The sequence below is a fragment of the Phascolarctos cinereus genome, unplaced genomic scaffold, assembly GCF_003287225.1.
Source record: "Phascolarctos cinereus isolate Bilbo 61053 unplaced genomic scaffold, phaCin_HiC Scaffold_3;HRSCAF=262, whole genome shotgun sequence".
Taxonomy (NCBI): Eukaryota; Metazoa; Chordata; class Mammalia; order Diprotodontia; family Phascolarctidae; genus Phascolarctos; species Phascolarctos cinereus.
This window is the reverse complement of record NW_027555736.1, coordinates 51,353,818-51,642,175: the sequence shown is the minus strand read 5'-3', so window position 1 is coordinate 51,642,175 and position 288,358 is coordinate 51,353,818. Positions and strand designations below refer to the sequence as shown.

The following is a 288,358-nucleotide window of genomic DNA, read 5'->3' as shown; positions in this document are numbered from 1 at the left end:
GCAGTGGAGGAGACTAGATATCGGCATGGGCTAACAGGGAGGCACTGTGCTCCAGCGTTAGTCTGTTTGAGAACACGGGTGTAGCATTAGTTACTAATACTCACCTCCCACAGATGGTTGGAGGATTGATAAGATGACAATCGTAAGGCTTTGGACCCCTTCAGAAATAAAGATTCTATCCAAATAACAGCAATAATCACATGTTACCTGGGTTGAATGTGGATGCTAATATTTGGCCCATGTCTCCTTTTGGTGTATTCTCTAAACAGATCAGGCAGGAACCATAAATAAGATGGCAAATTATTTGCACTTATAGCAAAATAAATACAAGGGGGAACTAAACAATTAAATCATTCTTAACTCTTCATACCCAATAATAACAATAACACACTTTTATAGCCTGTCAAGGTTTGAAAAACACCTTCCTCATAACAACCTTACAAAGTATATAACACTAGTATTATTTGCCCCATTTTGTTGGTGAGAAAACTGAATCTCTGAGAGGTTATTTTTCTTGCCCAATCACAAATACTGAGTGTCTGAAGTAGAACTTGAACCCAGGTCCTCTGATTCTATATCTAAAACAATATCAACTATGCTATTTCTCAAATGGGAACAATCAGGAGTATGCAGTAAAGGTTTAACAACCAGCTCTCCAGAAAAATGTACATGACACACTTTAAAGTTTAAACTACATTATTAACATTCTCTTCATCACTATCTTAAGTCTAGGCAATCAACAGAACAATAATTGAGCCCTGATTTCTAGCATCTGCTGATTTCCAAGGTACAGAGACTCACACTGAAAATTTAACAATTGGCTCACCAGTTCAAACTAGCTCCAGCACACTCTGGGTACAAACTTAGATACCGGTTGAGGTGGGGAACAACTCCTCAGGAAAACTCACATTCTGAGGTGGTAAGGTTTCCATCATTTGTTTGTGTCACGGCTGGAACCCTTCTCTTCCTATACAAGTCAGCATTTCTCCATTTTCCGTAGATCCTTGGCATAACTGAAGCACTCTGATGCTTGCTGGCCCCGCTCACTGCCAGCCTCATCAAGGCTGGGAAGTTTGCCACCATGATGCCACAGTTGTCACCTGCCAAAGCTCTGTCCTCTGTTGCCACTCTGTGTCCTCCTCCACTGCTTGGCCACGGCTCTTGATGTTGGTGATCTGCCATTTGCTGACATTCCACTCTACTCCTGGCTCCCAGCATCACTGCTGCTGGGAAGTATTATCTCTTTTTAGAGCAAGACCACTTGGCCATGGACTTTGGCCCAGTCAAAATGTCTTCAACTCTGTTATTAAATAGCCCTATGACAAAAGGTCCACCTAAGGTAGTTTCGCATCCCCCCAAAATGTGACCTCAACTCCTCTTTGAGTTAGGAAAAATGAATTTCAGTTACAACTTTTCCATCATGGAAGGAGGCAGCTTGTCATTTCACACACCACAAGCACCTCCCTTTCCAAGGCTGGAGAAAAACACTCATGCGCCTTTTTCCATTTGTCCTTTCAACATGCCATGGCACAGCCATATAAAGCAGCTCCCAAAGCTTGGATAGAAAACACCTGAATTACCATACAGGAAGCTGCAAAAGCCTTTGTTGGCATTCCAGCAATCATGCAAAAGTCTCCTTTACAACAATGATAGGTGTTCTTACCCAAAAGGAAAAAAAATCTTATTTTGATTATCTTTTTTTTCCTCTTTTCAAGGTGAGGATGACAAAATGACAGAAGCTTTTCTGATACTATTTATTTCATTAAAAGCCAGAATCTTAGACCTAAAAGAGGTCTGGAAGGCTATATTGTCCCACTTCTTATAAAATCAAAACCGGGATCTTGGTGACAATAGAACTGCTCAGACCTGGAAAGGTTAGGGACAAAAAGACTGGTAGCCCTTATGGTTGGTAAAGCTGAGAATCAGAAGCACAGCCAGGAGCTCAGTCCAACAATTCAGTATATTTATTAAATGCTTCCTATGTGCAAGTCACTGTACTAAGTGCTGGGGATATAAGGACACAAATAAAACTCTGAGAGTAATGCAAAAGTAGATGGTGCCATGCTGAGGATTTTGTATTTTGTCCTGTGGCAAGAGTGAGCTACTCAACATTTGTGTCTCTAAGCTGACATGGTCCCCTTTGTGTTTATGAATGTCAATTTGGCAGCTTTGTGGATTGGAGAAGGAAGAAATTGGAAGCAGGGAGACCCCTTTGGAGGGTACTACAAATCTACATGCCAGCTTGAGCAGAGGCAGTACAAATGGAGAAAAAGAAGAGAAATTTTGTGGTGGTGGAATAAATTTTTCTGTCATTAACCTGGTAGCTTAAAATCAATTTGCAAATGAACTTGTTTGCCTTATATAAATGACCTTCTGGGGAAGTGTGTGTACTTTGCTTTCCCATGATAGACAAATAACAATGGCACACACGATTTGAACAGAAGCAGTTTATAGATTTCTTTCTGCTTTGATTATGGTCTAGTCCAGGTGTGGGGAACTTGCAGCCTCGAGGCTACACGTAGCCATTCTAGTCTATATCCATTGTCACTTTAAAAAAAATTAAATCTTATTTACTTTTTCTTATGTAAAAACAAAGCTTCAGCTAAGGCCACACTTATGGTAGACAGGGACCTTCTCTTGGTCTATATACAGAATAATTTAGGCTACTGCTTTGTGCCCCTGGAATCAGATCCTAGTTAGAAGCCATCTGATTGACCTAAAACCAATTTCACTAAAGCCAGTTTGCTTAATGATCAATTCACTTAATTTTATGCTGTCTTAACAGATATTTGTAACTCTATTTGTACATATATGTATATATGTGTGTATATATCTATATCTATATCTATATCTATATATATCTATCACATGGATAGCCTGTAGTGCAAGGTATAAGATTACATATGTTAGGTGAGTTGGCTAAACCTTCTTTATTTTTATACTTATGTGGACCTTCTTAGGAAGGATGAAAATATGTGGGCATTCCCTCCATGGGTGCAAACTGTAATCACTCTGCTTTGTTATCCCCTATGATGCTGTCCATATCCTTCTTCTGGATCTTTGGGGAAAACTTTATAGAACCCAGTCATGAGCGTAAAATTATTAATAATTGATTAAATTATTTTAAGTGAAATAAATTTCTTTAAAGTATTCAAAAGCTGACAAGAGAAAAAGGATATATAAAATATATAATATTTTGTTAATTATTTGTATAATATTTATAAAATGAAGCAAAAATATTCAATAGGACTTAAAGCCAGTGGAAAGAGATCTTAATTTGGAGGCCGAGGACCTGGGTTCAAATTCTGGCTTTGCTACTTACTACCTGTTTAATCTGGAATAAGTCACTACCCCTCTCTGGGCCTCAACTTACTTATCTGTAAAATGAGATGGTCAGACTAGATGATTCCTAAGATTGCTGCCAGCTCCAAATCAATGATCCTCTGACTACCAAAACATATTTGAAAGGCTACCCATGTGATATATATATATATTAAGACAGCATAAAATTAAGTGAATTGATCATTAGGCAAACTGGCTTTAGTGAAATTGGTTTTAGGTCAATCAGATGACTCCTAACTAGGATCTGATTCCAGGGGCACAAAGCAGTAGCCTAAATTATTCTAAGGAAACATACTAAGGAATGTATACTAAGGAAATGGGATGTTAAGGTCAGAATGTACAAGCAACAAGTTTGACTCTTTGCTGAATGCTGAGCTCACTAGGTAACCCTGACCTTAACCTTCCCCTGCCTATGGCCAGGACCAGTCAGCTCTAACAGAACTGAATCTCTCTACAAGAAGCCAAGCTACAAAAGTTAGGGGAATAATAAGGAGTGAGCCAGGCAGACCATTAAATAGAAAATCAAACACAGTCTATCCATAACTAAGTAGGTGAGTCTTACAGAGTTTCCTGAGGCTCAGAGCAAAAGTCAGACTCAGGTTAGCCTCCTGGGCTCTTCAAGGATATGTCATTACCTAGGTTTCCAGAATTTTCTTTGGCGTGGGCACATAAGTGTGTCTAAGCTTTTTCCCTGGGTTTTTGACTGGTAGGAAGGAAGGCAGGGGTAGTGAAATGAGCAATAGGTTTTTCCGCTTGGTATCTTGTATGCTTCGGTCACAGCTGGTACCTTAATGAGTCAGTTTAACAGTAAGGGTGAAGTATGTAATAATAAAGTCATTCAAAAAGAGCTCAAGAAGAATTTCTGATACAGCAGTTGTCTTAAAACTGTTCCCTCACCTTCAGTCTGTTCATGAGTCCCTGAGACAAAATGCGCATGGAAAAAGGTATCTTTGCAGTTCTGCTTAAAAAAAAATATTCACCTGGCACCTGGCTGTATTGCACTGAGTGGGAGCAAGGGCCAGGATGGGTACAATTGAACCCAGAGCTCTGGATGTGAATGAAACCAAGGGATACAGGGTGACTGTCAGTGAGGATGTATAAACAGATCAGTGACCTGTTCAACTTCCTTCAGGGTTCAAGTACCCCAGTTGGACTGGCCAAACTACGGTATGCTGGTAAATGTTTAAAAACTGGTTCTCCAAAAAGTTATGGCATGCTTCTAAGTTCAATATGCATTATTAACATTTTTTCAGTTACTTTCTTAAGTCAAGACAACCAACAAAACAATAAATCAGGCCCTGATTTGTCACTTAGCTGATTTCTGAGGTGTAAATGTTCACACTGAAAATATAACAATTGGAGGTTCAACCTGGCTCCAGCATACCCCTAAGCCAGACTGTTATGAGAGTTACAGTATAATATGTAAGAATGGGAAAAGCGATACATAAGGCTCCTAGAAGCTTACTGTGGCTTGGCTATGGTGGCTTGGATTTCCAAATCCCATATTTCTTATTGATGTTACGCAGTCCTGGTTAGGGAAAGTAACCAATTACTTGTGTTTCCCTTAGAGTTCTTGTGTGGTCCAAAATTGAGTCCTGAACTGCTTGGGAGCTAGGATATTAAAGCAAGAGGATCTGAAGAGATGATGTATCCTGGGCATGCATTCTTAGAGTTATAATATATCTAGTTCTTCCCAACTTGGTTCAATCCCCTGTTATTGATGAAACTCTGTCACCTCTGTGACCTTGGACCAGCCACCCCATCTCCCTGGGCCTCAGTTTCTTCATCTGTAAAATGAGGATGACTCCCAAGGTGCTCTGCAGCTGTAGCTCTATGATCTTGGGAATTCTATGGACGCCTAGGAAAGGAGGGAGCACAGACAGATGAGTGCTGCACTAGTATCTACCAGTTGTGAAAGAATGAGAAGGTCTGAGGCATGTTGCATAGATGTTCTAAGGTGTATTGATGAGAATACACAGAAAGTAATTATGCTTGATTAAAAAGCTTGGACGGATAGGTCAAACTAGATCTGTGTCAAGAAAGGTTGTTTACCTATATCAACAAAATCATGAATTCATTGAAATCAAAGTAAGCAGAAAACTCACTGTGGAATTTAATTTTTTCTTAATCCATTGCAACATTTTTTAACCATTAAAACAGCAACGGTGAATTACCCTTCTGTGCAGCCTTCTCTTTTTAAATCCCATTTTTTCCTGCCTTTTGTTTGTCATTGTTCCTTTTAACTAAATATAAATTGTCAAGTTCTCAGCTAATCTGGGAGTTCCAATTGTAGAGTATTGCTATGTTGTATCAGTTCTCTACAAATGGTGCTTGCAGTGAATTTGGCTGTATTCCCAAAATCAGTTAGCCACACCCTCATAATCAGGGGCTTAGTAAGTCACTTGGGGAGTGGTGCTGGTGGTAAAAAACTATTTGCTCAGAGGCATTCACTAAAAGACTGCTTTTGAGTCAGTCTGGGAAGTAGCCAAGAGATTCATTCCATCAAACCCCAAGGAAATGACACGCTTCTCTCCATCCTTGACTTTAATAAACTGTTGAACCTGAAATGGAGTAAGGCTCCAAAATTACTGTGTCATATGTTTTCATTGGCTCAAACAGGACTTCCACTCACTCACCCATAGGCCCTAGGGCCAAACATTCTGAAGATCTTAGAATTATGCTTGGTCCAGATACTTATAGGGGAAGCTTTGGATTAATGGCTGCAGTGAGAGGGATGGATTGTGGGGATAGAAGAAATAAAGGGCCTGCCAAGTCCAAATTTGAGAGAATAGTCAGGGGGAATCATGAGACGTTCAGGGATACTGAGAAATTTACCTCCATTCAACAAACATTCATTAAACTCCTATTCCACATCATACCCTAAGTGCCAAATGCTTTAAGTGGTGGACTATGTAGTGGGAAGCAGCCAGGAAATTCATCATCCTCCAAAGGCCCAAGCAATGGGTTATCTTGTCCTTGGAGTCTCTAGAAGTTTTGGGAGCATGATCCCGGGAATATCCCTGGAAAGGCCAATTTCACCTTCTGTATGGTAAGATGAAATGAGATAAAGTCTCTGCCCTCAAAGAGTCAATAATTTATTAGGATTAGTCCTAATCAAAGTAATCAGAACAGTGCCAACTCTGCCCTCCCCACCTCTTACCTAGATGAAGAGAACAAAATTAGTAGTTCTAATTTTAAAGTTGACCTAGGAAAACTTTAATTTGTTGGGAAATTAAATTTTTTTCAAAGCCCAGAAGTAGAAAGGATCTTAGAGCCCTTAAAAATATGTATTACCCCTACACGGATCGCTCATATTTCAGGTTCTGTACAGATCTGAGCATCTGTCTCTGAGTGATACTTAAATTCCTCAGAGCTAATAGATCTATCTGAGTAGATGCTAGGAATGAGAAAATTTTTCTTGGAGTGGAAGTTCATGCTCCAGAGGCAAGCCTTCCCACCACAGACGAACACAAACAGTGTCAATCCCATACTTGCAAGCCTTTAATTCAACCATTTGAATTTAGTGAATGAAAATAAAACATGAGCTTCAATTTTTCTTTTAGCTAAGTCTTCAGGAACTTGTTAAGGAAATATTTTATATTATTCCATGTGGCCTAGATGACATGTCTGACTTACATATAGAATGAAAAGAAGTTAGCAAGTTCTTTAAGTAAGGTCTAAAGTAAAGGTCTATGAGTTGAAAGAATGAAATCTTGATGTTTTTCAGAGTTAGAGAAGAAATTCTGATCATGACCCAAGTATTATCAAATGTAAAATCTTCTTATGGGATGAAGGTGCCTTTTTTCCTTTCTGCCCTCCTCTCTGCCACCTGGATGTTTTCCTTTGTTCTGTCCTTTGATTTCTTCATTCTTTTTGTTTTCCTCTTTATCATTCCTCTCTTCCCTTCTCCTACTTCTTTCCAACTGCCTCTTTTGTTTTCCTTGCCTTTCTATCCCAGAAGCATTTCACTTCATGGATCAGTTATACTAGCTGATAGTTAAACCAGTTTGGAATTCAAATTCAGGTAGTCTTGCACGGGTGCTTTGGATAATCATGGTCATAGGCTCCTTCCTAACATTAAGTGGGCACTTCTTACTACACCTCTCCTTCACTCCTAAGAGATGGCTGTTGCTCTGTCACTTTTTTCAGAGGACCAGCAATCTTTTTCCTATCCACTAGTATCAAAGATAAAATTACAGCCACTATCTAAAAGTTTTTTTGTACTATATTTACTATGTCCCTTGGCCTGACACAAAGAGTCCCTGAGGGTACTATCTCCCTTCTCAACTTACCAATGGGTCTCTCTCACCAACTCTCTATTGACTCCTCTCAGTTTATCACAGTGTAACATTAGCTTGCCCCCACAACCAGCTAGTTTAACTCTCACCCACATGAGTAAATCCTCAGGAGAACGCCCCAGTCTCTCCATGGCTGTGTTTCAGTCTCCCAATATACAGGGGAAGCTTGGGGAGGTTATTCGAAATGCACAGGTCTGCTTCCTGAAATTAGTGTGGAAAGAGGATGCAATGAAAGTCTTCTGGCTACATCCGTGTACCTTAGAGGGAAAGAAATGTAGTCTGTACTTATAGTCTTATATATTCCTATATTATATAAATTAGCATCTAAATGTTACTTTATTAACTTCTAATAGAGTCATTCTACATTTTCATTCTTGTCTTTGGACTTGATGACCTCTAAAGTTCTTTCTAGTTGGAAGGAAGGAAGGAAGGAGAGAGAGGGAGTATGAATGGGAGGAAGAAAACAAGCATTTAATAAGTGCTTACTATGTGCCAAGCACTGTGCTAAGTGCTGAGGATACAAATACAAGCAAAAAGATAGTCCCTGCCTTGAAGGAGCTTACATTCTAGTGAGAGAAGACAATACACAAAGGAAACTAAAAAAGGGGGCAGGGGCCAAGTACCTGGTGCATGGCATTGTTTTAAATCCAGAAAGTCAAGAACAGTTTGGGGAGGGCAATGAAGGCAAATAGTCTTGGGTCCTGTATAAAATGGAAGCTTTAGCTGGAAGGGAAGGAAATGGACAAGCATTTATTAAGTGCCTATTATATGCCAGGTGTTGTGCTAAACATTTTATAAATATTATCTTATTTGACAATGGGAGAAGAGGAGGCATGAGGGAAATTTCAGGATGAAATAGTGGAGAGGCTTGGTTTTGAAGTCCAGAAGTCAGGAGCACGGACTTAATGGAATTTAATGGAACTAAGACTTGTTTTGTTTTGTTTCATTTTTGCTCAAAGGTGGGAACATGTTTTCCCACCCCTGTATCTTAGCTATCTTACATTCATTTACTTAATTTCTTTAGAAGATGCTGAAAATGTTTACTATGGTCTGTTGAAAGCCTCATCCCATAAATTTCCTCAAGTTTCTTTATAAACCGTACAGAAAAAAACATTTTGCATTAAGTGCATTTGTGAATTATAATTCTACTTTGGAATAATTCTGCTCTAATAATTTACTTTTTCTTTTGGTTATTTCTAAATGAAGACACAATATATACTGAGATCAATAGAAGAACAACACTGGAAAAGTTCCAGCATGATTTTTCAGTGAGTGGGAAGTGGAAACCTCTCCAAAGATCCAATGCTTAAGTTCAGTGCCTGGCTCATGCAGGTACTTAATAAATGTTTATTAACTGACTGGAGTATTTGTAGTAGGAGAGAGTGGAGGAAAGGTGCAGGAGGACAAGACAAAGAAGCAGACTTGAAACCTGGATATATCAGCAACAGTAGCAAACCAAGAGTCAGGAGTGGAAATCTGGCTGGAATTTAGTTGCTGGTGAGTGAAATAAAAGCAAATACTCAGCTTGGCTCTCATAGCACTATGTTTACCTTGCTATGAATGCAGTAGAATACTATTTGTTCAGGAAAACAAGCAGCAATGACTCAATAGATATACAGGTAAGAGAGGAGGGCATAGCCTCTGTGCAGGTTATTTATTGCTAAAGAATCACTTATCCAGACACACCCAAGGTCTTTTATGAGAAGCAGGAGCTTTGGACTCTCCTCTAACCTTATCCATTAGCCCAGTGAGGATAATGAGAAAACCACTCACAGGTTGGATTTTTAATTGTGGCACACCTTTACCCCCAAAACTTTATCCCCCAAACCTTTATCCTAACAAACCCAGTAATTGGTACTCTAACTTTACCATTCAATAAGTTTCTTTCAGAAAAATAAACAACAAAATTTAAAATTAAAAATAACTCTGTAAAGGAGAGAGTAGAGCATGCTACAAAGCTCATGTACATCATGACATAGTTCTCACTTTAATAAGCAGAGGCTATTACAGTTCCCTAAAGAATGAAGGAAGAGATGAGTTAGAATTACACTCTAGAACCTAAAGAAGACATCAGGATGTGCCTACTCAATCCACACATGAACAAAAATCCCTACCACAACGTGGCTGACAAAGTGGTGACAGCAACCTTTTATTGAAACCTCTTGAGAGGGATCCCAACAACTGCTGAGACATCCCTTTCCAATTTTAGACAGCCCAGCTGTCGGAAACTTTTTTTGTAACACGGAGCCAACATTTGCTTCTCTAGAGCTTCTACTTAGGAAGGTTCTGCCTTCTGTCGGGGTGCTTTTCCATTCTGTCCAGCTTGTCAATGTCCTTCATAAAATGTGGTGTCCCAAGTGTCTAGAAAACAGCGAGCTCTACATGGGATCCGGCTGGGGTACATACTACATAGGGGGCTAACATCTCCTTCACTGTAGACACAGTGCCTCTTTATGTAAAGGAGGATCGTATCTGTTTTTCTGGTTGCTACATCACACTGTTGACTCATAATGAACTTTCAGCACACTAAAAAGCTCAATTTTTTTTAGACACTGCTGTCTAACATCTTAGACCTGAGAAGTTGAATTTTTGACCCCAAATGTGAGAGGTTACATTATTCTTATTAAATTACATCTTTAGTAAGTTAACAAGCATTTATTAATCAATTACAATGAGCCAGGGACTATGTTAAACAGAGAGGATACAAAGAAAGGCAAAAGGAGTATGACATTCCCGAGGGCAAAGGAGATGGGACTACAACCAAGAATCATCTACCCAGCAAAACTGAGTATAATCCTTCAGGGTGAAAAATGGTCATTTAGTGAAACAGGGGATTTTCAAGCATTTCTGAGGAAAAGATCAGAGCTGAATATAAAATTTGACTTTCAAATACCAGACTCAAGTGAAACATGGAAGAGGTGAACAGGAAAGAGAAATCATAAGAGACTTATTAAGGTTGAATTGTTTACATTCCTGCAGGGAAAGATGATATTTGTAACTCATGAGCCCTTTGTTAGTATTAGGGTAGTGGGAGGAAAAATATTATATGTATGTATGTATAGATAGATACAGGGCACAGGGTGAGTTGAAGATGAAGGGGTGATATCTGGAAAATAAAATTAAGGGGTGAGAGAGGATTATACTGGGAGAAGGTGAAAGGGAGAAGTAGAATGGGGTAAATTATCTCACGTGAAACAGATAAGAAAAGACTTTTATAGTGGAGGGGAAATGGGGGAAGGAGAAAGGAAATGAGTGAATCTTATTCTCATAGGATTTGGCTTAAGGAGGGAAAAACATACACAATGGGGTATGGAAATCTATCCTACCCTACAGGAAAATAAGGGGGGGAAGAGAGTAGGGGGTTGATAGAGGAGAGGATAGATTGGGGGAGGGAATAATCAAAAGCAAACACTTCTGAGGAGGGACAGGGTCAAAAGAGAGAATAGAATAAATGGGGGGTAGGATAGGATGAAGGGAAATATACTTAGTTGTTCACAACAGCACTACTATGGAAGTGTTTTGCATGACTACACATCTATAACCTGTATCGAGATGCTTGCCTTTTCAAGGAGAGTGAGTGGGGAGGGAAGAAGGGAGAAAATTTGTAACCCAAAGTTTTAAAAACACATGTTAAAAAGAAAAAAGAAAAAAAGAAAAAAAATAATCGCTGCCCTCTAGGAGCTCACATTCTAATGCTCTTGTTGGATCTCTTAGCTCAAACCTAGCCTCCCTAATTCTTCTTCCACAGGCTCACAGATTTAGAGCTGAGCCCTCAGAATCCATCTAATCTAACCCACTACAATTGCAGATAAGGAAACCCAAGCCCAGAGAGGCTATGTGACTTGCCCAGCCTCACAGCATGATGACAGAAGTGAGGTTGAAGCAGACACCTTTTGATTCCCAATCCAGTGTTCCTTCCACTGAACTAGGCTGCTTCTCTTGACGGTCTTTCAAGGACTTGAAGATAACTTTTGTCTCCCCACCTTGAACCTCCTCTTCTCTGTGTTAAACATCCCCAAATCCTCTAATCAATCATCACATGGCATGAACTTGAGGTACTCACAATCCTGGTGGTCCTCCTCTAGATTCTCTCTGGGATGTTCCTTTGATCCAGCACTATCACTTCTAGGGCTCTATCCCAAAGAGATCAAACAAATGGGAAAAGGACCCACACATACAAAAACATTCATAGCAGCTCTTTTTGTGGTGGCCAAGAACTGGAAATGGAGAGGATGCCCATCAACTGGGGAATGGCTGAGCAAGTTGTGGTGTATGAATGTAATGGAATACTATTGTGCTGTAAGAAGTGATGAACAGGCTGACTTCAGAAAAACCTGGAAAGACTTATATGGTCTGATGCTGAGTGAGGTGAGTAGAACCAAGAGGACTTCGTACACAATAACAGCCATGTTATGCAATGACTAAGATTGTTAAACTGAACCCTTCTCAGCATTACAAGGATCTAAGACATCTCCAGAGGCCTCGGGATGGAAAATGCTGTCCACATCCAAAGAAAGAACTATGGAAGTCGAATCGCTATCACTTATTTTTACCTTCTGTTGAGTTTTGTTTCATCTTTCTGATGGTTCCTCCTATTGCTTTTAATTTTTACTTACAACTTCACTAATGTGGAAATAGGTTTCATGGGTATGTAAATGTGAAGCCTATATCAGATTGTGCGCCGTCTTGGGGAGGGTGGGGGGGAGGAAGGGGGACAAAAATTTTCAACTCAAAAGCATATGGAAGTGATTGTTGATAAATCAAAATAAATTAATAAAATTTTTTATTTAAAAAAAAAAAGGAAAGCAGGAATATTCCTGACCTGCTATGATCACTGTGAATCATGCTGTAAAACATCCATTTCCACAATGTAATTTTCCACCTCCTTTCTATCTTCCCCACTTCCAAGTGAGTGAGAGAAAGTGAATACGAGGAAGAATAACAGCATATCATGTAATTAGTGATGCAGCAGCATTGGCAATAATGCTAAGAGTTGTGTTCCAACTTAAGGCTATTCTAACTTCCCTAAACTTACTTTGATCTGTAAATAAAGAGAAATTAAGTTATATATACCACCCCACACACATACACAGGCTTGTTGTGAGGATAAATTATGCATAAATGTGTGTACAACACTTTGTAACCATTAAGTGTCATATACACTTGAGCTAATGTTACCATAATGCTTCTGGGATGCCAAACCCATATAGTAAATTCTAACAATGTAGCCTGATCTTTCGATTTTTTTTCTAGTTCTGCTTTCTGTGGCCAAGAAGAATGAATCTCATCATTTTTCTCCATGACATCCTTTCAGATACTGTACATTAAAACAGTGATCATATTCCCCATTAAGCATTTACTTCTTTAGGCAAAAGATTTCCAGTTCCTTCAACAGATCATAATATGGCATGATCTCAAGAAGAACTAATATGAATCAGGTCATTTAAAACCCTAGAGACAGAAAGACTGAAGCTGTTAAGATAGTGATGCTAATTTCTTTTTTGGTGCTGTCCCATGCTTTTATTGGTGCAGGGAATGAAAGATCTTCGAAAGTTGGCTAGTAAATTGAGGGATTAAGTGACTTGTCCTCTAAAACAGTATATATCAAAGGCAGAAGTAAATCAAGTCCAATTTCTAAATCACGTCACTTTATGGACAAAAAAGAACCCTATATACATCTGCTAAGACAACAAACAGACATATTTCTCTTATCCATGCCTCAACCTCATGTTGTTTAAAATTCCATGGCTTCTGTGATTGACATAAGGACCAGCCCTGGCAAGGCCTTCCTCCAGACTTGTTCATTATCACGGAGCTGAAGTAGTTGCTGACACAGACTTAAAGCTAATGAACCAGTGCAGGCTCATCTCACCAATGGATTGAGATAGAGTTCTTAGCGTCAGTGCAATAGGGCACCCCAACTCAAGACCAAAAAAAGAAGCAAGGCAAAAGCAATTTCAGCCTCATAAAGAGCAACATCAAGAGGAAGATGGCATGAGGGAAGAAGGATCTGAACGATGACAGTCTTCCTGCCAAGAAGAAACACAGAGCTAACATGTTCCAGAAAACAAGCCCTACCCACAGCATCTGGCTCCCTGGAATCAGGCAGGTATCTGATGGAGCCATTACCATATGAATGTAATTATTATGAAGCATGAATTGTGCCAAGCAAACTGGAAAACCATAGCATAAGGGAAAAAAGAATTAGAGAATCACGGAATCTCAGCATTGGTTGACTTCAGGGGCAAAATCTAGTCCAATCTAGTCCTGAACAATAATTCCCTCTATGATATTCATGAAAAGCAGTGACCCAGCTTTTCCTTGAAGACATTTTAAACAGAAGGATCCTAGTCCCTTAAGGCAGCCTATTTCCCTTTGGGATAGTTCTAATCTAAACCCCCTTTAGAATGTAAACTCCTCTAGAATAGGCATGGTCTTTTTTTTTTTAATCTGTATTCCTGTGTTTAGCATTTATATCTGGTACATAGGGAGAGCATAACAAATACTCTACCTACCTACCTACTACCATCCAACTGTTGCAAAGTTTCCTCACATTGAGTCCAAATATTACTCTCAGTAACTTCCACATTGGCCTTCTGGGGCCAAGCAGAACAAATCTAATCCTTTTTCTCTATGACATCCCTTCAGATGCTGCACATGAAGACAGCAATCATATTCCCCATTAAGTCTTTACTTCTTCAGGCAGAACATTCCCAATTCCTTCAACAGATCATAATATGGCATGATCTCAAGGAGAACCCATAGAAATCAGGTAGTTTTAAATCCTGGAGAAAGAAAGAATGAAGTTGTTAAGGTAGTGATGCCAATTTGGTTTTTGGTCCCATCCCACCATTTTGTTGGTGCAGGGAATCAAAGGTCTTCGAAAGTTGACTAGTATATTGAGGGATTAAATGATCTGCCCTTTTGATATACCGTATGTGTCAAAGGCAGAACTTAATTTAGGTCCTCCTGAATCCAGAGCCCATCCTCAATCCCAACACTGCAGTACCTCTCACTCTTATTTCTTATAGTAGTAGTAATATGTATTCAATAGTAATGTCCTCATGCCTGAACAGGTCTCAACAAGCTAATACACCTTTCCAACATGTTCTTATGAAGCTTTACAATATTTCAATATTCACTTTTTTTTACAACATTTACAAAATTTACAATATTCACTGACGTTTGTGGGTTTTTTTGACACTGCTCTAAATCTCTTGCAATGTACCTTTCACTGCTACCATACAAAGCCCTCACACTGAAGGTAGGCTGCTGGCTGGATGCAAATAGGAAGCAGGTTGCATCTGTTAAATGTGAATTGTAAATGGCAAAGAGTCTGCACCCAATGAGTGGGGTACAAACAGGAAGCAGAAAGCAAAGTCTAGCCAAAAATTCCCTTACTATACTAGTGCATTAATTTACAAATTAGAATATTGTCTTGTTTATTTTCTTCTCTTTGAAAGAACAATTATGGATCTTTCTTACTTGTTCTGACTGCCTAGGAAAAAAGTCAAGTTTATCCAACTTCCTCTAGACATAACTTGGATAGTTCATATTTCATACAGTCTTTGAATAGTAGGTTAATCATCCATATTGGGGGGTGGGGGTGTTATATGAGTTGTACCAGCACTCCCTTCTGTACCTGCGGTTTTGGGGTAACCACAACAGTAACATGACATTAAAATAATCAGATTAAAATATACACACAAAATACAAAAATAAATGTTCTCCTGGCAAGGCAAAGTACTTCTTGCTATCCAAAATGGGATGAGCTGACTCTAGTAGGAGTGGAAGATGAGTAGCTAAAGACAGATTTTGGCTCATGGCATAGAATTTCCATATGCCTTTGCCAGCCCACATATATAAAATGTGGGTAACTATTAAACCTCTGAGTTTCCCAACTTTTTCTATTTTAAATTAATTATTGCATCCTCAATTTGAAACATTTCCATGATATTTACCTTCCAAGAAGAGGAAGAAAAAAAGTTTTGGGGAATGAGCTATACAAGCCTAAGACTTAGTCTTTGTAACCTCTTTGACAGAGTACCTGAAAAGGCCTAAGAAGTAGATATCAATTGGCTAAGGAGAAAACCGGTTATATGGCAGTATGCATACATTGGTCACAGACCTAATGTCAGGATGACCTGGGACAGGTCTTTTACTCAGCATTGCTGCCAGGACCTCTGGTTTTGACCCAGACTTGTGATACCAAGAATGCCAAGGTATAACAAAGAAAACCTAGCAGCAACAAGTGAGATGGCATAGGCATTGGAGCAAAGTAGGGGGAATGGCAGAACATTGATTCCAGGGCTCTCCTATTGAGCCTTGATTTTATTTTCTCTTCTTTGAATTTCTCTTATGAAGAAACCCAAATATCCAAAGTATCTGACTTAGCTAGTAATTGAGTTCTTGTGGTATTAAGGATACCCTTGTCACTTGTGATACCCACTCTCTAGAAGTTCCTGTAAACAGAGGAATCTACAAAGACTGTCATATATGCCAACCACCAAGATATAGGAAGGAGCCTTTCAGGTTCTCAGAGAAGGACCAAGAGTTTCTAGGGCAAAGATGCTAAATTTTCTTGATTCTCATCCTTTCCCTCCCAGTGTTACTCTTACATCTTCCTCCCAATTCAGGGGTTGTACAACTGAAACCTTGAGGGGTTCAACCCAAATCCATACAAATATACATGCACTGTGGGCATCAGAATGAATATACAAATACATGAATTCTAAATCTGTAGGCCTCTAGAGTTTATATGCTCTCTCTCCTCAAATATTCTTAGAGTACTTTAATCTCTTCTTTATCCTTTTCACTTCCTACTACATATACCACTTACCAATATAAGCGTCATATCACTCCCTGCCCCCTATAAAATTTAAGCTCCTTGAGGGCAGATACTTAAATTTTGTCTTTGTATCACTAGCACTGTTTGTTGTCCCTAGCTTTCAGAAACTACAGGACTTTTCTGTTTCCCTTTCCAATCATACATGTCCTTGATATCCTTTATACCATTTCTTCTTCTGAAGGTCTACAGAACCATTTTGCTGACCTCACTGTTGCATGCCTGTGAAACCTGGACAGTATACCACTGCTATGCCAGGAAGCTGAATCGCTTCTGTTTGAATTGTTTTAGGAAGATTCTGAAGATCACCTTGCAGGATAAGGTACAAGACACTCAGTCCTTTCTTGAGCTTAACTGCCAAGCATTCAAACTGTACTGCAGAAAGTACAACTCCAAAGAGGGGGCCATGTTGTTCAAATGCCAAACGTATACTTGCCTAAGAGACAAGATCTGGAGGTCATATTTCCTTCTACTGTTAATGTCTTCCCTCTTGGTTTATCTGCTTATGTTCAAGGACTTTGAGTTTTCTTCCTCCTGAGATCTCTGGTAATTTCAGTCTTTTTTTCCCCTTATTTTCCTCTATTGCTCACTTTCTGATTCCTTCCCCTTAGATGATGGTTTCCCTAGGTATTTCAGCCTCCTCCCACTCTGGACAATTTATTGTTCATCAGCCTAGGTCTGTGCTCCAAGTGTCTTTGGGGAGTGGGGGAGGAACAGAAGTGGCTACAGATAGATAGTAGGTTTTTTCCCTCAGGCATGGTAGTGTGTCACATAGGCTCTCACACTTGCTGCCCTGAATTGTCCCCTCAGTTCTCTGATCTAGCAATAATGAATACTGTTACACTGATGTCATTTCAGCCTGAACAAATTTCTGCTGACTGGAGTTTAGATCTACACTGGAAGGAGATGGTGTCAAAGTGTAGAGTTGGGCTCTAAGACAAGCTCAGACATGTGTCTTGCCCCATTACCTCTGGTCACCTACTGTCCTGCAGAGAGGTTGAGGGTGGGAGGGAAGGCATATTTGCCATATACAGAAATGACAATGATATAAAACAAAAAGTATCAATCACACTTATTTTTTAAAATTTCATCTATAAACAAGAGGATGGGAAAAATCTCATCAATCTACAGCAAATCTCTCTTCTATGTGAGTTTTATGCAAAATGTTCTTCATGATAAACCTCTCCCTAAACTCCAGCCATAGCCTATACATTAGTAGATGGTTTTGAAGTATTTCTGTGACTGAAAAATTGATTTCCCTATGACCAAACTGGTGATGAGCCTCTCCAAACTGAGGCTTGTGCTCAAATGACAGATGAAAGTCTATCACTGGGTCAGCACTGGAAACCTTTTCAGATTGGATAAAAGCAACAATAATTGCATTTATTTAGTGCTTTTCAAATATCTCATTTACAATAATCCTGGGAGGCAAGTGTTCTCTGTTAGATCTGCTAGACTTTGTACCCCACAAAAACAGACTGTCTCCTCCCCACGAGGATGAAGCCATCAGAAGAGGACTTCAGTAGAGCTATACAGCTAAAACAATGTCCAAATGTGCGTTGTTCTTATCTACATAGGAGAAGGGGGATGGAGTGAGGAAGGCTGATAGGGATCAGCTGAGGGAAGTGGAAATGGTCAGCCTGGAGAAGAGAAGCTTTAGTGGGACATGATTGCTGTCTTCAAATATTTTAAAGGTTGTTGCGTGGAAGGAGGATTAGCCCTATCTTGCGTGGCCCTTGTAGGGAGGTAGATTCAGACTTGATATAAAGAAAAACTTCTCAATAATTAGTGCTATTCAAAATGAAATTAACTGCCTTGGAAAGCAGTGTGTTCATCTCTCTGGAGGTATTCAAGTAAAGACTGGAAGACCGCTTGTCAATAATGTTATTGAAGGATTCTGAGCATCATAATTTAAAGCTATAAGGCACCTTAAAGGTCACTGAGTCCAGCCCCTTAATTTTATAGATGAGGATACTGACGGTAAAGAGGTTAAACAACTTATCTAAGGTTATATACTTATGAGAATCTGGGGTGAAATAAAATAGGAAATATTTTCTTTATGCTCTTTTTCATATTGTCGCTTCTCAATAACTAGCTCCACCCCCATAGATTCCTCCTTTGTAACAAAGCAAAGTAAATCGACATATCATCTACAATGTATACATCATTTCACACTTATAGTTTATTATCTCTCTGCCAAGAGGTGGAAGAGCATGCTTCAAGGTCACTCCATTGAAGCCTCCATTGGTCACAGTGATGATCAGTGTTCTGATGTCTTTTACATTATTGTGTTCATTGAAAGTTCTATTTATTTCACTCTGAATCAGTTCATATATAGGTCTTCCCAAATTTCCCTGAATTCTTCATGTTCATCTTTTTTAAAAGCAAAATCATATTCCACTATAGTCATATAACACAATTTGTGCAGCCATTCCACAACCTATGAGGACTCACTTTGTTTCCATATCTTTGTTACCACAAAGTGATGCCATAAATATTTTTGTTCACAAGAGATTTTTCCTTCTATTGACCCCAGTAGCCTGGGTCAAAGGGTTAATATAATTTAGTGGCTTTTCTAGTAGAATTCCCAATTATTTTCCATAATAATTGAACCCATTTATGACTTCATCAACAATGCATTAGTGTGCCTGTCTTCCTATAGTCCTTCCAATATTTCTCATTTTAATTTTCTCTCAACTTCAGAGATATTGCACTCTCCTGATTTTCCTCCTGACATTCTACTGTTTGATTAGTCTTCTTTGCTAGTTCTTTATACAGCTCTAACCCTTTAAGGTTGTTCATTCCCCAAAGTTCTTTCTCAGTCTTTTTCTCTCTTCTTACTACTGTCTCTTCCTTGGTGATCTTATCTGATCCTATGGGTTCAATGATCACCAAATTATCTCCAAATCTCTGCTGGAAATTTCCACCTGGATGGTTTGCCAGCACCTCAAACTCAACATGCCCACAATTCAATTTACCAAAGGTCAGGTTTTAGCACTCCCTCCAACGTTCCTCTACTCCCAACTTCCGTATTTCTGTTGGTAATGCCATCTTCTCAGTCTTAAAATCTAGAGTCACCTTTGACACATGCCTTTCTTTCCCTTACTGCCCACAACAGTCAATGGCCAATTTCTGTTGATTTTATCTCTGTAATATCTTTCATATCCATTCCTTTTTCTCCACTCACAAAGCACTATCAAGTTTAGGCACCACTCATCTTGTGACCGATTAGTGTAAATTTACATGTCAAGGTGTATATTTATAACACCAGTTACAATTTCCACATCATACATTACAGAACCAGAACACTGCTGTAATACCTTATTAATTGGTGTATCTTTCTTCTCCAATGGATTCTTCACAACCAACTACCTGAATAATCTTCCTAAGGCAGAAGTCTGACTATGTTATCCCACTCCCTCCTTTAGTGGCTCTCTATTGACTCAAGGACAAAATACAAACCCCATCGTTTGACATTTATAGTGCTCCACAATTTGGCTTTGACCAACATTTTTCTAGTCTTATTCTACATCATTTTCCTTTCTGCTAAACTATTCAAGCTAAACTAAAATTCCTCCCTGCCAAAAAAATCTGTCACCTCTTTCCTCAACACTTTTATGCAGTCTGTCCCCTGGTCTGGAATGCACTCCTTCCTCCTCTCTGCCTTTCAGAATCTTTCAAGGCTCAGCTCGGGTAGCCCTTTCTTTGTTACCTCTAGCTGATGTTTTCTCCCCCTTCTTCAATATTCAGAGCACACTCTGTCCAGAACTCTCTTCATTCCTCATCACTTCCTGTCTTGTAGTGTGTTTATGTGTTAATATTTCATGGTGTAACCCCTCAGCTCCCAGTATTTCCTCCTCTGTAGAAAGTCCCTCAAGGACAGGGGCTGTTTCATTTTTATCTCTGTGTTCCTGGTGCTTTTCACAGTGCCATATATAGTAGAATTTAGATCTATGTTGAATTGATGTGCATGTGTTGACTCAGTAGCTTAGAAAAAGCAAGAGGTCAATTTGTTTCCAATACCATCTAGGGGAGCAGGTACCCTGAGTTTCCAACAGGAGTTTCTGGTTGGCTTTTTACACTGCCATTTTCCTTAAAAAGCCTGTCAGTTTTGAGAAGTCCAAAATACCATCTCTATAGCTTTGAGCTGACAATCAATTTTCAGCCAATGCTAGAGGTGATGCTCCTGTTAGGACCTGATGGAAAGTGTTTTTGGTATCTGTCTGACTTAATCCATTAAATAGAATAGCTTTTTTTGAGACTTGTGTAAATACTAAAATCTAACAACTAAAGGTTTAACTTAGGTCATCTAGTTCTATAATATATGATGTGGGAAAATACAACTAACATTATAAATACACATTTTGACATGTAAGTTTACATTAAAATCTTGCAGTTGGGAGAACAGGAAATAATAAGTGTAGGAAAATGCCTTAATAGATAAGATTGGAATGAGAAGAGTTTAGGATAATGATGGTAAAATTCCTTTTTTTATCCAAATAATATCAGCAAGTACAACATACTTCCCTGACAAAATGAAAACTCCTAGAGGACAGAGAACTTCACCTTTATCTTTTTTATCTCCAATGCCTAGCACATAATAGGCTCTTAATAAAATGCTTGGTGGGGCAGGTAGGTGGCCAGAGCACTAGCCTCAGAATCAGGAGGACCTTTGTTCAAATTGGCCTCAGACACTTACTAGCTGTGTGACCCTGGGCAAGTCACTCAACCCCAATTGCTTCCCTCCCAAAAATAAACAAATAAAACAAAATGCTTATTGATTGATTAATGTAAACCTGTCTTTGTATCCCCAGCTCTTAATGCCTGGCACATAGTAGGTGCTTATTAAATGCTTTTGATTGATTGATCTACTTAATACTGTGATTGCCTAGTTTATGACTTTGTCTTTAAGAAAATGTGTGTGTGCGTGTGTGTGTGTGTGTGCGCCCGTGCGCACGCGCGACGTGAAAATCAAGCACATGAAATCCTGTTTTCAGCCCACATTTTCAATCAATCAAATCCAAGTTATGTATTCTTCTGGAATAACATAAGTGCACATGTAGTAAGGACAAATGAAGTTAGTGAGATTCTATATGAGGTCTATGTGACCAAGGCCCAAAGATAGGCACAAGCAGGTATAGCCAAAATAGCTTGATTTATCCTAGGAATCCTGCAAGGGAAGACAACTGCATTACCAAGGTCACTTACTGAGAAGGAAATATAACACTCTCCTAGACTTTTTGCAATGTGTCCACATTTATAAATAAAGGTGTCAGTGCCATAAAACCACCTGCTGTCACAAATTGAGAATTTTTCTAAAACTGGCCTAATTAAGTGGGTTATCTTGGATTATAGAAAACCCACATTTACTTTAAATTACGGGATGAATCATTGCATTTTTAGTCTCTTTGCTGTAGCCTGAGCACTGGTCACAACCCAGTAAAGTTGTCCTGACAGATTACTAGGGTAACCCAGAGGCCTAGATAGATATAGATATATAGATAGACATAGATATAGATGTATTTATGTGTGTATGTATATATACACATATATGTGTGTTTGTACACATATAAATATGTGTATGTATATATACACATATATGTGTGTTTGTACACATATAAATACATACATACACATCTACACATACATTCATATATACATACATATATATATATATACACACACACACACACATATCCAGACAGTGATGCAAAACTACAGGTCAGGAGAGGGGTTAGGTCTACATCTAGAGATGATAACAGAACCCATGGAGGGCCATGACCACCTAGTGAGTGGTATTAAGGAAAAAGAGAAGAGGATTCAGGACAGAGCCTTGGGGGGATACTCAAGGTTAGTAGGTATAGCCTGGATGAAGGTCTAGGAAAGGAGACTGAGAAAAAATAGTCAGAGAGGTAAAACCAGGAAAGACGTGTCTCAAAAGAGGATAATCCAGGAGGACATTGTGATCAACAGTATTAAAGGCTACAAAGAAGTCCGGAAGGATGAGGATTGAGAAATAGGCCATTAGATTTTGCAGTTAAGAAGTCATCTGTAACTTTGGAGAGAGCAGTTTCAGTTGAAGGAGGTAGGAAGTCAGATTGCAGAGTTTAGAAGACGCTGAGAGAAGAGGAAACGAAGGCACCAGTTGTAGATGTCTTCCTCAAGGAGTTTAGCAGCAAAGGGGAGTAGGGATCTAGAATGATAACTAACAGGGATGGTGTTGGTTCCAGTAAGGATTTTTTTAAGGATGGGGAGACATAGGCATGTTTGTATTAGAGAAGACATCTGAGTGATATAATGAAAAGGTGAGAACAGGGGCTTTGCTGTGAATGGCCTCAATTTTTTTCATTGAAATATGAGGTAAAATGTTCAGATGAGGGGTGGTAGGGAGGGGTGGACATGGGAGGCTTGAGTAGGGAATCTTTCCTCTTTAGGCCTCTTTGATGATCTTCTGCCCACTAAAGAGCAGAGTAAGAACGGGAAAGCATATAATTCCTTACTGTCCAAAGCACATGGTTCTGAACCAAAATGACAAGGACAAGTGGCCATGAATGCCATTACATTTAAAATTTATTGTAGGGGCGAGAAGTAGTTGTTTTTCCCACACTCTACAAGGCCTCACAAAACAACAAAGTAATTCATACAATATGTGAGGATCTCCGATTTCCCTGTGTGGGAATTCCTTTCTGATTCAGAAGCAACCTGTCTATGACTTAGTTGTTATAGCCTGGGAAGCTGCCTGGGGCTTAGAGAGGGTAAGTGACTTGCCCAGGATCACACAGCTAGGAAATGTTAGTAAGATCTTTTGACTCTATTCACTGACGCTGAGATCTGTAGAATGCGGGATTAATACACATTTCCAGAGAACTGAACTGGAGAAATGCATTTCAACAGACAGTAATAATGTGATGTTCTGGGCTTGGGATTGTTTTGAACAAAACCCCATGTATCACGTTTCCACTGCTCTCCAAGTCAGTGTCTTAGTCCTTAGGTGACAATGACTTTGTAAGTACTTTGCATATAAATGAATGAAGTTTTGTTGTTTTTTGGTTGTTCATTGCTGGTGACATTTTGATGTTCACACCGAAATATAAGTTTCTGTTGGGATCTATAGGAGATTGGAATCCTCTGAGATAGAATATTTTTATTCTAAATTGTAATTTACAAAACCTGAGCCCCTCTATCTTTTGCTTAGATAAAATTCTGAATGCACAAGAATTTAAATTGATCACAAACCCAGGTTTGGAGCACTTAAAAGTAATTACTACTTTGTATATTGCTTTTGATTTAGCCAGCTAAGAAAGCACTGCCGAGGGATTAATTATTTTCCATTTATTTCTCTTATCTCCCTCAAAACAATCTGCTCTTCAACAAATAATATAGGACCAATAAGTGACAATAGATAACCAAATGCTGAAATTCTAAGCCATTTGGTAGTAAGGTCAGTATTTCAATTTTTGGGGTACGGGGCAGAGTAGGAGGTGGTGGGATGGAGTGGAGAATTTCTTTTTATTAAATCCCTTTCTAGCACAGATATTATATTGTGGTATATAAAACAGTAATGATTGGAACCACTTTTTGTATAAACACTTTGAATCTACATTGCAAGGATTTATATTACTTGGAAATTTATAGGATTGTTTAACTTTTATCTTTTAAAGTTGCACATAAGATGAAATGACCAGGAAATGAACCCAATTATCAAATGAGACAATATACAGAAACCACTTTGTTAATCTTAAAGCACCGTACAAATACTAGCTATCATCATCCCCACTACCACCATTATTACATGAAAATGGTTCAATCCTGTGCTTCTTTTTACAAGTGTCTGGTATATCATTATATGCTAAGATATATAATGACAGAAAGAACTCTATTCAGCACACAGCACATTATCTATACAGATTTTAATGATTCTGGTTCCTTCTCTAATTAAAATGAATTTATTTGGGTCAGGTCTCCAAAGCCAGATCCACAGTGGTAATTAAGGACAATTCATAGGGCCTAAGGGAAAAGAAGGCCTGCTTCCAATCCTGATTTTTAGGGAGTAAAACAAAGTTTATGCTGGATCATACTAAAGATCTGAGAGAAAGAAGCAGGACACAGAGTCTGCAGCCGCAGTGCCAGAGCTGGGGTAGCCAGCAGTCTGAATGAAAGCATTACACAGGGGAGTGGCAGATGTCAGTGAGATGCTCATTTTTTGTTTTTGTTTTTCTCTTATGGAGCTTCTCCGCCCAAGGCAGTGTCATTTTATGGCAACTCTAACTTCCTCTTGCTCTACAGTGTCTGGACAATGGCAATACTAACAGTGGCCCCTCCTTACCTCATGGAATTAACAGTGCCAGGGAACTGATCTGGTAGATAAAAAGGGACTGTAAAGATTTGAGTCAATATTTTCCTACTCATTTTCATTTAAATGAGATTTCAAGTTTCATGGAGAGCTTGGTTTTGTAACCTACAAATTAAGGCTTTCTCAAAACCCAGAAATGCTATAAACCCTGTAGTAATAACATATTTTATTAACTTAATATTAGATGTTTCCTTCACTAATGAATTATAATAATTAGTTCTCACCCCATCATAAAAAAAATTCTTGAACGCATTTTAAATGCATTAAACAGTACGTTATCTGGGTTGCTATGGGTAGGAGCCCTCCAATAATATTATTCATCTGTAAATATTGTAACATTGAATCCTCATGAAATTTATTAGTGTGTTTCTCATTAATACATTTTCTCTCATATATTGTTAGTTTTCTATAATCCTTCTTTGTATCTTTCTATTTGTAGTATTGTGAGATCATAAAATCTCAGGGTTGGAAGGGACCCCAGAAATCATCCAGTCAAATCTATACCTGAACAGGTCATTTAGCCTCCAGCGATGAAGCACTCATTACCAGTCAAAATAGCCCACCCATATCTACTTTTGGATAGCTCCAATTGTTTTACCTTATTAATGTGTTTTCTTTGATGTGTTCATACTCTTGATGGGTGGTGTGAGGGCTTATTGAGCCCCTTTCAGTATTGTTTATCCACCTTTGGTGTCTACCTTTACCCAGCTCTCATCTGTGGCTCCAAGAAGCTGTAGTATGCACAGTGACCACACCCCAGTAAAGCCATCTAGGCCCATGGGCTAAACCAGGTTAAGAGTAACCAACAGGCCTTAAACCTATCAGTGCTTTGGGGGGATGTCTATTGTAAGCATGTGAAGACTTCCCCTGGTGGAATGGGTGGATGAGAATGATCAGTTCCACCAGCCATGAAGGTGGCTGAAGCAGGTGCTGTGGGGTGCTTAGAGCTTGGTCAGACATCAAAGGCTCCAAGGTCACCCAATGCATCCTGGGCCATCGCCAGTCATCCTGACTTTTGTCTTGCCACTGAACTTTGATGACCCTTGAAGAGAGAGTGAGACTGACAATTCTGCCTCACTTGAATCCAATTCACACACAAGTCAAGACATCATCCTGTGATGGCACTGGTCCTCTTCGAAATGAAGGACAAACAACAATGTATTCTTAAAATTACACAAGCAAGTATTAGTAAAACTAACTAATTACAGGTACAGAAGGTTAAATCTATTCAATCTCATTTTATAGGAAGCAATCACATAGAGGTCCAGTAATCTGCTATGGCATACAAAATATTAGAGGTAGAGCTGAGAGAGGAATTCCAAGATGCTCATTCTTAACCCTGTGGTCAGATTTGCCATGATATCTCTTTCAGACCAAAGCACTTTTCCATCAAGTGTATATTAGTCAAGAATAGCAAAAAGATTTAGGAAGGGAATATTTTCCCTGCCATAATGGAATGATTTCTCAAATTGTGGCCATTTTCCCTTAAGCTCATTTTCAAGAATGTTTTAAAAGAATGGATGTAACACCTTGTGTTAACATGACAATGAACCTCACATCTTATAGGTGTGCATCTTAAACTTACTATGTTTGGGGAAAAAACCCAACAACCTTGCACTACCTCCAAAATCCTAAATTTTCTTTTCCTTCTAGCTTCCCATTCCCTCATTCATATTAAATCTGTTCTTTATCCCCATCATGATCCAGGTCTCCTTGACCATCTTGCCATTTTTTCCCTCTATCTTCTCCATTTATTTGGCTCTATATCTACCCTTGATCTTGTGGTCTGCTCATTTAAATTATTCACTAAGCTGCTGAATCTCTTACACACCAAACCTCCCTGACCTCAACCTTAAAAACTCCCAGAGCTCCATTTCCTCTGCCAAATGTCATCAGAAAAAAAACGAAGCTGCTTTCCCCTATTATAAATGTATAGTGGATAATCTCAACTTGCCCTTGGCCACCACTCATAGATCTTGCTACTTTCATTGAATTTCTGTCTTATTCCCTACAGTAACTTTTTCCTCTAGCCCCTTATTGCACCTCTGTACTTAAAGAAGATTTGACTTGGCGTTTTGCTTTACTAAAAAGAGAGAACCATAAGATGGGAGCTCCTTTAACTTTCGTTCTTAAACTCTCAAAACTCAGCATCCCTTTTATCCCTCCTTCCCTCCTGTCTCACAGCTATCCTTACCTGCTAAGACTAGTCTTATGCCCTTGATTCTCCTCTAGTCTAGAACTTTATTCCAGCAACCCTCCTCTTCTGTTTGTTCATCTTTGATCTCTCCCACTCCACTGATTCCTTTTCATCTTCATTCATTTTGTATTCTTATTAATCCTGAAAAAATCTTCCCCTTACCTTTCTACCTTCATTTACCTACCATTCCACATCTCTCCCCTCCTTGCCAGACTTACTGAAAAAGTTGTCCACACACTGATTCCTCTACTTCTACTCTTTCCTCAACTATTTTAAATTTGGCTTCCACCTCCATCATTAGACCCTTCTGAAACTACTCTGTCAATGATCAGCAGTTATTTCCTAATTATTAAATCCACATCCTCATCTTATTTTATGTATGAATTATCTGACACTGACTCCTTCCCTCCTGTCTTCAGAGACATCACATTCTCTTGATCCCTTTCCTATCTATGTAGTTGCTGCTTTCCCTCTTTTTTGCAGGCTCCCTTTCTCCTTCCTGATGCCTTCAGGCTGATGATCCTCAACACTATGTTCCTGGCCCTCTTCTCTCACTACTTTGTAAGTATTATTTATATTCAGAGTATTCCTACATCTATTTTCCTCATCTTTAGATTGTTTCTTGAGCTCCAGATCTGTTTCTCCAATTACCAGAAAGACACTGCTACATGAAGATCCCACCAATGTTTCAAATTCAGTGTCACTGAAGCCAGGCTAATTGTCTTTCCCTTTAAATCTGTTTCTTCTTCTGCCTTCACTTTTTTTCCATTTTTTACTATGAACTTAACAGACATAAGCAAATGGACATTTCAATATACAAAGAGCAAAAAAATATACATAGACCACAAACTTTTATTACAGTTTTAAAAAGTGTTTAATGAAGCTAAAATGTTAGTAGCATATGATTGAGTTGGAATATCTTTTCATATGGTTAATGATAACTAGCAATTCTTCTTTTGAAAACTTCCCACTATTTATTTTAAAAATTCACCATTTAATCATAAAAACAATCTGATACTAGTTAAGAAATAGAGTGGTGGGTCACTGGAATAGACTAGGTATACAATATGTGGTAATATATGACCAAAGTAATCTAGTGTTTGATAAACTCAAACTTTTGGGGCAAGAACTCACTATTTGACAAAAATTGCTGGAAAAATTAGAAAGCAATCTGGTAGAAAATAGGCACAGACAAGCATTTCACACTGTATACCAAGATAAGGTCAAAAAGGTAAATGATTTAGATACAAAGGGTGATATAAGCAAAGTAGGGGAGCATGAAAAAATTTACCTATTGGCTCTATGGATAAGGGAAAAGTTTATGGCCAAACAAGAAATAGAGAGGATCATGGAAGGTAAAAATGGATAATTTTGATTATATGAAATTAAAAACTTCTTGTACAAACAAAATCAACGCAGCCAAAATTAGAAGACAAGTGAGAACTGGGGAGAAAATTAAGTTTTTCTGATAAAGGCTTGATTTCTCAAATACATAGGGAACTGAGCCAAATTTATAAAAATAAGAGCCATTTAAATGGTCAAAGGATATGAACAGACAGTTTTCAGAAGAACAAATCAAAGCTATTAATAGTCATATAAAAATGCTCTAAATCACTAATAATTAGAGCTATGCAAATTAAAACAACTCTGAGGTACCAGTACCTCACACCTATCAGGCTGGCTAACATGACTGAAAGGCAAAGAACAAATGCTGGAAGGAATGTGGAAAAATAAGTATACTAATACACTGTTAGTAGAGCTGTGAAGTTATCTAACCATTCTGGAGTACAATTTGGAATATGCCCAAAAGTCTATAAAACTTCACATACATTTTGACCCAGCAATGACACTGCTAGGTCTGTACCCCAAATAGATCAAAGGAAAAGGAATATGTACAAAAATATTTATAGCAACTCTTTTTGTGGTGGCAAAGAATTGGAAATTGAAGGGATGTCAATCAACTGGGGAATGGCTGAACAAGATGTAGTATATGATTGTGATGGAATATTATTGTGCTATAAGAAATTATGTGGGGGATGGTTTCAGAAAAACCTGAGAATACTTATATGAACTGATGTAAAGGGAAGTGAACGGAATCAGAAGACCATTATACACGGTAACGGCAACATTGTAAGGATGACCAACTGAAAAACTTACCTACTCTGATCAATACTATGATCTCACACAATTCCAAAGGATTCATGATGAAAAATGCTATCCACCTCCAGAGTGGGAACTAATGAACTCTGAGTGCAGATTGAAGCATATTTTTTTTCACTGTCTTTATCTTGCTTTTTCTTTTTGTAACATGGCTAATATGGAAATATGTTTTGCATGACTTCGCATGTACAATGGGTATCATATTGCTTGCCTTCTCAATGGGTGGGGGAGGGGCTGTGGGAGGGAAAGAATTTGGAGCTCAAAATTTTAAAAAAAGAATGATAAAAAATTCACCATTATAAATTTAAGGAACATCAACAAAGATAAATATTCAAGTAGAAAGTCTGCTTCTCATAAGTATTTAATGTATTCGTCTAATCTCCTACTCATTCACCTTATACAGGTTGTTTCTGCTATTATAAATAAAGCAGATGTGAATAGTTTTATATGGATAGATTATTCATCTTCATGCTATTTGAAAGACAACATTCTAGAAAAGAATAACTAGATCAATGGGCAGAATCAATTTTGTGACTCTTATCTGATATCCCTATTTCTATTGTTCAATCTAATCTTCCATATTGAAAACCCTGGTTTTTTTTTCTTCTGTAACTCCTGCTCTTCTCTTATTTCTTATATTCAATTAGTTACATGGTCCTATTAGGTCTATCTTTGAAATGTTTGTTTTCTTTGTCTCCACTTCCATATTCACAACACCACTACTAGCCTTTCTTAACAACCCATCTGTACCACCATTAATAGCCTTCTACCTGCCTTCATTTTTTGCCTAATGCAGCCTATCCTTCACACCAATACCATCTACACATCTTCCTTATATATGTGTGTATATTTACATATTTATGTAAATACACACGCACACATACATGTATGATGGTGTCACTACTCTGGACCAAACCTCTTTATGATTTGTTCAGTAGAGTTAAAGCCCCTTAGACTAACCTTTGGGGCCCTCTATAATCTACTGTCACCCTTTCTTTATATTACTTACTTCTATGTATTCTATAATCCAGTCATATTAGACTGCTCCCTGTCTCCTATACATGCTTTATACTTCTCTAACATTGTTTTTATCTACCCTGGTCCCTATTCCCAGAATATTCTCCTTTCACCCTTTGGATTCCTACCAATCCTTCAAGTTCTCAACTCAAATTTTACTTCCTCTATGATCAGGAATAGTTGCCTCTCAAATCTCACATAGCACTTTGTACCTCTTTTATGCACTTATCATAGTGAGTTATGGTGTGGTATAGTGAAAAGCTTGCTGGGTTTGGAGTGAATGTCATATCCTCCTACTAGAACGGAAGCTCCATGAGGACAGGGAACATCTTATCTACATTTGTATTATCCCTATTGTCTACCACATAAACTGGGATAATGCTAATAATACTAAAAGGAATAATGTATGTAAAGCACTTTGTAAACATTAAAGTCACATATGTGTCAGTTATTTGTGGCAATGAGGTGTGATTAAGCAGTGTGTGTAAGGAGCTTTTTTGGATTCATAAAAGGTTCACTATGAGAGGGCATTGAATGCCATTTGGCATAATAAATGCATGTTCTGTATAGTTAGTAGTTCATTTTCTCTCCTGAGATCACTTATTTCTAACTGCTTATCCACATTTAAGATACAGCTGATGGTCTATATTTGTTTGGCTGTTTATTACTCTCCCTTTGTGACATTTCCTGGATTACAAGCTAAGATTTTTTGGGTAAGTCTTTTACTCAGATTTATGGTGAAACAGTTTTCTCCTTTTCCTCTATTTTGGGTGTTTCCAATGGCTCAAATTATACCAAAGTGAAAACTGAAAGGGAACTGCTTGCTGTTTTGTAATGTAAATCAAGAAAGTCTTCTCTTGCATAAAATTTAAGGCTTCTTAAAATCATTGGAATCTATTTTACTTGCAAAATGTGTTAAAATTCCAATTATTAAGAATTCAGCAATGGAACAATGCTTTGCTTTGTGCTTTGGGTTAAAAGAGATGTCTTATTTAATCTATATCAAATTGCTTGCCTGTTCAAGGAGAGGGAAGGGAGGAGAGATAGAGAATTTGGAATTCAAAATTTTTGTTTATATGTAATTGAAAAAAATAACAAACAACAAAAGAGGGGGAAGGAATATCTTTTACAACCCACAAAATATCTGTCACCTTCATATCCTGTCCACAAAGGTTAACAGTAAGCCTCTTTAAAAGGATGAGTGGTCATTTAATTAAGTATTTCTACAGAGCTCAAACTCCAGGTATTTTAGAAACATTAATAAATCAGTAGTCCTCACAAGTTTTCAATTTAGTTATAAATAGCATATCTAGTTAATTTTCAAGATGTAGCACTCTATCCACTTTCAAATTAAGGAACAGGTTCAAGTAAACTCAATGAGTTGCATTACACAGCCCTGATAAAGCAGAATAGTAGGCAATATCTTCTACATAGGTAATACACAGGTAATATTCCTCCTGCCAGAATCCACTGAGCTTAATTTGAAGGTGCTGATTCTGATATTCCTTTCCCCCAATGTGATGTTTTATCTGTATTGTGTGTTACTAGCACTACTTTTCTCCTTCTTTGCATACTCTGACACACCTAGTTTTCTAGCTCTCTTACCTTTCTAATTCTCCTCCTAAACTGGTCTTCTTAACTGGTTCTTTTTCCATTCCCCAAGATCAGGAACTATCAAGGTTTTTGTCCTCATCCCTCTTCTCTTTTCTCTGTATTCTCTCTCCTTTGGAATCTTACTGCCTCTCATGACTTTCATTTTCACCTTTATATGGATAGTTTCTTCAGTGTTTCTTCATCAAATGAGCACTCTAATTTACACATAAATTAAAATGATTATTACTTAGGTTCTAAGCTAAGAGCTAAAATGTCTCCTTTGGTTGCTGGAACTTAAGAACTTTTCCTAAACTTAGGAACAATGTAATTGCATATAATGGAAATTATATTCCTTATGCACAGCAGTCTAACTCAAATAATTCTGAACTTCAATGTGTAAAGAAGCTCCAGAAGAGGTAGAAACAGAAGGTCAGGCAAGATTAATAGTGAAGCTAATTCTGGGCTTCTTAAGAGGCAAGTGCCATTGGTCCTGGTTCACTGTCTGTGTCCTATATTCCACTTTTTAAGCATGCTGAGAAAGTTATGGATTCCTTGAGGTGTTTTTGCTTTGATTTTCAAAAAGGAAAAAAGATCTTTAAGGCAATTTCATTTGACCTCGGGCAAAGCTAAGAGTAAGGAGAAGAAACCAGAGACAAGGGCAGGGAAGTCATAGCCTGGGAGACTAAATCCCTTGCCTTGAACAATGTATAACATTCTTTTTTAAAAATTCAATTTTTATTTTCAATTCTGAATTCCCTTCTCTCTCTCCTCCTCCACCCATCAAGAAGGCAAAAAAAAATTACAAATATATAGTCATAAAAGATAAATTTCTTCATTATCCATATCTAAAAAAAATAAAAAGAGAACAAATTGTACTTCACTTTGTGCTATCAGTCCACCAAAGTCTATTAACTCTTTATCTGGAAGTGGACAGGATGTTTCTTCATGAGTCCTTTAGAATTGTGTTGATTAGGTGGAGCCAAGATGGTGGAGTGAAAGCAGTGACTTGCTTGAGCTCTCCTCCAAACCCCTCCAAATACTCATAAAAAATGGCTCTAAACAAATTCTGAAGCAGCAGAACCCACAAAAAGACACAGTGAAACAAATTTCCAGCCCAAGACAACCTGGATGATTGATCAGAAAGGTGTATCCCGCTGGGCTGGGAGTAGACTGGGGAGGACAAGGGAGCTTGGGTGTGGGCAATGCTCCCGCTTTCTCCATCTCTCTCGCCAAGCCCTGGGCAGAAATCGAGGCTGAAGGTAAGGTTACCCACTTTATCATGGCTAAGTTCTTTGCTTTAACCAATTACTCTGGCCCTATTTGCTCCTTGACCCATCTAGTCATGGGCATTCCAGAGGTAACTGAGGGATGTCTCCAGACATACCCTCCCCCTGCCTATTTGAGAATCTGTTGTTTAAACACTCCTTTGTGTTTTCCTCTTGCCCTGCCCCCTCGTTGGGAAGGAACCTGATGGTGAAATTGGGGAACCAATTTTCTCTAGTTAAGCCTCCCATCTCCCTTTTCCCTCTGTGTGCCAGACCTCCCCATGTTCCCCTGGAAGTGTGGGAGACAATTTGGGATACTTTTGCCACCCCAGCTGTTGTTCACCTCCAAGACCCTAAAGTATTTTCCCTTCACTGTATTTGTAGCCCCACCCAAGAGGCTTCTTTGTCCACTGCCTCAGAAGTGCTTAACTTCTTGGGAACTCAAGGCTATAGGGTCTCTTTGAACAAAGTCCAGATAGCATGCCAGTCTGTAAAGTTTCTGGGCCACCAGCTCCAGGTCCCAGCCACTAAGAAACAATTTCAAACTATTCTAGGCATGGATAGATTTTATAGACTTTGGATCTCTGATAATAGTTTGATTGTTAAGCCCCTTTATGACCTTTCTCTGGGTCCTGACTCACTCCCTCAAGAGTGGGGCCCAGACCAGGCTTTTGTGATTTTAAAATCTAAATTGAAATTGACCTCCACACCCCTAACTCAGTCCTTAGGAGCCACTGGAAAGCCTGCAAGCTTCCTGGCGGTGGCTGCTACAGTCATTCTAATTGAGGAAGCCTCTAAATTTGCATTTGGCCTCCAAATGTGGAGAAATATTTCCCTAGTTAAACTGGGAAGCTCTTTAGAACACTCACACCCACACTTAACTCTCATCTCCACAAAGCCCCCCTTCCCAATATGACTTTCTCAGAAGTTTATGCCACTCCATTTATGCCTGCCACTTCTCTATGGGCCACTCTCTCTGTATCAACACCTTGCTCCTCCACAGGGGAATATTCCCTTACTTGGGAGACAAGCTCCAAGGCCACTAGACAAGTTAACACCCCTGTGGAGGGAGGGCTTGTTAGAGTTTCTGCTAATATTTTGACCTGCACTACCTGTGCAGACACCACTAGTGACAAGAATTTTGGGGAAGAGGTGAAACTAAGTGCCAACACATGGCAAGACCCCAGAACTACTGTTTTGGACACTCAATGTTTGACACCCTACAAAGACTTCGGGGTGTGCACCCTCAGATTTTTAGCACCGCCCTTCTCCATTTTCAATGTCAAACAGCCCACAGTCTCTAACTTAAAGTCAAAACATGGATTTTGGGGAAATGTCCTCTGGTCTCTTAAAAAGGGAGCACAGTATCTTTTGTCCTGGTATAACTTACAGCATGAACATATTCTCTTTTAACCTTTCAGAGACTATTCATCAGTTGGCAAATGTCCCCCGGAAATCCAGCAATCTCTGGATTCCTTAGCAAAAGTAATTCTAGACAACAGAATAGCCCTAAACTACTTGCTTGCCTGCAGTGGGGGTGTATGTGCTTTAGCAAACACATTTTGTTGCACATATAACAACTCTGGACAGATAGAGTTCTGCACTGCTCATATTTTGGAAAAGGCTAGTTGGATGCAAGAAATTCACAATAACTTTAGTGCTCCAAAATCTTCATGGGAGTCCTGGCTTCTTCCTATTCCCGTTCCACTACTGATTATACTTCTCTTGTGTTTGTTTGGTCCATGTTTACTAAATATTCTTGCCAGATTCCTTTCTTCTAGGGTCCAAGCCATCAACTTCCAGATGACTGTATACCAACCCAAGGTCTCTAGTCCACTGAACCTGGCCTCAGCCAGGTTTTGAAGTTTGATCCCTCAAATGGGATCCAGAGAGGCAGGGACAGCTCTACACCCCTTGCCAGCAGGAAGCAGTTTCAGAAGCAGAGACCTTCGCCCCTTTCACCAAAAGAATTTGGTTCTCATTTGTTTGAGGGGGGAATGATGAGGGCTGGGCCCAAGCCAAGATCTTCACCCTTTGCCCCAAAGGGAATCTGACTCACAGGCCCCAGACCCTTATCTCCCTTTGAAAGCCTTAGCTTTACCTTTTAATCTTATTTAGATGCGCCCTAAAAGCCTTAGGCTCCCTCTTGCCTGTAGGCCCCAGAAAGGCCTTCCTTTGTCTCCTTTTGAAAGTCCTAGTCCCACCTTGATTTTGTGCAGATGCCTTTCAAACTTCTGCCTTCCTGTTCCTCCATTATCTATTCCCATTGTCTATTCAATCTCGCAGACCTCCCCAATTAGAATTGTTACCTAGACCCTTTACCCAACCCCCTTCTCTGGCCACCCAAAGTTACTTTAGTATTTAAGATCCACCTTGGCCCTCATTCAGATGCTGAGAATCTCAGGCCCCACAAGGCTGAGAACCTCTCATGCCGCTTGTCCTTATGGGTGTCACCTGGCCTATATGTTTTACCACTAATAAACTTTTCCTCTGGCTGAAGAAGATTTGAGTTGAATTCTTTCAGACAGGGCCCGGTACCACAATCTTGGGGTCCCAGCACCCCAAAACCCCTACACCTCTTCAGGTACACAAGCTGCACCGAACCTGGAGCAGGCCTCACAGGACTGAATCAAGGGCAGCTGTGGTGGTTTCCAGACTCCTCAATCCACCAATGCCAAAGAAAACTTAGAAGGTCAGTGGGAAAAGTCTGTGTCTGTCGGTGCTGAGAAAGGAAGGCGGGGTCTCAGATCCATTCCCCAAGAGTGTGGCCCTAGGTGGGGGGCAGCTGCTTCCCGAGCTTCTGGCCCACAGACTGAGGGGGAATCCAGTGGCTGATCAGAGAGGTACTGCAGGGATCTCTTTGCCAGTGCTGAGGCAGGAATCTCTTGCTTTGCCCGTGTTTGGATATGGGTCACAGTTCTGGGTGGTGGTGCTGGGGTGAGGAGGAGTGCTGGCATGGAGGAGCTTGTAGTGGCTGTGAAAGAGGAACCCCTCCTCACAGTTACAGGACAGAAAGGAGTACTTGTAGTAGCAGGCCAGGAAAGGAGTAAACACCTCGCCCCTTTTCATACCACCTTGGAAGAACTGAAAATTTACAGGTCCCTACAAGTATCTCTGAAAACAGCTGTACAAACCCCCCGAAGCTTGGACAGTACATTCTCCACATTGGAAGCAGACTTTTACCTTAACAAAGAGTTTAAAACTCAAGTAATTGGCCGGAATCATGAGCAAGCAGCACAAAAAGAGTCAGACCATATTATCTTACTTTGGTGAAAAAGAAGATCAAAATATACAACCAGAAGAAGACAACAAAGTCAAAGCTCCTACATCCAAAGCCTCCAAGAAAAATATGAATCAGTCCCAGGCCTTGGAAGAGCTCAAAAGGGATTTTGAGAAGCAAGTAAGGGAAGTAGAGGAAAAACTGAGAGTGATGCAAGAAAATCATGAAAAACAAGTCAACAGCTTGCTAAAGGAGACCCAAAAAAATACTGAAGAAAATAACACCTTAAAAAATAGCCTAACCCAAATGGCAAAAGAGGTCCAAAAAGCCAATGAGGAGAAAAATGCCCTAAAAAGAAAAATTGGCCAAATGGAAAAGGAAGTCCAAAAGATTACTGAAGAAAATACTTCCTTAAAAATTAGAATAGAGCAATTGGAAGATAGTGACTTTATGAGAAATCATGACACAGTAGAACAAATCCAAAAGAATGAAAAATTAGAAAACAATGTGAAATATCTCATTGGAAAAACAACTGACCTGGAAAATAGATCCAGGAGAGAGAATTTAAAAATTATTGGACTATCTGAAAGCCATGATCAAAAAAAGAGCCTAGACATCATCTTTCAAGAAATTATCAAGGAAAACTGCCCTGATATTTTAGAACCAGAGGGCAAAATAGAAATTGAAAGAATCCACAGATCTCCTCCTGAAAGAGATCCCCAAAGGAAAACTCCTAGGAATATTGTAGCCAAATTCCAGAGTTCCCAGGTCAAGGAGAAAATATTACAAGCTGCCAGAAGGAAACATTCAAGTACTGTGGAAACACAATCAGGATAACACAAGATTTAGCAGCTTCTACATTAAAGGACCGCAGGGCATGGAATATAATATTCCGGAGGCAAAGGAGATAGGATTACAACCAAGAATCACCTACCCAGCAAAACTGAGTATAATCCTTCAGGGGAAAAAATGGTATTCAGTGAAATAGAGGACTTTCAAGCATTCTTGAAAAGACCAGAGCTGAATAGAAAATTTGACTTTCAAATACAGGACTCCAGTGGAACATGAAGAGGTAAACAGGAAAGAGAAATCATAAGAGACTTATTAAGATTGAACTGTTTACATTCCTGCATGGAAAGATGATATTTATAACTCATGAGACCTTTGTCAGTATTAGGGTAGTTGAAGGGAAAAAATTGTATGTACATGTATATAGATAGATAGAGGGCACAGGGTGAGCTGAAGACTAAGGGGTCATATCTGGAGAATAAAATTAAGGATGAGAAGGATTATACTTAGAGAAGAAGAAAGGGAGAGGTAGAATGGGGTAAATTATCTCACACACAAAAAAACAGAAAAGAAAAGCCTCTTACAGTGGAAGGGGAAACAGGGGAAGGTGAGAGGGAATGAGTGAATCTTATTCTCATAGGATTTGGCTTAAGGAGGGAATAACATACACATTCAATTGGGTATGGAAATCTGTCTTACCCTATAGGAAAATGGGGGGAGAAGGGGACAAGAGAACAGGGGGATGATAGAGAGGAGGGCAGATTGGGAAAGGGGGTAATCAGAAGTAAATACTTCTGAGGAGGGACAGGGTCAAAAGAAAGAATAGAATAAATGGGAGGGCAGGATAAGATTAAGGGAAATAGAGTTAGTTTTCACAACATGTCTACTAAGGAGTGTTTTGCATAACTGCACATGTACAACCTATATTGAGTTGCTTGCCTTTTCAATGAGGGTGGGTGGGGAGGGAGGAAGAGAGAAAATTTGAAACCTAAAGTTTTAAAAACATATGTTTAAAAAAATGTTTTCACATGCTACTGGAAAATAAGAAATGCAGGAAATGGGGTACAGAAGTCTATCCTGCCCTACAGGAAAACAGAAGGGGAAGGGGATAAGAGAAGGGGAGAGATACAGAAGAGAGGACAGACTAGGGGAAGGGATATTCAGAATGCATGACATCTTGGGGTGGGGGGAGGGGGGAGGTGGGGTGAAAATTTGTAACTCAAAAACTTGTGGAAGTGAATGTTGAAAACTAAAAATAAATTTATGTTAAAAAAAAGAATTTTCTTGATTAGAGTTACCAAGTCTTTAAATGTTAAGTATCTTCACAATATTGCAGTTACTGTATAAACTGTTCTCCTGGTTCTCCTCACTTCAGTTCATACAAGTCTCCCTAGGTTTTTCTGAAACCACTCCCTTCATCATTTGTTACAGCACAATGGCATTCTATCATATTAATATACCCTAACCATGGTATATAATTCAGCCTTTCCCTGATTGATAGGCATCTCCTCAGTTTCCAATTCTTTGCCACCACATAAAGGGCTGCTTAAATATTTTTGTACCATGGGTCATTTTCTTTTCCTTTTGATATCTTTGGGCTATAAGCCTAATAGTAGAGGACACACTTGAACCTCATTCTCATATGAATCAATTAAAGGCGGGAAGAATACATACATATATAGTCAGGTACAGAGATACATTTTACCCAAAAGAAAAATAAATAAAACTAGGAGCTCTTTAAAAATGTAATAAAACAGATAAGTAATTAGCTAATTTGATTAAGAAGAAAGAAGAAAATAAAATTATTAAGGTGAAAATAAAAAAGGTGAATTCACAACCAATGAAGAAGAAATAAAAAAAAATAATCACTGGGTCAAAGGGTATACACAGTTTAGTAACTTTTGGGGCATAGTTCCAAACTGCTTTCAAGTATGGTTGGACTAGTTCATAGCTACACTAACAATAGTACTTGTTTTCCTATATCCCCTCCAGCATTTGTAATTTTCTTTCTTTTTTTTTCTTGTCTTCTTATGCAATCTGATTGGTTTGAGAACCTTAGAATTGTTTTAATTAGATTTATCTAATTGTTAGTGATTTAGAGCATTTTAAAATCATGGTTATTGATAGCTCGCATTTCTTCCTTTGAAAATTGCCAATTCATATTCTTTTACTATTTATTAGTTGGGGAATGGCTTTTGTTCTTGTAAATGTGACTCAGTTCCCTATATATTTTAGAAACAAGATTTTTATCAGAGAAATTTGCTGCAAAGACTTCCCCCCCCCAGTTTCCTACTTTTTTTCTAATTTTAGTTGCACTGGTTTTGTAAATCCAAAACATTTCTTAAGTTTATATAATCAGAATTACCCATTTTACCTCCTATAAATCTCTCAACCTCTTGTTTGGTCATGAATTCTTCTCCTAAAAAAACTCAAGAAAATAAAGTTTAAAAAAGTATGCTTCAATCTGAATTCAGACACCATCAATTCTTTCTCTGGGGAAGCAGAGCATTTTTCATCATAAGTCCTTCAAAGTTGTCTTGGATTGTTGTATTGCTGAGAATAGTGTTGTACACAGTACATTTCACTTTGCATCTATCTGTCCATGCAAGTCTTTCCAGGTTTTTCTAAGAGCATCCTGTTCCATAAATACTACTTATTATTCTGAAGAAAGCTCCATTATTCATATGCTTTCTAGTGTGTTTTTTTAAAAAATAGGAATGAATGTTGTATTTTGTCAGTTGCTTTTCCTATTAGATATTTAGTATTTTCTTCTATGTTTTCCAGTCTTTTGATTTTGTTTTACTGTTTCTTGATATCTCACAGAGTCATTAGCTTCTATTCAGCTAGTTCTAATATTGAGGGAGTTATTTTCTTCACTAAGGTTTTGTTCACCTTTTTTATTAATTTATTTTAATTTATCAACAATCATTTCCATAAGCTTTTGAGTTTTAAATTTTTCTCCCCCTCTCTCCCTACCTCCCTCCCCAACACAGTGCTCAATTCGATACAGGCTATACATATACATTCCTATTAAACATATTTTCACATTAGTGATATTGCAACAAAAAATTAGAACAAATAGGAGGAACCACAAGAAAGAGAAAACAAAACAAAACAGAAGAAAAAAACAGCAAACAGTATGCTTCGATCTGCATTCAAACTTCATAGTTCTTTCTTTGTATGTGAATAGCATTTTCCATCATGAGACCTTTGGAGATGTCTTAGATCCTTGCACTGCTGAGAAGTGCCAAGTCTATCAATGTTAGTCATCGCACAACGTGGCTGTTACTGTGTACGATGTTCTCCTAGTTCTGCTCACTTCACTCAGCATCACTCCATACAGTTCTTTCCAGGTTTGTCTGAAGTCCACCTACTCATCATTTTTTATAGTACAATAGTATTCCATTACATTCATATACCACAACTTGTTCAGCCATTTCCCAATTGATGGGCATCCCCTCAATTTCCAATTCTTGGCCACCACAAAAAGAATTGCTATAAATATTTTCATACATGTGGGTCCTTTTCCCCATTTTTATGATCTCTTTGGAATACAGTCCTAGAAGTGGTATTGCTGGGTCAAAAGATATGCACATTTTTATAGCCCTTTGGGCATAAATTCCAACTTGCTCTCCAGAATGCTTGGATCAGTTCACAACCCCACCAACAAAGCATTAGTGTTCCAATTTTCCCACATCTTCTCCAACATTTATCATTTTCCTGTTTTGTCATGTTGGCCAATCTGATAGGTGTGATGTGGTACCTCAGAGTTGTTTTGATTTGCATTTCTCTAATCAATAGTGGTTTAGAGCATTTTTTCACATGACTATAGATGGCTTTAATTTCTTCATCTGAGAACTGCCTGTTCATATCCTTTGACCATTTATCAGTTGGGGAATGACTCGTATTCTTATAAATTTGACTTAATTCTCTACATATTTTAGAAATGAGGCCCTTATTAGAGACACTGGTTATAAAAATTCTTTCCCAATTTTCTACCTTCCTTCTAATCTTGGTTGCATTGGCTTTGTTTGTGCAAAAACTTTTCAATTTAATGTAATCAAAATTATCCATTTTGTACTTCATAATGTTCTCTATCTCTTGCTTGGTCATAAATTCTCCCATTCACCATAAATCTGACAGGTAAACTATTCCTTGCTCTCCCAGTTTGCTTATAGTATCATTCTTTATGTCTAAATCATGAACCTATTTTGACTTTATTTTGGCATATAGTGTGAGAGTTTGGTCTATACCTAGTTTCTGCCATACTTTTTTTCCAGTTTTCTCAGCAGTTTTTGTCAAATAGTGAGTTCTTATCCCAGAAGCTGGGGTCTTTGGGTTTATCAAATAGTAGATTACTATAGTCATTGACTACTGTTTCTTGCATACCTAACCTATTCCACTGATCCACCACTCTATTTCTTAGCCAGTACCAAGTAGTTTTGATGATTGCTACTTTATAATATAGTTTTAGATCTGGTGTGGCTAGGCATTTCTTTTCATCAATTCCCTTGATATTCTTGACCTTTTCTTCTATAGTTTGATTGGTATGGCACTGAATAAGTAAATTAGTTTAGGTAGGATTTTCATTTTTATTATATTAGCTCAGCTGACCCATGAGCAACTGATGTTTTTCCAGTTATTTAGAGCCGACTTTATTTGTGTGGCAAGTGTTTTGTAATTGTGTTCATGTAGTTCCTGAGTTTGTTTCAGTAGACAGATGTTTTCCTTTTTCCAAGCAGTTAATTCTCTTTTCATATCTTTTCCCCTAGCTCTTGCCTCTTTTCCCATTCTATTCTCTACATCTCTTAATTTTTTAATTTTTTTGAGCCAAACAGGGTTAATTGAGTTGCCCAGGGTCTTACAGCTAGTAAGTATCTGAGGCTGGATTTGGACTCAGGCCCTCCTGATGACAGGGCTGGTCCTCTACCCACTGTACCACTTTGGTTTTTAAAATGATCTTTTAGCTCCTTCTTTACCTCTTGCTTATTTATTTTTCTAGGAATGCTTATTGGACCTGTGTCTCAGCTACATTTTCCCCCTTTGAGGCTTTTCTTGTAGACGTTTTTGAGTTGCTCTCTTCTTCTGTGTTTATGTCTTGACCTTTCTTGTCATCATAGTTGCTCTTTATGGTCAGGTTCTTTTTTACTTGCTCATTCTTTCAGCCTGCTTCTTTGGACTTTATTTTAGTGCTGGGTTCTTCACACCCCTTGGGGAGGGAGACAGAAGTGGGATGTCTGAAATGAGCTTTTGTCCTTTTATGTCCTTCCACTGCTTTCACACTCCAGTTAGGGGCCTGTAAGCTTTCAGTGGACCCAAAGTGGTATGATACAAGGGGAGGTATAAACACTGCCCTCCTGGTCTAAGCTCTACTGGCTTGTTTCTATTTGGTAGTTTCAGCAGACTGCTGCTCGACTCAGCAACTACTGGCTTGCTAGGAGGCTCTCCAGATGCAGAGCGATTGAACTGCTGGCTTCCCTATGGTCTGGGAAGCAGCTATTTGTTGCAAGGATCAGAATTACCCACATAGTTATGGTTTGCTTCCTGGAACTTGCTCCATGCTCAGTTCACAGCTGGGGCCAGTGCTCTTCTCTACCCTGGATCCATGACCCAGTACTGTGTGGCTGGTGACAGTACTGCCAGACAGTACCTGCTCCTGTACTCAGTGCTTCCTCGGGGATCTCTTGGGATCTCTTTATGGTGCCTTGTTCCAGCATTCTTTGTCTTTGGGTGCTGGAATGCACCCTACCACTGCTGCCACACACCCCTGGCCAGACCTCCTCCCCAGAATCCGCAGAACTCTCTGTCTCTCTAAGCTGCCCTGCGCTAGAAAAATGACCCACTGAGACTTTTTGGCTTTCTTGATCAGAATTCAATGTGATACATTTGCTAGATCATGAGGAGGTATGGAGGAAGAGCTGGACTCTAATGCTTCCTCTCATTGTACCATCTCCACTGAAATATGACATTCTATCAAAAAAAGTTAACTTCCTAAGGATGATAATGTGCATTCTGGTATTGTAACATAAACTTATACATTATAACATAAACTTAAATACTGCGAATATGAGCAGACCCTATAAATACCAATAAAGATTGACCCTATGATGGATAGAGGTAGATATGATGAAACATCAACTACATTTAAATTTCAAGTGTTTTAGGGGGTAGACACTGAGGGATTTCTCTCCAGGAAAGATGATGGCTATCATTAACAGTCTCCATGATGGGAAGGTATTTGTTACATTAGCATTATTATAAGGATTGTCATTTCCCCAAGCATAAATTATAGTCTTTTGACTCTGTTTCCTGTTGAGAGATTTTGTACATTATTAATACAGGCTTGTGACACTTTTATATAAAGATCAGTTTATCTAAAGTTTATTTAAAGATCAAGGTCTGTACCACTGCTTAAGTATATTTAAAAAGAAACTGACATAACTTAAACTTTCATAATAGAAACTAATCTAATGAATGGCCTTTGAAAAGAGACAAAAGCTCTATCTAATGATATCTAATATATGGTACTTTAATCAATTAGTCAATAAACCTTTATTAAGTGCCTACTATGTGCCAAGCACTATGCCAAACAATGCAGATGCAAAGAAGCAAGAGACAGTCCTTGTCCTCAAGGAGCTCACAGTCTAATGAGTTATACAAATAAAATATATACTAACAAGATTTTATATATTTACATATATATATACATATACATACAAACACACACAGAGGATAAATATATGTACTTAAATATTTATATTCATAAATATATACACACACAGATATCTTATATACACAGGATAAATAGGAAATCATTAACAGAAGGAAAGCACTAGAATTAAGAGTGGCTGGGAAAGACTTCCTATAAATGATGGGATTTTAGATGGAATTTAAAGGAAGACTAAGCCTTGCAAATTGCTTTACACATATTCTCATTTGATCCTAACATCCCTGTAAAGTATTATTACAATCATCTCTATTTTATAGAAGAGGAAAATTAGGGCTAAGAGAGCCAAGTGACTTGACCAAAGTCAAACAGCTAGTAAATGTCTAAGGTAGGATTTTAACCTAGATCTTCCTGACTCAGAGTTCTTGATGAAGGCAAAATTAATTTCATGTTTATATATGAAGTGGAGGATTAAAGCAATTATCTACAATAATTCAAGTAGAACCTGCTCTCCTTGGAAATATCCTCACAATTAGTAAAAGTATTTTTTTGTTTTTGCTTAATTTATTTGTGTAGATTAGCTACTTCACTTTATATATATGAATATAGAATGAAAAATTAGTTTCTACCTATCAGCATTAAAAAAAATTAGAAATCATTTTGTTCTTTAATTTTTTTACTGTAAGACAATAATTTCTTTTTTCTACAAGCATTCATTATCTCTCCTTTCCAATGTTCTCAAACAATAAAAAAATAAATAAATCAACTTGTTCATAACAAATACACACAGTCCAGCCAAAGAAATTCCCATATTGGCCGTGTCCAAAACCACATTTCATTCATCATTTTAAGGCCACTATCTCTCCAGCAGGAGGTGAGTGGGGTCTTTCATCTCCAGACTGGTGGTTAATCATTTATCGATCAGAATTCTAGTCTTTCGAAGTTGTTTTTCCTCTATAATGTTGTTGTCATTGTATATATTGTTCTCCTAGTGTTGCTCACTTCATTCTGCAATAGGTCACCAGAAGTCTTTCTGATTTCCTCTGAAACTGCTCATTTTCATTCTTTTTAAAAGCTGTTTCCTTTTTGGTGATGGCATATAGCAGCCAATCAAAGCAATCATAAGAATTAATTTATATAAAACTTCAAAGGTTGATAGGGCATTTCCTCACAGCAACTCTTGAGGTGGGTAGTAAAAATATCATTACTTCTATTTTACATGATAAATCAAATTTAGAGTCGGAAGAAGCCTTTAAAGACAGAATAACTGTCCAACCACCACATTTTACAGATGAGAAAAATGAGATTGAAGTGAAATGACTTGCCCAACATTACACAGCTAACAAAGGGCAGAGCCAGGATTCAAATCTGACTTGAAATTCGGTGTTCTTCATTACATTGAGCTGCTTCCTAAGAGAAAACATCTTACATCAAATATTAACAAATGCTAAGGAATAATGGAAATAAAACAACCAGTGTTAAATAAGTCAAATTTAATGCATTGGCTGGATATTTGTTGGGGGTGAAGGGTGGGAAGTGGGGGAGAGAGGAAGAGAGAAGAAATGAGGACCCTTTAATTTCTTACAGCCTAATATGGAAAAAAAAGGATTGCATTTCAACCAGTGGCATATTCATTCAATAATACCTTCACATCTCAATGTATCTTAATCTTATGATTATTTTTGTAATTTAGTAGCTTTTTGCATCTGGGACTTTGGCCATTATAGTAAATAAACAGAAGAGAAAGTTTTTATCTTTTGAGGCTTTCATATTTATTTGATTATAACTAATTCAGGTTACAATTGGTAGGTAAAAATCCTCAGAGTGAGAGCAATTACACATCATAATTTTCAAGAGAGCTACTTGGGGACAATATCCTGAAAAGAAATTTGTAATGACGAATTACATAAGGAATGGACTATTACACTAGATAAAGTAATCCATGGGAGTTTTAATGGAAACATAGGCCAGCTCACAGAATTCATTTTTAAAAAAACTACTGACGAGCTATAAAATTGAACTTTTTGCAGCAAAACACATTTGTAGTGTGATTTATTATCACGTGGTCTGTATATATTTAACCATTACTGCCTTCCAAGTGAGATGGGCAGTGAGGGGCTCTAAAATTGCTTCAAGTAGGTACTACATTTTGTTTTAACAGCAAGACTTAAATTGTGTATGTAGGAAAGGTGTTAGAAATGTTGTGTCCATTGATAAGAAAGGCTTTCGAATGACAAATGAGTCTCTGTCAGTAAAGAAAGCTAAGAAAGAGCTATTGCCCATGGGAGTAGCAGAAGCCAAAACAATCTGTATTACATAAAGCACTCACTACCTTAACACTCAGTAAGCATATACAAGATAATTCTGACCTGGAAGACTATGATAAGTCCTTTGAATACTTTTGTGCTGTCCCCTGGCTTACATTCTGGATAGATGCAGGGAGGGGCAATGGAAAGAATGCTAGGTTTGGAGTCAGAGGATCTAGGTTAAAACTATTGACTTGGCTACTTCCTAGCTGAGGAGGACCAAACACTCAGGCCTCACATGGCCCACAACCCTCCTAAGCAGGACAGAACCAGATTAAAATGTAACTGGGAAATATCTAATAAAATAAATAAGAATAAAATAAAACAAAGATAACATTACATCTTAAAACTAAGTCCATGTGTGGCCTTCAGTGAACTTTATGTGCAGATCAGTGACCCCTATTTCTATTAGTTGGACATTACTGAACTACAGGGTCATTGAGGTCTCATCTAGTTCTTAACGCAAGCTCCTATGGAGTCTGTCCACAAGATGTCAAGACATTTTATAAAGAGAGAAGTTTTCGGTAAAATCAGTTATTTGCTTCACATAAAATGAATCTACCATAGTTTGAATTAAAGTAGGTTTTTTTTCAAGCTAATTCAATCAGTCTGGTTTATGGGAAGCTGCCTCCTCCATGGCATGATTCTAGAGCAATATATAATTATAAGTGAACTAAAAATGTCCCCTACTGGCTTACCACATTGCATTAAAGACCCACCATTTGGGTTAAGGCATTGCCTCCATAAATTCCATCAAAAATATATGTTAAATAGAAAGGTAGATAATACATTAGTATACCTCAGATGAATGACTACACCTATCATATAACCCTAAAGAGAATGAAGGAAGGAAAGATCTTGGAGCCATGCTTTCCAAGCCTTTCAAGTATTAATAACACTTTTTAAAATAAAAAAAATGTGATGCCTCTCCACATATTGATAGTTGTATTGTTGATTGAGAAACTATATAACAAAAAGCTGCTTAGTAACACTTTTAAATGGATTTGTATTTTATTCATTATAATATCTATATGCATTTGAAAAAACCATGCACATATATTAAACCACATTGGTTATCTGGTCTATAGAAGTTATTTTTGCTTATTTATTATAATGAGTTATTTAATGAGATGGATATGTTGGAGAAAACACTGAAATACTTGAAGGTTTACTCCATCTTTTACCCACAGGTTGGGCACCACTGACCTGGAGAATGGAGTACTAATAGGAAGTTAAAGGGGCAGTTAGGTGATGCAGTGGATAGAGCTCTGGCCTTGGAGTCAGGAGGACCTGAGTTCAAATCCAACCTCAGACACTTTACACTTATTAGCCGTGTGACCCTGGGCAAGTCACTTAACTCCAATTGCCTCACCAAAAAAAAAAAAGTAAAGAAAGGAAATTAAGGAGGCAGACATAGGTTGGGCACCATAATTCAGGATCAGGGCAACATAAGGGTGAAAGTGGTTGAAAGAGGAGAGAAGCTGCCAAAAAAAATGGTAGCTAATTTCAGGGTTGCAGAGTGGATAGAAGTGTATAGTTCATAATTTTACCTAAAGTTAGTCCAATCTGCTTTTGTCTCTACTGACAGTGTTCCTCAACATTTCTTCAAAGCATTTGTTTATGCTTTTTGATTCAAAGTTTAGAATAACATTTTTTAAAATTAAGATGGAGGAGTAAAAGCAGGCACTTGCTTGAGCTCTCCCCCAAACCCCTATGAATACTTGTAAAAAATGACCCTAAACGAATTTTAGGGCAGCAGAACCCACAAAAAGACAGAGTGAAACAAATTTCCAGCCCAAGACAACCTGGATGGTGGATGGGAAAGGTCTGTTGCGCCAGGCTGGGAGAGTAGCACAGTTCAGTGTGGGCTGCACAGGCAAACACCAGGCCTCAGCAACCCTGGAGCAGGCTTCGGGAAACTGAATCAAGGGAAGCTTTGGTGGTGCCTAGACTTCTCAACCTATAAATGCCAAAGACAACTTAGAAGGTCAGTAGGAAAAGTCTGTGGGACCTGGGTGAGAGAGGAGCACGGTCCAGCCCTAGTCCTAGCACAACCCAGGGGAAGTGGCCACAGCAGCAGCAGCTGCTTCCACAGCTCTCAGCCCACAGATGGTGGAGGGACCGAGTGGCTGATCAGAAGGGAATTGTAGAGATCTCTTTGCGGGTAGTAAGGCAGGCTTCTCTTGCTTTGCCCATGCTTGGATCTGGGTCCCAGTCCTGGGTGGCAGTCCTGGGGTGAGGAGGAGCACTAGTATAGCAGAGCTCGTGGCAGCAGTGTAGAAGGAATCCTCCTCTCATTTCCAGGGCAGAATAGAGTACTTGTGGTCATTCACAGACCAGAGCACAGGCCAGGAGAGGAGTAAACACCTCTCCTTAGAACATACCACCTTGGAAGAACTGAAAACCTACAGGTCCCTAGAAGTATCTCTGAAAACAGCTGCACAAAACTCCTGAAGCTTGAGACAGTACAATATCCACACTGGAAGCAGAGCCCTACCATAACAAAGAGTTTAAAAGTCAAGTAATTGGCTGGGAACATGAGCAAAGAGCAGAAAAAAACTCAGACTATAGAATCTTACTTTGGTGACAAGGAAGATCAAAACATACAACCAGAAGAAGACAACAAACTCAAAGCTCCTACATCCAAAGCCCCCTCCAAAATATGAATTGCTCTCAGGCCATAGAAGAGCTCAAAAAGAATTTTGAGAAGCAAGTAAGAGAAGTAGAGGAAAAACTGGGAAAAGAAATAACATTGATGCAAGAAAATAATGAAAAACAAGTCAACAGCTTGCTAAAAGAGACCCCTCAAAAAAAAACACCTTAAAAAGTAGACTAAATCAAATGGCAAAATAAATCCAAAAAGCCAATGAGGAAAAGAATGCCTTAAAAAGCAGAATTGGCCAAATGGAAAAAGAGGTCCAAAAGTTCACTGAGGAAAATAATTCCTTAAAAATTAAAATGGAACAAATGGAAGCTAATAACTCTATGAGAAATCAAGAAATTATAAAACAAAACCAAAAGTGAAAAAATAGAAGACAATGTGAAATATTTCATTGGAAAAACAACTGACCTGGAAAATAGATCCAAGAGGGATAACTTAAAAATTATTGGACTACCTGAAAGCCATGATCAAAAAAAAGAGCCTAGGTATTATCTTTCAAGAAATTTTCAAGAAAAAAAAAGAAATTATGAAGGAAAACTGCCCTGATATTCTTGAACCAGAGGGTAAAAGAGAAATTGAAAGAATCCAGTGATCACCTCCTGAAAGAGATCCCAAAAGGAAAAATCCAAGGAATATTATTGCTAAGTCAAGGAGAAAATATTGCAAGCAGCAAGAAAGAAACAATTCAAGTATTGTGGAAACACAGTCAAGATAACACAAGATTTAGGAGCTTATGAATTAAGGTACCAGAGGGCTTGGAATATGATTTTCCAGAGGGCAAAGGAGCTAGGATTACAATCAAGAATCACCTACCCAGCAAAACTGAGTATAATCAATGAGAGGAAAAAATTTATATCCAATTTAATGCATTCTTGAGAAGACACAGCTGAATAGAAAATTTGACTTTTGAATACAAGACTCAAGAGAAGAATGAAGAGGTAAACAGGAAAGAGAAATTATAAGGGACTTATTAAAGTTGAACTGTTTATATTCCTACATGGAAAGACGATATTTGTAACTCATGATACCTTTCTAATTATTAGGGTAGTTGGAGGGAATATATATATATAGACAAAAGGCACAGGGTGAATTGAATATGAAGGGATGATATCTAAAAAATAAAACTAAGGGGTAAGAGAGGAATGTAGTGGGAGAAGGAGAAAGGGAGAGGTAGAATGGGGTAAATTATCTCAGATAAAAGAGGCAAGAAAAAACTTTTACAGTGGAGGGGAAGAGGGGAAAAGTGAGGAGGAATGAGTGAACCTTACTCTCATTGAATTTGGCTTAAGGAGGGAATAACATACACAATTGGATATGGAAATCTATCTTACCCTAAGTAGGGTCAAGAAGGGGGGAAGGGGATAAGAGAGGGAGGGATGATAGAAGGGATGGTGGATTAGGGGAGGAGGGAATCAAAAGCAAAATCTTTTGAGGAGGGACAGGGATAAAGGAAAGAATAGAATAAATAGGGGCTGAGATAGGATGGAGGGAAATATAGTTAGTCTTTCACAACATGACTACTATGGAAATGTTTTGTATGACTGCACATATATGGTCTATGTCGAATTGCTTGCCTTCTCAATGAGAGTGGGTGGGGAGGGAGGAGGGAAGAGAATTTGGAACTCAAAGTTTTCGAAATGAATGTTAAAAATTGTTTCTGCATGCAACTGGGAAATAAGACACACAGGAAAAGGGGCATTGAAATCTATCTTACCCTACAGGAAAATAGAAGGGGAAAGGAATAAGGGGGGGTGGTAATAGAAAGGTGAACAGATTGGGTGAAGGGGGAATCAGAATGCAGGCTGTCATGGGGTGGGGGGTGGGGAGAGATAGCGAGAAAATCTAGAACTCAAAATCTTGTGGAAGTAAATGTTGAAAACTAAAAGTAAATAACTAAATTGGAAAAAAAAAAGAAAAGAAAACAATACCTCCTTAAAAGTTGAATCTCCCAGGGACAGTTTCATGTTTGTCTTTGTATCCTGAGTGCATAGTACACACATATTAAATAAATGCTTATTGAAATGCACCTTGTAAAAACCATGGGTGAAGAGTGTGCTTTATTTGCTAGTAGAAATGCATTGAACCACTTTGGAGATCTCCTTTTAAGAGGAAATTGCCCTTCCTTCCTGCCCTTTACCTCTATCTATTCCCTCCTATCTGTCTTCTAAGTATGATGCTCTTTGACCTTCTGTTAGTCAAGGCTGATTCTCTTCAATATCTTCTCTGCTAGTTCCTTTCCCTTGGCATACAAACAAACTCCTTCTGGAAATAACAAAGCCTTCATTTCCTTATTACCCATTTATTCATCCTCTTGCAATCTAGTTTCTATTACCACTACTTTATTCACACCGATCTCTCTAAGGCCACCAATAATCTTCTATTGCTACATCTGTTGGTCTTTTTTCTCTTCTTTCTTCTGCAATCTCTCTGTGGCATTTAATGCTACAGTTCCCTCTTTCCTTCTTCAAACTTTCTCCTCTCTTCACTCATGACACTGCTCTCTGTCTCTTCTGCTAGCTAATCATCTTCCTGACTCTTACATGCAGGTATTCCCAAGGTTCTGTCCTCTTCTCTCAACATTCTATTTCTTAGTGAACTCATTCACTCTCATGGTTTCAATTTACCACCTCTATGCCATGACTCCCCTATGCATATTTCTGCTTTAATCTTTTCTCAGAACTCCAGAACCATCATTTCCACTGCTAACTGGATATCTCTACCAGGATGAACAACCAAACTCTTTTTCTTCTTCCCAAAACCTGTACTTAGCATTTTAAAAAAATTTCGGGCATCAGCACTCTCCCAGTTAACCAAGTTCAAACCTCTGGAATGATATTTGTTTTTTCACTTCTTCTGTCCCCGAAATCCAATCAATTGCTAAGTCTTGCCTATCATAGTGTGGCATTATCTCTTTCATTTGTTCCTTCCACTGCAAACACTCTAACTCAGGCCATCAGTACTGGACCTGTATACTTTTAATAGCTTCCTACTTAGTATCTCCTCTCTCCAATTCTTTTTTTCCTCTACCGTCTAAGTAATCTTCCTAGCCTACCAGTTTATTGAGCTTCTTTACTTAAAAATCTTTAGTGGCTCCCAATTGCTTATCATAAACTTCTGATCAAAAAATAGAATTGATTAAGCACCTACTATGTGGCAGGCACTATGTTAGTCGTAAGGGATGTTAAAAAAGAGTAAGATCAAGTGTCTCCTGTAAAAGAGTTTACATTCTACTGGAGCACTAACAATTTGGGGGGCCAGGAAAGGCCTCCCAAAGGAAGTGGCATTTGAGCAGAGGTTTGAAGAGAGCTAAGTTTCCAAAAGGCTGAGGTGAGTAGATTGCATCCCAGGCAAAGAAAGAGTGAAGGGGACAGGCACAGAGGTGAAAGACAGAATGTAGTGCATAGGGAACAATAGGTAGGCCAGTTTGGCTGGAGGGTAGGGTGCACAAGAGGAAGTGATGTGTGATCAAGCTGCAAAGATTGGGAAGGGATGTGTGATCAGGCTGCAAAGATTGGATAAAGCCAGATGGTAAAAGGCTTTCAAATGAAAACAGAGGAGTCTGTATTTTATCCTAAAGGCAATGGGGAGCCAGAGAGGCTGGGGAAATAATAGCACCTCTAGGACTACTGGCCATATTTCCAGTGTGAACCTTGAAGCCATCACTAAGTAGGTCAGCCATTCTCAACACCATTCACTGACCAACTGGTGAGGTAAACCCCAAAGCCTCAGGAATAGGAGTGTCCCCAAAACCAATGCCCTGTTTACAACTCAGCAACCCTTGTGGAGACATGCCCTGACAACTGGCTCTGTGGGTGCTGCAGCTCTAGCCTTCTCACCAGCCATAGTTACTGAAGACCCAGAAAAGAAAGCTCTCCCCAGTAAGTCCTCAGCAGTCAAATTGCTTAGCCAGAAATAGATATGGATTTATCAATAGAAGTGACACTAAACAAGATGCATTAATTACTAACTGCTTTGCCACTGCACCCTAAGGACCATGGAATCTTTCCATTTGTCTTGCAACTGAAACCTCCCATATATGTTGTCTCCATCAGAATGTGAGCTCCCCAAAAGGCCAGAACTCTTTTATATTTGTATCCCTAGGGCTTAGCACAGTCTTTGTATATAGTAAGCTCTAATAAATGCTTTTTTTCCATTTATTTATTTATTCATTCATTCATTCTTTCTTTCTTGAGCAGAGGAGTGACAGGGTCAGACCTTCATTTTAGGAAAATCAATTTAGTAACAGTTTAGAGGATGGAGTGGAAAGGACAGAGACAATAATTTTTAATTGATTTTAATCAACTGGGGAGAGAATTTCTACCTGTGGTTCCACCCCAGATGGTTCCAGGCATTTTCTCTGGCCATCCCCCATGGTTGGAATGCTGCCTCCTGGTTTCCTTTAAGTTCCACTCAAAATTCCATCTTCTACAAGAAGTCTTCTCTAAGCCTCTGAAAAAGGAATTTATAATTTTTCTATTAATCGATATGATATGTGTAATGAATATACTAGTAATTCAGTTTTCTCAAGAGCTGCCCCTCTGGCTTAGGAGTCAGAGCTCACAATGCAGCTTAAACTGACTGATTAATTAAAACTCTGACCACTCTCACAATCACTGGACCTTAAGAGAAGCGAATCAGAGATCGAAGAACCTGTTCCTGTCACAGAACTCTGGCTCTGTACTCTAGGGGAGGTGGTCACGACCCCCAACGACTTGACTCCAGAATTGTTATATTGTGGGTCTTATGGGTTTCTCCTGGAAAACCACTAAATGATTGTAATTTACCTCCCCCCATCTTCCCCACGTGTGAGTTGTGTATATAATCTCTGTCTTCACCCAGCAAGGTGGAATCCTGATCAGGAGAATCCCCGATTTGCAAATCTGTTCTTCATAATGTAACTAATTAATTAAGCGCTACCTGATTATTGGCACGTTGTCTCTGGCCTGCTGTTTGGTCATTCTCTGGCTTGGTAAAATCCTGTTAACACCTCTTGACTACATCGCCTTCCCTCTTAAGTATTTCCTATCGATCCCGTCTATAGAGGGTTTGTTTGCATGGTGTCTTCCCGCTAGAATGTAAGCTCCTCGAGGGCAGGCCCTGTCTTTTGCTTCTTTTTGTATCCCCAGGGTGTGGCACAGTGCCAGGTGTACAGTAGGCGTGTAATCAATGTTTATTGACTATCAATAAAAAGGGAATAATGTCAGAGGTTGGAGGGGGTGGTTGCTCTTCCAACAGGTACGACCCGTGTGGGGGCCGGGCTGGCGGGGCTCGGAAGGCGCTTCTAGCCTCCAAGGGTCCCCAAACACGCTCTCGGACTCCGCAGTCAGGAGGCCCCGGCTTTCCCGCCACCTAGCGGGCCCCCCCGATCCCGGCGGCCCCTGCGGCCGCAGCGTCACGTGAGCGCGAGCCGCCTCGGGCCGGGCTCCTCTGTCACGGAGCGGGGCCGGCTGCAGCTCTATGGTCGCCTGAGGAGCCGCTGCCGGGGAACCGGTGAGACGCGAGGACGGGTGAGTGAGGGAGCCGGAGGGGGCCGGCGGCGTCCGCTCCTCCGGCCGTGAGGGAGAAAGAAGGGGCGCTGAAGCCAGGAGGGAGAGAGGGATCGAGGGAGGACTCCTGTCTGTCACCGCCGCCGTCTTCGCCCGGCCTTGCCCGGGACCGAGGCTCCTCACCCTCCCCCTGCCCTGCCCCGCCGCGCCGCCTGGGGGCACTGCCGCCGCCGCCAGCGCCAACCCCTCCCTCCGGAAAGGGGCGGCCCGGAGGCGGAGCCACTCCCGCTGGGCGGCCGCTGGTGGGCGGGCCTCGGTCCGGCTGCTGAGCGGGAGGAGGAGGAGGAGGCACCGAGACCCCCGCGGGGGGTGGGTGGAGGCGCCCGGGGTCCTCTCCGGGGAACCGGCGGGGCGGGGCTCGCACGTACTAAGCGCCTACTAGGTACCGGGCGCCGAGCCGGGAGCTGGGGAGCTCACAGTCCGACGCCGGGACGAAGGGGTTGCCGAAGGTGGGGTGTCCCCTGGGGGCTGGAAGGGGACCAGCCCGGGAGGTGACCGAGGACCTCCAGGAGTGGGGGAGGAGCGGAACCAGCTTGTGGGAGCTTCAGGGGACCCTCCGTAGAGGAGGCTCGGGTGAGGAGCCAGGGAGCGCAGTGGTCTTCGCTCTGGATCTCGGGCCCCGGTCGTCCTCGCCGTCGGGATGGTGCCCACTGCTCAGCGGGATGGCCTGGGTGCCTCTTAACCTGGCTTCAGATTCTGTCTCTGGTCCTTCCGTAACCTGTGTGAGCCGACCTCTGCGAGCCTTAGCTTTCTCCTCTGTAAAGTGGTAGAGGTTTGCATTCGACGGCCGAAGTCTCTTCCAACTCCAGGTCTGTGATCAGACAAAAGAGCTTTTTCTCTACTTCTCAAAATCTGAGGAGAACTTGTGTTTCCTAGCCTCCTTCCTGTCCTCTTCACAAGACAATCTTGTTATTCTCCCCACTCCAGACATTTGCACTGGCTGTCCCCCCAAGCCTGGAATTCTCCCTCTCACTTGCTAACTCCTGGCTTCCTTTGAGTCCCAGCTAAAATCCCACCCTCTACCAAAAGGTTTTCCTGACTACTTTAATACTTCCAAGAATAGTCAGCATGTGACACTGAGATTTGCAAAGCACTTTACAAATATGTCATTTGATCCTCACAACAACCCAGGGAAGTAGGTGCTATTATTATGCCCATTTTATAAATGAGGAAACTGAGGCAAAGCAGAAGTTACTTGACTTGCCTAGGGTCTTCCTCAAGTCCAGCATGCTATATCCCCTCCACTACCTACCTGCCTTCCCTCTGTGATTATCACCAGTTTATCCTGGATGTATCTGGCGTGTATATCATCATGTGCATATTGTTTCCCCTGTTAAATTCTGAGAGCAGGGACTCTGGGTGTGTGTGTGTGTGTTTCTTTGTATCCCCAGCAATTAGCACCCTGCTTGGTACAGAGTAATTGCTTTATAAATGCTTAAGAACAAAGGTAGTGATAACTGTCCTCCATGTTCCTCTGAGAGCTTTCTTGGATATCTGTTATCTTGTTTACAGTCTTGTAGATTCAGAACTAGAAAGTACCTTTGAAGTCATCAAGTGCAGATCTGTCATTTTACAAATGAGGAAACTGAGGCCCAAGGAGGCAGAGTGACTTGTCCATTATCACACAGGTGGTAGTTGGCAGAGCCGAGATTGTAACTAACCAGAGTCCAGATACACTTTTCATTCTGTTGTATACATGCCTTTCATTCAAGGCAATAAGCATTCTATTGGAGAGAAACAACTGGTGTGTACACACACACACACACACACACACACACACATATAAACATAAGAGATATGCAAATAATTTTAGGGGGATAGCACTAATAGCAGGAGGAGTCAGGAAAGGCCTCTCATAAGAGGTGACCCTCGAAATGAGCTTTTATAGGAGCTAGGGACTCCCAGAGTCAGAGGGAAGCAGTGAGAGTATAAGAGTGTAGGAACAAACAGCTTGTGAAAAGGGTATGGAGGTAGGAGATAGGATGTTGTACACTGGGAACAACAAGATGTCTAGTTTGGCTGGCACTAGATGTAGTGCATAAAGGGGAGTAATGACTAATCAGCCTGCAAAGATAATTTGAAGCTAAGTTGTGAAGAAATTGAAATGCCAGAGGAGTTTGTTCAAGTGTCTCTTCTTTCTGCCATCAGTAGAAGGGATGGAATTTTATTGCTATAGAAAAAATGTCCATGGACATGAGGAAGTAACACTGGGTTTGGGTTAGGCAGTTTTAGATTCCAATTAGGTCTTTCATAAGAATGAATGATCAGTTAATAGCATGGCAGGATCATGAGATATACCACACCAGGTCAGACTAATTTTCTGTTCTGTGAAAATCATAAAACTTTTTTGGGCAGAGCAAAGTAGTTGCCCTGAATTGACTTCAAAATGTTAAGAATACATATTGTACCTTGGACATTTTTAAATTTCCCTTAATCCATAATATATCTGTTATATATAGACTTAGTTCAACCTTTTGTTGCAACTATATTTCAATCTCTATGAATCCTGGTTGTAATGAATTAGATGATAATATACTACATATCATAAAAAGTTGTACACTTAGTCCAAAGCCATCTTTTTCAAGTTTTAAAGTGTTTATCTAGTCTGGTATTCTGTCAGCAAGTCTGTATTTCCTTAGCCCATGTTGTTCGTTTTAAAAATTTTGTTCTCTGTACAGGCTTTGTTAGAGGCAACTTGTGGTGGTGAAAGCAGTGCTGGTTTAGGAATCGCAAGATGTAAATCTGGGCTCCAGCTCTGCTACTAGCTCACTTTGACATTGTTTAAGTCCCTAAACCTTTCCATTGTTCTGGTGTAATCTGTAAAATATTTTGTAGATTAGAAAATCTCTAAGATTCTATGACTTTTTAAAAAATATGAATAACTGAAAAGGTTCTTGATTTTAGCCTATACAAACTAGAAATCCCTTCTATTCCCTTGGTAGTTTTAGTTGGACTTGTTTGTCCACAGTTCTTGTTAATTATGGTTTCTTTGCACACTGTGCCAGAGCTTTGTATGGTTTTTCAAGGTGTGGGCACCACCCTCATTTTGTGTCAGTCAGATAATATTATCTAGTTTGCTTCCTCTATGCTAGTGATGGCAAGCCATTTGACTTTTTGATTTGCATCGTCAAATTCCAGTTCATCAGTAGAATTTAGACAAATCTCTGAAATTATTCAGAAGAAGATTTAGCCTGTTGCTGATTGGTTGTTAATATGGGGATAATGATGCCAAGGCTACAGATTCGTTGTCTTTATGGGCCAGTTCTTTTTGTTTCTGTTTGATGGTTTGGGCTGATGTCAGGTCTCCCCATTCCAGTCCATCCTTCATACAGATGCTAAAGTGATTTTCCTAAGGTATATGTCTGATCATGTTTCTCTCCCTTGGTGGAGCTGGAATGGCTCTGTGTTGCTTTTAGAATCAAACAGACTCCTAACTGGTAAAGCCCCCTCATAAGCTGATCTAGCCTGTTTGTCCAGCCTTGTCATACATTACTTTCTGTCCTGTATTCCTGGGTGCAGTCAGACTGGCCTGGTGTTTCTTGCACATAGTACTCTTATCACCCATCTCTCTGCCTTAGTACTGGCTGCCTCCAAAGCCTGGGATTCACTCCTTGCTCATCTCTGCCTCTTAACAACCTCTGTCTAGTTTCCTTCAAGACTTGGCTGAAACACATCCTTTGAGAGTCTTTTTCTGACCGCAATGGTTACCACTGCCCTGCTGCCCAATTACCTTGTTTATGCTTGTAAGTATAGTTTGTCTCGTTGTGGATACTAATAGCTAGAACTTGTTTAATACTTTAAGATTTGCAGACCATTTTACACGCTTTTTCTCATTTGATCCTCACGATATCCTGTGAAGTAGGTACTTTTATTTTCCTCATCTTACAACTGGGGAAACAGGCTGAGAGGTGAAGTGTCTTTGCCAGTCACCCAGCTAGTTAGTGTCTGAGGCAGCACCTGAATTTGGGTCTTCCTGTCTCCAAGTCCAGCACTCTCTCCACTGAGCCACCAAGCTACCAATAGGATGGAAGTTCTGCAGGGCAGGGGCTCTTTCATTTTTGTCTTTGTATCCCAAGGGTCCTAGTGTAGTCCCTGACACATAGTGGGTATTTCACAAATATTGGTTGATTGAGTTGTGTGATGTAAAAATGTTTGTTGTGAAAGCCTGCCTGCTCACTTTTGATATCTTTGTCATGGGTGATCTTGATCTGTGTGTAGATTATTATCATAACCCTTTTGTGTAGATGGGAAAGTAGACATACAGTCAAGATTTAGTAATATTCTTTTGGCTGCCTTTTTTGCCAACAAGTTCTGAGATTTTTTTCTATGCCTTTGGTATATTTTACCTTCTTTCATATGCCTTGAGACTCAGTCCCTCAATGCCTTCAGAATTGTGCTGGTTCTAATCCAGACCTTCTTACTTTCTTGACATATACTTGGTTTAGTCCACTTGCTGTTTTCTGCAGTGTCATTTCCAGGTCATGAAAAAAGCACTTCTGGGACCATACCATTATTATATTTTTTAATTATGTATTTTTCAGTCAGCAAAAGTCTGCTTTTTTCCCCTTCCATCCTTCCAGCCCTGTAACTGAGAACAGCTGTATAGTCCAGGACACGTCACTTAACCCTTGTTTGCTTCAATTTCCTCAACTACAAAATGGGGATAATAATAGCACTTATTTCCTAGAGTTTGAGGATCAAATGAGATAATATCTGTGAAGCACTTGGCACATTGCCCGAGACTTAATAGGTGCTTGATAAATGCTTATTTCCTTCCCATCCATCTTTGGGGCGTGTGCCTAGGATACTATCACTATGTCAAAAGTTGTGCGCAGTGTACTGACCTTTAAGTTGTAATTCCACGTTGCTTTCCAGTGAGGTTGGCCCCTTCACAACTCTGCAAATGGTGTATGAGTGTCTGTTCCCTGCAGCAATTGTCTTTTTTCCCCTTTTTGTCATCTTTACCGATCTGATAAGTATAAGGTAACACCCTCAGAAGCATTTGGCTTTCTCTTTTTATTAACGATTTGGAGCATTTTTCATGTGGTTAATGACAGCCTGCATTTCTTCAATTGGAAACTTCCTGTTCTGTCCCTTGACCATGTATCTTTTCAGGAACTGATCACGTTCTTCGTGGGATCTCTCTTCCGCCTCATCTTCTGCAGCCATCATTGGCACTTCAGCTTCATTTGTCTTCAGACAGTTGTCTTTCTTGCAAATGCTTATCTTGGGCACGGACATAAAAGGTGACCACATAGCCCACAGAATGGTGTCTCCTGCTGCCTTTGGATGCTACATGATAAAACCAATTCTAAGAACTTCTTTACCTCCTCAAGGACAATCCTTCCAGTTAGCTGTAACTTTTTGTTATCTTCTGGTTTAATTTACATGAAGGAATAATTAACTTATATGAATATAAATATTAGCTTGATTTTCTTTCTCCAGTAGTCAGTCAGTAAATAAATATTGTTGTTCTTCAATCATGTCCAGCTCTTCTGTGATCCCATTTGGAGTTTTCTTGGCAAAGATACTAGAGTGATTTGCTGTTTCCTTCTCCAGCTCATTTCACAGATGAGAAAACTGAGGCAGACAGGGTAAAGTGACTTGCCCAGGGTCCACACAGCTAGTAAGTATCTGAGGCCAGATTTGAACTCAGGAAGATGAGTCTTCCTGACTCCGGGCCTGGCACTCTCTCCATTGCTCCCCCTTAGCTGCTCTAATAAATATGAGGTGCCTACTATGTGCCAGGCACTGTGCTAAGCCTGAGGATTAAAAAAATCAAAAGACAGCATACAAACAAATGTGTACAAGCAAGCTATACAAGGTAAATAGCTTGTTTATAGCTTGTAAATGAACAGAAGGAAGCTACTAGAATTAAGAGGGAAAGGCTTCCTGTAGAAAATAGGAATTTAATTGGCCCTTGAAGGAAGCCAGGAGGCTTAGATGAGAAGGAAGAGCATTCCAGGCATGGGGGACAGCCAGAGAAAATGCCTGGAACTGAGAGATGGATTATCTTCTTCATGGAATAGCAAGGAGGCCAGGAAAGCCTGGGAGGGGGGTGAATTTGAGGGGAAAGATTATTAGTTCAGCTTTGGTATATAGCACTTTTATTTTGAATCTTTTGCCTCATTTTTGTTATGTGACTGGCCCTCATCAGTTTTTGGTCATACAGATCTGTTTAATACCAAGTCATCCAGTTTGAACCTTTCTATTCATTTTTTGTGTCCAGTTCAGTCTATTTAGAGTAGTTATTTAAAGTGTGTGTATTTGGACTTATTTGACAGACTTTCCATAAAACTGCATGTCTGCACTAGACAGTTTGCATTTTTCATCTGTTCTGTTTTGTTTATTGTAGGTGGTTAGGCAAATCTGTTTTTGATATATATTTCATTGAGAAGTGTTTCTGGTCTTCACAGACTTGATACAAATATTATAGTATCTATTAATAGTAACATTTAAAAAACTTTAATCAATAGGGAACCCTTTTTTTTTAAAAAAATCTGCATTGAATATTTCCATGACAGTAATGGAATGTCTGATGTGAATTGTCCTATTTTGTAATTTATTTCATCCAAGATATTGATTGATCTGTCAGTGTGTAACTGATCAGTATAACAGATCAATGAATAGAATTATTTCTATGCTTATATCTGTCATATTGCTATATAATTTTTAACATGCTTGGGAAACAGCTTATTTGAGGAGAGCCTTCAAGTTGGCTATTTGTTCCATTGATTCAAATTCTTAGTTAAAAAAAATCAATACAGAGTAGACACAGTTTGATATTTTAATTCTGCCTCACAGTCAGTTATATTATAGAGATAAAGTATGTATCAGAAGATCTACAAGTCTGCCTGTTTTCTTCTTGTGTTGTCATCAAGCATACATAGGCCACTCTCAAGGATTTTATTAGGGCTGGGAAATGTATCACCTGGGTTATGAGTTGTGGATGTTTTTTTTGCCAACTTTTTTTTTTAGTAGCCTAGCTTGTGGCGTTTTCCTTTGGAGAACTCATGATTACCTCTATGATATCATCATAACATGATTAGAACTTAATTAGAAAAGGCAATTATGAAATATTTCAAATGCTTAAATGTTTCATTCAAAGCCATTGTTACTTTGAAAATTATACTGCAGATCCGTGGAATACCAAAGTTGATGGTTTTGTGCTTAAGAACAGTTTACCAATATTATATTCTGGTGTTTTTGTTTCTTAGCAATGAATAGTTTGTTTTTGGCAGATCATCTGAATTACTGGCTTTCCATATTATTGCTTTAGAATTCCGAGGTTCCAGCTGCACCTGCAGGACACTTGTTGAATTCAGCTTCTGGCTCTTTTCCCAATGGTCTGCTTTTGCACAAGTGATCCATAGGGGAAATGTTAAAGGGAGATGTACATTAATTTCTACATGAATTGGATCAGGCAAAGTGTCAGTGTCCTAGATGTCCTAGAAGTGAGCTCCAATGCTTAGATATTATTTAGCTGAGAATTTGAATGAGTGCTTAGTTCTTTTGATAATTATCTGTTTAAAAAAATGTGTTACTATAGTGATCACTAAGCTTGGAGGACTGTATTAAAAACATATCAGTATAACTGTCACTATTCACTAAAATTAAGTGGTATTAAAGTAGGTGTAAAATTTAGAATAGTAGTTAATGGTAATGTCTGATTTTAATAGTCCTTTTTTATAGGGCATCTAAATCATTAATTTTAAAATAAAAATTTAACTTCGTAATACCTTATTTGTTTCACTGCAAAAAGAATTTGAGAATCTTCTCTAAAAAAAACAGCTGAGCTTAAATGAGAGACCTACAGTCAATTAGCAATTAGTAATTAAAAGTAGATAATCATTAATTATCTACTTTGTGTCAGGCTCTGTGCTAGAAGTTTGGGATACAAAGAAAAAAATGAAACAGTTCCTGCCGTATAGGAGCTAATACTGATCTGCAAATTTCCTGTTGTAATCTAGGGGTTTAAAATAACTATATAATGAAATGATTGATGTTAAATAGATTGAGCTGTCATTTTCTTTATTAATTTGAGCAAGGGAGGGTTATGGTTTTCAATTCTGTCTTGCCCTGATTCATGTCAATTAACTGGGAAAATAAAATCTAAAGCAGTTATTAGATAGATGTCCAACTCACTGGAGAATGTCTAATGAAACTGTATTTATATCAGTGGATCATCAGTCTGGGAAATATAAGAGGAGTTCTCAGCGTTGGGCTCAAATAGATGAAGTAGAGGCAGCTCAGTAGCACAGTGGATAGAATGCGAGGCCTGGAGTCAGGAAGACTCAGCTTCCTGAGTTTAAATATGACCTCAGACACTTACTAGCTGTGTGACCCTGGCCAAGTCACTTTACCCTGTTTACCTCAGTTTCTTCATCTGTAAAGTGAGTTGGAGAAGGAAATGGCAAACCACTCCAGTGTCTTTGCCAAGGAAGTCCCAAATGAGATCCCAAAGAGCCAGACACTACTGAAAAACGACTGAACAACAAGATGAAATAGAATATCCCTAAAATTTACGGACAAGACCACGTGGAAAATTGGGGTGTTTGACATTGTAGAAAATGGAATTAGAATTCAAGGTGACTTTTATAACTTGGAGAAGGTTTTAGAATTTTATGAGTAAAGACAAGTTTAGGGTGGTACAAGGATAAACAAAACCACTGAATAATTCTATACATAAAGCACTGGCTTACCTGCAAGTGTGATAAAATGGTCTTGGCAGAATCGTGATTCTGAAACGGGCGTGGAGTGTAAGTGCTGTGGAACTGGTTGTCTTTAAGGATTGATTATCAAAACAGAATTTTCCATTTCTGGTATTCTGTTACATTAACTTAAAAGCTATTGTTCAAGGTTGCCCCTTTACCCTATAGTGATGGTTTTGCGGTTTCTTTCCTGTGTCCTGAAGGCAGAATTTTTTCCTTATGGGAATGGGTATTTTTTGAAGCTATTGAGCAATTTCTTGTATTGGCATCCCTAAATATCATATACTTAGAGAGCAGGTGTATCTCACTTCTAAGTTTGGCATTTCTCCTTTCTGTGATTGAGTCACTTCCTTCTATATATTATAGAAAAAAAGGATAGATAAGTTTATATTAACAGAGCTTCTCAAAGATGAAACATTTCACACTATTTCCACAGATTTTTAATTAAGCTGTTTATGTAGTGATAGTTATAGTTCATTGAAGTTATTATGAAGTTAAGATTTTTTCCAAATCTCATTGCTACCTAGCTTTCTGAAACAGCAGTACTATGAAACTACCTTTCTTTTACTGAGGAAAAAGAAAAATCAGTTTTGATGTTGTAGAATGAAATGTTGCTAGGTAAGGGAGTATTTAACCATGCTTACTTACTCAGAAGGAAACAGCTTGATTGATTCCCCCCCCCCCCCATTTAAACTGGATGAGTAGGCCATGCCATTTGTGTATAGGTAGCTAGCTAATTTTAGGTTCATATGTGGGTTGTACTGAGACTCAGAAAAGTGAAGCCTTAGTGTAACCTTAGGTTTTTTGCAAAGCAATCTAATAGTGTTTTTCATTTTGATCTGAAGTAATTTTGGATGCTCCACATGTAAAAATCAGAGCTTCTTTTCTTTGTTTTTGGCTGCATGATTATTTTTTCCTCTGTTAAAAATACTTATATTTTTTCTTTACTTTAAATTTTTTTTCATAAGATGACAGATTTAAAGTTGGTTGGAGCCTCAGAGATGATGTAGTTTAGATTCTCTCATTTTACTAATGAGAAAAAATTTGCCCAAAGAGAGGATGTGACAGCTAATAAGGATCCAATAAGAGCACTTGGACCTAAGCCTTTGGACTCCACTGCCAGTATTCTTTCTAGTGGCTCAATACTGCCTGGACTTTGAGAAATTATCAGGAAAATATATTTTTTTTAATTTAAAAAATACATAACTTTTTTCGATGGCAATATGAAACTTTTACCTGTTTTTTTTTAACATTGTGGAAAGAACATTCTGTGCATAAGCAGACTTCTAGTTTTGCTTGTGCTCTTATTCTGAAGGACAAGTGAATTAGTCTGAATACTGAACATACGTATACATTGTCATTGACATCTTGTAGGCTGCAAAGACATGTTTGTATGTTGTAATGTCCTAGATTTCCAGGATTAGAACTGAATATCTTCACCAAAAAATTGTTATCTTTTCATATCTAAGTCCAGTTGAATTATTTGAGAGTAAAATTCAGTAGCCACTTATTCCTTCCCAAAAGGTTTTTAAGAATTTATTTATTGTTATATAGAAAATATAGCCAGGTATGGTAGCATGCACATGTGACCCTTATTCCTGGAGAAGAGGAAACTGGTGGAATTCTTGAGCTTGCTTGTTTTGTAGCAGCGGTGGACAAAGCTAACTGGATGTGTGTATGTAAAGTCTGGTGCCAGTATGATGAGCCCCTGAGAACCATCAGGCTTCCAATGAAGGGGAAATAGGCCTGGGTCAGAAACAGAGCAAGTCAAAGCTCCCATGTAGATCAGTGGTGGTATTTGGCCTGTCCGTGTCTGCCGCATTTCCATCCTAGATTCCTTAGGGAAACCTAGTCCAAAAAAAAAAAGAAAAGAAAAAAATGTAGTGGAAACTTAGTATCACAATTACATTTTTCTGGAGAAAAGAAAGAAAATTGGTGTAACAAGATATGATGTTAAATGATGCCACTATGTTTTACTACTGTTATCCGTCTCATACCTTTTATGAACTTTTCAAGATATTCCCTAGAAAATGTGACCCTCATTTTATGTCTACTACAAATACATGTGGTTATCCTCTCTTTTCTCTCTGTGTGGGATAACTACTACATGGTGGTGAGGAAATCCAGGACATTACAACACATCAAGAATTTCTTTGCAGTTTACAAAGTGTCATGAGGAACTTGCTTAAACTAAAAATTAAGTGATTTTGCTGCAGGTCCATATGCTAGGGAAAGCTGTTTGAGCCCAATTACTAATGAGGAAGAAAAAAACCACGGGAAAAAACCCCAAAACTTGAAGCTTTTCATTGTAAAAATGTCAAAGCTGATTGACTTTAATTTTATTAAATATTTTATGAAAATGTTGAGAAGATAAGGCAGCAGCAAGATGTGAATTTATTTGGAAAAATTTGCTTGTCCAGAAGGATCTGACCTTGCTACCAGTTTAGAACCTCTTTAGAAAGGTCCAATAGAGGAAGTTCAAGGATTATTTTCTTCTTGGTTGCCTACTTCTGTACTAATGGTACATATTCAAAGTAAGGGGAGGAGCAGAGAAACAACCCGGTAGGAGAGTAAATCAACATTTTTGTAAAATGTTTAAATCATTCATTTGAGTTGTCAGAAGTGATTTGGTTGGACAGAGGCTCTGTGCTGAATCCCTTGGATTCACCATTGCTCAGAGCCCTTTATCAGAGAAACTTGCTTCAAAATTTTTTTCACAGTTACTATTGCTAACTGTATTTCCCTCCATCCTATTTCCCCCTCCTGTTTATTCTATTCTCTCCCTCTCCTTTCCCTTGTCCCTCCTCAAAAGTGTTTTGTTTCTGACAACCCCCACCCCCAGTCTGCCCTCCCTTCTATCATCCCCCATCCCCTTCCCCTCCTACTTTGCTGTGAGGTAAGATAGATTTCTATGCCCAACTGAGTGTGTACCATGTTATTCCCTCTTTGAGCCAATTCTGATGAGAGTAAAGTTCACTCACTCCCCCTCACCTCCCCCCTTTTTCCTTCCACTGTAAAAACTTTTTCTTAACTCTTTTATGTGAGATAATTTACCCCATTCTTCTTCTTTCTTTCTCTTTCTCCAAGTACATTCCTCCCTCACCCCTTAATTTCATCTTTTAGATCACATCCCTTCATATTCAACTCACACCTGTGTTTTCTGTCTATATATATTCCTTCTAACCACCCTATTAATGAGAAAGTTCTCATGAGTTACAAATATCATCTTCCCATGTAGGAATGTAAACAGTTTAACTTTAATAAGTCCCTTATGATTGCCCTTTCCTCTTCAGCTTCCTATGCTTCTCTTGAGTCTTGTATTTGAAAGTCAAACTTTCTATTCAGCTCTGCTCTTTTATCAAGAATGCTTGATATTCCTCTATCTCATATAATGTCCATTTCCCCTGAAGAATTATACCCAGTTTTGCTGGGTAGGGGATTCTGGGTTGTAATCCTAGCTCCTTTGCCCTCTGGAGTATCATATTCCAAGCCCTCCGATTCTTTAATGTAGAAGCTGCAAAATCTTGTGTTATCCTTACTGTGGCTCCCTGATACTTGAATTGTGTTTTTTTTCCCCCTGGAATTTGGCCATAATATTCCTGAGAGTTGTCATTTTAGGATCTCTTTCAGGTGGTGATCAGTAGATTCTTTTAATTTCCATTTTGCCCTCTGTTTCTAGAATATCAGGGCAGTTTTCCTTGATAATTTCTTGAAAGATGATGTGTAGGCTCTTTTTTTGATCATGGCTTCTAGGTAGTCCAATAATTTTAAAATTATCTCTCCTGGATCTATTTTCCAGGTCAGTTGTTTTTCCAGTGAGATATTTCATGTTGTCTTCTATTTTTTTCATTATTTTGGTTTTGTTTTATTGTTTCTTGATTTCTTCAAAGGTCATTTGCTTCCATTTGCTCAATTCTCATTTTTAAGGAATTATTTTCTTGAGTGAGCTTTTGGACCTCCTTTTCCGTTTGGCCATTTTAAGGCATTTTTCTTGTCATTGACTTTTTGAACCTCTTTTACCATTTGGTCTAGTCAGCTTTTTAAGGTGTTATTTTCTTCAGTATTTTTTTGTGTCTCCTTTACCAAGCCGTTGACTCATTTTTCATGATTTTCTTGCATCACTCTCTTCCCAAATTTTCCTCTACCTCTCTTACTTGATTTTCAAAATCCTTTTCAGCTCTTCCATGGTCTGAGACCAATTCAGATTTTTCTTAGAGGCTTTGGATGTAGGAGCGTCAGTTGTCTTCTTCTGAGTGTGTTTTGATCTTCCTTGTCACCATAGTAACTTTCTATAGTCAGAGGGTTTTTTTCCCCGTTTGTTCATTTTCCCAGTCTTTTACTTGGCTTTTAAGTCTCTATTAAAGTGGGGCCCTGCATTGCAGGTGGAGGGCACACTGTCCCGAGCTTCAGGAGTTTTGTGTAGCTGTTTTCAGAGATACTTCTAGGGACCTGTACGTTTTCAGTTCTTCCAAGGTGGTATGATCTAAGGAGAGGTGTTTACTACTCTCCCGGTCTGTGTTCTAGTCTGTTAAAGACTACAAGCACTCTTTTTTGCCCTGGTACTGTGTCTAAGGTCCCAGCTCCCATGCGGCTGCAAGCTCTGGTGTGCTAGTGTTCCTTCTTGCCCCGGGACTGCCACTCAGAATTGTGACTGAGATCCAAGTATGAGCAAAGCAACAGAGTCCTGGCCTAGTGCTAGCAAAAAGACCCCTGCAATGGCCTTCTCACCAATTCTTTGACCCCCTAACCATGTGTGAGCAGAGAGCTCTGGAAGCAGCCACGGCCACTGCTGCTACTAATTCAGTCATATCCAAGACCTGCTCCTGGTTTGCTGTGGTGGGGCTGTGCTGATGTGGCCTGTGCTCCACTCTTACCCAGGTGCGACAGATCTTTGCTGCTGACCTTTCTAAGTTGTCTTTGGCATTTGTGAGCTGAGAAGTCTGGAAATCACCACTGCTGCCAGTGATAAGTCACCCCGAGGCCTGCTCCTAGTTTGCTAGAGCCTGGTCTTCCATGGCGTGCCCTACACTAGACTGTGTTAGTCTTTCATCCTGGTGCAACAGACCTTTCCTGACGCCTTCCAAGTTGTCTTGGGCTGGAAATTTGTTTCACTCTGTCTTTTTGTGGATTCTGCTTCTCTAGAATTTGTTTAGAGTCATTTTTAAAGGAATTTGGAGGGGCTTGGGGAGAGCTCAGGTGACTCCCTGCCTTTACTTCACCATCTTGGCTCTGCCTCTTGATTCAATCAGTTTTCATAGTCCATTTCACAAATTTTTGAAGCGATCTAAGAGGTCATCTAGTTCAATTCATACTTAACCTCTGCTTCTTTATAATCCATCCTTCATACCACTGCCAGACTCCTTCCTTATGATATGTAGGTCTAGTCATTTCACTGCCCTGCATAATATCTGCAGGAGCAATAAGTTTTTGTTTTGTTTTAGTCTAAACCTGTGATTTCTTGTGTGTAGGGAATTTCTAGCATAAAAGCTTTTTATACCAATGTTGTGCAGCTCATGAAACATGGATAGTCTTAGAGAGATGCCTGGGGAAACTGAGAAATTAAATGACTTGAAGGTCACACACCAATATATGTCAGAGATGGGACTTGAACCCAGGTCTTCATCACTCTTTATCTATCATGCTATGTTAACATAGTAATTATAACAAATGGAATTAATACATACTGTTATGTGGTGAAGAATGCCGTTTCTTTGAATAGATTATTGTTATAAATTCTGCTTTTTTTTTCAGTATGCATTTATAGACCTGAATTAAATCCTATTTTAATAGAGGGCAGAGAGTATGGCATAACTATTGCTTTGTTTTGGGTACTGTACCGCTCTTAATGAAACCTAAGATAACGGTTTTTTTTTTTTGTTAATTCATATTGAGCCTGCAGTCTTCTAATTTAACCTAACTACTCTTCTAACCTCTTGAACTTTTTAATTGTCTAAATGTATCTTCTTCAGCCTGGATCTGTGAAGTTGGTGTTTTTAAACTTGAGTTTGTTTTTCTCTATTAAATTTCGTTATCTTTCTATCCAATCCAGATCTTTTTGGATTCAGATTTTGTTATCTAATCCATTCTCTTTCCCTTCCAGCTTTGTGGCATCTTCAAATTTGACAAAGATCTTTTATGCCTTAATCCATTAAAATGTTTAACAGCTTAGGACCAAGACCTGGGATATTCTATTAGAGACCTCCTTCCAACTTGACATTGAGCTATTTTTTTTAACCACTATTTGGATCTAAGTATTTGAGCACTGTGGAATCCTACATTTGCTATATTATTGCATTCATAATTTTCTATCTCATCCACAAGTATAGGATCAGTAGGATCATAAATCTAAAGTTGGTGAAAGGATCCTTAGAGACTCTTTAGCCAAACTTCCTCATTTTGCAGGTGAGGAAACTGGGGCACAGAGAGGTTAAATGACTTTTCGAGGATCACAAAACTAGTAAATATCCAAGGCAGGATTTGAATCAGTTTTCCAGACTCCAAGTCCAGTGTCTTATCCACTATACATATCCCATGAGACATTATAAAATGTTTTACTGATATCTAAAGAATAACATCTTGGCATTCCCCCCTACCAAAGTCCAACAAATCTGCCAAAAAAGAAAATGAAGTTAGTCTGTTATAACCATTTTTGATGAAGTCATATTGGCTTTAGATACTCACTAGCTTTATGACTCTGGGCAAACTCTTCATGATCCCATTTACATTTTTTTGACAAAGATATTGGCTTGCCATTTCTTTTTCTGCACATTTTACAGATGAAGAAACTGAAGCAGACAGGGTTAAGTGACTTGCCCAGTGTCACACAGCTAGTAAGTGAGGCCAGATTTGAACTCAGGTCCTTCTAATTCCAGATCTGGCACTCTATCTACTGTGCCATCTCACAGCCCTGGCACATAGGAGGTGCTATGTAAAAGATGGTGGTGGTGATGATGATGGTGGTGGTGGTGGTGGTGGTGGTGGTGGTGGTAGTAGTAGTAGTAGTACTAGTTGTAGTAGTAGTAGTAGTTAGTAGTAGTTAGTAGTAGTAGTAGTAGTAGTAGTAGTAGTAGTAGTAGTAGTAGTAGTGGTAGTAGTAGTGGTAGTAGTAGTGGTAGTAGTAGTTTCTTCCCTAAGTGTTCACAAACTGTCCCATTAATGATCTTTACTACCCTGTAGTATGTTCTTCATTTTTGAGCTCCTTCCTTGACAATCTACAGAATATAATCACAGTTTGTGATAGTTGGGAAGGACCCCAGTAGTCATCAAGCCTATCCCATACCCCAAAGTCCTCCCTGCTGGCCAGTATCTGGTGTCAGTGAGGGGGAATCCACTGCCTCCTGGGGCAGCCTCTCCTTCTTTTGGACTACTCTGCTTGTTAGGAAGAGTTTCTTGATGTCAGGCTTAAATTTGCCTTTTTGCTTCTTCCACCCATTTCTGTTGTTTCTGCCCTTTGAGGCCAACCAGAATAAGTCTAGTCCCTTCTACACACGGCAGCTCTTCGGATCTTTGAAGACTCCTATCCTGATCCTTTTCCTTTCCAGGCTAACTATCCCCAGCTCCCTCAGCCATTCTTGTGATATGGACTCCTTCATCACTCTGGTTGTCCTGCTCGGGATGCTTTATAGCTTATTAATGTCTCTCTTAAACTGATGCCCACAACTGAGCACAAGACTCCAGCTCAGGTCCGATGATAACAGAGGTCAGAAGTACTATGACCTCTTTATTTCTGGAACCTATGCCTCTCTTAATATAGCCCAAGATTTCATTAGCTTTTTTGGCTGCCATATCATACTCCTTATTCCCAGTGAGCTTGCAAGTCTGCTAAAAACCCTTGGATCTTTTTAAGAACAGCTGCTGCCTAACCATGTCTCCCTCATCTGTATATGTGGAGTTGATTTTTCAAACCCAGGTGTAAGACTTCATATTGAACTTCATCTAGTTTTAGAGGCAGCTGTGGATGCAGAGGAGAGAGCACCAGGCTGGAGTTGGGAAGGCCTGGCTCTAATCTGGCCTCAGACACCCACTAGCTATGGGACCCTGGGCAAGTCACTCAACCTCTGCCTGCCTCAGTTATCTCTTCTGTAAAGTAGAGATAATAATAGTGCCTGCCTTCCAGGGTTGTATTGTTATTGTTCAGTCATGTCAGTCTTGTCTGACTCTTAGTGATCCCATTTGGGGATTTTCTTGGCAAAGATACTGGAATGATTTGCCATTTCCTTCTCCAGCTCATTTTACAGATATGTAAATCCAAGGTTGTGGTGAGGATCAAATGAGATAGCATATGTAAAGCACTTTGCAAACCTTAAAATGCTAGATAAATGCCAGTTGCTGTTGTTGTTCTATTCAACTCGCTGTTGTAGCCTGTCAGAATCTTTTTGCATCCTGATTCTGCCATCCAGGAAGTTAACTATCTGTCTTAGCCTTGTTTCATCTGCAAATTTGATGAAGATGTCTACGTCGTTGATAAAAATGTTAACAGCACAAGACCTAGTGCAGATTCAGAAGATGATCCGTTAGAGACCTCTTGCCAAGCTGACGTTGAACTGTTAGAGACAAGTCTTTTAGGTCTAGTCATCTAACCAGTTCTGAATCTAATTGTACTATCATCTAATCCACTTCGTTCCAACTTTCCCTCAAGAGTAGTATGTGATACTTTTATCGATTGCTTTGCCAAAATCTAGGTCAACTACATCTACAGCTTTCCCCTAAGCTCTCAGTTTAGTTATTCTGTCAAGAAAGGAATTAAGTTTGGTCTGGCATGACCTGTTCTTGGTGAAACTGTCATGGCTTTTTGTAGTCACCACTCTTCTTTATGGATGTCTTTCAGACATTTCTTTAGTTGTCCATTCCAGAATTTTCCCAGTACTGAAGTCAAGCTCATTGGCCTGTATATTAGTAGGCTCTATTCCTTTCCCGTTTTTGAAAACTGGTGCATCATTCCCTTTCTGCAGTCCTAAAGTGCATGTGACAGTGGCTCAACAGTCACATTTGCCAATTCTGTCAGTACTCATCAAGGGCAGCTGGATGCGCTGTCAGTGTTTGCTTACATTATCTTGGCTATCAACTCTTTTCCTGGCCGTTTTTGTTCTGTCATTTCCAGTGCAAAGTTCTTTATCCTTGTCAGAAAACAGAAGCAAAATAAAAATTAAGCAGCTCTTTCTTCTCTCTTTAGTTAGTTTTCATCATTTTATCCATCTCTTGTCCTATCTGTCTTTTGATCCTCTTTTTTCTGTAACATAGCTTGAAAAAACGAAAACAAAAAACTTCACACTCTTTTTGTTGCCTTTAACCTCCTTTAATAGCCTCAGCTTATTTTGATCAATCGCACCTCTGACATTATTTTTATAAGATCATACCATGTTCTTCTTGTATTCATTCTTTTTTACTTGGGAAAAAGATAATAGCAGAGTGTGACATGGATGAGAAAAGCCCAAGCAGCATTAACAACTCTGTAGCTTTCCCTTCTTTGTGCTCTGAACTTTTGGCTCCCTGCGTCTACCAATATATAAAGTCCCCACCCATACTTTTAAAGCCCAGTTAAAATACTGCTATCTCCTAGAATCATTCCCTGATTCTCCCCTTCCTCCCCCCCCCGTCCCAGTCAATAATAACCTCACATTGAGATTTGCTTATATCTCATATACTTCTCATGTATCATTTTATATTATTTGTCAATGTGCTGTGTGCCTGTCTACTTCCCACTAGTATGAAAACTCTGAGAAGGCAAGGACTGTTACTTATTTAAACCTTTTACCTCCCTTCTGTAGCACAGTGTTGTATACCTAGTAAGTATCTAATAGATGTTTGAACTTAATCAAAACATGAATACTTTCTACAACTTCTGGTTAATAGTCTCTAATGAATGAGTACCTCAAGCAGCAGCACTCCATTGTACTTTTGAACAGTTCTGATTTTTAGGAAAACTTTCTTTTACATTGACTTAACACTGGCTTCCAATATCCACCCATTGGTCCTACTTCTACCTTCTGAATTCGTGCAAAACAAGATTCATCAATCAAATACATCAGCGCATTTCTGCATGCTAGCCCTTCGTATATTTGAAGACAACCATAATTTCCTTCCTAGGTTTTCTTTTCTCTAGACTAAACAGTCCTTTCAACTGATTCATGTGTGACATGCTTTGAAGTGCCCATCCCTGTTTTGCTTCCCCTTTTCAAGATATGTTGTATCCTTTATCATCTTTCCTAAAATGTAGAGCTCCCAACAGCCACTCTACCGGTGCTTTACCCGGGACAGTACAGTAGATCTGTAACTTTCCTTTTCCTGGACGCTATTTCTGTTAAAGCTTTTGATTGCATTAGCTTTTTTGCTTTGCCATACCACACTGTTAAGTTTATTTGAACTTGCATTCCATTAAAACCTCAAGGTGTTTTTCATGTGAACTGCTTTGTAGCCATATCTCATTTTATACAGCTATTTTGCTTCTTTTTTAAAACCCAAGTAAAGGACTTTAGATTTATTCCTATTAAATTTCATCTTACTAGATTTAACTCATCATTAAAGCCTGATAATCTTTTTTGTCCTAATAGTGTTGTCCAGAATATTAGCTCCCTTCCCTTCTCTTCCTGTTTCATGTCATTTGCAGACTTGATGAACCTGCTTCCTATGCCTTCATCCAAAAGTCACTGATAAAAATGTTGAACAGAACAGTTCCCAGGGCAGAGCTTTGAAGCATTTTGCTAGAAATCTCTCTGTGTCAATGTTTATCCCATTAATTCCCAGTCATTGGATTTGGTAACTCATGCATCCTTAAAGCCTATCTATGATCATGTCTACATTTCCCCATCTGTCCAGAAAGACATTATAAAAGAGTGTCAAATCGCTTACCATAATCCAGATGTTCTGTGTCTGCTGAATTTCTCTGATTATTTAAAAAAGGATGAAGTTCATTTGATAGGATTTGTTCTGAATAAATTCATGGGAGGTCTTATTTTCCACAATTCAACTTTACAGATGCTCGTACGCTACCCATTTGATTCCTGATAAAATTTCAGAACACATTATTCATGTATCATATTCTCTGCATAAAATTCTAAGGGCACAATATACCATTTTACTGGCACATATCTGGGCTTTGAGAATACTAGGACTTTTCCTACATAAAAGATTTATTGCACTACCTCCAAATCCCTGAACCTGTAAGTCATTAACTTTCTTCTTTTTCATTTAGCTGACTGACCACCTTTTTGGTGTTCAGATTTAATAGAAAGGTTCCAATCCCAGACCTAGATTTTTCCATCATTTTGAATTATATGTAATAAATTTTCAACCGAGGCTGTCACTCTGATTTAATCTTCCATTAAATATAAGCCTTCATCTTAATTGAGTTCTCCCATGATGATTTGTGAGGTCCTTGAGTGCTGAGAACACATCTAATTCATTTCCATATCCTTCACAGCATCTGTATCCAAATCTGGGTTCCTGCCTTGGCACATAGTAAGATACTTTAGGGACCTTGCCCACGTAATAACGTTCACTGTTCATTATTAGTAGCAACAGCAACATCTCTGGCTACAAACAGAATGAATCTCTCTCATTGGGTATATCTCACTCATTCTATACTGAAATGTGAAAGGTTTTTCCACTATTACATTCTTGGAAATTGCAGTGTGGAACCTGTTTTATCTCTGGAACAATATTGTAGTTAGGAGTTGTGTATATATTGTAAAAGTAATACCATATTTTATATTTGTCTATAATATGTTGTAAAAGTAAATAAAATGGTATATGCCTCTATAATCATTCATATTTATAAACTGGGATCCAATTCATAGAATCACAGGATTTCACAAAGTTCTACAAATCTTTAAGAGCTGATCTTGTCATTTCACAAAATGTAGACTGTTAAATTGTTATATGTTCATAGTTATACAGGTGGCAGAGTTGGGATTAGATACCAGCTCCTTTAATTCCCAGTGCAGTACTTTTTCATCCTAAACAAGAAAAATGCTTCCTTTTAGAAAAGTCCTACAAAATATACACATATCAGGTGTGGTGATCACATAAGGAAATCCAGCATGCTATAAACATTAAAATATACAACAGTATCATAAATTTGACTTATCTAGAATCACTTATGCTAGGTATGATGAACATACTCTTAATTAGCGATGATTTTACCTGCCTTCTTAGAATTAAGAAAGGCTTTGTGGGCTTTATTGGGATGGCTTAAATCTCTTTAGGAGGAAAAGCTGTTCAGAGTATGAATTAATGGCTTCCTTTCATTCTTTTGTTTCTGTTTGACTGATTTTTACTCTCTTTTAGAGTCATTAGCTTCCACTTGTCCCATTCTAATTTTTAACAAGTTGTTTTCTTCTATTAGATTTTGTACCTCCATTTCCATTTGGCTAATTCTACTTTTTAAGAGTTTGTTTTCCACAGTTAATTTTTGTCCTTCCTTTTCTAAGCTATTGATTGATTCTTTCTTACAAACCTCTCATTTCTTTTCCCAGTTTTTATTCTACCTCTCTTGTTTGACTTTTAAAATACTTCTTGAGCTCCGTCTAAGAAGGCTTTTTGGGCTTGAGACCAGTTCATATTCCCCTTTGAGGCTTTGGATGTAGGTGTATTGACAATGTTGTCCTCTTCTGAATTTGTGCCTTGATCTTCCCTTTCTCCAAAATAAGAATCTGTGGTCATTGTCTGTTTCTGCTTTTTTGTTCATGGTATTGCCTGTTTCCTGACTTTAAAAAAAAATGTTTAGTTCTCCTGTTGGAGCAAAAGGGACACTTACCCTGCACTTGAATGTTTGGCTCCTGCTTGCCTGGGACCTCGCACAGGGATGTTTCGCTGCTTGTGGATGTCTGTCAGCTTGGAGTTTTGCCTCCTGGAGTTGTGCTTCCCAGAGTTGTGTTAAGGTACCAGGTGATTTTGCTACTGGAGAATGCTGTTGCCGTGGTGGTTTTCTGAGCTGGTGTCTACCAGTTCCCCTGCCTGTATTGAGGCTCTTGGAGTTGGGGGGCGGGCGGGTTCTGGTGTTGGCACTTGCCTGCTCCACCAACCTGGATCTCAGGATCTCCCCCTGGTATGCTGAGGTGGGGCTTTCGGCTGGCTTGCTGGGATGCCTCCAGTCCTGTACTGTTCCACCTCCTCCAAATCGAGAGGGGCCTTTCCCATTAGTCTCCCAAACTTCCTGGGCTACAAGACTGCTGTGCCCTATCTTTTTTCTGGCTCAGGGATTTTTCTGGGTCGATATTTTCTGAGCTTTCAGAGGTCAGTGAGGGGAGGGTGAGAGCCATAAGTATTCCTATAACAAACAGAGGGTCTCCATAATTTGAGCATTCTAGTAAAAAAAAAAAGTAGGTATACTGAAATTTCTTTGAAAGTGTAACTAGCATTTCTTTTCATTAATTCTCTTGATATTCTGGACCTTTGTTCTTCCAGATGAATTTTGTTATTATTTTTTCTAGCTCTATAAAATGAGTTTTTCATAATTTGATTGGTATAGAACTGAATAAGTAAATTAATTTATGAAGAATTTTCATTTTTATTATATGAGCTCGGCCTACCCATGAGCAACTGATCTTTTTCCAGTTATTTAGATCTGACTATATTTGTGTGAAAAGTGTTTTGTAATTGCGTTCATATGGTTCCTGGGTTTGTTTTGGCAGGTAGACTCCCAAATATTTTATAATGTTTTTAATAACTCTAAATGGAATTTCTCTTTCTTGCTGTTGGGAAGAATCTCTTGTCTTAAATCTATCTGAGCAGCGGTTAAATGATTACTTGTTGAAGTGGCATTAATGCTTAGGGTAAAGGTTGGACTAGATGGTTTTTAAGTCCCTTCCAATTCCATGATTCTTAGGTTGTTCAGTCCAACTTCATTTCTTATCTTTCCTTCATTCGTTCTTATATTCCCACCAAAAATCATCAAGGACAACTTTGAATGAGAAAAATAACAGAAAGGAAAGCCTGAGGTTAAATGCTTAATTGAGAAGGTACAGTCACACTCCTTTGCCCTCAAGATTTGTAGAGAACAGATCATGTGTGTGTTTGTGTGTGTGTAACGGCACACACATACCCACACAAATCAGTAGAGAGAGAAACACACACATGCCTCAATGTGTGACCTATACAGATATATCTATCTATGTCAGTAACTTCTGGGGTCTTTTTTAAATTTTTAAATTTTTTTTAATATAAATTTATTTATTTTCAGTTTTCAATATTTACTTCCACAAGATTTTGAGTTCCAAATTTTCACCCCATCTCACCCTTCCCTCTCCCAAGGTGGCATGCATTCTGAATATCCCTTCCCCTAGTCTGTCCTCTCCTCTATCTCTTCCCCCCTTCTCTTATCCTCTTCCCCTTCTGTTTTCCTGTAGGGCAGGACAGACTTCTGTACCCCATTTCCTGCATTTCTTATTTCCCAGTAGCGTGTGAAAACATTTTTTTTTAAACATGTGTTTTTAAAACTTTGGGTTCCAAATTTTCTCCCTTCCTTCCCTCCCCACCCACACTCATTAAAAAGGCAAGCAACTCAATATAGGTTACACATGTGCAGTTATGCAAAACACTTCCATAGTAGACATGTTGTGAAAAACTTAACTCTGTTTCCCTTAATCCTATCCTGCCCTCCCATTTATTCTATTCTTTCTTTTGACCCTGTCCTTCCTCAGAAGTATTTGCTTCTGATTACCCCCTTTCCCAATCTGCCCTTCTCTCTATCATCTCCCTGCTCTCTTGTCACCTTCTCCCCCTATTTTCCCGTAGGGTTAGACAGATTTCCACACCCAATTGAATGTGTATGTTATTCCCTCCGTGAGCCAAATCCTATGGGAATAAGATTCACTCATTCCCTCTCACCTTCCCCCATTTCCCCTCCACTGTAAGAGCATTTTCTTTTCTGGTTTTTTTTTTGTGTGAGATAATTTACCCCATTCTACCTCTCCCTTTCTTCTTCTCTGAATATAATCCTCTCTCATCCCTTAATTTTATTCTCCAGATATGACCCCTTAATCTTCAACTCACCCTGTGCCATCTGTCTGTCTGTCTGTCTATCTATCTATCTATCTACCTGTACATACATATAATTTTTTTCTTCCAACTACTCTAATACTGACAAAGGTCCCATGAGTTATAAATATCAGCTTTCCATCTTTTCCTCTACTTCTCTTACTTGCTTCTCAAATTCCCTTTTGAACTCTTCCAAGGCCTGGGACTGATTTATATTTTTCTTGGAGGCTTTGGATGTAGGAGCTCTGACTTTGTTGTCTTCTTCTGGTTGTATATTTTGATCTTCTTTGTCACCAAAGTAAGATAATATAGTCTGACTCTTTTTGCACTGCTTGCTCATGATCCCGGCCAGTTACTTGAGTTTTAAACTCTTTGTTAAGGTAAGAGTCTGCTTCCAATGTGGAGAGTGTACTGTCCCAAGCTTTGGGGGTTTATATAGCTGTTTTCAGAGGTACTTGTAGGGACCTATAAATTTTCAGTTCTTGCAAGGTGGTATGATAAGGGGCGAGGTGTTTACTCCTTTCCTGGCCTGTGCTATGGTCTGTTAGTGACCACAAGCACTCCTTTCTGTCCTGGAACTGTGAAGAAGGTTTCCTGTCCACAGCTACTACAAGCTGCACCGTGCCAGCGCTCCTCCTCACCCCAGGACCCAGAACTGTGACCTAGATCCAAGCACGGGCAAAGCAAGAGATTTCTGCCTCAGTACCAGCAGAGAGATCCCTGCAGTCCCCCGCTGATCAGCCAATAGATTCCCCCTCAGTCTGTGGGCCGGAAGCTCAGGAAGCAGCTGCCCACCCCAGGGTGGCATTCTCGGGAAACTAGAGCTGAGATCCCGCCTTCCTCTCTCAGCACCCCACAGAAACAGACTTTTCCCACTGACCTTCTAAGTTGTCTTTGGCATTGCTGGATTGAGGTGTCTGGAAACTGCCACAGCTGCCCAGGATTCAGTCCTCTGAGGCCTGCTCCAGTTTTGCTGAGGCCTGAGCGCTGACGTGCATTATACCTTTCTGATCAATCATCCAGGTTGTCTTGGTCTGGAAATTTGTTTCACTCTGTCTTTTTGTGGGTTCTGCTGCCTTAGAATTTGTTTGGAGACATTTTTTATAGGTATTTAAGGGGTTTGGGGGAGAGCTCAAGCAAGTTGCTGCTTTCAATCTTCCACCTTGGCTCTGACCCTCTGGGGTCTTTTTAAAAAAGAGAGAGCCACTGGTTTTTTTTTTTTTTATCATTTTAAAATTTTTATTAATTTGTTTTGATTTATCAACAATCACTTCCATAAGCTTTTGAGTTTCAAATTTTTCTCCTCTTCCCCAAGACAGCACACAATCTGATATAGGCTATACATATACATTCCTATTAAACATATTTTCACATTAATTATGTTGTAAGGAAGAATTAAAACCAATAGGAGGAACCACAAGAAAGAGGAAACAAAACAAAACAGAAGAAAAAAATAGCAAATAGTATGCTTCAATCTGCATTCAGACTCCATAGTTTTTGATTCTGTGGACATGTGCCACCAAAACCCACAGGAACTGAGTATACTCACTTTTATTTTACTTTATGCAGTAAAGCCAAAATCATCATTCAGTAGACATTCTTGGTGTAACTTGCACCTCTTTCATATCATTTATATTTCCACTCTTCTATGTTACGAGAAAAAAAAAGTGAAGTATTTTCTGTGTACTTAAAGGCAAGCCCTGTACCTGTGGTATACATAATGTAGACCCCCTCCCCAAACCATTTTGAAGCCTCAACAGCTGAGAAAGGCCTAAAACCTGGACTGACCAATCAGGAGAGACATTTTGGCCCATTCTGAGCTTAATTTACCGTAATGCTTTGCATGCTGTGGACATGCTTTGCTTTTCTCTCTGAGTGAACTAAAAATGCCCCTTACTATGTCAGCAACCATAGGACTGGATGAGGCTGACCAAGAGCATTCTTCCTGTTTATGATCACTAAGGACAGGATGCCTTGGACCAGGCATTGTCTTGAATAGTGGGACTTTTCTTATCTTGGTATTCTAGGGACATGTGCTATGTAGGGGAAACACAGATATCCTGGATCTATAGCTTCAATTGACTTTGACATTCTCCTATTTTATTGTATTTACAACCCATTCACTTAAGAAATTCCTTTCTCAAAAAAAATTCCTTTCTCATATCATGGTTAAACATTTAAAGACTATAATTTTGGCTAACGTGGCATCCTGAGCCAGGAAAGGAGGGAGGAGTGAGAGGGAATTGCTCTGAAGATATAAAAATCCTCTTTGTCCATTGTTAATCAGGTTTACACAATGAACTTCCATGTGTATCTCCATGTGCATATTCCACAAGCTTTGAGAGAAATAAACAGTCATATTGCAGCCTAATTTTGTTTGTCTTTCTAAGAACAAACTCAGTAAAGATTGACAATAGTAAACACAAATAGTTTAATATTTTTCTCATATTCTATAAATATTAAACTTAAGATGCATATGTATCAGGAGGCATCTGAAGCAACTGTGGAATCCTCTACAGGGGCAAAATTACTTTGAACTTTAGAGTCAAGTGATATCAGGTAAAATCTTATGCTGAAATCCTCACTGAAAGAATTATAGGATTTCTGAGTTGGAAAGAGCCTAGAGAAAGAAAACAGAAAGGACTTTAGTCCAACTCATACCCCACCCCAAATACCCTCTACAGCCTTCCCTAAAAGTGGTTGTATGGCTTCTGCTTAAAGAAGAAACCCACTACTTCACAAGATAGTCCATATTACTTTTTTTTTAATATAAATTTATTTATTTTTAATTTTCAGTATTCACTTCCACAAGTTTTTGAGTTCCAAATTTCTCACCCCCTCCCCACCCCAAGATGGCATGCATTCTGAATACCCCTTCCCCTGGTCTGCCTTCTCTTCTATCTCTCCCCCTCCCTTCTCTTATCCCCTTCCCCTTCTATTTTCCTGTAGAGCAGGATAGACTTCTGTACCCCATTTCCTGTATTTCTTATTTCCCAGTTGCATGTGAAAACATTTTTAAAAAACATTTTTTTAAAAACATGTGTTTTTAAAAAAACTTTGAGTTCCAAATTTTCTCCCTTCCTCCCTCCCCACGCACCCTCATTGAAAAGGCAAGCAACTCAATATAGGTTGTACATGTGCAGTTATGCAAAACACTTCCTTAGTAGACATGTTGTGAAAAACTAACTCTATTTCCCTTAATCCTATCCTGCCCTCCCATTTATTCTATTCTTTCTTTTGACCCTGTCCCTCCTCAGAAGTATTTGCTTCTGATTACCTCTTTCCCAATCTGCCCTCCTCTCTATCACCCCCTGCTCTCTTGTCCCCTTCTCCCCCTATTTTCCTGTAGGGTAAGACAGATTTCCATACCCAATTGAATGTGTATGTTATTGTCTCCTTAAGCCAAATCCTATGAGAATAAGATTCACTCATTCCCTCTCACCTTCCCCTGTTTCCCCTCCACTGTGAGAGACTTTTCTTTTCTGTTTTTTTTGTGAGATAATTTACCCCATTCTACCTCTCCCTTTCTTCTTCTCTGAATATAATCCTCTCTCATCCCTTAATTTTATTCTCCAGATATGACCCCTTAATCTTCAACTCACCCTGTGCCCTCTGTCTATCTATATACATGTACATACAATTTTTTCCCTTCAACTACCCTAATACTGACAAAGTTCTCATGAGTTACAAATATCATCTTTCCATGCAGGAATGTAAACAGTTCAATCTTAATAAGTCTCTTATGATTTCTCTTTCCTGTTTACCTCTTCATGTTCCACTGGAGTCCTGTATTTGAAAGTCAAATTTTCTGTTTAGCTCTGGTCTTTTCATCAGGAATGCTTGAAAGTCCTCTATTTCACTGAATGACCATTTTTTCCCCTGAAGGATTATACTCAGTTTTGCTGGGTAGGTGATTCTTGGTTGTAATCCTATCTCCTTTGCCCTCCGGAATATTATATTCCATGCCCTGCGGTCCTTTAATGTAGAAGCTGCTAAATCTTGTGTTATCCTGATTGTGTTTCCACAGTACTTGAATTGTTTCCTTCTGGCAGCTTGTAATATTTTCTCCTTGACCTGGGAACTCTGGAATTTGGCTACAATATTCCTAGGAGTTTTCCTTTGGGGATCTCTTTCAGGAGGAGATCTTGTGGATTCTTTCAATTTCTATTTTGCCCTCTGGTTCTAAAATATCAGGGCAGTTTTCCTTGATAATTTCTTGAAAGATGATGTCTAGGCTCTTTTTTTGATCATGGCTTTCAGATAGTCCAATAATTTTTAAATTCTCTCTGGATCTATTTTCCAGGTCAGTTGTTTTTCCAATGAGATATTTCACATTGTTTTCTAATTTTTCATTCTTTTGGATTTGTTTTACAGTGTCTTGATTTCTCATAAAGTCACTGTCTTCCAATTGCTCTATTCTAATTTTTAAGGAAGTATTTTCTTCAGTAATCTTTTGGACTTCCTTTTCCATTTGGCCAGTTTTTCTTTTTAGGGCATTTTTCTCCTCATTGGCTTTTTGGACCTCTTTTGCCATTTGGGTTAGGCTGTTTTTTAAGGTGTTATTTTCTTCAGTATTTTTTTGGGTCTCCTTTAGCAAGCCGTTGACTTGTTTTTCATGATTTTCTTGTATCACTCTCATTTCTCTTCGCAGTTTTTCCTCTACTTCCCTTACTTGCTTCTCAAAATCCCTTTTGAGCTCTTCCAAGGCCTGGGACTGATTCATATTTTTCTTGGAGGCTTTGGATGTAGGAGTTTTGACTTTGTTGTCTTCTTCTGGTTGTATATTTTGATCTTTTTCACCAAAGTAAGATAATATGGTCTGACTCTTTTTGTTCTGCTTGCTCATGATTCCGGCCAATTACTTGAGTTTTAAGCTCTTTGTTAAGGTAAGAGTCTGCTTCCAATGTGGAGAGTGTACTGTCCCAAGCTTCAGGGGTTTGTGTAGCTGTTTTCAGAGATACTTGTAGGGACCTGTAAATTTTCAGTTCTTGCAAGGTGGTATGATAAGGGGCGAGGTGTTTACTCCTTTCCTGGTCTGTGACCACAAGTATTCCTTTCTGTCCTGCAGCTGTGAGGAGGGGTTCCTCTCCACAGCCACTACAAGCTCCACCACGCCAGCGCTCCTCCTCACCCCTGCACTGCCGCCCAGAACTGTGACCCAGATCCACACGTGGGCAAAGCAAGAGATTCCTGCCTCAGCACTGGCAAAGAGATCCCTGCAGTCCCTCTCTGATCAGCCACTGGATTCCCCCTCAGTCTGTGGGCCAGAAGCTTGGGAAGCAGCTGCCCCCCACCCAGGGCCACACTCTTGGGGAATGGAGCTGAAACCCCGCCTTCCTCTCTGACCACCGACAGAAACAGACTTTTCCCACTGACCTTCTAAGTTTTCTTTGGCATTGGTGGATTGAGGAGTCTGGAAACCTCCACAGCTGCCCTTGATTCAGTCCTCTGAGGCCCGCTCCAGGTTTGCTGCGGCCTGCGCACCCACACTGTTGCACTCCCAGCCCAGCGGGATACACCTTTCTGATCAATCATCCAGGTTGTCTTGGGCTGGAAATTTGTTTCACTGTGTCTTTTTGTGGGTTCTGCTGCTTCAGAATTTGTTTAGAGCCATTTTTTATGAGTATTTGGAGGGGTTTGGGGGAGAGCTCAAGCAAGTCACTGCTTTTACTCCGCCACTTGGCTCCACCCCAGTCCATATTACTTTTGAATGGATATAATTGTCAGGATGGTTTTCCAGCCATTAAGCTAAAATCAACCTTTCAGCAGTTTCCACTCATTTCTCCTAATTCTCCCTTCTGGGACCAGATAGAAAAAGTCTAATCCTTCTTCCATATGAAATTACTACAGAAAGAGTTAGAACTTTCCATAGAAGGTATGGATCTTCTTGATAAGAGGATATCAGCTCATGTGGAAACTCATGAAATATGGTGGAAAGCAGTTGAATCAGGATCACTGGAGAAGCAATATCTCGGGAAAAGCATACCACAGACTTGCTGGTCAGGAAGACAAGAAGTTTATGTTCCTAAGAGACCAACAGAGCTGCCTTGGAGGCACAATATAGTTCTTGTGGGGTCCTTTAGCTCTCTGGAGGTCTCCTGGAAGATTCTCACAGATAAATGCAGTGTAGAGATAAATTCTAGGTTTTTTAGAAAGTAGAGAATGCAGAGAAGTCTGCTGTGTTAGTACTGAGCCTGATTAAGAAGGAAGAACTAATTTGGGAAATGGAAAAAGGAAGAAACTTATTTTTCTGTGTTCTAGAATATTACAAATGGAAAGCCGATTCTGAATTCTCCCATTATAACTGATTCTTCATTTTTTTGATTGCTGTGTTTAATTTCTTTATTTTTGTGCTTTGTTTAACATTTTTATGGGGATTGATTTTTTTTAACAATTGATATTTAAAATAAACTTGTAGATACAGTAATAAAGAGTGCCTTTATGCACACTGTCTGATATTTAATAATGTTAAGCAGTTTCAAAAATTAATTAAACCATCAAAAGTGTCATGTGGGGCCTGGGTAGTTCAATAATAATGTATCTTCCTGATCTTAATGCCTGGAATAATTTTCTCAAATAGAAGGAAGTTTGTAAAAGGAGTAGACTGGATTAGAAGACACCTCAAGTACTTTATAGCTCAAAAATTCTGTGATGCTTCATACCTTGCTAATCATCTGTCTTGATCCTGATACCTCAGCTATGTTCATCTTTTAACTATCTGATTTTTGGGGGGTAATTTTTGGCCTATCTTTAGCATATGCAGACATGAGAAAAAGTCTCTGCTCTTAAGTTTATATTCTCCTTGAGGATCCAACATGTATTTGCTTATGTAAGAATCAATAGAAGTTCATGCTATAAAGCCTAAAGGAGGAGGATGGAGTGGCCAGAAATGGCAGGAAGTAGGTGACAGTGGTAGTATGGAAGTGATAAGTTGGGATTTGAACCCCAGTTTCCTACCTTAAAACCCACTGTGATAGAAGAGCCTGGTGCTCTATGTATTGTCCGTGAACAAAACAAGAAAAGACTCTTAACTTATTTATAGTTTTTTTTCTTGCAATAGGTTTTCCTCATCAGCAGAGTAAAGTCTCTGGATAACTCAAGCACTATTTTTATGCTCCATACTGGTATATGCTGCATTTAAATTAATTTAGTGTCATATTGCTTGTTAAGTTGATAGCAAGTTTCTATGTGGAACCTGCCATTCTTTTCTAAGACCTTAGTATATTTTTGTTTCTTTTTATTTGTATATTTAATTTTTATTAATAGTTCTTTTTTTCTATAACCTTTATTTCCCAATGATAAATATATTTGCCATCCTCTTCACAAAGCCATACCCTATAACAAAAGAAAGTCAGCAAAACTACCAGTACATCAGACAAGTGCTACAGTATATGCAGTCCAACATTATATTCAGTGCTCTATACTCCTAGTACTAATAGCTTATAATAGTGAAAGCTAACATTTATATAGTGCCTGGCACTATGCTAAGCTTTACAAATATTCTCTAGTGTGATCATCACATTAGCCCTGGGACATAGGTGCTATTATTGTCCCCATTTTACTGGAAGCAAAAAAAAAGTTAAGTGACTTGCCCAATGTCACATAGCTAGTAAGTGTCTGGGGCTGGATTTGAACTCTTCTTAATTTCTGGCAGAGGGCTCTGTCCAGTATTCTACGAAGGCTCTTCAGCATAACAAAGAAGGTAGGGAAATGAATTTTCATCTTTCTTTGGCACCAAGCTTGATCACTCTGTTGTCACAGTATTTAGTTTTTATTTATTTGTAATTGTTCTTTTCTTTTATGTTGTTGTAGTTGTGTATAGTGTTTTCTTGGTTCTGCTTAACTTCACTTATATCAGTTAATGCTATTCCCATGCTTTTCTTAATTATCAAATTCATCATTTCTTACAGTGCTATAAAATTCCATTTTTCATATACCACAACATATTTAGATATCTACTTTATTTCCAATTTTTTGCTAATACAAAAAGTAAGGCTATAAATATCTTGATGTCTTTCTTCCTATCACTGACCTTTTGGGGCACATAGTTATTTTCAAAACTACTAGATTAAATTGAAAACTCGCCTTTCTGCTACAGAGTAACTTGCATAGAGTAATATAAATTGTGTAACTTTACTTTGTTTTTCAAAGTTTACTTAGGTTTCCTCCTAATATTCCAGTATTTCTTTTGTATCTCATTCCTGAGAAGAAAAACATATTATCAGAATATTGGCATTTAAGAAATATTTTAAAAGAATTAATTTTTTTAAAAAGAAAGCAAGGCTGTTTAAACCAAATGATTGATCGTTTATTTTGACCTCCAACACTGCTATTCATTACAACTGAATACAATTGATTTACTTACAAAGATTGGTTTTGGGAAATGGTGTGTTTTAACCAATGGTTTCTATTGGGGGATTATTTTCATGTACTGTTAGTTTGTTCAAATGTGCTAGTATAATGGGTCCTTAGAGATGAACTCTTGCTGTTAAGTAAGGTATAGATTTATCTTTTCCAAGAGTGACTCTGCAGTGTAGCTGCTTTCTTATTTCCCTCAAGTCAGGATTTTCAGCACCACTGGTGCTGTTATATTGTTAGGTCATTGATACCCACAGTACTTCCATTATTAATTTGTGGAGGCATTCAAATTAATTTTTAATATGAAGACAAATGTCTGAAATAGAAGTAATATTTTTCTCCATAAGCATTAGATTTATTAGCTTGCCAAATTAATTTTTCCCTAACAGGAAACATAAGATGTTTGGGGGGGAAATTTGAAAATGAGTGACAATCCAAACCTAATCAAGCTTTCCTTCTGATAATTGCGGTCTCTAGGCAGATCTGTGTAAAGTTTCTCCTCAGTAGTCTGCATTTACCCATTTATGTTCAGGGAATCTTGAGACAGTAAGCCCAGTAGCATGGAAGGAATCCAAAGATCTTGTACCATCTTTCTTCTTGCTCTTCCCCTTTTTTGCCCTTTTCCATTATTGAAAATGTCCATGCTGGAAACTTTATTGCCTCATGCTTCTAGGGGAGGAGGTGAGAGACTGGGGAAGGGGCAAGGATTGGATGGAAAGGGCCTGGTTGGTCAGTCTTTGGTGGTGTAATTGCAAGTATGAGAATTAGACATCTTACTAAGACATCTTAGTGACACACCCATCTACCTTCTGGGGCATTTATCTTCTTCAGTGCTTCCCTAGGCTGTTTCTGGTATGTGAGCTGATATAGTGTGTGTAACTGTCTAATTCTTTAATGGAATGCCTTGGGAGGGTTAGCTTTCCCTTTTTTCCCCACCTCTGGGTATCTTCTAAGCCTTTCCTTATGTGTTAAAAATGCACCAAATGAGGCCTACTGCTTTTAGCATTTACTGGATAGTCTGACTCTTTTTCAAAGCTTCCCTTCGTTCCCCCAACGTATGCATTAGGACAAAGTTGAAGTTTATCTCACTTCCTTACCTAGAGTGTAAGCTAATTGAAGTCTGGAGATCTGTCTTAACAAAACAACTGTGCTCCTGACTCATCTCCACAGGACTTTGCCATCCATGCCATAGAACCTCTACACTTCACCTCTAGATTACTTTGCACATTGGAAGGATACCTCCCACACCCTCTTTTGGTCTCTCCTGATTGGCTGGTTCCTCCCCAACTATTTTAAGAAGGGGGCCCAGGCCAGCCATGTCTCCATTCCTCGAAGGATGCAGTTCTAACTCATCTACACAGTACTTTGTCTCACTGTATCTCACTGAAGAGCCTGGCACATAATAATGCTTATTGACTGACTGCCAACATGTAATTTGTCAATAAGTAAGCAATTTTTCCTTTAATCTCACCAACCTCTTTCCTTTTTTTGAAAATCGGGACTAAAGTTGTTTGACCTCCGTCTTATAGCACTTTTCCTGTTCTTGAGTTATTCAAAGATCATAGTTGAGCATTACATTTACCAGCTCTTTCAGTAACCTGAGATGTAAGTCATCTGGGCTTAGATGTTTGAACTCCTCAAAGGCAACTGGGTAAACTTTTTCTGTCTCTAAAATTGGATTTTAACTTGCTGTGAACAACTTTTGTTCTTTCCTTTTCAGTCTGAAGTTCACTGTCCTTATAGAGAAAACAAGCAAAATGAGTTCTGCCTTGTCTGTGTTGTTCAATTATCATTGGTCATCTGCTTGAAGCTAGGTATTCTCATCCTATTAAGTTCTTCTTTGAATTTCCTCTTGGTCATTTATAGCTTTAAAAATTCCTTTTATTGATTTTAGCACTGACACTCTTGATTTGTCCTCAGTTACCAATCCTTGCTTTCATCTTTGACATGTTTCTTTTATAAATCTAAGTTGGTATTTTTCTTCATTATAAAGGCAGGTTTTATGGATAAGGTCTGTGTACCCCTTTGGCAGTCTGGTGAAACCTTTGAACCTCTCCCTCAGAATCAGGTTTTTAGGGGCAGCTAGGTGGCACAGTGGATTAAAGCACTGACCTTGGAGTCAGGAGGACCTGAGTTCAAATTCGACCTCAGACCCTTAACCTAGCTGTGTGACCCTGGGCAAGTTACTTAACCCCTTTTAACCCCTTTGCTAGCCAAAAAAAGAAAGAAAGAAAGAAAAGAAAAAAAAAGAATCATGTTTTTAAATGCATTAATTACATTCAAAGGATTACAAAGGAACCCAATTATATCAAAGCATGATTATCAAAGTTTTGTTGTTGTTGTTGTTTTAAACAAACAAGTTTGTGGACCTTAGGTTAAGAATCTAAGGCATGCTTATCCTGTAAAATTTAATCTGCTGGATCCTACGTATCTTTTTTCTAACTCTTCAAAAGTGCAAGACTGTGCCAGCTTCTTCATCTTTTTCTGTTATGAACTCTAAGACTGAGTGGTTACTTCTTTGCAAGGTCTCCTCATTTCTAATTCAGCAACTAGTTTTTGTGGATCAGAATCAGTTTCAGAATAGCAATTCACATTGCTCTTTCCTTCGTCTTTTCAAGAATGATTTTATCATTAAGGCAAGTTAAGAGTTTATCTGTTGATCTGCTTTTGGCAGAGACAGCAGCTTCAGAAGTTGTCTGTATGGTTCAAGTACCCCTTCACTACCTTGTCATGACATCTCCATGCCAGGTTTTGATCTATTATCTAAATTCCTTGTCTGTTTCTTTCTTCTGACTGTAACATCTCCATTAATCCTTACTTCAGTGGACTCCGTTATACTTCCCGCAGGGGTAGCTAGGTGGATTGAGTCCTGGGCCTGGAGTCAGGAAGACCCATCTTCCTCAGTTCAAATCTGGCTTCAGAAATTTACAACTGTGTGACCCTAAGCAAGTCACTTCCCCCTGTTTGCCTCTGTTTCCTCATATGTAAAATGAGCTGGAGAAGGAAATGATAAACCACTCTAGTACCTTTGCCAGGAAAACTCTGAATGGGTTCACTAAGAGACATGGATTGAAAAACAAAACAGCAACATATTTCCCTCATCTGGTTTCTGTATTTCCTTATACAATGTATTTTTTTAAATATATATTGCTTTTCAACTGCTATTTTTTCTATTCCTTTAAATAAGATATGCTCTTTCATAGTCATATGTCACCATTTCTTATAGACTGTATACTTCTTGAGGGCAGAGAATATCTTTTGACTTTCTTTGTATCCCCAGCACTTAACACAGTACCTTTTATATAGCAGGAACTTAAATATTTATTGACTGGCTGAATGATTGATAGGTTCTTTAGTTAACCTCATTAATCTTGTACCTTTGCAATGCTATTCATAGGACATGGGATTTGAGCTGGAAAGAATCTTAGAGGAGCATGTAGTTCAATCCATTTATTTTACAGATGTGGAAAACTGAGGCAGTGTGAGAGGTCAAGGGCCTTATCTAATATCTCTACTTGGGTTCCTTCTGACTGCTTTATATTTTCAACTTTATGATAGTTTCATATCATTACTTCTTTCTTTTACTGTAATAAATATTTTTTAAAAAACTAAATGTAATTAAATCAATTATATAAATGTGATAATGATTTTAATAGTAGAATCTGCTACTATAGAGTTCTCTAGTGTAATTGTAAATACACTTTTGTAGGTATACATAGTAGCATTTGGGATAGGTCTGTTTAAATGTTGGAACATTTTTCCTTAATCTCAGTTCGATTTTACTTCCAAAAGTTGTGCCCCATTAGTAGATAGCTTAAACATTTAGGGTTCTCGTTTAATATGTTCCTTCAGTAACTCTACCAGACTATTACTAGATAACTGCTTGACACATTTTTCTGCTTGGAACTAAACTAAACTAAATCTCCAAACTGTTGATTATTTTGGAAGAATAATTAATGTTCAGAACTTATATTCTTTTCTTGTTGTTAAATTGACTAAATAAAAAGGTAACAGGCATTTATTACTATGCTAGAGAAATTGCTTACCTTTTCTAGTTATCTGTGTGGCTGTAGTTGATACTAATAGGCAATTATGAGAATATTATGAGAAACCATTAAGGAGAATGAATGTTTTGCGGGGGTGGGGAACCAGCAGCCTCGAGTCCAGAGGCCACATTTGGCCTGGAGGCCACAGATGCCCCACTTCTGGTAGAGTACTATGACAGTGTGACTAAGCTCTGTGCTTTTCCACCAAAAACCTCCAAAAGGCTTTGCTTCGCTGGCAAAAACAGTGTCTCTGTAGTTGTTGATTTCTCCAAGAGAAAGCAATTCCTTACTAATAGGATGAAAAGCAGAACTCAGATCTTTTGCCATAAAGATAGCAACAGCATTGGAACTTGAACATAAAGCTAGAAAAGCTCTTGTGTCTTTTTAGGCTCTGTTATCTTGAGTTACTTGTTTTTGTGCCTTAAAAATTGTTTTTATAAACTTGTTGTCCATGTATCCAGAGGCTTAGGTATTAGGGAGATTTTATAAAGAAGTTTGGATATATTAGATTTTCTACTCCATGAACTTAATTCATTGTTTTAGTCCAACTGCTTTTATTTTGGTCACTTATACATAACAGCTTTTTTTCCTAAGTTCTACAGAGGTCAAATCACATAAAAACAAATGTTATTGAAATTAATTTCTGTAATAGTGGAAAAACTTCCAAGAAAGTACTTAATCATTTTGAGTAATATTGAAAACTTATTTTCTGAACTACTAGAGAATATGGACATCCCCTTTAAGGGCGTTGCAATGGCAGATAATTGTATGCTCTTACAGAGTAATTATTGGCTTGTGAGGGGAGAAGCTAATGATAAGGAAGAGGATCAGCAATGCCTTTAGCCCTCAGAGAAGCTGAAGGATGATGCACGTGATGAGCAAATCAAGGCAGAGAGGAAGAGAAATAAAGAAAAGCAGCAGAAAAGGGAGGACAGAAAGTAACAAATAATAGTGGGAATTGACTGAGTACCGCTCAGCTGTTTCAGATGATACTGCCACAAATGCCATTTATTGACAGTGGCTCACATTTCAAGGTTTCAGCTTTTTTCAAGATCTCAGAATCACAGAATGCCAGATTTGGAAGGGACATGGTGACTTTTGACAACATCCTGTGCCTGAAAAAGAATTCCTTATACGGTACAGCAGACAGGCCTCTTATGGAGAACCTCCAGTAGAGGACAACCAGCTACCTCTACCCCAGTGGGAACACATGACTTTCAGAGGGAGTGGAAAGTACTTCTTGACATAAATCACAGATTTGCTTGTTTATAACTTCCATCCATTATTCCTAGTTCTGCCAGTTAATGCCGAATAGAACCCTCTTCAAAGTGACTTCAGGTATTTGAAGACAGCTGTTATACACCCCTGGTTTCTTCTGGCCCCTTGCCAGTTGCTGAGCGTAGATTTATTCAGTACCTAGTGTGTGCCAGACACTGTTCTAGGCCCTGAGGATATAAATAACAACAAAGAAAACAATTCCTGATCTCAAAGGGCTAACAGTCTGGTGGGGATACAACAATACATTGAATAAATATGAAGAGTATGAATACAAAATAGTTCAATTTAAGGTAGTTGGAGAATCAAGGCTTTATTTGTAGGTGGTACTTGAGTGGTGTTTTGAAGGAAGAGGGAAATTCACTGAGGTAGAGGTAAAGCAGGAGGCATGGGGAAGAGGTGTTGAAGTGTCATCGTGAGAAACAGAGAAAAGACCGATTTTGCTGGTTCAGAGTGCAGGAGCAGGAGTCATGTAGAATGAGAGTTTAAAGCTAAGTATGAGTAAGGTTGGGAAGATCTTTGAAGCTAAACAGAGGAGTTTGTATTTGATAAAATATAGTCAAAAAGTTACTGGAGTTTATTAGTAGGGGAGTGATATGGTAAGATCTATGCTTCAGGATAATCACTTTGGTGGCATTGTGGAGGATTGACCGAAGCAGGCAGAGATTTGAGGCAGGGAAACCAGTGAGAAGACTGTTACAGTAATTTAGATGAGTGGTGTTGGCTGGAACTAAGATGATAACTGTGAAGAGAGAGAAGGTGATGGGTATGAAAGATGTTGTGGAGAAGTGGTTGCAGTTCACAGCTAATTGGATCTGTGTGGTAAGGGAGAGTAGGGAACTGAGGATACACACCAGGGCTATTAATGTGAAAGCTGAAAGAAAGGCAGTGCCTTCAGCAGAAATAGGGAGGATTGGAAGAAGACAGCTTTGGGGAAAAGATGATGAGAACTCTTTTTTAAAATTAATTAATTAATTTATTTTTAGTTGTCAACATTCACTTCCATAAGATTTTTGAGTTCTAAATTTTCTCTCCCTCCCCAAGACGGCATGCAATCTGATATCGGCTATTACGTATATATGTGTATTAAATGTATTTTCACATTAGTCATGTTGTAAAGAAGAATTAGAACCAATGAGAGGAACCACGAGAAAGAAGAATCCCCCCCCCAAAAAAGAGAGAAAATAGTATGCTTCAGTCTTCATTCAGACTCCATAATTCTTTTGTGTATGATGTTCTGGTTGTGCTTACTTCATTCAGCATCAGTTCATGTAAATATTTCCAGGTTTTTCTGAAGTCTGCCTGCTCATCATTTCTTATAGCACAGTAGTATTCCATTACATTCATATACCACAATAAAAATATGATAAAAATATGAAATAGCTCAGGGTTGATAGTTGGGGTACTTCATTGGAAACCTCCTTTTCAGCTGACACTGAATCATTAATGACAACTTTTTGAGTAGTCATCACCTAAATTGTCTAATCAGTTAGCTTACATTTCTCCCATTTTTTCCACAAGAAAAGAATGAATGACTGTTTGTGGATCTGTGTTGTGTTTTGGTCAGATTGTCCCTGTCTTTTCCTGTGATCCCTTTCAGTAAAACCTGTGTGCTTAATTTTATGTTGCACTTCCTGTACCTGTCTTGTGGTAGGCATTAATGGTAATTTATCACTTTACATAGCCACATTAGAGATCTGAGCCAAGGGACTAGCTAGTTTCTAAAGTTCAAAGACTTAAAATGATCACCTGAGAGGTGTAGTTGCAGGAACTTTTCTTGTTGTTACCTCAGTTTACTTATAGGCACAGATAGAATAGAATAGGAAGGTCATGACCAAGCTACTGCTAATGTTGTGAGAGAGTTTTGCTTCTTGAACATGCTAGGTTTGTAATCAGGACTAATAAATGTACTTTGCAAATGACTATTTCCCAGTGTTTCCCAGTATATCCCCCATCAAAGGAGAATGGAATTTATAATCTAGATAGAAGAACAGAGTGAGAATGACAAAGTTTGTGAAAATTTCATCTGTTTCATCTTGCCCTGGGGAAGCATTGGAAGCAGTATAGGTGTGATTGATTCATCTTCAAGAAATTTAGTGTGAATAAGAAGGATAGCAAGGGGTTCTCATGAAGAAATGTCCTGAGAGTGAGGAGGTAGAACGCAGTTCTGTTGACCTGTTTTAGGATAGTGTCTCCAAGAAACAATTTTGTAGAGTTTTGTCAAGCATACAGCTGATATGTGATGAATCTTACTCCTTTAAGTTGTCATTTTTTTTTAGTATTAGGAGCTATCTATGGCTTGATTTTTTTTTATCTGTGTCCTTACCTGGATCATGGAACATGTTTCTGCTAATGGGAAATGCTCTCAGTCTTGGCTTCTAAGGTGTGAACACCCTGCATTCTGTCAGCAATGCCACTTTGACATGTGAAAGGGTTTCTTTATAGACCTAAACATTAATTGGCAGAGTAGCTTGACAAGTCATCCTGAGGTAGCATTATGTGGGGGAAATTGTGCTGATTTGAAGTCAGAAAACCTGAGTTCATAACTAGCTCTGCCACTTAGTACTTATATAACTGAACACTCCACATAATTCATTTAGTCTTAGTTTCTTCAACTAGAAAGCAGACATAATAATATCTTATAAAGTGATGTAAATAGCAAATGAGATTATGTATGCAATGTACTTTGATAAACCATAAAGTGTTATTTAAAGTGGTCTATCATTTTTCCCTTAGCCTCTACAATGTAGAATTTTTAAATTTGGAGCAGCTCATGGAAATAATTTGAACACATAGTTTTAAGTGCTTTAGTGTGGTTGGTTCTACAATATTGTTGCTGTCCAGTGGTGTATAGTGATTCCAAAGAAATCTACATTTATAGTTTAGTTAGCAATACTATTAATACTGTGTGCTACAGCTACCCAAAAATAACACTCAGAGATTTTCTAGGTATAAAGTGAAAGATTTATTACGTTCTCGTGAGAAGCAGGCGTCTGCTTCGTCCGGCAGTCCAAGCGAAGCGAGGCAAGGCACAGAGGCCAGAACAAAGGTTATATAGTCCTAACGCAGAGATACCCACCCACCACTGGCCTTAAATTCCCATTGAACAGGAATTTCAGCCTTACAATCTAAAACGTGAAAATCTACCCCAGAAACAAGGAATCTCATTATAATACTACCAATCCTAGTTATTTTATCCTTTTTTAGTATTAGCCATTACCTAACGCTGACGTAACAGTACGAATTATGTGTTTTCTAGCAACCTGAAACTTAGGCCTATTGAGGCTAGTGTAACCAAACCTTGAGTTTGTAACAGTCTATGAAATTGCTACACTCAGTCGTCTGAGAGATCTCACACTGTTTACATTGTCTCACTCAATACCAATATTGATAATACTGTTATTGACGTAAAACTAAAGTTTGCAAGACATTTGGCCTCCAGTATCTGTTTAATCATCACAACAGCCTCATGAGGCAGGTGCTGCAGTCATCACCTCCATTTTAAAGATGACAAAAATTAAGACTGAGGGAGGTTGAGTGACTCAGCCATAACTGGGAAGTGTCTAGTAAAGTTATGCTTTGACCCTCTTCCTCCCAAAGGCTTGAGCGTGTTTACATACTATACTATGAAATAAATAGTCAGAAATGGAATGGATCTTAAAGATCATTTAGCTTAGCCTAGTGGACAGTTTGTCTGGAGGAGGGCCCTAGGATCATGCCACCTAACAGTCAGTTGAAGAAACTGAGGGTGTTTCGCCTGGGGAAGTGAAGACTTGTGCGGTTGAAGTAGTTCATCTCAAATATTTGAAGGACTGTGATGTGAAGGAGTAGGGCATGTCCTGTTTGATTCCAGAAGTAAGAACTATGAATAGAAGTATTTTTACACTTTACTTCTCTCTACATGTTTCTTGATCCTGCTGCACTGGCCTTCTGGCTGTTTTTTGCACAGGACTAGCTGTCCACCAGTTCTGTGCCTTTGCCCTGTCTGTCCCCCACGACTGGAATCCTCTCTCTCTCCTCAACTCTACCTCCTTGTTTCCCTGCTGTCAAAATTCTGCTCAAATTTTATCTCCTGTAAGAGGCCTTTTCTGGTTCTTTTCCCCATTCCTTTCCCATCCTCCACCCCTTCCCCAATAGTGCTTTTCATCTGCGATTATCTTCCATTTACACTGTATGTACAGTCTTGCATGTATAATTTTTTGGCATGTTTTCTCATGTATCTTTAGTATTTGGCACAGTGCCTATAACATGGTAAGTACTTAATAAATACTTGTTGACCAAATGACTGACTTGTGTGTGTTTAGAGGGATTGTTTTTAGGTTCGTTTGTTTTTAAGTATTGTTGAACCAGGATTCTGGGAAGTATAAAGCTTTTCTATGGGTCAATCCTTCAGATACTTGAAGTTGGCTATCATATTCCAAGTTTTCTCTTCTCCTGGCTAAACATTCCTTTCCCATCTTTACAGGGCATGAACCTGAGACCCATATCATCTTAGCTGCCTTCTTTTAGACATTCTTCAGCTTATTAATGACCTTCCTAAAATATCATGCCCAGAATTGTGCTCTAGATATCTTCTGACCAGGGCAAGGTGGGACGTTGACCATTCTTGTCCTAGACATTCTGTCTGTCTATTTGTCAAGAAAATTATTATTTTTTTTTAATTTGAGTTCCAAATTCTCTTCCTCCCTGCGTCAGAAAATTCTGTAACAATAGTCACTGAGAGCTCCCAGCATGATTAATTAACACACTAGGGAGTCCAGGAGTCCCTAATTAATCGGGTCCAAGATTTTCCTCACAGTCAAGGACCTTTGCTGCTAGAGAGTGGCTGGTCTTTATACAGATTGAGAGCACACTAAAAATAGAGTGAGGCTGTACCATTTCATGATTGGCTAACACCAGAAAGGAGGAGGGGAACTCTATGATTGGTTGAGGGACATGCACATAAATCATTAACTGCAAGTTCTTCTCAGTAAAGGTATTCTACCTGCCAAGGAAGTTGTGGTTGTGAAGCAAAGGTCACTAGGGGGTGGACAGCAGTGATTCATTGGGGTGAGAGGTATTGAACCAGCAAATGAACCGTATTACCTTATTAAAGCAAGTTACAGAGTGGTAGGGGAGTGGGTAGTATAGCTATTATACTATTATATTATACATGTCTAACAATATGAATCTAGTTGATAAAATATAAGTAATATAATCATCTACACATGGTGGATTAATTATTTATAGCTCTTATCCTGACAGTGTTAACATACATAAATAACTTAAACTTAATCCTATTCTGCTTAATTCATTAATACAATCACTGATATTCATCAAGTCACAATGAATTGAATGAATGCTGATTAATTTGAGTGGGGATAATCAAAATTATTTTCACATCTCTGAGAAAGGCAAGCAATCTGATATCAATGACACATGTGAAATCAAAGTTTATTTCCAAAAAAGAAAAGCTAGAAAAATAAAGTTAAAAATATACTTCAATTTTTATTTGAGTTCATCTCTTTCTGGATATGGATAGCATTTTTTCATCATGAGTCCTTTGGAATTGTATTGCATCATTGTATTGATCAGAGTAGCTAAGTCTTTCACAGTTGATTATCATTACAGTTATTGCTCTCCTGTGTATAATCATCTCCTGATTTTTCTCACTTCCCTTTTTATCAGTTCATATAAGTCTTCCCATGTTTTTCTGAAACCATCCCCCTTTGTCATTTCTTATAGCATAATAATTTTCTGTCACAATCACATGCCTCATCTTGTTCAGCCATTCCCCAATTGATGAACATCTCCTCAATTTGCAGTTCTTTGCCTCTGTGAAAAGAGCTGCTGTAAATATTTTTGTCCATATAGGTCCTTTTCCTTTTTTCTTTGATCTTTTTGGGATACAGACCTAGTAGTGATGTTGCTGGGTCACAGGGCATGCATAGTTTTATAGCCCTTTAGGCATAGTTCCAAATTGTCCTCTAGAAGGGTTGGTCTAGTTCATAATTCTACCAACAGTTTATTAGCCTACTTAGTTTCTCTCATCCTCTCTAGTATTTGTCATTACTGATAAGTGTGAGGTGGTAGTAACTCAGAGTTCTTTTAATTTGCATTTCTCTAAAGTGATTTTTGAGCATTTTTCACACAACTATAGATAACTTTGATTTCTTCTTCTGAAAACTTCTGATTCATATCCTTTTATCATTTATCATTTGGGGAATGGTTCTTATTTTTATAAATATGATTCTGTTCTCTATATATTTGAGAGATAAGGTCTTTATCAGAGAAACTTGCATTAAAATTTTTTGTCGTTGTATAAGGTATCTTTTGGCAAAATATAATTTCCCTCATTTATCTCTTTTAACTAGGTCTGTTTTAGTTTTTTTGCTTTGCCTCAGTTCGTGATTGCATTTTAGCTGAAGCATAATAGATTCTGCTTCAACCCCTTATTTTAAATCTGTGTATATATTTCTGTTTCAAGTATGTCTCTTTTAAACAACATATTATTGGATTCTAGTTTCTAATCTGGAGCAGCTAGGTGGCACAGTGGATAGAGTGTTGGGCCTGGATTCAGGAAGACCTAAGTTCATATTCGGCCTCAGTGTGTGAGCCTGGGAAAGTTGCTTAACCCTGTTTGCCTCAGTTTTTTCATCTGTAAAATGACCTAGAGAAGGAAATGGCAAACCACTCCAGTTTCTTTGCCAAAGAAACTCCGAAAGAGTTGGACATGTCTGAAAACAACTAAACACAAAGAAAAAACAATTTCTAATCAATTCTATTATCTATTTCTGTTTTATGAGTGAGCTCTTTCCATTCATGTTCATAGTTTGATTACTAGCCGTATATTTCCCACCATCCCATTTACTTTTCTTTAACCTTCTCTCACCTTTTCTCTTGTCCCTCCTCAAAAGTCTGCTTTACTTCTGACCACTGCCTCCCTTAATCCACCCTTCCTTTTGTCATTCCCCTCCTCTCTTTCCTCTTATTTCCTTTCTCTCCTATTTTCTCTGTTGGATTAAATTAAATTTCTATACCCAGCTGAGTGTGTGTGTGTGTGTGTGTGTGTGTGTGTGTGTGTGTGTGTATTCTTCCCTTTTTGAACCAATCTAATGAGAGTGAGGTTCAAGCATTATCTTCTACCCCCCTCATTTTCACTTCTACTGGAAAGCTTTTCCTTGCATGCCTCTTTTATGTGAGAACATTTTTCACATCCTATCTTTCCCTTCCCCCTTCTCCCAGCACATCCGTCTTTCTCACCTCTTCATTTTTTTTGTTTTGATCATCCCAATATACATGACTCGCATCCACGATCTCTTTCTGTGTCTTCTAACTGCCCTAAAAATGATAAAAATCTTAGGAGTTACCTTTATCATTTTCCCATGTAGGATTGTAAGGTTTAACTTTATTGAGTCCATTATGATTACTCTTTCTTGTTTACCTGTTTATGCTTCTCTTGAGTCTTGTGTTTGAGTGTCAGATTTTATATTCAACTCTGGTCTTTTTATCAGAAATGATTGAAAGTCCTCTATTTTATTGTGTCCCTTTTTTTCTCCTGAAAGATTATACAGTTTTGCTGAGTAGGTGATTCTTGGTTGTAATCTTAGCTTCTTTGCCTTTTGGAATATCATATTACAAGCCCTCTGCTCCTTTAATGTGGAAGCTTCTAAATATTATGTGATCTGTGGCTCCATGATATTTGAATTGTTTCTTGTAGGATGTTTACAATATTTTCTCCCTGACATGGGAGCTTTAGAATTTGACCCTGATATTCCTGGGAGTTTTCACTTTGGGATCTCAGGAGGTGACTGGTAGATTCTTTACATTTCTTTTTTACTCTCCATTTCTAAGATATTGAGCAGTTTTCCTTGATAATTTCTTGATTTATGATGTCTAGGTTCTTTTTCTGATTCTGACTTTCATGTAGTCCAGTAATTCCTAGATTATCTCTCAGTCTGTTTTCTAGGTCAGTTGTTTTTCCAATGAGATATTTCACATTTTCTTCTATTTTTTCATTCTTTTGATTTTGTTTTATTGCTTCTCGATGTCTTATGGAATCATTAGTTTCCACTTGCTTAATTCTAATTTTTAAGGAATTGTTTTCTTCAGTGAGCTTTTGTACTTTTTTCCCATTTGGACAATTCTACTTTTTAAGGAGTTCTTTTCTTTAGTGAATTTTTGTGCCTCTTATCATTAGGCTTATTTTTTTTAAGGTGCTTGTTTTCTTCAGTATATTTTTGTGCCTCTTTTACCAAGCTGTTAATTCACTTTTCATAATTTTCTTACATCACTCTTATTTTTTCTCCATGTTTTCTTCTACCACCCTTGTGTCTTTTTTTTTAAACTCAGGAATTCTTGTTTGGCTTTTATCCATAAACATTTTTTTCTTTGAGGCTTTCCTTGAAGCTGTTTTCATGTTGTTATCTTCTTCTGAGTTTGTGTCTTGTTCTTCCCTGCCAGCATAGTAGCTTTTTATCTCAAGTTATTATTTTGTTACTGTTTATTCATTTCTCTTACCTATTTCTTGGCTTTGAACTTTATGTTAAAGTTGGACTTTGCTTACCAAGCAGTTTGGAGGCACTGTCCCAAGCTTTAGGCTTTTTTGTGCTGATGTTTTCAGAGCTAGTTCTAGGAGTCTGCAAGTTTTTGGTACTTCCAATGTGGTGTGAAGAAGGAGAGGTATGGTACCTTAGCAGGGCCAGGAAGGGCCCCTGCCCTGCATCTGCAAGCATTAGTATTGCTCTCTGCCTTGGAACTGTGACCAGGGTCTCTGCTTCCTTGTGATGGGTCACAAGGGCTTTTCTTTGCCCTATAATTGTGACCCAGAACTGCATATGGGCAGTAGAGTTCCAGCTGCATCAAATGCTAGCAAAGTGTTCCCTGTAATCTCTTTCTGATCAGTTAGTTGGCCTCTGGGCTGAGAACTCCTGAAGCTGCTGCTGCCGCTATCGCTATCATAGCTGCCTCTCATGGCCCAGAGCTGGTGCTGCTGCCACATAGGCTCCAGGCCACAGACCTCTCCCACAGAACTCTTAAGTTGTCTTGGGCAGGAAAAAATGACTCGCCCCAACTTTTTGTTGGCCTCGCTACTACAAAATTTTATTTGAGGTGTTATTTTAAAGTTGTTTGGAGGGGTTGTTGGGAGAATTCAGATAGCTTGCTGCCGTTCCTCTGCATTCTTGGTTCCGTACCCATTATGTCTCTTTTAGTGTTACTTTGTATTATTTAAGTTATGTTTGCTTTCTTGGCTTCCATAGAACCCTGGTAACAAGAACCATAGTAAAGAGGGCCTACAATATAACCTTGGGAGATAAGTCTAGAAAAGTATGTTAGGGCTAGATAAGAAAGGGCCTTAAAATCTAGGCCAAATAGCATTTGAATTTTTTCTGTAAGTAGTGGGGAGCCACTTTAAGCTATTAGTGCCTTACCCTCTAGGATTATCTTCATTCTGTTTTGTATATACAAACAGTCCTCAACAAATCCATGCATTTAACTTTCAGGACATTCACATACACAGTTGTGGCTATGAGCAGTAGACAAAAAGTGAGAGGCACCATGCATGCAGGTTTGTGAGGCCCCTGGTATCCTACTGGGCCCTTAACCAGTCTTGTTCACCCTAGAGTTGTAAAGAGCTCACTTGCTTTCATTGCATATTTTCATTGTTTGCCTTTAAAACTCAACTTTTGTTTTGTAATTATGCCCCCAAAGTGTATGCAAGTCCTTTGGCCTCTTAAGCGCAAGCATTCAAAGTCAAGGATGCACTTAGTGAGAAAATAAAGGTGTTAGATAAACTTTGGTGGGGGAATGTCTCCACCTGCTATTGGCTTTAAGTTTGGTGTTAAGGATTCCTTATATCTGCAAAAAGTAGGAAAGTGTTTGTGAAAGTATTCATAAAAGGGTCTGTTAATCTATTCTAGAAAGTGCTAAAGTAATGTTTTAGCTGTGTGATGAGGGAATAGAAAAAGCAGCTAAGTTTGTGGGTGATGAGATGTTGCTCACCCAAGCAAGCTTCCGGCCCGGCCCCCCCCCCAACCCCTCAACTAGGCTTCAACCATTTTGGCCCTGCAGGATATAGTTCTACCACAGAGCTGAAAGGGAAATTAGAAATGACAGGTTGCACCTTCCTCTTTTTTGCCTCAGGGTTCTTCTGACATTCCAGCCCCTGCCCCTTCTGTCCTGACCAGCATTTGTCCAGCATTGCCTCTCCTCCCCCTTGCATTTTATGGGTTATTTCATAGTTATTATGTTAGAAAAAGTGCGTATTAATCAGAATTAATGTTTTGTAATAAAGATTTGTATGCAGAAAAGAATGTTACAGTTTTTGGTGGTCAAAGAAACCTAATCCCTTATTTCCCATAGGTTCAATGTATTAACATTCCTGTGTTTTACTTGCACACCATTTTCTAGGAAGGCTACCCCTGATCTACTTTTCTGATCCACTGATCTACTTTTCAGTTTTTTAACCAACATCAAATCATTTTGATGATTACTACTTTAAAGTATCATTTGAGGATTGAAAGTACTGATAAGAAGGATTTAATGAAAATTACACAAAAAATTAACATTTTGTGTTTTCTTATTTTTAACCATTAGAGAATAACATTTTTACTTTTTATCCACAGGATGTTTTGTCATCGTTTTTTCCCTGCGGTGGCAGGGCTGGCTATTGTTTCCCGAAGGTACCATGGCTCATCACAGCTTACTCAGGGTAGGCGCCGACTGATGATGGCAGCTTTCCTGGGAACGTCTGCAGTTGCAGCAAGCACAGGCCTCTTATGGAAAAGGTAGGGTTACTCTCTCTCATAGTCAGTACTTTTTTTCTCTCCCTACTTTTATACCCCAAAGAAGCATTTTTCTGACCTCATTTTTATCATTCTTTGTGGTCACTCATTAAGTATTGCAGGTACGTGTATGTGAAATAAAATGTCATAAAATCTAGCTGTCATTTGAGATTGAGTATACTCCTGATTTATAGACTGCCTGTTTTTCATGCTGAGCATATCCTCAGATGGTTTGGTGCTTTTTTCCCACCAGATTAAAAGTAATGGCAACAGTAATTTTAGAGAATAAGTGACTCCTAAGATGAGTCATTTGGTGAGCCCTTGGTCACTGACCTCTTCTCTTGAGTCACTGGCCCCCTTATCATTTTACTGATTGCACCCTGATTGGATTGTGCCCACCATATACTGCCTGTGCTCCTACACAATGTTCAGCTGAACGAAGGTGGAGAAGCTCATGGAACCATTCTGACTGAATCCACTCAAATTCCACACAACCTCAACTGGGCCCTCATAGATGCTAGGCAATCGTCCTGTACCTCCCTTCATCATCTCACTGTGCCACTCTCCACACTAGCTCTTCCAAACCTTTTCATCCCTGCTTAAACCTCCCATGGCTTCCCCTTCCCCCATCCTCTTAGCTGAAAACCTACCTCACATTTTACAGAAAAAATGGAGGCCACTCACCATGACCTCCTTTTTCTTCCCTCTTCCTCATGTCCTATCACTTAGCTGTCTTCTGCCACTCCTTCCTCCTTCACTCCTGTATCACATTATGAGGTGGACTTATTCCTTAACAGGCTAACACCTCTACCTTTTCAAGTGATCCATTCAGTCCCATCTCCTCTAACAGATTGCCCCCCTCTATCATCCTCAGTCTTACTTATTTTCAATCTCTCTCCCTCATTGCTGGCTTCTTCTCTACTGTCTGTAAACATACCCATGTCTCCCCAACCCCTAACTATTTTATTCTTGTCTAGGGCAATACCATTCCATCCCTTAGTCTCAAAATCTAGGTGCCATTCTCTACTCCTCACTATCTCTCTCCCTGCCCCCTCAGTATCCGAGCTATACCAAGGCCTGTCAAATTCACCTCTCCAATACTCCCTCTTCTGTCTTCTCATACAGCCAACGCTGTGGTTCAGGCCCTTATCACCTCACATCTGGATTATTGCAATAGCCTACTGGTGGGTCAGTCTGCCTCAAGTTTTTCTCCATTCCAATCCATCCTCTCTCTACTCAGCCACCGGAATGATTTTGCTAAAACACAAGTCAGCTGTGACACTCCCCTACTCAATAAGCTCCAATGATTCTCTTTCACCTCCAGGATCAAACACAAAAATCCTCTTGGGTGTTCAAAGCCCTTCGTAACCTATCGCCCTCCTCCCTTTCCAGTCTTCTTACACTTTACTCCACACCATGTACTCTTTAAACCAGTAACACTAGCCTCCTGGCTGTTCTGGGAACAAGAGCCTCTCTCTCAGCTCTGGGTATTTTCTTTGGCATTCCTCCATGCCTGGAATGCTTTTTCTCCTCATCCCCACTTACTGCTTTCCTTGGCTTCCTTTAAGTCCCAATTAAAATCCCATTTTCTACAAGAAGCATTTCCTAACCCCTTTAAGTTCTAGTGCCTTGCTTCTGTTAATTATTTCCTATTTAGCCTATATATAGCCTATTTGTACATTTGTTTCCATGTTGTCTCCCATTAGATTATAAACTCCTTGAGGCCAGGGACTGTCTGTTACCTATTTTTGTATCTGCAGAGCTTAGCATAGTGCCTGGCACATAGTAGGTGCTGAATAAATGTTTATTGACTTATTCACCAAAAGTGGTGCCTGAGTCACCATTTTTTTGTGATATCTGTCTATCCAGTCTTTTTCCCTTTCTCAGTGTCAGGAGCTAAAATTTCAGTTTAAGTGTTGTGGTCAGGAACCGAACTTATTTATTATGAATTTTTCCCTCTTGTTTCTTAGAGTGATGTCACTCCTGCTGATCCATGGCTCTTAGTTCTGTTCCTGTTTTAAACGTGTTGTCTTACAGTTGAACCTTTTTTTTTTAGTAGTAAAGCCCTTGTTTTTTGTTAAGAACAGCATTTTGAAAATAAAACACATCTGCCCATGCTTTATAACATTCTTAATTTGTATTCTCATATACAGTCATTCATGGTACACACTGATTGTCTTGGAAATTCTTTGAAGATGTTCTTTTTAAGTATGCAATAGTCAGCAGCAGGGTGGGGAGGGAGGGGGAAAGTACATTATAAAACACATTAATACATTTAATAAATATATATTATCTATCAAAAGTGAGCTTCTGCTCTTAATCGATTAATAATAAGCACCTGCTGGGTAATCCTGTAAGCTGGCATAATAATAGTCAAATTGTTTGGTTATAAAAGCTACGATGTTCCCTATTTGCACAGCTTTTGCTTAGGCCCAAGGCACCAACCTCAGCCAGCAGTCACCAGCCAAGAAGATACAGCCTGGTTAATTCTGAGTGAAAAAGGCACCCTTTCAAAGACAATTAAGCAATACCTTTTCCCAAAATCAAGGGGGGTGACCAAAGGCCCCTGGGGTATGCACAGGACCCACAGCTTCATCTGATTTCTCTTAAACCATGGAATAGCCACATTGTAAATCCTGCAACATTTCATCACAAAGTTTGAAAGCACTGTAGGGTTTCAGAATAGCTGTTCCTGCCCTACCCACCTCCCCTTTCCCCCCCATCTGCAGAGAGATGAAAACTGAGATGAATCCAGTTTTATACTGAAAAGGGACATGGTGGCTTTTATGGCCCCAAAATGGCTTCTGATAACTTAGTGCTTAGAGATTTATAATTTATACTTACAACAGTGTGTTTTAATCATGGACGTGCTACTTGTAGGGCATTTTACTCAAAGTTAAAAGTAAACACGTCTTGTTTACACAAATAATAAATGGAGGTGCCATAATAAAGGAGATGCCTTGTCACACTTTGCTTTCTGGGGCAGTTGCTATCATAGACTATGGCCAGGCGAAGATCTTTGTATGAGTCATGTGAGGTTATTAGGCAAACAATGATTCTCTCTTTTCTGGGATTACCACTTCTGTACCCCAAATTACAATTTATTCATTCCCATCTTTAAACCCTGCCAAAAATAGAACCTTAAAAATACATCTGATAATTGTTTGAAATAAAATTGTCCAAGGACTAGAAACATTTTCTTTTTGTTGTAGTGAATGTTACTTTCCATCAGTAGCATTTACGAAGAGAAACCATTCCTGCTATCTAGACATCTTAGACATTTTGATAACAACAGCTCAACCTCTTAAAGGAGGTAGAATGATAGAACTTTTGTGTATTCACTATGCAGTGAGGGAACCATGCATTCTTCAGGGCTGATGCCATTGTGAGCAGACTAGGGCTAGATGCTTAGGAAATGGTACCTGCTTGAATTCTAGTTTGGAATGTGATGAACACACTGGTGAATCTCTTGTATGGATTGCACAGTTATCCCATGCCATAATTTTGCCATCTGATCACAGCTTCCCAATTCAGTAGTAAAGCAGCAGTCACCTTTTAGCCTTGGAGGAAGAAGGTCTGGATTGTCTGGTCCTGGTAGCTCTTGGTCAACAGTAACCCCATGGACCTTTGGGTGAGCAAGATAATTTGGAGAATTTTCGTAGAGATTTGGCAGGCTCAGATCTATGATTTGGTCAAGAACTTGTGAAAAATCTGAGTGTATGTTAGCGTCACCTGCTTCCTAGATGCCAGATTTAAAAGCATTGTGGGTTTTAAGAGAGATAGCCCAGCGTGAGGAGGGACTCTTTGGGGCTACATCTTGCCTTCTCCAGTCTGGACTAATCATAACCTAAACCTGTGGATTGGGTCAGAACTGGACTGGATTCAGTATTCTTCATTATCTATCTATGGTGTGTGGGACAGCAAAAGTGAGAAAGATGGCAATGTGGTAAATGTTTTCTTTTTTAAAAGAAATTACGAAACTAAATTAATTACAAAATTAAAAGCAGCTTATTGGGCCTTTACCAAAGTACTCATATTCTAAAATATTAACCTTTCATTAGCAGTTCAGGTTGCTTTAGCTATTTGAGTGAAACCTAATCTCCCTTAATGTTAGGGTCTTACCACTAAGATTATGTCCCAGTTTATCCTTTATATATCTTGCTACATATAATTGTTTGCATGGTGTCTTCCCTTTTAGATTATGAACTCCTTAAGAGGTGTCTTTTGCCTTTCTTTTTATCTGCAGCTCTTAGCACAGTGCCTGGAACATAATATACATTTATTAAATACTTGTTGATGTGACTTGACTTCCCTGTTACTATGCTGTAAAGCATATAGATGTATTGTTAATCTGTCTTTATGGTGAAGTGGTTAGGGCTCTGGGCCTGGAGTCAGAAACACTTGAGTTACAATGTCACCTCAGACATTTAGAGAATGTGTCATCCTGGAAAGTTACTTAACCACTGTCTGCTTCTTTCCTCAACTATAAAATGGGGATGATAATAATAGCACCTACTTCCCAGGGTTGTTGTAAGGATAGATCAAGATAATTTTTTAAATAATATTTTTTCACCACTTACATATAAAGACAATTTTAACATTGATTTTTAAAAAATTTTGAGTTCCAAATTTTCTGTCTCTGTCTCTTGCCCTCCCTCCCTGAGATGGTAAGCAATTTGATATAGGTTATATCATGTTTAATCATGTAAAACACATTACCATATTAGTCACATTGTGAAGAAAGATACAGGCCCAAAGGAAAACACACACACACACACACACACACACAATACAGAGAGTGAAAAATAGTATACTTCAATTTACATTCAGACTCTCATCAGTTCTTTCTCTGCAGGTGGATAAAATTTTTTATCATGAGTCCTTTAGAATTGTCTTAGATCATTGTATTGCTGAGAATAGCTAAGTCATTCATAGTTGATCACTGTACCTTATTGCTCTTACTGTGTGCAGTGTTCTCCTGGTTCTGCTCAATTCACAAACAAGCTAATATTTGTAAAGTACTTTGTAAATCTTAAGACATTATATAAAAGCTATTATCTCATTTTCTTCCAAATGAAACTGGAAGTATTTCTAAATACTTAGGTTTTGTTTTATCATCATTTAAGTCTGTTATTATCTGTTGACTTCCTATTTTTCAGTAGTGCTGAAGTATGCAGATTTCTTTTGAGTAATTTGGTTGTGGATCCATTGGAAAATGGCATCATTCAAATAAAAGTAATTGGTCTCATGGGGGAAAATAAATGAAAGGAAGTCTTGCCCTATAACTAAGCAGAAATACAGTGTCAAGAACCAGCCCAGAATGTGATCTTCTGCATATGTGAATTTTATTTTTAAAAATACTTGAAGACCAAGAAATCTAATGATTCAAGAATTGTGCTTTCTTAGTTGCATTAGCATATAAGCTACGTTGACTTGTATAGACAACATATATATACATAAGGTAATATGAATAACTAAAGTCTTGTGGAAGAGTCAGGAAGCCAGTGTCACTGGGTTGTAGGGTATGTGGTGTGAAGTAAGGTGTAAGAAGACTGGAAAGGTAGAAGGGATCTAGGAAGGGCTTTGAATAACAAGCTGAGGATTTTGTATTTGATCCTGGAAATCTAAGATAATCATAGGAGTTTTTTGAGTAGGGGAGTGACATTGTTGGACCTGAAGTTTAAGAAAATCGCTCTGTTGGCTGAATAGGTTGATAGGTTGGAGTAGGGAAAAATTTGAGGCAGGCAGACTCACCTGCAGGCTACTTCAGTACTCCAGAAATGAGGTGATGAAGGCCTGCATCAGAGTAGGGGCAGTGTCAGGGGAGAGAAAAGGATGTATTTGAGTGATATTGCAAAGGTAAGTTGACAGGCCTTGGCAACAGAATCATTGGACTACCTAAAAGCCATGACCAAGAAAAGAGCTTAGACATCATATTTCAAGAAATCTTAAAACTGCCTAGTTCTTTTCGACTAGAGGGCAAAGTAGAAATAGAAACAGCCCACTGGGTACAGCCTCAAAATTAAAACTCCCAAGAATGTTCTAACCAAAATCCTGAGCTTCCAGGTCAAAGAAAAAATACTTAAAAGTCCAGAAAGATTTCAAATACTGAAGATCCATAGTCAAGATTATGCAAGATTTAGCAGCTACCATTTTAAAAGAGCAGAGAGCTTTGAATGTGATATTCCAGAAGGTAAAGGATATAGGCTTACAACCAAGAATAATTTACCTAGCAAAACTGAATACGATCCTGTAGGGGAAGAATAATCTTCAGTGAAATAGAGGACTTCCAGGGATCCCTGATAAAAAGACCTAGGTTGTGTAGAAACTTGAACGTTCAAACATAGGAGTCAAGAGAATCATAAAAATGTAAACACAAATGAACAATGATAAAAGATAAACTTTACATTCTAGTATAGGAAGATGATATACGTGTCTCCATTGAACTCTGCCTTCATCAGGGATCATAGAAGTAATCAAATTAGACCAAAGACCTGGGAATGGTTCTGTTATGTCTTGAAGATCTTAAAAGAAAAGTGAAAAGAAGGGGGATGAGGAATTCCCTAGGAGGGAAGGGAGAAAAAGGTTAATGAAAAGTATCTCACGTAACCAGCGTGCAAAAGTAGATATCCATGCAAAGAATGAGGAGGAGGAGGTCCATGGCTGACATTTGAATTTCACTGTCATCTAAACTGAGCAAAAGAAATAAGAATACAGATATACACACATACACAGGTACAAATATACGTCTCACTTAAAAGGGAAATGGGAACAAAAGGGGAGAAGAACAGATTAAGGAAGGGATTAGTTTTAAGCAAAACAAACCCTTAAGGACATACAAAAACATTTATAGCTCTTTGAGGTAGCTAAGAATGAGAATTTGAAATGATGCCTAACAATTGGGGAATGGCTGAATAAGTTATGGTATGCAAATTTGGTAGAATACTGTTGTACTGTAAAAAATGATTCAGGGGATGATTTCAGAGAAACGTGGGAAGACAGGTATGAACTGATACAGAGGGAAGTAAACAGAGCTAAGAGAACGGTTTATGTAATGACAACAACGTTGTAAAGACTAAAAACCTTGAAAGACCTAGGAAGACTGATCAGTGTAGTAATCAACTACAATTCCAGAGGGCTAGCTATGGAACATGATACCTACCTCCTGATACGTGAAGGACTTAGTGTGGAATCTCACACACACACACACACACACACACACACAACGTGACTAATTTGGAAATTTGTTTTGCTTGACTTTACATGTTTGTAACAAGGGTTTTGTTTTTCTTTAGTTCTCAAGTGAGGGTGAGTTGGGGTGAGTTGGAAAGAAGGTGGGTTTTTGCTAATTCAAAAATAATTTTAAAAATAAATTCTTGTTCTACTCACTTCGTTTTATATTAATTCATACAAGTCTCTCAAGGTTTTTCTAAATCTGATACAATAATACTCCATTACCTTCATTTCTCATAATTTTTTCATTATTCCTCAACTAATGAGTGTTTCTTTAGTTTCTAGTTCTTTGCTAGAACAAAAAGTACTATTATGAAGATTTTGGTACATATTTTATATTTTTTTTAATTTCTCTAAGGGATAAACCTAACATAGTGTCATTGCTGGTCAGAGTGTATGCATAATTCTGTAATTCAAGGAATATTTCTAAATTGTTTCCCAGAATGCTTAGGCCAGTTCACAGTGTCACTAAAATTTTATTAATTTTGTTTTCCCATAGCCCCTCCAATAATGTCATCTTTCTTTTTTGGTCATCTTTGCCAAACTAATGACTGTGAAACAAAATCTTAGCAATGTTCCCTTTTGCATTTTTCTTACTAGAGATTTTTTTTACATGATTGTTAATAGCTTGGATTTCTTCTTGTAAGAAATTCCTGGGGCAGCTAGGTGGCACAGTGGACAGAGCACTGACTCTGAAGTCAGAAGGACATGAGTTCAAATGCGGCCTCAAACCAAACATTTGACACTTACTAGCTGTGTGACCCTGGGCAAGGCACTTAACCCCAAATGCCTAAAAGAGAGAGAAGAGAGAGAGAGAGAGAGAGAGAGAGAGAGAGAGAGAGAGAGAGAGAGAGAGAGAGAGAGGGAGAGAAATTTCTGTTCATGCCCTTTGATCATTTATCTGTTGGAGATATCTCTTATTCTTATATACTTGAATTACTTACCTATGTATATTAAACTTTTATCAGAGAAATTCATTGCAAAGATTTCTCCTTCTAATTGTTTCCCTTCTATTTTTACCACATTGATTTTGTTTGTGCAAAAAGATAGTAAGGATAGGGACCATACCTGTTATTTCATTGGTATATGGCACTCCAAAGGGAGGAAAACTTCGTCCACCAGTGTAGGTCAGCACCTTTTGTACAACTTAGAGTTTTAATAGACAAAAACTTTTGCAAAAAAAAATTCAATTTTATATAATCGGAATTGTCCATTTTATCTTCTATGATACTTTCAGTCCCTAGTTTGGTCAAGAACTGTTATCTGTAGTTGATGAAATTGTTTTTTCATCTTTTGTTCTTTGACCCAAACATTCTTTATGATTTAATTATTTACACTCCATTATTGAATTCTTTCTTCAAATGCTCTTTGTTGGTTGTAATTTTTATTATATTATGGTTAGTCAGGGATGTATTTAATATTTCTCCTTTTCTTCATTTGTTTGTGGTTTTAATGCCTTAACCTATGATAACTTTTCATAAAGGTGCCAAACACACATGAGAAATGTGAGAGATCACTAAGGACTAAGGTAGTGAGAAAAGACTTAATAGAAAAGGCAGAATAAATTTTTGACAGTCTTTGACTTGACAGAAGAAAGAACTGCTGGACACACATGGCATTCATTGTTCTTAAAGTTGACAAGAGCCTGTAATATTAAGGATCTCAGTTATGTTCAGAGTATTAGTTATGTTTATGTATAGACACTAGATTTTTTTTTTTAAAGCAGAAGATCTATTTCTGTTGATCCTATTACTCCTATGGGTGGGTCCTGTTTGGTTTGTGTTATGTTTCCTACTGATTAGATTAATCCATATTATGTTCTTGTCCATCACAGAGCCCATGCAGAATCTCCACCATCAGTAAAGGAAGATCTCAAGGATGACCATGAGGATGAGGAAAATGGGGAGAATAAGGAGAAAGAAGCCTATAAAGATGGTCATATTCATGATTTGCCTGAGGAGAAAAAGAAGCAGCGTTCTGGATTCAGGGATCGAAAGGTATTGGTAAAAAAAGAGTGTGGACTCTTTGTTGAGGTGTCGCTGTATACTTTTTACTATCCTGCATACTGTAGTTGAATGCTATGCCTGAAATGTCTATTTTAAATGTAATATGTATTTCATGTACTCTGTTCTCCTACTTCTAAAATGTTTGTTTTTTTCCTGTTTACCTATCATTAAGCCAAAAATATTGAAGCAATGTGAAATACTTAACTTGTAGGTCAGAACTAGTGCCAAGGATGTCTCATATTTTCTTCTTCTTTCTGATCTGTACTTAATTTGACCTCTGAAGTTAAATCTCTTACTTATAAGGGAATTAAATGACAATAAATACCATGGTACTTATTACCTTGTGCTTTCACTCTGCTCATGATTTGCAATAAGTTTTAATTATGAGTAGACCCCCTTTGGCAAAATATAAATGGGGATCATGAAACAGCCACTGACTAATAATAATAATTCTCAATGTTTGTACTCTGTACTTGTGTGTGAAGTTCTTCTGTCACAATCGCCACTTGCTGTTATTATCACATGCACTTTTATTGCAGAAAAGTTCCACCTTCTGCATCTTGTTAATGGCTAGTATTTTGGGGCTTGTTGAATTTAGTGTCCAGGAGCTGGCAGTATAAAAAGCAAAGTAATGACTTTCCTTCCTCCTTCATTCCCCATAATCAATTTTCTGCTCTTAAATCCAGATTTAAGAACCTCCCTTTCTTCATTTGTCCCACTGGTTTTACTGCTTCAACATCAAAGGTTTAGTTCTTTTTTTTCCCCCTCAGAATTCTCTTTGGGAAATTTTAATTCACTGCAAGTTTGTTTGTATGATACTCCCCCTAGTAACTGGCAATTCAGTTTAATTCAGCAAGCATTTATGAAGTACCTCTGTATGCGAAACAGTATGGTTGGGGAGCAAAAATGGATAGCCACAGAGGTGTAAGGGCCCTGAGAGGTCGCTGACTCCAGTGGTCTCATTTTACAGATAACGCACCTGAGGTCCAGAAAAATCAGTTGACTTGGCCAAGGTCATATAGGCAGTAAGTGACAGAGCCAGGATTTTAACCCAGTTATTCCTGTTCCAACTTTGGTATTCTTTTCCCTGCACTAAAGAGCCTTTGCCTTCAAGATACTTATATCATAAGGTGAGACAGTATGGAACTGATAAGGAAATGGAATTTCAGTGTGGGGTAGGAAGGAGAAGGAAAAGCCTTGAACTGACCCTTGAAAAGAACTAGGGATATAGCTGTGGAGGTGAGGGGAATATAAAGGCATTTCTGGCATAGGGGGTATCCTATGCAAAGTCATAAAGAAGGGAAATGAAGCTTTCTGTATACAGAATAGCAAAAAAAGCCAGTGCACCCAAAAATATAGCAGATGAAGGAAAGGAACTTGAAATAAATCTGGAAAAGTAACCTGGAGCCAAATTGTGAAGGACTTCTAATAACAAACAAGTTTCTCTCTTAACCTCAAGACAGTAGGAGGCTCTAGAGCTTTTTGAGCAGAGAGTGACAGTATCAGTTGGTAGCTGTATGGAGAATGGATTGACAAAAGGAAAGACTGGAAGCAGGGAAATCAGTTAGGAAACTATTGTAAAGGGATAAAGTGAGAACTAGACAACTTTAGTGTGACTTCTAATGAATTTATAAGTTCTATGTCATAAGTTAATCCTTCAGTGTTACACTCTATCCATTAGGAAACTTAGTTTTCCACTTGAGCCCCAAAGTACAGGAAGCTATTTATTGTACTGAGAAAGTTAATTTGTATGCATTTGCAGTTTTACTTGCTCTCCAGAGAGGGGAGATTTCCATTAAATGATAAGCTTAATCATGTTTCTAAATTTCCAAAACACTACAGAAAAAACTTTTGGACAAGCATTATCTTTATAGTAAGAAGATCTTTACTTCCAACAAATGGATGTTGTAACTGGGTGAGACCTCATGCTGTTACTCTAGCCTTTATCAGCAGACCATATGTAATAACATAGTAAATATATAGAAAATCTTAATGAAGGCAAAGTGCTTCTCTGAAGTGAAGGGGGAGGCTTACATGTTCCTTATGGTCTTTGTTGTGTTTTCTCTCTTGGCATAAGGACATACTAGAATTAAGTAGGCTTTGATTTAGTACACTTAGAGGCTTGGATTTGATACTTAATGGGTCTAATTGTAAAGGTGTGTTATTGGAAACCCAGTTATTTGCATGGTAGCTTAATTTCCAAGTCAATATTGATTAAATTCAGATTTCGTAAGGTTTAGCTAGCTGACATGACTTTTATTTTTAAAAATTATTTTCTAAATTATGACATGATTTGGAAAAACCTTGATTAATAGAAAGGTAGTTGCAAGGAGTTGCATAGGTAAAATAGCTATTTACATGATTTTATCAATCATAACCTGGCTTGAAAGGATACGTGATACTTTTTATTCAGCTTAGAACATGATAATATATGTTCTTATCCATCTTGTTATTTGTGGCAAGCTTTATTTTATTTTTAAAGTTTTATTGATGTCTTTAATTTTTATTTCAGTCATTTATGGACTTAACTGCCATCCTGCTACTATCTCATCTGAAGAGCCTTCATCTTCTAATAAAGCAAAACAGTTAAAAAAAAAAAGCAACAAACATAATGGCCAAGTCAGACAATGCATACATTATTTTGCCTGTCATACTTTAGGTCAGAGGTGTCTACTGCAGGCAAAACTCCTGAGTGCTTCAGGAACTAGAATATAATGTAGTTGGGAAATGTTTCACAAAATAAATTAAAATACAACATAGATAATGTTAATTTATGGTTTTCTAGGTCAGTATGTGACCTACAGGGGTGTTTCCATTTAGGTTGAAATTTTTAATACAGACTTTTAGAAATGTTTTTGAAGATGACCTACTATGTGTGGGTTCTTGGGTTAATCATTTAACCTCTGTGAGTCTCAGTTTCCTCAGCTGTAAAATGAAGAATGAACTAGGTGACCTCAGAGGTCTATTCCATATCTAAATCTATGATCTTATGATATCTCATTTCTTTAAGAGTCTTTCTTGAGCAGTTAGATATGGAATAGGGAAACCAAGGTTATGAAGCCAAATTGGCAAATTCCTTAATCTTTGATGTCTAATAGTGTAAAGTTTTCTATTCAACTCTGGTCTTTTCATCAGGAATATTTGAAAGTCCTCTATTTCATTAAATATACAGTTTTCCACCTGAAGAATTATACTCAGTTTTGCTAGGTAGATTTTTCTTGGTTGCAGTCCTAACTCTTTTGCATTTCAAAATATGATTCCAAGCCCTTCATTTCTTTATTATGTAACCTGCTAATTCTTGCATGATCTTGGTTATGGCTTTATGATATTTGAATTGTTTCTTTCTGGCTGCTTACAATAGTTTCTCCTTGACATGGGAGGTCTGGAACTTGTCTGTAATATTCTTGGGAGTTTTCATTTTGGGATCTCTTTCAGGAGGAGATCAGTGGATTCTTTCCATTTCTATGGAATCTAAATCTAAGATATTGGGCAGTTTTCCATGATAATTTCTTGAAATATGATGTCTAGCCTCTTTTTTTTTAATCATGGCTTTCAGGCAGTCCAATAATTTAAAATGATCTCTCCTTGATCTGTTTTCTAAGTCAGTTGTTTTTCCAGTGAGATATTTCACATTTTCTTCTGTTTTTTCATTCCTTTGACTTTGTTTTATTGGGGTTTTTTTTATGTCTCATGGAGTCATTAGCTTCACTTGCCCGATTCCAGTTTTTAAGGAATTATTTTTAGGGCAGCTAGGTGGCCCGGTGGATAAAGCTCTGGCCTTGGAGTCAGGAGGATCTGAATTCAAATCCGGCCTCAGACACATGACACTTCCTAGCTGTGTGACCATGAGCAAGTCACTTAACCCTGATTGCCTCACCAAAAAGAAAAAAAAAAGGAATTATTTTCTTCAGTGAGCTTTTGAAACTCTTTTTCCATTTGGATAATTCTCCTTTTTAAGAAAGTCTTTTCTTAAGTGAATTTTTGTACCTTTTTTACCATTAGGCCAAATGTGTTTTTTAAGGTATTATTTTCTTCAGTATATTTTTGTGCCTCTTTTACCAAGCTGTTAATTCTCTTTTCATAAATTTCTTGTATCACTCTTGCTTCTTTTCCCAATTTTTCCTCTATGACTCATGTCTTTCTTTAACTCCTCCAGGAATTCTTGTTAGGCTTTAGGTCTAATTAGCATTTTTCTTTGAGGCTTTGGTTCTAGCTGTTTTCACATTATTGTCTTCTGAGTTTGTATCTTGTTCTTCCCTGACACTGTAGTAGCTTTTTATGGTCAATTTCTTTTTTTGTTGTTTGTTCATTTCCCCAACTTATTTCTTGACTTTGAACTTGATGTTAAAATTGAGCTTTGTTTACCTGGCAATGGAGAGGCACGGTCTCAAGTTTCAGGCTTCTCTGTGCTGGTGTTTTCAGTGCTGATTCTGGAGATCTGCCAGTTTTTCAGTGCTTCCAAGGGGAGGCAGGGAGAGGTGCGGTCCCTGCTTTCATGGTCTGCACTGTGGTCTTTCCCTAGGAAGGGCCCTTGATCATCCCCTGCAGCCACAAACATTAGTGCGCCTCTCTGCCTTGGAACTGTGGCCAGGGCCCTGCTCCCTTGTGACTGACCGCCAATGCTCTTCTCCACTTGGGAACTGCCACCTAGAACACTGCTGCGTTGAGACCTCCCAAAGCTATTGCTGGCACTTGTTGCTGCTGTCTCTAGGACCTCCCTCTAGTGCTACTGCTGCCCACCTTGGTGTCACAGACCTTTCTTGCCAAACGCCTAAGTTGTCTTAGACTGGAAAAATGTGTCATTGTGACCTTTTGTTGTCTCTGCCACTCCAAGATTCTTTTTGGGGTTTTATTTTAAATTTGTTTGGAGGGGAATATTGAGAGAGTTTAGCTGGATGGCTGCCTCTTCTCCATCATCTTGGCTTTGCTCCTACAATTTATTTTCAAAAAGTAGAATTGGCCAAAATGAAAAGGAGGTACGAAATTTCACTGAAGAAAATAATTCCTTAAAAATTAGAATTGAGCAAATGGAAGCTAATGACTTTATGAGAAATCAAGAAATGATAAAACAAAAGCAAAAGAATGAAAAAATAGAAGAAAATGTGAAATAACTTATTGGAAAAACAACTGACCTGGAAAATAGATCCAGGAGAGTTAATTTAAAAATTATTGAACTACCTGAAAGCCATAATAAAAAAAAAAGAACCTAGGCATCATATTTCAAGAAATTATTAAGAAAAACTGCCCTGATATTCTAGATCCAGAGGATAAAGTAGAAATTGCAAGAATCCACTGATCACCTCCTAAAAGAGATGCCTAAATGAAAACTCCCAGAAATATTACAGCCAAATTCCAGAGCTTCCAGGTCAAGGAGAAAATATTTCCAACAGGCAGAAAGAAACAATTCGAGTATCAGGGAGCTAGTCAGGAGAACACAAGATTTAGCAGCTTTTATATTAAAGGACTGGAGTACTTGGAATATGATATTCCTGAAGAAAAAAGAACTAGGATTATAGTCAAGAATCACCTGCCCAGCAAAACTAAATATAATCCTTCAGGGGGAAAAATGGATATTCAATGAAATAGAGGACTTCCAAGCATTGTTGATGAAAAGACCAGAACTAAATAGAAAATCTGACTTTCAAAAACAAGACTCAAGAGAAACATAAAAAGGTAAACAAAAAGGGAAATCATAAGGAGCTGAATAAGGTTAAACTGTTTACATTCCTACATGAAAAGATGATACTTGCATCATTATAAAAACTTTCTTCTGAGGACAGTTAGAAGGAGTATATATATAGTCAGAAGACACAGGTGTGAGTTGAATATAAAGTGTTACTATCTAAAAAAAATTAAGGGGTGAGAGAGGAATGCACTGGGAGAAGGGGAAAGGGAGAGGTAGAATGGAGTAATAAAAGAGTCAAGAAAAAACTTTTACAGTGAAGGGGAAGAGGGGGTGAGGGAGAATGAGTGAACCTTACTTTCATCAGAATTGGCTTACATACACACACAACTGGGTATAGACATCCATCTTACAGCAAAGTAGGAGGGGAAAGGGTAAGAGAAGGGGGGTGGGGGGATAGAAGGAAAGGAAGATTGGGGGAGGGGGTAGTCAGAAACAAAAACACTTTTGAGGAGGGACAGCGGAAAGGGGAGGGAGAGAATAGAATAAACAGGAAAGGGAAATAGGATGGAGGGAAATACAGTTAGCAGTAGTAACTGTGAAAAAGATTTTGAAGAAGTTTGTCTGATAAAGGCCTCATTTCTCGAACATAGAGAACTGAGTCAGATTTATAAAAATAAGAGCCATTCCCCAACTGATAAATGATCAAGAGATGTGAACAGTTTTCACATGAAGTAATCAAAGCTGTCTATAGCCATATGAGAAAGTCTTGTAAATGGCTGTTGATTGGAGGAATGCAAATTGAAACAGTTTTGAGTTATTACTTCATACCTCATATTAGATTGACTACTAGGATAAAAAAGGAGAATGACAAATGTTGGAGGGGATGTGGGAAAAATAAGATATTAGTGTGCTGTTGGTGGAATTGTGAACTGATCCAACCATTCTGTAGAGCACTTTGGAACTATGCCTGAAGGCCTATAAAACCATGCATCCTCTTTGACCTAGCAATACCACTGCTAGTTCTGTATCCCAAAAGCAATAAAAAACAAAAAGGCAAAGGACCTATATGTACAAAAATACCTATAGCAGCACTTTTCTGGTGGCAAAGAATTGGAAATTAAGGGGATGCCCATCATTTAGAGAATGGCTGAGCGAATTGTGGTGATTATGATGGAATACTACTGTACTATAGGAAATGATGAGAAGAATACTGTCAGAAAAACCTGGAAAGACATGAGTTGATGCAAAGTGAAATGTACTGTGTACAAAGTAACAGCGATATTGTAGTATGATCAGCTGTGAATGACTTAGCAATTGTCAGCAATACAATGATCTAAGACAACTCTGAAGGACTTAGGATGAGAAATACTATCTATCCCTAGAAAAAGAACTGATGGGATCTAAGTACAGATTGAAGCATACTTGTTTTACTTTATTTTTCTGGATTTTTTTGTGTGTTTTTTTTCACAGCATGATTATTATAGAAATGTTTTGCATGACGGCCATCTGTACTGTATTCAGCACCACCTTGCTAATAGTTGCAATTTGATTTGGAAAGCTTGGGTCACATTGTGTCATTTTCAGTTAAGCCAGTTCCTATTGAGTCCTTGAGTCTTGAAACTACTGAATGAGAAGCTCCTTGACATGTTTGCTCAATGTTAGTGCCTTTGATAAGATTTTCTCTAAAAAAAATCACTCAGATTTAAAATACAAGTAATCTCAGAAACATTCTAGTTATGCATTGATACAAATGAACAGATTCGGTCAGCTTCTTAAATACATGTGGTGCTAAAACTAAGACTATTGGCTGCTGCTAATGAATAGGTCTGTCAAGCATGAATCACAAAAAAAAAAATCAACAAAATTTTTGAATGTCTTTCACAAATTGCTTCACACACATTGACCAGCATCAGTGTTTAATTTTCTACTTTACCACCTTCCAGCAAGCAATATGCAGGTATAGGATGTAGACTGGAGAATTCCTTTTTTTTTTTTTTTAATTTTTTTTAAATTTTTTTTTATTTTTTGGCTAGGCAGTGGGGTTAAGTGACTTGCTCAGGGTCACACAGCTAGTAAGTGTTATGTGTCTGAGACTGGATTTGAACTCAGGTCCTCCTGAATCCAGGGCTGGTGCTCTATGTACTACGCCACCTAGTTGCCCCGAGAATTTCTTTTTCATAATACCAGGTAATCATCATATGTGCCCAGAAAAGGCAATGTACGGAAGGGTGATCTAAATGTCTTTTGATAAGATAAGCTTCCGTTTTAACTTACCCATACTCTTGTATTTAGAAATTTGGGGTAAAATATTTGATTTGCTTGAATGCTATTCAAACATTTGTTTGCACTTTTGTCAACTTACTCTCTACTAAATAACCCATAGGAATAGAAGCCATGATCATTTGTTGAATTTGATATTATTTAAGTTTTGGGATCCTGTTGTTCCAGACCTGTTTTGTTTTTGACTGGTTTTCCATTGTATGTGATGATAATTTTAATTTTTTAAAATGTTAATGTTTAAATATATGTATGTATATATATATGTGCATGTATCTATGTATATAGATGACATATGTGTTATACATATATACACACATACATCATCTCTATATATGTTATATATTATATATATGTATATATATATATTTTTTTACTAGGGGATTTGTGTTGTTCAGTCATTTCGTTCGTATCTGACTCTTTGTGACCCCATTTGAGGTTTTCTTGGCAAAGATAGCAGAGTAGTTTGCTGTTTCCTTCTCTAGCTCACTTTACAGATGAGGAAACTGAGGCAAACAGTGTTAAATAACCTGCCTGGGATCATATAGCTAGTGTCTGAGGCCAGATTTCAATTTGGGTCTTCTTGACTCCAGGCCCAGTGCCCTATCCACAGTGCCACCTGGCTGCCTCCAAGTAGAGGTACTATCATCTCTCAAATTCTTGTCAATTTCTCTTAAAGATAAAAATCTAGAAAGACTCAAGCCTGTTAGACTTTTTTTCATTTCACAGAACTAAATTTACCTTTTAGTTTTGATGTTTTAAGAAGTGACAGGCCGCCTTATACTCTATAACTAATATTCTTTATGAGGAGTAGCTGGGTGTAGTGGCTAGAGCATTGAACTTGAACTTAGGAAGATTTGATTTTGAATCTTGCCTCAGGTAATAATTAGCTGTGTGACCCTAGACAAGTCATTGAGCTTTTCTTAGCCTCAGTTTCTTCATCTGTAAAATGGGGGTGATAATAGCACCTACCTTGTAAGGATTAAATGATGTAATACAAAAAACACACTTTGCAAATTTTAAAACACTATATATATATATATATAGTTATTACTATTCAAGTTATGTCTAGATCTCTGAAAACAGCTCTCAACTTTACCTGTTTAATCCAAAGAAATTTACAGCACATTTTTATTTAAACAGAGTAGCATTTGTTGACAGGTTTCATGAATATACTGAAAGCTTTTAAGGATCCACAAAACCCTCCTTAGCAAAACAGTAACATGAACAGTAGTCATTTGGCTTATAAATTGGTATTGATATTAAAGCAAACTCACTGTTTTTTGAACTGAAACACGCAATCATTTATCTAAACCATTTTGTTAATTTTTCTTAATTGATGTGTAGGTATTAATTTGAACAAAACTGACACCAACATGTAGCCCAAAAATTTAAAGAGAAGCATTGTTTGAGAATGGTAGTCCTTAAAGTGTTTCCCTTCTAGGGCTGTTGTGAGGATTGAATTAGATAATTTATGTAAAGAGCTCTATTTTAATGCTGATGATTCTCCAATTTATTTCTTAGGTGATGGAATATGAGAACAGGATTCGAGCCTACTCCACTCCTGACAAAATTTTCCGATATTTTGCTACCTTGAAAATTGTGAGTGAGTTTGGTGAAGCCGAAGTGTTTATGACTCCACAAGATTTTGTGAGATCCATAACCCCCAACGAGAAGCAGCCAGAACGTAAGTTAGTGGAGCAGAAGGGGGAGGCTTGCCAAGTTACTGGCCTTGCAACTGTTCCTATATGTTGCATGAATAATGTTCTTTATCATCTTTCTCCTTTCAACTAAGAATATCTTAGCTTTTATTACAACATAGTTATTAGCCTCAGCATTCCTCTGTGAAAAACAAGGGTTTTAGATTAAGACATCATCATGCAGATAAAATTTTATCAATATAAGGAGATAGGAAAGGAGCTCACAAAATCTGTGGTAAGTTATTCTTGTATTTGAGGCCTCCAGAGGAACTTCTTTCACATAACTAGGCTAAATCTTTGTGCTTCATTGTGAAGGATATTTCCTATATTGGTGATGGAAAAAAGCTGGTTCTTATTTTCTTTAAAAGTGATGCTTAACATCATCAAGATTGCCAGTGGAACTGAGGCACATAGCGGTTACTTACCTGCCGCTAGTCAAAAAATGAATATGAAAGTTGAGCACAGTGATGATTCAGGAATTTTCTTCTAGCTGTCTATGCTTTCTCAGGCTCTTTGTTACTCCTGTTCTGACTTCACTTCTCATCTTCTCCTGTCTTTGTCCTGTAATTAACTAGTTCAACATTACTCTGTTCTCTACCCTCAAATACCTTGTGTGCTTGTATCGTTGCTGTGCTCATCCATTGCCAAGCCTTCACCTTGCACTGCTCCTACCATGTGCTTCATCTGCTCCTCCCCACGTGTTGCGGAATGCAGCTGAAGCTAGTGACACAACAGTGCTGCTTGGGTGCATGGCCAGATCCATGTTATCCAGCTTCACATGGGCCCTCACTTCAGCAAGGTGGTCCTTTTATCTTCCCTAATTGATCCCCTATCTTACCCCCCCCCAAGAAGCTATTCCAGACCATGTCTTCTTTCCTGAAGCTTCTACACTTCCACCTCTTCCTTTTCTCTCTCTCAGTTGAGGACCTCATCTCTGACTTTACTGAGAAATTGAGGTTACTCAACATGACCTTCCTCTTCTGTTCTCTTCATCTAAAAACCTCTTGATATTATCTCCCTACTCTTTCTTTTTTTCTTCTTCATTTTGCAAATGAGGTAACTGTTCTTGCCCAGGTTAGCCCCCCTACATATGACTTCAATCCCATCATCTTCCATTTCTTCAGCAGATTTTCACCTCATTCATCTAATCTCTCTCAAATCTTCAACCTCTCCTTGTCTGTCAGCTTTAGACATGTTTAGGTCTTTCCCTTTCACTAGACCTAATATCTCCTTAATCCATCATCCTATAACTCTCCTTCCTTTCTCAGTCAAACTCCTAGAAAAAACAGTCTATACTTGCTGCCTGCACTTTTCATGTGCTTGTTAGCTCTTTGTAGTCTGGCTTCTGACCTTATCATTCAAATGAAAAATACTCTGTCCAGCCTTACCAATGAGTTCTTGTTAAATCTGATGGTCTTTTTTCACTCTCATCCTTTTTGACCTGTTTGCTGTATTTGACACTGTTGACCACCTCTTCCTGGATATTGTCTACTCATCCTCCTCCTACCTGCCTAAGCACTCCTCAGTTTTCTTCGGTAATTCATCATCCCTATCACACTTTCTAACTATGGTTGTTCCTCAAGGCTGTGTCTTAGGTCCCCTTCTCTTTTCCCTCTATTCTCTCTCTGAGTGATCTCATCATTTTCCAGGGGTTTGATGATAATGTCTGGGCCAGCACCTTTCAGATCTGGATATTCTGCCCCATCATCTTCCTAGAGTTTCAGTCCCACATCATTATTAGATATTTCCAGCTAGGTGTCCCAGAAACATCTCAAGTTTAATACATCCAAAAAGGCACCACCATTCTTCTAGCCTCTACTGTTCATAACCTTGACATTATCTCTAACTTCACACTTTCTTTTACCCTGATTTATTTGCTAAATCTTTTCATTTCCACCTCCCTAGAACTTCACATCTGACCCTTCTCTCCCATATAGCTTCCACCTTAGTTTTAAGTCTTCATCTCAGTTAGAGGATGGGTAATTTTGAATTTACCATTTTTAGTTAGCCTGATAATTTCAACCAGAATCTAGAATAAGGAATTGGTAACTTCACTGAAGCAAAAAGGAATAAGTTAAGCCACATATAAGACTCTGTTTAATGCAATGCAGTTTGAAATGGCCCTTCTGGTTAAAACTTCATTGGGAAAATGAAGGTTTTCAGTGTATTAATGGGAACTGAGGCAAGAAGAAACATTTCCATTTTCAGTTTTAAGTGGGTTTAACATTGCTAGTGATTCAGCCCTATGGACAACAGATAATAGAGTTTCACTGAGTTTATCAGGTTTTGGCTATTGTCTTTACTGTCAGAAAAATGAAGGGGTTTTTTTGTTAGAAGTTAAGTCAGAAAAAAGGCGATAGCAGCGGGCAAATGTTTTATAAGTACTGTCTCAGGGAAAATATGAGCCGGGATAGCATATTGGAAGTATTTGGCAAGGTAAAGAACAATATGTACATGGGGGGCAGCTAGGTGGCACAGTGGATACAACACTGGCCCTGGATTCAGGAGGACCTGAGTTCAAATCCGGCCTCAGATATATTACACTTACTAGCTGTGTGACCCTGGGCAAGTCACTTAACCCCATTGCATAGCCAAAAAAAAAAGGGAAAAAAACCAATACATATGGATATTGTAATGATTTTTGCTTTAATCATAAAATCCTTTTGGTTGGATGCTTTCTTTCCCTGACCCCCCCCATCAAAAAGTGTTGTAAAGGATTTGTAGATCTTGTCCCTTTCTTAATTCTAGTTTCTTTTCTTAAAAAAAAATATAGTCACATACACTCGTGTGCACATGTACACGCACGTGCGCGCACACACACACACACACACACATACACATATTTGGGTTTTGTTGTGATGACTTGAGTCTGAGGGAGGCAGTGGGCAGGTAACCAAAATCATGGCCCCATAGCTCCACTTTAGATCACTACTTACCCCAGAAGATGAGTCCTAATTCAAGGACTGGTCCTTTGTGGTGCTAACAAATGAAAGGGAGCTTCTGCTTCATAGAATTGTATGTGTATGCTGACTGTCTAGACAGCAGCTCCATCAAAACTAGGACCCTATCAATTACCCTCCTAAAAGATGTTTGGAACATTATTGAAGGAATTCTTTTCTCTCCTTCCCTTGCTCTGAACTGATCAAAAGAGGCCTTGAACTTCTATGTGAAGAAGTCTTCAAAATCCTTCATCTGAAACAATTGCATTTCCAAAGAAATGACCTTAGCATAATGCCTAAAGATTTCTTTCACTTTCTGCCAAATCACGTTTGACTGGCTCTCTCACGAGTTAAAATTAAAGCTATTCCTTCTGGAATTAGATCTCACAAGCAGTAGGGAGCCACTGAAGATTTTTGAGGAGAGGAGTGATATGTTCGGACTCCTGCATCTTTGGAAGTCCAATGGGCAGTCCTCTACCTGCAGACGTCCTATGGATTATAGAGAACTGCACTTATCCTGCACACTAGAAAAATATTGTTGTCCTTTCTAAAGATGAAAAATTTACATAGAGCTAATGAAAAAGAATACGTATTGGTGTGTATGTGTGTATATGGATAATACAAAGGTTCTTTGTATTTGTTGTATACGTATAGACATACATGTAAAGTTGTGTGTGTATGTAGATGAAACAAGTTAGCTATAGAACTTAAGTAAGTTTGGAAATACTCTTGCTTTTTAGGGTGAAAAAAGTGGATAATGTACTTTTTAATTAAAATATTACTGATTTCTATGTAAAATCTAGGGCAGCTAAGTGGTAGAACATTGAGCTTGGAATCAGGATGACTCATTTTCCTGAGTTCAGATACTTACTAGCTGTGTGACTCTGGGCAAGTCAGTTAGTCCTGTTTGCCTCAGTTCTTCATCTGTAAAGTGAGCTGCAGAAGGAAATGGCAAACCATTCTAGCATCTTTGCCAAGAAAACCCTAAATAGAGTCATGAAGTGTTGACCACAATTGAAATGACTGAACAACACAAGAATCAAATCTGAGGTGTACTAAGTAGACAGAAGTGCAGTGTTCTACCTTGCAACTCACAGGGTAACACAGAAAATGAGTTGTCTAGAAAAGTAACCATTCTAAAGGTCATTTTGTCATATGAGGAAAGTCATTTCTATCTCATAGAAATCATTACATATTCTGATTTATTTACAGAATTTTGAAGTGAACAGTATAGTTGCTAAGTTTTAAGTTTTTAATATGTTTAGAATATTTTTTGGTTTTATGAAAAGTTAAATTGCTGAATAATTATCTAAATGATAATCATGAGACTCTTGAATTTGCCTAACTTAAAAGTTTGATAGAGGGGGAGCTAGGTGGTGTAGTGGATGGAACACTGGACCTGGAGTCAGGAGGACTTGAGTTCAAATCCGGCCTCAGACACTTGGCACTTAAGCTGTGTGACCCTGGGCCAGTCACTTAACCCCATTGCCTAGCAAAAAACAAAAACAACAACAACAACAAGTTTGATAGAGATATAGCATTATTTCATTGGAGTAGTAGCTTATGAGCAGAATTTATAATTTGATATTGCAGAACCAAAGTATACATTAGCTATATGAAGTTTTCATTAAATAAAAAAAATTTTACTTCAAATTTCCATCAATTTATCAATTAAGTCAGCTTAATAGTTTTGTGGCTTCACACAAATTTTATTGTTGTACATAGGGATTAAGATAATGCTCCCTTAGCATTTCCATACAAGTCTGAAAGTGTAAGGCACACAGCTTCAATTTCTGAAAGCACTTCTGTTTCTTTGCACAGAGCCTGACATTTTCTGCCTTAAATCATAAAATTTTAAAATGTAACAATAGTAATAGCTAATATTTATGTGGCACTTTCAGGCTTACAAAATGCTTTGCATGTATTATTTCATTTGGGTTTCACAAATAACCCTTTTCAGATTAGGTGCTATATAATTATCCTCATTTTATAGGTGAGGAAATTGAGGCTGGAAGGCTGAGTGGTTTACCCAGGGTTCCACAGCCAGTGAGTGTCTGAGGCAGGATTCGCACTCAGGCCAGCTTTCCAACCAGCCACCTAAATTTAAAATGGTTTCACAACAGACAAGAGGCATAACTCATAATCTCATATAATACTTTTCAAAGAGTGAGAATTTGTAAGAGAATGAAATTTGTGAGAATTTCAAAAAGTGAGATTTTGTTATATTTAGAGAACAGTAGTTTGTTCTTCCCATTTCACATTGAAAACTAAGGTACAGAGATTAATGAATCTGACCTTTTCATTGTTGTGTACCCAGTTGGCAGTTGTCTTCAGAACTAAATCTTAGTTTCTCTTTAATATTTGTTCTACATAAAATTTGTTAAATTCATCTGTATAAAATACCAGAACCTTGAATGAATTAGAAGGAAAGTCAGTGAAATTAAAATCTAAAACGATTAAAGTTTTATGAAACCAAGAAAAATAACAAAATAAATAACACCTAAAACCCAGTGTAAATCTGTGGATTATATCTTATTATGGAAAAGATAAGTCACTATTATTCTTTGAATGCTGAGTTTTTTTTCTTCTACATTTTATTCAATCAATAGTTTTTAATAGAAGTAAAAGCTTTTTATTCAGCCTTAAACAGTCTTCAAAATTTTCCTGGAACTGAGTTGTACATTATAGGTCTTCTTTAGGAATTGAATACTATTTTTATAGTTTTTAATCATCTGAGTAGGTGATAGATTAATGAAAAATAGTCCAATAAAATTTTGCAACAAGCTAATTAGTATTTCAGCTTTAGAAAATGATATTTTCCTTCCTGTTTTAAAAGTTAGTTTTCAGTCATCAACATTATTGACTTAGATGCATTGTATTTGATTATATTTGTAACTGAAGATTTAACTAAATAATAACTCAATCAGTCTTGCAACAAAGTTCCTTTTAACAAAGGCAACAGGTGAGTTAAGAAAGATATATTGTTGAATTGGTGCTAAATAAGTCACACAACCATGCTGACAGTTCTCCTCACCTGAAGAAGGTTCATAGTAGAATAGCACTTTGTCAGTTGAGACATAGTTCAAACCATCAGGTTAGCTATATCTGTCTGAAATTCTTCCCTCGCCTATATCTTGCCTACAGTTTATTAGCTGAGGCTGTTAAAATTCTGGTATACCTACTTCCCCATGGGCATTTCTTTGGGTGAGATTCATGGAAAGCTGTCAAGGTACTCAAGGTACATTCTCCTTCCGCTGTAGTTTTTTCCTTCTTTTGTCTCCCTCTCCTTCCTTTTCTTCCACAAACATTTGTTGTGTGAACACTCCTTACTAACTAGTTGAGAAACAAGTAAAGAGGTGGTGTTACCCCCAGCTAAAGCTTGGGAGGCCTGAGAGCTACAGGCAACTTTTCCCTTCATCCTAGCCTAGTGATTTTGTTGGTAGAAAAATCCTTAGGAATGTTCACCAGTTAAATGATGATATGCCTTGCCATCCTAGCTATTTCTTATTTTTTAAATTTTTTTGCACATTTTGATAATTAGGTCTAGAGCAAGTCATCTTCTCTCTTATTGGTTCCATGACCTAAGGGTAAAATTGTTAATGTTCACCAAATAAAAACAGAGACTGAAGGCTTTGAGCTTGACTCTAGAGGCCAAATTGAACCAATGGATGAAGGTGATTCTTGCAGATACCTTTGGTCTCCTCCAGGCAAGACACATCAGGAGTAAAGCTATCAAGAGTGTGGCAATGGCCCTCTATGTCAACAGATTCATTGACATCCTGAAGTCAGAGCCCAGTGAGAAGAATACATTTAGAACAATCAGCACCTGTGAAATACCAGACTTAATGCAGATTTTTGAAACATTAAAATGGATAACAAACTTAGAAAGTATCGAAATAATAATCCATATATTGATGGAACAGAGCATATTACCCCAAGGCCATTCTAGAAACATTTCCTGACCAAAAAAGAGGATTGCTAGATATTCTCAGAAGTCCAGATAATCCAGTTAAAAACTAACAGAAATAACTTGTAAGAAACAGATACACCACAGTAGAGAGATGGTGTTTCCTGTCAGAAGATCACTGTCACTAGATTGTAGAATTTGGGGAAGGAAGTAAAGTATAAGAAGACTGGAAAGGTAGGAAGGGGCCAGGTTGTGAAGTTTTTTAAAAGCCAAACAGAGGATTTTATAGTTGGTCCTGGAGGCAATAGGGAGCCACTGGAGTTTGTTAAATAGGGGCCTGACATTGTCAGATCTTGCACTTTAGGAAGATTACCTTAGCAGCTCATGAGGTAGTGAGAAAAATACTTTCTAAACTTTCAGACTTTATATAAATGTAAACTATTATTATTACACTACTCTAATTCTCCTTAGTGATAAGCTGTATATTTGACCTCTTGGAATTTTTGTGTGAAAAGAGTTACTAACATGTTGAATTATATCAGGTTCTTTTTTCTCTCTTGAACTTTATTTCCTCACCTCTGAATTTTAAGTCAAAAAAACATAGACATATAGCCTTAATTGAGCATCATTTTGCCTTTTGACCATCTTGTCCATTTTTAAAATGGCTGGAGTTATTATGATTGATAAGTTTGATGGCTAGTTCCAAAACTGAATGAAATTAATAATGATAATTACAACAACAGTTAGCATTTATATAGTACTTTAAGATTTGCAAAGCACTATGTATGTGTGTGTAGGTATGTATGCGTGTGTATATGTACCATATGTGTATTTGTGTGTGTGTGTGTGTGTGTGTGTAATTTTCCTCACAACAACCCTGTGAGGTAGGTGCTATTATTATCTCATGTAACAGATGATGAAGTTGGCTGAGAGAGGTTCAGTGATTTGCCAGGGGTCATAAACTAATAAATATCTGAGTCAGGATTTGAACTTGTCTTTTTGACTCCAAGTCCAGTGCTCTATCCACTCTGGCACTTAATGTTTAAGATATTTAATCTGTTCCTGCTCACATTCACAGATTTTCCCTTCTTTGCTGTTTTATCTGGTTATGAGATAGAAGAGACAGAGCTTCTTTGCCTTAACTTACAATTTCTGCTTTCAGCAGGTATTATCTGTCTAGTTCGGCATTGGCTTCTAATCAAGGCTAAAATAAAATTTCTAAGCATTCTCAAATGGGTATCGCATTTTTGCTCAGCTGTTGTTAAAGTTTTATTACAGAAGGAGCCTGACTATTCATTTGTGTGGCTTCTGTCAGTGAACTGGCTTGTTTTTGTACTAGGGCTGCTTGCAGGGTTTATTGCTAAAGCAGGTTGTGATAACTAGGCATTTGGACTCTGCAATTAAAAGGGCACAAATTATCCATTTTAAAGCAATTTACTATTTTATTCCTTGACAGCTTTTACTGTTTGCTACATTTATATTGTTCCTAAAAAGGGCTTTAAAAAAAAAGTTTAAACATAGCTATTAAAGCATCGGTTATTCTTTTCAATTACTCTTGATTTTCAGTTTCATGTTTGTGAATACAAAGCCTAGTCAGACATATAAGACATGGTAGTTGGTAATTGTTGTTAATAAGCATTTATTGATTCCCAACAGTGTAAAATCATTGGAAAACAGAATTGTTTGATAAGCTTTTAATTTGAAGAAGACAGCTAAGGGAAAAAATAGATGCCAGTTTGAAACAGAAATCAGGAATAAAAAAGTGCAGATTAGCTCTAAAAACAATGGTGCTGTGATTCTTGAATGTTATGATCTCTTTCCATTCCCAAATTATTCATCATCACCCCTTAAAAGAAGGGAATCTCCTATTTTATTTCTCCTTTGACACAATAGTGGAGTTTGAAGACTTGAAAGGAAGGATTGTAGTGGGAGGAGCAAAGAGAGAAGCTAATTCTTTTTTTGTATATGTAGGCAGTAATTTGAATGTTTGCTTGAAGCTCTGTACTCTATGTCTTTGTTTTACTATCTTCCCAAGGCTGTTTTTATACAGAAAGCAGCAATTGATATGATGGGATTTTAAGAACCTCAGAATGTGATTCCTCTTCAGAAATACCCATAATACCTGGTATTCCAACGTCAAAAGACCCATTTCTTTGGGTTAATCTGTTGTCTTTTGTAACTCCCTACAGACATATTTTAATTAAGCCATTCTTGTCCATTAATACTTTATTGAATATTAATTTACCAGAAAAGGAGCAAAGCATGGTACTCAGAGGGATAGATAAGTTTTGATGGTAGAGTAGATGTAGAGAGAGGTCCAGAGCAGGGAGTACACAACTGAAAGGTTGTGGGGAGGGGCAGGGCAAGAAGCAGGAGACTTTAGTTCTTGTCTTAATAAAAAAAAAAAAAAACCAAAAACAACAACCACCAATTAATTAGGGGAGTTATTGAGAATGAGTACATTTATTAAGTGCTAATGATGGGTGAAGCAATAATGATTACAAATACAAAAGTGATAAAAGTCCTTGCCCTCAGGGAGCTTACATTCTAATAGGAGGAGATGGTATGTATAGAGGGAATGACTCTTGATGAGGGATATTTTGGTCTAAGAAGTCACAGGGATGGAGAGGAAGAGAGGGGAGGGGAAAGTAGGGGCTTGCATATTGCAAGAAGATGGCTAGGCTGAATGGCTAGGTGGATATAAAGTATGTGAGATACAATGAGCCCTGTGAATTTTCACTCATGTCAGTCTGGACAGCATTGGCTCCAGGGGAAAAGGTGAATGAACTAAGTCCCCCAGGGAGTCATCTCTGGATATCCAATGATCCAGAAAGTGTAATAATAGGGAGGATAGTAAGGAGATTTTGTTGTTTAGTTGTTTTCAGTCATGCCAACTCTTCATGACCCTATTTGGGGTTTTCTTGGCAAAGATATGAAAGTGGTTTGCCATTTCCTTCTCCAACTCATTTTACAGATGAGGAAACTGAGGCAAACAGGGTTAAGTGATTTGCCCAGGGTCACACAGCTAGTAAATTAGCTAAGGCCGGCAGACTCCAGGTCTAGTGCTCTATTTAGTGTGCCACGTAGCTGCCTACCTGGTAGTAGGTGCTTAATAAATGTTTATTGAGTGACTGAAAGTTATCATCAAGTGTAATGCAGAACATTATTTTGCCATTTAGGTAGTAGGGCCCTTTAAGCCATGGAAAGCAAAAGTTGCTGCTTAATCTTGCCCCAGACCTCTTTCCTCCTAAATCTAAACAATAGTGAAATGTACTCTTGCATAGCTCAGCATAGCCTGTACCTCCAATGCAAATGGATAAGAAAGCTTGCAATATAATTGCTTTAGATAATTATGTTTACACCAGAGACCAGGACACCTGGTCTGGTTAGTGTGATCCCTGACCTGTAATGATGGGGTGCTCGGGTGCTTGTGCTTGTACTTGTGCCCCAATTTCTCCCTAGTCTCAGAAACACTGTCTCTAACAACCATTCCCCAGCCCAAGGACACTGTGCCTAGCAGTTATTCATGCATGGGCCTCAGCATGACCCTTATCTCTCTCTCTCTGGTATAGCTACACAGAGCTGGGCTGCTCAGGCCCCAGCCCTCAGATCATGTCTCTGGAAGCCTCCCATTTCCTCAGTAAGTTCCTGTGTTGTGAGAAAGCTTTCCCTTGTTGCAGAGCATTCTTTCATCAAGACAGAGGGAGAGGGGTGTCCTTGGCCAGCCCCAAGGACTCTTCCTCCTGCCAGACTCCAAAGATCCATCCTCCTCCCTGTCCCGTATACTCCCTGTACTTTCCCATCCATAGCCCCCAAAGACACCTGCACCTTTGGATTACCTCATCAGTGTTCCTGGTATTTCTTTCCCATGCTCTTTTCCATATAAACCCTAGCTCAACCCCTGATCAGGGCTTCTTGATTTGGGTGTGCATACCCCTGGCAGCCACGCGCTAATCCACATTTTAAATTACGTCTCGGTCTTGCTCGCTGATTTCTCGGTACAACAAAGTATATGGGAGATATTTATTTACTGAGTTTAAAATCTTGTAGGAAAGATTTTCTTTATTATATTTACGCTAACTTATTAACAGGAATTAGCTAGCAGTATAGTCTCTTAAAGCCACCAATAAAATAGGGATAATATTACTTGACCTATCTACATCATAGTCTTATTGTTAAGAAAGTGTTATTTAAGTCTTGTAGCAGTGTATAAATGTGAGGAATTGTGTAAATAACTATTTTTCACTATGTTGTGAAACTAAAGAGCACAGTTTTTAGAGTTTAAAATTTTGAGTAGAAAATCCTCCAGTATCCTGCAGCTCCCTTGTAATTAGACTAAGTGAGGCGAAGCAGCCAAGGTGATGAACTTGAAGACTAAATTGGCACTTTCCACACAATAAGCTTAGTTCCATAAATAGGGACATTTTGCCAGTAATCATCTAATAATATCTGCTACTTACCGTAAGAGCAAAATGGCACTGGTAATAAAGAAAAGAACCTGTATTTACATGGCGTTTTATAGTTATAAAGTGCTGTGTGTGCATAGATGCATGTAATATATTTGATTATATATGTTTATGTGCATACTTGCTAGTATGTGTCGGTTTTCATTGTCTTTGCTGTGAGCAGTATGATGCAGTGGAGGGAGCGCTGGATTCAGAGTGAGAGGACTTGAGTCCTCTGCTCCTCGTGGCTTTGATCATTAACTACAGCACCTTGGGTAAATCCTCACCTTTCTAGGCCCTAGTTTTCTGTAAAATGTGGAATGAGGCCATCAAAATCTAACTACTGTGATACTAACACAATACCAGGGGAGTATAGAAGGCATTAGCAACAAAATTCTAAGTGAAGTTTGAGAGAGACTTGTCATTGCTGCCTTGAGGAATGAGGGGAATACTTACCTAGGGAAAGAAACGGTGCAGTCTGAAAGGTTGAGACCCATCAAAGACCAGAGTACAGGAGGGAGTTGTCTGGAATCAATTCACAGACTCAAGCATGAAGTCAAGTTGGCAAAGATTTATTGCTAGGCTTTTCAGTGGCAAGGATTCTTAAGGCACCTGTGACCTTAGAGGGGTTCAGTTCAAGTTTATATAGGATAAACTGTAGTAAAATATGTGTCAAATATGCTAACTAGGTGATTCAGGGTGGGATTAGGGAGTGGTTAAGGAGGGGTCAGTTCTTGAAAGAACATGGACTTTTTGTATCTACTGCTCAGGCATTTCACCCAGAGTTCACCAAGAAAAGCCCAAGGGAGACTACATGGAGGTGCGGTTTTTAGGTCTGCTATATCACTAAGTTAACTAGTAGTCAGGACCAACTGAGGGTTGCCCAGTGTGCTGCCAATCAATGTCTTGTTTGACAAGATAGGTGTAGGGAATATACATATGTTTTAAGTCTAGAGTACTTGTAGATAATGAGGTAGGGAGGAAGTATAGATCGTCCGGGGGGTATAAATATCTTTATGACCCAGCGCAAAGCCAGTTCAAACTAATAATTCCTTCAGGTGCAGTTTGTAACTGCACCAGAGAGAGGGAGATGAGTGTGTTGCTGAGGCCCACTCATGAGTAATTGCTAGGCATAGTGTCCTTGGGCTGGGGGAAACTGCCAGGCATAGTGTTTCTGAGGCTAGGGAGAAATATGATCTTGGAATTGGGGGTCCCAGTACAAGCACCCAAGCACACCAGCAGAAGCATTTGAATTGGGTTTTAAAGGACATGTAGCAATTCAGCCAAGGCATTCATAGTATAGAGAGAGTATTAGCCAACGTGTAGATGTGGAAAAGCACAGAGCTTGTATAGGAGACAGTGAGTAGTTCAGATTAAGAGGAGACATAGGTGACTTAGAGGCAGCATAATGTGGAATAAGACTGGAAAAGTAGGGTGATATCATTGTGTAGGATCTTGAATGCCAAGTTAAAATTTTGCACCCCCCTTGGTAGTCAACAGGGAGTCATTTGAGAGATTTTTATTAAATTGGTGATCTTCCCCCAGCTTCTCTCAAATCACTCTTCTGCAAAAGCCTTTCCTGGTCCCCCAGCTGCTCAGTGTCTTTGATTCTGAGACTACCTGCCATATGTTCTTTATATACCTTGTATGTACCTAATTACATATCCCCTTATACCTTATTGCCTCCATGAGCTCTGTGACACAGAGACTTAGGCCTCCTTTCTGTTCCTTGCACACAGTATTGCATCTTTGCACTCCATGCATTTTTATTGGCCGTCCCCCATTCCTAGAATTCTCTCCCTCCTCATCTTTGCCTTTTGGCTTCCTTGACTTCCTTCAGGTCCCAGTGAAAATCCCACCTTCTGCAGGAAGTCTTTCCCAGTTCCCCATAATGTCAGTACTTTCCCTCTAGAATGAGTTCCACGTCATTCCATCTATATCTTGTCTATACATAATTATTTCTGTGTTGTCTCCTCCATTAGTGTGTGAGCTCCTTGAGGGTAGTGACTGGTTTGGCCTTTTCTTTTTATCCTCCCCCCACACCCCACCCACACCCACACACACACACACACACACACACACACACACACACACAGAGCAGAGAGCTTGGCACATAGCAAACACTTAATAAGCTCTTTTTGATTGGCTGACTCAGAAGTCGAGATGAAAGAGTATCCAATAGGAGAGATGATCAATAGCATCAAAAACTCCAGATTTCAAGAAGGTGGAGGACTGAAAAAAGGACACAGGATTTGGTGATCAGTGACCTTGGAAACAGCAGTTTCAGTTGAATGGTGAGGAGCAGAAGTTTGATTACAGTAGATTATGGGAAAAACTAGATATATCTATCTAACAAGTGGAGAAGTTTATCACTGAAAGGGATGAGCAAGGTTGGGCAGAATACTTTTAGGATTGGAGCCAGTGACTAGAGAGCTACTGAAGATATACCTAATGATTACTTGGCTCTGTCATCTTGTGCTGCATTAAGACAGTGTCCAGAAATCATTTCTAGGGAGATATGATAGGCTTTCTGTACTCTGCCCTGATCAGACCATATTTATATTATTGTGTTTGTTTTGGGGTGCTACAGTTTATGAAGGACATTTACAAGCTGGAAAAAATCCAGAGACGGGTAACAAGGTGAAGGAGTTTGAGTCTGTGATATATGAAGATTGGTTAAAGGAACATTGGTTAAAGGCAGTGTCAGAGGAGAAGGAAGCCTATGCAAAGGATAACAAAAGTAGAATCTGTAGGACTTGGCAATGGATTAGATGGGAACCAGGACAGGGGGCAGGGCAATGAAAGGATGAAGAGTTGAAGAACATGCCTAGGTTGCAAGCCTGGGTGACTGCGAGGATGTATTGTTGATAGAGATGGAGATTAGTACAACCATTTTGGAAAGCAATTTGGAATTCTACAACTAAAGTGGCTAAAATGTTAATACTTTTTGACCCAGATATTTGATTGGTTTCTAGGCACATTCCCCAAGGATGTCCTTGACAAAAGGAAAGGTTCTGTATACACCAAAATATTTACAGCAACACTTTTTTTGGTTATTAAGAAAACCTAAACAAAACCCTAAAATAAATAGATGCCCATCAGTTAGGGAATGGCTGAACGAATTGTGATATATGAATGTAACAGAATATGACTATTGTGTAACAAACAACAAATATGATGAATACACAAAAGTATAAAAAGACTTACATGACCTGATTCAAAGTGAAGTAAGCTAAGGCAGGAAAACTGTCTACAAAATGACTACAATGGTATAAATTGGAAAAAAACCAGCAACCACAAAACAATCAGAAATGAGTCTTTAAAAATTGCGAAGAACAGGCTTGGCCCCAAGGAAGAGTTATGTTCCTAGCTCCTTTGTTGGGGTGGGGGAGGAGGGGTCTACAGGTTTGGAACATTGTACATATTTTTCAGATTTTATTGATGAATTGCTAGGTTTTCTGATTTTTTTTTCCTCTTCCTCATTTCCTTTTTTGCTTCCTCCATGTGCATGCACTCACTGAAACCTGGCTTCCTCCTGCTGCCACAGTTGCCTTTCCAAGCTGGTTACATTTTCACTTAGACTCTATGATTCACAGGTTACAGTGGAAGAGATGGAAAACTCCTTGTTCCCCATTGCTGCTCCAGGCTCCCCTTCTACCACCATCATTCAGTAACCTCTTATTCTTTGATGTTCATTCAATCCACATTTATCATATAATCAAGACCTCCAGCACTCTCCACTTCTTTCCTAAATGAGTTCCATGTCTGACTTACAATCTTTCCCTTGTTTCAACCTCCTCTCCTTCCTCAGCTGTACACAGATGGTCCCACCCTCAATCTTGCCATCTACAGGTGTTCCACTTCCATGTTCAAGACCTTTTTCTTTTCTCACCATCCCCTTTTTTAGCCCTCTCAATAGAAAACCATATTTTATATTTGACTTTCCTGATTCCCTCAGTTGTTAGTTTCTGCATCACTGTGTATTTTTTTTTGGTATTGCCTAAATGGATTTATCTGTATGTGTATATACACACACACACACACACACACATATACACATATATCTGCATAATTTATCTTTATGCATGCTGTACATGCACAGTGGAATATAAGTTCCTTTAGGACAGGGGGTAGTCTGTCTTTTGTACTTACATCTCTAGCACCTAGTATAGTGTCAGGCATATAATAAGTGCCTAATAAGTGCTTGTTGGTTGATTGATTGATAAAATGATGCAGTGTAGTATAGTAGAAATAATACTGCTCTGTAGTCAAATGGCCTGGGTTATATCCTACTTCTGACACCGCCTGGGTGAAGTTGGGCAAATCCCTTAACTATGTTGGACCTCGCTATTGTTGTTGGTAACATGAGGGAGTTGGACTAGATGACCTCAGAAGTTCCCTCTAGATTCAGATCTCTAAGATCCTGTGACACTGCAGTGTGGCTATGCATAAGTATTAGAAAATCTTTTCTTGTCTTAATTAGGAAAAGGAAAGTAGAAAACGTTTTCATTCCTTTAGATAAATTCAGGAGAAAGTTCTGTTCCACTGGTGTGGTAGACCCCAAATCACTAAAAACAAAGATGAGAATTATGCAATCTTATATGTTTAATATGAGGCAAAAATTGTGTGAATTAATTTTGTTACTTCTCTTCTTCAGATTTGGGCCTGGATCAGTACATAGTGAAACGCATTGATGGAAAGGTGAGAGAATTGTGATGCAGGTATATATGTTATTGTTACTAAATATATTTTAAAAGTTTCCTGGTTGAATTTCCATTATAACTATTTGGGGAAACTGTACTTAAGTTCTTTAATGCATCTCACCAAATAAGTGTAAATCACATTAGAAAAACCATGTAAAATGTTCTTTTATATGCTTTTCTTACACAGAAAAGAAATTATGATAATTGCATATTAGCACTTTCATAATATGATAAAAAAACTCATCGTTTCTGTACGATTATAATTCTTTCTATACACACATACACACTTATATAAACATCGTGTGCCAACTGCTATGTTTATTAATGATTGGTCTAGTATTTATTTGCATCTGTGTATGAGTATAAAGATACTAATAAAGACATCAAGCCTACTATAATGACAGTTTCTATCCCTGAAAATACCTCTCCTTGATGATTTTTTTCTGATATTATCCTACCTTTTTGATAACATAAAGCAGTCTTGAAAATTCTAGAGATAACAAGTTCTAAATAAGTTGTAGTTTCTGATCAATTTTATTGTTTGTTTATTTGAATGTTTGTTGTTAATGATTACTAACTTTAGAATTTTAACAATTTTTTAAAGTACTTAACTAAACTTGTGAAATAATTATGAAGACCAAATTGCATTTATTTGCATATATGACTGTGCATTGTTTGCATACATGCCTTTAGATATTTGAATAAAACATGCATTAATCCATTCTTACACATTGAATGGTGAAACTTCATTCCTTACTGCCTCCTAGTTAGTGAAATGTTTTTTTCCCCTTCTCCTGGTTCCTTTACAAGCCAAAACAAGAAAAACCTCAAAAAAATAAAGGAAAAGACAGTTTTGGAGGAAGGTGAAAAAAAATCCGAAAGAAGAAGTCATTTATTACCCTACAGAAGAAAATACGAAATCCATTAAGAATAAAATTGCAGGTTGGCTAAAGAAGTTAGGAACAAAAAGGGGTACCTCAGGGGGCAGGGGAGTTCAACCAGAATGCACTAGCACTTAATAGGGTTAATAATGAAATAATAGTGTTTACTCACACAGGAAAGCTAGGGACAGGACTAGTATTTTTAGTGGGTTTGAAGAGGTCTAGGACTTCTGGGGTTCTGGTTGTTCATTATTTTGAGGGGCAAAATGAGAGAATATATGCAACCCGGAATGTCTTGCCATGGTGCCCCAAAATCCACCTTTAGAGGTTCATTCCTTTGGATCAAACATTGGATTTAGGATTACGCTTCCTGTTTTAAAATTCAGATATGTTTGAGAAGAGTATAACATTAAAGAATCTCAGGTATACTAGGATATTTTAGTATATTTCTCAATATATTATTTTTATTATATTTTATATTTAGTAAAATTTATTTATGATATACTTAAGTATATTTATCAACCAATCAGTACTTATTAAGAACCTACTACGTGCCAGCTATGATATGATCTTGACCCTCAAAGTACTGCATAACAGATCACTTCCCAGGGATAGCATGAGAGTTCTGGGCACTCAGAGAAGTAAATTCTGAAGTGGGGAAAAGTGTATGTACAAAGTGTGAGCAGATAGTACCAAAGACTCCCAGGCTAGGGCTGGCTGAAAGTAGTGAGATGAGAGTCATGAAGCTATGGAAAATAAGCCTGGGCCAGGCAGCACCTTGTAAGGGAACTGGCATCTTTTCTTACTCACTTGTACTTCTGTTTTGTCTGGATGGAGTTATTGAATCTATTTATCTCTCTGCCTGGAGAATTTTTGCATCCAAAGATTCTTCATGAATTTCTGATTAGAAAAGAGATCTTATTGAATGTATTTCATATTAGTGTTTGCTTGACTGATTAAGGACAAACGTCTATAAGAGGGTTTTGTTGGGGGGTTTTTTAACAGTTTTCTACTTTTTTGTGTCTTTATGAAAAGCCAGATGTTGTATAACAAAATCAAGATATTTGTAAATACCATCCTTTCAGCCTATTATCTTAAAACTTTATCTAATAAAGAGTGGAAAATTCATAAAATATTTCATCAACATAAGAGTCTTAGATTTTTGCCATGCAAGAAAGCCTTTATCTGATCATTGTTATTGTTGAGGTTTAGAGTTGGGAGAGCTGGTTCAGGTGTGAAAGAATTCACTTAGACCTTCTCTGTAACCATTGGGAGCTCTATTTCGTGAAAGCTTCACAGGCGTGAGGTTAGCAAGGAGCTAAACAAAGGGTGCCAATATAGGAGAAGACCCAGGCTTATATAGACAGAAAGCTATACAGCCTGTAGGATGATGATATATTTTTAGGGTTTCTTATGGGGGTTGGAGATTAGGGATAGGATAAGGAAGATAAATGACAGACAGGATAGAGAACACAGGGTAAGGGAGACAAAGGCAATTCTTTTGATACAAGTTGTATGGCATTTCAAGATAAGGGAAAAGGACTTGAGAAGTTCTCAAGTTCCAGGATCTCAAGGTACAGGATGGGCTACAGAATGAGCCTCAAACCCCCTCAGGGGGCCTAGGAAAGTAACCCTTAATATTATTTTTAATCGTAGGGCACTCTTTGTCCCCACATCATTATGACAGGTATCAAATTTGTGTGGCTGTAAACCGAGCACAAACTAAAGAAGAAAAACTTGTCCTTGTTCAACCATTTATCTAGTGTGATTGCAACTTTTTGGATTATCTTTTTTACTGTTATCACTTTCCATAATACTTTATCAGTTGTTGCTGTTGTGCAGTTTGACCAAAGATTTAAGTTGAAAATTAACATCTGGGGGGGGGTCTACTTTAAAATTATCTTGATTTTTCTTTGAACTTTTGTCTTTTTTCTCTTTTCATTTGGTAAGCTTAAACTAATTGGCAGCTGCCTAAACGAAATATCATGCTTCTTCCTTCAACTTCCATCAAGCTTGTGGCCCACACTATTTAATACACTCATTTAAATAATAACACCTTGAAGAAGGTTAGCTTATGGTTATAGGATTGGTATTTGGCAATTTTGTTGTTAAAATCATCAAAATGGCTTTGGGAAGGGGTTATCTATGATCTGGAGTGTTGTTCGTTTGTACTTCAGTCCCATAAAACTCTAGATATTTCAGGTGGGGAAAGGGGGGACTGCCTTTCATGTGGTCACCTGAGCTCTCTCTATATATAATGTCTTTAAGCAAAAAGCCCTCTTGAGGGAGGAAGCAAACATCCCTCTTCTAATTAAATTTTAGTAAAATCAGATTTATGATATTTTATTTTAATTTGGGGGAAAGACTGTTTCCAAATCATAATGTTACTTTATAATTTTAATTTCATGTATACCCCTGGGGGTACTAATTCTTTCTATTGTAGTTGTGTTGTAATGTAGTTTTAAAAATAATGGATGCAACGGATTACTTTCATTCTTGTGATTATAATACATTTATCAGATGTCTCCCTACCACAGATACTATGCAAAGTAAGTTAAACGACTGCAGTGTGAACCCTTTAGAACTGGAAAGTATACTCTGTAACAGGTGGTCCGCATAGAATCTATGTAGGATCATATTGTGTTTGAGGTTTATAGAGTGCTGTCCTCTCAACAGTTCTGTGAGGAAGGTATTTCAAGGATCTTTATTCCTGTTTTACAGATAAGGAGACTGAGCCCCATAGAGGGAAAGTGACATTTCCAGGACTGCAGGTGCTAGAGAGGATCAGAACCCACCTCCTACCTCGGGCTTTTTTGTATTACATTGCAAAGAGATATGAAAGAGTTAGAAACTCCCAACCCAAAAGATTTCAAGCATATTCTGACATTATCCTTCATAGGTATAGAATATAAGTAGCCTGTTAGTTCTATGTCTTAATCGTAGCAGCAAATGTCTAGCTTCTGTTTTTAGTGGCATAAAAGCCTCATAGATGAAAATGAATCTCCTCTTGCAAGTGTGTTCTTAGTATCCAAAATGATATACTCATTTAACCAGAGAACAAATTTTCTGAATTTAGGCTTAGGTGTCTATTCCTCTTGAATAGAAAGAAACTAGGAGTTTTGGGGAGGAGGTTTGTTGGTGAAAGTTCAGAAGTAGGGGAGTAGTTTTCCATCTTCTGGTAGTAAGGACATATAATAAATGAGATCGCTACTAAGTATGACCTTTATTTCTTTTAGTTTCTCTCATTGAATAGTTCAAATGCCATTTCACTTGAAAAAAATGCTTGGAATTGGTGGTTCACAGTTTCTTTTGTATGTTTTGGTGTAGCTTATATGGTTATAGCGTGTTTCCTAGTCTTGCTTATTTTCTTTCCCTCTTGCCTCTCACGCTTTCTACTTATTCATTTTTACGTTTAACAAATTAAAGTGAGAAATATGTTCTTTTTTCCTTCTGCTCATAATCAACAAGTCCTCTCAAATTAAACTCTTTTTCTTATCACTACATTTTTTTTGAGCTGTCATAGTGAAAACTTAACAGGCTTTCAGTTAAGCTATTTCTTAGTAAAGAAATGCTGACTTCCATTCTTTTGGTGTAATATTTTTATTTCTTTTAAGAATAATACTTAAAGTAAAAACCATGTTCCTTAACTCAAAATTAATTTGCCCACTGCCTTTACATCTATTCATTTTTTTAGGAGATAGAAGTATTTTCAACTTTCCTGTTTTTCCTGCCCCTTAGATGTCTCTGAAAGACATTGTCACTGGATCTAGGTTTTTCATTATTTAAATCTCAGGACTAGGGGCAGCTAGGTGGTGCAGTGGGTAGCGCTCCAACCTTGGAGTCAGGAGGACCTGAGTTCAAATTCGGACTCAGACACTTGACATTTACTAACTGTGTGACCCTGGGCAAGTCACTTACCCCCAATTGTCTCACCAAAAAGCAAAAAAAAAAAAATTAAATCTCAGGACTAGAAGCCAGAAGACTTGGATGCTAGTCCAACAATACCACAACTTGCTTTCTGACCTTGGGCATCCTTCTCTGGACCTCAGTTTATTCATTTGTAAAATTAAAGGATCGAGTTAAATAGATGATGTTCTAAGAGTTTGGGGCTCTAGATGTGATTGCTTAGTGTCTTGATTATGTTTTATACTTGAGACACAGGGTGCTGAGAATTTAGAATTTTTTTTTGTTCTTTCCATGCTCTGCATCATTTGCACTAGTGTTTCTGAAAAGAGGATAATTTCACGTCAGATAAAACAGAACAATGTTTATGTTCAAGTTAAAGAGTCAACGTTGGGATTGAAGGTGATATTGATTACAATATTTATAGCCCAGAGGATACTCAAACAGAGAAGGAAATAGAGAAAATAACCTGTGTTTAAAATGGAAGTGTTAAACAGATGAAATGTAAATATGTCTGTAGAAAATAACCTGTGTTTAAAATGGAAGTGTTAAACAGATGAAATGTAAATATGTCTGTAACTATGTGCTAGTTGAATTGTTAATAAAAATTTGTTGGCATGTATTTCAAAGTAAATCATATACTTGTATTTGACAAAAGCCCAGAATTCTCCTACTTATCAGTATAGAAAGCCAAGTAACTAAACGAGGGGTAAAAATATTATTTCTCTTTAGAGAGAAATTGAGACTCTCCCTACCCTTTAGGAAGCCTCGTCGTTTGTTCCTTGTCACAGAAAAAGACATTTTATGGAATGACACCAAAAATATTACCTGTATTGAAAAAGATACCTGTGATCAGGAGAATAGGCCCCTCCTCTTGATGTTAGAAGGTGGTACAGCCAGGGTGGGTGTGTAAGATACAAAGTAAGAACGATAGCACATTGTAACTCTCGTGGGGTAACCCGATTTTGATGCATTTCTAAACGTGTCAGTTTTGCCTTATATTTAAGTCATAGATGGGTTCCATATTCTCTAAGGACAGAGGACCACTCAGTCCTGTTGAAACACATATCAGACTGTGATGCTCTGTGTAGAACTCTACCCTCACTGTTACTTTGCTTCCAAGTATTTAACATAATGTAATTTGAGAGCTTGAAGGGAACATTAGGGGTCATCTAGTTGAACCTAATTCTTAATCCCTGAAAACTAACATACTTTAAATGCCTGGTCAGTATTATGGTTTCATAAGCATAGAAACTCCTTTCACCTCAAGATTGTACCCCGTCTATGATTTTATAGGCTAAGCTGCCCAAGTCTCAGAGGGGTGAAGTGTGACTTGCTCACAGTCACATCGTTAGTATTGTCAGTAGCTTGTTTTGAACACAGATCTTCCTGACTCCAAGTTCTGTCTACTCTGTGCTTCTTCTTTAGTACATGTAAATCTTTGCTAGATTTTCCATTGATATAAATGAGTAACTGAACATTCCATCTCCAGTCTTATTCACTAGAGCACAAAAGTTGTATAAAGTCTACTTTTGCTCATGATCCATGTTTTCTTTCGTCATGTTAAATCCCATAAATTAAACTATGCACTATCTCTTGTATTTTCTTGTCCTTGTTGAGTAGCAAAATCCTTGCTTTAAGGAATATATCACTGTATTAAAAGAGAAAAGGAAAATTATTTTAAACTTTTAAATCATAAGTTCCCAAATGCATTAAACAGTCACATATCCATTTTCTTTATGAGATGAACTTTCTCGTGTTTTTTCTTTGTACAATTTGTATTTATAGTCAATATGTTCCTAAGTTTAAATGAAAAAACTACTCTCACTAGCTGAAAAATACTTGACGTTATCTGACTCTCAATATGATGTTTTACCTCCAAGCTGTTGGCTCACATAATTTATTAATAAGAAATTATTTTTTCATGCAGCCTAATTTTTTCAAACTACTTCAAAAATGTAATTCTCTTGTTCATATGACTCAAGATTTTACTTTCTTTCAGTGAGGCTTAATTATATTTAACCTTATTAAAATCAATTTTATCTACTTTACTAGAATACAATTAGAAATTTGTATTTACCATAACATGTCCAACAATTTCATTTTAAGAGAAGAAAATTATCAAATATTGGTTTTCAATTTAGTTACTGAAATTAAAAATTGGAGTGTAGGCTGCATTGGTATGTTTCCTTTTATCTTCATATCCAAGGTAGGCTAAAAGTGGCATTTGATATTTTCAAGACCAGATTGTGACTCTTTTTTATGGAAACCAGTTCTTTTAAAGTAGAAAACCTCAAGTCTAACTAAAAATTTGGATTTTGCTTTTACTTGGTAAGAAAGAAAATAGGCAGCTTATGTCTTTCATATTACAAATGAAGTTAAGCTCAATTTATTTTCTCTTCCTTTTCAACAATTACTTTACCTACTTTTGTTAAATGTAAGCACCCACAGGAATAAATATAATAAATATATAATATAATATAATAAATATAATAAATAACCCTAGCAATTATTTAAGATTTGTAAGAAGGGCTTTAACCAACTCCTCATTACAGGATGCACAGCAGTGATCAAAGTAAACTGGTCACTGATTCTCTAGTTTCTCCATTAATTAGATTTTATTTTTAAAAACAAGCTTTCCTTGAACACCCAATGAAATTTTAGACATTTCATTTTTATTTAAAGGTTTTCCTAGGTTCTCTAGCCAGTATTTCATATACAGTGCTTTAAAAAATATCTCACAGTAAATATCCGTTATGTCTTTTTCCTCCCTCTACATGGTAGAAAGCCCCTGTTCCTCAACTTCAGTTCTGAATTGAAAAGTCTGTCCCCAAAGACCCTCCTAAACATTCTTCTGAGGAAGTATTGACTAAAACCTTATGTTTCCTTTGGAGGGAAATTAGAAATTTCCGTTTCTTTTCCTTGGGCCTTTCAGATAAAATAAAAAATATTGGTGTATGTTATTTTCCTGTCCCAGGTTGTAACGTGTTGTAATCTGTATTTATACGTGTGTATGTATGTATGTAGAGTTTGTTTTTTGATTTTTAACTTTTGGGTTTTTTTTTTTATGTAATCAAACATTCCCGATTTTTTTCCTTTCCTTTTTCTAACCTTTCTTCTCTCTGATCAGGATTTCTGGCAGGTACTGACTCATCAGCATGTTCTTTCCATTAGTCTGTGCTCCACAGAAAGTAGTTATGCTTTGGGCGTAAAAGGGAGAGTGCATGCTGATTTCCTTCCCCTGCTCCCTTCAGAGTGGTTCAATTGGTGTCACTTTTAATCGATGTTTTATCTTGAATAGAGACAATTAGAACATTAAGTGAGTCCTTGAGAATATAGTAGCTAACACAATTGAAAAGAGAACTTTAAACAAATCCAGAAGGTTTGTGCAAAGAAATATGTCTATGCTGTATTTATTAATATTTCTGAAGAAATAGGCAGTTTCCTTAGGTAGTTCCTATAAGCAGTTGACAGTCTTAATTCTGGCTGGAGGATGCCTTAAGCAGTAGTACGCTACTACTTTGAAAAGGAGAGTCAAACTAACTGTCATTATGTTAAAAAAATTTTTTTTAATCCACTAGATTGTGATCTCCTTGAGGATTAGGGCTGAGTTACTTTTCATCTCCATGTCCCTATTACCCAATACAATTTCTTACATGTAGTGGACACTTATATGTTGGTTAATTTCAATCCAGCAGTGGCCACCTCACAGGAAAAAAAAAATCTGTGGGTTTTTGTTTGTTTGTTTGTTTTTAAGTGTAGATTTAGTAAAACAAAGGAAAGCTATTGCTTAGCTGCCTGAAACCATATAAATTGGTACCTGTAAGTAGGAAAAGCCAATGAGCAGATGGAGAAAGCTGTAAAAAAGAGCATGGCAGAAACCTTCACTGTTTAGAAGGCTACAGCCACAGACATATATATCACAAGAGGGTCAGTCCCACTGGTAGCACTTTGAGGGTACAAACATGTCAGGTATTACGTAATTTGTCTTCTATTCATGTTTATTACCTTGTATATTGTGTCCCCAAGTTCTGGGCTTAAGAAAATAGGAATCATATAAGGAAGCTGGATCATAAAAGCCCAAATAATTACATATAATAATTTTATGGTTCTATATAAAAAGTTCTTAATCTGCTGTATGGGCCATTAGCATAACACAGTATAAAAGTTGTATCATGTTTTGCTATGTCCTAAGATCAGAACTCATCTCTGTTAATAGTAGTCCTTATTCAACTGTCTTTATTCAAATGAGTAACACTGAGTAGACGCAGGCAGAGCTCTCAGATATAACTTGATAAGATCATCTTTAACTAGTAAAATGGATTGATTTAACATCTCATCTTCAAACAAAGTATATGTGTTGGACCCTAAAAATTGGAATTTGTGAAGATGGGAATTCATTCATGACAATAGTGTTATCAACAATTTTTGATGCTAGAGATCCTTATTTTCAAGTCATTATGCTAGCTCTTCCTATAAAGGAAAACAAATCAGATGAGAAGCCATAACTTGTAACTTAGGAAAGATACTGCTGCTTTATTAGTACAATTTTTAACAGCCATGTGAGCTTAGTTTGTGCTTTCTATTTATAGCTGTTATGTTCTAGGCTGTGAATATCCAAAATATCTTAAACCTTTACCAAGAATTGGGCACTGTTTCCCTTGAAACATAATTTTTCAAGTAATTAGCCACTTAGTCAGAAATTCATGTGTGTGCTGACTGCATGAATTTAATTTTATAATTAATTACATTCAGTTTTAGTTATAATTACCCATTATCCAAAACTACTAGCATGATACTTTGTAGAAGTCAGTTACACAGCAATAGCAGCAGGCAGGTGACCAGGCCCTGCTGACCCTACTAGTTTGTGTGTGCTAGTCTGATTAGGTACAGAAAATTTGCTAAAAATCTTGAGAAGATCATCTTTGGCCCTTGGGCTGAATGTTAGACACCCTAGCCCTGGCACCTGAAGCTTGGTATATTAAGAGGTCTTAATACTGATTGAATACTGGAATACGAATATTAATTGGATGGGTAAATATGCAAAATTTGGTCTCTTTCTTCCTTAGGTGAAAAAACTGTCACTTTGAAGTGATATATGAAACTTGCTGTCTTGCAGCAGAAGAACATTAAATGCTTCTAATTAGTCTTCTTTGAAATACAAACTCAAATTCAAATTGTATTTGTGGGGCTTGGAGCTTAGAGTGTATGCAAGTAACTTGAAATAGATAGCAAAACTGAAATTTTCCTGTACTTGGATTCTGCAAAAGAAGATAGCCTAAATTAATTTGTAAAGCTACACTCTTTTATTAGGTGCACTTTATTAATGCCCAGACACAGATTGGGAACCCAGATGTGCACCTAGTTCTTTTTAACCATAAAAATTGTTTTGCTCATAGCCAAAAAATGCTGCTTCTCTGACCTAGAGCCCTGAGTAGCAATGAAAACTTCTTTTTTATTTAGATTTTAATCATTAGGAATGATAGAGCCAGTCTTTACCCCAAGTGCTGCCAGTTTGTTTTGAACTACATTCTGGTCAGCTATGACATGTGCCCCTTTAATCATGGTAAAATTCAGACTAAGTATTACTGCATTCTCAAGGATCTTTTGTGAATTGCTTAAGAGTCTTGAAACTTGAAAATTGTTTTAAAAAGATTTTTCTTTCTAAAAGGAAGTGGGGGAAGAGTTTTCTTGTGTTGCCTTCAATGACTATACATCTTGGTGACACATCTGCATCTTTTGGACTGCCATGGGCCCTTACACAGAGCAGTGATTTTCTAGGCTGTCCCCAGATCAGGCTTTCCTTGCTTGCTTTTACTGCAGGGACTCCTCCTTTGCATGCCCAATCCCTACTGCTTGTGGAAAGTAGAGGATTGTTGGGGAAAGAGGGGAGTTTTTTTTTTCCATTTGTGGTATAGAATGCTGATCTTGTGTTTCAGATGCGGCTTGTTACAAATGGTGATGGATATTTATTGTGTTGCTGGGAGGAATGTCCATAAATGTGTTTCCAGTCTTGGGTACCACCACTACTAGCCAATTGTGGCTTTAACCCCCATTTTCATTTGATCTTTAAATCCAGAATCAGCTTAATTGTAAGGTGCTCCAAAGGGAGGTTTAAAATTCCTGTTTTTTTCCCAAATATTAAAACCAGTAGGCAGCAGGATTATTTTAAGTTTTATTGCTTCCAAATGTAAGGTTAACTCAGCTCATTGAGTTTTGTCATAGTTGATATATAACCATAAACATGACTGTGCATTTTAATGCTGATCTCTGCATGTTTAGTCTTTTTATCACAAACATTAGTTTACAATTCAATGTGACATGAAAAGAATGGGTCCCAGAGTAATTCCCCTCACTATTTCAGCAAAAATACTTAGGTGAGTTTTTTGTTCACCCAAATAAAACTTTGTGAGAGCAACATAAAACCAGTATTTAGTTGATTGAATCACAGGAGGCAGAGGCAGAAAAATATCTTGGAAATCATCTTGGTCCTCATCATCATTTCACAGTAGGGGAAACTAAGACATAAAGAGAGCAAGGGGCTTCTTAAATGTTGCACAGGTAGTGGTAGCAGAACTAGCGTTCAGATCCAGATGCCCTGGTCCAAACCTTGTGTTTCTTTTACTTTACAGAGGCTTCTCTGATTCAGCTCACTGTATTTTAATGATGTCACTTCTTCAGTTTCCCAGTTTTGTCAATGCCTGATGTGTTGGGAGCCGCCGGGGGGAGCGTATAGGCAGACTTATGGCTATCTGTTCCAGAGATTTAGTGAGAACAGTTCTTGTTGATGCATATTTATTTCTCTCTAGTTTGATGTAGCTTTTGGTTCCAAACTCAGTTCATTGAAAACTGCACCATTTGCAGATTACCCATTGACATACATCTGGGGGCCTGTGATGACTGCCAAAAAGCATTTACAAGGCTATTCTGTAAGTGAGAACTATATCAAAAATGCTTCCACAGCATTACACACTGTGATCCATTAAGAGTTATATGGAACCACATCATTGGCTCAAGCCTTGCTCTTCAATTGCAAGGGAAACTTGCTGGATGCAGTTAGAGGGAAACACCAGAGGGCTCAGAGTCTGGGGTGGGGGTGGGGGTTGGGGAAGTATTACTGGAAGAACAGAAACAAACATTTCCCGTTAGACAGCTTACATTTTTGTTGTCTCTTTCGCTTAAAGAAGATTCAATCCCACCTAATACAGAGATTTCAAGTTACATTTAGGATTATATATTCATGTGAGTGTGAGATATGTTTAGAGTATCATAAGTCCTGACACAGCAAGTGGTGATTGTATTTCTAAATGGCTGTTGTATTAAACTCTTCATCTGAGGAAGAATTCAAGAGAAGTGATGGCTATGCTTCAGTATGAATTACCTAGGAATTTGAACAAAGATTTTAGTTGTTTTTAGAATTATGTTTCTCTAAATGGGAAGAGGGGGAATTATAACACTGAATTGTGTTTCAAAACCGGACACTTAAGGTTAATCCCACCTTATGGACTCTTGTCAGTGAAAAAATTATATTAAGATGCTATAGCTCATGTGAGTTGATGCCATGTTGTCCTGGCAGAGCATTTTCAGCATCTGACCAGCCGGGACTTAAGAAATGAAACAAAACAAAACAAAACAAAAAACCCTGACAGCTACTATATTTTACTTTGGACATTAGACGGGCATGAATGAAAATATATATATTTGTTGCCCAAAACTGAAGTTAAGGAAGTTGACAAGGAAAACATTGTAGAAAATAATAAATTAAAGAGATGTCCTCTTATGGATCTGATAATACCTCACGGAGCTACTATAAGGTATTTATAAAGTGAAGTGTTTGAGCATCAGTGTTATTATCAGCAAAGTTATTTGCATATATTTTTCTTACTATCAAAGTTACTTCCTCTGTTTAAACATTGTGCTTTAAATGTTCCCGAGTATTCGATGTGTAGTCATTTATCAAAGGAAAGATGAATACTTGATCCTAACTTTTTGAGTATTCTACAAAGCCAAAAAGTGGTCAGAATTAGGACTAGAAAGAAAATTGCTTTTGGTCAGAGTGAAGTTTACAGTATGATGAGCATTATCCTACCATAGTTTGTTACATAACTCTCTTTATTTTGTCCAGACTGAGAGTTTGTGTGAGAGTGAGAGAAACAAGGTATCTCAAAGCTCCATTAATTAGGAATGTATCACAATTAAACTTTTTTTTCTGACTTTGTCTCTAAAACAACCTTGTTCCAGTTTCTGGAGAGAGTAATTCACTTTTTTCTGTTAGAAGCAGCTAGTTGGTGCAGTAGATAGAGCGCTAGGCTTGGGTCAGGAAGACATAAATTCAAATGTGATCCTGGGGAAGTCAGTTAAATTTTACCTACCTCAGTTTCCTCATCTGTATAATGCACATAATAACCTAGCTCAGAATTGTTGTGAGGTTCAAATGAGATAATATTTGTAAAATACTTTACACAGGGCCTGGCACATAGTAGGTGCCATATAAATGTTCTCCCTTCTCCTTTCCCTACTCTGCAGCATTCTGTTAGGTTGGAAATGGTGTATGATTGCTTAGGGTTGGTGACTTTTGGGATCTTTAATATATATTTATGTACCACATGATCACCGAAATATGAGCATAAATTGTAAGGCTATATTTAATGAATTGTTTTTTCCTTCCCTTCAGATGGAAATATTGTCATTTTGAAATAATGTGTCAACATTCCTTTCCTAAAGAGGAAAATTAGATACTCTTCATTAGTCTGTCTTTGTTTTTGAAGTACAAATTCACTAGCAATTGAGGGATTTAGACAGACTGTAAAATGCATATAAATAATGAGGGACAAATGTCAGCGTGGATTTTTTCCCACAGTGTGAAACTACAAAGAAAGATAGCCTAAATTAATTTGTGAACTCATATCCTTCAGTTTTGCTGTATGAGACAGTAGACACCAAACATGATGTAATGCAGAAAGACGACCAGATTGGGAATCAGAGGACCCACTGTGCCACTTAGTGCCTGCGGACTTTGGGCAAGTCACTGAACCTCTCTGGGCTTCATTTCCTCATTCATAACATGAGAAGGTTGGGCAGGAGAGTACTGCCGCTTGCTTCCAACTTGAACTCTGTGATCCGGTGACCTCTATGTTACCTGACAACTTGGGATCTCCGATCCTATGCCTTCTGACATTCGTGCTACCTTTCAATCTATGGTTCTTGATATCCTATGATCTTTTAATGATAAGTATTGTTTTGCAAGCAACTTAAAAATGCTACTTCTCAAGGCTGTAATTCTGGATAGTAAGAAAATTGTTTTATTTAAAACTTGAAGAAGACGAAAAGTTAAAAAGTTTAATTCTTGGTTGATGTTTGTTTTAAAAGTATAAATAGTCTGACTCATCTTCCTGAAAAGATCCCAGAACGAAAGAATGATTTTATATTCTAAGTGGTTTTTGTGGTAGGTTAGTTAAATTATTTGAAGCATAGTATTGTGGAACCAAAAACATATTTGAGAGTCATGGCTACCAATTATATCCTTATCCTTTTAAATGTATACTACTGGTCATAGGGAGACCAAGTAGAAATAAACAGTTGGATCAGCACAAGTCTGTCATCAGCCCTGGAAAAACGAATGGAAGTGCCCATGTTACCGATAGAATTTATTACCAACGTCTTGATGTGTACAGTGTAACTCTTAGAGCCACCAGCAACATGGTAGTACTCTTGTAAATTTTGTTGTTTATTTGATATTTAGCCTAAGAGAAACTAATATTATATAGTATAAAGCAGTTCAGATCACTAGCTAGATCCTTTTGGGAAATTTTAGTTAGTGTTTACTTTGAGTTGGGATCAAAGTTTTGCATGTCATGGAGTGAAATTCTTTCTAAAGCCATGTTTTAATCTTAAAGCAAGTCAAATCCATGGCTAGTTCATGTCTGCAGTTAACAGAGTAAGAGTAACATTTGTTTTCTTTTTTTTTAATGTTTTAATTTCATTATTTAAAATTTTTCAATTGTTAAGCACAATCAAACAAAACAAATTCTCACATTGGTCATTTCCAAAAATCCATTTCTTATTCTTCATGTTAATCCATCTTGTCTTGTCATATGGGCAGCATCCTTCTTTATTAGTCCTCTGGAATCACAGTTGATCATTTAGTTAATTAAAACTCTTAGTCTTTCAAAATTGTTCATTTTTATGGCATTGAAGTTATAGTATGAATTGTTCTTTTCTTTCTTCTGACCACTCTGTGTTAGTTCATGTAAGTCTTTCCTTGTCTGTTTGAAACTATCTGCCCATTTCTTAGAGTACAATAGTATTCCATGACATTCATATGCTACAATTTGGTTAGCCGTTCCCCAATCGATAGACATCCTCTTAGTGTTCAGTTATTTATCATCACCAAAAGAGCTGCTGTAAATATTTTGTACATATTTCTTTGATCTCTTTGGGTTACAGGCCTAGCAGCCCACTTACCAAGATACGACTAAGAACTATATAAATACAACTACGAAACATTAGTGTTTTGTTTTTACAAAATTATACACCAACCTAAATACTTAGAGAAATGTTACTTGTTCAGTGCCATAGTAATCAAACTACCAGTGGATTACTTTGTAGATGCAGAAAAAAAACCCCCAATATATATCTAGAAGCACAAAAGAGCAGGAATCTCAATGAAAATAATGGAAAAAAGTGGGGATAAAGAAGGCCAAGCTGTGCCACATGTCAAACTATACTACAAAGCAGTAATTCTTAAAACAATTTTTGACAGAGAGAGAGAGAGAAGTGGAACAGGGGAGATGTATAAAACATAGAAGCAAAGCAATCTAGTAGTCTGAAGTTCAACAAACAAAGACCCCTGCTACTGGTGTCAGCACTCCTTATTAAAGTAAAACTGCTGGGAAATTCAGATCACAATAGGGAAGATGTTAAGTTTAAACTTACTACCTCACACCTTACCCCAAGATAAGTTCCAAATGTATATATGACCTAGATATGAAAGGTCACATCATAAACAAATTAAGAAATAAGGAAGAAATTGCATACCAAATCTGTAGAAAGGGGAAGAATTCTTGATGAAATAAGGGGATAGAATATAAAATAGGTAACTTTGATTACATTAAGTTAAAAAGTGTTCACACAAACAAATCTAATACAACTAAGATTAGGAAGGAAACAATGAACTAGGAAAATTTCTTGCAACAGATTTCTCTGATAAAAGTCTCCTTCTCAAGATATATAAGGAACTGATTCAAATGTATAAGAATAAGAGCCATTCTCCCAATTGAACATGATTTAAAGATATGAACAGGTACTTCTCAAGGGAAGAACCCCAGCTTATTTATAGCCACATAGAAAACTCTCCAAATCACTAAGAACTAAAGAAATGTAAATTAAAGCAATTCTGAGGTTCTACCTCACAGCCATCAGATTGGTGAAGATGACAAATGTAAAGGAGATGCAGGGAAACAGGCATGTTGTGATATACTTTTGGAGCTGTGAAATACTGGAAAGCACTTTGGAATTATGCACAAATAGTTACTAAACAGTGTAAGCATGCTCTTTAACTCTTGTTTTCTTGAATTTGTATTTTTGCATCTTTTAGGCCATTGAACAGGTTTTTTTTTAATCATCCCAAATTGCATTGTACTTTGCATTTTTAAAGAAAAATATTTTTTGATAAGTTCAATAGAATTGCACTTGATAAATGCCATTGTTCTAAATGTGATACACAGAGAGCCTAAATTCTGAGATTCAACTAAGTGGAATGAGGTCTGGATAAAAATGTGACTGTATTTGAATGTTATGACCTTAACACCTTCTTAATTTACACGTTCCCTTTTAAAAGTTGGTTAGCAGTTGAAACCTTTAGTTAAACATATGTAGTTTTGATTGAATCAATCTCAAAAATATATACTAGATACCATGATAGTACCAAGTGCTGTCCTAGGAAATTCAGTCCCCTTCATGACATTGTTTTCTTTAGAATATTATCCTATGCCTTCTTAGACTATCTGGGTCGGTGTTATTAATAACATTTTAAGTATACTTGCTTTCTCTCTCCTACATTTAATTTTTTTTTGCTTCTTCTATATTAAATATTATTGTTGTTGCGCTTGCTCAGTCATGTCCTACTCTTTGTGACCCTGTCTGGGGTTTTCTTGGCAGTGGTACTGGAATGGTTTGCCATTTTCTTCTCTATCTCATTTTACAGATGAAGAAGATGAAGCAAACTAGGCAAAGTGATTTGCCCAGTGTCACACAACTAATATATGTCTGAGGGAGGATTTGAACTCAGGTCTTCCTGACTTCAGGCCCAGTTCTCTATCCTCTGAGCCATCTGGCTGCCTCCTTGTTAAGTGTTAGGAGGCTCTTGAACTAAAAATCAAGTCCCTTAGAATGGGTTAATAAATTATTTCATAAATCTGCTGTGAACTTAAATAATCTTTCATAAAAATGGTTACCTCTGAGCAGTTAGGGAAAATGCACATCATTTTTAGTCCACTGAGTTTTGAAGCTTTCGTTGAAGCTTGCCTGGAACTCTCTCCAGAGGTATTCATCAAACTGGATCTCTCATAGAACAGAAAAAGGGACAGTATCTACTATTTAGCTATTTTTCCCTCAGGACACTCAGAGAAAAAATATTTTCCCATGAACTCAGTCCTTTGCTACTCTTTCTGTAATTTCTTTTTTGGTCATTCTTGGTCTGTACTTCTCTCACCTTGAAAATTGAGAAATATATGTCAAAACTACTAGAAGATATCGGGTACATTAAGTATTAGTGACACCTTGCTTAGAAGTCAAGAAAGCTTTACAGATAAAGAAAAATGGATTTTTAATAAAGAGAGAATTTCCTCTTAATTTTATGCCTCTTATGCTCCACAGGCTTCATAGAATTTTAAGAAATTATAAATTATAAAATTTTATTGTACTCTCTGAGGTAATATGTGTTATTTTGGATCCATTACACACACACACACACACACACACACACACACACACACACACGCATTCATATTTTTTGCTTTGGACCACTAAGAAGCTTTGAAGTTGAAAAAAAATCCGAATATACCTTTCTCAACTTCCCAGATACCCAGTTTCAACATACTTAGTTTCTTAAAGTCCGTTTTATCCATGATCAAACTCAAAAGTTGCAATTACTCTGTGTTAATTTGAGGAAGATTCATCTTACTGATTTCAACAGACTAGCCAAGAAGCAGCCTTATGATACAAAATAATCTGAAAATTATTTTTTTCCAATAAGCAAAGATAGGATTTTTCCTCTTTGTTTTCTTTCTTCTCTTCCCCATTCTAGTAGATCTATTAGACTAGGAATACATACTTTAGCTTTGAGTAGTCTAAGAGAATGATTTTTACAACAGGTTTTATGTCTATGCCATTAACATCTAGGTGAATTCCAAGAATTATTTTTATCCTTTCAGGCATTTGTCATGGATATGTACAAACTCTTAGGGATAATAGATGCATTATAAAATGCTTTGTATTTACTAGCCAGCAAATGTGTTTTGTTTACTATCAAAGTGATGCAGAAACAACAGGCACGATTTAAATGATATTTATTACAATTAATTTCCAAATTAAAACATAAAGTACTCCCATAAGATTCTTCCTGCCCCAAAAAGAAGTAGTTTAACAACTTATGTGAGAAAAATTGTGGCTTTATGTATCATTAAAATATACATCATGGAATAGAGAAATTGCAGGACAGGATGGAATTAGTGCCTACAACTTTTCATTTTATATTGTCTCTCATAAACAAAATGCACATATGTTGTCTATAAGTTAGCAATTATAATCAAAAATGAAACTTTTTAATTTTCACTAAGTGGAAATAACCATTGAAAAAAAGCTAGATATGCCTCTCCTATCATCTGTTACTCAGAAGTTGAAACAGTAAAATTATTTTCAGATTGAATTCATTTTCCATTAAATTTATTTTACAAGATAAAGTAGGTAACAGATTTAAAGCATTTGATTATGTTATGTCTTTTTTTTTTTACTTTGAAAATACCTGACAGTAGGACAAGGGGAATAGAGATCAAGAGCTAGTACAATATAGCTCTGACATATGATGGAAATCGGCATGCTGTCATTGTCTGACACTTTGCTTGCAGTTATTAATTTTCTTTTCATTATGTCAGATGAGTTCTGTTGAAACACACACACACACACACACACACACAAAAACAACTTAAGAGACTAAATTCCCTTGCTAAAGTTGTTCCAAAGGAGAGAGACTTAGATACCATTTTGCTATACAGGGATATTTACTGTCATGGTGTTTATCAAAATGACATTTATACTTTATCATCTGAGAGTGGGATGAACCTGTTGATTATTTTGTAGGAAACAAAAGTTGTGGTTTCTCTACCTTAATTCCATCCCATTTTCCCTTTCACTTTGACCTTGGGTAAATACTTTAATTTCTGTGTCTCTATTTTTTTAAGGGGGAGAGGGAAGGAATAGAGCTGGTAATATTCTTTTAGAAGCTGTGCTCTTGTTTGTAGAATACATTGCATGTATTTATGTATGGGCAGCTAGGTGGCACAGTGGGTAGAGTGCCAGGCCTGGAGTCAGGAAGATGAATCTTTCAGAATTCAAATCTGGCCTCAGACACTTACTAGCTGTGTGACCCTGGGCAAGTCACTTAACCCTGCCTCAGTTTTTTCATCTGTAAAGTAAGTTAGAGAAGGAAATGACAGACCGCTCCAGTATCTTTGCCAAGAAAATCCCAAATCAGTCCATGAAGGGTCGGACATGACAAAACAACAGCAAAATATATTTATGTATGTGTATGTATAATTGCATAAACTAGATAATTCTTGTATATTATTTAGCAGTATGTACACAGTTTCTTCAGGACACATAATTGTAATATTAATGTGCTTTGTTTCCCTCTTGCTTGTCTATCCCTAAATAAATGTCCTCTTATAGTATACTAGATAATTTGAGAGTTTTATTCATGCATATTTTGATGGATATAAGCCTAAATTTCCTACTAAAAAGCCTTTCCACTTCAGGCTTCTTTCAATTCTCCCATTTTCCCCAAATTTTTATTTCATATTTTGGTAGAGGAGCCAGTATGGATTGGAATCTTAGGTTACTTAAAGTGGAAATTGTTAGACTGTTTTTCATCCTTATTTCTGTTAGTTAAAAGAACTGATCTTTAGACATAGGTACAAATAAAATGAGAGCATCTATCCCCAGAGGATGCCAGCCACTGAAGCCAAAGTGCTTCACTGCTGTCATTGACCTCGTGGACCTGCTCTTTGGAGGTTTCCCCATATCATTCTTCTCTTCTGGAAGGGTAACCGTTCACATTGACACACTGACACTTCATGCAGTTACTTTCATGTGGTTGGGTAACCATTTTTCTTTCCTTTATCTTGTATATATGATGGGATCCCCACTAGACCGAGGTAACCCATGGGTCACTTGTGTAGCTGGCTGTTTGGCCTGATGGTGTTTGTTGGTTTGGTTTCCTGATACTCTTCCCAAGTTTATGCCTGTATTGTGCTCTGCTTATATGTGCTTGCATGACTTAATGTGACTTTAATTGCACTTAGTTTCTTTAACATTCGATGTTATTTTGATATCCCTATTTATGATAAGTTCTTGCATAGCTACATTTGTTTTCCAGCACAGATGAAACTCAGTACCCAGTCTAACCCTGATGGATCCTTTTCAGCATTTGAGGATGCAGAGGTATAAAGTCATCAAGTGGCCTCTGACTTGTCTCAGAAGTGAGAATACAGAGTAGATAAATAGAAATCTAGTTCAGTGATCCAGAGGAATGTGGTAATCAGGAAAGCCCAAAGGGCCAGTAGTGACACATAGCCTTAACTCTTTGCTCAGCCAAAAAGTATATTTGTCTTGGGTAAATGCTAAAATTTTAGATAGTCCTTCACAGAATGACATCAATCAAAGGTACTAATCATGGTAAAGCGAAATATTAATAAAAAGAAAGCCCTAAACTTAGCAAGCACTTTATTTCAAATTCTCCTTTGGATAATATATTTTGCTATGTTACAAAAATGAATGTCCATTGGAACATTAGATTAAAAACCTTTATAACTAAGTATATCAGGAATTCATTTTCTGGGCTTCTGTGAATAACAGAGCAGCAAGGTACTTGAGATGGGAGATTCAAAAAGATCTTCTTAATGTCTTTTTCTTTTATTACCTTCATAACCTCTATGAGAAGAGGGTAAATTCTGTTCAGAAACAAAGCACACGTAATAAATCCTTGCTTGAGCCAGTATGTTTGTCAGAACTACTAATATGTTGGGACTCTTCAATTTGCCATTTCCACATTATATCTAATTTGATACTCAAAAGTGCCTTGTAATTTCTATAATCTTGAAAGCTGTAAAGGATCCTTTGATTTAGAATGGCCTTCAAGAATGTGCTTATGAGAAGTAGCTTGAAGCCGCTGTGTAAATAACGGCTCCTTTCTTATTGTTCATTGACTAATTTTTATCCTCTTTCTTTTGGGGGGGCTGCAACGTTTCTAGAAGATATCTCAGGAACGAGAGAAATTTGCTGATGAAGGCAGCATATTTTACACTTGGAGAGTGTGGACTCATCTCCTTTTCTGACTACATCTTCCTTACAACCGTCCTTTCTAGTAAGTATAATTGTTTCTTAATTTTAAAAAATTATCTTTTGGAGGTATAGGCAAAAGAAGGAAAGGGAGGGAGAAAGAGTAGACTACATTAATTAATTAAGGGCAAGGGAATAAATATGTAGCTCCTACTATGTGCCAGGCACTGTGCTAAACACTTTTTACATACGTGATATCTATCACCTGATCCTCACAACAACCTTCAAGTTGGATTGCTAATATTATCTCCATTTTACAGTTGAGGAAACTGAGGCAGAGAGCGATTAAGTGATTGCCCAGGATCACACAGCTAATAAGTGTCTGAGGGTGGATTTAAACTCAGGTCTTCCTGATTCCAAGTCTAGTGCTCTATCGGTATTGTGCCACTAGTTGGTTCTAAATAAGTTCATCAGTCAGGCACACAAGACTTAAAAGTTTTTTGTTTTTCCTTTTCTGTTTTGGAGTTCTTTACTACTGCATAGATCTACATTGCAGCAAGAGAAAGAGGATACAGAATTGAGGTTAAAATGAAAAACAAAACATCCAGCAAAGAGTCCCTGGGCGCTTTAGTTAAGATAATGGCAGTGGACTGTAGCTCTGTCTGCTAGCTGGAGACGTTTTATATTTCTGTCTGTAGTCTCCATTCCCATCATGGCCTTTTCAGTAAAACCCCAATTCCTCTTTCAAAAAGCAGAGAAGTAACTCCACAATTTAACATGGTACACTCCCCACGGTCCATCATGTAGGCAAATTTTGAGCTCTTTTAACTCCAGATTTGACCCAGGAAAATACTAGTTGGTAATTTTTTTTAACTTATTAGTCTGTGTGTTACTGTGGACTTTCCTGTGTATAGAAATTCCATCTCACAAAATGAAAGCTTTTAAGGTATAAAGAGGGAATCAAAGTAAATGCTTTAGTTTTATCCTATTTTTTTTAATTAACGCAATATATTACAGTCTCTCTAAGCAGAAGCAGAGTTCATTTGAAATTCAAACCCAAATTTTTTTTTCAACCCAAATTTTAAAAATAATGTTTCTCAATGTGTTTAATGGTCCATGACAAACCTCTGTTACTTCCTCTGTCCAGCCACCCTTCCACTCACACACCTTTATCTTCAGCTACACTCAGCATCAACAAATATTTTTTTGAATGCCTGTTACATTCAGGGTACTATGATAGGTGTTACAGACAATACAAAATATTAGAAATCATAGTTCCTGCCTTTAAGAAGCTTATGGGCCGGCATTTATAGTCATGTGCTCAGGGCCTGAATGAACTCACTGGAACTGCTCCAACAGTAGTAGAAATGTTGCATTGGGCCAGGGTGAAGCTGTGAAACAAGGGAGTTGGAAAGAAAGCATATTTTAGATCTGAAAATGTGTCATTTTGTGCATACCATGGGAATGAAGTGTTTCATATCACATTTGAAAAGATCTATAATTAGTCCTGTTTTAAAAGTGCCAGAATTGTGATTGTGGGAAAAGCTAGCATATGGGTTGTACATAGCATTTTCATGTGCATTTCATATTGATAATAAAATCCCCCCACAGGGAGGCAACATGGCAGTAGAAATCAGGAGATCTGGTTTTTAGTTTGTACCTTCCACCAACTAGCTCGACATATAACTATGGGTAAATCACTTCACTCTTCTGGGTGTCTTTCTTTCTTTCTTTCTTTCTTTCTTTCTTTCTTTCTTTCTTTCTTTCTTTCTTTCTTTCTTTCTTTCTTTCTTTCTTTCTTTCTTTCTTCTTCCTTCCTTCTTCCTTCCTTCTTCTTCCTTCCTTCCTTCCTTCCTTCCTTCCTTCCTTCCTTCCTTCCTTCCTTTCCTTCCTCCCTCCCTCCCTCCCTCCCTCCCTCCCTCCCTCCCTCCTTCCTTCCTTCCTTCCTTCCTTCCTTCCTTCCTTCCTTTCTTTTTCTTTCTTGCATTGGGGTTAAGTAACTTGCCCAGGGTCACACAGCTACTAAGTTCCAGTGTCCGAGGTCAGATTTGGACTCAGATCTTCCTGACTCTAGGACCACTGCTTTATCCACTGCACCACCTAACTGCCCCTGGGTGTCACTTTTTTTATGAATGAAAGAGAATGACCTAATGATCTCTGAAAAGCCTTGAAGTCTCTGATTTTTTTGTCCCTCAGTTGCCTAGGCCCCTCTACGTCCAAACAACCCTTGCTATCTTCACATTATCCGACTGTTCAAATCCATTAGTTTAGTGGTTTCAAGTACATATATTTTAAAACTTAAGAATAAAATGAGAGTGAGAAGATTTGTTATATCATTCATTCAACATTTTCAAGATTCCTGCTGTCCACAAAGCACTATATCATGCATCGTAAGCAGGACATAAGACTCTTTTCCTTATGATCTAATCCAAAGCACATTATGCCAACCTAAATTTTCAGCTGTTTATGTCATAGTGTGAAAAGTCCCTGGGGTGTTGGTGCCTTTAGTCCACAGATGGTGCCAGTAAAAGATGGAGCATGTGTCCTTTCTAGTGGAACCATTTCCTTCCATCCAAGTGATTCATGATACCTCAGAAACATGCTTTGTTCTGTTCTCTTTTCTTCCTTCTTCATACATTTTATTGGTTGACACCCTACCTCTGTGATTTGAATAGTTTCTGGCAGACTAGCACGTAGATTTTTACAGCAGGAGTTAAAGAAAGCAATGGCAACTAGGATTTTCAGTCCAGTTCGAGTGTATTTTTCCTTCAGCAGCTGGGACTCTGAACATTGTCAAATGTGAATCAGAAGACTACCCAAGAAAACAACCACATCTCAGCTCATTTGAGTGAAAATGAAGAGCTCATTAAATATTAATAGTTTTTCTAAGGACCCTGAACATTCATATATAATAGTCTCCACTTGTTGCCTTCACTTCCTCTTTCACGTATTTCTTAGCTTGTTGTAGTTTGGATTCTGACCTTCTCATTCTAATGAAAATGCCATGCCAGTTACAGGTGATCTTGTAATTAGCAAATCTGGTGACCTCAAGCTCTCACAAGTTGAACTGTGCAGAAGATTATTGGAAGAGGAGGGAGACCAATTAGTAAAATATTGCTATAGTCTAGCTGAGAGGTGACAAAAACCTGGACTGTGCGAGAAGGATATTGCTTGTAAGAAATATTGTAGAGGTAGAATTAATAGTACTTGGCACCTGACTGGGTATGTGGAATGAGAGAAAGTAAGGAATTGAGAATGATACAAAGACTTTGTATCTGAGTATTTTATATTTGTCTCCAAGACATCCAGTTCTAAATGCCAAATACGAGTTGGTGATGTGGGACTGGTGCTTAGGGAAAGACAAGGATTAGATATATAAGATCACAGATCTATAGCTGAAAGGAACCTTGGGCAATCCAGTCCAAACCCCTTATTTTACTGGTTAGGGGCTGAGACTGGAAGAGATCAAGTGAGTTACCTAAGTTCGCATATAGGTAACATATGGCAGAGATGGGATTTGAATTTGTATCTTCTGACTCCATATCCAGTATTCTTTCCACTGAATCGTCTGCATAAAGATTATAGTTATGCCTGTGAGCGAAGAGAGCAGTTTTAGCTTAGTGATAATGTCAGATGCTAGATTATGAAGATTTGAGGAATGAGTGACAGGAAAGAAAATGGAGGCAACAAATGTAGACAGCTTTCTCTGGGAGGTTTTTTAAGAATGAGTAAGATATAGGCATGTTTGAAGCAGCAAAGAAGGAACTAGTAGATAAGGAGAGAGTGAAGATTAGGGACATAGAGGGATAATTGTGGGGGTGATATGCCAGAGATGGAATCAAGGGTGCCTATCAAGGGTGCCTGTAGAAGAATTGTCTTTGGTGGGAAGGACCACCTCTTCATTTGAGATGGAAGTAAAGGAAGAGGAAACATGGAATACTGCTAACCAGTTTTGAGATAAAGAGCGTGAGAGGGAAGGAGCTCGAGGAAAATGGACTTTATTTTTTCATTAATAAGCCAAGAGCCTGGGGAAGGGATGGTGTGGGAGACCTGAGAAGAGATTCTGACAACTGCCGTAGGGAATGTGATAGAGAAGCAATTAGAAATAAAAAAACTACTTTGCTGCAGTGAAGACCCATCTAAGTTGAGTTTAGAGGAACATAAATTTATGTTGGATCCAATTAGGATAGTGGCATGGCTTTCTCTAACTCCAGCATTGTGTGGGTGGAAATGGAAGAGAGAGATGGTAGTTGTCTGAGGCAACTTTCTAGCACTTTAAGTTACAGAGAAGTCACAGTTCTATACTGCCACATCAGGAATTCCTTACACTCATAAAATCATAGGTCTGAACAAAAATAATAAATTAAGTTAATGAATGAATGAATGAATATGAATGAAAGAAAAGGAAATACGTGTTATCAGCAGTTTAATTTCAAACACTGACAAATCTCAACACCAGCTAGTGTTAAACTAAGCCAAATACTCTTGCTAGTGATAAGCTTTATGAGAGAAAAGGTTTGCTCATTAACCAGATACAGGTGAATATCATTCATATGTAAGAGGTACTAGCAATTACTGAGTCTCTGGATAAAGTGAAATGTGTTCAGTTCATAATATTATTTGGAGTTTGGACTTACATCTTTAACAGTTTATGAAATTTGTCTTATTTATTATTTCATTCATATATAAACCAACTAAATTTATAAGCTTATAGACTAATAATACGAAATTAATCCTAGACAAAGTGTCTAATTATTACTATTAAAGTTTCTATTTTATAAAATTTTTTTCTTATAATTTATTAATATTCTTAGTAAAGTAACCACAGAAGAATTGAGAACAGAAAAAAATGGAATTTTATTTACAGTTAAGTTCCCAGGGCTTTAAAGTTATTATCATAGGCCTAGTGAAAATCAGATGAAATCCAGCAGTCTTTCTCTTATGTTTGATTCCCTCTTGGGTTTTCTTAACTGGAATCTGTAGAAAAGTGGGAGGCTTCCTTCCGTGTAGATGTAGTAAAGGTCTACTGTATGTTTAAAGCATCATCCCATGGATTTGGTTGGTTATCCCATATTTTCCCATATCTAAAGCTCTTTAAGCTTTATAAAGCAATTTCTTCAGAACAGTCTTGTGGTAGATAGTGTACATACCATTATGCTCATTTTGTAGGCGAGGACTCTAAATTCAGACAGTAAAAGTGACAGGGCAGCTGGGTGGTGCAGTAGCTAGAGCGCTGGACTGGGAGACAAGATCTGAATTCAAATCATGCCCTACATATTTAATAGCTCTGTGAGCCTGGACAAGACCCTTAACTACTTCAGTCTCGGTTTCCTCATTGAAAATGGAATAAAACAGCATCTAACAAGGGTTATTGTGAGGACCAAATGATATAGTATATGTAAAGCTCTTTGCAAACCTTAAAGTACTACATAAATATTAATTATTGTTGTCATTCTTATTATTGTTATTGTTCTTATTATTGCCTCTGGTTGTATAGTCAGTAAATATCAGAGCCAGGATCCAAACCTGTCTCCTAATTATGAATCTGGTACCCATCTACTATATACTCCCTGTGTAAGTGATCGAGTAATTTTTCAAAAATACGTAATGCTTCCTGCATCTCTCTTAACAATCAGTACTAGAGGGCAGGTAGGTGTCGTAGTGGATGGAGCACCAGCTCTGAAGTCAGAAGGACCTGAGTTCAAATCCGGCCTCAGACCAAACATTTGACACTTCCTAGCTGTGTGACTCTTGGCAAGTCACTTAACCCCTATTGCCTAAAAAAAAAATAGTAATAATCAGTACTAGAAGGGAAAATTTATCCTGGTCTCCTGACAATAGCATTGTTATTATCAAGAGATTTTGTAGCGCTTAGTTGGAATTTTGTGGCTCCATTGTTAAGTTTGCAGAGTAATGCAAGTGTTATTCAGGGCTAATGAGTTTTTTGACAAAACATTTACAAGGCTGTCAGTGGAAAGCTTATAACAGCATATTTGAGGCCCTTCCAGATCACAGAATCAAAGTTGGGAGGAACATTGGAGCCTACCTAGGAAACCCATGCCTGAGTACAAACCCTTCCTTCACTAGACCCCCAGAGCGGTCATCCAACCTTCACTTGGCACTGCCTATGAGAGCCAATCTGCTTCCTTTCAGGGGAGCCCATTCCCCTTTAGGATAGCTCTAATTATTAGGAAAATTGTTAGACAAAGCTCTAATTATCACTTTTTCCATGAGGGATTCAGGGTTTGAAAAAGAAGTAAAGAAAACCTTGCTATGACTTGATTAGATGTTGACCGTATAATACCTTTCCAGATGAGTATTATCTATAAGCACTAAACTGAAACTAAAAGAGAAAGACAGAAAATTAATGATAATTTTTTTTATGCTGCTGCAGTGTGTATGAGCTATTTATTTTGAGTTACAGGCATACTCTATTGCTTATTATAAGGAAGGTATAGTATTGCTTGCAGTAAAGAAAATTAAGTCTGTCATTGGGTTTTATTTACCAATAACTTCTTACTCTGGCACAAGCTGTGGCTATAATTAATTCAGTGCTATTGTGGAAAATATAGCCTATTCAGAGATAATAAAGTAATACTTTTAAGTACAGTTCCAGCCAGATGACTAACACCATATCCATTTTGGATGGTCCAGCTGCTCTCTGATTTAAAGGATTTAAGTCTTTGCATCATCAACCAAACTAAAATTTTGATTTAGAGGAAGCTAGGAGTCAGCTTAGTGTTTCAGTCACATATATCTTTTATGCTACAAGACCAAGAAAATTTTATTTTATATAGAAGGAATTTTATCCTCAAGCAATAAGGGTTTTGGAATAGTTCTGAAGTTGGCAGAGGGAAGGGGAAGAAATTATTAAATTAAAACAATTCAACAAGAAAATTCTAGCTTAAGAGAAAAATAAGCTATGTAACAGTATTTCAGTAAAATTCCAGAACAGTGGTGTCAAACTCAAATAGAAATGGGGGCTACTAATCCACACATAATGATCCCTGAGGGCCACGTATTAACTTAGTTGTAATATGTAATATTATCAATGTTTTATTGTATTTTTAATTATTTTATTAAATATTTCTTAGTTACACTTTCATCTGATTTCAACTGTGCCCAATGGGTCATGTGTTTGACACCTCTGCTCTAGAACACTCATGATCCCCGAAAGCTACCATGGCATCACAGAGCAGGCTATGCCAAGCAAACCCCACTTCTTGTCCAATAGTGTCTTCAGGCAAGTAGATTGGAGAAATGTTATAAGTATTATTTACATAGCACTGGGCAAAATTTCTTAGGCTACTTTGTGGAAAAGACAGAGTAATGTGGGCTAGAGAGTCGTACAGTTAGGTGGATTTAGAATGGGTAGAATGGCCAGACCCAAAGATTAGTCATTTAATAGTTCACCTTGAAAGGAGGTCTTCAGTGGAATACCTCGGGTATCTGTGCTTGGTCCTAAGCTGCTTAACATTTCTGTCCATGACTTGGATGAAGGGACAGAAGCCATGCTTATCAAATTTACAGGTGACACAAAACTAGAAGACATAGTTATCACAATAGATTAGAATTAGGATCTTAAAAAAGTTTGAAATGGATCTAAGAAGACTGCATGTAAAATCATATACCTGGATTCAAAAAATCCGCTTCATAGGTAACAGATGGCAGAGGCATGGCTAGACAGCCATTCATTTGAAAAAGATATGGGGGTTTTAGTGGGCTGCAAACTTAATTTGAGACCGCAGTATAATATGAAGCCATGAAAGCAAAATGTGATTGCTTTCTACCTCTTGGAAAAGAGGTGATAGACTAGAGATGTAGAATTTTCAGACATAGCCAATGGGTGAATTTGTTTTGGTTGCTTGTACTTATTACAAAATGGGGCTTCTCTTTGAGGGAGAGGAAGTCATAGGGGGAAGTTAGTAGATAGTGATTGTGATGAAAAATAAAAGAAAGCGCATCAGTGAAATTAAAAAATACACGGAGGCAAACAAAAGTTTGGCAGGCAATACAAATAGGAAGTTTGTTATAATCATGTTAAATTTAATATATTTTTTAAAACTGTATATAAGAGAAGTCCACAGTTTAATGTATGAGTCTATTTTTCCTTTTCTTCTTTGTATATTAAAATGTTCATGTTTAGTAATAGTTATCAAATTCAGAATAAAAAAGGAAATTGAAAGAAGAAAAAAACAATTCAGTCTTAGGGGGCTTTAAGGAAAGAGTTTCCTTAGGGAGGTTATAGTCAAGCTTTCTTCTCCTCTGGTCCAAATATATGGAGTAGTGTGTTCATCTCTGAGTGCTGCCATTTTAGGAATTAAATTGATAATCTAGTTAATGTCCACAGGACTTAGACCAAAATGGTGATGGGCCATATAAGGATTGGCTGAAGGAACTGAGGATAGAGTTTAGTTTGGAGAAGAAAAGTGTTTAAAAGATCATGATAGCTGCCTTTGAGTATTTGAAGAAATGTCATAGAGAAGATGGATTAATGTTGTTCCATTTAGCCCTAGAGGACAGAACTAGGAGCAGTGAATGGAAAGTGCAAGTGGAATGGGTTACCTCAAGAAGTGACGTGTTCTTCCCCACAGATTTTGAACTCTTCTTTGCCTTACCTTCAAACAAATACTGCATAACTGTGGGGTCATACATTTGGAGAAGGAAGGAACTTAAAGACCATCTAATCCAGTTTTCTTAGAAGAACTACGACCAAGACAGGTTAAGAACCTGTCCAAAGTCATACAGGTGTTCGATAGTGGAGCAGGTCTTTTGCCTGTGAGTCCCTTTCCACTGGACAACACTGCCTGTCATTTGTTGGCTGTGTTGTAGAGGGGATTCTTATGTAGATATGGGTTAGGCTTGATGACCTCTGAATCTTTTTTAATTCTGAGGTTGTGTGATTCTGTGAGCCTGTACTTGGGAAGTTGATTTGTATTGAATTCAGATTTAAGACTTTGCATTTATTTTGTCTTAGTCATTTTAGCCCAGTTGTGGCCTGTCCAAATTTTCTTTGGGTCCTCACTTTGGTATTCATTGTGTTGACCCTTCTAGCTGTTTTTGCATCACCTACAAATTGGATAAACATGCCATCTTTGCCTTTATTCAAATCATAGATAAAACCATGATGCACCACAAGGCTGAACATCAGTCCTCAGGGCACTGCACTAAAGCCTTCTTCCAAGCTGAAATTAAACTATTAATGGCTGTCCTGACCCAAAGATTATCCCAGAGTCCTTAATTCATGTTAGCTGCTGTGTTGTTTAGACCATAACACTCCATCTTTTTTCAAAAGAAGAATATGAAGACTTTGTCAAAGACTTTGCTAAAATCTAGGTAAATGATGTGTCTGTAGGATGCCCCTGATGTACCAGGATAGGACTTCCATTTTTTAAAAAAAGAAAACAAAGGTTAGTCTTGCATGACCTGTTCTTTATGAAGCCATGCTGACTTCTTGTAGTCAACCCTTTTCTTGATGTTAACTAAGTATCCTTTTAATGGCACTCTAGATCCAGGCATATAAAATCCAACACACTGACTTATAGTTTAAATACTTGATTCTTTTATCTTTGTTCAAAATTGGGCCATTTGCCCTTCCCCTGTCCTGTGGTACCCATCTCATTCTCTATAATCTTTCAGAGATCACTGACTACCTCAGTCACATTGGCCAGTTCTTTTAGTAATCAAGGTCATAGTTCACTGTTTCCAACTGGACCACTGAAAGTAGAGTAGCCTCTGACTGGTGTCTGCCTCCAGCTCCTCCCCTCTCCAGTTCGTGCTTCACAAAGCTGCTAAATTGATATTTCTAACCTTAGCCAGTTTACTTACTTCATTCAGTAGTTCCCTTTTGCCATTGAAGTAAAATACAAACCTCCTCTGTTTGAAATCCCTTTGTAATCTGACTTGAACCAGTCATTTAAACTGATTTCACATCACTGTCCATGCACATATTATATTTTGGCAGAACTGTCCTATGAACCACTCCCCATTCCATCTCCCTCCGTGGAGGTACATGCCGTCTTCCATGTCTCAAATGTACTCCCTCCTCACCTCTACCCTTTAGAATCCCTTTCTCTCTCCAAGGCTCAGTTCAGGTGCCCCCTCCTTTCCTGGCCTTTCCTGATCCCACCAATCATTAGCTTTCACCTAAACTCCCAATGGAATTACTTCATATTTCTTTTCTTGTGTACTGCATTTCATATGTATTATCTGGCTGCATATTGCTCCATAAGGTTAGATCCTGGAGAGCTGAGATTATCTTGATATTTTGTCTTTGTATCCTCAGCACCTAGCACTATCTGTTACATAGTAGACACTTTAGAGATGCTTGTTGAATTGGATTAAATTAAGGATAACTAGGTACCCTCACTGTCTCCCTCCTTATATTGAGTATCAATTCCCTACTAGCCATTTTTGTTCTGTCCTTTCAGATCCAAAGGTCATTGTCCTTGGCAGAAAAAACAGAAGCAAAATAAAGATTGAGCAGTTCTCTCTCTGCCATCTATTACTGTTGGTCTATTTTCCCCACCTCTGCCACTATCACCACCACCATCACTGCACAGCACTTCTGTCTCTTCCTTGCCTCTTAATTTTTTTTCCCAACACAGCTTTAAAAAAAACACCACTATTTGTTGTCTTTACCTTTTCTCTCATTCTGAACTTTCACACTCCTGACACTATCATATAGATATTTATCCTGTTACCTTCTGTATATCTTTTAAAATGCCGATTTGTTTAACATTCCTGTGTATCCATATTGATCTTTTCAGAAAATTTTCCTTTTTTTTTCTTATCATCAATTTTTTCTTGTTCTTAAGAATTTTAATCTTTTCGGTAGGAATCCTCCCTGTCCTTTCTGAAAGCCTTTTGAAGTCTGCTCTCCTAATATCTGGGGCAAATGTGTCCAGCTTTTCTCTATCACACATTGTAAGGAATGGATATTTTCTACATCATTTATTTTCTCCCAAGCAACCAATTCCTTGCTTGGTGAGAATCACATCCAGAATAGAGGTTGCCTTCATTGGTTCTTCCACCATCTGAGAGATGACATTGCCTTTAAAGCAAGACAAGAAATTGTTCCCAACTTCTTTGTCCTCCTCTTCAGGTTCTGCTTGAGTCTATCTCTTACCTCTCAGATCCTTCTCTTGCTCGGAAGTCCTTCTGTTTATTCAGTTTCTCTTCAAGTCCTCACAGATTTTCCCCTTCCCAACTTCAAGTTCAGGTTCCTTTCACAGTTCCAAAATGCTTCAGATGCTCTTCACCATCCTTGTATTTCTCAAGACCTTCAATGATTTCTGCCATATAATTTTCTTCCTCCAAAACTAGAAGTAAAATAGCATGCAGTCAAAATATCTCTACCATGGCCTATCAAAGCAAGCTATTGACACGAAAAATAAAATTAAACAAGGAATAAAGAAACAGATATTTGCACAGATTACTATAATTTCATACAGACGTTTAACCAGTATAAATCATTTGACACAACAGGGAGGCCAAAAGATTCTCCAAAGCACTGAGGCCACCAAATGTTGAATAAGTGGGCGAGCATGGTAGCTAAAGGCAGCACTGGTTTAGAATATGACATCAATAAAACCTTTAAGGAGAATTGTGAAAGATTATGAGCAGTAGTAGTACCTTAGAAAACAGTGAGAAGTAGAAGAAAGAGAAATAGGTTTACAGAAAGCTTGATGAGAGTCTCAACCCATATATCTTGAGAATATTGAAGAATGAAACTGGAAGGACAACAGAAATGAAAAGTGGACTGGATGGATGGATGGATGGACAAAAACATTTGTTAAGTAATTAATATATGCCAAGCATTTTACAAATTCTGGAGGTACAAATACAAAAGCAAGACAGTCCTCATTTGCATGGGAACTCTTTTCTTCATCAGCGATGCGAGCTACCACATTTAGACTCCTTATAATAGTCTAATATGCAATGTGAAAAACTTGAAGCAGCCCTAAAGAAAACTATTCTTCCCTGTTAGAATGTAAGCTTCTTGAAGGAAGTGACTGTCATGTTTTTGTAATTGTGTCCCCAGAGCTTTGTACAATGCTTAGTACATAGTAAGCATTTAATAAAGGCTTTTCGTTAAATAAAAATGAGCAGTTTAAATGGAAGACTTTGTTTTTCTGACATCTGTATGAAGGTCAAGCAGTGACTGTGCCTGAGAGGCACAGGTAAAAACAGCTCTGGAGTAGGAATCAGAATGCCTAGATTCTGTCCCCAACGCTAGTTACATGACCTTAGGCAAGTCATTTAGCCTCTCTTGGCCTCAGAGGATTTCTATGTTATTTTCTTTTTTAAGTTACGTGAAGTAAGCTTAAAGATAAGTATTATGCACTGTAATCTAGAAATATTAGTGTCTTTCATGCTTAGGTATATATCTTAGAACTAAAGCCAAAATGAATTTTCAATAAAATCTTGTGGTTCCTAGTGTTGCAAGTAGAAGAAAGGAGGTGTTTAAAAAGAAAAATCCCACTTTTGAACTGGTCTTATTGGATAGATTTAGAGGCATAGCATAATCTTTTATTCAAAACAAAATTAATTGTTTTAAACAACTAATGTATTTAGAACATCTTGCTATACCACAATGCATGAATAATTAGTACTAGGACAAGAAAAGGACAAGGAAGAGAGCTCTTTATGTTTTAGTTGTTCCATACTCTGAGTTTAAAGATGAAAGAAATTTTCTATAGTATATCCAGCCTGTTGCTAGTTTTCACAGCCTTTAGAGTAGCCAACCAAAATCTAGAGTGCACTAATGTAAAATTTCCAATGTTGCATTTCCATTGTTTCCATATTTCTGTTGTATTGTTCGATTTATTTTGTTACATTTGTTTTCTTCATCTTCAGGAACCTTAAAACTGACATTTTGGGGAGAAATAGTTCAGCCTTGTTCTTCTAATAAGCATTCCCAGTTTGGGTAGCTAAATAGAATCTTAAAAGATTATTCCTTTTAGGGAATTTGGGATCATCAGGACTACTATATGTCTATCAGTGAACCAGCAAGACACCAAGGGTCCAGTGATTGTGCTTGGACTTTGCCTTGAACCTTGGACAGCTTTATAGGCTAATGGAGCACAGTCAAGATTCATCTGAATTGGATTTGACCCCAAAGAACCTAGCACCACCTGCGATGGATGCTTTTTTAGACCCTGGCCCCATACCAAAGGGTCAGAGAACCACCAAAGGGTAGTTGGTTAATCCATTGCCTTTTCCGCAGACCCACTCCTCTACCAAACTTTTCTGTTTGTCTCAAGGTCACCACTATCTTTCTGTTCACTCAGATTTATAATCTTAAGAGTTATCTTTGATTCTTCATTTTCCCTAACAACAATATCTAATCAGTTGTCAAATCTTTTCAGTTATGTCTGACTCTTCGTGACCCCATTTGGGGTTTTCTTGGCAGAGTTTTGGAGTGGTTTGCCATTCCTTTCTCCAGCTCTTTTTATAGATGAGGAAACTGAGACAGGGTTAAATGACATGCTTAGGGTCACACAGCTGGTAAGTGTCTGAGGCCAATTGGAACTCTGGAAGATGAGTCTTCCAGACTCTAGGCCCAGAGCTCTACCCACTGCAACCTACCTGCCCATACATAGTCAATTCTGCCTCCTAAATGTCACTTGGAGGCACCCCCTTCTCTCCATTCACATGGCTACACCCTTGTTCAGACTCTTATTGCCTCTCACCTAGATTATTGCAGTAATTTTGTAATTCGTTGGCTTAAGTCTCTTCCCATTTTAATCCATTTTCTGCGTAGCTTCCAAAACATTTTCCTGAAACAAAAGTCAGACACTGATCAATAAGCTCTTGGAGCTTCCTATTATCTCTAGGATCAAATACAAATTCCTTTCTTTAGCATTTGAAATGATTCATAACCTGGTTCCAACCAAACATTCCAACCTAAATATACTTTACTCTCCTACATGGGCACAATCTGTGGTGTAAGGTTTATTCTTCTTTCTTTGTGTGCCTTTATAAAATTAATACTTCCTTTTTCATTTCTTGTGATTCCTCTTATTAGTTCTAGTTCTTCTTTACAACATGACTAATGTGAAAATATGTTTAATAGGAATGTATATATCAGGTTGCATGCCATCTTTGGGGAAGGAGGTGGGCAGGGAGAGGGAGAAAATTTCAAACTCAAAAGCTTATGGAAGTGAATGTTGAAAACTAAAAATAAAATCTTTTTTAAAACTTCATTTTTTTAGAATTGCAAGATCAAGCTTTTAGTTATAGATGTTCTATTGACAGCATAGGAGTCCACAGATCTGATCTACTGACACCTATAGTTTAATTTTTAAAAAGAAAAGATGACTGAAATTCCAGCAGTGAAACGATGTATTTATTATTTCAGTTAACTGCTCACCCCTCATCCTCATGTCTATGAATGAGATTATTCTGTTTCTAACCTACTATTTGGAGCTATGTTAGGCACTCCCAAAAAACAATTGCATTAATTCTTTTGGCCTCCTAGAATACCATAGAATAGATTACTATTTCAGTTTAATAAAGCTTCTGAAAGTGCCTAATTTAATGCATAGTAAGCAACTTGTACTCAAGTGAGTGATTTAGTAAAAAGTAGAACTTGAAAACAATAATGGCCACTTCCATTCAGTTGCAGAAAAATAAGAAAAACAGGAGAAAGTAGATATTTCCCAAAAATTTATGTGATTGATAAGAGGCATCATGGCATAGTGGATAGATAGCTGGATGAAAGCCAGGAAGATCTCAGTTGAAGTCCAGCCTCAACACTGTGTGTGACCTTGGAGAAGTCACTTTAAGTTCTTAGCATTCTTAGCAAATCTCTAAGACTACAGATTCTGGAGAAGAGTCTGACCTTGAAAGAGTATTTTGTTATTCAGGAGTTGTCTGTACTACTGAAACCCTAGGTCCAATTTCTATTCCATGTGTAATTTAGCCTTGTGAATACTTAGAAAGTTTCAACTCTTAAAGTGAAATTAATTTGGAAGATTTTTAATAGCTCAGTTTTTAAAAAATATATATAATTTTAAAATTTCCATTTAATACCCAAAGTTTAAATTTTCAGTTAATTTTTCTCTAACTTTTATAGTAATATTAGATTAATCTAAAAACATTGCTCTTCTCTTTTTCGTTATTTCCCTGCTGCCTGAATTTACAATGCAGTAATCAAAATACATTATGGACTTAGCCTCCTAAATTGCCTTGAAGTATATAAATTACATAAATGAACATTTGACTTCATTATAAAGTTTAGGTTCTTTCCATATAGTGTGAACATTGAAAGATGAATGTGGCACTGTGCATTTTCTTTTTAAAAAAAAAACAGAACAACCTAGAATTGTAACAAGAGGGAGAAGGGAACTATTTGTCTAGATTACTAAATTGGAAAAAAAATCAAACCTCTTCTGGTGAAAAAAGGAAGCTAAGGAGAAAAGCAGTCAATGTAATCCTTTCTTTTATCACCTTTAACTATTTTAGATTTCCCCATTACTTTGTTTTCCCACAAGGGAAATTGTTTTGTTCAATATAATACTAAATAGCTTAGACCAAAAGTTAGTAAGAAAAATTGTTGAGTTTTACCAGATCTTTTTGATTTTTAAAAGCAAGAAAACTACACACAGTTGAGAAAGATAATGTTTCGGAGAGAAAGAATGCCCCCCCAAAATTTTAATTTTAATCAATATTATAAAACTTTTTATTTTGAGGAGAGAGTGTCATCTTCCTGTTGTTGTAGTGGTTGTTTCTTAAGTGATATGCTTGGATATATACCTTCCATCACTCTTAATTCAGTAGTTCTGGTTTTTTGGGTCTTAGAAAGAAAGTAAAAATTTGGAACTAAATTATAGGCAAGACAGCTTTGAAGGCTACAGGTTGAGGGCTTTGATATGTTTAAAAATAAAAGCAAACCATACATAATAGAGATCTGTGGTTTCATGGACAAACCTTTTTCCATTATATATATGGAAATGCCCATTTCATTTAGTGTTTGTTAAGTTCTTTTTTTAAATCCAGCTCACCACGTGTTTTTGTATAGTCTATAAACCTAAGAATGGTTTTTACATTTTAAAATACATTTTGCCCAAAAATGCACTTACAGACACAGAAAAATTTAGTGCGTCTAGGATTAGAAGGGAAATGGTTGAATGGGGAAAAATTTATATCACATTTCTCTGATAAGAGTTTAGTATCCAAGATATATAAATGATTAATAAATATATATAAAACTTTGGCCATTCCCCAGTAGATAAATGGTCAAAGAACATGAACAAACAGTTCGCAAAAGAAGAACTGCAAAGTATTCACAACCTTATGAAAGAATGTTTCAAATCACTAATAATAAAAGAAATGCAAATCAAAGCAGCCCTGAGGCTTCACCTCACACCCTGCAAACTGGCAAAGATGACCATTTGAAAAAAAAAAAAACTACAACATTCAATGTTGGAGAAATTGTGGAATGACAAGTATACATAACATTGTTGGTGGAGTTGTAAAATGGTACAACCATTTTGGAAAGCAATTTGGAATTATGCAAGTAAAGTGACTAAGAAGTCCATGCCCTTTGAATGAGAGGCTCCATTTCTAGGCTTACCCTAAGGAAGCCTTCGATTAGAAGAAAGTCCCCAAATACTCCAGAATGTTTATAGAAGCACTTTTTGTAATAGCTAAGAATTGGGAACAAATTAAATACTCATCAATTGGGTAATGGCTAACAAATTGTAATACATGAATGTAAAAGAATATTACGATGTTGTAAGAAATGTTGAGTGATGAATACAGAGAAGCCTAGAAAGATCTCTGTGAACTGATGTAGAGTGAAGTGAGTAGAGCCAAGAAAACAATATACACAACAACAACAATGGTAGATGAAAAGAACAACACACCAAAAAAAATCACAAGTAAACGTAACAAAATTATAACAAACAAGTGGGACTCAGACATATGAGAAGATATACAAAGTGTTACACATTGCACCTGTTTTGGGACTTTTTCAATGTATTGATCAGTTGTGCTAATTTTTATCTCTCTAAAAAATACCATTTGTCATATGGGATATCTTGGGGGAGGAGTAGGGAGAGACATAATGAAGATAATTATAAAATATCAATCAAAATGTACTTTGAAATGTATTTTAAAATTCTTAGCTCATGGACCATACAAAAACAGGCAGAAGGCCGGCTTTGGTTTATGGACTATAGTTTGCCAACCCCTGTTCTATACAGTATTCTATACCCATCATCCCCCACCTCTACAAAGAAGTGAGTGGATAGAGGAGAGAGATATCTTCTCAAATATCTTCTTTAGGGCCAAACTTAGTTGTTATAATTCCACAGTATCTAATTTCTCTGGTTTTACTATTGTTCTTTTCATTTTATACTATCAAAGTCTCATATATTATTTCATGGTTCTACTTACTTTGCTTTTTATTAGTTCATATAGATCTTCCTCTGCTTCTCTGTATTCATATTCATCATTTCTTGCAGCACAATTATATTTATGTACTCCATTTTTAAGCCATTTCACTAATTAGTGAGTATCTACTTTGTTTCCATTTCTTTGCTACCACAAAAAGTGGTGCATTAACTGTTTAGAGCATATTGAATTGCCTAGTGGTAAAAAAAAGAATACTCTCCTGTTTATTTTATTTCTATATACATAACATATATAGACACTGAAATATGCACTCACATTTTTTTTTACATTACAATGTATGCATTTGGTGTGTGGAACAAGCTATAAAAAAGACTATCTTGATTTTTACTTTATTTACTGTCAGAGGGGCCTTCCAACCCCCTTAACAATCTTTATGATTTTCCCACTTGTCACTCTGAGTCTTGGGTTTCAAGTATAAACTTTTGCCAGAGACAAAAATAGAGTGCCTCAAGCTTCCTCATACTCAGTGGCATTACATGGGCTGGAATTAATAGTAGATATTATTGCCAACTCAGACACTTCAGGCCAAAAAAGTGAAAGCCCAGAGCAGATCTTGACTTGGGTTCCTGTGTTGTGGGGGGAAACTGCAATATCTAAATCATTGCATATACTTAGTTGTGCATTTATCTTACAGATGAGCCATTCATGATTGGGGTGTGTGTGTGTATGTGTGTTGTGTGTGTGTGTGTGTGTGTGTGTGTGTGTGTGTGTGTGTTTGGCAAGGCAATCAGGGTTAAGTGACTTGCCCAGAATCACATACCCAATAAGTGTCAAGTGTCTGAGGCCAAATTTGAACTCAGGTCCACCTGACTCTGGGGCCCGTAGTCTATCCTCTACACCACCTAGCTACCCCACTTTTTTGGCAAGGAGGGCAAGGCACTCAGGGTTAAGTAACTTGCTCAGTGTCACACAGCTCATAAGGATACAAATGTTGAAATAGAATGTCACGTAGCTCTATTAAAAGGCACATCAATCCCTGCTGACTAGCATTTATGTAGCACTTCATAGTTTTCCCACATTTTGCACTATTTTTATTAGAAGTAGAGATGAATTTTACCTATTGTGTTGATGTTGGAAAATTCTGGAGTCTAATATGACTTTAGCAACTGAAATGGATAGATTAGCATGTAACACCTGGACAAGTGGTTATTAAGATGAAATCTGACTTTAAGGATATCACTTAGTCATTGAACAAACATTGAACAATAGAAGGCAAGCTTCTTGAGAGCAGGGTCTTTTGGGTTCTTTCTATTTCCAATTCCTAGCACAGTTTCTTGAACATAGCCAGTGTTGAATAGAAAGGAAACCTGCCTAGTGATATTCAGATGTTTTATGTGTCCATTATAAATAAGGCATAGGAAATATTTCATTTGTATAGCACCATTGTTTCAAGATAGAATCATCACTCAGTTTACAGGCATTATGTTTAGGGGCATCAGCATAGAGATAGTAACTATATCCATGGGAGCTGATGAGATCCGAAAGTGAAGTAGTGTAGAAGGAGAAGAGCAGAGGACCTAGGAAAGAACCCTGAAGGACACCTATGATTAGAGGATGTGATACAGATGAGGATCCAGCAAAGGAGACCAAAAAGTGGTCAGATAGCTAGAAGGAGGAGCAGGAGAGAGGGGTGTCATGAAAGCCTAGAGAGAGTATCAAAGAGGAGAGAGTGGTCAGAAGTGTAAACTGCTGCAGAGAGATCAAGGAGAGTGAGGATTGAGAACCAGCCATTGGATTTGGCAGCTGAGAGATCACTGGAGAACAGTTTCAGTGTAATGATGAGGTCAGAAGATGGATTGCATGAGGTTAAAGCCTCATGCATGTGAAATAGATAAAGGAAGAGATAGTGGCAAAAGGCATATGAGTACTTTGAGATGTGGAGGAAAGGAAAAGAGGGAGCTCAAGGCAAATTACTTCAATTCTTTCCTTAAAATATAAGGCAAAATTCTCAACTGAAAGGATGGGAGGAAAGGCAGCCATGACAGATTTGAGGAAGGATGAAAAGATTTAGAAGAGGGGCAGCTAGGTGGCGCAGTGAATAGATAAGTGGCCCTGGATTCAGGAGGACCTGAGTTCAAATCCAGCCTCAGACACATAACACTTACTAGCTGTGTGACCCTGGCAAGTCACTTAACCCTGTTGCCTAGACCAAAAAAGAAAAGATTTAGAAGAGCCACTGTGGTGAATGGGATTGTAAGTTGATAAGGGAGGTATAGTCAGATTGCCTAGCAGCAGTGATGGCCCCGTTGAGGTTGTGTAACATAAATTTGTAGTGGATGCAGTCAGAATGATTGCATAATTTTCTTCACCTTCATTCAACAGCACATGTATAGGATTGAGGTAACAAATGGTGGTAATGATCCAGGGCTAAGGCTTGGCTGGGCATAATAACAAAATGATAAGGGGGGCAAGGAGTCAAGAGAGGACAGTATAGAGTTGAATTGGTTCAACAAGGGCTCAAGAGGGGGAAAAGAGGAGAGAGTAGCTAGTGCAGGGGAAGATGGCCAGGGAGACGATGAGAGAGTGGTTAAGGATTATAGGTCATGGTGTTGACAAAAATGAAGGAAAGGCAGAGGAATAGGTGAAATATCAATAAATTATGGTTGAATACGGGGATTTTGGAATGCTTGAACATGCCAGTGGTACATTTGTGGATCATGGCATGATAGAAAATGTGACCATCTTTGTGTATAGCTGAAATGGGTTGGAGTAGAAGTTCATGGAAAGTGAGGAGGTTGAGGAACTGAGTGGTTAGGATGTTTGAGGGATAGTTAATATGTATGTTGAAATGCCTTACCTAGTATGAAGGCAGGAGTATGAAAGATAGAAAAATTGTGAGCCATATACCAACCTCAGGGAAAAAGGAAAGGGAGTGACCTGGGCATCTGTAGACAACAGCTACCAGAGTTTTGATTGGGTGGTAGATTTGAATATCATGAACCTCAAAGGAAGAGAGGTTACTGAGTGATGGAAGGAGGGGGAGAACCAGGGAGTTGGGAGTATCCCACCTTCTCTGTTTCAACCAGTGAGCTGAGGAGAATAAATGGAAGTGCAGCCAGTACTGGAAAGGGCAGGTAGAGAGACTATGTCATGAAGAGGGTGCCAGATTTCAGTAAGAGCTGGTTAGATGGAAGGAATGGGAGAGGAAAAGGCTTAGGATGAAGGAAAGTTGTGTTCTATGTGTTGCTGCCAAAGATCAGTCGGCAGTAGAGTCTGAACTAGTGCCCCTTGGTTTAATTATTTTCCATTAAAAAATAATTCATAAAACAGCTATCAAGTTCTAAGATACCTAGAGTTCTGGCATTGTGAGTGTGGAAATTACAACATTATGGAATTACAGAATTTAGAGCCAGAAAGGCCTCAGACAACCTCCTAATTTGACAGATTAGGAAAGTGAGGTCCGGAGAAGTAAAGTGACTTGCCCAAGGCACCATAGATAGTAGAAGTAACACAGCCAAGATTCAAACTTATGACTAGATTTTACTACAGCCCAGTTTTTGTAAGGATGTTACACACACACACACACACACACACACACACACACACACACACACCCTTTAAAGAAAGTTAGGCCAGAACTTCCCTGACTGGCTTACAGGAACATTTTAGGGGTCACATAAGAGACATGAAGCTGAGCCCCCCAGTAATTGTGAAATGGTATATCTGAACATATGCCCTGATTCAACAGAAACTGTCTAAAAGTTTTCTTCTTATGTAGTATGTTAATTTTTACTTTGTGTTCTACAAGCTTTTAAAAGGAATGTCTCTATTAGTTATTGATGTCAGTGACCTCCTTGATTTGCTAGTGTAATTTGCTAAGAGTAAAACCAAAACATTACAAAACCATTTTGTAATTAGAAAGAATGATATATTCTAGTTAGCAAGTGTCCACTGCTGTCCCATTTACAGTTGTAGTCCCTAGTAACCAGCCCCAGTGTAGTCTGGGTTGCCATTATGTGGTGGTGTTTTTGTAATCGTCAGTGGAGAGCTGCTGGTGAATGAAGGAAAGGGAGCTCCATCACAGGAATGCTCCCTCTGTCCTCTAGTAATAGATTTTTCTTCCCTTGAAAGTAGGTTGTGTGTGAATACCCATACAAGTAGGTTTATCAGTCTCCAGGTACACCTTGAGCTTTTGAGAACTGTATCTGGCAAATTATTTTTAAGCATTCATTTAAGGAGGGAGAGGAAAATTCCAGGAGTATTGCTTGTCACTGTATTCCCAGACAGCATGTCATTACACTTTTAAGAATGCTTTGCTGACAGGCTTAGCAGATGAAGATTGAATAGGTAGGGAGAACTGGCTATTTATTCCCCAGGGAAGCTTTTGCAGTTCAGGCTAGCAGGGCTTTTGTGAGAGTTTGTAACATGACTGCCATGGCTTTTTTTTATGGACATGTGAGACCAGAGTTTGAGAATTCAGCCTCTAGAGCCATCAGCACATGATGGTTGAATGAAAGGTGCTGGCCAGCCCCTCAGAAGAAAATACCATCTGATAATATGAGCAAGGGTATTATCAAAGAATCAGACTGGTAAATCTCATCAGACAGTATAGGGGCTACTCTTGTTGGTGAAATAAATCTGGCACTGCCTATAGAAGGGGAAGTTTTAGTTGAGTTGCTCAATGAATAATAAAAAGTTTGGTGGGGCTGAAATTTTAAGCAGAGATTATATGGTAGTCTTTCTCTGTTGCTGATGAGAAGGGAATTTTTTAAATAATTATTTTATGAATTTATTTTTAGTTTTCACCATTCACTTCCATAAGCTTTTGAGTTTTAAATTTTCTCCCCTTTCCTCCCCAAGATGGCGTGTAATATGATATAGGCTCTACGTATACATTCTTATTAAACTCATTTTCACATTATTCATGTTGTAAAGAAAAATTAGAAACAATAGGAGGAACCACAAGAAAGAAGAAACAAAACAAAACAGAAGAAAAAAAAGAGCAAATAGTATGCTTCAGTCTGCATTCAAACTCCATAGTTCTTTCTCTGGATGTGGATAGCATTTTCCATCATGAGACTTTTGGGGATGTCTTAGATCCTTGCATTGTTGAGAAGAGCTAAGTCTATCAAAGTTATTCATCACACAATGTGGCTGTTGCCACATTGTTAGCTTGGCCTACCCATGAGCAACTGATGTTTTTCCAGTTATTTAGATCTGACTTTATTTGTCTGGAAAATGTTTTATGATTGTGTTCGTATAGTTCCTGGATTTGTTTTGGCAGGTAGACTCCTAAATATTTTATGATGTCTACAGTAACTTTAAATGGAATTTCTCTTTCTATCTCTCGGTGTTGGGCTTTGTTGGTATTATACAGAAATGTCAATGACTTATGTAGGGTTACTTTATATCCTGCCACTTTGCTAAAGTTGTTTATTTTTTCAAGTGGTTTTTTACTTGATTCTCTAGGATTCTCTAAGTATATCATCATATTATCTGCAAAGAGTGATAGCTTTATTTCTTCTTTGCCTATTCTAATACTTTTGATTTCTTTTTCTTCTCTTATTACTAAAGCTAACTTCTAGTACCATATTGAACAACAGTGGTGATAGTGGACATCCTTGTTTCACCCCTGATCTTATTGGAAATGCTTCTAGCCTGTCCCCATTACATATAATGCTTGCTGAAGGTTTTAGGTAGGTGCCACTTACCATTTTAAGGAAGACTCCATTTATTCCTGTGCTGTCTAGGGTTTTCAATAGGAATGGTTGTTGTGTTTTGTCAAAAGTATTTTTCTGTATCTATTGAGATAATCATGTGGTTTCTGTTAGTTTTGTTGTTGATATGATCAATTATGCTGATAGTTTTCCTAATATTGAACCAGCCCTGCATTCCTGATAAATCTGACCTGGTCATAGTATATTATTCTCATGATAAATTGCAGTAATCTTTTTGCTAATATTTTATTTAAAATTTTTGAGCCTATATTCATTAGGGAAATTGGTCTATAATTTTCTTTCTCTGTTTTAACTCTTCCTGGTTTAGGTATCAGCACCATATTTGTATCATAAAAAGAATCTGGGAAGACTCCTTCTTCACCTGTTTTCCCAAATAATTAATTAATTGTTCTTTAAATGTTTGATAGAATTTGCTTGTAAATCTATCCGGCCCTGGAGATTTTTTCCTAGGGAAGAGAAGGGAATTTTTATTCACTTGTGAAACCACACTGACATTTCAGAAATGTTTGCATCCTGATTTTGGTCTGGCCCTCCCTCCATGCTGTTTGGCCCTGCTTTTCTTCATCTCTCATCGATTTCCTTGCCTATTCCCTACAATTTCTATTATTCAACTCTCCTCTTCTTCTTGTTCTTAGTTCTCTTGCCCTTTTCATCTCAGCAAATTATCTCATTTCCTATTTTACTGACAAAATAACCATCAGGCACAGCTCTCCCATTTTTTGAGCTCCAGGCATGAACCTATTTCTTCTCGTCTTCTCCCTCCTTTGTACAGGCTGCTTCTCATGCCTGAAATGCTCTTCTTCCCTGCCTCCATCCTTTGGACCTGCTTGTTCCTTCCCTTCATACACACAACAAACTTACTATGTATTTTGTATGTATGTTTTATTTACTTCTCCATGATCACATATTCCCCCAGTAGAATATAAACCCCTTGAGGGCAGGACCTGTCTTGCTTTCGATTTTATATGACCAGAACCTTGCAGAGTGCCTAACACATCATAGGCCCTTGCTAATTTGATTGATTTTTTAAAAGAATTTTAGATCTGTAAATAATTGGAAAAACATCACTTGCTCATAAGTAAGCCAAGCTAATATAATAAAAATGACAATTCTACCTAAGCTAATTTACTTATTCAGTGCCATACCAATCAAACTACCAAAAACTTTAGGAGCTAGAAAAAAATAGTAACAAAATTCATCTGGAAGAACAAAAGGTCCAGAATATCAAGGGAACTAATGAAAAGAAATGCAGGGAAAGGTGGCCTAGCTGTTCCAGATCTTAAATTGTATTATAAAGCAGCAGTCATCAAAACTGACTAAGAAATACGATGGTGGATTAGTGGAATAGGTTAGGTACACAAGACACAGTAGTCAATGACTATAGTAATCTACTGCTTGATAAACCCAAAGACCCCAGCTTCTGGGATAAGAACTCATTATTTGACAAAAACTACTGGGAGAACTAGAAAAGAGTATGGCAGAAACTAGGCATAGACCAACATCTTACACCCTATACCAAAATAAAGTCAAAATGGGTACATGATTTAGATACAAAGTCTGGTACTATAAGCAAACTGGGAGAGCAAGGAATAGTTTACCCATCAGATTTATGGTGAATGGGAGAATTTATGACCAAACAAGAGATAGAGATCATTATGAAATGCAAAATGGATAACTTTAATTATATTAAATTGAAAATTTTTTGCACAAACAAAGCCAATGCAACCAAGATCAGGAGGGAAGCAGAAAACTGGGTAAGAATTTTTACAGCCAGTGTCTCTGAAAAAGGCCTCATTTCTAAAATATCTAAATAATCTAAAATTAGAGAACTAAGTCAATGTAAGAATACAAATCATTCCCCAGTTGATAAATAGTAAAAGGATATGAACAGGCAGTTTTCAGATGAAGAAATTAAAGCCATTTATAGTCATATGAAAAAAATGCTGTAAATCACTATTGATTAGAGAAATGCAAATCAAAACAACTTTGAGGTACCACATCACACCTATCAGACTAGCTAACATGACAAAACAGGAAAATGATAAATGTTGGAGAAGATGTGGGAAAACTGAAACACTAATGCATTGTTGGTGGAGTTGTGAAATGATCCAACCATTCTGGAGAGTAATTTGGAACTATGCCTAGAGGGCTATAAAAATGTGCATACCCTTTGACCCAGCAATACCACTGCTAGGGCTATATCCCAGAGAGATCATACAAATGGGAAAAGGACCCACATGTACAAAAATATTTATAGCAGCTCTTTCTGTGGTGGCAAAGAATTGGAAATTGGGGGGATGCCTATCGATTGGGTAATGGCTGAGTTAAGTTGTAGTATATGAAGGTAATGAAATACTATTGTTCCATAAGAAATGATGAGCAGGTAGATTTCAGAAAAACCTGGAAAGACTTACAGGAACTGATACTGAGTGAAGTGAGCAGAACCAGGAGAACATTGTACACAGCAACAGCCACATTCGGTGATGACTGACTCTGATAGACTTAGCTCTTCTCAGCGATGCGAGAATCTAAACATCTCCAAAACACTCGTGATGGAAAATGCTATCCACATCCAGAGAAAGAACTATGGAGTCTGAATGCAAATTGAAGCATACTATTTGCTTTTTTCCCCCTTATGTTTTGTTTTGTTTCTTCTTTCTTGTGCTTCTTCCTATTGTTTCTAATTCTTCTTTACAACATGGCTAATGTGAAAATATGTTTAATAGGAATATAGAGTCTATATCGTATTACATGCCATCTTGGGGAGGGGGCAGAAGGTGGAGGGGGAGAAAATTTAAAACTCAAAAGCTTATAGAAGTGAATGTTGAAAACTAAAAATTAATTAATTAATTAATTAATTAATTTAAAAAATAAAAAGAATCTTAGATTGGAAGGCCCAAAGAGATGTTGTGACTTGCCCAAGCTAACACAGTTAATGATGGGATCAGGACCAGAGCCCAGGTCTCTTGATTCCCAGTGAAGTAGTATTTTCACTGAACCATGTTACCTTCCTTCCTTTTAGTTCCAGACTTATGAAATAGGTTATCTGCAACCATTGCCATTTTCTCACCTACCCTCCTAAACTCCTGTAATCTGTGGTTCATCCCATCCGTTCTTATTTGCCAAGTCACATTGCCTTTTCTCTACCACCATTGTTCTAGGCAGCTTTTGTCTTTGGCAGCTTCACCCTTCTTGAGACTCTGTGTTCCTTCAGCTTCCATGATATGTAACATTGTAATACAACTTAAAATTTAATAACTGAATAGAAGAAGAGGGCCAAGCAAAATGGTAAAGGGGTTTGAGGAGGAAGAGAGTAGTTGGGGGTGGGGGCAGCAGAGGAAATTTTGCAGGGCTTAGAGAAGGGGTAAAGGAGGATCCCATGTCTATTCTGGATATTGAGAATGGTGTTTGTAAAGCTATGGATTTAGTTCAGGCTCCTGAACTATTGTAATAGCCTTTTAGTTGGTCTTCCTACCCCATACCTCTCTGCTCTCCAGTACATCCTCCACACAATCGCATAAATGATATCCCTGAAACACAGGGCTGACCTTGTCACTGCATTGCTCAAGACACTCAAATAGAACCTGTTACCTCAAGACCATACAGCCTCCTCTGGCATTTAAAGCCTTTTACAACCTGAACCCAGCACCCCTTTCTGGCTTTATCACATATCACTCCCCGTCATGCATTCTTCCTTTCAGCTTGACTGGTCTTCCTGCTTTTCCTTACTCACAACATATCATCTTCCACTACCACACTTCTCTTGCAATGCCGTAAGAGCTCACCTCCACCACTTAGAATCACAAACTTCCTTGAATGCTCAACTCAAAGGGCATGCCTTAAATAAGAGCTTTTCTGATCCTCCCACTCATAGGGCTTCATCTCCTCACAAAATTACTTTGTATTTTCTTTATGTCTTCTTGTGTGTGTGTGTATGTTTCCCCTTCAGTAGAATATAAGGTTCTTGAGGGAGGGACTATTTTACTTTTGTCTTTGTGTCCCTAGTGCCTGATACATAGTAGGTGCTTAATAAATGTTTTTTTATTGATCTACTTTGTAGGAGAGGGCTAGACAGGACTGAGGGGAGAACAGTTTAATTAGCCTTATAAATCATAGTGGGGAGGCAAGGCAGTGGGGTTAAGTGAGTTGCCCAGGGTCATATAGCTAGTAAGTGTCTGAGGCTGGATTTGAATTCAGGTTCTCCTGATTCTAGGTCCAGTGGTCTATCCACTGTCACCTAGCTGCTCCACAAATCATAGGATCTTAACAATGTTAGTTTGTTGTTGTTATTTTTAATGTTCTCTCTGTCTTTTAAAACCTAGGCCAAATTTCACTTTTTCCTTAAATCCTTCCTTCCTAGACCACCCCAACACAAAATAATTTCTCTTTTCTAAATTGCTGTGGCAGACACAGTTTGTTTTGCAATTCAGTTCCACTTTTATTAAGTACCCACCATGCATAAGACCCTGGTCTAGCCCTTAGAGATAAAAAGATGAAAAGCAACATGGTCCTTATCTTTAAGAAGTTCACAGGTTACTGTGCACAAAATGCAGGAGGTTGTGATCCCTCCATGTAGCCTGTAGACTCTTGCACATCAGCAAATATGTTCTGTAAATATTTGTTGATTTGATCCACCTGCTGTTTTCAGATGGCAGGATATTCTAACAAAAATGTGCGTCCATTATGGTAAATCATCTCATATACAAACGGGGAACTCATTTACATTACTGACCATTTTAAATGTTTGATAGATCAAAAAACACCTATGAATCTTATTTCTTTCAAGATGTAATTCAAATACCACCATCTGTACAAACTCTTTCCTGATTTTCCAAAGTGCTTGTGTCCTTCCTCTTTAGTTATCTTCCATTTAACTGCCTCTTATTTATTTTGTATAAACTATAGGTACACATTGTCTCCCATGATAGAATGTATAGAGCTTTACACGCCTTAGCAGGAAGGACTGGCTCCTTTTTATCTTTGTGTCACCAGGGCCTAGAATACAGTAAGCAAATAATAGACTTGTTGGTTGAGGAGTTGGTGTCTAATGATCCAGGGGAAGGGAAGAAGAGAGGTAGGGCAAACCACCAGCTAGCAAGCTGCCTGGAAACGGAATCTGAGCCAAGGAAGTACTGTCCTGGTGGACTCTTGAAGATGTACAAGATAAGCAGAAGCGGAGAGTTTGTGTATGTTCAATAGTGGCAGGACCTCCTGTGCCCCCCAACACGACATACACACGCACACACACGCACACACACGCACACACACACACACACACACACACACACACACACACACACACACACATCCCTGCATTACAGGTCATATGTTTGACTACTTTGTTTACAAATAAAATCTGTAGAATTCTTTAAAAATTGTCAGAAAAATGAAATTTTAACTAGAGTAGTATTTCTCTAAGAGTCTTGTAGTTTAATTCAAAAGACATCAGAAAAGTGTCAAAAGAATGAAGGAAATGATGACTATTAGAAACATCAGGCAGCAAGTCTAGTATTCAGGAAATCTCTCACGTGAAAAATAGAACAGATTCTCATTTTGGTCATGTAGAAGGGACCAGGCATAAGAAAACTGACTGTCTTTTGTTGTCTTTGGGAGTTCAGTATGATGAGGGCAAGTACTAAAAGGGGGAGCATTAGGGAAACTCTGCAAGATTTAAGTGTTCTCTAAGTAGAGATAAAATGCGTTAGGTTGTCAGCTATTACATGTTTCATTTTAGTTTATAAACTTTAGCTTAATTTTTACTCTGAAACTTCCTTAGCCAGCATAGTAAAGATCGAGATCCTTCAGACAGAGATTTATTCATGCAGTCATGTTAATATTAGTTAAGTTAGTCTAAGGTGATAACTTAGCAGCATGCCAAATAAGACCTCAGATTGTATGGAATAAACCTTAGGTGAACAAAGTACAAACATGACTGTGTTCTCTGTTCTTGTATAAAACTGAGACTTGGATTTTCAGCATTTTTCTTTCTGATGATATGCCCCAGCTATTACAGAATCTCTTGTCCAGCTCAATACAGTCTTCAGGAAATCAAGAAATAATATAAGTATCATGAAACCAAAAGGATCTTAATGAATAATAATTCATACTTACCTGTGTGATTTATAATTTACAAAGGGTTCCTCCAAACAACCTTGTCATGTAGCACAAGAATCATCATAACCATCCTCATTTTATGGATGAGAAAACCAAGGCGCAGAGAAGCAGAGTGATTTGCCCATAGTCCAGGCCTGGATTTGAGCTCCCAGGTCTCCCGACATCAAGTTCATTACTTTTTCTACTGTACTACCACATTGCCTAAAATTGTATTGGTGGCTGAAGGTATTAGGAAAGAAAATAATAAGAGACCAGGCTTTCCAAGTGACATCTTTGCTTAGCCAAAGTAAAAATTCATTTCAGGCTGTTAAATGAACTATTACTTAAAGGCAGCTCTGTTGATATAAGATAATAGTACTGCTTTGGAACCTTGATAAATATGCATTCAGTTTCTTAAGTTTGTTCCTGTTAACTTAATTTTTTGAAGTAAGTCAATAGATTCATTGGTCAGTGCCTTCTAATTGTATTTCTTTGCCTACAGCTCCTCAAAGAAATTTTGAAATTGCCTTCAAGATGTTTGATTTAAATGGAGATGGAGAAGTAGACATGGAGGAGTTTGAACAGGCAAGTCTTTCTGAAGAACCTCATTACTTAAGTGGTTATCAGTTACCAAGCACCTTTATCAATCAGTCAGTTCATAAGCATTTACTAAGTACCTGCTCATGGCAGGCACTTCTGCTAGGCAGTGGGGACGTGGCTACAAAAAAACACAACACTCTTTACTCTCCAAGGGCTTTCTTTCCAAAGGTGTACATCTATAATTAGGTGCAGAACATATACATAACATCTATAAATAGGCACAGAGTAAATACAAGGTAGTTAAGGAGGGAGGGGACTCAGCACTTGGGAGGCTTGGGAAGGGTTTATGTAGTAAGTGGTTCTTGAACTGCATCTTTAAAGAAGAGATGAATTCAGTGAAGCTGGGGTGAGTATGGAGGTACATTCCAGGCATGGCGCCTGGCTAGTGCAGTGGCATAGGGATGGTAGATGAAGTGGTATGTGTGAGGCACAGAGACGAAGTCAGCTAGGCTGGACCACAGGGTGAAGGAAGGAGAATAACATATAATAAAGCTGGAAAGATAGGTTGGAGCCACATTGTTTAGCTTTAAAAGCTAAGCAGAGAGGTTTACATTTTATTCTGGAGCTAATTGGAGTAGATTGAATAGGGAGTCATGGCTATGTCTGCACTTAGGGAAGATCATTTTGACACCATGTGGAAAGAGGATGGACTGAAGTGGAGAGAAACATGAGGCAGGAAGACCCCTTAGAAGGATGCTTTAATAGTCGAGGTCAGAGATAGAGAGGGCCTGGACTAAGGAAGTGTCTGTGGGAGTAGAGAAGAGGGCTGAGATGTAAGAGACGATGTGGAAAGAGAAGCAGTGAGATTTGGCAACTGATTGGTGTGATGGAGAGGCAAGTGAGGGATAACACAAAAATTATGAACCCAGGAGACTGGAAGAATGGTGATGCCTTCATTAGAAGCAAGGCAATTTGGAAGAAGGGTCATTTTGCGGGAAAAGATAAGGAGCTCTGTCTTAGACAAAGGACATCCAGGACATCCAGTTTGAATTGTTAAATAGATAGTTGATGATGGATTGAATCTCATTCTAAGCTCCCTTTGGATGTGTTTTGACCATGTACGCCATGTGGAAACAGTCCTCGTTCTTAACGTGCCAACTCTATGCAGTCACATATAATTTCTCCTGTTTTTCCTGATTTTTTTCACTCTGCTATGGGAGGCATTGAGGTGAGCATATTGCTGCTGACAAGTGTGAGGCTAGGCCCATATTTCTAGCGTTTCCCCTCCTTTCTCACCCCTTCCTTCTGTTACACCCAGGCTCACACAAAAAAGTTCACCTTCACTGTTGTCTTCATTTCTTAGTACTTCTTCCTTCTCTTAAGTGAACCCTCTGCCTCAAAGCTATAAAATGAAATTATTTTCTTAAAGGATTTCTGTAAGGGAAGGAAAACCTGACACTTTTCCTTGAACTGTTGTGGGTTCCCTCCTGTGGCAGATTTATATATGATGCTTCCTCAGAAATCCAGTAGAGATGATTATATTTTCACAGTTTGGTCCTGGAGCCCTAGGAACACTGCCGCTGTAACCTCCAGCAGTCAGGAGCAATTTCACATGGCCTTGGCAGCTGGGGCTGCTTTCCAGAGGCTCTTGTCTCTGCCCAGAGAGATTTCAAAGCAGGGGAAAAAGTAGGAAGAGCATTATGCAGAAGGAAGCGGTTTTTCTATTCCCAAAAATGTTTTGGGGTAAAGGAGATGAGTTATGGAAGTAGTTAAAGTAGAAAAGATACATAGCACAGATCAAGGCACCTAGACAGGTTTTCTGAGATCTGTAGTCCTGTAGCCCTTAGCAATTCTCTCCCTTCACTTTGCTTTCAGTTCAATTCTACAAACATTTAGTCAATCCATCAACTTAGACCCATTCATTCAATTAAAAATCTCCAGAGGAAAGAAAGAAAAATCTCTGTTGAAAAATCAGCCTGATTTCCCCAGTGCAGATGTACTCCTCATTGCTTTCTTACCTGACTGGGTTGGTTTTTCTTGTTCAGCTAATTCATGTGGGGGGGGGGGGGAACTCTATCAAAAACTAGAACCATAAGGGGAAAACACTAATTGCCAAATGATAAGAATCCTCCAGAGTCATAACACTGATTAAAGAGGAGGTCAATGTGCTTTCACTGAAAGATAAAGTAATTAGCACTTTGAATGTCAGGGCAGTAGGAGACAAAAGACTGAATTCAGAGTCAACAGAAGGCTCAAAGGAGTTATTAAATATTTGTCTCTGACAATCCTAATTGGAAACAATATGGCACAGATTTTAGACTGTTTTTCCTTTTATGATGTTTTGTTCTTCTAAATTATTTCCAAAGTTGCAAGTAACACCTTCCACAAAATAATTATAGAAATCTAAGATGTGCTTTTGAAGCTAGCAGTACTTTGTGCATTATTATTGATCATTCATCAAAGTAATTGACTATTGTACCAAACATATACCACTCAATGAAGAAAAATATTGGTTCATGGAAGACAACACATTGTTCATTCATTCACCATTTGTTAAACATTAAGCATTGGTGACGTGCAGTGGAGTTCTGAAAGAAATCCAAAGATAAATGTGATATTGTCCCTGCCTTCCAAAAGTTTATTCTCTACTGGGGGCAATAAGGTGTGTACACAGATGGAGATACACTTTAGTACTTCCAGAAATCTGTTGTTTCATTGGTACTGTCATTTCCTAAGTACTGTGGCCAAAAGATTTCTCACCTTGTGGACGAGGCTTGTCATGGCTGAACTTCTCAGAATTGGTCAGCAGTCCATTGGTGGGCCATACAGACATGTGCATACAGCAAAGCCTTTCCAACTTAGTAGGACCTTCCAGAGTTTATGTTCTACTGACTTAGCTTTTGAGTCTTCTCCATGCTGGGTAGGTGCCGAGGAGTCCAGCAAGAGTCATCTGTAACTGGGGAAATCTGGAAAGGCCTTATGGTGGAGCAGGAAGAGAAAGGAGACAGGGAAGAGCTACTTTCTGGCACTTCAGTGTTGACAGAATTGTTAAGGTCCCTCATCTCATTTCATCCTTTAAGCACAGGGAGGGAGTAAGCAAGCAGAGATGGATATGGGCAGCTCTGAGGATAGGGAATGTGAGATGTGTTGATTGATGGCAGTTTGTCCAATTGCAGGAGGGAGAAATAGTGTAAGAGAAAGTTAAGTTGGAGTCAAATAGTGAAAGTGGACCTCATGTCCTAGGCTAAGGAGATTGGACTGGACTTGTTAAGTAGTGGGTAGCCATTAAAGGTGATATGACCCAGTGTGGGAGAGTGGATCACATCGTGAGGTAAATAAGCCCATTATGGGAAGAATCAGTTAGAGGGGGAGAGGCTGGGTCCAAAGGGACCCATCAGGAGCCTAGTGTGATGGTCAAGGCAAGAGAAGCCATGGCTGGACCCAGTGTGATGCAGTGGGTTTGGTGAAGAGGCATAGAATAGGAACCTCAGCTACACTGAATTCTCCTCGTGGGATTGGGCAGTGCCATGAGAATTTGTGGTAAGGCTAGAAATAGAAGGCAGCTGAAGAGAATCCTCAGAAATCTCTTAGAGTGCCAACCTCTCAGCGGCTTGTGGGCCATAGCAGCCTTACCTTAGTCTTACTAGATCTTTTGAATTTAGGACTCATATACTGTCTCTTAAGGTGTTTGTTGACATGTTGAAACACTAGTGAAGTCCCTTCACTGTAAAAGGGAATACTGACTTCAGAGAAATACCTTTTTAATACCACGCTGAACAAGATGTAGCTCTAAATAAGACTATCTTTTACGCCAAGGAGATATGAAATAACAAGTGTGAAAGCTCGGGAGAAAAGAAAAACAGTGAATAAACATATAAAGTGCTTGTGTTTGAAGGCCTCTTATATTGGGCTATTGTTTCCCTTTGTTACTTTGTACCCATAGAATATATATTCATATAGAAGACTAATTAGATTTGAAAGTGCAATCAGATTTCAAGCATTAACCTCCTTTCATAAGGTATTATGGTTGGGGGGAGGTGGAAATGGCAGAATTATTGGCAAGGAATTATTGTGTAAAAAAAACCATATAAACAAAGAGTTTGGGTTTAGATTTTTAAGAATTTCAATCATCTTGACCTTTTTGTTTGATTTCCCAGTTAAATAACATGTTTTCTTCACTGATGTTGTATTATTTTTCCTAAGCATATGAAGAAATCTAAAAGAGAATCATCAGTATGAGTGAGGAAAATCATACATTTGTCATTAGGCACCTGCAAAGTTAATGTGGTATAAAGCAAAGTAACAGCTAGTATTAATCTTTTATCTTGTTTTTCCTAAATCTCTTTGATCACGTGGAGAGAACCAAAAGGTATTAATCATCTACTGTATGATTTACTGGGTGGAGTGAATCTGATTTTTGTCGGTGACAGCCATTTTCCCAACTCAGTTTTTAAGCTGATCACAAGACAATAAATTTGCTAAACGTTAGTTCACAGGAAGATGTGAAAATAAAGGAAACTTCATTGTGAGATATAATTGGTAATACATCCAGGGTCATATCAAATCAAAATTACCAGTTGTGTAAAGGAGAAAAAAAACCTGAATTTTGCTCCAAGGATGCTTTCTTCTGTCCTTGGGAATACTTGACCTTTAAGAAATGCAGGCGTTTTAGGCTGAGAGTAGATGAGAAAGAACCAAGTGATCCAATTCTAAGCTTCATCTTTTTTTTATGAAAACAATTAAAATGACGAAATTGTAACACTTTAAAGTGTCACCTAAATATTCCTCAAGTCAAAAATTATTATTACCTTATTAGTAATTGTATTAACATATTTATATAGTGCTTTTTGGGGCAGCTAGGTGGCCCAGTGAATAAAATGCCAGGACTAGAGTCAGGAAGATCTGAGTTCAAATCCAGCCTCAGGCACTTACCCTGTGTTACCCTGGACAAGTCACTTAACCTCTATTTGCCTCAGTTCCTGTCTAAAATAAGGGCACAGTGAAGAAGGAAATGGCAAACCACTCCAGTATCTTTGCCAAGAAAACCTCATGGACAAAGTCCATGGGGTTACATAGAGTTGGACATGACTGACCATCAACAACATTGTGCTTTCTTTATAGATTATAAAACATTTGATATCCATTATATCATTTGGCCCTAACAGTAGTCCTTTGAAATAGGTAGTACAGACATTATTATCTCCATTTTATAGGTGAGGAAATTGAGGTACAGAAGAGTTGAGCATTTTGTACCAGTAGTAAGTTTCAGATTCAGGATTTTAACCCAGGTCCTCTTCTCCAAGTCCAGTATTCTTTCTGCTGTATCACAGTTGTTGAAAGATAAAGATGTTGCAAAAAGGTTTCCCAATTCTGAGTCCAAACCCTAAGAAAATGAAGTCACAAATAAGCTAATATGAAGTTCTTTATAACCATAAATACTTCCTATGTGAAGTCATTACTGATCCTCCCAGTTGGTAGTCTTCTCTTTCTTTTCACATTATTTTATGCTGTGTTCCCTCAGTAGAATGTTAGCTCCTTGAGGACAAGCACTATTTTGTTTTTGTATCTTTGGCAACTAACATAAAGAAAACATAAATTCTACAAGGTAAAGGTCATGTTTAAAGGTTACAAAGCCCAAATAATTACCAAGTAATAGTTTTTATGGATAGGTTTTAATCCTAGACTGTCTTCCTCCGGCTACCAGTATCTCTTGTGCCAATCCTCTTTGTCATCCCTTATAAGCTTAGGGAATGGCAGCTAATTTTAGCAGCTTAAACTAAGCATTATGAGACAAATAAGTCTGTCATTTTAAAAAAATATCATTTTCTTCATCCAAATATAATTTTTTAAATTATTTAATCCACTGGTATGCATAATTGAGGGGTGATTATATTTGTTTTTTAAAAAATCACAGATTTTAATTAAAGTCCTGCAGTATGGCTGCAATAGGATTTAGCCTTATTTAGCATAGTGTGTAAGAAGGAATACCAGCTTTGGCGATGGAGACCTGGATTCAGGTCTTCATTCTGCCATTTACTCTCCATGTGACCTTCGGGAAATCACTTGTCTTCCTGAGCTTCATTTCCTTCATCTGAAAAATGAGGACTATAGGATTTAGAGTTGGAAGGGATCTTAAAGATTTGATTCTCTAATCGAACCTTAGGCTATCTAACTCACAGAGATTTTGTGAGGCTCTAATAACATATATATGTGTATGTATGTATGTATGTATGTATGTATGTATGTATGTGTATAAAACTTTGTAAACTGTGAAGTGCTATGTGAATGGGTTATAAGTAACTTTGATCCCTTTTGCTTGTTCCCCCCCAAAAAAAAAACCCAACCTGATGAATTGTTAATTTAGTGTAATTCAGTTCAGCAAGCATTTACTTAGCATTTTCTTTATGCTAGTTGCCAAAGATACAGAAACAAAATAGTGCTTGTCCTCAAGGAGCTAACATTCTACTGAGGGAACACAGCATAAAATAACGTGAAAAGGAAGAGAAGACTACCAACTGGGAGGATCAGTAATGACTTCACGTAGGAGGTGACAGATGAGCCGAGTCTTTAGTGAACCCAAGGATTCTGAGAAGCAGAGGGGAGGAGGGAGTGCTTTCCAGGCAGGGGGCTGACCTATGTGAAGGCATGGAGTTGGAAGAACAGCTGGTAGACCAATTTGGATGGAATGCATTGTGCATAAAAAGAAATAATATAAAATAAATATGGAAAGATTGAGTTGTAACCAGATTGTGGAGGGCTTTAAATGCTGCAAATTTAAATCAAATGAAATAATATATATAATAAGCACTTAGCACAGTGCCTGGCACATTGTAGGTGCTTAAAAAATACTTATTCTTTTCCCTTCTCCCTCAACTAAAAAGTTGGTTTTTTATCTCAGAGAAAAAAAGGAACCGTTAGAAAACTTAGGGGAGACATTTGTCTCCAGTCTTCCATTCCTGTCAGTCTAAACCCAAGTGATGTATTGAGACCTCTGTAGTATTAATTGTGGTCTTCCCACCACTAAAAACCTTTTATTACCCAGGTCAGTTAAGGGACTCCCATCATTATGGGTAGAAGGTTATTTTGGGTCTGTATGAAATATTGGTTAGAGTTTAAAAAAAAACCAACTCCTCCACAAATACATGGTTTCTACCTCTAAAGTTAAGTTAAAACAAAACATATCTTCCTCCTTTTTTAATGTCATTAAAAATCTTAGATATTGAAGTGGTGTTTTTCTGATTGGCATTGTAAAAACTTTCACCCAGGACAATGGCTGCAGTTCATGATCATTTTGACATTTTGCAATGCTAATTATTCTGAATGGCTATTTTCCTATAAATAGTACTGTGTTTAAAGCAATTGCAGGCTTTCCTCCTAAGAATAAAAAATTTTAAATCACCTTAATTACTTGCTTAGGTTAAAGATTAATTATTCCCAGTAGCTGTGTCCTCGCTCTAAGTGCTTGACTTAGAATCTCCCCTTCATGATTGAATTGGTTCCCTTTTCTCCTAGGAGAATTCTAAAGCACAAGCTTCATTTATCACTCCTAACAAATGTCCTAGTCTCCTGGAGATTTAAAGCATTTGGTTATAGCTGTTCTTTCCTCTATCAAAATTGGACAAGCCATGATTCCAAGAGTGAAAGGTTTATTGACATTTCTGAAATTCTTGAGATAAGACATTCCTTTGAGGATAATGGTTTCTCCCCTCCTTGTACATTGCTTGCCAAGAAACGTTAGGAACTTTAAAAGAATACTCCTTTCTGAAGAGAACTTCTCTAGCATCATCTCAATTATTTTCATTCTCATAAGGATTTGATGTTTCCCTTTCTGAACTCTCTTAGGTTCAGAGTATTATTCGCTCCCAGACCAGCATGGGCATGCGTCACAGAGATCGTTCTACCACTGGTAACACTCTCAAGCCTGGCTTGTGTTCAGCCCTAACAACCTATTTTTTCGGAGCTGATCTCAAAGGGAAGCTGACCATCAAGAACTTCCTAGAATTTCAGCGTAAACTTCAGCATGATGTCCTGAAGTTAGAGGTTAGTATCTGGTGGCCTTGGGGAAATTGTGACAGTATCCTTTAGATGTATACTAGGGCCTGCTGGACCACAAAGCTTTTGGGTGAGAGGGAACACATACTCAAATATGCCGTCTCTAAAAGCTAATTGGTTTGAAATCCATGAGTGATAAATCACCTAGCAATAGGTAGAAAATACCATGTTCCGGAAAATGCTCTGAAATGTGATTTTGAGAGTAAAGGGACAAGGAAAGGCCAAGGAATGGAAATTGTAGCTATTTTTACTAAATTATCAAGTTGATAGGCAAAACGGATTTAATCTGAGGGAGGTATTTGAAATGTCCTTAGTGTACATTTCTTTGTACTAAAACAGTGAAGGGAACGAGTAGGGGGGAGGTGCGCAGAGAATACATGAATCTTTTTGTACGTCAAGTCTACTTATGGCATAAAACAGAAGAGCACACAAAGACAGAAAAATCTACTGAGGACCAAGTGTCTCAGAGAGCTTTTCTGAGACTACTTTGGATCCCAGGAAATTGCTCAGAGAAAGGGAAGATGCCTTGACATTTCCCTTTCTGCTTAGATTTCATGGTGGCACGTTTAGCCACTGATCATCACTGGAGTGTAGGGTGATGAGCCCCCCATGGAACAGGGGCATCTGTGTGCATAGTTCCACTAGGATTACTCGATTCATTTCCTTAAGCATTGGGGAGTCATAACACCTCACTGTGTGGTACTTTGGTACTGAAGAAAATTGGGGGGAAAAAAAGACAATCCTGGTAGAGGAGTAGAAGTGTGGGTAATTGGTAGAACATGACCTGCCCCCCACCCCTGCCATGCCCAGCAGACTGTCTGGCACATAAGAGGTACTTAACAAATGCTTTTTGGTTGATTGATTGATTAACAATGCAAAAAATAATTACCATTTACTTTGGGATATATTTTTGTGCCTGATTGTGAAATGTGAATATGCTGTGATGTTCATGGGGTTCATTTGAAAATAATGAAGAAACATTATTAAGACATGGCTATAAGTGGAGCTGAAAGACTGTCATCTTCATCCCAACCTCTCTCATTTTAAGATTTCCCAAGTGTAAAAGGTCCCTTTGCCTTCTGTGATGTACTGAAAATAGGCAGTTCATTTAGTCTGTCTAATACAAGGAACTAGGCCTCTCCCACCACAAGGAAAGTACTTCCCTCCAAGTGTTTCCCTGCTGTGTGTGACACAATAAATGGTGAGGTGTGCAAGGAGAGGTTTTCAACAGAATTAAGGCAGAAATGGTTTTCCAGTAAAATTAAGGTTGATGAGAAAACCGTAGTAGCAGATTGTCTCATTGTATTTCTGGGCTTTGCTATAACTGTTGATGTTCTGTAGAGGACAAGTAGTGAAGCAAAATAGTATGATTGCTGTCACTTAATTTGAAATAAAAATTTGCTCTGTAGAGAAATCACATAGATGATGGAGTTCATTCAAGGGAGCTTTAAACACTAAGACTTTGGAGATTACCCATTTGGGAATATTTCTAAACTAATTAAAGGCTCAGTTTATCCATCAGAAATAATTTAATCTCATATTAGTACATTTATTTGCTCTAGTACTCAGAAAATTTATCTGTGAAGTTGAGGGTTTTTTTATGTTTGTATACCCCACAGTGAATTAGGCACTCAATAAGTATTTGTTTAATTGAATTGCATTGACTTTTATTGTATAAGTAGCTAGTTTGATATTGAATACAATTACAGTATGCTAAGTGCACTGTATAAGAAGGAATGTACAGAAAGATACCTCCTACATTTTTGGAGTAGCATGTGTATTTCAGGGATATTTTAGCAAGAGCCAGAAAAGGAGGGGCTAGATTTCACCAAGTTGTTTTCACAGAAGGATTGGCAAGTATGGAAATACAGGACAGATTCATTGTTGGCGAGGTTGAGCAACAAGATTTGACATCATGTGATAGTGTGTGGGATGAGGCCAGTGAGGAGTCAAGAATGACCCCAGGTTGCAAGCCTGACTTATTGAGAGCCTAGTGGTGCCTTGAACAGTAATAGGAAAGTTGGAGAAAGGGAAGGGTTGAAGGAGAAAAGAATATAGTTTTCTTTTGGACATTTTGAATTCGAGATGCTTATGAGACATCTGGTTTGAGGTATCCAAAAGCTGGTAATGAAGGGCTGCCACTCAAAAGAGAGCTAATAGCTGGATGTGTAGATCCGGGAGTCATTTGTATGTCAATTGTATTGAATCCATGAGAGCTGATGAGTTCACCAAATGAGGTGACATAGGGGAAAAAGAGAAGATGACCCAGGCCAGAGCCTTGGGGGACACCCTAGTTAGTGGGTTTAACATGGAAGAAGAACCATCTGAGGGGACTGAGAAGAGACTGAGTACAAAGGCCCAGAGACCAGAGATGGAAGGTCATGGAGGCATACATCAAGTAAGCTCTTACAGGAGGCCACTATGGTCAAATGTGTGCAGGGGAGTCGTGTGTAAAAAGACTGGAAAGAAAGGAATGGGCCAGCTTGTAAAGACCTTTAAATGACAAACAAAGGTGTTCATGCTTGCTCCTAGAAGTAAAAGGGAACCTTTGGAGTCTATTGAGTAGGACAGTCACAGGAGGAGAGCAAGAGGGCCACACAGGAAGATCTGCACTTTAGGATCATCACTTTGACAGTTCTGTGGAGGGTGGATTGAAAACTTGAGGCAAAAAGACCAGAGGTCCCAAACTAGGGTGGTCAGTCTCAGAGTGCTAAGAAGAGGCTATATAAGAGAAATGTTGCTAACCCTTCTGGCCCTGAAAGTCTGTGGTTCTATGAATCTTGGAACAGTGACTAGATGGTTAAAGTCTGAGAACACTTGGCTTTCACCCTGTGATGGAAAGGATGCCAGTCTAGAACTGGATGGAATGCCAGTGAGATAGAAAAATTGGATTTCTCATGCAAAAAAAGGTAATTTTTCAGAATTAAATTAAAAGATTCTTAAGTGAAAAGGAACTTGTCCTTTATAACATTTAGAGCCTCCAGTAAAGTGGTAGATATACAGTAGGCATTAAATAAATAAGTGTTGGATGAATAAATCAAAGATCTGAGACCATATGGACAAAATCATGGAACACTTGAAATTGAAGAAATTGAAATTGGAGTTCCCTGGCTGTTAAAACATCTGGAAAGAAATAGTAATTTCTTTAAAAGATAATCTTTCTTTTCAAAGTTTTAGCAATTTCTTCCCACATTGGGTGTGAAATATAATGTTATCATCATAGCCAGAAGGAAAATAGAAGTGTATAACCCTTAATAACTCTCTTGTGAGTCAGAAACTTCCATAATTCTTTCCTATTCCATACTAGTTTTGTTTCATTGGTTAATTATGTACTTTTATTCCATTTTGAAGTCTCATCTTTCTTCCCCTACCCTCCAAATATAATAACTTTGAGACTGAATATAGGTAGTGTGGCTTGGTGGAAAGAGTATTGAATTCAGACTCAGGCTGATAAATACCAGCTCCCATAACTTCTTAGTTCTGTGACCCCTTTGGCAGTGTTGGGTAAAGCCTATGGATCCTCAAAAGAATGTTTTTAAATGTATAAAATGAAATACATAAGATTACCAAGAAAACCAGTTATATTGAATATAGTTATAAAAAATATTTTTAAGTTGGCAGACCCCCACCCAGATTTTAACAGTTCCTGCCTTAATATCTCTGTCTCTTCCAGACATTAGGATTTGATAATTTTTTCAAAATCAGGTTACTTTTTCTGACTTTGTGAAAGAAGCTCGTTTTAGACTAATTCTCTGCATTTCAATGACAGGAAATCTCTAATGCCTTGACTGTTTTCCATGTCTGTTCTTCACAGTGGATAGAGCGCTGCACCTGAGTTCAAATCCCGCCTCAGACACTTAATAGCTCTGTGACTCTAGGCAAGTCACTTTGTTTCTGACTACCTCAGTTTCCTCCTTTGTAAAGTGGTGATAGTAATAACACCTGCCTCCCGGGATTGTTATGTGGATCAGATGAGATAATATTTGTAAAGCGCTTAGCACAGTGCCTGGCACATAGTTGGTGTCTAATAAATGCTTCTTCCATTTTCCCTTCCCAAACCTCTCCTGACCCTAAGTCTAGCAATCTACCCATTACACCATATAAATGTGAAATAGACTGCCACCTTGCTGGTAATATGCCTCCTTTGCTTAGATATATTGAGATGACTGTCCCAGGAATGCCTAGGCTATTTGAGAAGCTCAGCTAGATAATTTCAAATATTTCATCCACAAACAAGCTTTATGTTCCTGTATTTCATTTTCCCTCATAGCTTCTTTCTAAACTAGGGAAAGGACTTTAGCAAAGATTAGTCAGTGGTGGAGCCTGAGCTAGTGCTTCTAGCCCATTAACTTCCACTAAAAAAAGATTCATAAAGCAGCAGTCCAGTTTTGGAGATCGCTAGAGTTCTGGCATTCTGAGTGTTGAAATAACAACACATTTAGGATTATAGAACTTAAAGCTGGAAAGGATCTGAAACCTCATCTGGTCCAGCCTTGTTTATAGATTAGGAAACTGAGACCCAGAGAAGCTAAGTGACTTTCCTGAGGCACCACACATAGTAAGAAGTAGCGTAGCCAAGATGCAAGCTCATAACCTTTTACATAATAAAGCTGCTTTTCATGTCAGTTTCAAGAAGTTGTGATTCCCTTTTGACAATATTAGGTGCCCAGTAAGTGATCATTTATTGGAATGGAGTACTATCTAAGTTCTTGTCAAATTTGTTTGATTGAATTCTACTCTTTTTTTTAGATTGTTATTTTTAATTTTCAACATTCACTTTTATAAGATTTTGTATTTCCGATTTTTCCCTCTCCTTCCCCTTGCCCCTCCCCAAGACAGCATGCAATCTGATATAGACTATAAATATGTAATCATATTAAACATTTCCGTATTAGTCATGTTGAGAAAGAAGAATCAGAACAAAAGGGAAAAAGCCATGAGAAAGAAAAAACAAACAACAACAACAAAAAGAAGAAAATAGTATGCTTCAATCTGCACTCATACTCCATAATTATTTCTCTTGATGTGGACCACATTTTCCATCATGAGTCTTTTGGAGTTCTCTTAGATAACATTGCATTGCTGAAAAGAGTTCAGTCTATCTAAGTTGGTCATCATACAATGTTTCTGTTACTGTGTACAATGTTCTCTTGGTTCTGCTCACTTCACTTACCATCAGTTCGTGTAAGTCTTTCCAGGTTTTTCTGAAATCCACCTGCTCATCATTTCTTATGGAACAGTAGTATTCCATTACCTTCATATACCACAACTTACTCAGCCATTCCCCAATCGATGGGCATCCCCTCAATTTCCAATTCTTTGCCAGCACAAAAAGAGCTGCTATAAATATTTTTGTACACATGGGCCCTTTTCCCTTTCTTATGATCCCTTTGGGATACAGCTCTGGAAGTGATATTGCTGGATCAAAGGGTATGCACATTTGAATTGCCCTTTGGGCATAGTTCCAAATTGCTCTCCACAATGGTTCGATCAGTTCACAACCCCACCAGCAATGCATGAGTGTTCCAATTTCCCCACATCTTCTCTAACATTTATCATTTTCCTGTTTTGTCATGTTGGCCAATCCTATGGGTGTGATGTGGTACCCCAGAGTTGTTTTGATTTGCATTTCTCTAAGCAGTAGTGATTTAGAGCATTTTTATATGACTAGAGATAACTTTAATTTCTTCATCTGAAAACTGCCTGTTCATATTCTTTGATAATTTATCAATTGATAATCCTATAAATCCTATAAATTTGACTCAGTTCTCTGTACATTTTAGAAATGAGACCTTCATCAGAGACAATGACTGTAAAAATTGTTTCCCAGCTTTCTGCTTCCCTTCTAATTTTAGTTGCATTTGGCTTTGTTTGTGTAGAACCTTTTTAATTTAATGTTATCAAAGTCATCCATTTTGCATTTCATAATGCTCTCTCTCTCTTGTTTGGTCATGAATTCTGCCTTTCTCCACAGATCTGATGGGTAAACTATTCCTTGCTCTCCCTGAATTCCACCCTTCTGAAAGGAACTAGAAAAATGTGGATTTGATGGATCAATCTCAACATAAACAGTTTTTTAAAATAAAACTTGAAGTTTTTAAAAATTCAGTTAAAGGCTAGAAAAAATCATGGAGTGAAGTTTCTCAGAGGATTATGCCAGGCCTAATTCTAGTCAGTATATTTATTTCTCTCTTGGAGGCTGGAGTAAGGAAGGCATCAGTCAAAGGTGAAAGGTCCTGAAAGGTAAAATTGTGTTTTTATTTCCTAAGTGGGGGTAGAGCAAGAGGAGATGAGAAATTGTAGGAATGGCCATTTCAAAAAACATAACATTCTAGAAACAATTGGAAATCTGTTTATGCCAGAAGGAAGAGATACTTTTCAGGATGTGCACTCTGGGAACTGTGTAGTCATCCCAAAAAAGGGATTGAGGTTTCAGAGCCTAAGCTAATATGGTCAGAGTCAGGAACGTAACCATTTTTATAGGGATATGGGAGTCAGGCAACGGTAGCCACTCCCTAATGAGTAAGTAGTCAAGAGATGTGAGCATACAATTCCTAAAAGAAAAATTGCAAACTATTTCTAACCAAAAGATTGCTTCAAATCATAATTAATAGAAAAAAAAACTCTGAGGTTTTATCTCATTCCCAACAAGTTGACAAAGATAGTGATAGTCATAATTGGAGGGGCTAGAAAGACAAATATTAATAGGCTATCGGGGCAGCTGTGAACTGGTCTAACCATTCAGGAAAGAACTTTGGAATTCTGCTTTCAAAATAACTCGAACATTCATACCCTTTGATCCAGAGATCTAGCTAGGTATACACCCACAAGAAGGTCACCATATACCCGATAATATTTATAGCTGAACTTCCTGTGGGATCAAAGAACTTTTAACGAAATAGGCACCTATTAGTTGGGGAATGATTAAATAAATCGTGGGACATGAATGTAATGGAATCTTACTGCACTGTAGGAAATGATGATTAACAATTCAGAAAAGTCAGTAGTTCGGTCAACAGACATTTATAAAGCACCTACCATGTGCTAGGCACTGAGCATAGGAAGAATTATGAACTGATGTAAAGTGTAGAAAACAGAAATAGGAAAACAATACACATAATGACTACAACAGGGTACCTGGAAAGAACACACACAAAAATGAAACTTATAATGACCAAGTTTGGCCCTGGAGAAAAGTTTTGTGACAAAATTCATATCCCTGCCTTCTCTGCAGAGTCTCCTGACTGTGGGTGTTGATTCTTGAATATATCACTGCACAATGTTCCTGTATTAATTGGTTTTGCTGAACTGCTTTTTTTCTTTTTTTTTTTTACTTTGTTACAAGAGATGGCTCTCTAGGGGAATGAGGGAGAAATGGCTTCAGAAATAAAAGCAATATAAAAGCAAAACATATAAATAAAAATTTTTTCAAGAAAATAAACATCCTTTAATTTAAAAAAAGTGGCTTTGCTACATAGCATGGGTTGTTTTGTTTTGTTTTTTGTTTGTTTTTTAAGACAAATTGAATCCAAAAACAACAGAAATGATGGTCTTGTTTTCCTGACTTTCATGGGAAAAAAAATTAAAACAACTAGACATGTTGAGTTAGCAGAAAAGACAAAAGGGAGACATAACCTTCTGCAAGTCTATAATTGCATGCTATAAAGAAGAACTGAGCCAATCATCCCCATCAATCAGTAAGAATTGAGTGAGAAATAAGAGGTTTAAATTGCAATGGGAGCAATTTAAGGAAAACGTTTTTTTTAAGTTATTAAAGCATCTAGGCTAATAAAGCACCAAGGGAAATTCTAGAATCTCTTATGCTGGCAATATTCAAGGTGAAATCTTTGCACCCCTCCCTATGGGGTTTCTAAATAGAATTAAGTTGGCATTGCTCTCATACAAAAGAACTCAAGGTATTGGGCCTATTCTCCCTTCTAGCCTGAATGCTGTTAGAAGGGCAGAGATACCAAAAAAAAAAAAGTCATTTAATCATATATGTGTTGACAGTTATCATTGGCATCAGAAGATTCCTGGCAAAGCAGATTTCTTTTACCCTAATTTTCCAAGGTATTTTCAAGGAAAGTGAAACTGTGGGAAGTGACTCAATTATGTAAACACATGAGAGTTAACTCTTGCTTTAACATAAAGCCAAAGATTCAGAAGGAATTGTTAACACAAGTTTTTTTGGAATTTGGCTGCTATGAGACATGCTGAGCAGTAAAAAATGGTCCTCTCACGTTTTCAGTTTTCCAGAAAAGCTTTAATGGGCTGATTTAACAGAGGTCTCTTCTGGGCACCAGTACTGTGGTATTTGCAGCTTTACTAAGTAGCTACATGGAAGTCTAAGAGATCTAAAAATACTCACAGAAGGTTGATCAATAATACATCTGGTTAAATTAATAAAATATTTTAGATTGGTCTTTCCTATGAAGTGCTGAAAGCATCTGTAATCATTTTATTCTCTCAAATCTTTGATGAAGGTCATTGAGTGTCATACTCCCCTTTTCAAAAGACAAGAATGATCTATGTAACTAAAATACTAAAATGAGTTGGTGATGGCACCAGAACTAGAACCCTGTTGTCCTCAGTCGTAATCTTCTCTAATAGGTCTGCCTACTTTCCAGAAAATGTAACAATTCCACTTCAACAGCTAACAGTTCAACAAACCAATTTTTCAGTGTCAATTACATATAGTGCACCCCAGTGCCCAAGCACTGAGAATTCAGAGGCAGAACTAATCTAGGCATACTTGCTTTCTCGCTGTTCCTCATGTGGGACACTCCATCTCCCATTGCTCCATCTTGGTACAAGCTGTCTCCCGTGTCTGGAATACATTCTTTCCTTATCTTGTCCTACTTCCTTCAAAACTCTACTGAAGCACTGCCTTCTAAGTGAAGCCTTTCCTGATTGCCGCTAGGGTTAGTGCCTTCTCTATTTCCCTAAACTCCATTGTTGGTATTTATCTTGTATTTGTTTCATAGAAGTATGTTATTATGGTCCTCATAGAAACTAATTTCCTAGTTGTGCTTTCTTCACCCTTCATTAGTTCACAGGTTTTCCCAGGTTTCTCTGAGTTCTCCGTATTTGTCATTCCTTACAGAATAGTAATATTCTATTATATTCATATGCCACAATTTGTTTAGCCATCCCATCTAACTTGCATAGTAGATAGAGCACTGGACTCAAAATCAGAAAGACCTGAGTTTTAATCCTGGCTCAGACATTGCAGAGCTGTGTGACCCTATGCAAATCACTTAATTTTTCTTGATTTCAAGGATAATAGTAGTACCTGTTTTGTTGTGAGAATTGATTGTTGTGAGAATCAAGCAAGATAATGTATGTAAAGAGCTTTGAAAATCTTCAAAGCATTATATAAATGTTAGTTATTACTATTTCCTTTAATTTCTTTGCTACCACAAAAAGTATTGCTATAAATATTTTTTATATATATATGACCATTCCCCCTGTCATTGATATCTTGAAATATGTACCTATTAGTGTTATCACTGGGTCAGAGAATATGGACAATTTAATGATTTTTTTAGTATAATTCCACATTATTTTCTAGAGCAGTTGAACCAATTTGTAGTTCCACCAATAGTGTATTAGTGTATCTACATTTTCATAACCTCTCTAACATTTACTATTCATCTTTTGTCATCTTTGTCAATCTGATGGAAAGTAACACCCTAAGCACTGTTTTAATTTGCATTTCTTATTAGTGATTTCATATGGCTGTTGTATCTTTCAACCACATATCCACTGAGAAGTGGCTCTTGTTGCATATATATTTGTATCAATTCTATGTATATATCTTGGATATCAATCAGTCAACAAGTTCTTATGAAACACTTACTATACACAAGGCATTGGGCTAAGCAATATCAAATCTTAATCAGAAATATTAGCTACAAAGATTTTTTCCCAGTTAATGGTTATTTAATTCTAACCACATTAATTTTGTTGGTGCAAGCACTTTTCAGTTTTATGTAATTATACTCTCTGTTTTGCTTTCTAAGATCACCTCTATTCTTGGTTTATTGAAGAATTCTCACCTTAGCCATAGTTGTACAAGATACCTCCTTTTATTTTTTTTCTCTCCTTTTTTTAATCATACCACCTTTTGGGATGTATTGTAGTGCATAGCATAAGATATTGGTCCAAACCAACATGAGACCCTGTCCAACTGCTTTCAAGGATTCCTAGTAATCAAATAGAAAAGCTTATACCAGTAGTTGAGGGAGCTCACTTACTAGGCTACTGTGTTTGATTATTTTTGGATTTTGCTTACCTAGTCTGTTCCATTGATCAATCTTTGAATTTTTTTAAACCAGTACTAAATAGTTTTTATGGTTACTACCTTGTGAAATAATTTAACATCTCATATTGTGAGGCCCCCTTCATTTCTTTTTTTTTTCCCTCATTATTTCCTTTGAGATTCCTGGCCTTTTGTTCTTCCAAATGAACTTTGCTATTTTGTCTAGGTCTTTAAAATAACCCCTTGGTGGTTTAATTGGTACAGAACTAATTACACAAAATAATTTAGGTACTAGCATCATTTTAAGTATATTTGCATGGCCAATCATAAACTATGACTTTATAAAATTATCTGTTTTCCTTTATTTCTGTAAAAGGCATTCTATAGTTACAGCCATGTAAAATCCTGAACACGTCTCAGTACTTTGACTCTTAGTTATTTTATACATTCTGTGGTTATTTTGAATGACATTCCTTTTCTGTCTCCTCCTTCTGAGTTTTATTAGTAATATACAGAAAGGCTGATAATTTTTATAGGTTTATTTTATAGTCTGCTACTTTACTGAAGTTACTGATATTCTGGTTAATTTTCAATAAATTCTCATTTCATTTGCAAATAGAGGTAGATTCAGCTTTTTTTACCTATTCTTTTTCGCCTGATTTCTTCTCATCACATTGTTATAGGTAGCATTTCTGGAGCTATAGCAAATAATAACAGTGAGTGGGGTGATCTTTGCTTTGCACCTATTAGAAAGGCCTTTCTAAGTGTTCCTTCATGACAAATTATGCTAGCTCTAAGTTTTAGGTGGAGGACTGTGAATTGTATGCCCAGCCTTTAGTACAGTTCCTGGCACATAATAGGAATGTAATAAATGCTTATTGATTGAATGAGATAGAATTTATCATATTAAGGAAGGGGTCTGTTTATTCCTATGCTTTTTGTTGTTTTTAATATAAATTAGTACTATATTTTGTTAGACATTTTTGATCTGTAGATGTAATCATGACTTTTTATGAAAAAATTAACCAAAATATTGATAATTTTAGTAAAATAACAAGATATAAACTAAACCCACACAAATTACCAGCCTTTCTATATATTACTAATAAAACTTAAAAGGGGGAAATAGAAAAAGAAATTCTATTCAGAATAGCTACAGAATGCATACAATATCTGAGAGTCAGAGTACTAAGATATATGGTTTATTATGTTTGTAGCTTTCCCAATTTTGAACTGTCCCAACATTTCTGATATATAAATTCAGCCTCATCATAGGAAATAATCTTTTGAATATATTTTGCTTGTAGCCTCTTTGCTAATATTTTACTCAGTATTTTTGCATCAGTATCATATTAGTTTATCCTTTTTTTCTTTTTTTGCTTTTCTAATCTATTATCTGTTATTAACTATAATCTGTTATTATCTGATCTATTTGAAGATGCAAATGTCTCAGGACCTACACCAGCCCTGAAGCAACTTTCTGGGAAGGGAAACAGAGTAGGGTAGCTTAGTGTACTAAAAAACTACTAGACTTGAAAGTATAATAATTTCTTAATTATAGTTATGTATATAGTCTGGTTCACTCTCTCAAAGTAAGGTGGGCTACATCTGTTCCTTCAGTGTTCCGGGGTTTTTCTCTCTTGCCATCTGCTTGAGTCTCCATTGGCTGTGTCTGCTCCCACTGTCTGTCCCACCATTGTTAGGGTGCCAGTGACTGGCACTCCAGTTCCATTTAACCACTTCACATCAGTTAGCTTTTTACAAAGGGCATTTGCTTCAAAGATATAGCCAGAGCAAACATATACTATTTCTCCCAATAGCTACAGAGCTTATTCTCTCACCTGCACCAACTGGGGCATAGGCTCAGCTTAGCTCAGTTCCTGCTTAGCATTGGTCTACCAGGTTCACCTCCAAAGGCAGCATCTCTGCCAGATAAATCCTCTCACTTTCCACTGGGTGGGGAACCCAAAGATAGGATCACCCCTTGTTCTCCTGGGTATGAATGCTGTGCTGTCTGAAAAACCTAGCCTGGGGTCAGACTCCTAGATTCCTATGATTAACTCTCTCACATCTTTCAAAACTCCCAGGGTTATCTGAGGACACACCCCCCCTTTCACTATACTGTAGGAGTGAAGGAGTCACTGAGAACTCTCAGAAGTGAACAAGGCCATGAAACCCAAGCAGAAGCTCACAGGCCTTTTTGAATGCCTTCCCAGCCAATCACAGTGTCTTGTCTTCAACACATGGCTAGCCACCTGGAACCAGTTACAGAATGTCTGTGTATGCTCCACAGTCTGCCTCTCCATACACATCTCCCAGAAGCAGCTCTCTAGCATCTTCCACATAGAGAAATACCATCTTCTCCCTAGCATCCTCCACATGGATATGCTAAATGAGGCACTCTGAACATGTGCCAGATCCCCGTTACACATATAAAAATTGCAAAGCTCTTTCCACACAAGTCTGAAGTAGATAAAATAAGAAAACCTGGATTTATAAAAGGAGAGTCTCATAGGCTGCTGGGCTTGATTTCAATTCCTGGAAAAATTCCAAAAGGTATTATTAAAGGATGAATTTTTTATTTTCTTATTCAATAGTAGAAAGTTTTCTGTTTCTTCCATTTTAGTTTTCAATTAATAAGCACTTATTTTTTTCCCCTCCCACCAAAAGAAAAAAACAAAACCTTTGTAAAAAAATATGTAGTCAAGCAAAACCAACTCCCACAATGGCCATGTCCAAAACACGTGTGTCTCATTGTGCATCTTGAATCCATCCCTTCTGCCTCTTAGGAAATGGATACCACAGTTGACCATCAGTCTATGGACTATTTCAAAAGTATTTCATGACATTCCTCACAAAACATAAGCTAAACGAATGCCTTCCCTAAATTACCTGAGTTTATTTCCCCTCCCAATTAGATATCCTTTTCCCCAGGCAGTGTGTTATAATAGCAAGAATGCTAGATCGTGAGACCTGGATGATACTTTGTCACTGACTGGCTGTGTGACTCTGTACGAATTACCTTAACTCTCTGTGCCTCATTTTCCTCCTTTATAAAATGAAAGTGCTGGTTTAAATTATGTCAATAAAAGATCTTTTCCAGGTCCAATGTACTATGATTCTAAGAGAAGCTACATATTCCTTATTCCATCTCACACTCTCCTCATTAGCTGCTTCATATATAGGATGTTGGCCCACCCACTAGCATCATGACAGACCAGGGTGTTTTTATAAAGCCAGGAGGATTTTTAGGCTGAGCTGACCTGGTAGAGTGTGGTCCTTGAGTCCCTTGCAGTGTGTCTTTCTTTGCCATGGGTTATGGGGGAAATTCCCCTTTAATGATGCTCTTTGGAATATTTCAGTAGCTGAATTTCCAATAATGGATTACATTGAAGCCACTATATACAAAAGTTGATTCTAGAATAAGTGTGTTAGAATAAGAGTCGTGTGTGTGTGTGTGTGTGTGTGTCTATTTTCATGTTTTCCTTCCCTATATTTCCATTTCTTATCATTTCACACTTTTTGGCGGCATATACCATTAAGAATCTGTGGAATTTTGGGGAAAATCTCTATGCCTAATGAAGATTGTGCTAGTTAACCAATGAGTAAGATAACCAATTTGGTTTTGCTTTGCCATAATTTGGCCTAATTACCTCCATTAGGTCTCATCTCTTTCTTGGATAAAACAAGAGTTTATATTTTAATAGCATTTGTGTAGAGCCAGCTCTGTTGCTTTAGTGAAGTAGATTCTTGGAACAGTAGCCAGCTGGCTCTGCAGTAGTTTGCAGCTTTAAAAAAAATGCATTGTAGCCTGTTGAACCAGGCTTTGAGTAAATGCTACTTTAGGGGGTCATATGTCATTGATCAGTTTATTATCCTGTGAATTCACTTAACAGCAGAGAAATGTTTATTTGTCAAATCATCTCCATTTTTCATGATTTCCGTTGTTATAAATGACTTCTCTCACTCCCTTACCCAGATCTTTCCAGTTCCTCTCATATCTTTCCATACAACATTAGCATTAGTGATTTTTCTTATTAAAAGGTGCTTTAGATCAAGAGAAATATATTCTATACAATTCCTACTTATAGAAAAGTCCTTTCAAAATAAAATACCTTTTAAAAAATCCTCTTGGGACTCCTTTTCTTTCCTAGTCACTCCTTGTGATTTTATAGTAAATAACTCCACTTACAATAGAGCAAAGTAATTTAGTAAACAATGGCAGCCCTGAGAAGGAACCTCACATTCACAAGACCCCCTCTAATACATTCAGTGGATAGTGTTGCCAGCTGTTTGAATTTATGAAAAGCGGCCATTTATGGTTCTAGTAAAGAATCTCAGAATTAATTGGAAAGGACTTTAGAGGCCATCTGTTCCAAACCACATCTGAATAGAAATCTCCTCCTGAATCGTGTTGAGTGCGCATGAGATGGCCCATTGGGCTGTGGGAAGAGAATGTTAATGTTTCTATTTGTTGTTATATTTTCTTTAAAAAGAGGAAATAGATTTTGCTAACATTTAATGTATGGATTGACTCTGGTGCCCTCCCTTGGTCTGTATGACAGTCATTTGTCGCAAGTGCACTGGCTGTCCTGAAGAAAGAGTGGTGATTCCACATTGTTCAGGAGTTTACTCTCACTGTTCATTTCAGTGTATTGCAGCATATTGTAATTTATGTGTGCATGGTTAAGTGGACTGGTGGGTGATGTTATCTAGTTTTAACGAAGCATAAACCACTACCCCAAACAGAGATTACCAGCATACCGGAACTATGTGAGAATCAACCATTTGCCTTAAACTAAGTGCTGAAAGGCCTGGAGGGACCTTGCACAAGAATCATGTTTGAATAGGCTGAAGTAACTTGGGTGTACCCCTGAGATCATCTGGAAATTATCAAACAAATTGAGAAGGAAGAGAGCTCTGGACATTGGAGGGAATGTGGAATATTCCTGCTGAACCCTCTGAGAAGGACGCTTCTACCCAGTATTTCCCAATGACATTTGAATCTGGTTCAGCCTGGCTTCTGGAATGTTGTGGGCTGCATGGCCCCAAGTCTGATACCTCTATGCCAGGCAGCTCTAAGACAACCAAAAGTTTCCAGTCTGCCTTAGGAGAGGGAGTTTCCTCCCCTGGGAGTTCCCTGTATCTATGAAATCATTGGTCCAATCCCTGTCACCAGTGCTTTATAGTGTATATAATATATGAGCACAGTAGCATAAGCATATAATTTCTGAATAAATATACATATATTGGGAGTGCATGCTCAAAAAATTTACTGATAGAGCACATGATTAAAAAGGTTTAGAGAGCACTGATTTACAGGCTACTCAGAGGGTACTCAGGTAGACAGTGGCATTTTAGCACAGTCTTGGTGTTCCCAGTGGGAATTGAAATGGCAGATCAGTCAGGCAGCAAGCATTTATTAAGTGCTTTTTATGTGCCAGGCACAATGCCGAGTGCTAGACATGGAAAGGCAAAAACAAGGTCCTTGACTTCAAGGAGCTCACATTCTAATGAGAGAAACAACTCACAAACAACCTTGTGCATAAAAGATCTATCCAGAGTGATAGGAGGTAGTAATCTCAGAGGGAAGGCCCTGGCAGAAGGCAGAATGTGAGCTGAGCAGGGAAGGAGGCCAGGAAGCCAGAAGGTAGCAGAATGTAGGTTACATGGAACAAAACCTTTATCAACTTGAGTCATGTGAAACATAAAAGTCACTAATCATGTCAACACTCCACTATAACATTAACAAAGATGACAGGAAAATGTTATGGTGAAATTGTGTAATGATTTGACCAGAGTTTTTTGGTTAAGGTCTGCTAAGGAAAGAGGGAGTCCCTAGTGCTTATAACCAAAGGGATAAAAGTGTTAATTCCTAGCCATTACTTTGTTTTATCATCTTGAGGATTATTACTATATATTAATGTCAAAATCTTGCCAGTAGCAATCTCCCCTTTGGGCACTAGTCTGCTGTGTGGTGTTGTTACTAAAGTCCCTGGACTCCTTGCTCTCTCTCTTTGAAAGAAACATTCAGGGGGGTGGGACTCTGCCTAAATCCTATTCATCTGTTCACCTACTGAGTATTTCCTGAGCTTCCTGAGCTTTGCCCTAACATTCCCATGCTGATTTCCCCCTATCTACAACAAGTCTTAGATAAATTTATGCCTGTCCAGTGGGCCCTAAATAGTTCTGGCCTTCCTACAGTCCTGCATAGCAGAGCCTTACATCAATATTTAAAGATTAGTGAGTTAACAAGTACTGCCCTGCAGCTAGGTGATGTAGTGGATAGAGCATGGACCTGAAGTCAGGAAGACCTGAGTTCAGATTCCACATCAGACAATTACTAGCTTACTAGCTCTTAAACCTAAGCAAGTCACTTAACTTGTTTGTCTTGTATAGAATGTTTCCTTATGTGTAAAATGGGGATGATAATCAGACTTACCTCCCAAGGTTGTTGTAAAAATCAAATGAGATAATGTTTGTAAAGCATTCTACTACCCTTAAAGTTCTGTATAAATATTAGCTATTGCTATTATAATTAACCCTCACTGTTTTGAACCGTGCACCTAATTGATTGGCTCAGTTGAGATTTTTTTTTTACTTTGTGCATGATACAACACCACAAGTTTTTAGCTGTCCAATCAATTTAGGAGCTACTTTCTACATTAAATTTCATACCAGCTAAATTTTTGTATTCCTATCCCAGTTCACATCTCTCTGGTTTTTTTCTGAACCTCTTTGTCTCTAAAAACAATCCCTCCCTTGCAGCTTTGAAATTATGAGCAGAGTGTCCTCAGGAATTTCTCTTTTCTTGGCAGTTTTATGTTGTATGCTATGTTTTATTGCTATGATTATTGGCAAGAGTATAGAACAAATTATACAGATGTCTCTTTACAGACAAGACAGAGCAATATATATATATATATATATATATGTTTGACTTCCTTGCCCATTTTCTGTCTGATTAATTTAGGGGGGAAAAGTCTTAAGATTTGGTGGCTGTAAGGTAAGCACCTTATGATTGCCTGCAGTGGTAGTTTGTAGTCATTTTCAGAAAGTCCTTATGTGACACAAGATTATTATAGGGGTTTTTTTCAGACCTAACAAATAATTTTGAATTTTCACTCTAGATTTTAGGAATTCCATTTCCATGTTGGGTAGAAGCAATTACAGTTTGGAGAGACCCTCACTTGGTGACAGCTTACTAGGCAGCTGAAAGATTGTGTTTCCTTGTTCAGGTAGTTTTTGTGCTACTGAATAAAACTCAACTACATTTTCTTTCCGCTTTACTACTCTCCAGTTATCATAACATTTAGCAAGCTCCTCTCTTTTCCACCAGCTAAAGAGACAACAGTTGGCTTCATTGTCCATCAAGAAGGAGTGCACTGATTAGTTATATAATTAATCTTAATTTAAACTGTACCAGACTTTTCAGGAAGTTCGTTAAGCATGTATTACTCAAATTGAATTTTGTCATAGATCTTAGATTTAGATAATATTTGGAAAGAATGCTAGATGGTGCAGTGGATAGAGCACCGCCCTGGAGTCAGGAGGACTTGAGTTCAAATCTGACTTCAGACACTTGACACTTACTAGCTGTGTGACCCTGGGCAAGTCACTTAACCCCACTGCATAGCCAAAATAATGTAATCGTAATGATATAAAATAATGCAGCAAATTTGCCAACAAACCTTGCAGAAATTCAGGCAATTGCACTGGTTGGTTGACTGACCTTTTCCTATTCTAGCTTCAAAGAGTAAATTTTTTTTCCTTTTAGTTTGTCATCAAATTAAATTAAAATTTTAATTAAACTTTAGAATCTAATATCACTGTAGTGGATTGGTAAGTATATTATATGGATATTCCTATTCCTTATCTGCCATTTGCACTGACTTTTGCAGTTCACTTTTGAAAAAATTACAGCATAGAATGGATTTTGATGGTGTCAGAACAATCCTTTTGATTTTCATGATTTGCCTATGTAGACCCATGAAATCTTTGAGTTGCAAAAGGCTATAGTTCAACCTTTTCCTGAAACAAGGATCCCATCGACGAGACTCTGAAGAACCTATTTCACTGCCCATTTTGTCTGGCATTTGGTAAATTGAATGTCTAGTAGTAAAATATTTGATGCAGTTTTGACCACAGACTTTCATGTCACAGTTTTCTGTGATATCAAAAAGCCATGGAGCGTTGGTAGCCATATTTTTGTGCATTGGCTGTACCCAAATAATTTGCAGTTTATTCCTCCTCTTCAGCCACTACCACCATCTATGAGACAACTAGCAGCTTGCTCAGAGCAATGTACCTAGTAAGCATCTAATAGGTATTTGTTAAAGAAAGCAGATGGCCAGGGATCTGAAGGGAGAATTTCCAAGTGGAAGTGGGAATGGAAGCAGCCAAAATTTATTAAGGGGCGACTATGTCCAGTGCAGGGGCAAACTGGACAACATATTTTTTCTCTTCTTTCTTAAAACATGCTCAGCATTGTCACTGTGTCTGTCCCCTTCTTCACTAAATTCCCATTAAAAGTCCCAATCACTACTGACTCTAAAAAGCAATGAAAATAATGAGGACTGCTTCACTGATTGCCCCTGAGACCATTACCATCTTGTATTTCAGGCCCCTTTTTAAAATTAGGAAAGACAACAGCAAGATGATGAAGCAGCTATTTTTATGGTCAACCTTGTGGAGTAGGCAGAAGGCACTCTTCAAAGATGTGCTGAGAGTTTCTGTCAACATGACCTATATGAAGGCTGCCACTACATAGCATGAAGCAGTCTGGAATAGGCTGACTTTGTTTGGTGAGAAGCTTAGGGACAACAAGGAGAGTGACAAGCAACCACAGCTTTTGCCATCGGCAGCTGCAATCATATATCAAAGAATTCTGCATATGCCAGGAAAAGGATTGACAAGCTATGGCTTATTTAACCAAACTATTCACACAGTCTCAATCAATCAATAGCATTCTTTACAAATACAGAGAACAGCTTTCATACATACATTCAGTCCCTCACCTTTGCCCTCCCAGCCCTAGCAGCAGTAGGCAAAAAAAAACTAATAATGATGGCTATAAAAAAAGCAGGTACTAACTATCTGGACTTTGCAAAAGACTGTCTGAACAGACATGATGACTTCTGGTTTGTTCAGACAAATCTTGAGCAGATGGCAACCTTAGACGTTTCTAGATTGTTCTAGGCTTAACGCCTAAAACGATCCAGCTGCCTGATTTGATTGAAATAGTTCTATATAGATAGATGCCCAAAAAATGAAAAGTCACTAGGTAAGGTTATTCTTTTCATCCTGATTGTTTTAGGAACTTTATAAAGCCCTTTGAATGAAGATACCTAACAATGAACCTACCCTCATGCTTTTCATTCCTTACCTTAAGGAACTGGCTAGGCAGTATTATAAACTGAGCTCATTGTTACCAGGAAAGCAGAATAATGTTAGGGCCACAAGGAACCTTAGTTTTCTAGTCCAGGTTGAGCTCATCCTTTTCCTAATCATTTCTTGCCATTGTTATTACAAAAGCAGTTAGTGACTAAATAGCCTTTTCCTGCTCATTCCTGGCTCCCCATTAGGACCACTTCTTCCCCTGAAGGCTATTTTCTTTATAAGTAACCAGAAAAAGAATAATGCTATTGCCATCTCATACCCAGATTACTTTGCTTCTAATCTACCCTTGTTCTAATACTTCATTTATTTCTGCTCTCCCACTATATACATGGAAACTTTTTCCAGCATCATATCTTTGGAGGAGGAGGGGAATAGAGTTTTCTGGGTCTCAGTGCAACTCAAATTAACCCTTTCCTTTCTGATTTTAGTCTTCAGGCCTATTGGTCTTCTACAGCTCTGGATTTCAATTTCTATAATCTCAATTTCCCTTTCTAACAGTTTTGTTTAAGGTGACTTCTTTCTACAGTGACCAATACCCTTCCTGAGTATTCCTTGAGAGCCACCTTTAAAGCTGCTGAGGGGCTTAATGATTTTAAGGGATTTATTGAAAAGCATTTCTTTCATTTTCTAAGCACTTCATCATCTTGGAGAAAAGAGTGCTATAGAAGCCTATGATGTTTTCTGTTCTATATGTGTTTCGGTTTTATAGATTGTATTTGTTGCTTTAAGAATACCATAGCCCTTTAGAGAAAACAGTACTTTAATGCACTATTGGTGGAGCTATGAATTGGTACAACCATTTCAGAAAGCATTTTGGAACAATGCCCAAAAAACTATCAAACTGCATACCCTTTGACCCAGAGATATTGCTACTAGATCTATCTCCTGGAGAGATCAAAGAAAAAGGAAAAGGACCCATATGTACAAAATTACTTATAGCAACTCCTTTTATGGTAGCAAAGAATTTGAAACTGATGCCCATCAGTTGAGGAATGGCTGAACAAATTATGGTATATCAGTGTGATAGAATACTATTGTGCTGTAAAAAATGATGAAGGGAATAGTTTCAGAAAAACCTGGGAAGATTTGTATGAATTGATGCAAAGTGAAGTGAGCAGAACTAGGAAAACAAGGTATACATTAACAATATTATAAAATTAGTCAACTCTCAAAGACTTAGTGAGTCTGATCAACACAAGGACCAACCACAATTCCAAAAGACTGGTGATGAAAAGTGCTAGATGCCTCCCTATGGAAAAGTGATGGACTCAGAATAGAGATCGAAGCTTCTTTTCCTTCTCCTTTTTGGGGGGGAAGGTGGTGGGGATTTAGCTAATGCAGGAAAATGTTTGGCATTACTATACATATTTGTAATGGGTTATGTTTTTCTTGCTTTCTCAGTGAGTGGGAGTATGAGGGGAAGAGAATTTGGAACTGAAAATAAAATAAAATTGAATAAAAATCACTTGTCCAACTAAGAGCCCATGGAGCCCAGCCCCCTCAATGGACACACAGGAAACTGAGCTTCAGAGAAGGAAAGTCACTTGTGTCTGGGTTGGAAACAGATCCAGAAGTCAGTGGAGTCCAGTATCCTCAGCTAATATATGGACTGTATGGCTCAGAAAGGAAATGTCACTGAAGATCCAAGAGCTTCAAGAATGGATAAAGACTCAGAGTCTAGATTGTCTAACACCCTCACTTGACCCACATACACAGGAATGCTAAAGATCAGAAACAAAAAGTCTCTGAGTTTCCCAGAGTGTCTCTGCTGGAGGGAACCTCAGCAAGCATGCCATAACCTCCAGGAAGAGGCATTGTGAGCAAAAGAGATGAGAAGGTTAGGCCAAACTAGACTAGGCCAGATGAAATGGAAATGTAGGCCTTGAAGAAAGACAAAAAAGAATAAAGCTTTGAGAACTTTTTTTAAATGAGGCATGATTTACGCCCCAGCCTGGAAATGAATGTTTTCATCCAGTTGATCAGTGTCTTTATTAAGAACCTGCTATGTGTCTCAGCACTATCCTGGGCTCTAGGGATACAAATACCAAAAAATTAAATAGCCCCTGCTCAAGAAGCTTGCTTTCTAGGGCAAGAACAAGTTGACATGTGACTATCTATCTTATATTTTGTGTGCTATGGGTGAAGAAACAGACCGTAACCACTCATTTACTTCCTCACTTTTATGTGATCACAATATTTAGAGCTAGAAGATACATGAGATATCAGCTTATCCAACTTCTTTTCATAGAGGAAAAAACTCAGGCCCATGAGGTAGAGTGACCTTTTTCAATCTCATATGTAGAGTAACTAGCCAAGTCAGTATTTAAACTATATCTTCTGACTCTGAGGTTAGGGTTGTCTTCACTTTGCCAAAATGCTGCCCGCACTTTATGTCCTTCCAGACTAGTTAAGTGCATCCTTCAAAACCTGACTTAAGTCCCATTTTGCATAATTGTGTGTCCCTGTCCTAAACACTTATGCTTTGAGGAGGAGCAAAGACAATTATAATTATAGATTCCTTGAACAAAGCCTCTTTCCTGTTTGGATCTGGATTGATTTTTCAGGCCTTTCAACTTCAAAGAATGTTTCTACAAGTGAAAATCCAAGTCAGCAACCCAATAAGTAATCCACCTTATTGATGCTGTCTCTCCTTGTATATAAAATGGCCATTGACATTTTTCTTCTAATTACCTTAGCCTCGTTTTGTTATTTCATAGCAGGCCCATTAGTGATAAATAGGTTTTCATGATTCTCAAGCTGGCTTCAGGTCCTTAGCTTGTTAAATTATTCACCTGTAGAAACTATTAATTTATATTGTTTTATTGCTTCTGTACCCCAAATTACTCATTTATACACTCAGGTATGCCTTGTGTTTACCTGAGGAATATCATAGTGCCAAACATAGTAAGCCCTTATTAAATGTTTGGTGACTTGAAGGGAATTAGTAATCCAACAGAAATAGCTCTTTCCATAATTCTGATTTCTCTTCATTATGCTGTCCCGGCCTTTTCTTCTCCGATTCCTTTGTTAGAGACACTAAGATTATCTCTTTTCAAATGAAGCTGAAATCAACAAAGGCAAATCTGACTCACAACTTAATTTACTTTACCAAACCAGTTGAGATCACTGACCGTATGTGTGTGGGATGAGGGGTTATGGAGAAGTAGGACGCAGTTGCCTGGTACAATGCATTTCCCTAAAGGCTACCCAACTAGGACGGTAGTGATTAGAATTTAAAATAAGAAAATGTCCAGTTGATTAAAGGTTTAAAGTAATTTCAAATTTAGGCCTCTAGTGTGCATAGTCTCTTTTCATTTTGTCTTTGAATCCCTAACACCTACCATAGTGCCTTTCCTACCCGCAGTAGGTGCTTAACAAATACTTCTTAGATTGATCTCTGAGTTTTGGATAGATTTTCTCCTTGTTTTCCTCACTAGGCTGAAGTTGACCTGTAATATGAAAATAGCTTCCTTGGTTTGGATTTTATGAAAATGGATGATATGGGGAGGTGTTCTCATACTCCATGACAGATGATTAGTGAAAAGGAAGATTTTCCCAATGAGTTTTTGGGAATTGATAAAATGTTGTTTGAATTAATAAATGTACTTGCTGTTCACTTCCCAATGCGTCATTTTAGTCATCATTTCTAGCTGTAAGCACAGGTTGTTTAGGACATTGACTAAGCTCAACCCATCTACCAGTCTTCCTCTGTACTTCCTGATTTATTTTTATTTCTAAATTTTCTTGATTTAATAATTTAGTCATGTTGCAGAGATGGTTGGCATATAACTGATATGAGGTGGCAAGAGGAGACTAACTCCCATGGGATAATGATAGTAATGTAACCAAAGAAAATTGTAGGTCTCTGTGTGTGTGTGTGTGTGTGTGTGTGTGTGTGTGTGTGTGTGTGTGTGTGTGTGTGTAAGACAGTTAGAAGTAAATGTCATTAATGAGGCCAAAAGGACATAGTATCAGTCAATCAAGTGTTTATTAAGTACCTGTTTTGTGCTTAGCACTTGTGTTTTGAACTGCAGGTAATAAAAGGGGAATAAAAGACATAGTTCTTGCCTTTGAGAAGGTTATAATTTTATTGAGAAGCCAAGCTCTTTATCCAAGCAATTAAAGAGCAATCTAAGGTACTGTGTAATCAGGCAGTAAACCAAGTGGTACAGACCACTGATGTCAAGCACGCCACCTACAGGCCACGTGTGGCCCACAACACTCCTGAGTGTGGCCCAAAACAGCTTAAAATATGATTGAGAAATAATTAGCAAAATAAATAAAAATGCAGTAAAACATAAATAATATTAATGTGCGGTTTTCCAATTCAATATGCTGCCCACAGGGATCCTTATATACAGTTTAATGGGCCCTGTTTCTGTTTGAGTTTGACAACACTAGTGTAGACTCCTCATATGATAAGAGTTCAGAACATTCAGAAAAAATCAGTATGTGCCAGAGTAATCAATGAGGGATTGTGAGGAAATTAGAATGAGAAGTTTACCTTGAAGGAAGAGTAAAAGTCAGACAGGAGAAACAGAACATGAAGGATGCTCAAGACAGGAAGGAACAACATCCAAACCAGAAAGGTTCCAAAGAGCTTAGAAAACACCTCAGCACATATTTGATATGTCTGTCAAGGAAAGAGGAATGACGGCCAAGGGCCTTACCATTATAGAAGGTAAACTTTTTTTCTTTAAGACATTCCAGAGGAGAACACTGGAGGATTATGAGCCATATCACCTCACAAACAAGAAGCAATGGAGGGAAAGCGCAGAAAGCTTGGCAAAGGACCTAATTAAGCCAGATAATGCCAAGGGTGTTTAAGGATGAAATTGGAGGAAGTCTGAGCAGTAGATGAAAAATGGAAGTTGCAGATAGGCAGCCCTTGATTCAAGGTATGAGGAGACTTCCTAAAAATTAGAGCTGATCAAAAATAGAATGGACTGACATGGAGGGTAGTGAGTTCTTCATCACTGGAGGTCTCTAAGAAGAGCCTGAAGGGTCTAAGTATGCTGGAGATGAGATTGTTCCTGAGGTACAGGTTGGATTAGATCAGATCAGGGCTTCTTAAACTTTTTCCACTTGCAACCCCTTCAGCCATTCATAAATTGTGGGTCACGACCTTATTGAGGGTTATGACCCACAGTTTAAGAAGCACTAGATTAGGTAAACTCTGAGGTTCTTTGATAAATAATTCTGGAAGAAGAAGCAGAGGTGCTTATTGTTATTCAGTCATTTTAATTGGGTTTGTGGTTTTCTTCCAAAGATTCTGGAGTGGTTTGCCATTTCCTTCTCCAGCTCAGTTTTACAGATGAAGAAACTGAGGCACACTATCCACTGTGCCACCTAGGTGCCCATTACCATTCAGAGACTGGCTGTCTAAGGGGGTAGAGAGTAATCATTGGCAAATGAGCAAATCCTAAAAACTGCCTGATAGAAGCAAAGAAGATTAAAACTACAGTGGTGCACAGCATGGTATAAATTGACATATCTGCATTCCGAATTGAAACACCAAAAAATGAGCAATATGAAATTTCCAATGCTGCTTGCTAATTAACTGCCAACTGCATTACCATAAAATAAAATAACTAAATATGAAATCCTTTCTACAACAGAGGGAATCTTAGTCTCTGAGATAGTGTGTTATATCAAGACCCAGGAAATTCAAGGGCTTAGAAGTAGCTACTATCTCTTTTAAAACACGATTATCCCTTTGACCCAGCAATACCACTTCTAGGTCTGTATCTCAAAGAGATCATAAAAGTGGGAAAAAGACCCACATGTACAAAAATATTTATAGCAGCTCTTTTTGTGGTGGCAAAAATTTGGAAATTGAGGGGATGCCCATCAGATGGGGAATGGCTGAACAAGTTGTGGTATCTGAAGGTAATGGATTACTATTGTGCTATAAGACATGATGAGAAGGCGGACTTCAGAAAAACCTGGAAAGGACTTATTTGAACTGATGCTGAGTGAAGTGAGCAGAAACAGGAGAACATTGTACACAGTAACAGCCATATTGTGTGATGATTGACTTTGATAGACTTCTCTCTTCTCAGCAATACAAGGATCTAAGACAACTCCAAAAGACTCATGATGGAAATGCTATCCACATCCAGAGAAAGAACTATGGAGTCTGAATGTGGATTGAAACATACTATTTACTCTGTCTCTTTTTTGTTTTGTATCTTCTTTCTCATGGTTCCTCCCATTCATTCTAATTCTTCTTTACAACATGACTGTATATGTAGAGCCTATATCAGATTATATGCCCTCTTGGGGCAGGGGGAAGGGGAGGGAAGTGGAGAAAATTTAAAACTCAAAAGCTTATGGAAGTGAATGTTGAAAACTAAAAATAAATAAATATTAGGAAAAAAAGACAGCTGAGATGGTACTGCTTTATCTAATTAAGTTAATTACATTTTATTTAACAAAAAAAAACACTATTATAAGCCATAAACTCTCAAAAAATACTAATGTGATTAAATCACATATGGAGTAACTGTCCATGTAAAGCCTCAGAATTTAAGCTAATTATATTTTAATAAGACAATACTTTGCATGATGAATCTGTTATCTCAGTCATGTATGCGCTCACTCCAATGGTGTAGCCCAGGGCCTGCCATCCACGGGCAGTCCACCCAGTATGCTGAGAGCCTTTCTCAAGAGCTTGGCCTTGAGTGATTCCAGTGGAGAAGGTGGACCTTCTATCAGTTCTCACTCACTCTTACTACATGTCTCTTCTGCCTCTCTCAGTTTTATGTGTGTGATCACTGGATCATAGATCTAGAGGTGGCCATCTAACTGCCTTATTTTACACAGGGGGAAACTGAGGCCCGAAGAGGCAAAGTGACTTGTTCAAGGTCACAGAGGAAGTGAGTGGTGGGGCCTGAGTCAAGTTGGAGCTCTTTTGGGTGCACCATACTCCTCTTTAATATTCTTTATGTCACTTCTTTTGTGCGGGTTTTCCTTAGGAATATGTCTCGATCTGCTCTTGTCCAGTATGAATCTTTCCATTGCCTTCTGGGTCATTTGCAATTTTAATTCTTCAGAGGCTGTGGTGTTATATGACTCATGGCTGTACAAGATCACTGGAAGAATACTGATTCTCATAAACAATACAAGTGTAAATTATTTTCGTAATGATTTTTATAGAGATGGGTCGGTAGTATTTTCCCAAGTACTTTTTGGGGAGGAAATGATTTTTCTTTTTTCTTTTTTTCTTTATCTTTTCAATTTTGATCTTAAACATGAACAGTCATTAGCGTTTTAATATACAAAGGGGGAAAAAGGAAGACTATATATGAAACAGGAAATACTTGGTAGTATAGTTTTGTTTTCAAAAAATATATATTAAATTTAACAAGATGGGAAGAATGCTACCCTGTTTGTGTCCCCTTCTGAACTTCCTTCTGTTTTCTCCTATGCATTTTTAATATTTTATTAATAATCTTTTCTTTTTTCTTTTTTTTTATGCTGTTCCTCATTCCCCAGCAGAAGCCCATATTTGTAGCATATAAGTCAAGTGAAACAAATACATGCATTGGTCTGAAAATGCATGTCTCATTCTGCATCTCTAGTTTGTCATCTCTGCCAAAAAATGGGAAGCATACTTCATCATCAGTCTTTTGGAATCGTGATTGGTCAATGATAGAAGTTCCTAAGTCTTCCAAAATAATCCATTCTCCTGTGTGGTATTCACTGCATAAATTATTCGGGTTCTGCTCTCTTCACTCTGCATTAGTTCATATACGTTTTCTAATATTTCTCCTAATTTATCTCATCATTTCTTACAGCAGAACGATATTCTATTACATTCATGTACTATATTTGTTCAGTCATTCCTCAATTGATAAGGACTTCCTTCATTTTCATTTTTTTCCTACAACAGTACGTGCTGCTTTAATTGTATATAGATAGGCCTTTTTCCTCTGTCTTTAATGTCATTGGGATAGTGGTATTGCTAGGTCAAAAGATATGCACAGTTGCATAATTTTTTCAGGATAGTCCCAGATTGTTTCTCTGAATGGTTACATCCATTCATGACTCTACCTGTAGTGTTTTGGTATGCTAATTCTCTCATAAAATTTTTCCCCCAAGGGTTTGCTATCCTTATTTTTTGATATCCTAAAAATTCTTTCCTTAGTACTCTCAAAATTATGTCACTTCCAGCATGGACACCCCCAGCCTCACCCCACATATACTTGGTCTAATACTGCTACTCTTACCTTTTTTTTTTTTTAAGTGCCATTTCTGCTTCCTCAGGAAGCATTTTGGGGACTGTCCTGTCCAAATATGGAAGCTTAACTGTCCTCAATGGAGAAAAGTATTATTGCAGAAATCTAGACAGATTTTTCCATTTTTCATCTCTTCATTAGCCTTCCTCCAGTTTTATCCTCAAACACCCCTGGAAGATCAGGCTTAATTAGGTCTCTTATTGAGCTTTCCATAAACTTGTCTTTTCCCCTTTGTTGTTTCTTGTTTATGAGGTGATATTGCTCAAAATCTTCCATCCTCCTCCTCTGTGATGTTTTACAAGCAAGTCTTATCTTCTACATTAGTAGAAAGGTCTGTGATCTCTTTCAACCTCTAAGATCCTTTTCAGCAGGTTTATGCGTGCTGGCCACATTGCTCCTGCTCTGCTCACATAGTCTGTCATATGAATTATTTAACATTAAGTGATAACGTGCTGACAAATGATTTCTCACATTCATTCCATTTATAATTATTCTCCTGTATGATTTGACTTATCTGATTCAATAAAAGAAAGCCTTGCCACATTCCTAATATTCACAGGGTTTCTTTCCAATATGAATTCTCTGATGTTGGATAAGATTTTCACAGTAGCTGAAAGTTTTTCCACATTCATTGCATTCATAATTTCTTTCCAATTTGAATTCTACTTGTTAAGAGATCATTCACTAGTTTTTTAAATATTACATTGTTATCCTTGATTTTTTAATTTAATCATCTGCTCTGAGGTGGAAGAGTAATCAGTTATTAAATAATTACAAAATTAATAAAGTCCAGAGTCAGAGTTCAGAATTAAGCTCCCCTCAAGTGCCTCTTTCACATCATGACCATTATTTTTAAGAGTTCCCAGTGTTGGCTACTGCCTGTTACAGTTTGCCTCATGCCATTAAGGTAAAAATTGTCCCATCATCTCCTCCAGAGGCCATGTTGACACTCTTGAACAGGCTGAAACCTCAGCTGGCTAGTTGATGCTAACACGCTATCTGCAAGGCCAGGACAGCAGTAGCACAGAAATATGTTTTGACTTTTGCCCAGTTGATAAGAGTCCAAGGAGCTGGCTCCAGGTGGGGAGAATATAGAGAAGAAGAGCAAACTGTACAGGCAAGTTATTGATTGCTTTCCTATTGCATTTGTCTCTCATTGCTCATGCTATAGTCAGATGCTCCTGTGTTTTTTTTAATGAACTTTTGCTGCTGTCTTTTTGTTTTTACATCAACTAAATTTCCCTCCCCATCTCTCTTCCTCCCTGTGCCCAAAGAGCCATCCCGTATCTTCTATCCTTTTTCAATAAAAAATGTCTCTGCTAGCAGAGCTTTGGGCTACTTAGTGAAAAGCATAGTGCCTCTGATCACTTTGGGCTTAAGTCTCAAAGATTCTTCTTTTGGTTTGATTTTTTTTTCCTAAAATTACTGTGACCTATAATTGAAGGAGAAGGTCAGTGAAAGCAGAACCTGACCCTTGAGCACCTGTTAAGATATCTTCCTTGATGCAGAGGTTTGCCTTACATACCCTTTCCATATACAGCTCATACACATTACCTGTTCAGGCTGATTGGAATATTAAACAGCAGTTAATTTTGCTGGAGCTTCAGCTTGTCCATACTTCTATAACTCTTACCTTGTGGGAGATACCAGAAAAGAGATAGTCTGATACTATTGATTGCTCTTCAGCTGTCTCGAGACCTTTGCTGTTGTGGGGTTTTTAGTCCTTTTTCATTCTTATTCTTTAGTACTGAATCGTTTGGTACCAAACATAACTTAGGAATTCCTCTCCCATACTCTCCCGTTTGCTTCCCATTTCAGATGAAGGGTGTAGAAACAGTAACACTTAATCTCAGAGCATTAGGGGATGCAGTGTGGGTTGGATAGTATGAGATGTTCTTTTCAGTCTGAAAGTGATTTTGATTGAATTTGACTGAAGGAGAAAGTCCTAGTGACCTCGTATTTTATTTTTGTATCTAAAATGTGAAGCATCTCAAAGATGCCAGACTCTAAAGTGATCAGAAGAATTAAAGGCAGTCTAGTCACCCTGAAGAACTTGTTTAAGCAAGTCTAGCTTATAAGTCAATGTGATAGGGCTACTGTGTTATTATAATTAATAATTATAAATAATAATATTATAAATACCTTGTCAGGTGTTGGGAGATGTATTTGCATGTAGGCTGATGCTTCAATGTACCATGACATTTTATTTGGATCCTGAAGCGTGAAGCATCAAAGTTCTAAAAAAAAAAAATTTCTTAGGCTTCCCTAGTTAACTAGTACTTCCCGGTATACCCAAAGGACAACAAAGGAGGCTGCTTCATTCAAGTAACCGATGAATTCCCTAGCCTGCCTTAAGTGACATCCCATTGAACTAAGCAGAAACCTATGTTCTAGTCAGGCTCTGTGGGTCACTAGTTGTATAATCTTAGTTAAGTTGTTTGACCTCTCCAAGTCTTACTTTCATCATCCATAAAATGAGGATAACGTATTTGTACCACCTACCACATACATGAAGTCATGAGCATTATTTTGTTTACATTTGGTAAACTTTAAAGTAGGGTGGTGTTACTTATGGTAGTTACTAAATCTCGAATTCCATAGTGTTTTACTCCACAGGAAAACAATGTTTTATGTCTGTTATGTTGTTAGAGGCAGCTGATGGAACAGTGGATAGAGCACTGGGCCTGGAGTCAGGAAGACTTGAGTTCAAATTCAGCTTCAGGTATTTAGTAACTGTGTGGCCTTGGGCAAGTTACTTAGACTCTACTGAAGTTTCCTCTTGTGTAAAAGTGAGGACAATAATATCACCCAACAACTCTCAGGGTTGTGGGGAGGATCAAATTAAATAATATTTGTTTTTAAAAAAGTGCATAGCCCAGTGCCTGGCACTTAGTGGGCACCATAGAAATGCTTATTCCCTTTCCTTCTCCCTTATGTCATGTCCACACCTAACTTTTTGTGACATATAAATAAGTGGCTAGTGAGATCCTCATGTTATACAGAAGGAAGGTAAGGCCTAGAGAAACTAAGTGACCCGGTCATGATTATAAGGGTAATAGAGTGACAGCAGGAGCTCCAGTCTCCAGTGTTCCCTTTTCAGTATGTCTAAATCCTTTACTTTCATATAATTCTTCTTCTTGTAAAATTTCCTTTCCAAAAGGAGAAAAATCTCTCCATTTAATTCTCAAATCTGAAGTTAAAGTAACTTCAATTATACATTCATAGAAATTCACTAAAGTCCTCCAATGCCTCATCATGGAGAAGGAGGCTTTCCTGAATTCTCAGAGACTGTATAATAGTAGGCTCTTACTGGCCCCACCAAGCCAGAAGAGCTTAAAGCACACGCCCAACAAAGGGATGCATGGCTGTCATCTGGGGGCCAAGTTACTTGAATTTTTTGACCACAGCAACTCTATAAAACCATTCACCATGATGAATCACAGATCCTGGAAGAATGGGCGTGTGTGTGTGTGTGTGTGTGTGTGTGTGTGTGTGTGTGTTCATGTCTTACAGTCCTTTCCCCTCATCTCAAGTCATTCTGTAGAAAATACATGTAGATGAATGATGTGGGAATTTGTTATGCTTGACTATGTATTTTTGTTACAAGAGTTTTCTTTTTTTCTTTTAAATTGGATTTGTGGGAGAGAAAAAAATATTTGTTAATTGAAAAATAAAATTAAAATTTTAAAAAGCAAAAGCATATAGACTATTGTGAGTTAGTGCTCTCTATAGCTATATTTGTTCTGACTGAATTATGTCTCTATGTGACTTAGTATGCAGAGTATCATAACAGGTCATTTGTAGCAGTTCTGAGTAATTTAAACTTAAAATCCTTCTGTTGTGTTGAATCATTGACATTTGTATAGCCCTCTGAGGGTTGTTGGCTGCTCTGTGTACACGGCTCGTCTATGGCCACACCGCTAACACACTGTGACATGGGATTTAAGCCGGGCCCTCTGCCTGCCTCTTCTGAGGCTGACACTCTATCCATCTTGTTATTGGCACTCACTTTCCTTTTAGAGTATTTTTTTTTCCAGACTCCTAATATTTTGAAAGTAGATTTAAGTTCAGGTGGCAATATTGTTTAAATTACAGACTGCAGTTGTGAAAAGGTCCTGGGTACCTTAAGAACCCTTTAAACCAGACTCTTCTTACAGATAAGAAAACTGAGTCCCAGAGACTTGCAATAACTTGCCTAAGCATGCTAGACAGTTGCTGAACTTGGCTGTTAAAGAAGAGTAAAGGAATCGTTGGAGGCTTTTTTGGCCTCTTGCAAGGTATTCTTAGGAAGATAAAACGAAACCATGACTTCTGTCCTAAGAGTGAAAACTCTGAATTCCAAATATAGCTCTGCTATTGATCCTGCATTTATACTTTTCCCTTAGTGTAAAAAGTGGAGCTCTCATCTTTTCTACACAGTTTGGCACTTGAACTGACACAAGATTGTTTGCCAGTTATTCTTTGGGTGTTAAGTCTTGACATTTCAACTAGTCCTTTGCAAGGACTGTCTTTTCTTCTGTTTCTTTTTCATCTCTCATAATGCCAGCGTCATAGTAGAGGCTCAATAAATACTTGTTGACTTACGTAGTACTCAGCCAGAAACTAGTGCCTTTGTCTTATAATTGTAGTACATTTGTTGTATGAAGTATTGGCCAAGAACGTTGAGCTCTTCCTGCAGATTTGCCTCTACCAGCCAGCTCTTTGTAAATGCAAGGGAGCAAGTTACACTTTCCTCTCCTGGCTGTAGGAATAATACGAATGATAGTCAAATCACTTAATTTGAACACCAGATATTCTGATTTTATTCTGCACTAAGAGCTAGCCCCTGCACTTGCCTCTGAAATGTGCCTGCTTAGTGCAGTATCAGATCCTCTTGTCCCCCCATGTGGACTCTCAGTTTTGTGGCCTCTGTCCCACAGCATGCTGTCCCAGCAAGATTCAGCTGTCCACTGCCTAAGTTGAAAAATGTATCCGTCGTGTATGGTTTTGAAAAAGAAACAGCCCCAAGTATGTCAGTAAGTCAAGAAGCATTTATTAAGCCCTTACTTACCGTGTGCTAAGCACAATAGTGAGGTCATGGATTTTCTTACCTTAGAGAGTCACATGGTCAGATCTAACCAGGAGTTGATGCAGAACTGAACTTCATAGTTTCCGAGCCCCTTTTGGCTCCCTTTGTTTTAAAAGGGAGGGGGGGGGAAATATCAGAGTTAAAATATCAAGATTTCAAAGACCATTCCTAAAATGGCTAACATGGGGGTTTAGAACTGCTTCTAGGAAGCCCTGTTAGACACTATTGTCATCTTTAAAACTATAATAGTGATAAAGTTTTATGCCTCCAAGAAAACAGAGCTATAAAGATTTTTCACTTACTTCATAAACCACTGAGAAGAGCAAAGCAGAATTACTTCTCATGATAATGAAGAGCAAGATGTATTTTAGCCAGAGAATTACTTTGTGAGTCTAAGCTTGGAACTCTTTTTTTTGCCCCATGTGAAAGAATTAAAATTTCTGTGAAGACTCAGAAGCCTTTATTTGATTAACACTCTGGTAGCAAAAGCTCATTCAGGTGTCCTGACCTTGAGAGTGGGGGCGGTGTTTTCCACTTGCTTTGGCAGGGGCCTAGAATAGTGCCATGTGCAGACAGTTGCTTCAAAACAAGCAGCTTTGTGAACTCTGTAGACCTCCAAGAGTTCTTGGTCAGGCATTTGCCAAATTCACCTGGGCCCAGTGACTTGAACTTGTCAGGTTAGCTCTATTCCAGAATTCCTTTTGTTCCATTCTTTATAGTTTTAGGCTTATTGATAACAAATACAGAAATACAATAGGAATTGAGTAGTTCTGCTTTCTTTCTGACATTGTTTAAACCCTTCTCTCTTATACTTAGACATCAGTCCTGCCCCTTTCTTTTTCTTACCAAGTTGAGCATAGCTTCAAAATCCTTTCCTGTTGTACAAAGCAATGTTTGAAAGCCTTGTGTAACACTGGGTTTGGGCTGCCTGAAGCTAGTGTTACTAGGACTTAACCAATATTTCGTATTCCTACTATCAGCATGACCTCTGATTTCATATTTTGAACATGACCTCTGTTAATAAGAGAGGCAGCTAGGTGATTTTTGATTCTTGAGGATAAAGTTAGAGTACTGGTCCCCTGGAGTCATGAAGGCCTGAGTTCAAATACTAGTTGTGTGACCCTGGCAAGTCATTTAACCTGTTTTCCTCAGTTTCCCTCATCTGTAAAATGTCAATAATAATTGCACTTACCATAGTTGTGAGATCAAATGAGATATTAATTGTAAAGCATGTGACACAGAGTATGTTACATAGTAAGCACTACATAAATGCTAGCTATTATTATCATTATTATTATTAGGACCTTTTAAAATCTAAGCTCAATGCAGAGCTCCTCATTCTGTCACTGAAATTATAAGGTTGTATTGTCATTGTACAAGGTGCTGAGCAAAAATCCTAGGGAATGAACAAAGATACTAATTGAGACAATAGCTAAGGCAAAGTTGCAGGTTACAAAATAAATCCTCAAAAATCAATAGCATTGCTATATAATAATAAGACACAAGAAGGAATACTAGAAAGTAATAGAAATAATAGAAAATTCCAAATAACTTCAAAATGCATAAAATATCCAGGGACTGACTTACCAAAGTCCACAGAAGACTTGAATAGATTCGCTTACAGTGTTCCTGAAAGAAATAAAGAAACACTTCAAAAGTTGGAGAAATATTCAGTGCCCAGGGAGAAGCTGTGCTAATATAATAAAAATAACAATGCTGTCAAAATACATTTACACTTTTAATGTTATACCAATAAAATTACCAAAGGACTTTATAGAACTAAATAAAATAATAAAATTCATTGGGAAAAATGAAAGATCTAGAATATCAAGGGAAATAATAAAAAGAAGTAGAGGTGCAGGGAGAATATCACTTCCAGACTTCAAACTATATTATAAAGTGTCAGTTATCAAAACCATCTGGTATTGGATGAAAAAGATAGATCAACAGAAGAGACTAGACAAGGAAGAATCAGAAACAATAGAAGGAAAGAACCCAGTGTTTGTTGAAGTGGAAAACATAAATTACCTAGGGAAAAAAACTGCTAGGAAAACTGGAAAGCAGTGTGGCAGAAATTAGGCTTAAACTAGCACCTTACATCATATTTCACAGTAAAACTGATATGTAGCCTTAATATGTAAGACAATAACTTTTTTTTAATTGGAGAAGAAGCATCATTTATCTCTCACTGCTCTGAGTAGAAGATATATTCTTACCCAAACAAGATAGAGGCAATTACAAAAGATAAAATAAATAACTTTGATTACTTGAAAGTGAAAAGCTGTTATACAGACAAAATTAATGAACTTAGGATAAGAAGGGAGGTGGTTGAATAGGAAAAAAAAATCTGTATCAGATTTCTCTGATAAGGATTTTATATCCAAGTCATGTAAACAATAAATATTTTAAGACTAATAGTCATTCCCCCATGAATAAATGGTCAAAGGATATGACCAGTCAGTCAATCATTAAACGTTGATTAAGCACCTACTGTGTGCCAGGCACTGTGCTAAGGGCTGTAATGGTTAAACAGTTCTCAAAAGATTTGTGAAGTATTCACAACCACATGAAAAAATATCCAAAATCACTAATAATAAGATAAGTGCAAATCAAAACAACCCTGAGGTTTTACCTCACATCCTACAAATTGGTAAAAATGACAGAATGTAGCAATAGGCAAGTGTTGGAGGGGTTGTGAAATGAAAGATCAAGCAGGACTCAAATGAAGAGATATGAGAGGATACCTCCAACCTACCCCCTCATGGAGGTGGGAGGTCCACAGGTGTCACACACTGCACTTTCAATGTGTTGATCAGCTGTGCTGATTTCTTTTTTCTCCTAAAAAACTACTATTTCTCATATGGGAAAAGACAAATACTATTTGTCTGCGGGAAGGGGAGGGGGAGGGATATTTGGAATAACTATGATGATGTAAGAAATAGAAAATATGAATAAAAACTTATTTTTTAAAAAAGAGGTACTAAACAAATACTAAACTTGCCTAGGTAAATCTAGCCATAGGTAATAAAGTCCATACACACTCATCCTGCCAGAGCAGGATTGTACCCTGTCATATATAGAATCTGAAAATGCCCCAGCAGCCATTAGTTTCTCATGATGGACTAATGAGAAATTTTACTATCCCCACATCTTTAATAGGTTTTCCTGTTCCAATCAGCTTCTGGATACTTCTTTATCCATTTCATTATTTATGTATTCATGAGTGGCATTAACATTGCAGCTGGCACCTAAGCAATCTTCTTCTTATTCTCATTCTCTTCATTTTAGATGGAAATTTTATACCATTTTCTGCTGACCCATTAGATTGGTAAAGGGTATCTGCATATTTAAATACATTTAGTGATTTCCACTTGCTTTGTGGGGAAGCAAGAAGAATAAAGAACAACACTGAGACAGGCCATTGTTCTTTTCTGCAGAGTTGTGTGTGTGTGTGTGTGTGTGTGTGTGTGTGTGTGTGTGTGTTCAGTCTCTATGCATATCATCACCTTTGGTTATAATGTTGAAGGAAGCTTTAAACCTTCTTTGAAAGGAAGATACCCTAAGTCATTTGGGGAACCCCAACGCTCAATAATTACATTAATGCATATAGTCTAGAGAGCTGATAGACCTTTGGGGTTTTTTTTTTTAATAACTGGTCAGATTGCCAATTCTTGATTATCTGTGTTTGAGGGAATATTGGCATGGATTATCCAAAGCCAAACTTATTTATTGTTTCTTTAAGAACTAATACAGTTATTATATCTTTGTTCAGACTCACAAATAATCCTGTGAGATAAATAAAGAATGTGTTACAGTATCTCCATTTTACACAGAAGGAAAATTAGAGGTTTACTCAATATTACGTTTAGCCTCCTTTTATGTCCTGCCCCATTAGAATGTAAGGTCTTTGAAGGCAGGAACTGTCTTCACACGTCGCAGAGCCCAGGGATAGAGTTCTGGTCTTCTGATTTTTAGGGAAGGTGGAAAGAACATTAACCTTAGAGGTGTCTAGTTTCTTACTAGCCAAATGACCTTGGGCAAGTCATTCACCTTTCTGAGCCTCAGTTTCCCTATTTGTAAAATGAGGTTGTAATTCCAGTACTGTGGATCTCACTGGGTTGTTATAACAACAGTACTTTATAAAAGGTAAAACATGACATGCCATTTTTTCATTCTATGCTGAGTTCTCTATAATTCCCAAAAGCAGGCCCTTCCATCATGTACATGTTTATCCTGTGCTCTTTATTAGGAATGTTCCAGGATTTTTCTTACACTCTAATTGCACTCTCCCATGTTGACACATTGGCATGCAGTGAAATTCTCCCTTTTCTCTCCCTTTTAGTTTGAGCGTCAGGACCCTGTCAATGGGCGAATCACTGAGAGGCAGTTTGGCGGCATGTTGCTGGCCTACAGCGGAGTCCAGTCCAAGAAACTGAAAGTGATGCAGAAGCAGCTCAAGAAACACTTCAAGGATGGGAAAGTGAGTAGTTCTGACCAAAATAGGAGAGGCCGCCATAGTTATGGTTCCCAGTCTGCATCTGCACAGCCTAGCAAGGTGTCTGCCACTCCCACAAAACCTCTAACACTTGTGCTTACCAACCATCTCCAGTACCATTTTAGCCTGATCCTTGCAGATCCTAAATTGGTTTGAGAATTCCTACTGTTTGTCCAACAGTTACAGTCTACATTTGTTGTGGTCTGAGAAGCTGAGACCCCTCAAAGACTGGACTACAGGATGGGGTCGTCTGTAATGAATTCATAGACTTAAGCATTCTTTAAGTCAAGTTGGCAAAAAATTAATTGTTACACTTTTCAGCAGGCAAGGATTTTTAAGGAACCTGTGATCTTAGAGGGGTACAGTTGAAGTTTACATAGGATAAAATATAATAAAATGTGTCAAATATGCTAACTAGGTGATTCAGAGCGGGATCAGGGAATGGTTACTGAGTAGTCAGTTCTTAAAGAAACATGCACTTCTTGTATCTACTACGCAGGCATTTTACCCAGAGTTCAATAGGAAAAGTCCACAAGGGGGACCACATGGAGGTGTGGTTTTAGGCCTGCTATGTCACTAAGTTAACTAGAGTTCAGAGGTTACTGAGAGTTGTCCAGTCTGCCACCAGTCAGTGTCTTGTTTGACAAGATGGATGTAGGGAGTATACATATGTCTTAGGTCTAGAATACAGATAATGAGGAGTCCAGGATGTAGATAATGAGGTAGGATGGTAGTATAGATAGTCCAGTGGGTAAGAATATCTTTATGACCCAGTGCAAAGCCAGTTCAAGCTAATAATTCCTTCAGGTGCAGTTTGTAACTGCACCAGGGAAAGAGATAAGGGTCTTACTGGGGCCCACTCATGAGTAATTGCTAGGCACAGTGTCCTTGGGCTGGGGAGAAACTTCCAGAGACAGTATTTCTGAGGCTAGGGAGAAATTGGGGTCCAAGCACAAGCACCCAAACATAAGCATCTAAGCACCCCATCGCATTTACTATCTTTTAAAAACTTCTTCACCAATCATCCTTGGTTCTTTTTTCCCCCAGCTAACCCTGCTTGGTGCTTTTTGCTCTACATTTCCAACCAATAGCAGTTTGGGAAATGTAGTATTTTTCTGTGCTGCTAATAATTATCCCTTGACATTTAATGGTTTTATCTATTCAAAATGCTTCCATCTTGAATTATAGAATTTAAAGCCAGAAACAATCTTAGAAAGCATATAGTCCAACTTCATTTTACATATGAGTAAGTTGAGAGGTCAAATGACTTGTCAATAGACACAGAAAGCAGAGCAAGATTTCAAACCCATGCCCTTTCAAATTGGATTCGAATCCAGTGGTCTTTCAGCTATTCCATACCTCTCACTACCTCAGTGTAATAGCTTTGAACTTATCCTCCTGCGCAGATTAACCACAAACAACGATTAATGTCCTGAGGTGCAAGCAGGCAGGTAATCAGCATTACCTGGAGATACAAATAAAACCAAAAAGAAAGACTGTCCCTGCCTTCAAAGAGCTTACATTCTAACGGGGGAGGACATAAAAGGAGGCTAAAGTGGGGTAAGGGAACAAAATTGAGGAATGAAATATGACCAGCCTGAGTCCTTCCCCAACATGGAGGCCCCTAATGGAACTCCCCGATGGGAAATAGGGGCTAGCATGGCTGAGGTGCCACGGTTGTCTGTGAGTAGTGACATTGTCCAAGAGTGATCGTCCTTAAAGAGACAACCCTCTGATGTAAGTTGTTGAGACAGATAGAATTCTGTTTTATTGCTTGAGAAAACAAGCAAGCATGGTTGAAAGACTCAGTCACACAGCCAGGTAGTGGCAGAGCTGGGCATCTAAAGACGATGTGGCGTAGTGGCAACAACACTGGTTCAGAAATCTGAAGACCCTGCTCTGTAGCTTCAGGAATACTGCTTACCCTTCCTGGACCCAAGGCTTCTTACTTAGAGATTGAAATCTCACAGATCTCTCCTGATGTTAACATGTTATGATGTTGTAACTCCCAACTCAGGTCCCATGTTCCTTCCTTTGGACAGGATTAGGCTCTTGGGAAATAGACAGGAAGCTGACCTGAAATAAAAAAATTGACTACATCACAGTAAAACGCCATTGGTAGAGCTGTTATTTGATCCAGACAGTCTAGAAAGTGATTTGGAAACATACTTTTTTAAAAAGAGTAATTAAAATGCCCATATCCTTTGACCCAGAGATGCCATTGCTAGGCATATACCCTCAGGAGATCACCTGGGTGAAACCGTTTGCAGGGTGAATACATGAATATACAACAGAGAGAAATGTCTCTTATCATTTTAGTAAGGTGCTGCTGATTGTAGCAAACAAGTAGCAACAATATAGATGTACCTTTTTTGGAGGAATGGCTAAACAAACACGTGGTGGACAATGGATAGAATATTACTATTCTGTTTAAAAACTAAAAAAGAAGAATATAAAAAATTTGGAGGAGTTTAGAAAGACATTCAACCAGTCAGTCAACAAGCATTTATTAAGTACTTACTGCCAGATACTGTGCTAAGTGTTGGGAATACAAATACTAGCAAAAAGAAGGACCTTACCCTCTAGGAGCTTACATTCTAATGAGGGAAGAGAAATACATAAAAGAAAGCTAGGAGTGGGGCTTGGGGGTGGGGCGAGGGGACATGGAGAAATCTGGAGTGAAGCCTGGTGAGAATTGAAGAACTAACTGACTTGGGTACCTTCCTTAAGTGGAGGCTCTGGGAAGAACCCTGCAGTCAAAAGGAGAAGCCTCAGGGGGCAGAGAAAACTTCTGAGCTGTGAATTCCGTGGTGGAAGCGATCTTCCAGGATGAAGAGGTTTCTGGAGCATGATGGAGATCTCCAGGGTGCAGCCCAGTGAGAAATGAATTCTTGCAATGTGGAAAACCAGAATTGTATACACAATGACTAGAGCAGTGGAAAAATGAAGGGAAAAAACTCTTTAAAATGAAATTAAACAGTTGGGCCCCAGAGAAGAATGGAGAACATATACCTCCCTACCTTAATTTCAGAGGAAAGAAACTCTGGGTGTGGAGAACTGCCAATACTGTCGGACATGGTCAGGTGGTAGTGTTACACAGTTTTGGTGAACTGATTTTTTTCCTGTTTTTAAAATCCTGATTACCAGGGAGGGCTCAGTGGCATGGCATGTATTTATAAGCAAATGGCACATGAAAACAAAGCACATCACAAATAAGATTAAAGCATATGAATTGGGCACATGGGTGTAATCAAGAGTTCACTGTAAGAAGTTGGATATCATATGCTCAGCACTGCCCCATCTGGCCTTTAGTATGTAACATTTACAGATATATGAACTTTGCTTCTGATTGGTGAAAAATATTATCAGATCAACCAACCTATTTCATTCTTGGTTTTGATGCTGGGTGTCTGTGCTTTAAAACATACTTCTTATGCCGAGCTGTGAAGTGGCACATGTTGGAATAGTCTTGTGTGGGATGTGACTCAAATTAAACTCTCAGAGGTATTTCAAGGTAGGAACAGAAAGGTTATTTTTATTTGCTGTTCTCTAGAATAGGGTGTCCCTCCACCAGTATACTCTGATGAGGGGAGACAAATTACAGAAGCAAAAGCCAGGTTAAATAACCCTAACGGGAAAAGCCCCCTTCCACCAATTGGCCAGTGTTTGACTCACAATACCATAGAAAGAGAAAACAAAGAAACTGTATACATATCTATATTTCTAAAGTAATGACAAAGCAATTAAAAATGTGCAGTCAGGTTAGAGGCTGTGCTGTGCAGCAAGGTCACCATAACCAAAATATAGCAACAGTTGTAGCAACAAAATACAGGGCCGGGGTGGGGGTGGGTTCAAGGGTTTCAGGCTTGGCAAACTTGTAACTGAACAATGGCATAGAAGTGGGGGGTACTTGGGGCTGGATTCCGTAAATCAGGTGATTTCTAGTAAATCGAAACTTAGGCCTGTCGGGCTGCTATGCCTGCCTTGAGTCTCGATACAGTTTCTATTTATTCTTTTAAGAAGTCTTCACAGGACCCCTCATCCCACTCAACAAGAAGCATTGACCCCCCTGAGGAGGCTTCACTTCTGAGAGTTCATCTCTCACAGTCTTGAGAAGTATCAGCTGCCCCAACACTGTTGCCACCTCTTTGCCCAGGCAGATGCCTTCTTGAATAGATGGTAATAAAGTGATTACTGCAGAAAACAGAGGGTTCCCTCTTTCCCAGTGTGCCCAGTACATATTAGAAATCATTGGGAAGTAGGGTTTGTTTGTTTGTTTTTAACTTCAAATGCTTGCTCAACAGGGAACATTCTTTTCTTTTAGCCACATTTAACAGAGAATTTGACCTTGAATTAATTGTTCATGATGATGAGTTAATTTATCATTTTATTATGAAGTTACAGTATAAAACAATAAATAAGATGTTAGCATCCTCTGTCTTGGAAGAAAGAAGCACTTTAGCCTTGACTAAAAACTAATTTAAGGCCTGAAGACTTGAAATAAAGCATAGAAAGCAAAATATGTATTTTGTCATGTGGTGAACATAGTTCTAAATTTGTTCCTTGGACCAGAATTTTGAGATTGATTGTTCATATATTTTGATTAAATAGTAAACTTAGCAGTTCAGTAAAAAGTCTTTCCTTCTAAGGTGAGCAGTTTGTCCCTTTAGAAACCTTTCTTGGCGTTCCCCTGAGACCATAATTCCATCAATTGACCTTTCATTGTGGCTACACCCAATCTGAATTCTGTTATCCTTGACCTAGCCTAGCCCTCCATTGTCTTACCTCCCTATGGCCCCAGGCCACTTCCCACCCTTAATCCTGTGTAGGCTCCATTCTCCTTTGGCCACCGAGGTCCAGGTCCCTGGAGTTCTGTTACTTCATAGACCACTTGGCCACTCCTAGATCCCTCCCATAGTCTTTCTGTATATAAGGTCCATCTTGTCTCCTTTAAGATGCTCAGATTTTTACAATCTAGCCAATAGCCCACAGATGCTCAGATTCCTTAAGAGTCTGGCCAGTATGGTGGATCTTTAATAAACCTTATTATTGGCTGAAAAACAAACAGAAATGTTTCTTATTACATGAGAAAGCCACCACCTGCTTTCTAAGTGATTTTTTTTGTGTGTTTCCATTTTAGGGTATCTGATATATTGATAAGAAAGCATAAATTTCCTTTTTTTTTCACATTAATCTGTTTCTGTGGGGTGATCTGTGTCAAGCAGACAGCAGCATGATTGACAAAAAGAAGGCCCTCTTGGGAATGATAAGCATTTATTCAGAACCAAGTAATTGTTCTGTGCTTTGCATTTTCCTTTTTAACAGCCCATGGAAACATTTATTAAGAGCCTTTTATGTGCCTGGCACTGTGCTAAACTCTGGGGATACCCAAAGAGACTAAAGATAGTCCCTGCCCTCGGGGAGTTTACAACCTAATTATACAAAGTAACCCAAGTAGAGGATAAGTAGGAAATAATTGAAAGAGGGAAAGCAGTAGAATAAGAGGGGTTAGGGAAGGCTTCCTGTAGAAGGTGAGGTTTTTGTTGGGACTTAAGGAAGCCACTGAGGTCTGCAGAGAGAGAGAGCATTCCAGGCATGGGAGACAGTGAGAGAAATTGCCTGGAGCTGAGAGATGTAGTATCTTGTGTTGTTTGTGGGCCAGCCAGAAGGCCAGTTCCACTGGATCAAAGAGTACCTGGAGGAGAGTGAGGTGTAAGACAATTGGAAAGTTATGAGAGGGCTAGGTTGTGAAGGGCTTTGAATGCCAAACAGGGCATTTTGTATTTGCTCCTTGGAGGTGATAGGGAAGATAGCGCTGAGTTTATTGAGTAGGAGAGTGACATGATCAGACCTGTGCTTTACAAAAATCACCTTAATGACTAAATAGAGAATGGATTGGAGTGAAGAGAGATTGTGAAGATGAAAATGTAATCCAATTAACAAATCTTTATGAAAAGTAACCAGCATTTAATTAGTATTTGGATGAATCTTTGTTCTCATAGAGAGGGAGCTAAGTTGTGTCATTGATAGAGCACTTGGATAAGACTTGGAGTCAGTAAGATCTAAGTTCAAATCCTGTCTCAGATACTTCTTAGCTGTCTGACTCTGGGAAAGTCACTTAACCTTTTCAAGCCTCAAATTCTTCATCTGAAAAATGAGAATAGCACCTGTTTCACAGAGTGGTTGTAAGGATCCAATGAGTTTGTATTTTGCAAACCCTAAACCGCTGTATAAATGCTACCTATTACTAATAGTGGCTATTCTCTCCAGTACTGTAAATGGCAACCCATCCACATTGTCACTGAGTCCTGGTGTTGAAAGGGGTCTCAGAGACCGTATAGGCCAACCAATAGCTTAACAATAATCCCCCCCACAAAGCACTCATGGTCATCTGACTTTTGCTTAAAGATCTCCCATAAGGGGTAAATCACTACCTCCCTAGGCAGCCTACTCCACTTTACAATAGCTCTAATTGTTAGAGTTCTTCCTTAGGTTAAAACTCAATTGCCTTTGTTACATACCACCCAGTGCTCTTAATTCCATCTTCTAGGGACCAGGCAAAGTAAGTGTGTCCCCTCCTCAGTATGATGGGCCTTCAGATACTTGAAAACAGCTATAGCAGGCCTTCTAAGCCTTCTCACCCCAGGTAACTCCTAGCCATGTCTTTCCTTAAATCCTCCATGAGAGGTCCCCCCAGTGTGGGGGAGACCTTCCTTTAGAGCTCTTGACATGAGGTAGATACCAGTATAGAAAGCAGGCTGTCCACCAGTGATCCTTCATTCTCACTACCCCACTTGCTTTTTTAGCCATACATCTCTCTAATAATATCTTTTATGATACTTCTACACAGTTCATTGGTAACATGTTACAACCCTATCTACGTCCACCATGTACCTTTCCTCTGGGTGATTCATAACCCTAATTTCTTTGGAAACTGGTATATACTCCACAGCTCACTGCCATAACTCTGTGTACGCTCACTCCAGTCCTGCTGCTTTTCTTTTGTACCATTTCTACTTCTTGTTACAGCACATTGGAATGTAAAATAAATATTTTTTGTACATATTAAATTCTGAATGTGATAGTTTCACTCTCACTGATGGAGAAAAGAATTTGCTAAGCTTTGACGGATAGTTTCCATTTTTGTCTGCTTGTTGTCCTCCTTCCAGTTTTGTCCTTTACTGCCCTTTGGATGATCTGGCTTAATTGGGCCTCATGCCCAGCTTTTTATAAACTTGTTTTTCTCTCTGCTTCCAACTCTCACTAGTGTATGAGGTGGTATTGCTCCTAATTTTCCACCATTCTCCTCCATAAGATTTGACCATCGAGTTTATATTCTAAACACATGTCCTTAGCTTCTGTTTCTTACCTTGGCAATGAGATGAAGTGTTTACTGAGTGAAGCGGATTTTCAGCTTTTTTTTCTCTTCATCATATCAGTTAATATGCTTTGGTTTAGCTTCTAGTGAATGGATGGATTCTAGTGAATGGGATGACAGTCATCTCTGTGAATGTCTGTTATTTTATCCATTTCCCACTTTTTTTTGCTTCAGCAGTTTGTTTAGATAGTTGTCGGTTTTGCCTTATATGTACATATAGTCTCATGTTCATTTTTTCTTCTAATTTGGTATCAGTTTTTATCTTTGCCCTAAGAATTCAGTGTCTGACTTGAATATAGTTGTCTTATAAATAATTTCTACATTGGTAAATAGTCATTTCTTATCTGCTAGAATAAAATCAGATTCGTTTTCTGTGATGTTCTTTGATATATTCCATTTCCAACATCTCCAGACTCTCTTTTTGGAAAAAAAAATTTATGATATGTAATTGTGAGTCTTTTTTGTCTAGGCTACAAGCTGTTAGCCTGTCTTATTTCTCACTCCTTGACTGTAATTTCTGTCATATTTTTCAACATCCTCTGCTGTTGCTTTGAAGTCACTGAATGTTGAAGTATGTGTTAATTTAATTTGGAGGGCTTTTATTGAGTTCTTCATAAAATTTCTCTACCTTATCTTCTGTAACAAATATTGACACAGTAACATCAATTACATTCATGATAGTTACTTTTTGAATGCTTATCATGAATGCTGCAATACAAAATGACCAAGTATCCTACGAAATTTTGGTTTTTTATGCACATTAAAGCCAACTTTGCTAACTTCTGAATTTGCCTCTAGATCCTCCTCCCATTTATCTCTAACTTCCTGTGGTCTGCTGGTTTTATTTATAGTGAGGAGTCAAGACTAATACGATCTGATTCCTCCAGCAGCCGTCCATTCATTAGTCCTTGGACAAGGCTCTAAATTTGGAGCACTAACAGCTAACTCAGTATTTATAGATACTCTTAAAAACTGTGATTCTTAGTATCATCGTCCCCTTTTCCGCCTCTCAACTTATGTTCCTGCAGAAGTAGAAGGGAATAGAATAGGGATGAAGACAATATTTTATTTTTCTTTGTTTTATCAGTTGCCATGGCAAAGAATTCATCACCAAGTGACCAGCCTATTGGTGAGGAGCCTCAGATATCTAGGCTGGCCCTCAGAAAGCAGACATAATTTGTTGCCAGAACTGTATACAAGGTCTTTCTATCATCAGAAAAGCATCCAAAACTTGTACTGTACTGTTGTAGCCTTTTTTTTTTAAGTGAAGCAGTTGGGGTTAAGTGACTTGCCCAGAGTCACACAGCTTGTGAGTGTTATGTGTCTGAGGCCAGATTTGAACTCAGGTCCTCCTGACTCCAGGGCCGGTGCTTTTTCTGCTGCGCCACCTAGCTGCCCCACGTTGCAGCCTTTGAGAGCCTGACTCTACACCATCTCTACACCAAGATGAAGTATCAGAGAAGGACTTTTTTAGAGATATCTAGCAGTGGTGTAAATAGATGAACAATATAAACCTAAAACAAACGATTTGAGTTTGGACTGGATTTTGAAGGAAGAGCAGGATTTGGACAGGCAGAGAAAGAAACAAGGCAATGGCATGAAGTAAGGCACAGAGTTAGGGAAGCTCAGTGTGTGTTCAGGGGACAGTGTGTCTATCAGTTTGGTAGACAAAGGGTTTCTTTATGGAAACAGTAGGAGATAAGACTGAAAATATAAGTTATGAAGCAATATGGCATAGGTTCTTAAATATCAGGCTTGAGAATTTGGACTTATCCAGTAAAGGTCCTGGAGAAAAAAAATTTAAATTTTGATTTGATTTGATCAAATTTATTTATTTATTTTTAGTTTTCAACATTCACTTCCATAAGATTTTGAACTCCAAATTTTCTCTCCATCTCTCCCCTTCCCCACCCAATGATGGCATGTGAATTTATATAGCCCAACATATACATTCATATTGAACCTATTTTCACATTGGTCATGTTGTAAAGAAGAATTAGAACTAATGGGAGAAACCACGAGAAAGAAGAAACAAAGAGAGAGAGTAAATAGTGTGCTTCAACCTGCATTCAGACTCCATAGTTCTTTTTCTGGATGTGGACAGCATTTTCCATCATGAGTCTTTTGGAGTTGTCTTAGATCTTTGCACTTCTATGAAGAGATAACTCTATCAAAGTTAGTCATCACACAGTGTGGCTGTTACTGTGTACAACGTTTTCCTGGTTCTGCTCACTTCACTCAGCATCAGTGAAATTCATTCTGAAATCCACCTGCTCATCATTTCTTATAGAACAATAGTATTCCATTACCTTTGTATACCACAACTTGTTCAGCCATTCCTCATCTGATGGGCATCCCCTCAATTTCCAATTCTTTTCCACCACAAAAAGAGCTACTATAAATATTTTTGTACATGTGGGTCCTTTTTCCATTTGTATGATCTCTTTGGAATACAGCCCCAGAAGTGCTTTTGCTGGGTCAAAGGGTATACACAGTTTTATGGCCCTTTGGGCACAGTTCCAAATTGCTGTCCAGAATGGTTGGGTCAGTTCACAACTCCACAAACGATGCATTAGTATTCCCATTTCCCCACATCTTCGCCAGCATTTATCATTTTCCTGTTTTGTCACGTTAGCCAATCTGATAGGTGTGATGTGGCACATGAGAGTTGTTTTGATTTGTATTTCTCTAATTGGTAGTGATTTAGAGCATTTTTTCATATAACTATAGATAGCTTTAATTTTACTTTCTCTAAAAACTGCCTATTCATATCCTTTGACCATTTATCAACTGGGGAATGACTTGTATTCTTATAAATTTGACTCAGTTCTCTATGTATTTTAGCAATGAGGCTTTTATCAGAGATACTGGCTATAAAAAACTGTTTCCCAGCTTTCTGATTACTTCCTAATCTTGATTGCATTGGCTTTGTTTGTGTACAACCTTTTTAATTTAATGTAATGAAAATTATCCATTTTGCATTTCATAGCATGTTCTATTTCTTGTTTGGTCATAAATTCTTCCCTTTTCCACAGATCTAACAGGTAAACTATTCCTTGTTCTCCTAATTTGCTTATGGTAGCACATGTTACGTCTAAATCATGTACTCATTTTGACCTTATCTTGTTATACAATATAAGATGCTTGCCTATGCCTAATTTCTGCCATACTGTTTTCCAGTTTTCCCAGCAGTTTTTGTCAAATAGCGAGTTCTTATCCCAGAAGCTGGAGTTTAAGGGGATATTTTTAGAAAATTAAAAGTTTACAAGGGCCTTTTCCCCAGCAATCCGTGGTGGGGAGCAGCTCTCAGGGTGATCTTTCCAGCCATTCGCCTTTTGGCTTCCACATGTTCCTCTTTATCATAGCCAGTCATGATGTAGCAGAGTATTAGTAAATCTGTTTGGACTCCACTGAAGACAGATCTGTGTAGGAATGGGTATGATGGGATGCTTTATTTACAAACTCAGAAGCACCATCCAAAAAGCAAAGCCCTGGGGGCAGCTAGGTGGCAAAGTGGATAGTGTACTGGCCTTGAAGTCAGGAGGACCTGAGTTTAAATACAGCCTCAGACCAAACACTTGACACTTACTAGCTGTGTGACCCTGGGCAAGTCACTTAACCCCAATTGCCTAAAAACAAACAACAAAAAAACAAAAAACAAAGCCCTGAGAGGTTTGGTTTCTGCTCATGAACATCATTCACTGACTTTGCCTTGGTTTATGAGACTGGCCATAAATCTGGGCATTCGACAGTAAAATATACAAGGATTTCCCATGTTAACTTCTAGATATTTATTCACACCATGAAATAAAGTAATATGCACAAGGTATTTATTAATGTGCTCCAATTTAATTGAAATGTCATCACCTTGTTTTATGTATATCAAATTCCTATAACTAGCACCTATGTATATGTGGCAAAATTCAGCAATAACTTTATAATGAATCTGGTGGCTTAACTTTACCTCTAATATAAAGCGATTAAAGTATTTTTAAAATGTTTACAAAGATGCAAGTAATGGAAATGGCTTGCATTTCCCCAGTTACTGGACCATATTTGGACAGAAACTTGAGGTCTGGATTCATGGTAGCTTTTACTGGCACAGGACTGAAGCAGTAAAAATATGAAGCAGGAGGGTAAGCAGATGAGAGAATCTTCTGGGGGAGGGAAATTCATGGCAGAAGAGAGGAGGGAACTAGTTTGTCTTTTATGGGAACATAGATGTAACTTTGGGCAGCTTGGTTTTGATGTCTGAGGGATGGCTTCAGTGACTAATTAAAAATCAAGGCAGAGTCAGTTTGCGCATTCATCCACTGCCTGTCTGAATCACATCACCGAGAGAGGAGCTCATGCTCTACTTCCTTCTCATCTGATCCACCCCAACAGTGGGAAACTGTAGTTGTCTAGTAATAAAATATAATTCTTTCCCTGTTTGCTCGCTTTAATAAAGAAATTTTAAGGAAATGTATTAAGTAGTTGAATATTTCCACTAGTCTGCTGGCTATTGGCATGGAAAAAAATCTAGTTTGCTGTAATTAGCACATGTGTGTACTTGCATAAGAAATAGAATGTGTGCAGTCAGGTGGCCCTTTGTCTCTTCTGATCAGATTTCAGTAATAAATCCAGTTATGGAGAGTGTCCAGAGGACATCCAGCAGCCTCAAGATCATGCCATATGTAGAAGGACTGGGGTTGTTTCATTGAAGAGAAGACTTAAGTGATAGCCATGTCAAGTATTTGAAGGGCTGACACATGAGTATTTTTTGGCCCCACAGAGTAAAAGTTACCAAAACTTCCTGCCTATTTGAGCTACAGTTTTTCAATTAAAAATTGAAATGGAGGCAGCTAGGTGGCTCAGTGGATAGAGCACAGGCCCTGGAGTCAGGAGGACCTGAGTTCAAATCTAGTCTCAGACACTTGATATTTACTAGCTGTGTGACCCTAGGCAAGTCACTTAACCTCATTGCCTTGCCCCCCCAAAAAAAAATTGAAATGAACTCACTTGTGAAGTAGTGGATTCTCCCTCAGCATAAGTCTTCAGGGAAAGCCCAAATGAACACTTATTATGTATGTCATAGAAGGGATCTTTTTCAAATATAGGAGAAGCTAAATGACCAATGAGGTTCCTTCCAGCTCTGAAATTCTACAGTTCTGTGAAGTACCTACCCAACCTCCATTCCATAGCTCTTTCCTTCCCATCATACAGTTCCATAAAATTTTACAAATAGGCTTATATTTTAACCAGGCTTATATTCTTGTACTGGCCTCAGTTCCTGTATCAAAGTAACAGGATCTTTCCTGGCCTCTCCCCCCACTCCCTGACTCCTTGCAACAGGCTCAGCAGATCCCAGTGGTGTCAGGTCATAAGACATAGTTTCCAGGAACAGGGTGATATTTGCTGTCACCTTGTAGTCACTTTATAGTCTGTATCCCAAGTGCTTTGTACATAGTGATAGCTTAACAAATGCTTTCTCATTAGTTTGTTTGTCTCATTGCATTATTGTACTATCTGTATCCTTCCATCTTCTCCGTGAAAATAGCATGACATACTGTTTCCAGAATTTTGCTAAAACTATATCCTCAACCATCTCTTTACTTGTTTTGGGAATCATCCCTTTGTTGCCCCTTTTTGTTCAGTTATTTCTCATGTAAAAGTCCATTCTTGTTTGCAGGGGGGGAAAAACTCCAAATCAAGCAGTTCTGCCTTCTCTTGTCAGTTATCCTCAACCCAGCTACACCAAGCAAACACCTGCCCCTTCCTTGAGCCTCCATTTTCTTCCAATATAGCCAAAAGTAATTATAATAACCCATAATAGCCTCAGCTCATACCGAGTTTTAGCACTCTTTACACTGTTTTGACGGGACCATACTACAATCTTGTATTCATCTTATATTAGCTGGTCTTGCTTCCATCTTCAGTACATTTCTTTTTTTTTTTATTAGTATATTTCTTTTCAAAAGCTAAGTTGGTCAGTGAGATCCTTGGATGTCCACTTTTTGTCCCTTTTTTCCTTTTTTTTAAATTGTTTTTTTTCCATTTTCAGTCATTCATTTTTTTCTCCCCATTCAGTCTCCCCTACTCCCATTTATCACATAAGCACAGTCAAGCAAAACTAATTCTGTTATTAGTTATGTATTTCATGAAGTAGGCAGTGATTGAGTGATCTTTTAGTTTATCAGAATTCTTAAGTCTTTCAAAAATTGTTTATTTTTATAGTATTGATGTTATAGTATAAATCAGGGGTCATCAAACTACTCTCCACCCACCCTACTCCCCAGGGCCAAATTTAGCCCTAAGCTAAGTGTGGTTTTCATTCTTTTTTTTTTCTTTTTGGCGAGGCAATGGGGTTAAGTGACTTGCCCAAGGTCACACAGCTAGTAAGTGTTAAGTGTCTAAGGCTGGATTTGAACTCAGGTCCTTCTGACTCCAAGGCCAGAGCTCTATTCACTGCACCACCTAGCTGCCCCTATGGTTTTCATTCTTTAAAAATGTAAAAAACACTCATTTCTCAAATATGTAGAGAATGGAATCAAATTTATAAGAATACAAGCCATTGCCCAGTTAATAAATGATCAAAGGATATGAACAGGCAGTTTTCAAATGCAGAAATCAAAGCTATCTATAGGCATATGAAGAAGTGCTTCAAGTCACTTTTGATTAGAGAAATGGAAATTAAAAACAGCTCTGAGGTAGCACCTCAGACCTATGGCTAATATGACAGAAAAAGGAAAATGATAAATGTTGGAGAGGATTTGGGAAAATTTGGACACCAATGCACTATAGGTAGAGATGTGAACTGATCCAACCATTCTGGAGAGCAGTTGGAATTATGCCCAAAGGGCAACCAGACTGTTTATACCCGTTAATCCAGCAATACCACTACTATGTCTGTATCCCAAAGAGATCATTAAAAAGGGAAAAGGACTACATATGCAAAAAAAAATCATAGTAGTCCTTTTCATGGGGGCAAAATATTGGAAATTGAGGGGAGGCCCATCAGTTAGGGAATGGCTGGACAAGCCGTGGTATATGAATGTAATGGAATACTATTGTGCAATAAGAAATGATGAACAGGCAGATTTCAGAAAAACCTGGAAAGATGTGTTGCAAAGTGAAACGAGCAGAACCAGGAAAACACTGCACACAGTATCAGCAACATTATGATGATCACTATGAATGACTCAGCTCTTCTCAGCAACACGATGAACCAAGATAAGTACAAAGGATTCATGAAGGAAAATGCTATCCACATCTAGATAAGGAACTGATGGACTTTGAATGAAGCTCAAAGCATACTTTTTACACTTATTTTATTTTTCTTTGTGTTTTTTTTTCTTTTGATCTATTTCTTCTTTCACAACTTCAACTAACATGGAAATATGTTTTACATGATAGCACATGTGTAACCAATATCAAATTGCCTATCATTTTCAGAAGAGGGGAGGGAGAAAAAATTGGAACTCAAAATCTTGTAAAAATGAATGCAAAAAATTGTCTTGACATGTAATTAGGGGAAAAAATAAAATACTTTTTTTTTTAATGTAGAAACCATTTTTTGCTCATAGCCTATACAGAACAGGCGTTGGGCTTTGGGGCATAATTTGCTGCCTTTGGTATAAATTGTTCTTATGATTCTACTCACTTCACTCTGTATCAGTTCATACCAGTCTTCTGTCTTATCAAAACTATTTTTTTCCTCATTTCTTATACACATTAGTAGTATTCCATTATATTCTTGTACCACAACTCTTTTTTGTCAATACAAAAAGAGCTGCTATAAATATTTTTTGTACATATAGCACCTTTTCCTCTTTTTTTTTTGATGTCTTTGTATAGATAGATCAAAGGACATAAACTAGTAACTTTTTGTGCATAATTCCAAATTGTATTCAAGAAGGGTTGGACTAATTCACAGCTCCATCAATATGCCTGTTCTTCCTCAGTGCCACCAAGATTTTGTCATTTTCTTTTTTCTATGTGCTTTATCAGTCTATTGGGTAAAATGTAGGAAACTTCAAAATTGCTTTAATTTTCATTTCTTTAATTATTAGTGACTTAGAATATTTTTCTATGTGACAGTAATCTGAGTTTCTTCCCTTGAGAACTGCTTGTTCATGTCCTTAGACCATTTATCAATTGGGGAGTGGCTTTTATTTTCTTATAAATATGAATCAGTTCTTTATGCATCTTGGGAATGAGACCATCATCAGAGAAACTTGCTGCAAAAATTTTTCCCTGTTAATTTATTTTCCTATAGATACGATTACTTAGCCTTAATGGATTTGTTCAAAGTGAAATCTTTTTAATTTTATGTAATCACAGTTGTCTTTTTTACCTGTCTGATTCTCTCTATCCTTTGTTTGGCCATAAATTTCATTCTTGAACATCTGTTCTGAGCTGACTAACCCTTAGTCCATGAGATCCTATCTATCTTTCCTCTGAACTCTTTGAAATTTGCTTTCCTCAAACCTGGGGTGCGTATCAGAATATGTCCAGATTTCCTCAGAATGTTTGTTCCTTCCTTACCTTTGAGGGGTACAAGCTTAGAAGTGGTAAGGATGGGTCAAAGAGAATGCATAGTTCATGGTTTGCAATTGTTTTCCAAAATGGTTGGAGCACTGTGTGACCCTGGGCAAGTCACTCGCACCTTAGTTTCCTTGTAGGTAAGAGGAGGGGAGTGGACTTGATGTCCTCTGAATTTGTGATCCTATGATACTATAATCACTTCACAACTCCAGCATTGCATTAATGTGCTTATCCTCTCACAGTCCCTACAACAGTTGTCATTTTCCTTTTTTTTTCTTAACCATTCTTGAAAATCTGATGGGTATGAGATGGAACCTTGGAGTTCTTCTAACTTCTATTTCTTTTATGTAATATGGAGCAGTTTTTTTCATGTGGTGTTGATAGTTTGCCTTTCTTCTTTTGAGGGTTGCCTGTTCATATGCTTTGACTATTTATCTGTTAAGGAATTGTCTTTATTCTAATATATTTTAATCATTTGCCAGACCTTAGGTATTAGAGCTTTATTAGAGAAATTTGCTGCAAATATGTTTTTCCCAGATAACTATTTTCCTTCTAATTTTAACTTCAGTGACTTAGTGCAAAATCGTTTACATTTTATGCCCAGCACATTGTCAGTTTTTGTAAAAGGTTCCATGCACAGCTGAAAATATGTATATTCCTTTATATTTCCATTTAGTAATCATGTGTCATGGTATCATCTCCATGATGTCACAGTCTTCTTCAAGAATGAAGGACCAGCAGCAACAGCAATCATCAGAGATCTATCTGACTTTTCTAAGATTCCATTCAGATCATTAATATCTTTCTTATTTGTCTTTTCATTAGATTTGTTTGAATCTGAAAAGAGTACGTTATGGTCTCCCTGTAATTTTATAATTTTTCTCTCAAGTGCTTATGCAGTCAGTCCTCAACTTTCATGGAGGTAATATTCCTAGAAAACAGTGTAAAAGTCAAAAACATGAATGTTGGTTTATTAAATCTATGGGACATAGGGGGTTAGATTCCCATGACCACTAAAAACTGTAATTTTTTGCTAGAGATTGTTGAAAATAGACTTTTCTGCGTACAATTCTTTTTTTTTTAAGGCAATTGAGGTTAAGTGACTTGCCCAGAGTCACACAGTTAGTAAGTGTCAAGTGTTTGGTCTGAGGCTGGATTTGAACACAGGTCCTCCTGACTCCAGGGCCAGTGTTCTATCCACTGTGCCACCTAGCTGCCCCCCATACAGTTCTTTATAACAAAACATTCATTCTGATAATATGCACTTTTCCTAACACAGTAACCATGAAATAACCCATAAAATGCAGGGGAGAGGAGAGGCAGCACCAGATGGAATGGAGGGGCAGGGTCAGCTATGTCAGAACAACCCCTAGGTAAAAAAGGGAAAAGGGCAACCTGCTATCTCTACTCTTCCTTTTGGCTCTGTGGTTGAACTGTTCCCAGATGTGCCACACCAGGAGCCTGGTGACATGAGGAGGTGCGACGCTCACTCAGGTGAGCACTGGCATGAAATCAGGGGTGACCATCAGCTCATTTATCCACAAACTTAGCCCCTTTTCCATTTTTTCAATTCCTTCATTGTCCCTTTGGGAGGTTACTTTAGCATTTTCTGGAGCAGATTCATGAACACTTTTACAAATACTTTCCTCCTTTTTGTGGACATAAATTTGTGCATCGCGCCTCTTTTTTTTTTTCTACTGCACACAGCAATGAATGTGCTCAGTTACCAACATGAAAGTGAAAGAGGTTATGAAGAAAATCACACAAATGCTTAAAGTCACAGAAGTTAAATGCAGAGAATATTGAGGACACCCTTTACAAAAAAGGGGGTAGAGAAAGAGAAGGAATCAGATAAGCACTAGGAGTAATCTACAGTTGAACTGATCTGTTCTTCCTTCTCTGCCCCTCCTCTCTTCACCAAGTCTTGACCCTTAGATCTGGTTCTTACATTTTCTTTCTCTTTTTAATATTCCCTTCATGATCAACCCTCCCTTCCCCTATCCCAAGTTGAAATTTGCATTGCTTATGACTGTTCCTTCCTTAAATCTTTTCTCCTTATACCCTACTTTCCCCTTGCATTATCCCTGCCTGTATCACTGTGAAGTATAATGTTTTTCTATACCAAACTCTATATTTATATATTCAGCTCTCCTTAAATCTGGTTCAGAAAGAGGGAGACCATGATATTCTTGCTCCTTTCCCCTTCTTCCACATTTCTTCCCAGTTACATTCCTTTTTCCCTCTCTTGTTTTCCCTCTCATAAAACTAACCATACGGAAGAAAACCAGATCCATATTTAACTTCTTCTGTGGCCCTTGAAGATATTAAGATTCTGAAGGGACCCTTGGCTCTCTTCCCCCTTTTAGAATATCAGAACTTCATTATTGTTTAGCACCTTCCAATTGCTTAAATTATTTATCTTTCTAAGTTATTCTTAACCCCTGCATTTGAATTTCAAGTTTCCACTTGGTTAACAATCTTTCCCCTATAAGATTATGCTCAGTTTTGTAGGCTGTTATTCTTTGTTATAAGCCTTTCTTTATCTTTTGCCTTTTTGATTATGCTGTTCTAAGATTTACTGTCCTTTATAATAGTCATTGCCAAATCTGGTGGGATCCTCTGACTGTGGTCTCTGGGTACTTGAACTCTTTCTGTCAGCTTGCAGTATTTTTTCTTTTGATGTAGAAGCTTTGGATTTTGGCTATAGCATTCCTGGCAATTTTTTAGTTTTCAGGATTTCTTCCAGGAGGTGATCAACATTTTTTTTAATTTATACTTTTCCCTTTGCTTCTAACATATGTGGACAGTTTTCCTTTATGATTTTTCAAAATGTAGTGTCTACATTTTTTGTTTCATCACGGCTTTCAATATGTCTAATGACTTCTAAATCATCTTTCTTTCACCTACTTTCCAGGTCAGTTTTTTAAATAGTAGATGCTTTACATTTTCTTTATGCTTTTTCCAGTTATTTTACTTTATTCTAATACTTCTGATTGTCTCATGAAGTTGAGTTCTGTTTGCTTCATTCTGTTTTATAGGTAGTCCACTGTTTGGGTAAGGTCTTACACTTTCTTTTCTTGGCTGTTTATTTTCATTTCATTTTCTTTCCAAACTCTAGTTTTATGTATAATTTAATTTTTTTTATCTTGTTTCATTTCTTTTAGCCCCTCTAGTAGTCTGTGTCCAAACCATTTTTCCCCCCTCTGAAGCTCAGCTTATACTTATTGCAGCCTTACTCTCTTTCTAGGTTTACCTCTTAGGTTTCTCTTAACTCATAGAATTTCTTCACTGATCTCAGTGTTTTCTTCTGTTTACTCATATTTTCCACCTCCATTCTCGGTTTGAATTTTGTGCTCAGGCCCTCACCTCCAGAGCTCTTAGATGAATTAAGTGGGCTTCTTTTGGTTCTGTCCTTTCTGTAGTCTAGATAGCACTGCTCATCTCTGGATGGTGGCTGGTATTAAGTCCTACCCTAGCTTCTGTCTTAGTCTTGTGGTGGTCTCCTATAGATTCTGTTAGAGAATGGGTAGAGTATTGGACTTGGAGTCAAGAAGACCTGAGTTCAAATCCTGTCCCAGATATTTCCTACATCTGTGACCTTGGCCAAGCCACTAAACCTCCCTTAACCTCAGTTTCCCATCTGTAAAATGGGAATAATAGCTCCTACCTGACAGGGTTGTTGCAATGATCGAATGATAAAGCCCTTTACAAGCCTTAAAGCAGTATATAAATGCTAGCTATCATTATTACTGTTACTCTTATCATTACCTTCTACTTGCACGGTGCCCCGTCAGGAGTTGGTTTCGTCCCACCTTCTGGCTCTCCCAGACTTCAGTGGGATGCTGCATCAACTGGCACCTTGATGCCGAGATGGCCCTATCTCTTACTGTGCCTCCCAGTCCTCCGAGGACAGTGACCTGAGAGAGTTTGTTCTGTCCCCTGCTGCTGTTAGGCCAGGGATCAAATCTGGCGTTAGGCCCTCAATCATGAGAACTCATCCTGGCTTTAATTCCCTTGTTCAGAGTATTCACTGGTTTCAGGTCCATTTGCAGGAGCTCATGCTGACTTCCCTGGCACAGGCCTTCTTCCCACCCCTGCCAGCTTCTGGCCTGCTTACTGAGCTCACACTGACTTCCCTGGTACAGTCCCTCTACATGCCTGCATCCCCTCCTGGCCATCTTTTTGTGCAGTTTTGGACTGGATTGAGGTGATTCCTTCTGTTTCTTTTTGTTTTCTTTATCATTAGTCTTTCTGGAATCCTTTTCAGATATTTTATCAACGCTGTAATAATCTCCTAATATATAGAATACAGTAGCCTAGCCTTCTTTGGATATGTTTTCCCTGCCCTTTACGTGAAAGTTAGCTCTTTGTAAAGCCTCTAAATAACAGTAATACCTTATGTTTCTATGATGCTTTATGTTCCTTATTTTATTTAATCATCACAATAGCCCTATGAAATATGAGTTAAAGTATCAGCTAAATTGATAGCTCAGAGAGAAAGTAGCCTGACCCAGGATCATAGTGCTAATAAATGGTGGAACTAGGTTTTAAGATTTCACGATTTCAAGTCTTTATGGTCTAAGCAGAGCAAAAGATTTTTAAACCAGTATAAGATGATTTTCCATAGGCAGCAAGCTGCTTCTTCCTGTTGGGCTGTGGGAAAAGGATGACGAGTGCAGCCCATCACACAAAGCACCAAGCAAAACATCTGATTGCCTTCCAAGGGATTCCATCCTAGACAGAGATTTATTTGCTCTCTTGGGTCTCAGATGCTAAGCCTGCTTACTCATGTTGTCAAGCACTGGGGCAGTGTAATGGGAAGAAGTATTGTGCCAGGAAAAAAAGGACCAGTTTATATTCCTGGCTCTGCTCATAAATAGCTGTGTGACTTCGGGCAAGTTATTTAACCTCTCTGAGTCTAAGCTCCCCCATACATAAAGAAAGAAGCCTGGACTACATGATCTCAAAAGTGTCCTTCCTTAAAGTGATAAAATTCTATGACCCTAAAATAGGAAAGGAGGAATGAGGCAGGAATCTTTTACAGAGGAATAGGTGGCATCCCACACAAGTAATCTCAGTTCACCTCACAGCTTCATTGATCAATGGGAATGATAGATGGAGAGACAGATGGACATTTGTCTCCTCACAACTGCTGCTGGGACCTTCAGCCATGGCTGCTGAAGACCAAGAAGAAATTCTCCTGACCACATCTGTGGCACTGTCAAATGATTCAAATGTGGGAATGACATAAAAGAAGAGACGTCATCTATTGCATGCTTTGCCGCTGCACCCTAAGCACTATGAGACCTTTCCCTCTGACCTGCAGCTGAAACCTCCTCTTTGTATCATGTCACCCCCGTTTTACTGTGAGCACCTTAAGAATAGGAGCCGTGTCCCCAGCACTTAGCACAGGGCTTGGCAGAGTCATTGCTTAATAAATGCTTTTTCACTTATTCATTCATTCATAGATAAACAGAATTTTTATGGTGGGCCAGGTGCTTCTCTAAGCTCTGAGGATACAGATGCAAGCAGACAAGATCGTCCTTGCCTTAAAAGAGCTTACACTCTAGTGAGTAAGACAGCACTTAGAGGGGAACTGGAAAGCCAGGGACAGGGGACACCTTCATGGGGGCAGGGGACCTCCTGAGGAGGAAGGGAAGTCCAGAGAGGGAGCATGGAATGGTGGTCCAGGGTAGGGACTCAGCAATCTAGAGAGTAGGCAGAGGTTGCTCTAGGGTGCTAAAGCAATGCCGTGACCTAATTTTAAGGACAGCAGAAGAGTTCCTTTAAGTATATTTTATTTCAGACTCGTCCCAGTTCAATTCAATAAACATTTCTTAAGCATCTGCTACATAGCATGTTTTGTTCTAGACCCTGGATGTACAGACACAAAAATGAAAATAACCCTTGCCCTCAAGGAGCTTACTGATAAATTGAAGTGTACATAGTTTGGTTTTACAGCTGTCTGTGTATATGGTGTGTGTGTGTGTACAAATATACACACACACACACACAGAGACACACATACATATACATATATGTGTATACGTGTGTGTGTGTGTGTGTGTATGTGTTAAATTGCAGCCTTCTCTAGTGCAAGGTAGAGAGGGAGGGAGGGAGATGTTTTGGAATTTAAAATGGAACCAAAAAAATAAATTTTTTTAAAAGAGAGAGCATTCCAGGCATGGAGGACAGCAGATAGAATATAACATATGGGAAAGAGCAGGTAAGCCAGTTTGGCTGGAACGTTGATATCTCTGTTAAAGGAGAAAGCCATTCCTCACATCCTGATTTCAGTTAGTGTTCTCTTCAGTTCAGGTAGAAAGGTAGAACAAGGCTAAGTCAAATCCAGCATCTTTTAACAGCCTCAAGGTGCCTCAGGGGACCCTGATGTCATAATAGGTCTTGCCTTGCTGGAGTGGAGCCCCTTTGGAAGTTTGAACTTTTCTGATGCTGATTTAGGTAATTCCTAGACTCTTATCTTGGTTCCCATCACAGGAAACAAACCTTAAGGTATTAGAAAGTATTCCTCACTTCCTAAAGTCAGATCATCTTGTAGTTTTCATTTGTGTGTCAGCTCTTGCTCTAAACAATACACAAGATGACTGACTTTGATAGACTGAGCTCTTCTCAGCTCAGATGGTGTAAGACAATTCCAAAAGACTCCTGATGGAAAATGCTATCTACATCCAGAGAAAGAGCTATGGAGTCTGAATGCAGATCGAAGCATACTATTTGCTCTTTCTTTTGTTGTTTTTTGTTTTCTCTTTCTCAAGGCTTTTCCCTTTTATTCTGATTCTTCTTCCTTGACATGACTAATGTGGAAATATGTTTAATATGATCATACATGTATAGCCTATATCAGATTGCATGCCATCTTGGGGAGGGGGGAGAATTTAGAACTAAAAATCTTATAAAAACGAATGTTGAAAACTAAAAATTAACTAATTTTTTTTAAAAACAATGCACAAAAAATAAGATTTAAGATTATCAAGCCTCTAGCCAGTTTGAAGAGTTTCTTCAGACAGTAAGCCTTCATAAGAATGGAGTTGACAGATTGGTTGTGTAGCTTTTATTTTGGAACAGTGCACAACTGCCTTGTGTTTGGTTTTGCTCAGACTCTGGTGATTCTTGAAGTATTTTCTCTTAGGGCGTCTGTGTGGAAGAAGTGTATGAAGGAGAATATTTAAGTTAAGCCAGGATTTGGCGTGCCTTTTGCCACAAGTAGAATGTTGGCTTTTTTTCCATTGATGTCCGAATCGGACATTCCTTCACACGATCCTTGTTCTGAGCCTGGACATAAAGCTCTGCCTACGTTAATGCATTTTGGCAGTATTTTTGTGACAGAACCATGTCCTCTTCTTTTTCAGGGCCTGACATTTGAAGAGGTGGAAAACTTCTTTACTTTCCTGAAGAATATTAATGATGTGGACACTGCCCTGAGCTTTTACCACATGGCAGGAGCATCCCTGGACAAAGGTAATCCTTGGAGCTGAGTTAGACGACCTGGAGTATAGCATGAAAGGTGAATGTTAAGCTTATGGCTTCCTTGGGGCCCACTGCTCCCCACAGTGTGGATGTTATTTGAACTTGCTCCCAAGTAGAGAATCTCATTGTCATCATCCAGATCTTACCTTTGACACGAGAGAACCCAGTTTAGCAAACATGGCTCTTTGCTAAGAATCCTGGTGGGACAGTCCTCACCTCTACTACTGTATAGTGACTTGTGTCATCAGGTATATGCACAGTTTTTTATTGTTCCTTTATGTTTACTGATGCAGTATGGTGGAAAGTAGGACTCTGAATTTGAAATGTGTGAATTTGTGTGACTTTGGACAAATCCATCTATCTCTCTGAGCCTTCATTACCTCGTGTAAAAAATGGAACTAATAATATTTATACTACATATTGTACAGTAACTCATAAGCTTCAACCTTTCTGTCTTTGTCAGAGTAAAGTGCCGTATTCAGTCTTCTGGTACAGTAGGAGCTGTGGGCTAAGGAAGGCTGGTCCATACCATCCCTGGTCCATACCATCCCTACCCCTTTCTGCCATGGCCTGAAACCTTTATTTTGTGGGCGGCCCAACTTGTTCCTGCAGCCCTAGGCCACAGGCTCAGCAGCAGCCTGAGGCCACAAAGGGGGCCACTATTTATTGTAGTATTTGCATCTTTCTTAGCCATCTAACAGGTATAAAACTGCTGCCATTTTATTAGGTTCCTGCTTTTCATGTGTCTTGGTAAAGTTTTTGAGCATTGTACCCCTACCTCCATTTTTACATAAGCTCTTTGGGTTTTTTTTTAATTGTGCCATTTTGCATAGCCCAGTGATTTGGGGAAACACATGTCTCAGAAGGGCCGTTCAGACGTATTCTGCTTGACCACAAAGGTCAGAACCAGGAACACAGGGTGGAAGCTGTGGAAAAGGAGACAAGTTTGATATAAGCAAAAACTTCCCAACAGAGGTACTTGCAAGTGGAATGTGCTTTCAGGGGAAGTAGTGAAGGAGTCTTGAGTAGGTGCAGAATGGACTAGAGAGAGCCTCTGAGACATGATCCCTTCCAATTCTGAAATGGTGTAATTTTATAAGATCTTAAAGATGCTGACCATAAGATGCAATCTGCACATGTACTGGACCTTGATTGTTACCTTCTGTTTGAAGGCAAGCCGAAATGGCTTGAATGAGCAGGCAGAGATTACAAGAACTGCCTGAAACACTGCGTTTTATATTAAGCAATGTCAAGTGAACAGAGCACAGGAGAGGTGGGAACTTGTTTGTGTTTCTGACCCATTAGCATCCAGCAAATGCATTAAAAAGGATAAGTTTTTCAGATTAGCAGAAAATAGGCACCTGAAAGGAAGGAACACAGAACAGGAAGGAAGGAAATAAGCATTTATTAAGCCCTGTTTTCTAGACATTGTGCTAAGTGCTTTAGAAATATTACCTCATTTAATTTTACAGGTTAAGTTGTTTGAGAGTGGGAGGGTGGGTATCAGAAAACGATCTGTCTGTGAAGTTCCATCCTCACTTCTGCAGAAGTTGGAGTAGCCATTCCTTTTATAGTATTAGCATTGGTGTGGAACTCAGTGACATTGTTCTGTAGACTAGTCTCCTGAAAGATGTTCTAACTTTGAGCTTCTGTTTTCAACTGTTTTGCCCATGTAAACTGAGGCAGATGCTCTATTTAGGGAATTTAGTTCTCTTTTTCCTCCAAAAGGGAAAGATACCCAGAGAATACAGAGGCCAGTTCTCAAGATCTAAATCCCGTTTTTCCCTAAAGGGAGGAAAACCAGAGGAAGATAATGCCTGTGAAATTAAAGATGATTTTTATTAAGTAGGGAAGAAAAACGTGTGGATGGCAACTACCCAGCCTATGCTGAGCAGCCCCCTAAGTAATAAATGGGGAGAGTTTGTATATTTTCAAACAAAGAAAGGCAGGGAAAAGGGAAGAAAAGGTAGGAAATCTTAAAGAGGAATGAGTTAGGGGAATTCCCAAGAGGAATTCCAGGAGCTGTAGCCCTTTGATATACAAATCAGAATGCATTCTTGGTGATAAGCAGTCCATAGCTCAAGGCACGAGCAGAGACTGTAAGATGATGTCTCCACAAACCAGGATGTATCGGAGAGCTCCATAAACAATAGTTAGGAGAGTCTCTTAAGATAAGAACTTCTCTTTTAAGAGAAGTCCATAAACCACCAGATGGCTCAGGATCTACTTCAAAGCTGGTATGAGCTTACTTGGCTTCAGAGTTGCAGATTTTCTGCACATCCAGCTGGGTTTACTCTTGGTTACTGGAAAAGATTGTTGGTATGTCAAATCACTCTGTATCTTAGCTAATGCAGCCAGTCCTCACACAGCCCTTCTTGGTTACCTGGACAATTGGAGAGCTCAGGTGCACTCATCAGGCAATGATAGAACAGTGGAGAATTTTGCTAGTGATCTTAACTGATCTTAACTGTAGTAGATGTAGGGATATTTTCAAGTCTTGGCTCCCAGATCATGGGGACAGGGGACAAGATGTAGAAAGTACTTAGATATCACTCCAGCTTGAGACTGAGACTAGCATTTTTCTTCTGAGGCACATTGCCCACTCTAAAGAAGTTGTTCTCTTTTCTTGTACGTGCCCCATGTCAATTCTTGCCCCATTTTGTCTGCTGTAGCCCCTCATTCACATGGCTTCTTCCATCCTACCCCAAATGAAAATACAAGTTGGCAACTTTCAAGTACTTATTGACTGACTAGCCCACTAGAGAGGGATAAAGGGAAATGCTTTGAGGAGCAGAGCAGTCATATTACAGTAAAGATACACTCTCCATTTCCTTCTCTTTATGTCTTGCAGTATGTTCCTTATGCTCTCATGCTGTCAGAAAAGTCTCTACCCAGGCAACTTCAAGAGTACCTTTCCATTTGCCTCCTGGATAAAACCCTCTTGTCTGTGTACCAGTAGGATAAGACATAGAGACTTGTCCATGAGGAACAGAATCTTGAAGCTTTTGGGGATGATTGCAGCCACAGGCTCTGTCTGTAACTAATGTGGATTTATCTCCCTCAGGAATATACCAGAGTCTTTTTGATTCCTTCTTTCTGTACCTACCTTTGTCAAGTTAAGATGGATTAGATCCCAGGATACATCTCTGCTATGAGGACATCATCAGGGAACATGCAGCCCAGGCATAATAGTTTGGCTGATACTGACTGTAGCCACAACATGTGAAAACTGCTGCACCCTCTTCTCCCCCTCTCTGAAGATTTGGGGCTCCTTTTTGAACCTCATCTTCTTCCTTAGAGTGAACCATTAGCTGTCCAGCTTCTGGTGAGCAATAGAAGCTCCCTTTCTCCCTCCCTACTGGTGTGAGGAGGTCCAGGCTCCATCCAGGTTTGGCCTCACAGGACCAGATAGACATAGAATCCAACTATATTCAGCTCAGAAGACAAATTCCCTTCAGTGATGCACAGGATTGGAGGCCTCTGGGCCTTGTTCCCTTTCTACTGCCTGTTAGAGAAGTCTGGGTGCTCTGTCTAGTTATATGACACCCTTTTCCCCTTATACTCCATGCCCAGAACCCCACCCATCCAGGCTGAATTTCTAATGACTAAAGACAAAAAGTTCTGATAGGAAGTTAGGAGAAGTAAGATCAAACAGAGCATGCAAAAGCCAATGATAAAGGCATGGAGGGTTTTTTTAGATGGTACAGTGGAAAGACAGCTGGATTTGGCAGCAATTCAAGGCTCTGGGTTCAAATCTCATTTCTCTCACTTATTCTCTGTGGGACCCTAGGCAAATCACTTCCACTCTCTGAAAGCCAAGACCAGAAAACCAGATAATTGATAATCCTCAAAGTCACCCAAAAAGCACTTAGATTTTTACCTGATATTCTTCCCCTGACCTTTGAGTGAAAGAACTTCCTGATAGTGGAGCTAGTATGGCTCTGACGCAGGTCTGCAGTCCCCTTCACTACACATCATTCAGAATCAGTTAACCTCTGATCTCCCTAGTGCTCGGAGCACCTTTGACTTAGCCAGTCAGCCTAGACCGGTTCCGCAGCCCACATCCTATGACTGAGCTGACTCTTCCCGTTTGACACTGTGGGCCAGCGCATCGTGCCTTTAGCTTAGCAGAGATGCCTGCAGGTGAGAGGCTTCAACAACAGAAGCCTCCAGGAGGTAGCATGAAGAATATCACAACAGCAGAAGAGCGTGAGTGCATGCATGCATGCACCCCACCTCTGGTCATGTAGAGGAATGTCTGGTACATTGAAAGTGATGGAAAATGTCTAATTACCAAATAGTAGGTCTCCTCCCCCCCCCTTTTTTTTTCTCCTTAGGATGCTATCTGTATAGGAATGCCCTCTGAAACTGTGCTAGACTCCACAAAATGGCCTGAATTCACAGGATTCTCCCATCCTACATTGCCAAACATCTTTCACCAGGCAGTTCATGTTTCCTTAATGCCAAAAAGTTCCCAGGCATTATAATCTTTTAAAATGTCTGAGATTGCCAAAGGTTCCCCATCGAACCAAAGGGCTAGAGACAAAGGCAAAGGAAACTCTTGCTACCTTTGATCATCCCCTGCTGGCAGATTGAAAAAATAGCATCTCCTGTCACCCCGAACAGCAGCAGCCTCACGTTTTGACCAAGCAGAGCTGTGGAAAAGTTCATATAATGGAAGTCACACAAAGCAGGGTTTTAAATTCCCCATCTTCGGTGCCTGAAGTTAAATACTAAATATGGCCTCAACACGAGATGTCCAGCATCCCTGTAGCAGTGGATAGCAGCACTATCCTGATAAGGAGTCAGGAACCCAAGGGCTCCAGTCCAAGCTCGTCTCCTAATTCGCAGTAGGTGTATCTCACAGATATCTCGGGTTCAGTTTTAGACCACCACAATAAAGCAGATATCTCAATAAAACGAGTCACATGAATTTGTTTTTATTTCCCGGCACGTGTAAAAATTATGTTTACACTATACTGTAGTCTGTTAGTATTGTGTCTAAAAAATAATGACTGTAACTTAATTTTAAAATAATTTATTGCTAAAAAATGCTAACCATTATCTGAGCTTTCAGGGAGTTTTTCTGAGCCTTTATCTTTTTTGCTGAGTCTTGCCTCAGTGTTGATAGTTGCTGCCTGATCAGGGGTGGCAGTGGCAATTTCATAAAATAAGGCAACAAGGAAGTTTTACACATTGATTGACTCTTCATTACATTTGCACATTTAGAGGCTATTGTAAGGTTATTAATTGGCCTAATTTCAGTATTGCTGTATCTGGAAATGGGGAGAAAGAGAAAGACAGGGAACAGCTGGTCAGTGGAATAGTCAGAACACACGCGGCATTTATCAATTAAGTTGACCTTCTCATGTGGGCACCCCAAAACAGTTATAGTAGTGACATCCAAGGTCACTGATCACAAATCATAGATATAATAATAATGAAAAGGTTTGAAATATGGTGAGAATTACCAAAATGTGACACAGATACACAATGTGAGCACATGCTATTGGAAAAATGGCACCAGTAGGCTTGCTTGACCCAAGGTTGCCACAGACCTTCAGTTTGTTTTTTAAAACAACAAACATGCAATATCTGTGAAGCTCAATAAAACAAGCTATGCTTATAGATCACTGTAGCCTATATGACCCACAGATTCTTCATTTGTTTCAAAAAATACATGCAAGGCATACTGGCTGATCTTTAAGGTCCATTCCAGCTTATAAATCTGTGAGTAACACTGAAAGATAGCGGAAAATGGGATTTTTAAAGTATCCAGAAATATATAATACCACTTTTTAAATATCCTAAATTACCAAGTAATTTACCAAGTAAATTACCAAGAAATATATTAAACAATTGGCAAGTAAAAAGCCCAGCCAGTTTTCTTTTGAAATATACATCACTGTTTTAAAATAGCAGTTTTTGTTGTTTTTTTAAGCTAAGAAAACAGTTCCTGTGACTTTTTCAGAATCCAGTGACAATATGCTAAAGCTATCATGGGGAAGTTGCTGACATGATGTAAAGAACCCTGAACCTGTGAAAATGCCACACATTCACTTCTCCAGACTAGCTCCAAAGCTTGGCCATGCTACTGCAAAGCAAGGCTAACAGCCCCAACAAGTTTAAAAGGCTAGAATACAGAAGCCATCATGTAGTTGCCAATTAGATTTTAATATTTGTCTTTATTAAAAAGTAGTTCACATTTACATAGTGCTTTATGATTCATTTTCCTTATGGCAAAAACCTATGACATAGGTAATATCTTGACATAGCTTTCATGGTCCAAACAGAAGAAGAAAATTAATTTAAAAGAACAATAGGCTGAATTACTGCCTTTGTCAAATTTTAGGGTATAGATGAAAGGACTGGGAGTGTTAGTGAGAATTGCAGGCCAATGAACCAAGGGTGTAACTGACTGATGACCAGGCAGTGATCTTGGGGTAGTTCCTGGGGTACACGTGTCAATTCAGCCTACTCTTATGTATTCTTGCTAATGTAGGCAATCAGCGGCCTAGAAAAGAGCAAGTCTCATAAACTGCCTTTGGCACTGCAGTCCATGAAATGAAAATGAGGTTTGCCTACTTATTTTGTTCTTTCTAGATGCATACATATGCACTGAGTCAATGATTCAGGGGGAACCTGCAGCCTCGAGGCCACATGTGGCCCTCTAAGTCCTCAAGTGCAGTGCTTTGATTGAATCTGAACTTCACATAATAAATCCCCTTAATAAAAGGATTTGTTCTATGAAACTTGGGCTCAGTCAAAAGGCTGCACCCAAGGACCTAGAAAGCCTTGAGGCCACAGGTTCCCCACCCCTGGATTAGCCCTACCATCTACCTCACTCCTTATCAATAATGATAATAATTATTATTGTTATTATTATAGCTCACATTTATTTAGCACCTACCATGTGCCAAGCACTTTATAAATATTGTCTCCTTTGATTCTCACAACAGCCCTGGGAGGTAGATGCTGTTATTATCTCCATTTTACAGTTGAGGAAACTAAGGCAAACAGAGGCTAAGTGACTTGCTTAGATTAAATAGCTAGTAAGTTTTTGAGGCAGGATTTGAATTCAGATGTTCCCAACTCCAGGCCCAGCACCCTATCTGCTGTGCCACCTAACTGCCTCTCTTCCCTTACTTGCAATTTCTTCTGCCATTATGTACATCAACCCTGGATTATTCGTTTTGACTGAGAGGAACGGAAGCATGGAGAATCGCAAGCAAAAGTAATTTACGATGGATTTGGAGATGCATTCTGTGCACTTGGGGATGGCATCCAGAGTGGTAGGACTGGACTGGGAGGCCTGAGACCAAGGCCTTGCTCCCAGCTTGGTTGTCATTAATTAGCCGTGACCCTGGACAAGTTGTTTAGCTTCTCAGTGCATCACTTCCTTCATCAGTGAAATGGAGGAAGAGGAGTTGGATTGTAGAGGTGATCTTTAAGTCTCCAGCTCTGGCTCTGTGAAGGAAGCAGCCCAAGTACAAGCTGTCTGGCAGAGAGAAGTCAGCAAGCTGCTGCTGCTGCTGCTGCTGCTGCTGTTCCATTGAGTAGAAAACCTGTGTTTGGATAATCAGAAATCAGACTATATATCAGACTAAAAAAGCCTCATTGGAACGATTGCAATAGTAGGGAATAAGATTTAGAATAATTAATCATAAAAATAATTAATGTCGAGGTACTGGATATTGCTGACACTTCTGTTAACATAATTTACTGTTAGACCTAAAATAGTCTGTCTTTGCCAGTCATCAATGCCTATCCGTGAATGAGTGTTTGAATATCTAGAGACATTTCTGTTATATTTTATCTTTTTAAACATGGCACAGAGCCTTAAGGTAATAAATCATTACCCTTCAGGAAAGAACTATAAGCAAAAGTCTAACTAATAACTTTGCTAATTCTTTTCTCCCTAACTAGCCTTAGCATACATTTCCTTGTCTTTCATGTTTGATAATGCTGATAGTTGTCTGCATATTGAAGAATAGCTAATACACAATTAGCATCTTTTTCCCTGCCATACTCACTAAAGGTTTTCCTTTAGAAAACTGTAGCCATCCCTTATAGACTCTCTTATTTGTGAATCTTCTTCCTTGCATGTTGTTCTAAGTGGGTTTCTCTTCCTCCAGTGTCCATTTAAGTGATATTCCTGGTACAAGGTCACATTGCATCAGTTTTGACATTGCAGAAGCCATGTCCACTAGACTCTGTCATTGAGAGAACGACATTTAAATTAAAGACAGGCTATGTCGCACCAGGTTGAACCTAACCCTGCATTTAGCATTGTTCATTGTGCTCCAAGGGAATAGGACATTTGGAGATTGGTAAACTCTCTGAAGTCACTGACATCCAAGCCCATAGAGCTGTACCTTCCTTAGCTATATTTTCTCTCTCTCTCTCTCTCTCTCTCTCTCTCTCTCTCTCTCTCTCTCTCTCTCTCTCTCTCTCTCTCTCTCTCTCTGTCTCTCTCTCTCTGTCTGTCTCACACACACACACACACACACACACACACACACACACACACAAAATTAGACAGTCTCTCAAGGGCTTTCTGAGTAGTTTAAGAAGTCTGTTGAAGAAGGTAATGGAAGATTGTGCATAACTCCTTCCCTGATGGTTTGCTCTGATGGAAAGTTGGAAACATTTGAGTTGAAACTAGATTCCTCAATCCTCCGTCACTCAGGAGGCTTCTTTTCCACATGGGAAAATATAGGCCTGCCAGGTAAAATTATTAAAACCATTATAAAGCACCTTTTACCAGTGATTCAGTTATTCTGTGGGTCAAATCATCTCCTCTTGTAGACAAAGATAGTACATTTCATGTTATATCTCCCAGTAGTAAATAGAGTTCTAGACTTGGAGTCCGTAAGACCTGACTTTTAATGGTACCTCTGACATTTACTAAATCTGTGTTCATGGGGAGCTCTCAATCTCTCTAAGCCTCAGTTTACTCATTTTTAAAATGCAGATGAAAATCCTTGTGCCACCTACCTCACAGTGTTGTGACAGTGAAAGCATTTTGGAAACTTTAAGCCAGTATAGAAATGAGTCATTGGTGTCCTTATTAGACTTGGAAATTTTGGTCCATAAGACTGTCTGTCTTGAAATCCCTTCATAATCATTTCTTCTACCTCATACCAGTATTGTCTGATATGGAAAGGGGGAGAAAGTGTGTGTGGTGAAAGGAAGGCAAGGAATAAGCTAGCAAAACTGTGTCATAGTTTAAAAATTGGCTTTGTCCCTAGCCCTAAATATTTTTCTTGGAAGTGTCTGTTAAGTTGTTAACGTGACTCTTGTCACATTCAAGGCCTTAGAGGGCTCTGAGGGGTTTTAGCGAGTAGTATCTGGCACATCATGGGCTCCTGAATGAATAATCAATCTGGGTAGAGCTCAGCGGGGGCAGCTAGATGGCACCATAGTGCATAGAGCACCGGAATCAAAAAGACTTACCTTCCTGAGTTCAAATCTGGCCTCAGACACTCACTAGCTGTGTGGCCCTGGGCAAGTCACTTACCCCTGTTTACCTCAGTTTCCTCATCTGTAAAATTATTTGCAGAAGGAAATGGCAAACCATTCCAGTATCTTTGCCAAGAAAACCCCAAACGGGGTCACAAAGGGTCAGACATGACTGAAAACAACTGAACAGCAGCAACAAGAGAGCTCAGTTTGTCAAATTCTATGAAAAAATCCCTTACACATCCCCAGATGCCGACAGGGCTACCGCACAGTTGCCCCTGCTACATGCAGATCAGCTTAGCCTAGCCCAGCATGGGAGACTTGATCCAGTCTGCCCCAGTGAAAATGACAGTTGTTGGTGCCATTGATGAATTCTGACCCTTTGAAAACATGTCCAGCCGAAGTTTTACATAACTCCTCATGGGTTGTGTTCGTCACTTAGTATTTATGAGAGTTTATAGCTGACATACTCTGATGGCTGTAATTTGTCCCCTGCAATATCGTAGAATCCTGGGGTCGGCATTTGGACAGTGTGGCACAGTGTGAAGAATGAAGTGCTCAGAAACAGGAGAGACCAGGATTCAAATCCTGCTTTGATCAGTTCTCAAGTTTTTAGCTGTGTGATTCGAGCAGACTGCTTAAACCTCTCAGACCCTCTTTCCTTATCTGTAAAATGGGTATAATGAAATCTGTAGTGTCTATGGAACAGAGTTTTTATGAGGATCAAATAACATAATGTCTAGAAAGTGCTTTTAAAGCTTAAAGGACTATATAACTCACAGGATCAGAAGATTTTAAATGGAAAGCACCTCAGAGACTATCCAGTCCAACCCAAATATCAATTATGGCTGTTACTATGGTGACGTTGTTACATGGTGGAGAAAGCATTGGCTTAGGAGTCAGACATGGGTTTGAATCCCAGATCTGCCACTAATTTTACCTGTGTGACTTTGGGAAAGTCACTTAACCTCTCTGGGTCTCATATTGCCCCAGCATGAAATGAGGTAGAATGAACTAGATGACCTCGGAGGTCCCTTCCCATGCCCTATGAACAAACAAGACAGATACAGGGTAAGTTGGAGGTAATCAGCAGAGGAAAGGTGCTACAACTCAGAAGATACAAGTGAAGGTTCAGACTTGGGAAGACTTGGCACGTGTCTAGGGGATAGTGAAACAGAGTTTAGAGAAGGGTCCCATATCTGTGAGCTGGGACAAGGTACTGGAGGGCCTTGACTACAAGGTAGAGGAATTATTCAGTAAGCACTAGAGAACTGCTAAGTTTGGAGCAGGGGAGCAAGACAGTCAGATCTGTGTATAAGGAGGATTGATCTGGCACTGTCAGTGCCATGAAAGATGGATTAGAGGAAAGAAAAGAACTTTTAGCCTGGCTCCTGCTATGGGAGGAGGAAGGAGCAGGAGGCCAGGAAGATGACAGTCAAGAAGACTAGAAAAGGAGAGAGAGATTGTGAAGCAGGATCGATAGGATTTAGCAAATTGATTGGGTTTTGGAGGTGAAGAAAAGAGGCTAGGAATTAGTCATTAGTTTATTCAATTAACCCATTGCCAAATAGCAGAGAGCGATGCATCATCAATGATGCTAGGTTTTGATGGCTGGGAAAGACATTTTGAAGGAAAGAAATTGTGAGAAGTCCCAGATGATGGGTTGTTGGGTAGAGATATCCTGGATTTGTGCATGGGCACAAATGGTGATGTTCTGAAATGAACAAATAAACTTCTTCGCGCTTACAACCTTTTTATAGTCCATGGAAGGTGGCTAATTCTGAACTTCGGGTCATGGCTGCATTGGTAAAAACATTTATATATGAGAATCATTGTCAGCCCAGATTTCATTCAAGACAAAGTCATCAGTTTTTAAAATGAGTGAGAATTTTAAAAAGACTAAGAATTTTTAAAATGATGAAGACTAAGAATCTTAAATTCTGTAGTAAATGGGTTTTTTTTCACGTAGCAATTTTCTCTCCAGAGACATGGTTTAGTTTTCTAAGTACAATGTCCTTTAGAAACTCTATTTTATAATGGAGGGGAAGATGTGGGAGGTGTGGGGAAGTACTTGAACTTTACTTTCATTGGAATTGGCTCAATACACACTCAGTTGGGTATAGAAATCTGTCTTACCCTGCCAGAAAGTAGGAAGGGAAGGGGATAAGAGAATGGGAGGGAGGGGTTGTTAGAAAGGAGGGTGGATTGGGGGACTCAACACTTTTGAGGATGAACAGGATGAAAGGAGAGAGAGAGTAGGATAAACTGGGGGGAAAAGCAGGATGGAGGGAAATACACAGTAATCATAACTGAAAAAATGTCTAAAGCAAGTTTCTCACTTCTCAAATATATAGAAAACTAATTCAAATTTATAAGAACATAAGTCATCCATCAATTGATAATGGTTAAAGGATATGAGGCAGTTTTCAAAGAAATTAAAGCTATCTATAGTCATATGAAGAAATACTCTAAATCACTATTAATTAGAGAAATGCAAATTAAAACCACTCTGAGGTACCACCCCACACTTGTCAGATTGGCTAATATGACAGAAAAGGAAAATGATAAATGTTAAAGAGGATATAGGAAAATTGAGACACTAATGCATGGTGGAATTGTGAACTGATTCAACCATTCTGGAGAGCAATTTGAAACTATCAAACTATGCATACCCTTTGGCCCAGCAATACCATTATTGGGTATATATCCCAAAGACATTAAAAAAAAAAAAGGAAAAAGACACATATGTACAAAGACATTTAGAGCAGTTCTTTTGTGGTGGCAAAGAATTGGAAATCAAGGGGATACTCACTGATTCAGTAATGTCTGGACAAGTTGTGGTATATAAGTGTAATGGAATACTATTGTGCTATAAAAACTGATGAACAGGATGATTTCAGATAAACCTGGAGTGATGCATACATGAACTGATGCAAAGTGAAATGAGCAGAACCAGAACATTGTACACAATAACAACAATGTTGTACAGTGGTCAACTGTGAACGATTTAGCTATTCTCAATAATACAGTGATCCAAGACAGTCCAAAGGACTTATGATGAAAAAGGCTATCCTTCAAAGAAAGAACTGATGGAGTCTGAATACAGATCGAAGAATACTTTCTTTTTACTTTCTTTATTTTTCTTGGTTTATTTTTTTTGTTTGTATTTTCTTTCACATCATGACTAATATGGAAATGTGCTTTGCATGACTGCACGTGCACAACCTATATCAAATTGCTTGCCTTCTCAAGGAGGTAGGAGGGGAAGGAAAGAGGGAAAAGAATCTGGAACTTAAAACTTTAAAAAATGAATCTTACATTTGTTTTTACATGAATTGGGAAAATTGAATATTAAATAGAAGAAAAGAAAATCTCAAGTTTGATTTCTAATTTAATTATAGGGCCCTAAATACATTGTAATTTAGTGAAATTATTTGAGTGTCCCAAAGGGAAAGAAAACATATTGTTCTGGGGATTTGTGACTGGCTTTCGGCAAGTGTAGGATTTTGAGTAAGAAATAAAACTGCCATATCAATTTTAAAATGAAGAAGAGAACAGCCACCATTTCACCATAATGCCATGGGAAAATGAGTGAGAGAGACATGACAGAGATTATTAACTCCCCCCGACACACACCAATAATGTACCATTAATGGAAGGGAGTCGAGAGTAAAATTGGCAAAAACACAAATGTCTCAGTGGGTGTTGAGATGAGTAAAAGCCTCTGAAAGCTTGATAAGAGTATTTGTGAAGGTATAAAAGTTCTGTGCAAAAAGGACTTTGTTTAAAATATTTCTTAATCATCTCTTACCAACCTTTAGAGGCTCGGAACAGCTCATTCATGACATTTGGGAGAAAGCCTCCATCTCTCTACTTCCTTGGCCCCTGTTTCCAGCTGCCTTCCAGATATTCCTACCTGAGTGTCCTCTCACCTGCATTTCTCTACTCCTCTATTTCTGGAGACGGTGTCACCTTTCTCCATCACCCAGATTCAAAACTTGAGTCATCTTCAACTCTTCTCACTCCCTCATCTCCCATATCAAATCAGTTACTGAACCCAGCTTTTTTCTCCCGGGCCTGAATCTCTCATATCCACCTCTTCCTTTTTGTTCACATTGTCACCACCATATTTCAGGCCCGCATTACCTGGACTATCATAATAGCCTCTCCTAGCTCCTGACCTCCTATCAGTCCTTCACATCATTGGCAAAGTAATCTTTCTAATGCCCACATCCTGTCCTCTCATTCCCCTGCTCAGAAACCTTCATGTACCAAACACACAGTGAAGCCTCAAGAATTTGGCTGTACCCTACATTTCCATAGTATTCCTATGGAATTCCATAGTATTCCTTTTCTTGTTGTGTTTATTTCAGGTAAATGGGCTACTCACTCTTCCCTGATCTAGCCCTGCCTTCCCTAACCTTCCTCCCTCTGCACACACCATCCCCCTAAACCTGGAACTGCTTCCCTTCACACCTCAGCCTTTGGAAAGATTTCTCCTTCAAAGCTCATCGAAGATTCCCCTTCCTCTGTGAAACCTTGTCTGATTACCACAGCCCCTTCAGCTAGTGGTGGTTTCTCCTTTACCGAATCTCTCCTGTACAGTTAATAATTTTTAAACTCATAATTGTATACACATACAAACATGTGCATATATATATACTTATATAATTTATGTGTATGCGTATATATGTACGTGTATGTGTGTGTGTGTGTGTGTATAAAAATACATATCTGTGTATATACAGATATAGGGGCAACTAGGTGGCACAGTGGCTATGGCGCTAGGCCTGGAATCAGGAAGCCCTTAGTTCAAATCTGGCTTCAGACACTTAGTAGCTGTGAGACCACAAATCACTTTTTGCCTCAGCTTACTCATCTGCAAAATGAGCTGCAGAAGGAAATGGCAAATCACTCCAGTATCTTTGCCAAGAAAAACCCAATGGGGTCACAGAGTCAGACACAACTAAAATGACTGAACAAAATTACTGTGATTATTATTGGTCATAATAATAAGTGTGTGAGGCAGAATCACAGTGTAAATCTTCCTGACTACAAGTCCAGCACTTTATCCTCCAGGCCACCCAGCTACCTCCTAGCAACTGTAATGTTGCCATGACATTATCCCTTTTGTTGGGGAACTTGGAATTTAGAAAAGAGACGAAGGAATCATACAGGATAATGAGGTTATGAGAAAAAGATCCTCTTCTTACTGTGAGTGGAAATCACCCATCACCATCATCATCATTGTTGCAGCCAGCTTTCTGGAACTGCTGTGAGGAAAGCAGCCTGTGAATTTTAAAGCCCTTGGTCCATGTGAGTTATTCTCATCACCGGGATTCTTCCCGGCAGGTCCTCACCATGCCTGGTCCCTATGCAATTGCCCCTCACCCTCAAGCTTTTGAGGGCAGGGCCTGTGACACCAGCGTGTGCTGAATAATAAATGCTTTCGGGATGAAATGGGGCATCTTGAGCATTCCAGGTCACCCTCATGTAATACCAGACTTCCCCGGCTCCTCACTTTGGCTTTGTCGAATGTTGTTCTTTAGTCATGGAGGAAGGGGGCTCTGTGAATTCCAAGTATGTTGTTATTTCAAAATTAGCCAGAAGACAGCTCTGTAGCGAGGATGCAATATGCAGAATGTCTGCGCTTCAGAAGCTGGGCCATTTTAAAAAAATGATTGTTTTCATCTGAAATTGTTTGTTGAAATGTGATCTTGTTTTGATTCCTCCATTACTCAGAATAACTGACAGAGTTTCATTAAAATGCTCTCCAAAGTGTCACCTTTGGCCCCAGCCCCAGACAATTAGAATCTCCTGGGAAATGCTGAGTCAGGGAAAGCCGGGACCACTTGGGAGTGATGGTCTGTCAGTCTGGGTCCAGCTGGTGGCCTTGGCCTGTTGGCTGTTGGCAGCACCATCACCCAGATGTAATTGAATATCACGTTGGTCCTTTTCAGTTTGCTTTATCCGAAACTAGCTTTGCAACAAGCATTGTGCACAGTAAATAGCCAGTCTTTTCAAGGTTTCTGCCTGTATGTAATTGGATAGCATGTTATTTTACTTCTTCACCTCTGTAGTGTGTTTGAAAAGAGCATTTCTTAAGATTTTGTTTGAATATTTGCCTCCATCAGGCTGATAGGAAGAAAGCTCAAGTCCTTAAAAGCAACATTGAACAGGCCTCCAGTTTGAAGCTGGGGCCAGGGATGGGGGAGATGTCTGTGTTTTCCTTATCAGAGACTTGCAGAATGGAAAACATTCTGAAATCAGATCTCTCAGCCCTCACTGTTATCCTAAGAATGTCAGAAAGCTAGAGAACAGCTCAAGTGTGTTGCAAAACCAGCTGTTTATTATTTGTAATGTTGTTTGGGGGCAGCTAGGTAGCAAAGTGGAAAGAGCACCAGCCTTGGAGGCAGGAAACCCTAAGTTAAAATACAACCTCAGGCACTTTACTGGGCAAGTCACTTAACCCTGATTGCTGTAATTAAAAAAAAAAGTTATTCAGAAAAGTTCAAATCCTGAGTTGGCTCTTACTATAGAAAGTAGCGTGGCTCATTTTACAGATGAGAAAACAAGCCTTAAAGTGTTTGTAAGTGTCTGAAGCAGGATTTGATAGTGGATAGAATGCTGGACTTGAAATTAGGAGGATTCGGGTTCAAATCCTGCCTCAGACACTTACTGACTCTGAGGCCTGTTTTCTTATCTCTAAAATGGAGATAATAATAGCACCTATCTCACAGGGTGGGTGTAGATGTGCCCCATTGACCCTTATGAGGATCAGATGAGGTAGTTGTATCTAAATTGATTGGAAAGCCTTAAAGGGCTGTATGTAAATGTGCTTTGTCAGAGGACAGATGGGGAGTGATCCTACAGCAGCATGTGTCTCTGAGAGACAGCAAGGGAACTGTATGTCAGAGGTGGGCAGAGCCCGTGGGCTGATGCATGGGGGCAACCAGTGCTTCATCGGCCTCGGATGGGGTGCCAGCCTGAGCTGCTCCTGCCCCCTTCCTTCGGTCAGGGGCCTGTGCAGGAAGGACCTGCATGAGGCCCAGATTGATTTCAGTCTAATCTAGCATATGAAAATGCCCAATAATAATTCATATTGTTTAACTCAGATTGCCCCCATTCCCACAAGATTTTAATCTGCCTCCCAACTTTCTGTGACCAAAAAGGATTAATTACTCACACATAGGTTAGAGCATATTTTACTGAATAAAATCAGTGAAAAGTACAGCATTAGAAATAGGGAGGGGGAAGTGGGGGGTACTCCTAAAGAAATCTGACATAAAAACTAGAGTGAAAATTAAATTTGCTGTGGTGACTCTAAGATTCCCAATCAATGAGGCACGCCCCCCAGTAAGCTCTGACATCTCCGCTTCCCTCACCAGCCTTCTGACTGGTTGTTTCCCAGGTACACCCAAAGAGGAGAGGATTTACCCCTCAGATAGTTTGCTCTCACGGGCAGTCTCCATCTTGGGTTACCATATTTGCCTCCTGCCATCTCACTAAAACTGCCCCTCACTTCCTTCATGGACTGTCCAGTGTTCTTCCAGCCAGGGGGTGGAAGAATCCCTGCTAGATACCCAACAGGCTAGTTACTGGGGAGTCCAAGGTCAGGCATTGTCTTCCCCTAGGGGCCAGTATACCAGTAGCCCTCACCTCCCTTGCCTCATGTGTCTGATGATGCCTTAAACACCTGCCCTTAGGTTAAATGCCCTCAGCAGCTTGTCTCCCTCTTTCCTTTCCCCTGGCACCTGGAGAGAGCAAGAAAATGAAGGGGACAATACCAGACACCTTCAGCTTGCTTCTGAAGGGCTGCTGCTACCACATGTTATATTTGGAAAAGGACAAAGAGATCTTTCAGGTGGTGATTTTTCCCCTCATCCTTCCAGGACTGGAATTATTTTGTTTTAAATAGGATTTTTACCATACCTACTTCAAAAAAGTTTTTGGGGTGAGGGGTGAGATCTAAAAGATAGAAAATGGTCAGAAAAAACTATTGAAGGGTTGACCTCCCAACATCTTGGCATTAACCTTGGCAGTCTCCAAGGCTTCTTTTGATTTTCTCCACTGCAGTCTGCTAAGTCACAAGGCTGCACATAGTTTGGGCTGTAACTCTATCTGAGCGTCTTTCCTTTCCAACACCTCCACATCCAGAGGACACAGGCAGCTCCAATCTGGGACAGGCCCGGCACAACCTCATTTTTTACCTTTAAAGTGGTTACGGTGAAATCCTCAGTACTAACCCCTCCTCTCGGTGTTTCACATTCCATCTTACTGCTTTCAAAGCCTTCTTTGACAGCTGTTCTTGAAATTACTAGTGTGGAGTCCAGGTGCATGCCTGATATCCTCCGTCCCACGGGGCCAAGTTCAGGAAATTCTATCCAGCTTAGCCATTCCACCCACCCAGTTGTCCTGCTATCCCACACAGCACATTTGCAAATTTGCCTTTTCTTTTTCTCTCTGAACTCTTTCAGGCACCTGAGGTGGAAAGAGCTCTGCAGTCAGAAGGCCTGAGTTCTAAGGTTCTCAAATGGCTTTGAACATAACCTTCAGTCGCATGGGACTTCATACTTAACTTTCTCCCATTTTAGTGTTGAATTTGAAGAGTATTGGGAGCAGTCTTTGGAAACCTCATAATGAATTTCTGGGGATAAATGACATTGATTACCAAATTTGGCCAGGAAGGGAAAAGTGTTCATAAGAAGGCACTGTGATAGGATCCCAAATATTTGGAGAATTCATTGAATACTCAGGAGTATTTAGGTGCAGTATAGTGTGAGGTAGTGAAAATAAGTGAGCATAATTTCTGTCTGACCTTATACTTGACATCATAGAACAACATGGTAGTGTTGGGAATGGAGCTAAGCAGGATTGATAAAATGGCGACTTGCAATTAAGTTGGGTTTCCAGATACAACTGCTGAGGCCAGAAGGATTGAAGCCTTCAGTTCTCACTACTCCCTAACAGAGCTTTCTGCTGCTATCCCCTGCCCCCCCCATATCATAATCTTTGTCTTTGTTCATGCTACTCTTCTTCCCAGATTGCTTCCTCTTCCCTCCCTCTCTCTCCTCAGTCTCACTCATAATTCCATTCCTTTGCCTTTCTATAGGATCCAATTCAGGCCTTGCCAGCTGTCCCCTGATTCTTTTAACCTCCATTAATTAACAAATACATTTACTGCCTTTATGAATTCAGTTACCACTTTATTGTGCTGTTGTGTTAGGCGTGTTGAAGGCCTTCCTATGTGCGCAAAGCCATTCTTCTGCTACTTCCATATTCCCCAGAGTGCCTCTCACCATGTTGGACACAGCATAGGCACTCAGTAGGTACTTTGATGCTCTCAGACATGTGCTATTTTGTACCACAACCTTATAATTTTTCAAGAAGTACTTCTGGATCTCCTTACAGGACATGTTCTTGTCAGTATGGGTAGAACTCATAGCCCCAAAGACCCCTTCCAATTCTGATCCTCTCCAACACTTTTTAATTGGGCACTGCTTATTCTATTTGCCCCCACCCCAGGGAAGAACTGAGACCACTGGACAGAATTTACAGGAAGACAGATTTCTGCCCCAATTCAAGGAAGAATTTCCCAACAATTAGAGCTGTCCAAAAATAGAATGGACTGCTTTGGTAGATAATGAGTGCCTTGATCACTTGGGGGATGAGTTCAAGTAAAGGTTGGATGACCATTCATCAGGCATGCTATAGAGCAGTGGTGTCAAATTAAAAAAGAAACAGATCCCTGCCAGGTACGTATTGACTTTGAAAACCACAAAACAACATTATTTATGTTGTATTTTTATTTACTTTGTTAAACACTTCTCAATTACCTTTTAATCTGGTTTGGCAGCAGCAGCAGGTTTGACACCTCTGGTGTAGAGAAAAGATTCAGGTAAAGAAAGAACTCAGTAATTTCTGAAGTCTTTCTGAACATTATCATTTTGACTCTCTGCTCTGCTACTCACTAGCTGTAAAACTTGGGACACAAACACTTAATTTCTCTAGTTCTTCAGTGTCCTCACTAATAAAATGCAATTTTAAGATTAGTTGAGTCGTAAGGGTCCCCCCATCTGTAACATCCCATGATTTTAAATAAATGGGTTCTTACCAGCTTCATTTCTGATCTCTCATTTTCTCTTCCTGACAGGTAGGATAGAGAGAGAAAAGGAGGAGAGCCAGTCTGTGACAGAGACCGAGAAAGATAACCAGATACATACATGCATGCATACAGACATGCACGCATACATACATACATACATACATACATATGTACATGCACCCATAACGGCAAGCATTTACTAAGCAGTTACTGTTTGCCAGGCACTATACTAAATCATGGGGATACAAAGACAAGCACACAAGATGGTCCCTACCCTCAAGAATTCTAATGAGGGAAGACAATGCCTGAAAAGGAAGCAGTAAGGGAAGGGTCTCCATGTGGTGGCATAGTTTGGAGCTGATGGCCACCAAGGTCAGTGGAGGCTTGGCTGCTACAGCACCGCATGAAAGATTGTCTATTGGAGGTGTATCAAATATGGCCTCTCGTCACAGTTTCAGTATGTTTTTCTTTCTGTCACTAAATTGTCCATGTCTGGGATTTGCTTAGGCCACATTAATGACCTGAAAGTCAATCCAATATCTGCTGTAGTTTTAGAAAGGAACCAGATGGTGGCAGCAGCTTTTGAAAGCCTTGTTAGAAGACCCTCTGCAACCTTCTTGACAACATCCTGCCTTCCAAATGGTGGGTGTTGCTTGTCCCCTAGGTCATCAGACAGACTTGCTTCTATCCTAGCATGGGCATCCTGCAGAGAAGAGAGGCTTATTCCTAAAATCACAGAATCTGAATTTTAGAGCTTTGAAGAGACCCTAAAGGTCACCTAATCCTCCCTCTCCCTCCCCCCCTTGTTTTACAAATGAGGAAACTGGGATACAAAAAATGTCCTTCACATTAGGCAAGTGAAATTACAGCATCTTCCCAATGTCCTAGCTCGTCATCTGGGGGGCAGTGACTGACCTGAGCGCTTAAAGCAGGGACAAGGAATTGTGCCTCTTATTTAGACAATGGAAGCAAACCCTCAGGACCAGCTACTGGCTGAGCTGTTATCTGGTGCGGTCATTCCATTTACTGGGGGCCTCATCACTTAATTAAATGTTTATTTTCACCCACTATGAATCACATCTTGAGGGCCAATCTGAGAAGTTGATTCTTGAAGGGCACAAGAATAAACCTTTGGTAAACCTTCACTTACCAAAATCCACAATGGCTGGTCCCCCTTCCCTGAATTCAGGATAATGCTTGAGTGTTCTGCTCTTTAAATGGCCTCTTATCTCCAGGCCGTCTCTGGAGAGAGGTAGAAATACAGATGTATTCCTCCTGGTGGCTCACAGAGAACCCCATTGTGCCACTGACATTCAGAAGCTCTCAGGATGATGCTTTCACCAAGTTTTGGTTTTGGTTTTATTTGGAAAAAAGAGTCAGGGAGAGGGACCAGCAAGTCAGAATCACCAGTGCACACCATAGTAGAAAGAATAATGGATTGGAAGTGGGGAAACCTGAGCTCATACATAGTCTTATTCTGCCACTAGCTCATTTTATGACCTTGGACAAGCCACATCCCTTTGTGGGCCTATCGTCCCATCTCTGAAATGGCAGATTATACCAGATGTTCTCTTCCAGAGCATCTGAGACTCAGCAAGTAGAACAATTCTAAAAGAACTATATGAACAGAAATGAGACAGAGAGATGTGGCAATTAAGAGTATGTAGATCAATGTGAAATGACAAAGAAAGGCAGAGAGCAGATTTATTAATGTTGAATTAACACTGACCAGGAAAGAAGATGCCCTGACTAACACAAGTGTTCCAGTCCACTTGCTAGACATATCCTTATAATGGAAAAGTGTCCTTCATTAGGGGCCCACAGTATGATGAAAATATCCCTGTAGAATATCTAGTTACCTTTACTCTCATTCTTTCTTCACAAAGGAATTTTATCATCTTGATTGGGTTTCCCTACATGAAAAGGAATATGCTGACCTGCTGACAATGTTCTGGTCCACTTGGCAGTTACAGCTCTCATTCAAAATTTATATTCCAACTCTCCTGTGAACATAGTTAGCAGGACTTATTCATAAGGCAGATTCACGAGGCCTGATCCATAAGTTGAAAAAATCACATTCCTTGGCCTGCAAGGCTGAGAGCTAAAATTTAGCAGTATAGCAATCTCTGAATTCCCTAAAGCACAGACATGAATATTGGACATGATATCTTTCACCTTGTTCTAAAGCATTCTGAGTGCTCACTCATCCGAGCCTATATCCCTAAAGGGGATTAGCAGTGGCTGATAGCAGTACTATATAGATGGAAACATTGGAAATACAAAGTTTTTAACATTTCCAAGGCCTGCAAGGCTGCACCAAAACAAGTGTCTGGTGATTCCAAGACAAAGGTTACTGCTCTCAAATATTGAATCTTCAGGAGTTTCTACTGAGGGTACAGCTCGGAGCTATTTCTCCCAAATGCCCATGAGTGTTTAACATCATTCTGCTAGAGCACAGTGGGAAGCTCAGTGGAAATGGGCACAACCCCTCTTGCTATGATTTTTCGGATCTCTGTCCCATTACCTTCCATAGCCCCAGAAATAGCATCTGGATGGAAGGGTGCAGGGGAGGTAAGAAGGGAATGAGGGGGAAACCTAGAAAAAGTAGAAAGAAGGCCTTACTGACCCCTGGTTTTATAGTTCATATTACTATTGGTTCTTTCTGATGAAACTCATCCAATATTTACTAGAGAGGATTTCATTGCTGATTGATTCATAGCTTGAAACTGACTCTTTTTCCCTCAGGGTTTGCTAGTTCTCAGTTAAGCAATTTGTGTGTGCAATTGCTGTCTATGATATGCAGTGATGGTGATATGTAGGTTACTGTAAAGGTGTTCATAATAAGCCTTTGAGATGTGGAGGCTCTACAGAAGACTTCTCATCCACCAGAGCAAGATTAGAAAAGAAAAAATAGCTAGTGCAGAGCTCACATGTAAGCAAGTAGAGGCAGGAGAGAGATGCAGTCCTTGTTTGTTTGTTTTTTTCTTTCATTAAGAAGATTGAAAACATTTAGTTTCACTTGTGGCTTAATACGCTAGTGATAGATTTAAGCCCTTCTAAACTAAATAGATTTTCAAATTTGGTATGATCAGGATCATTGTTTAAAATTTATTTTAAATTGTCCTTGGTTATAGCTAGTATATTGCTCTTCTATGCCTGTTAACTGGAAAATTTCACTTCATATATGTAACAAAAGAGGGGTCTTTTTCAGCTCATTTACTGGTTAATTTTAAACTTGATTTTAAGCAATTAGGTTTCCCTGTTGGGAGATACCTTTGAAGGAAATTGCTGAAGTATCAGGTATTATTGACAAACCATGGCATATGCCCCACCCTCTTACTTCTGTCAACCAACATAAGAGACTTAAGTCCAGGTTTCAGGCTAGGAAGGTCCCCCCAAATTGTAGTTTTCTTAATCAGAATTTGAATGTTGGTAAAAGCTTTGTGGCCAAGGTTTTGAACCCCCCACCTACAATAAAGGTGATATCCTAAGAACTGAAACGGGATAGTACTGAAGAAGGGGGAGAGAAAGGAATATATACTGTGGGTGTGGGATTGAGCCATCCCAAGCCCATTTGTAAGATCTCTATGAACTATCCCTGAGAGCCTGCAACCTTGCAGCTACACAGTTTGGACATATGGCAGCCCTGGCCTTGGAGAAAAGTGAGATAATTCAAGCTTTGCTGGTGTGGCTTTCCAAGCCAACAAATTACAAACAGTCCACTTTTTTGTTAGCCCTTTGAAGGAGAGTTATAATCTAGATGATTAGGGAGCATCCAGGTATCAGAACCCACTTGCTGTATCTATTCTACCTATAAGCAATATGATTCTATCTCTAAAGAACTAATTGAATCATCCTGTCTATAAGGAAATTCTGTCTATAGGGAATACTTCTATCTATAAGGAAAAATTTGCAGTCAGCTACTTACTTTTTGATGCCAATAAAAGGGAATATTTTTGGAGCTTCTTCCTCTGGCTACAAAGGACCCTAGGATGAATCCCATGTAGGGACTTTAAAAGATATCTAATCCATTCCCCCTCATTTTACAGATAAACAAATGGAGGTCTAGCGACTTTATGAGACTTATCCATAATCAAAAAGTTTCAACTAGTACTTTTTTAATTATTCAGTGTCACGTGGTTAATAAATATCAGAGCTAGGATTGGAACAGAAGTCTTTTAACTCCAAATTGAGCACTATTCCCACTGGTCCAGGACTTTGACCAGTTGCAGAGCTATGTCAGTACAATGTCACTTTTTCCTCTTTCAGTGACCATGCAACAGGTGGCGAAAACTGTGGCTAAAGTAGAACTCTCAGACCACGTATGTGATGTGGTGTTTGCACTCTTTGACTGTGATGGTGAGTAGGGCCCTTTGGCTCTGGTGGAAAAAAACATCTGTTTAATGATGGTGCAGCATACGTTGTTTGTAAGGTAACCTTGCAGACAGCTTTTAAACTCAGGTGGCCCCAGACCACTTCTGCCTTCCTCCTCCCCTCATCCCAAAGTTAGAGCCGTCAGGAGTAATGGTCTCAAGAAATCCCAACCCCATGGCTGGGCTTTTCAGTCTCAAATTTGATTTGCCTGCAGTCTTTTAGGCCACATATTTTTACTCTAAGCACCTTACAACCCAAAACAGAAATAGGAAAGTCAACTTGCTTCTTATTAAAATTAGGAGCTCACAAGAGTTTTGGAATTTCTACAGGAGAGGCTAAATACTAGTTTGTTCAGTCTTGCAGTAGAATGATTCACAAGATGCCTCATCTCCTGGGACTCCGTTGAGTTTCTGCACTTTCACTGGAGGACCCCATGCTTGGAATTCTACCCTCCTCAATAGCCATCCATCTCCTGGCCTCCCTGGCTTCAAGTTCCAGCTAAAATCCCCCACAAAAAACCTTTCCTGGTCTTCCTTGATGGTAGTGCCTTCCCTCTGAGATTATCTACAGTTTATCCATTATATATCTCATTTACATGTTACCTCTCTCCTTGAGAGGAGAGACTGTATTCTTCCTGTATTTGTATACCCAGCATTTAGCACAGTGCCCAGCACTAATAGATGCTTAATAACTGACTATAATGTCCTGTTTTCCCCTTCCACTGAATGATCCTGTCATATCTATGGACATGAGACTCTCCACTTCCCGGCTCCACTGTGGCATTATCATTATATGGTAACAGTTTGGTTTCAGCATGAACGTGCCTCTCTAGTTATTGTTTGAGTCAGTTAGGATTCAAACCACAGTCCTTCCTCCAGAGATCATGGCCAGTGGAACTCTCAATTTTTCCTGTGTTCTTACTGCCTTGGTTGAGTTTACATTGAGAGCTAAGAAGAGTTGAAGTCATGGTATCTGCTTCTAAGCCAAGAGTTTACTTTTAGAGAGGAAATGGGGACAGTGTGACCATCTCTCTACTTCTTGGCATGGTAGCACCGTATTTGATAACATGGAAGACATGCTAAGTTTTCAGCAGTATCTCTAGACTAAGACATTGTTGGACGACACGACCTATTTATCAGCAGAACCGCATCTTTTACTGTTAGAGCAACATTCAATTTTCAGCCAATATAATTCTGGTAATAGAATGATAACCATAAATCTGAGTTCTTGGGTGGAAGGGAAAAACTTGATCAAATGAAGTTTTTCAAAATTCAATTGGAGATGCATAATGAAGCCATCCTCAGAAGTGACTGACAGCCCCAGGAACTCATGACCTGTGTGCTGTACAGGTTTTCAATGCAGGAGATCTGCAGAAAGAGTTCTTACTCAAAGTGAACTCAAGATCTTGGACAATCCAGTTCATGAGGGAAGTCATCCTTTGGGATTGTGAATGCTATTTCTCTTTGAATCTGAAACTCCAAGAATAAATTCAGGACCTCGAAGTCTTACTTTGACCCAGAAAAACAAATCAAATTTCCAACAGGTGTCAGGGCTTCCCTACACAGATTCTGGACTTAGTGTAGCCCTGAACCAGGGTGGGATTGATTCTAGCAGAATAACACCATGAACCAAGGATACTATCTTGACCTTGAAGTGTGAACCCCAAACCTATGGGCCACAGCAAAAATACTACTGCTATTGAAGGAAGGGTCCAGAACTTTTTGCCCAAGAAATCCAGCCCTCACCTAGAGGATCCTTGTGGTATCAGTATCCCTCTCATGAAAGATAAACTGTCACCATGTCCACAAATAAAGGAGTAGCCACTACTCTCTGGGCTTGGTGCCTGCTAGAGTGCCTGACTGCTCGCTCTCCTCTGAGTCATGGTACTCCCCAGGCAGAGGCCATCAGAAGCAAGTCCTGTGCCTATGCCCAGAGAAGGCCTAGAGGGCTTGCGATGCAGCCTGATCCCTGAAGACCTTTTGGAAGCCAGCTTTGTCCCAGACTGTTACACCCCAAACTGGTCACTTAACCTCTGACCTTCAGCTTGCACACATGTCCCACAAGAGGGTTAGGCCCCTTTCAGCCCCAAAATTCTAGGACTTTGAAGTATAAAGTCAAAGATTACCCCTTTAAGGACCTAAGAGATTATCTAGTTTAACCACTCTTACTTGACAGATTAGGAAAATGAAACTCCGTGTTAAATAGGTTGGGGAGAACCGACACTCAAGAGGTTTGATTTTGGTTTCGAGTGTCAGTTATGGTTAGAAACATTAAGGGTGATATCATTTGGTATTTCTAGGTAACCCTGTGACTGTTCTACACAAACCCCACCCCCACCCCACTATGGACATTGAGATTTCCTGCTCCCGGAACCTCCAGTAACACCCTCTGTTTCTCTTCCTCTAGGCAATGGGGAGCTGAGCAACAAGGAGTTTGTCTCCATCATGAAGCAGCGGCTCATGAGAGGCCTGGAGAAGCCCAAGGACATGGGCTTCACCCGCCTCATGAGGGCCATGTGGAAGTGTGCTCAAGAGACTGCCTGGGACTTTTCCCATCCCAAATAGTGACCTGAAGCGCCTGGAGGGTGCAGGCTACCCTAGCAGCTTGTGTGCCCTCTGGCATGACTGACTGGGGGTGGAGAAAGCCAGCCCAGCACCCCTGGAAGTACTGCTTGTTCCCTTCAGAGGGCTGACCCCCGCCAACCCTGCCAGTCACCTTTTGGCCCTTTTCCCAGGACTTAATCAACACAAGGAGTTCTCTTTCTGCCTCCTTCATTATCTGCCTCCCTAGAAAACCCTCCATTGTCTATGTTGCTGGCTCTTCCTCTGTCATGTAATCAGGATTTTGATGGATATGGGCTATGGAGAGCCTATGAGCAGACCTAGAGTTTTGAGGGCAGCAGTGAGACTGAGGAAGCTCCCCCAGAGGGAACATTCAGTACTCCATTTCTTTCCTGCACTGCTTTTACCTTCATGATATTTTTTAAAGGAAGTTATTTGCTTTTCCCCTCACTCATTTTTTAAGACAACTCCATATTGGGGGATACTGTGGATAGCAGTGCAAGTATCTGTGACCAGTGGTAATGAAGGAAACTTGGTCACAGTTGAAGGGTTTGACCAGAAGAAGAATTTGTTTTATGCTCCAGGCTGATTCTCTCTCTCTCTTTCTTGCCCTGAGGAAGTAATATTCACCAAGAGGAAAAACCCAGCACCACTGAGCTCCTGATCTGTAACCAAGAAGGAATGAAGAGTATTGGGTCTACCTCCCAAGCTTCTCTGGAAGAGTCAGTAATGACGCTCGACTTAATGAGCAAAATTCATTGTCTGTCTCTTCTTCTGCTGCACCACTTCTGATTATTTTCCCATGGGGAGCTATGGAATGCTGCTTCTCCACAGCAGAGGCCTAGATCAGGATTCCCATCTGTCCTCAGTCTTAAACACTTCTAAAATATCAGTTTAATTATACCAGTTTGCAATGAATTCTACAAGAGTTCCTGTTGCCTTCTTTCTCCCCACCCATGCTTCACCAGGTTTGAGTCCCCTGCTGTTAACAGGAAGTGACTGAGTGACAGAAATGTCAGTGTGCTGGGGGGGGGGGGTCCCACAATGTGTGGAGGGTGCTTAGTCTGGGAGCCCAGACCTAGATTCCAGGTACAGCCTCCCCACCAGCTACATGACTGAGGCCCAGGGTTCTTAACCCCTTGGGGATCTTTAGATAGATTTCAGGAGGGTCAGTGAACTTGGATGGAAAAAAATGACATCTTTATTTTCACTACCCTCTAACTAAAATGAATCATTTCCTTCAGTTACTTAGAAAGATGATTCTGAGAAGGGTTCCAGGGCTTCACCAAACTGCCCAAGGGATCCGTGAAAACCTCTGCTTCAGACAAATCATTTCACCTCTAGGCCTCACTTTCCTCATTTGTAAAATGAGGGGATTGGACTAGATTTGCTCTAAAGTTCTATGATTCTATCATGGATTGGGATTCCTTCAGCTTCCATAGGACCTCAGCTAATTCGACCCATGTGGCCATGTATGATGGTCTGTGTAGATAGGCCTTGTATGTACAATCCAAAAGTATGATGTATAAGGCAAGCATTACAATGCAAAGCTCACAGAGTGAGCATCTGTGGGCAGTGAGCTCTTGTTATCAAAAAGACAATACAGTCCTGCGAGGATATTGGTGGATCGACAAGGAAAGTCTCTGCTAACACCAGCATTTCCCTTGAAAGAGTTTGAAAATCTCAGTTCTGACAGCCTATCCTGGGTCACATTAGATCATTTTCTCACCTTTCTTTTTTTCTGAGGTCACCATACTTTCTAATCCTGCCCACTCTTGCTTCCTCCATACTGAGAAATTGTAACTTCATCTATTTGAACAACTCAGGTAAAGACTGCCCCTCCCATCCAGTCCTGTGTGGGATATGAGGTAAGCAGGAGTGTCACCTAAGTTTCCATAGTTCCTCTTGTCCCCAATCTCTCCTCCCTGCCTCTTTACCTCCAGTGTGGCAGAACAGGATTCTTGGAGCAAATCAGAGATGTAGAGACAAAAGATGAATGAGAAAACTTGCTGAGCTGGGTTGGGTCCTCTGAACCTGAAAGCCCAGGAGTCAAAAGAGGATGCCAAGCTCCAGAGGCCAATACCAAGGAGCGTGTTACATGCCCCACGCTCTCAGACCTTACTGATACACTGATCAATTAGGAAACCAGAGAAGGGCTCCTCATTCAGCAAACCTAAGTCCTGGGCTTCTGTTCTGTCATCTTTCTGATGCAACCCTGGTGCCCCTAATCTGTGCCCTCCCTTGGCCCCCTTAACCCTGGGAGTAGAGAAAATTATGGCAGTAAGGCAAAAGATTTCAATCCTCGGTTTACCTGATGAGGGGAAAGAATTAGGTGTTAGACCAAAGATGAAAAGGTAAGAACCAACCTTCTGTTCCCTCGCTAGGAGGCTAAGGGCCACGTGTGGCCACCACTCCTTACGTTCTACTTCCTAGCACTCATGCCTTGGAGAAAGTGCAGAAATCAAATGAGAAAGGGTATGAGGACCAGTTTAAAAGGCTTCACCTCTTCAGTCTGGAAGGATGAAGGCTGCAGCCAGATCTCACGATCGTGGATATAGAAGGGACGTCAGGGGTCATCTAGTCCAAGCCCTTCATTGTACATAGAGCTAAGGAAATGGAGGCCCAAGGAGATTGCAGTTATGACTGGCCCCTATCAATAGAGTAAAAACAGTATCACCAAAGTTTCTCTGCAGATTTAGTACTGTACCAAATGGTTATTGTTTGGTTGTTTCAGTCCTGTCCAACTCTCCATGACCCCATTTGGGGTTTTCCTGGCAAAGATACTGGTGTGGTTTGCCATTTCCTCCAGTTCATTTTACACATAAGGAAACTGAGGCAAACAGAGTTAAATGACTTGGCCAGGGTCACACAACTACAACATGTCTGAGGCCAGATTTGAACTCGGGTCTTCCTGACTCCAGGTCCAGCGTTCTGTCCACTGTTCCACTAGCTGCCTGCGTACCTGATTACCAAAGAGTTACTTTAGAATTAGATAAAAGAATTCATTTCAAGGAATATCAAATGATATAATGGGGGGGGAGCGGAAGGAGTACTAAAACAGTACTTCAGAGCAGTAACCCAAACTATATGGTACTACATTTCAAACACTAACAAGTAGCCAAGGCCACACAAAAATGAGAAGTCATACCTATGGGCCTCAGGTTCAAGAGCCATCTACTCCTTCATCCAAGAAGCATTTATTAAGTAAGCATCAGCTTTATGCTAGGCACTGTGCTTAGGGGCTGTGATAGATAGAGAGACAAACAGGTCCTTCTTTCTTCAAGAAGCTCATGTTCTGTGGGGAAATCGTGTCCACAGAGAAGAAAATATATGTACAAAGAAATGGGGGGAAAGGGGACTAACAGCTAGGGGATTTGGAAGGACCTCATGGAGGAGATGGCAACAGAACTGAGCCTTGTAGGAAGATGGGGATTCTAAGAGGCAATAGGCCCCAGGACAAACTACTGAGAAAGGATGCTTTATCAGACCAGAACTTTGGGGAAAAGCAGAAAACAGACCAGCAACTATCACCTTGCAACACAACAAATTCCAAATGAATAAATTATCTAAATATAAATGTCACTATTTTAAAAATTAGAGAATAAGTTACATATTTTACAGTTATGGATAGGCAAGAATAGAACCTGACAAGGAATATTAAATATTATAAAAGGCAAAATAGACAATTAAAATTTAAAAGCTTTTCTGTGAAAAAATGAATAGGGCTAGAATTAGAAGAGAAGATATGGATGGAGAAAAAATCATATTCAATATTGAAAAAAGAGTGATATCCAAAATCTATAGGAAACTGATATAAATGTTTGAAAGCCATCCTCCAAAAGGTAAGTGGTCAAAAGAGATGGAAGAAGCAATTTTCATAAGAAGATAGTCTATTTATAACCACCTGAAAATATGTTCAATATCACTACTAATTAGAAAAGTGCAAATTAAAGCAATCCTGAGATATCACCTCATACCTATAAAGCTAGCAAAGATGCTAAAAGATAGCAAAACTGTTTGGAGGATCTGTGGGAAAACAGGCACAATAATTCACTGCTGATAGAGCTGTAAATTGGCTTAGCTGTTCTGGAAAATAAATTGGGATTATGAAAGAAAAGTCACTAAATTATTCATACTCAGACCCAGAGACTCCATTCCGGGGACTACAGCCAAAGGAGATTACTGGCAGCAAGAAAAGACCCATAGGTACAAAAATGTTCATTGCAGAGTTATTTATAACAAAAAAGCTGAAAACAAAATATATATCCAATATTTAGGGACTGGCTGAACAAATCGTGGTATGTGAATGTGATGGACTATTACTGTGCCATACAGAAAGATGAAATTAAAGAAAGCAGAGCCAAGAGAATAATATAAAGAAATAATGCAAAGAAGGCCGTGAAAGAGGCAACAAAATTGTGGTCAAACACAATGCCAGATGTTAATGCTGTGCTGCCAAAAGTAACCCTCCTTTATGTTAACCGTCAATAAACTGTTTTAGGGAGAATGTATTTTGTAAGGAGGCTTATTTGGGTATTTGTGGAAAAGTCTGTTGTGTCAACACAATTTTTTTTAATGAAGGCTAAGAGTGGGGTCAGACTGAATTCTACAGAACCATGAAGAAGATGTGGGCTGATGTGCCAAACATTTATTC

General features: G+C 38.5%; 1 protein-coding gene across 1 annotated transcript; it reads left to right on the top strand.

Annotated features, from left to right (window-relative positions):
• The first annotated feature begins 54,545 nt into the window (after nt 1-54,545).
• Nucleotides 54,546-284,622, top strand: MICU1 (mitochondrial calcium uptake 1). Its single transcript, XM_078150834.1, is given in 13 exon segments — nt 54,546-54,709; nt 102,231-102,392; nt 111,457-111,619; nt 121,056-121,218; nt 137,180-137,223; nt 158,536-158,588; nt 158,590-158,648; nt 188,258-188,340; nt 196,138-196,335; nt 233,658-233,795; nt 257,085-257,193; nt 281,039-281,128; nt 283,550-284,622. Coding segments are annotated over 12 exon segments (1,419 nt in total). The 5' UTR covers nt 54,546-54,709; nt 102,231; the 3' UTR covers nt 283,708-284,622.
• The last annotated feature ends 3,736 nt before the right edge of the window (nt 284,623-288,358 follow it).